At 42.5% G+C, this 288,358-nt stretch overlaps 1 protein-coding gene across 3 annotated transcripts; it reads right to left on the minus strand.

Annotated features, from left to right (window-relative positions):
- Nucleotides 1-26,874: 26,874 nt before the first annotated feature.
- On the minus strand, nt 26,875-207,175 carry LOC306975481 (leucine-rich repeat and fibronectin type-III domain-containing protein 2). Of its 3 annotated transcripts, XM_079573029.1 has the most exons (6): nt 206,368-207,175; nt 168,369-168,454; nt 72,350-72,449; nt 61,504-61,587; nt 31,258-32,654; nt 26,875-28,339 (listed from the first exon to the last, which is right to left on the minus strand). In XM_079573029.1, the coding sequence occupies exons 5-6, from the start codon at nt 32,631-32,633 to the stop codon at nt 27,361-27,363; spliced, it is 2,355 nt and encodes a 784-aa protein (XP_079429155.1). In that variant the 5' UTR covers nt 32,634-32,654; nt 61,504-61,587; nt 72,350-72,449; nt 168,369-168,454; nt 206,368-207,175; the 3' UTR covers nt 26,875-27,360. The 3 variants fall into 3 exon arrangements, with proteins under 3 accessions (XP_079429155.1, XP_079429157.1, XP_079429156.1); XM_079573031.1 differs by lacking the exon at nt 168,369-168,454; XM_079573030.1 differs by lacking the exon at nt 61,504-61,587.
- Between the last annotated feature and the right edge of the window lie 81,183 nt (nt 207,176-288,358).

Raw genomic sequence — 288,358 nt, forward strand, 5'->3', positions numbered from 1 at the left:
TGTTAATTAATGTGATGGCGTGTGGTACCATATTGTTTGAAGGGGGGTCTTAAAGCTCCTTCCAGGCAGCAGCAGCAGCTCGTACTGACAGTCGTAGTCGAACTATGGTCGTAGTTGGCATAGAATGCCATGCAGGACAAAGGTAAATGCCCCTTCAATAACCACAAAGTTCGTTTTTGGCTTACCGTCTGTGCATCATCATCCATTTACATTTCGATTCAAATGATTAAAGCAGTACTAAGTAACTCATGCCCCTAGAGGCCATAAGCGCCACTGCAGATGTCATAGCATGCTACTTTTTTTTGCTCATTAATTATCCGTGAGAGTAAATACTACGCTGACAGAAAAGATGAAGGGAAAGAGGGATATTGTACATCCAATTATACAGTGATAATTGTAGATAATTTTCTCACTCAAACTTCGCTGTTTAAGTGGCGCTAGCTTGTAGTTAGCTTTGCCCGTTAGCCAGCTAGCGTCTTCTTCGTGATTCCATTAGTGTGTATTGGGGCCATTGACCCGGTGCAGGCAAAGTTTCAATTGTGGTTTTCTGGCCAGAGACACCAGGGGGAGGTGAAAGACCCCCCCAATCATCCCATGGACACTTTTATTACCCCCAGAGGGACTAGTAGGGACTAGTAGTAGGCTACTGCTTTAAGTCTTAACCATTAGTCTTGCCATTAGTCAATATCAAGTGATGGATGAATGGACTGAGGATGGATGAGGATTATAGGTAAAAGTAAGTGGAGTGTGGAGTGAATGTAAGATTATCTCATGTAAATCGCCTTGTGAACATGTCTGTGAAAGGCGCTATATAAATAAAGCTCTTCTTCTGTTATATATATTTTTTGCACAAGAGTGTTCTATATGAGATTTTCCGTTTGCAATGACAACAAAAAAATGCTATGCCATCCTAATTTAAAGTGCACACCAACATAAATGAATATTCTAAGTCAGTGATTCTCATCTGGAAGGTCGGGGTCACAATATCATCTTCAGTGGGTCGTGGGCCTTTGCCAGAAATGTCTGTCTATAAATAGTTTTGATAGTTTGCCCTATACCATATTTGTTTGTTTTGGTTGGCACAGTGCATGTTAATGAACACACATGTATGTAAACACGCCGGATTGTAGTCATCGGGTAATTTGTTTTCCTTTGTCCCACAATTACGCTCACAAACACGCCCTCATTCACCGTAGCCTATTGCGCATATTGTATTTTTTTTTAGGGGGACCCAGAGTATTTTGTTGTAATTGGTTGAAAATAATATTATCATTTGAGATGTGGCATGCCCTGGATTGAAGATGGGTCTCAAAGCTACACTTGAACCACTGCTCTAAGTGACAGGAAAAAGGCAAGAACTAAAACGCAAGTCAGAGTTTATTTACTTGTTTCATTATGAAACTTTTTGGAACTTAGCCAAGTCTGATTGTTAGTTATCTTGCAAACAGAGAAAACAACAAAATCATGCCTGTCAAACTTTGTTGGTGGGAAAAGGCATCCTGATTGAACTTTAAGAATATAATGATCAACTACTGTGCAGCTGCTGTATTGCTTTTTTTTTTTTGTGCTCATCTGGACAATAGAACTAAAGACACAACCAGCAAAACAACTTCAACGCTAATGGGATGTACAAAGGAATCCCAGTTAGTCAGTATCCAGAGGAAATATTTTGTGCGTGGTCAAATTAATTGAAATCTGCAAAGAAATCTCTTCAATCCCGAGCTATTATCAGCCCATTTTTTACACTCTTCTAACTCCACCATTTCATCTTCAAAAACCACTTGGCTCAGCTAAACTTTTCTGTGTCACATCGACCCCACAATGTGTGCACTGACAGACCCTCACTGTAGATGTAGCAGAACGTACGGTCAAAGCCAGAAGAGCTGCTAGCAAGAGAGCCACTCCGGGTTGCTCCCCTGAAGACACAATTAGGACAGAGAAGCGAAAAGTTGCCATTGGTTTAGTGGGAACAGGATTTTGACCATCTGTTTGCTCTCTTGGATATACTCTTGATCCAATATATCAGACCGGAGGAAGTAATGGCGCCTAAAGGATGGGGGAGAAGACAATAGGACAGCGACCGTGACAAGGTTGCCCCGCATCCTCCTGACTCTGCAGGATTCGGTGTTGTGAGAATGCCGTGTTAAGCAAGAAACACAAGGCGTTTTTCCTGGACAGTTGGTGCATTGCTGGTGATTTAGCATTACGGAGCGGATTAGGGTTTGTCCTTGTGAGCGACGGGTCATCTATAAATTAGTTGGATGGGATTTGCTGTTGACTCAATGGGTCCCGCTACCATTTAAAGCCTGGATTGTATTAGGTTTTCTCCAATACGTCCGTCCGGGGATCCATTCCAAAAGCATTTAAAGAGGAGCAGGGCCAGTCATGACTCACAACACTTTTCGAACTTCTTCCAGCTAAGGGTTCTTATGTTTACCAAGTGCAGTTTCCAACACACACGGACACTCCAAAAACACATGTTCACAAGACACAAGTCCATAATGTTATACTATACAGCTGAGGATTGTACTACAGTTTTCAACAACAATAGTTTCAATACAATTTGCAGCTGCTTATTGTAGCAAGGTCCTCATAGCGAGCAGGACCATTCAGCTTTATTAAGGCCTGCATTATTGCTTTGCTTTTTTTTTTTTTTTAAACCAATGGCTCTTTTCAACACGACCCCTAAAGAACATGGTTTTCCGGGAACATAAGCATTAAAGATCAGTGCTCACTTTGGCCTTTGTTGCCATGCAGTTGCTTTGGGTGTTTAAATTAGGGTATGCTCATTAAGTATTAATAAGCATTAGTAATCATTTTACAGTTAGGGTAAGGGTTAAGGTCAGGGTTAGGTTAAGGGTTGGCTATGAATAAGCGTATTATTAATGGCCTATTAGTATGTTAACAGATAAAAGTATATTATTAATGCTTATTAATACCTTATTAATACTAAATGAGCACACCTTAACATAAAGCATTACCTTGCTTTGCCGAGACGTCATCTGCATAACCTCTATAGAGCACATATTAAGTTACATACAATGCTTGCAGATCCCTTAACGTTGCTTGCTTTTAAGTCAAACACTTTAAGATGAGTTTATTTTTTCATGGGTTTATAATATATATATTTTTTTAAATTATACATGGTGAAAAAAATAAAAATAAAAAACTCTCCAAGCATGCTGTCTGTGTTCCCAAACATACATAATGTATTTCTAGGAAAATTGTGACATTTTACACATGTCTTTACGGGTTATCCATACATTTCAACAAATGCCTTCAGCAACATCATCATTACACAGTAACATGTCCTTGTGACATGTTGTGGGAAGTAAAGTGCAGCTAATGGTGTTTACAAAGCACCGGTGTCACTATAATACACAGAAAGGTGACATACTTTCATATAATCATTTTGTTGTTTTGTGTCACATCTGAAGGCAGCTTAAGTGCATATGATGTGCACATGGAATAGACGATGGCCATGTTTGCTCACAAACAGCAGCAAAGGCATGGGATAAAATAGTGAAGTTAGATATTATATAGCGGATAACAAAAGAGAACCAACTGAATCACATGTACCACTGTGACTAGAACTAACCTGTGTATTTTGTATGTCTTTGCAGTTTGTCTTGGAAACTGTTACATGTTCACGAACCAGAACATTTTGATCAACTCATTCATGTCATATAATTAGAATATCATGAAAAGTGCATTTACTTCTGTCATTCAACTTAAACTGTGAAACTAACATATGATGGAGACTCATTACATGCAAAGTGAGATATGTAGCCTTTATTTGTTATCATTTTGATTATAATGGCTCACAGCTTACCCCAAATAATAAATTCTCCGAAAATTAGAATATTTTTAAGATGCACTGTAAGACTGTAACAAATCGACATATGTCACTTTGTATGTAATGAGTCTATACCACTAGTTTCACATTATACATTATACTGTATATTAAACATGCTTTATTTTTCACATCTTACTTGTGCAAATATGGTTAGAAAATAACTTGTGCCATTTAAAGAAGGCGTGCTAAAAGACTACAAGAAAACAACTTGTTCAGTCCAGGAAATAATGATGTCTGCTGTCCCTGGTGCTGAAATCCCCAGTGCGCTAAATTATGCTAATTTAGTTACTTTGCAGAAACCAGTTGAATTAAACTGCTTTAAGTATATATAAATCCGAGAGTATCTCACTAAGCATTATAAGCATTATGAGCATGAATCTGACACCATTAACAAATGAAATAATAGCTCATTAATTACCAGAAAATAAGTTTGTCTTCATAGATCCAACACCTTGCGCTTTCATTTCTTGCCGACACACAGAATGTCCTGACTACATCCATTCGGGCCTATATGGATGCTAATAAAACGGACTTTAATATCAGTCAGCGCAATAAACAAATTCTAACTTGTGTCCACACAGTATATATTTCAATTTCATACTTCGAGCCGTGATATGAATATTCTAAAATAGAGCTCCGCTTTGGCAGACAATATAACTTCCATTTTTGAAAAGGATATGAAACATAATTACCGCTGCGGATTCCTCAGACACATCTGCGTATAGCGTTCCTTTGTGGGAATCGTGTCTGTCTGTGCAAAATAACGCGCGACAAAATGAAAAATATTCGTTAGACGACTTATAGATGCGGTCAAAATCGACCTCCTGAGGTGTCCACAGCCACACATGTTAGCACCAGCAGTTTGAGTGACAGCACGGAGCCTCATTTACACGCTGGATCATTTTGCTGTGCGCGGCTAATACAGGAGCTGACACATTAGTGATAGCTGTCTACGAGCACTATCAACTCTTATGTGTGACAAAATGGAGATTGACTCATGTTCTTAACGCTTTGTCACCAGCTTCATCTCGGCTCGTCGTATATATCGCTTGCACTAAGCCCGAGCCTCTCAGTAATGGGATTATAGCGCATGTTACACTATAGGGGACTCGTAGGCTGCGGGGAATCTCATCTGTAGCCTGTGCGCATCAGCGTGCATCAGCAGCAGCAGCAGCAGCCCAGGGAGCAGACAGTATATCCTTCAGAGCTATGCCTGGATACTGCATGTGCGAACGTTTCATCAGCGGGTGCAGCGATAGCAACCAACACAGAATACATGCTGCATAATTGGTATGGTAGAGATAAGGTAAGAGGCAACACATTATTCGCATCAGTAGTTCAATTCAGTTTGCTTTATTGTAATTTGCATGGCGTGCACTGCACATACAGAAAACCTGAACCATGTTACTCAGAAATCCTCAGTGCCAAAGCTCCCAATTGTTAACAAAGCATTGCAAAAGGAACAGGCCACCGTTTTTCCATACTGAGATATGTTCTTCCCTGAGCTTAGACGAGTTGATTACCTGTCTGGTCTTTGTGCGTGCGTCAGTCAGGCAAAAATGACCATAGATGGTGTTAGCATTTAGTCTCAAAAACCAGAACCCCCAAAAGAAATACAAATGTAACACTTATTACAAAAAACAAGATTAATCAAAGTCCTCATTCAGACCCGGATGTTGACAAGCTTTCAATTTACAGAAAGTCTCTCTTTGATTGAGCTATAACAACCTATCACCACCCCTTGCCAGTGGTTTGACATGTTCAATACCTTCAATACGAGGCAAAGAGTCATTGGCATTATGCTGTTGATTGAAATGTCTAGCCATTGCATAATCCTGATTGTGCAATGGCTAGACATTGCACAATATATATTTGTGTTCTGCCAGGCGAACTGCGGGATAACAGTATTTGTATACACACTTTCAACATCCATCGTCACAAGAAACTGATCCTTAATGTTCGTCAGTTCCAACTTTATTCAGTACATCCGTGGTGTCCTCGATGAAGGATGGAAGTGCTCTTACCAAAGGTTTAATGAAGTAGTCAATAAACTTGCTGGCTGGCTCAGCTAGAGTCCCATTTCCATTACTGCACGGATGTTTCATTTTATGGAACTCTACTTGTACGTGTAACTACTCACATAACCATATTTAAATAGGGAAAACGTGGAAGAGCTTGGTTGCTTCTAACTTCCCACCTGCTGGGCACAGTAGAGGAGAGGCTATCTCAGTATGGAAAAACAGTGGCCTGTTCCTTTGAATAGAGGTTAGCAGAAGTAGGGAAGGGCAGAGTTCAGTTTGAGGCTGTGTGAGGCTGTCCTCCAGTCATTTAGATTTGTTGAAGTGTTAATGTGGAAAACCAAAACATCCTTCTTCTGCAGGTTGTATGGAGCTAAAGCGAGCCCAAGCTACTTTTAGCCAAGGCAATCAGGTTCAGCAGTCCATGGCCTGCATTTCAAATGAATTAGACCAGGACTAAAACTTGCCCAGTATGATGTCAACCTACAGACATCCCTGACACACTATTTAATTCAGAAGTGATTTAGCAACAGTGAATCAACCTCATGAATGCCCTTGGACAGTGGAGTCGCAGTATTTCCATCAAAGAGAACAAGGAGACAAGTCGAATTTGTAATTATTCAAAGCGTGATTAAGAAGGCACTTTTGAATAGCATGTAACTTTAATGCATATCAAGTTAAGTCAAATTCAAGTCTTGCAACGGCGTGGCCCAGACATGGTCATGCAAATCGTCGTCCCTTGTTGAGGCATATCTTTTGTAATGCTCGAATAAGCCAGCAGCTTGCTCACATCGTGAAAACCACCTCTGTATTTATATTTAAACACTTCTGCTGTCTGTTGGCTGTCGGCGCTCGCCTTTGTTTTCCGGTCACGCCGCACTGAACCTTGTCTCTTTTGCAGGTAAGAAAGTGCCACTGCCGTCTCCATTCTGAGGCTTTAGTATTCCGGCGCCGTCCTTCCCTGCATCTCCCCTGTCTTCTGGTTCGGCGATGAAGCAAGTTTTAATGCCGGGGGACGGCGGAAGTCATGACAGAATCTCCCCAATGAGTCTTTATGGAGTCTTCCTGAAAAACAAAGTCAATATAAGACGCAGGTCGCCGGGCCACGGATATTGATTATGTGTCTGGGACTATGAGGCGGAGGGGTGATGTAGACGGGGCGGGGAGAAGGAATAGTCAGACAGGAACGGAACGTGAGAGAAGAGGATGGCACGGAGGAGGGGCATCAGTGCGTCTGGGATTATATCAATGGGATTTAGGGAGAGCTAGTGGGCACTCATGACTGTGGGAAAATCTCCAGCACGGGCAAAGAAGACAGAGTGGCACAAAAAAAAAAGGCAATGCGCCGTTGACCGTTTCAACTACAAAAAGATCAGATTGTGCAGCAACAGTCTGCAGATGTGGCTGATTGGATGTTCATCAAACACCAGCACAAATACAAAATGCAGAACAGTTTATGAGTTGAGGACCTTTGTTCACGATGGGAAACTTTCGCACGACTGAGAGCTTATGCGACCATTGATATGCATGAAATATGACGGATTCTTGGACCAATCAATGGTCCTTCTCAGTGAGCGAACTGTCAAATTAAGGATATGCACGTTATTTTTCTGAAAGCAGACTTGACCATGAAAGTGACAGCTCATAAGAATAAAACCCAACATTTTCCCCCGATTACGGATAATAATGTATTTGTTTTCCTCCTATCCATCAATGCACTTTTGGATTGCAAAAAGATAAGGGTTGGATACCCATTGTTTTCGATACCGGCACGTTAAAGGTGTATTTTACCCAACGACTGTATGAGTGGTCAGCATGGCGCCTTTACCTTCGATCACAGTGGTCTCTACAATGTTCCAGGATCACTTGTTTTGTAGGTTTTCTGGTGAGAGGGTCGATCAGCAGTGAAAACCTTCCAAGCAATTGATCCTGGACCGTCCTAGAGACCACCGTGATAGAAAGTAAAGGCTCCATGCTGACCACTCATACAGCCGCTGGGTCACTATAAGGTCAATATGCACAAATATCTTTCTTTTCCACATGAAAAGTTGCATAATGCACCTTTAAGGATACTTGGGTTTCGATACTGATACCTGAACGATACTCTTTCCGATACCTAGACTAAAATATTTGTTGTCTAGAACCAGAAAAAAGAACAATGGTGTGTGGAAGATCTGCAATGTTGCAATATCGGGCTCATCTCCAATGTCAAGAAATATGTGGGAAAATGGGGAATCATTTGGGGAAACTTGTAAAATTAAGGTAAAAAAAAAATGTGTAGAGTATTGGGCAATAATGGGGGGAAAATTGGGGATTAATGGGGGGGAAATGGGGGGAAATCGAGAAAATATTAGTGATTAAAAAATAGCAAGAATGAGGGAAGAAATAGGAAAACGAGAACAAATTTGGGCAAAAATAAGAAAACAATTGTGTAAAAAATTGGGAGGAATGGGGAAAGCATTTTTTAATGTTAAAATTGGGCCAACATAAGGGAAAACAATGGGGGGGAAATCATTTATTTGAGCTGAAACAACCAAGTCAGTCCCATTAATGGCAGCAGACGGATCCTCCATGTTAAGAGGTACATGGGGATACAGTCCGGCCAATCATGAGCCAATCATAGCGCGGGAGGCGGGAGTTAATGGTGCATCATCTTCCATGCTAGGATTTCCCATCAAGCACCAGTGCTCCTCCGGGCCTTAACGATAAAAGTGAAGATGGCGGCCACGACACAAGGATCTTTTACCAGTGCCCTTTCTTCTGTTTTAAATGAGTTGGACTTGTCCTCAAAGGGACTATACGGAGTTTAAAATATTAAAATTATGTATTTTCCTCCCCCTACATGTTCCAGCCATGTCCTAATGCAATGAGCCCATACCTGTTCACCACAACTGCCTCTAAAATCCTGCACTGTCACTCAAAAAGGTGTTACTTCAGGTCCGAATTGCCGTCATGCACGAGCTTAATATAGAAGGTGCAGTTGCATGTATGACCTGAGGTGGCAGTAGAGAGCATAAAATGGCTAACTTGCATCTAGCCCCTTTACAACACAGCAAAAAGCTGCTCTGAGGGCTCGACATGAGTGGACTACAAACAATCATGGCCTCCAGTCTCGATTTGGAAATTACGTCCTATTGTCACAATTCCAGGCTGCCTTTATATGTAAGTAAAGTTAGTCTGTTTTTTACGCCAGGCTATCACGTGCTTTCGATACTTTCACTTTTCCGATACCGGTCGTACCTAACGGGTAACGGGTCGTTGTTTTTTTTAATATACCGTACTGGTATCGTTTAATGGTTGTCAGCAAACACTACTTTTTTCAAATTAGCTGTAATTTTATTAGGGACGCACCGATACCACTTTTTCTAAAACCGATACGAGTACGAGTACTTGGATTTAACTACTTGCTGATACCGAATACCGATACGAGTACAAGGCATTTTCTTCAACATTCTTACTTTTTTCACAGCAGATTGGTTTGTAATTAGTACATTTGCTCATTTACATTTCCTTAAGTAAAGTAGGCGACACATTTAAGAGCAGTTATATTAGAATTGTGCTGATGCCATTTATTTATTTTTATTTTCATTCAATATAATTTATAATTTTTATTGCACTGTCCATCATAGACAGAAAAGCCCATGTCCAAAAGCTCCCCAATGCCTGTGCTTTATTCATTTATGTATTTTTATTTAACAATAGTATTGAGATGGTTACTGGTTAATGGTCTCTTTTCGTCTTTACTTTAGCTCCGTGTGGATTTTCTCGTGTGTTTTGTAGCAACTTAGCGAGTAGCTACAGCGTTTTCATTGTTCTGCTGCAGCTCATTTTCGCTCAATATGGACATGCTGTATGTCTTTAGTTTGGATTTTCTGAGGATAATTTAGTCGCTTGGTTAGTTTTTCAGATGAATAAACCCCTGGGCATAAAACGGCTTCAGAATGGCCACGAGTTAGCAACGTTAGCCTGTGTGTTGTAAACACTGCAAACTCCACGCTGCAGCACTAACAACATTAAGCTCTGGTTAAATCCAGCACAGACGCTGATTTAGAGAGCGCAGTCTGTAATAAAGTCAGCTCTATGTGGATTATTGTATTTCCACTAAAGAATTCTCCAGTTTGTTGCTTCTTCTCTCCTCAGCTGAGAGGTGCGCCTCGTAGGTCAAATGGTATCGGTTTCTGGTATCGGGACCTCATGAATGAGTACGAGTATGAGTACAAGCATGTGATATCGGCCCGATACCCGATACTGGTGTCGGTATCGGTGCATCCCTAAATTTTATTCATGTTCGAAATGCCTTTAACCTGCTGTAAAGCTGCTTGTCAGGTTGAAGGTGGGTTATACCTCAGCTGAGAAGGATAACTGCACATGACTTTACCTACAGTATAAAGATCAGTGGAGTTGTAACTTCGTCTCGGCGATTGACTGCTTGCTTACAGGCTGTTCACTTCAAAGACATGCGTTCAAAGCTCTGATACGAGGCGTAACTCAGAATATGTTTAAAGCATAATCTAGAGTGACTTCTGAGTATTTCTGGGACAAACCCGGAGCTGCCGAAGCTGAAGTTTTCTCAGTTCATTAGCTGTATATTCAAATCACACTGACACCTCAGATCTGATGCGGTATTGTTTGCTGTGTTTGTTTCTTCAAATGTGACATTATGCAAAGTTTATTTAGAATATAAATCACGTAAAGTTTTCATCAGAACATAAAGCTATAATATCATCAACCGACTTTTAGACAACAGCAGGTTTGATTGACAGCTCAAATTGCGGCAATAAAGATTTCTTCCACTGTTTGGTTTAATTCAAATACGCAAAAAAAAAAAAAAACACCGCTCAAGTAAGTTTTGAATGTCACTGCTCCACTTCACATGCTCAAAAACATATTGGGGTGATTGGCAGTTTGTAATATGCCCTATAACCAGCAATAATTGCATTTGCATAAGAAATGTAAAGAGGATTTTGGGGAAATTTTAAGGAAGCAGATTTGTACCTCAACTTATTTTTGACACTTTTTGGTCAACATTTGCTCCAGCTTAATGGGTTTTAAATTAAAATAAATAGAAATGCCAAAGAGGTAATGAAGTGAGAAATAAAAGTGCCAATCCCAATGACATGACCTCAGCAGTTCAGCAGAATTGGTTTGGTAAAGCTAACATTCGACCTAACATTCAGGAACTCTTTGAGGCAATGAAACAATATATTCACATATTTTTTGCTATATTCAGTTAAGGTTCTGTTGTCAAACTGTGGCAGGAATATTGAACTTGCAGTCCATGGCCTGCTATGGTTTGAGTGCACCAAGTTTATTTCTTATTAAAGACAGGTCTGTGTACAATGCTAAAGCACAGTCTGATAATCCAATAGGAATCAGCTCTTTCTTCATCACAACAGATTTACAGAGCCAGGTGCTAAATTGCAAGTAGTATGGGGTGTTAATGAGCATAGATATAATAATTAGAGATAGATGATTACCTATTCAGCCCCATTCATAGTAAAGGTCCTGAGTCGTCTGTGAAAGTTACATGGCTGCTCAATCTCCTCCTACCCGCAAAACTATGTAATTTCTCCATCTGTATGTAATTTCTCCATCTGTGAGATCAATAAAGTATCATCTATCTATCTATCTATCTATCTATCTATCTATCTATCTATCTATCTATCTATCTATCTATCTATCTATCTATCTATCTATCTATCTATCTATCTATCTATCTATCTATCTATCTATCTATCTATCTATCTATCTATCTATCTAAACAGGTCCTAGGTGGTTCAGACAAAGAGCAGTTCAGATGCCCCTTATGAGAGACCAACAGGCCTGGGTTGGAACCATGAGGCCGTCCTTCCGTGGACCCACCACCTGCAGGAGGAGCCATAAGGGGCTGGTGCAATGTGACCCGGCAACGGAAAAGTGGAAGAGGATGGATGGATGGATGGATGGATCTTGTAACTGAGCCAGATACATAAAATTGAAAACGTTTTTTAAGACGCATTGATGTGCAAACTGCATTACACTATCCTGCACTTCAGTTTGTACCGGCTTTGTACCGGCAGTTTTACTTCTTGCAGACGTGATAAATATGACAGTACCAACGAAACAATATAATCTGCATTTTCTCTGCCTCAAATATTGTGGCATATTCATAGGTTCCATTGAATCAGCACAACGGCCTTTTGGTGTTTATTTGGCACGCAAATCTCAAACGCCCCCATGCTTTTAGCTCCAATTTAGTACATAGTTTAGTTTAGTTTATTAATGGAGTGCCCCTTGAGATGTGCCATCTGGTCCATACAAGGAATACAAGACTGTACCATACTATACTACAAACGCTGAGTGACTCAAGCACATAGCGTATCTTAGTCCTCATTTTTGCTGCCTTTGAATGAGTTTCCTTTGCCCAAAGTCGGTGTGATTGCCCCTCTCCAGGAGTCTCCTCACGTTGGGTCTGTATTAAAGCCTCCTCTGGATGACTCTTTGATCCTGCTGCTCTTTCTCTGTACCCCCCCACTCTCTCGCCACACTGCTTCTGGGGTCAAAGTTCAGCCTGCAATGATATCCCGCAAAACCATCAGGGCGGCGCGTGGCTATAGGTGCAGTCCTCACCCTCCAATCCTCTCTCTATGTCTTAGCTACCTCTGATTAAAAAAAAATCCATCATGGTTGCACCCCTGGAGAAGTGGCGCTCAGAAATGGCCTCGCCTGCCTATGAGCTGGGAAATAAAGTGAGGTGAGGTCTCGGGGTGAGCAGAAGCATGGGGCGACGGGTTGCTCCCCTGCTGATCCTCAACATCATTAACCCGTAGCTCTCTGTGGCTACTTGCCAAATTCACAAGTCCCAGCACGACTTAATAAGTGTCAAGACGTCTTGCGGAGAAGGCAGTACTCTGATGGACAGAGAGGGATGAGAAGTCAACCAACACTCCGTTCTGTTGCTGTGTTCAGGTTTGTATGTCATTTTCATTTATGTACACCAAGAAACAGCAATGAAAGAGTAGTAACATGAGTGACTGCTTGCAACAGTTGCTGGCTGACCTTTTATTTACATTTCTTTCATCTCGCACAACTCCCCGCACATCCCGATTCATCATGTGGATTAACTTGTCTTTTGATTGGCCGTTGGAAATGAATGCATAGATTTCAGCTCCCCACATAAGAGCCGTAAAGCCACCTCACAATTGCTATATGACAGAGCGGGAAACAGTGCGTGCAAATAAAAGCGCGCAAACACAGTCATCAGTTTTGCAGACAGCAGACTTATCATGCAGCAGACTTATCATGCATACTTATTACTTCCACTTCTATTATAAAGGAGAGCTCGGTGTGTGACTAATCCCTCAGGTTTCAATTTCAATGTTGCAATGCCGGAGACCCAGTGTGCGCGGGGAAAACTCGGCGCTAAGACGGCAAGTGCAAGATGTTTCTTTTCACGGGAGCATGTGGAATTACATCGTGAGTATGTAGAGGGGGAAAGACATATGGGTTTAACAAAATGTCACATAACATTGTAGTGCAGAGGCAAGTACAGTGAAACATTTCTATTATTTATACTTATTTTGTGGCATTTGTGAATGCTGGCTGCCCCTCTCTAAATCAGAAGATGACTGATTTAATATGTATATTAGCCCTATGTTGCTTTGGAAACAGAGCTAAGTTGAGTGGTCTCCAACAGCAGAGTGTTCTAATAAAACACTTCTCTGCTGCCTAAGGCCATGGATTCATAGAGTAATCACTTCTAGCTGCATGTGACAATGAGCACATTTAATGGGGTTAAGCAGATGCTAGTCCCACACACAGTTATAATCATAGCACACAGCTTTAGCTACACCTCCCGCTAACATGCAAATGAGCACAACCGAACAGGAAAGTTAATGTTTTTTTTTCAAGCAGAGTTTTGGATTTGCTTGGAGAGGGGGAAAAAAGTCGTTTCCAGGCAGGAGATCATCACTTATAATTAGCGATTTTAATTAAACATGAAATAATAAAACAGCGGTTATAATAGCCACAGCAGTAACTGCACACGCTCGTTTGGGGCCATGGCCTGGGTCCAGTTGGTAACATGCCCATAAGTCACCGGAGGCCGGTTTATTTTGCCTGTTGTGGCACATTACGGTTTCGGGACATTAATCAGCCGTAGCCCAAAGGTGTAGGACAAGAGGTCATTTTAGGGTATGTTTTTGCTAACATTAATTAGAATGTGATTCATGTGATTAAATACTGTTGTCGCTCTCTCCTTGGGCCATAATTTGGGTGGATGTGATAAAACAATTGAAAAGTATTTCCCTGATGCTGTCAAACACAAAAGAGCTGTTCATTTTTTGTTTTGTTTGTTTTATTTCACAATTATGCCTGAACAGTTCCTGGCTCTTTTCATTCCTACATGCTTTCCATAGGTGTGCACTTTCTTATCTCAACTCATAGAAAATGTCACCCGTACATTGATGCCCTTGCATCTACAGTATGACCTTTCAGATAACATGTAAAGTCATATAGAAATCATGCAACAAAGCAAGATCTTTACCCTGCAGGTCTATAGATAGACGCTTTAGGTATATCACTGGCTCAGCTAATGTGGCATTTGAAATGGAATTTGAAATGGAACTTCCTGCATATATTTTAAAGTAATGCCGTCTTTCTAATTTCGTATTCTGGGTTTCTCTGAGTAGTCCAAAATTACCAGCGCCTCCAATTGTCCCAGTTCTGTCAAAGTACATGGCACTTTTTACTTGAGAGCGTAATGCCTGTGCAGCTCCACATTTTCGTATGCATTGATGAACACTTGCACAGGGAGAAATTGCTTTGTGGCTGCACATGTCTCCAACTGTAAGGGAAGAATGCAGCATATGACAAAAGCACAACTTGGACATGTTTCTCAGAAAGTGCAGCAGGAGGCTTTATGTTTGAATGGGAACCTATCAAGGTTACACCATTGTGAACCTGTACGTCTATGGCACGATTATAGGGAGTGTTTGTCATGTATATACGTTTTTTTTTAATATATTAAAATCAGTGTGCAAATTTAAAGTTTGGAGTTCTGCAAGGACTTTTGAGCCTGTCTGTAATGAAGGCTGACCTTGTTCCTCTCAGTAGTTAACCACCATGAACTGAACTGCACAACTATTTCTAAAAGTATAATTTTAAACACCTGGAGTAAGGTCACACATTTAACTCTCTGTGTCTGTTCTCCAGGTTTTGGACAGGGACTTCAGTCTGAGTGCCAGCAGCGATCAGCCCAGTTTGGATTCCCAGTATGGGACTGCTGAAGCTCTGCTGTGTGGGTCTCAAGCTCTGAGCTCCAGGCTGCATGTAAATGTGTCTATGTCCCAGTGCAACGGGGAATGTGGTAGTTAGTAATAGGGAATTTTATGGAGCAAAAGGATCTGAGTGCATGTATATTTAGTATTTAAAACGTGCCCACATGAACAGTGGTGTAGTGAGGGTACCAAGGGGCCCCAAACAAGAGTGTCAGTAAGGGGCCCTCTGGCGGCCGTCCTGTATCTCTGAGGGGGGGTTCGGGCCACAGGAGCTGGTCACCTGACAACTCCCACAATGCAGTTCTCTGCATAACTTTCTCTCAGAACAGAAGGTTGAGGTTCTTGAGGTCAATGAACTGGTTTCACTATTAGAAATATAATGTGGTGGAGCCAAGAGTAAAAAGTATGTCCACTGCTCATTATACGTTTTATTAGGGATTAGCGAACCTTGACTAACTAAAGCATGCAGCAAGAGGGGGTATAAGAGAGCATCAATGATGAGATGGTGCAACTGCGGCATCAAAATCATTATGAAGACTGATTAGAGCAAGCTACAAGGTTACAAATAATGGGCCGGTTCATGACTGTTGGGGGCCCCAAGCCTGCCTTGCCAAATGGCAAGCTACGCCACTGCACGTGAAATCCTGGTTTCAAAGGCACCACAGGAGCAGGTTGATCACTGCAGTGTGAGGCTGGGGAGCTCAGGATGTGAGCAGAGGGGAGCCTTATTGACTGTTCCTATGATAGCATCAGTCAAATCGCAAGCAACAGTTGAAAATATCAAACATGATTGAAAATTAGCATTTGAGGCTTTGGATGTTGTGATGGTAATAACACTGACACTTCGTGTGGCGCGTCACCATAATCACTTATGTGAAGGGCTCATTGGAGCATGTCTCTCCAAACTCAGGCTGAGAAAACTCAAAATCAGGCTGGAACTCCTCTTGTACATTTAATTATAGAATTACATAAATTAATGATTTGTATTTATTTCAAAATATTGTTTTTTTCTTCATATTTTTTGAGCTTTTTATTTCAAAAACATAGTTGAGAGGTAAATTTGACCCACATTGTAAGTTTGTTACTTCACTTAACAGTCAAATTCCCTCTTTCCGACAAACTGCAGCTTTTGGTTGACTGACCTCTCATTGCTGACCACACAAAGCAGTGGATGCATGTGAGCTTTGTCTGCACTCATAGCTTTGAATTCAAGTGAGAAGCAGTTCCACGGTGCTGTCTGAATACCTGCTGGTGTTTGAGCCTCTAAGCCCCCGCCTCCTCAGCCGGGATATGTTCACTCGTCAGACATATCCACTGTTTGTCAGGAGAATCCACAGGTATAGGGTATGGCCCACTGGGGGTAGGATCTGGCCAGAGGGAATATGCTTGCAGGGCTCACACGCAGTACCACTGTTAGCTGGACTTTTATGTCAGCTTCTTGTTTGTGAGATGGATCCTAACCTCTGCCATTGCTCCTGGGGAAGGGGGAGTGATGTGATTTTGCTGTAGGCTCACACAGGGGTGCAAGACCTAACAGGGAGAAGAAAAATGTGCTGGTTTTATAAAACACTGGTAGCTTTAACAGGCCAAGGCTACCTGAAGAGAAAGACCAGGATAAAACAGTCCTGATTTAAATATGGATTTTCTCAATGTCTCATTCTGGCGCTTCACAGCCATTAGACACATTTGTTAAGTTCATGGCTTTTCTTACTTTTCCCACAAAACAGACAGCGGGGCGTACTGCATCACTTGCTTTCATATAGAACCGAAAGAGGTAAAACCGAAAAAATGATTTTCTTTAGATACCAGGTTTTGATGCCTGTCCAGGGGCAGCATTACAGAAAGTTACTTGGTTGTTTCAACTGGAAATAAATGATACAAACTTAAAGCAGAACTAAGTAACTCATTCTCCTAGAGGCCATTAGTGCCACTGCAGGTGTCGTAGCATGTTGCATTTTACTCATTAATTGTCTGTGAGAGTAAATACTACACTGACAGAACAGACAAAGGGAGAGCGGGATATTGTTCATTGTGCCACAACCCAATTACACAATGGAGATAATTTTGTCACCCAAATTTGGCTGAAAACACTGCTAAAGTGGCACTAGCCCGCAGTTAGCTTTGCCCGTTTGCCTGTTAGCTTCTTCTTTGTGATTCCATTAGTGAGTATTGGTGACTCCGACCCGGAGCAGGGAAAGTTGCAAGGGTGGTTTTCTGGACAGAGACACTTGGGGAGATGAAAGACCCCAGAATCATCCCATTAACACTTGTATTAGCCCCAGAGGGACTACGAAAAGGCTTTATTAAGGTAAACAAGTTACTTAAATCTTCTTTAAAAGAAATAGTCTTTTATTAAATAAATGGACAATATTGTTATGCTTTATGGTTCTAGAGGACATTTCTTTTTTTTGGTATTTGGTTAAAGTACTGGTATATATTTTAAAAATGTAACGGTACCCAGACCTAGTCCTGATATGATTTTGTTCTCGGCCTAGTGGTACTATGAGGCAGTACTTGGAAGGGAACTTTGATGATTAGACTGAAAAGTTTGACCACACAAGATGCTTGAAAAATGTATGTCTTCCCACCTTTGAGCAGTGTCAGAGCAAATATGTTGTGACATTTTGTCCAGCGAAGGCTCGGACCCCCGTGGTCCGGTACTTGGAACGGGTGATGGAAGTGAGGAGGTTGGTGTCAGCAGAGCGGAGGCGGCCGGTGGGACGGTGTTTCTGCAGGAGGCTGCTGAGGCAGGGAGGGTGTCAGGTTGTTGCAGTAATCGAGTCTGAAATTGATGAATTGGTGAATGTGTATTTCAGCTGTTGACTGGGTAAGGGCTAATGTGTGTTTGGAGTCCATACCAAGGTTGTGTAGAGAGCAGAAGCATTGTCTCTGCTCTATGATGCACATTTAAAAAAATCATTAAGATGGTGGTGTATCAAGCTTTAGGTCTTAACAGTAAATTTGCATGCGTGAGTTCTCCCCATAGTGTTCATACACAGCACTGTCTGGTTAATATAGTCAGAAAGACGTCACCTGGACAGAAAATAGACACCAGTGCAAAACTATCTTGCTACCTTTTACGCCATTTTCTTTCATCTGCTTATTCCTTGGTGGTTCCCATCAAACATTCCTCCATCTCTTTTCCAAAAAAAGAACCTGATAATTGGCTTGTCTTGAGTATTCCAAGACAATCACAGCAGAATCAGCTCCCCTCGCAACCTATTACAGACGTCCACCAGGACTTTTTACTCCACCAAACCTGGGAATTCATTTGTGAAGGATTTTTTTCCACAATTATGTGCGCAATCATCCCCCGAATCACTCTGCAAAATGAAATAATATAGACAACGGTGTCACGCCAGTTGGAGTGATTAACTATGATGTTACTAATTGTCTGTTTACGATATGTTGATTGTATAGAGATGTGCCGTAGTTAAAGTGAGTGGGGTAATGACGCATAGAACAACAGCCATATGGTGCCTCAGTATGTTTTAATGTTGCAGTATAGCGGCAAACTGTGCTGTATTCTCAGATATGTTCATTATGTGCATGTAGCCAGAGAAAGACTCAGGCCATTGGGTTTTATCTGGGTGTATACTTTTATGTCTGGGAACTGTGAAAAGCGGCTTGACGTTATGGGCCAGTATATAACTTTATACACTCTTTAAGCATTCTCCACACTGGGCTGTTTTTATTAGGGCAAGTTTTATGATGTAGTTATAAAATATGTCGGAAAAAAAAAACAACCACACACACTTCCAAACCCCAGTAAGATTACTTTGCTGTTGTAAATTGCCTCGTAAGTGAAAGATAGACAACTGTTTGGAAAATAGGGGGGGAATATATCTTAATTTGGTCCTCAAAATGACTAATGCTAGGAAATGTAACTTAGTAAAGTAGTGGTCAGAAATCTAAGAAATACAGTATGAGAGAGGGTGAAATGTATTTATGTTACTGAACACTTTCTGGATTCAAAGGTCAAAGAGAGTTTCAGTCAGAAAGGTTCAATAGAGAAACACACTTTATATGAGATACATTTACTATACCAGTGTGGAACTAGTATTATGTTTGAGAAGATGTGGGAGTGAACGGAATGTATGATCAAGTTTTTAGTAATAGCATGTTTCAATGTTGCATATTTGGAGTTGTGTTTGGACATATTTGCACATCTTTGAATCCTCCCCAATGACTATTCATAATGCTGTGACTGCAGCGTGCACAATGTGCCACCTGTTCACGGCAAGCTCCACCACAGCCCTACGTAACCTGGACTTTTGTTTTCTTACCTTGCAATCCCTGACATTGCAGAGCACCGATAGGCAAAAACACATCTGTCAAAGCTATAATTCTACAAAGTGACATGGAGAAGCCTGCTGTGAGTTTAAAGGGATATTTCATGATTTTTGACATAGGGCCTCATTTCCTAGTTATCCAGAGTATTGTTTATTTCTGGAGATTTTTTTTTATTATTATTATTCATGCAGTCCTTATATTCGAAGAGTTTAGTGGTGCTAGTCTACTGCATGTCTATGGTAACTAGTAGCCTGCATTAAAAACCTCTTCAAAATCATCAGGTAGTCCTCCAAACGTTGCCATATCTGATTTGTAGAAAGCTCCTTTGTTAATTCCACGTGTAGTAATGCTGGCTGCAGGTAAACAAACTACTGTTGATCCGGTAACCTCAGGATCTACGGATCACTCCGCCGCTGCATACAACCAGGAAGCTGATGCTGCTCAAATATAAGTTATTTTTAATGCAAAATGGTTATATTTCAAAAATCATTCAGTCAACACAGACATTTATATGGGTAGTCTGGTGTTATAAGTGATTTGCCTCACTGTTCTTGGGTCAGACTGTTTTTAATGCAGGCTACTAGTTACCATAGACATGCGATAGCCTAGCACCACTTAACTCTTCAAATATGAGGTCTGCATGAACTAAAAAATAGATACATATATATATATATATCCAGAAATCAACAACACTTTGGATAACTAGGAAATGAGGCCCTATTTCAAAAATCCTGAAATATCCCATTAAGCTTAAAGGGACTATACGGAGTATAATAGAATAGAAAATGTTAAAATTATGTATTATCCTCCCCCTACATTTTCCAGCAATGTCCTGATGTGTAGAATGAGCCCAGACCTGTTCACCACAACTGCCTCTAAAATCCAACATAACATTCAAAAAGGTGTTAATTCGGGTCCGAAGTGCCGTCCTGCACAAGCTTAATATAGAAGCTACAGTTACACTTATGACCTGAGGTGGCAGTAGTGAGTATAAAATGGCAAACTTGCATCTAGCCCCTTTAAGATATACGTTATTGATCGTCCTATTGGGAAATTCGTCCTCCCCATTTGACCCATCCCGCAAGGAGCTACAGGCAGCCATATGTATATGGCTTAGGGACAGAGTGCTTGTTTAACCAGCAATCATTTGTAAGTTGTAGGCCTATGTTGTTTAAGTTCAAGTTAGCATTTTATAAACAACAAAGTGTAAGATAGGTGATCAAGATGTATTGATATTTTCGAGTATTTGATCTTTTTTTGTGTCTCAATGGGTGGTTAGCTTGGCAACGTTACTTTTCATCACGGTGGCCTCTACAAAGCTCCAGGACCAATGGAATGTATGCGTAGCCATGGAGACAACAACAATTGATCCTGTAAAGTAAAGGTGCAATGTTAACTGCTGTCACTACGTGGTCAAATATGCACTAATGAAAAGGTTTTATTTCCCCCACATAAAAAGTTCCATAACCTTTAAATGATCAAAAGTTCCATGACCTTTAAAAACAAAACAAAACAAAAAACAGCAAAAAGCATCACACCCCCACTTTAAGTTGAGTTGCTTAAATGGGTCTGGCTAATTAATCAAACTATGGCAAACCCGTCTTCCGGCACCATTGCGTTGGCTTCGTTCTGAAACTGTCCACCGCAAACAGCCCTGGAAGTACAATGGATCCCTGTGAGATTCGCTTCAAATTGTAAAAATGACATCAGACACACAATGTTGTCACCCCTCAACCTCGAGTGCACACAAACACGCCAATCCACGTCAATACCCCTGCTCAATTTCTGACTTGGAAAATCACATTTCCCGCCAGTGGGAAATCACATCACACGCAGGAATAAATCGGAATTGTCACTGCTCTCCTTCCAATTTCCACACTGGTTAGAGCAAACAAAATAAGTCCTGGCCCGAGCGCTTACCTGGAAGATAGTAGAAATTTCCCTTTTAGTTAATGCGATTTTGGAATGGGATAGAGCGTATTTCCTGCACCATTTGAGACTGACGACCGCCCCCATAAAATATTCATCATGTTTGAGGAAGAAAGTAGCTTGTTTACGGGGGCCATTTTTATGCATGAGATTTTAGGATATGTTGCCGACTTGCCGTACGCCTCGGACATTTGGATGGTGGATTTAACACGTGGGTATGGCAGGGCGGGGGTGGATAAAGCAGCACCATGGATTGGGGGAGGCAATGGGAGAGAGATGGCTCAAGGTTACGCACACTTCCTGGCTGCTATTTACTGTGTGACATTTACACAGTGTTTTACAAAGCGGTTAGCAGAGGCGAGCTGCTGGGAGGCGCCGCGGCGGGCTGCGGGTGACACACTGGGAGCATCCTGCGCTACAATGGAGGGAAACAGACACCAGGGTTATTTAGTGTTTAATGATCTTTTGAATCAGGAACACTCCTCGTTTCATATAATGTGAAGATAGACTGAGAACCAATCAGTGAACCAATCAGAGACTTGAATCTTCTCTACTGCCTACTCTCTGTCCTGTGTTGTCCAGTTAGAATTGTTGTGCTTTTTTTTTTTTTTTTTACTAATATCCTTTCTTCAAATTGCAATAAAACATGCAATCTAATAATAGGTCTCGCTTTTTTGAGACACTGTATTGAAACTGTATTATCTGTAAGACTATCAGGATCCCTAATGAAGAAATGTCTTGAATGACGGTTAAAGTAATCATGTGGGATGTGATTGGATTTCCACGACGTCCACACCATCGGCTTATTGCTTTCTGACACATTATTACTCTCTGCAGCAGGTATTGGCTAATAGCTTGTTTCAGTGGAGGAGCAGAGTGACAGAGACACGGATTAAGACTGACCGAAAAGCAAAAAAATCAACTTTGGAGATATACCCACCGAAACTTTATCCACAACTTTGTTGATCTGGAGTCTTAGTGGCAGAAGCTGTGGGGCACATTTACTGTAATTTACTTATTGCCCATGCTTTGAACCTTGTTGCTTATACACTGATGTGGCTAATGGATTTTTACGGTCATACTGAACATTGTCGATAACACTGCACCGACAAAAACACTTGATTATATAAAGTTGCAGGCATGGAGACAATGGAGAGCTCACGCGATTCCTTTCGGATGGTGGCAAACCCTATTACTGTCTTCCTCTACTTCTGTCTGTGGTGTTTATTGCACACCGTGGCTTCAGGTGCAAATTAAATGCATTTAATTCTCTCACTTCTGAAATATTATTAAGCCAAGGTGCTGGTTAAATGCATCAGGAGCCAGCCCCGTGTGATACACCACTGACCCAGCTCAGAGCAGCTTCCAACACCGAGAAACCGGGGCCGTGTGCACTGACATCCCGAGGCCACACTCAAGAAGAAGAAGAAAAAGAAGAAGAAGAAGAAGAAGAAGAAGAAGAAGAAGAAGAAGACGAAGAAGACGAAGAAGAAGAAGAAGAAGAAGAAGAAGAAGAAGAAGAAGAAGAAGAAGAAGAAGAAGTAGCCTTGGTAGATGCAGAGAACACACACACATTATAATAACGGCCTTTACATTTAATATAACAATTATCAAAACTTTAACCAGTAATCAAATTTGAGGGAATATCTGTGCGTGTGGTGATGCTTCGGCAGTTGTGCATGAAAAGGTTGGCCTTCAAAGAGCTTTGTAATAGACACCCGCTTTTATTGGGAATACGAGACTCTCCACATGCAAACTGTTTCTGCCCCGACCTCCGCTACCTTCGCACAAAGGAGCTCAAACACACCGCCACGGGCCGCGTTTAAGCATAAAACATGATGAATAGACACTCCGTGGGGCTTCAAATGCATGAAAGCAAACTTCAAAAAGTGCTAAAAAAAAGGGCTGGAGCTCGGCGCTAACCAACTTTGTTTCACTTCTTTTTTTTCTTTTTTTTTGGGAAAGAAGCACACGTAGTGAAGGTCAGAGATGAGAGAAGAGTAAAGCAATTACGGAGAATGATCCCGGTGGGGAGTACAGAGGAATACAATCATTCTTTTGTTTTATGTACACATCAAATGGCTATATCTAACAAAGGCAAAGTAAAGTGTACTTCCTTTAACGGAAAGAAATGGAAGTGATTTTGAGTGTATTTTTTCAGTTTCATTGTATAAAATGAAAAAAATAAAATCCAAAGGTCTTCTATTTGTACTGGGCTTGGGAAGGGCACAAATAATCCACTGCCCTATTGTAGAAGAAATACATTGTCATTGGCGGCATGCAAATTGACTCGCTTTCTTCACCCATTGCGTACCATATTCCAACTTAGTTTGAGTTGAAACCTTTTCCCCAAACTCTGCTAAAAGCCTCCCACTTAGAGTCCGACACCCACCGCTCCTGCCCCAGAGGGGTTGGAGCAGGTGCGCAGGGCCATCTCATCGTGCAGCCTCAGTGTCCCTGGTGGAGATTATATTTACTCTGTGCTGCCGTAAGCACCTTCACTGACAGATTATATGAATTAAGGTCTTATTATGGGCGCGGGCCAGGAGCTGCTTGTACCAGTGATTTGTAATAAGGGCATTGCTGAGGTGAGTCAGCAGTGAGTGACCTGATTACAGTGGGCGGAGTCGGCGGACCTCGGGGAGAGACAGCCTCGGCACATCCTTCGCAAACGGAGGCAGCCAAAAGGGAAAACCGGTAAGGACTACAAGGTTTAAGTGATCACAACTTAGAGTTAGGGCTAGCAGTTGTGTATACCCAAATCTCAAAGCATATTGACTCCAGAATTTATAGCCGATATGCCAGTGTGATACCTCATTTGAAAGCCAAGACCTTCTAGTTTCTAAGACTATGTGTAAGCTCTGCGTGGGTGACACTTATATCACATTTGCCGTTCCTAACCCTAATGATAACCCTAACCCTTGACCCTAGCCTATGAGGGATGGCAAGTAACAGGTTAAACCCAACAAACATGTGCTGAAATGTGTGGAATTTGTATATGAGTACCTGGGTGTTCACCTCAACAATAACCTGGACTGGACCCACAACACCAGCACCCTGTACAAGAAGGGCTCCGTCCCGGACTCTGTGGAGGAGGTGAGGGACAGGAGGGTGTTAGCCAAGCTCACCTCCATCATGGGCAACAACGCCCACCCACTGCACGGGACAGTAGAGGAGCTGAGCAGCTCTTTCAGTGGAAGACTGAGACACCCACAGTGCAAGAAGGAGCGCTACTGCAAGGCCTTCATCCCCACTGCAGTCAGACTGTACAACAAGACTGTAAAGTAACTCATGTGCAATAACCCATTTGCAAAACTATGTGCAATATTCTCTGTATCAGCGGCATTCATAGACAACCTGCACTCGGACTGTAAACTTTGCACTGCCAATGCTGACCTTGATATTCTACTTTTTATAATCTGTTCTAATTTATTTTATTTTTTATTTTATTATTTATATTTCTGCCCCTTCAGTTTGCACATTTCCTGTCTATTTTGCACACCCTGAGTGATCTTATTGAGTGCCAAATGTAGCGAGTGCATTTCTCCATGTGATATCAATAAAGGATCATCTTACCTTATTAGTCTAGCAGTTCATATTTAGGTATTCTCTCGAGAGTTAATACTTTTGAAGTTGCAACATGTGTATATTGTGAACTGATTCTTTATTTTAAGATAAAAATCACTTTCCCCAAAATTCTCCCAACATTTTGCAGCTGCACAAACTTTTGAGTGAATTCTGAGTGCATCTGAGAAGCAATAAGCAACATTATCATCCCACCCACATAAAAGAATGGGGGGAAAAAAGACACACAAAGTTCAGTTTGGTTCATAGTACTTAATCAGTATTTTATATTTTTGTAGCAAAAATGTCACACAGAAACGGTATTTTTTTTTTTCCGCATTTTTGTTTGGAGAACCGCCAGTGAGAATCGATACGTCAAGTTAAGAATACATTAAAAATTTGTTCCGGGGACAGCTTTCTGAAAGAGGGTTTTCATTGACATGTAACTCCTGTAATAGTGTATAAGGGCCTTAGATTCAAAATAAACCGGTACATTCATGATGGGCATACTTCAATGATTCAGCTCTTTGGGGATGGCAACATCAGTCAGTAGACTTGATTATTTACTATGTACATTTTTTTCTTCATAGTGTTTATTTATGTATGTGTCTCTTTGATACTCTCCTCCGCACATCCCAGATGTAAAGCCCCTTTCAGAAAGCTGCCTAACATGTTGACCAAGTTGGTACACCACAGGAAAGCACCGTCTCACTGTTTTTCTTCACATGAAAATAATTGAATTACTACACATCTTTTTTTTTTATATCCCTCTTTACATTCTCACCAGTTATTGTACAAAAATGTCTCTATACATAATGATACACCCTGTGAAGGAAAAAAAAACAAATAAAAAAAAAAAACATTCAAATGAAATAAACACAAGCCCCATCATTTTAAAAAAATGCTGCAGAAATGAGTTAGGAGATGAGAAAGGCATCAATATGTGTCTGGGATCTCGCATTAACTGGACTCCACAGCAAACTCTTTTAAAAGTGTCAAACTGCAATGTACAGCCAATGTATGAACAACGCTCCATGTAGGCTCAGTGTTATCAATGCAATGAAACAACTGAAGTCCCTATTTGATATGTTCAGATATAGGGACCTCACCATCATTTGAATGCGCCTTCGTGACCTTAATAGGCTGACCGTTGTTTTTGGCTAGTGGCAGTTTAGTCTCACCTATTACTCCCAAACCCAAGCATGTATGGGTGCGAAGAAGCCTATTGTAATCAAGCATAAGGAACTGTTCGAGTCTGAGCCTCTCTGTGCTTTACCATGATGTGCTGTTTTTTTGGTACATTTTAAAAGTCGTATATCATGCTTTGTTCTGGCCTTACACCCTTTTGTCATTTTCGTCTTGTGCAATTAGAATCTAGAGGAACTTCCAGGAAATCTCTGTGTGACGTGTGCTTGATTGTGGGCTGGTGTTTGAAAGTGTGTGAAAGAGGGAGGCAAACTAAACTATGCAAGATTACTAAAAAAAATGCGGAAGTAAAACAACTCGGCTAAAGGTTCCAAAAAGTTGACTTGGCATGATATAGGCTCTTTAAGACTTTTCATCGTAGTATATAGACATTACTTCCTGAAATTGTACCCTAAGGCAAAAGTGACCGTTGCTAAAGACCCCAATGTCACCACTTGGGAAGGGAAACTGACCCAATGTTTTTTGGACAAAGCTCCTAATAATGTGCTTTTCTCGACTTTCTGTGCTCTTAATTAAAATACCGTACGTTTAGCAATCCGAGGTAGAAATAGAAGCTTGGCTGTGTTTGTGTGTGTGTGTGTGTGTGTGTAGCGTTGCCAATTGTGCTGTCAATTTGTCTCTAAAAAAACATGGTGAAGGTATGTGATGGTGGTAGCTGTGCGTCAGTCTCCCGATGAACCCAAATAATAAATAGTAAAAATAATAGAAAAAAAAATAAGGTGAAAATAATGATAAAAAAAAATAATTCAGATTTCTATTTTCTCTTTTTAGGTCCTTCTCTCTGTAGTTACACCGGTCTATTTTAGGTCTGAAACACTGAGGTGCAGCTCCAGTTCGCCAGAGTCTGAGGAAATCCTCTTCATTCAGTTCCGTCAATATCGATGTGGTAAAATCCACTTTAAATTCAATGTCTCTTACTGCCCCTTTCCCCTGGAGTACTCTCATATGCCGTCGATGGATCATGAATAATTCCACAAGAGCCAGATCGACACAATAAGTTTCATGTTATTTTGAAATACCAACATTTTCCCTGGCTATTTGACTGTCTGAACTGCCAGATAGCGATCATAGCCAGATATCTTCAGATTTAAGTGTCTTTTCTCGCACAGTACTCCTGTGGATAGAGTCATGCAATCCCCCAGGCAAATCCCCCAGGCGGGATATTCCATTCTTTGTGCTCTGCTCTCCCTTAGGTTCCAATATAGATTTACAGGTCATTCATTGACCATAGTTTTCCTCAAACTGTGCTTTCCATCACCCACTCTGAGCTCTCGAAAGCGGGCTTCTCATCTTCACTACTGTCATACTGCAGCAGCATGCCATTGACCGACAGGCTGCGCTTAGTCCAGATATTACTGATCCTGCGTGGATAGTTGCCGCGACTTTGTGCCCCCCCGACGTGCCCCATGTCAAACGAATGGCTCCGTTTGGGCTTCGCTTCTTGAGGCAGCCCGAGGAGACGACCCAACATGGTGGTAGACTCAGCCCTTCCTAGCAGGGGCTCTTTATCAGACGGAGCTTTCGCCACTGTCATAGTCGTGGAAGCAGTGGAAGGGCCAGATGCTCCTTGGGTGTCCCTTGGAACCCCTCGCAGCTCCAGGGATGTAAAAGCCCCTAAAAGGTGGTCCAGGTTTGGGCGCGCTTTAGCTCCATGCCTTCTGAACTTGCTACTTGGCAGGGTGCTGCACTCACTCCCCTGCACACTGTAATGGTCAGCTGGGCCTCTTGCGGCATGGCTGTCCAAAGAGTTTGATGAGGAAGAAGATGAAGATAGGCTACTTTGAAGAGATCCACACTTGAACTCGACCATCTCCTCCCTCATCACCACCACGGTAGACTTCACCTGCGGTGGAGCACCGTTAAACCGGTTCAAGCCCCCGTTGGTCTGTGAGTACGTGTTGCTCATAGCAGGAAGCTTGCTGGTTTGGATGCCGCTGGTCACTTTGTAGCGCACCATGAGGATAATGATGAAAACCAGAAGGGTTGCGACGATAATGCCACCAATGACCAGGATCATTGTTCCACCCATGAAGCCGCTGTGCAGAGACTGGCACTGAGGGTAGTCATCGCGGGTGGCAAACTGGACACACCCCAAGATGTTGGTGGCGGTGAGGGTTGTGGCAGTGTCTTCCCAGATGGACAGAACACACAGGTCATACTGCATCCCTGGGACAAGGTTGGTAACGGAGAATGCCCGGTTACTCATCGGAATCATCCTAAAACACAGATAAGAAAAAAGGTGATACAAAATTAGAGTGACTTAAGACATGACAAATGAATGACTGACTGCTATTGACGGAACGGGGCTTTGTTATCATCAGATCTACGCTCTACAGCCAGTCCTGTGACAGCTGGTTGGAGTTGGATCAAAGATTGAGGGGTTAAAAGTTTTTTTGTTAAATGGCATTGGATTAGAACATATCAATTGTATTCCAGCTGAGGTTTATTTAAAAAAAAAAGAAAAGTAACCTTGTCTGTGCTCGGGAATCTATGATTGCAGCCTTACGTATTTGGGTCAGGGTTTAATAAGAAAAAAATGAAACTAAATCATATCACTGAGCACTAAAGTGAAGCCAGGCTGAAATCAATAGATGAGCATATGGGTGTAGTGTCAAGGTACGAATGCATTGATATTCTAAAACATTTGATTTGATCTGAATGATTGTAAATAAATAAGTTTTCCTTCTATTAATGCAGTACTAAGTAACTTATGCCTCTAGAGGCCACTGCAGGTGTCATAGCATGTTGCGTTTTTTTACTCATTAACTGTCCGTGAGAGTAAATACTACGCTGACAGACAAACAGCATCCAATTACACAATGGAGATCATTTTTTTCATTCAAACTTGGCTGTAAATACTGTGGTGCTAGCCCGCAGATAGCTTTGCCCGTTAGCCCGTTAGCTTCTGCTTCGTGATTCCATTAGTGTGTACTGGTGACTCATACCCGGTGCAGGCAAAGCTGCAATTGTGGTTTTCTGGCCAGAGACACCAGGGGGAGATGAAAAACCCCCAATCATCCCATTAACACTTGTATTACCCCCAGAGGCACTACAAAAAGGATTTATTAAGGTAAACAAGTTACTTAGTACTGCTTAAAGTCTGGTCTGTAACATGATCTGGCAAATTAACAATAACATGCAGTCACAAAGACAATGAAAGACGTGTGAGCGCATCAGAATAGGTCCACTTCGTAAATTTAAAAAACATGCAGTCACGTGTTTTGTCTAGGCTACCCTTTTATCTTTTATAAAACACGTTATGATACAGGTACATTACCTATCGAAGCAGATTAAGGTTAAGGAGTACTTTATTTGATTAACCAAGTTTTAATCATATAATCAGCAAAAGATTCAGCATTCCGTTAACAATCTGATATTTAATCATGACAGTGCAGAACCTGCTTTTGACAAGGTGATGGCAAGTTTAATCAGACCACCGTCATACTGTTCCCGTGGTGTAAGACTTGAAAAAGGGGCTGGAATTTTCTCAATTGCATTTGGGCAATCTATAAATAGATCCTCTCTCTTTTGTTGGCCGGCTTTTCTTTCCGGCACAAGCATCCATAGCTTTGATCCCTCTGCAGCATCCCCTCACTGAGCCCAGACACCATTGGGGCTGCAGTTCATTATTCATCCTTAATTGCCTTTTTCCATAAGCAGTGAGAAGCCGCTCCGCCTGACATGTTTCGGCCGACTCACACCATCTCTGCCCTCCCTCCCACGTGACTTGATTGATTTTTAATTATGCCACTGCCTGAGTATGGACAGTATCCTGGGACGCTATCTAGGCCAACAAAAAGAAAACAGTGGGTGTGCATGTGTTAGGAGCAAAGTCATATCAATATTCATGTTGTAAAAGCACTTCTCTCGGTGCACAATACCCACTGTTTCAGTCTGTACTGGGTCTCTCTCATATGCCAACAACAACCTATGTGGTATTGCAGTACAGGCGCTGGGGTGGATCTCACGACAAGAAGGTCCCGGGTTAATACGGACCATGTTGGGGTTTGTCTGGGTGTTTTTAATAAATAACCTATGCATCCTCCAGCTACAGTAGGTTGTCCTGACCAAACCTATCTAAAGATCTGGAGGTGGGTCCCTGGACACTGCTAAATTTCCATGCAGGGAATATGTCTGTTATTTGTTGTGTCGTCTAAAAAATATTTGCAAGATGCGCTGCACCTACATGGGGCTGACGTCATCTGCCACATAACAAGGAACCATACAGCTAGCCACAAAATTAACAAAAATCAAGCAGTTGTATATCTGGAAATTATAGTTTTTACACGGCAGTTTGCCCTTTTACAAGATCTGTTAAGGGACTATCAATATTTTTGTTTTCACTGATGTGGCAAGCGTGCACTCAATCATTCAGCAAGTGAGATTCCGATAAACCTTATCATTGAATTGCCAGTGATGTCATGCAGCACTAACAGTATCCAACAAAAGTAATATTGGTCTTCATCACAGTGTACAGCACTAATCTGATTTTCCCAGATAATAACCAGCATATTGCCTTCCCATACTCCACTTTTTTTTATTCAATTAAATGGCTGTTGATGAAATGCACACTGCTGCAGGGAAATGGTAGTGGTAGCTTTTAATTTGTTTTGGACTGTGATGCTGCTAAAGGAATCATCACAATGCTGTCTATATGAAACAGAAAGAGGCCTGTACTAAAGCGATATACAAACACTTTCATTTATTAAAGGGGAAAATGCATCCATACTATTGTGTTGCCTTGTGCCAATTATGAATTTCTTTTTTAACGCTTCTCAAGTCTGTTTTTTTTTTTTTTTCCGAAATCCTTATTTTGAGCTGTCTCGTTTGACATACTGAAACAGATTTTTCCACATCCATCCTTGTGGAGGATTCATTAAATTAAAATAAAGGTTCTTGCTGGTTTTAGAATGAATTATTGACTCCGATTTCCTTTACAATATATGCTATCTAAATCAATATCCCCATTTCACTGGGGATTAGGAAAAATAACAGAATAGCTTTTAAGTAATTGCTCCTAGTTGTGACGAAAGCCAATTTAAAGGTGAAAGCTGATGTGTTAAGAGTTAATATTTAGCATGCAGTGCTCTTCCTTTGTTTCTCATTATCACTATAGCGCCAATACAACATGTACCTGTAAATGAGAACTTCGTCTTCTGAACAGTTGTACTGAAGTTGATACATCTTCACCTTTGGAGTAGTTTTACTAACAGTCCACCGGATCAAAGCAGACACCGCAGTAACATCAGCCACAGTTACCGCCTTCTCCGGTAGCGGTTTGGGCTCTCCTTTGCTGACCTTGGTAGAGCTGGTGATATCAGAGAGCCCGGACTTAGCCTGTGTGGTGCGATTGGTCCCGTTACTGCGATGGGGGATCTGAATGATTGACAGCTCAATGGAGGCTGTAGACTCCCCAGCGGCGTTGGCGGCTATGCATGTAAAAGTCCCATAATCCTTTGCGGTGGTGATTGTTATGTCCAGGGTCCCGTTTTCGTAGACCGTGGCTCTGGAGGAGTTACTGATCAAGCGGTCATCTGGGGCAACCCAGTGCACGGTGGGCATGGGGTCGCCGACAGCTTTGCACCGAAGGCTGGCGGTCTGGCCCTCGAGCACGAGCAAGCGGTGGGTGTGTTGGGTGATGAGAGGAGCTTCGCAAACAAACTCCTCTTCGCGAACCGACCAAAAGTATCTCCCCTTGAGACTGGCAGGAGACGCACAGGTTTCCATATCGTCCTCCCGGTCCAGTCTCCTGAGCCAAAGCACCTCACAGTTACAATGCAAAGGGTTCCCTCCAAAGCTAAGGGAAAGGGGAGGTGCGTAGGGAGTGCTTGCAACTATCCCACTTTGAGATCTGGCGAATATAGGGTCAGGCGGGAGTTTTTGTAGCCGATTAGAAGTGAGATCCAAACGGGCAAGTTTCTCCAAATCTGTAAAAGTACCCTCTGCGATAAACGAAATGAGATTATGGTCCAAACTCATTTGATGAAGGTTGACCATCTGGCGAATGGCATCCCAAGGCACGCTGCGCAAATTATTGTATGACAAATCCAAATCTTCCAAAGTTAGTAACAGATCATCGAAGGCTGCTTTGTTGATAAGCTTTAGCTGATTGTTGTTGAGAATGAGGTGTTGCAGGTTGATGAGTCCTCTGAGATCGTCCGGGCCCAGTTCCGTGAGCCGATTGCTGTCCATATGTAGCGACCTCAGTGTCTCCAGGTCGATGAAAGAGAAAGGCTGGATGGCACTGATTGTGTTGCGAGACAGGGTCAAATCCACCAGACCCGTCATGTTGGCAAAGTCCTGAGTGCTGATCTTGAGGATGAAGTTCCCACCGAGGCGGAGCTCTACAGTGTGCCGGTCGATGTCCGGGGGGACGAAGAGCAGGCCTTTGGACGGGCACAGCGTCCCCAGAGACTCTGAAAGGTTCTGGCAGACGCAGTATTTAGGACAGGCGTGGACCATGGTGAGTGCGCTTCCCAGGAGCAGGAGGCTGAAGACCACTTTGTCCATGGTAGTTCACAGAGAGGGGACCTGCGGAGACAAGGAAGGGCACCGTAAATCATCTGTATGTTTTCTGACCAGTCACTTGAAACAAACATCACATGAAACTTGAACCAACCTACAATCATTTAACATACTACGTATTCATCTATTCATTTTGCATTATGCATAGGCTTGTGTAAGTGGTCAGCACTGTACATTCTGAACGTCAATCTTCATCATGTTTATCACTGTCAGTTTGCGTCTACTGGCATGATGCACATTAATATTCCCTTATTATAAACCTGATTAACATAGATTTGCAATGGTAAGAAGGTGTGAGAAATCACTTGAGGCTTGCGTGAAGGCCTGGATTAAACAGTGCTAAGGAGCTATTTTTGATGACGCACATACTCGTAAGCTGTCATCACAAAAATACAGCGTGGCAAGCAAGCTCTATTGTAGGGCACACCGGGAGCAGCAGGAACACAGCGCGCAGAGTAGTTTATCAGTATGCCGGACCACCTCTCTATTCGAATGTAAACAAGGCCAGCATCAAAGAGCCCTGTTTCTGTTGACTCTCCAACTCTGCCTTTCCTTTTCACTACATTGTTTATGGCTCCACTTTTTCTGCAATTTACTTCCCAAGTGTGTCATCCGGGGTCCGGGCAGTGGAAAAGGCAAGTGGAAAAAAATAAAAAAAATACTGGCCAAACGCAGGTGTTGGCCTTGGCAGACGTAGCGAGAGCAACATGCCCTTCTTCCTCACACCATATGGACCGCTGCAGCGCAGTACAAGCTGTAATTACATTGCACTGATCCAGTCCTCTAACCATCACACTCTGACTCGAACCTGGCTAAAATAATCACAATTAACCAAGGTTTCGATTTTTTCAAAGGTGTCAGTATACGAACATATTGCGAATTATAATGCCCTACACTTTTATAGCACCTTTCAAGACACCCCAAAGTACTTCCCTTTGCACTATTCATTCATTGAACCCTTTAGTTGATGCTAAGCTGCCGTGTACATTGGTGAGAGCCGGGATTGAGTTGCCAAATGTCCGATAAAATGATGATGATGACCACCACCGACAAAGAGACTGTTATTTACAGTGCAGATCAACGTGAATCTCCGACACTGCCTTTCTAATGCCATGTTATTTTTTTTCCCGTGTCCCAATTTTCAGCTCGCTTCTCTAGAGTGTCACTGGTGTTGGGGCTGTGGAAAAAAATATTGGCCAGGCGGCAGGTGATGACCTTGGCGCGCGCAGGGAAGCAGTATGCCTCTTTGAATTTCCCAACAGCCCTCTCAAACGGCTGCCGCAACAACCAAGAGATGAGCCCACACTTGGCTTCATCCAACGAGATTTTAATTACCCCAGACATTTGTATCATTAATTCCTTATACTCTGAAAAGCAAAAAAAAAAAAAAAAAAATCAATTGTAATCTATTTTACTGCAGTGTTGCTTATTAAAGTCCAGGATTGTGATAAACGGTATGCGGCGCATGAGGCACAATGTGAGTGTTAACCACACAGGGGTAATCGATTTGTGATTATTTTTCATGTAATAGTGGCTAATCACAGCCAACAAATTACCTAATGGAAAAGATGTTCATGCACTGAAGATAATGTATGACATGTTTATGACCTGACCAATAGACCATACCATAGGGATAAACAATAAAAAGAAAGAAAAGCTCATACAATATCACACATATGTACATAATGCTAACAAGAAACTAATTAAATGAACTTTCTTGTTAAGCACACCATGTTGAGAACCTTTAATGATCAGCAAGACTGTGAAGTGAGCGCTGCACCGGGTCAGGAGTGTACTTGCTTCCCAGGTGCTCTTCAAGGCCTTAACATTAGCAATAAATATCTAGCCCTTAAAAACGGTACCGGAGGCAAGTAGGTGACAAAAGCAAGGCAATCCTTAATTGCAAAATGGGACCCCAACACATCTTCTTCAGGGCATATAAGTTTAAAGGTGTGCCTAAATACAATCAAAATGTCACACAAACCAACCCACCAATGGAAAACAAATATACAAAGATAAAAACATAAAACCAGGGAGAGTCTCTATGCAATGATTGCAACATTATTTATTTATTTTATTTTTATCTATTAATTTAATTGTCACAAGTAACAATGAAAACAACGCCCCACAACAAAACTTCCAATCCGACACAATCTGAATGAAAAACAGCCTCAATTCTGATACAGAGTAATGATCATAACATATACCTTTGAATAAAATACAATAAATTCACAAACTTGCAAAGCAAAATACCGCTGGTGGGCAAACTATTCAGTATTCTGTATTAAAAGACCTGTTAGAGAAACAGAGAGCAGTGCCTTGGTTTTGTAACCTGCTTGTCTATGATACAATTTTTCAAACAGCAATGTTTGAAAAATAGTTTAATGTGATGTCAAAGGTCATACGTTACTTGAAACCTAAGGCAGCTTTATTTGTGACAAACTAAAGTGCAGTGTTGTTTAATGCTGTGTAATTGGGTATCATTGTCCGCGGTTGGTGCCAAAACAAGCAGTGAGCACTTGCATGATGTGCTTCAAACACTATCAGGCACTCAAAACACTTTTAGCATCACCACAATTTACACCCTGCGGTTTGAAAAAAGGACACACGGGCCACCAATCAATTTGCAGCTCTCATAGCAACAGGATCTCCTGCATACGTAACACCAGTGACAAAGAGCGTCATCTCTGCTGAAACATCATTGGCTCCTAAACTTAATTGCAACCTTATGCTGCTTAACTGATGGCCTGTAAATCTGAACGGGAACCTGCATTGTTTTACATCTGGACATTTCCTGGGGTCACAGCTTGTTCCCGTGCAGCCAAAATCAATCAATTTCAAGGGAAGGAAGGTGTGCTCCAGTGAAACAAATAATTGCCGAGTTGATGCATACAGAGATGACCCTGTCAACGCTGTGGAGCTAATCCCCGCTCTGCTGCATGGAGAGAGCTGTCAGCGCGGACATACTCTCTCTCCCGTGGATTCATTAGAAGAGACGTTCAGGAAAAAAAAAAAAAAAAACAGCAGCCAGCCAATTCTATGCAAACCAAAATACGCTGGTTTTCTTTCTTATTTTTTGCTTTTGATCATCCCAGCCACAAGAATCTTGGTCTGAAGAAATGCTTGAAATACATCAATTTGCAGGATGGAAGCTGTGGCAACATGTCATTGGAAGGTTCAGGACCATTTTTGCAGCATCCTTTTAAGTGTGTGTCATTTCCAGAGATTGTTGGTGTAACAGGAGGTGGCAATGTTGGGGAGAGATGAGGGTTTCACATAGAGAAGTCAGCAGGACATTTGGTACAAACTTCAACTATGCATTACTTTACTTACTTCCATATTTCAGAAACAATAAGCTATCATTTTGGGAAATTCCATCCACAACAATGTTGAAGATTTAAAAGGAAGAGATACAATACATTAAGACAATTAATGGATGAATGAGAGTATAATGGGATTAGTAACATTTTGGATTACAGCTTTACGCCTTTTCCACTGACGCAACTTTATGGAACATTGAAAAACAAATGCTGATTGTCTGTTGAATGATTTACCCTTGTGTATACACTTCATATTCAAGGCAGTAACAGAGATCTTTGATCAATATGGCTGTGTCTATTTCCTGACAATCATCTATTTCTGGAACTGATTTCCTGTCAGTGGGATGAGAGAAGACGTCTGATTGGCTGGCGATGCTCGTTGAATCAGCTATCCAATATGTTTTATGTACAGCCATACTCTTTAAGTGTGAATCTGTAGAGCAGTGCAGTAAATGAGATATTATACATATAAATTCTTTCACTCCACCAGACGGTATCATTAGGAGTTGTCATTAGTAGTTGTAGTACCTCCTAGGGCTGGGTACCGTTCGTTTTTTTTTTTCTCGATACCACTACTTTAACGATACCTGCTTTTCGGTACCGGTGCCTTAACTTATGTTATTTTAATTGAGTTAAAATAATGTGTATAAAATGTATCATTCAGGAGAAAGTCCAAACACGGCACAACAGAAAACAGGCCGTAGCAGCGTCACCTGTAACTTCATTTTTTGAGCAGAATTCCCACTAAAGCAGTGATAAAAGTGATGCCCAGCCCTATCACCTCCATGTGTGAACTATGAGCACAATTCTATTGAACCATGCAGGTGTTAATATAGGCGCCGATTTATGATCTGCCCAGGATTGATCTTACAAACTAGTGGTTATGTGCCCGGGGCTCTACTTATGGAGCTAAACAAGCAAAGCAATGATTTGCCGTTGCAGGTACATTAATGTTATGAACCGCCCTGCTCTCATGCGTTTGCTGAAACCAGAGTAGCAGTTTACAGGTTAGGCTATACTTATTGAATCATTTTGTAATTAGGGCAAATTCGCCTGGGTGCCCAAAGATTTTAGTGGGTGCTCCACCCACGGGATCAGACCTAATGGGTGTTCATACTTCCTGCATGAGTTTGTGGATGGTGACTAATGGGGCTCTGGCAACGTCTGCCAGAAAATGCCTTCATGGCATACACACTCTAGTTCTTTAGGTATCCACTTGAAGATCTTTCGGTTAAGTCCTGCAGTCCCTCTTTGTGATCTGCCACTCCCCACGCCCCCCTTCTGGGCTACATGCCAAAAAGCTTGCACCTGTTTGCCAAACCATCTAACACAAGTAAGTGAGGTGGGATTCTTTGGAAAAAGAAACAGCCTGCTGGAGTCAACTAAGAGACAAAGCTTTTTTTCCACAGGGATTTAAACAAGTATAGAAGTGGCAATATTGTAGTGGCACAAGTAGTAGCCTAGTAGTATGAGTCATGGAAACACTTTCAGCATTGCAGAAACATATTTGTGCAGGCTCTCAGTTGTCCTGGAATTATTCATCATTGTGAAATAGGGATAGAGATATAGAGATATAGATAGATAGATAGATAGATAGATAGATAGATAGATAGATAGATAGATAGATAGATAGATAGATAGATAGATAGATAGATAGATAGATAGATGAAGTAATAGTGAAGTAAAAGTGATATCTTAAATAGTACTTTACTATGGTATTACTGAACTCGCACCTCCAAATATGGATAAGATTCAAAATAAATGAATTATAATTGGTTTACTAACACATTCAATCTTCCCTATCTAGGTTTTGTGCGACTGCTCCTCCTTGACAAACAGTTTGTTTGTTGTTAGTTAACCTTCATATGAACATGACTGCACAGCTGCTGGGCCATCTGTTTTAAATGCATTCGAGTTAGTCCTTTGGGACAATTGGATGGTGTTCAATATTATAACCCAGCGATTTGAGTGTAGACACCGTTGAGGTGAAAGTAACTTGTTTTTTCCTTTCCCTGAAAACCTTTCTAAAAATGACTTCAGCAATTACGCAAGGAGGCTGACGATACTGTCTCTGTATTGTCTTTTTTTATGACACAGTGTAATACATCAGAGAGAGTGCTACAGTGCGATGCTTGTATTTTTATTCGGGTTTGTCATCAGCATTTAGCACTGTACAGACTGGAAGTGTGCATTGGAAAAGGCAGGACTAGCGTCACATATCTTGCCTCTTTCATCTTCTCACTTCTTTCTTTGTGTCATACATCGGTGAAGGGTGCCACAGTAGACAGGGAAGTGTGCAGCGAGCAAGTCTCTGAAGTCTTTTGTGAGTACTGAAGCTCAAAGTTGCTCATCTTACTGCTGGAGTTGTCAAAAGTGTACACCGTGCAAACAATAGAGGATCTCGCGTCTTCAGGCAATATCCAAGACAACGCTTTTATAAAGACAAGCCAATGTAGCTTTTTAAAGCGCCTTCAAGTGTTTTAAGACATCTGTTTCATGTTTGAACCGAGTGTATTGGAGAACTTAAGTTGATAGTTGTGGAAAATAAGAATTACTTTCACAATTGCCGGAGCAAAATTAGTTGGGTGACAAGTTCCAAAAAGCTGTAGAGAGGCGGCTTGTGAAATGAAAGCAGTGCAAAGTGTGTGAAACCTGACATTTTTCGGGATGATAGCCAAACTTTATCTCTGTGTTCAATCAAATATTACTCCCACTCACACTGCAGCAAACAGCCTGTGTCAGCCGGATAAGAGCTGGCTGTGAATAGGCTTACCGCTCTAGAACAGTGCGAGCGGCTATAGAGAATTATACCTCCAACAGATGTCAGCTCTGTTACTGATATGTTTCATGACAAGTGCGATATCGGAAAAATGGCAAATCGTTTTTTTTGGAAAGAGTGGATTGTGCAAATTTTCTCCGGCACTTGAGATCAACCATGTATTAAGTGCAAAAGTTTATATTTCCAGAGGGCATAGTCTCTTCACAACCAAGCGTTTAGCTCATATTCTCCTGCTTAGTCCACATAGACACAATCACATGTTCAGAAGAGCACTTACACGTGACCTCGTGTACTGTGTAGTTCCCATGCCTTGATGTTTTGTATTCATGTGCTTTGCCTTAACTTAAACCTGAATGTAATTTTGCATATCTTCTTTTGTAAGGCGCATTGAGTTGTCTTGTGTACAAAATGCGCGGTATAAATAAAGTTGCCTTGCCACTTTCACAGAATCAAACCATTTGTCAGAGTATGGATACTGTATATTACAACATGGCTGTAGTTTAGATAAAATTAAGATAAAATGAGCTTTTATTGATCTCACAATGGAGAAATTCATTTTAGAGCAGGGGCGTCAAACTCATTTTGGGTGGCGGGCCGAAATTCGGGGTCGCTTGCCGCATATAATAGAGAAAATTTTACCAATAAATGAATAATAATAAGCTGTGATTTGGTCAAAGCCCCAACTTAACTGTAGCTTCATAAATAACAACAGCTTGCACTTGTATTGCACTTTACAAGCCGGTGTTACAAGTTCCTCAAAGTACTAAATAGTACTGGTGTACTTTGATATATACATAGACTGTCCATTTACCATGTGGCTATATAACGTGTTGTTCATATCCTGAGCTCTTTTTTTGTCAGTGCCCTCGACTCTGGAATTGATGCTCTACAGGGCAGGGGCCGGATTAAATCATCGGATCATGGTTTAAGGAAGGTGACAAGACGTGCCTGAATAGTCATGTTAAAAAAATATGTTTTGGCCATCTTGGTGTCACTTTTTATTTTACGACTACTAAATATCACTCAATAGTTTATCCTCACATGTTTGAATTAACTGAATGAGTTAGCGGCTTCTTTCACAGGCCGTGGCAAAAGCAAAGGTCAAATACATTCAGGCCCATCCTGTGGACCTAATCGCATGCGTTCCTGAAGCGTCTGCACACAGTGTCGCACATGCACTGATTAATCCCGTCCTCCTCACAACACTATTTTTCTACTTGATGTGCCCCTATAATGAATGCCAGCACGAGGGGGAGGTCCGCGCCACCCAAACAGGAGGAAATTAATTGATGCCACTTCAGGTCAGTGCTCAAAAAATGTTTATTTTCTAACAACTCGCAAGCCAATTATTTTTTATAAGATTAGACACCTATTTATCTATTCAGTTGGTGCAAGCGTCATGCGGTGTGCTCCAAATGTACTATTCTGAAGGTTGTGTGCAAAACGACTTTTTGAAATGATATTTTGATAACTAGATGTGTGCTTGCTTCATGTATTTGCACAGTGAAAATGGAAGAGTGTGAAAGAGTGTTTCTCCCCCTTTTCTAAATATGTAATTTGAAAGACGATTCAGGCTTGTGCCAGATTTTCATCACAGTTGTTCTTTGATATTTGTACCATGTTCAGTTTAGATTTCAGTGGCTCAATTTCAACTAAAATGCCAGGTAATCACACAAGGGATGTAAGGCTGTAATGTTTTGTTTCTCAAATCGTTTCTGTGACTTTACGTACAGATCAAATCGGGACAGGTGAGTTACCAAGTCATTTCTGGGACTTGACTCAAACATCAGACTAAAGACTTGGGACTTGACTCGTGGATGTTAGAGGATAACATAGTGATTTAATGTCATCCTCTAACTGTGGACTTGCAGCCCAAGAGTTCTGACTTGGACTGGATCCATTTAGCTCTACAGTCCTTGGCACTCCAAACCTTGACACCATTGTTTTAAGTTCACAGGTAGTTAAATGCTCCTGAATTCAGAAGTTCGACTTGGACTCGAACATCTCAAACTTTATTTTGACTTGGATTCGGACTCGCAATTCCAAATCCTGAAATTGTGGGTCTGAATAAAGATTTGGACCTGGTCTTCAGTGACTTAAACTTGGACTTAGACAATGAGGACTTTTAAACATTCTTTGTCATCACATCCGAGGCCTTGGTATACTGTATGTATCACATATCGTTATCACAATATCATTTATGTTACACTCAGCTCCATCAGAGCAGCATTAACACTGACTGTAGATCACAGGGACAGGTGCTTAAAAAGTAAAATGAAATGAAGCATGTAAAGTAGATCCTATTTGCGAGGAAATTAGTATGCGTTTAAAAAAATTAATCTTAAGGCTGCGATTTTGAAGTAATTTCTTTGTCCATTGTCAATTATATTGTCAAATATATTGTTATCGTGATATAGATTTTAGGCCATAACACCTTGCACTAATATATATAAATAATACTGTAATTTCATGAAAGGGAAAACAATGTTCCCTTACTCTGTAACAGATCTGTGATTTAAAGAGACAGAGTGCCATGCCTGAATGCATCAGCTGTTTGCCTACATTACACCATACAATCCCGTGAAGTAAACAAAAACAGCAATTGCTCCTAGCCTTAGCATGAGAATAACAATGCATATTTGAGGATAATTTACTAACAGCAGGTGACAACTGACCTTATTATGTCTCGACATCATGATTTAGTAACAGGGCATAATTAATTCTTAGCAGCACTTGTGCCAGTGGCGAGATAGGTGTTTATGAATCAAATGAATAGATAAACAAACATGAAAGATCAGTCTGACGCATGGTTACACATATAACCTTGTTTATCTCAAACTTTTCCGGGCTAATCTAAACTTCAGAATATTTCTGTCCAAAGTTGTAATATCCAAATGACCGGTATCTACATTGATGCAACAAAATGGCCGACAGACGTTACCAAACAGATGGGAGTTGGAGAAACTGTGTTTTTGTGTGAGCCAGTTTGATGGAACAAACTACTGTGAAATGTCTGACACTGAGCAATGTGCAACAGCTGCCGATTTCCAGCAGTGTCTGGTGCATTCAGATTTAACTGAGGTGAACTCAACAACTGTCTACAGCAGAAACAAGTGAGCATACATGCATGAGTTAAAAGTACAGCTCTAGAAAAGTCCTTTCAATGCCCGCTAGAGACAACGCAATGATCATTTTAGGCAATTAAAGCAAATGTTCCGTCTCTATTTTAAGTATAAAGCGGGGTCTTTGTTAAGCCACGGGCAACCCGGGCCTTTTTCCACCGCACAGCTCTGTTTAAACTCAAAACGCTTGCTTTACATCTACTGAGATTGAACACATTATTTAGGCATATCTACAGGCCATAACAGCGATTGCAAAATGGCAAAATCTGTTATTTTGATCCTTGCTATGTTTTGCATATTATGTTTTTTGGCGTCTCTTGAAAGATACATCACCCTTTGGATGACAATAGAGATGAGTCATTTTCAACCATCTCCCACATACGAGCATCTTATAGGAGGCCCCCTATAGTGCTCGCTTCTATTTCCAGAAGCTCCCATTTCTTTGTAAAGTTCAGAACGTCTTGCCATGTACAACTTCATCTCGGGAACACTGATTACTTTTTTTTATTTCTTATTATTATTACTCCAACAAGCAATCACTCGCGGTCATTTGTGGAAAAAGAACAGTATGATCACAGTGTTAATGTGCACCTTATAAAGTCGCCCTGAGATGCATATAAAAAGTGCACGCTCAGTTTTATTTGCATGTTTCCCTAATAATGCTCCGCGGGAGTAAGCCAAAATTCAGTTCACCAAAAGTGAGCTATGGGCTTAGTTTCTGTCAACAGTGCAAAGCAAATGGCCTGCAGAACCACATTAATAGCTCACCAGTACAGTAACCTATTTATCCGCAAAACAAGCAATTATTCCAAAAGTTCCTCGAAGAGAGATTTTCCAGCGCGATAAAAACTACAGCCTATGGCAAGGATTATCAATTCTCTATCTGGAGAGGCGCAGGGATGTAGCCAGGCATCGCCCCGAGCATGTTTCAAAGATACAAGAAGTGCCTTTAGCCAGTGCACTATCAAGACCATCTATTATTCTCTGAAGGCATCATTCTGAAGTAGAAACACATTACTGAGAAGGGTGTCATGAATATTTATGTTTATAGAGACCATTAGTTAACTATGGCATTTCCCCTTTTTAACTGATAGCTGTTTTCTTGGCCCATAACTTTGTCCCCAAATCACCATCTGCTTCTGTTGTTGGGCGCTTATGCAATTACAGTTTTGCAAAGCCCCACAAATTTTTATGACAGGCCGATTTTGACGAGGCCACTGCGCCGAGTAGATAATGTCTATTGTAAAACACTGTATTAGCTAAGCCCGTTCGAAGACGGCGAATACCTTGTCCAGTGGTCTCCCCCAAACTATCGGGAAAAATTAAAAAAAAAACATCACTGCAGGAATAGCAGCAGCCCGCACAGTTTCTTATCAGACAGCGCCAGATGCCAGCCCACAACACCATCCCACATACAGCCTGAAGGTGCAGAGCAACGCAGAGCCACTGCGCTGGGGAGCGGGAGCCAGCACCAGATGCACTGTAGCAATAGGATGGAGAGGGAAAAAAACAACAACAAAAAAAAGACGTATAGACAGGGAATATTCATATGAAGAAGTGGAGCAGGAGTGCAGAGGAGTGAGACCTGAGGGAAGCCAGAGGAGAGGATCGATGAGGCTGAAGAGTAAAGTCCTCTCTTTCAGCCCGAGAGGGTTCTGACCAAAACACCCAGAGCACCAAAGCAGCTTAGATGGTTACTGGCAGTGATCGAGTGCAGAGAAATGGAGAAGGAAACGTTTTGTCCAGAGCATGGCGACAACATTGTGGGGGGAAAGAAAAGAACACCTCGAGTGGAATTCTCTCCGGTTATTAAATTAAGCAGATGTAGGAGAGAGATTCAAAAGGACGGTATCTCAGCTTCAGAAGCAGATGCTTACAGGCAGTGATCTGGTACCAGGAAAAAAGATGGGGGGGGAAAAAGTGCTTTGAAATGCTTCCCCTGGTACCTTAGTGGCAACCGTAAAGATGATGCAAATGACTTGTGAGTAACAAGCTCCATCCATCATTCGTGTTACTGCTCAGCCCAGAGTTGGAGCCACTCATGCACACAGCAAAAGCCCACAGGCTGCATTCACAGCGGAGGAACGTTTCTGACTGATACATGCAAGGACTGAAAACCTTTTTAGCACCAGCTACAATGTCTGTCCCAGCCTTGTGATTAGATTATGACAGGCTTTGCAAAGTGCACTGGTGACAGCCCTCCAAATTAAATTTTGTTTTAGTCGCCTCAGAAACGCTGTGATGGCATCCGGATAAACACATAGTGGCAGATACACACAGTCACATATGACGGCTGCAGCTGCTGCCTTAACTTCTTTTTCAGCTGGAACGTTATTACTGCCACAGTCTCCAACAAATAAACAGAGTCAGGGAGGGATATCACTAAAAGGCCCATGTGATAGGGAGGGCACGCCAGCCATCAGGAAGCGCCAGCGTCTCTGGTGAAAGAGTTGCACCAGTGTATCTGTGTGTATCATTTCTCTACTCTGTTATAATGAGGGCCTTCTTACCTCTGAACCTAAAGAACTGGTGGCAGATTGGGGTCCGTGAGTTTATACCGCTAATCAGTTTGGCTTATTTCAGGCCTGAATAAGGTAAAATGTGCTTTCAATGTCGATAATAATGTCTCTTTTAAAACAGACATGTTCCTATCCTCACTCTAAGGTGCAAATTGTGTCACAATAAGTCAAAAGTAAATGGTGTATCGATAGAAATAGTTGTGTGGGTGTCAGTCAAGTGTGAATCCACTGTCAAAACTGCACAGAATCACACAGTAATACAGCTAATTAACTCAACCTTACAGACACATCATCTAAAACGAGTAAACTTTTCTTTTTCCGCATAAAGAGCCAAAGAGAATATTTGCAAGTGGAATTAGCGTTGCCATCTGTAACTCAAACTTTTAAGTACTCCCTTAAACCACCCACGTCTGCTGCCCTAAAACGGATAATGTAAACAATAGAAAAGTGTTAGCAAATAGCCCAGGTCTGTGCCAATGAAAGCAGGTGATTTGCCTGCGTTTGCACAGGGACCCCCGCAGGAGGTGAACGTGTTTGTGGAGGTGGTCGTCAGAATGGAGGGCTGTGGAATCGTCTCGCATTGCTAATATACCTATCAGGCAAAACAATACGACCATCTGCTTAGACCGCAATCCTCCTTTAAAGCATTTTCTTCCCAAAATGTCCCCATACTCAGCTCATACTGTAGCTCACGTGGATCACTTTTGGATGGACAGCATTCAACGTGAGCAGCCAGTCTCAGTTTTGTTAATCATAGACCAGATAATCTTTGTGTTGTGGATGGAGGCCCCACAAAGGTAGAAACAGCCCAATATACTTTGATGCCACTTTGGTGTATGTTGTGCTAATCTAAATGACACAAAATGTTATACATCTGACGTGGCGCCTCCCAAAGTGCCCCCGTGCTTCCAATTTGTCTGAGCTAAGATTCAAATCAGATGAAAGTAATCTGCTTCTGATTGAGTCAGCCAATATTCAGGACACAATAATAGGATTAACTTTTGTTTCCGACAGAACGCGCGATTTTGCTTTTCAACGCTTGATAAGGACCCGTTTTTAATTGGTGTGAGGAATGTTTTCAATAAAGCAAGTCAAAAAAGCAGTGAGTGATTTGGAGATGGCGGCAGCTTCCCTTTTGATGTCCTATACGCCGCCTTGCCGTTCAGAGGTGGTCTTGATATCCACCTTATTTGTTTATTACCATCTCATTAGAAAAATACACATCTAAAGCACATAGGACAAAGCCACCTGGTCGTCTTCCTGTTTACCGTGCCCGGGCAATCAAAGCAGGTTTAGCTCTGATCTCCATAGGCTTCCCTCGCCCACTGTTGTTTTCTAGCCTGTGCGTTTTATAGATTCCACAGAAATTCCGAGCCTCACTTGTCCAACTACGATGTGTGGGAGCTGAGTCGCTTTGACCATGGATCAGGCAGGAGCCGAACACTAATGTACAACCCTCTAACATGTCAGGAACTACAGTACAAAGCCACACTGTAGGTGGAGATGCGTGGGGTTGCATAAGTTGAGGGGAAATACCTGCAATCTTATGCAAGAAGTGACATCTGCAAGTATTTATTGTGCCATTGTAAACCCTGAAAAAAATTGCATGAGGATGGGCAACTGCTGGGAAATCTGGATGGAAGGTTATTGCAATGAAAGCAAACATTATGCTAGCAAGTTTAAGCTTTAGGTGGGCTACATCTTGAATGGATGGACAAAAAGAACACCTCATTTCTTTGTACAGTAGCCGACAAGGCCAAAGTACAAATGGTGAAGCTACAATAGCATACAGACGTCTTTCACTAAGAAGGTATCGTGTCGATTCCTTGTTGAGAGACATAGACTCAATGTTTGCTGATGATGTTGTGAAAATCAAAACGAGGAAGCTTTCCAAAACACTGCTAGCCCAATCGCTCGCCGCAATGTGAAGCAATGTTGCATAAGTTCAGCTCCACACGTCGTTGGCAGACACAAGAAACCGGAACGTCACTGCTGTTTTCCCTCAAAAGCAGATGCCTGTTCACTTACAGCTCAGAAGGATAGCATGCGTGTGTGTGCCATGAGGTCAGTATTACACCGCGCGCCCCGGCTGTGAGCTTGTTCAGCCTCACTTTGAGAAGCAGTGGAGCAGGGCGCGGAGAGCTGACAGGAACCTGATAGGCTCTGTGGTCACCGTGCCGGCTGTATACCGACCGCATACATCCCACGCCGGAGCACATTGATTGAAACGTTATGGCGAAGGCGGGGAGTGTGAGAGAGGAGTGCCTGTTCTGTCAAACTCAGCCCAGTGGGACAGCCGGCTCCTGCAATCTATTTATCGACTCCCGTTGGCTACTCGCGGCTTCCTTTGACAAGCTCAGGTGCTCCGAAGGGCGTCTCAGCAGCAGTGAACTTCAAATGCCCTGCAGCTCGGCGCTATAAGACTACACTCAACTTCAACCAGAGGCTAGTAATACAACCCTCCTGCACTATGAATACAATCAATAACAATCCTATTAGAGTTGGGTGCATCAAGGGTTCTTTTTCTTTCATTTGATCATATATTGAGAATTAAGGTCTAAATTGCCTTAAATTGTGCTGTCCCACACATTATGGAAGCAGCTGCATTCTAGTAGCATCTCACATTATGCATTTTAACCAATCACAGCGATGTAATCTTTTTTTGACGCTCATTTGGCTCTGCTTTTCTCGTTTCCCTCTTCGGCTCAGACTGCCTCTGTAGTAAATAAATCACTGTCAGACAAGACTGACAAACAGATAAACTTGAGCCTGATTAGTCAGTGAAAAATGATTGCCTTGATTGCCTTCTCCAAACACAGCGACAACAAAAAAACATGAGCACATGGCACCAAGTTAAAGCAAAATATGTGTTTTTTTCTAATGTCTCAGTGTGACGATGGCAATTTTTCAATCAAAAACATGTCCATCCTTTAAGGTAACACTATGTCATGATACACTGCTCGAAAATGGTCTGGCTTTGGAGACCCTTCAAAATATGCGTGTGTTCATGTTCCTATTAGCCTCCATCTTAGGTGTAGGGTTAGAGTTGTTTTGTCTGCTTATGCGTATCCAAATCTCAAGAGAGCTTATTCCATTCATGAATGGCTCGAAACACAGTAGCTGTACGTTGGCTCAAACTAGTTTTACATATTGTTGAGTGGCAATGTGTATTTCTACTAAAGGATGTTTAGGAAGGAATTGCTAAACTACTTCTTAAAGGGATATTTCAGGACTTTTGGCATAGGGCCCATTTCCTAGTTATGCAGAGTGTTGCTGATGTCTGGAGATTTGTATTTATTTCTTTAATTCATGCAGTCCTGTTATTTGAAGAGTTTAGTGGTGCTAGGCTAGTGCTAAGCTAGCGCATGTCTTTGGTAACTAGTAGCCTGCATTAAAAACAGTCTGACCCAAGCACAGTGCACCTGAGGCAAATCACTTATAACACCAGACTACCCATATAAATGTCTGTGTTGACTGAATCATTTTTTGAATATAACCAATTTGCATTATTTTTGGAGGAGGTGCGCGTGGATCGGGAAGTTTGGGCATCTCTGCTGAGACTGCTGCCCCCCGCGACCCGGCCCGGATAAAGCGGAAGAAAATGGATGGATGCATTATTTTTGAGCAGTATTAGCTTCCTGGTTGTAAGCTAGGCAGCGGTGGAGTGATCTGCTAGGTTACCGGATCTATAGTAGTTTGTTTACCTGCAACGCTTTCTACAAATCAGATATAGCAACATTTGGAGGACTACCCGACGATTTTGAAGAGGTTTTTAATGCAGGCTACTAGTTACCATAGACATGCGCTAGCCTAGCACTAGCACTAGCCTAGCACCACTAAATATAATGATTACATGAATAAAAAAAAAAAAGAATATATCTCCAGAAATCAACAACACTCTAACACTATAACTAGGAAATGGGGCCCTATGTAAAAAAAAATCTGAAATATCCCTTTAAAAAGTTAGTTAGTTAGTTTCTACACTAGTTCTGAAAGCACATTTTCGAGGCACTCGCACGGCTTTGTTTTGCACCAATTGTTACCGTCGCCCATTAGTTTTATCACACTGTTACGGGCCGTACTCTTAATCAGGATTTTACTGGCCGAACTTTCATTGCTGAAGATATGCAAAAGCAGATCTCAACTCTGTTTCCTGCCTCCATAGCCGCTCCTGTGATCTTAACCAGCCGCACAAACTTTCAAAATAAAAAAATAAATATTCAACATTTTCTTTTACAATGCTCTACAAAGATTTACTTTTGCTCAGAAGTGCTCTCTTCACACTGGCCTTTTCACTTCAAAAGAGGTTTGATGAACGGCGCTGCACAGGGACCAACATGAATTACGGCATCAGACTCCTTATGGTTGGGGAGCGAATCTGGGCGAACTTTATTTCCATAACTTCCCAAATGATCTCTCAGCTTGTCTTCTCATATTTGCCAACAAATTAACACTGTAGAAAAATATAAATACTTTTGTTTTTTTTTCCTGTTCAGTTTCTGATCATCACTTGCTCTCAGAATGAAAGTGAGAGATAGAGACCTTGAGGAGGTAATGAGCCTTGGTAACAAAATATTTCTGTGAAAAGAACACTGACATGATGTAACTGTATGAAATCAGGCCCGTTTCACTCAAAGATTCCTATCGTTGTGCTGTCTACAAAGACTTAACAGATTTCACCTTGATGTAGCACCGAAAGTGAAGAAACTCTCACAGGCAAGAAAAAAAACAAGTTACAAAAATGAATGCACGTCAGCCTCTGAATCCAAGTTCAGACAAAATCCAGTTTTGTTCGGGGCTGCCGGGGACTGGAGTCTATTATTTGTTTTCTAACTATAAGAAATAGAAAGGTCATTGTTAATGGCAGGAATATTATTGTCAGCATTTACTCTCAGATTTGAGCAATTAAGACGATCACAAATTCGCCAGGAACATGCACAGTATGAGTGTCTACACTTTATGGTAGTTATGGTAACAACTAGGGATGCACCGATCCATCGTTTTTGCTACCGATACCGATACTTGGGTATGAGTATCTGCCCATATCCAATATTTACCAATACCGAGAGACTTTCTTTAAAGTGGTATTCTCTGAGTGGAAAAAATGTATTGACTCTTCTCTGTTGTAAGATCAATATATTCATATTTATTGTTATGTTACAGATCAATTAGCATTTAAATTTATTGATAAACTCTTGGGTAAACACTGAATATCCTTGGGTATATGACAGGCCTTAAGCTACATTAATATAAACAACTCACATGAAGTGATCTGATCATTACAAATATGTTAGATCAGTTATTTGTTAAACTAAAATACTTGGCCTTAGCAGTGGCCGATCATTCATTTTATTTGGCTACCTTTAGGTATTTCTATCATAGTTTCTGACCCAGCCTTGATTAGTTTTTGTTAGCATTAACATGCTCCCGCTAGCTTTCACATGCTATTGCTAACTGCAGAATTTTACGTAGCGATCAAAAATACATTTGCAAAGGTTAAAACTACCTCAAGAGATTAAATTCTCCAGGTTCTTAGCTTTACAATGATATACAGCATGCCCATTCACTTAGATTTAGGTGGTAAAAATTGTGTTTTTAAGGTTGAGAGACAAAACTAGTATTGGTTTAATATCGGATATTTGTAGCCGATACCGATATCATATTTTTTTCCAGTATTGGCTCCGATATCTGATACCAGTATCGGATCAGTGCATCCCAAGTAACAACAGACTCGGGGCAATCAATTGCAATTCCAAATTTTCTGGAGGTCAATGGGATGCATAGGTTGTTGCAAAAAACAAGCTGAAGAATATCTTTTTAGTTGCACATTCTTTGACGAATGAGATTCACCGTGATCACTTTTTTCAAAGGACGAACACTCAGCGACACAAATACAGACCAGCCAGTCACTCAAAATTCCATTCAAAAATATTCAAACACATTTCAATAGACTCCACTGGCTTCTTCTCCTGAGACATAACAAAATAAAGATTGGTAAAGATCTTTGGATAGACACAATAACAGGCAAATCACCTGGGATCAAACCCAGGACCTAAGTGTGCAAAGCAGGAGCGTTAATCACTCTGCCCTGCGCTTGGATTGAAGCATTGTTGAAAAGCATGACTGACAGGCCTTTACCTCCACAAGAGAGTGCCTTTACTTAGCAGCTCCTCTCCACTGCGGAGGCAAGTAAAAAAACACATCAGACAAAAGCACATGGCAGTCGGCGCAGCGTTTTAACAGCATTAGTTCAGCTCCAGTGGTTTTGTCACACCAAACTGGGCGAGGATAAAAAACTTGCACAGATTTAGTGCAGATCAATGCTCCCATTGCAGAGATATTGTGCATTGTGGAGCGCTCCAAAGCGTCAGAGGTGGCCTACTTTACAGGGATTTACATAAGCACGTTTGGTTGAGGAACTTCACTGAGGTACACATTCTTTTGGACTACTTCTGCACTGGTGACAGATAAAAAGAAACGTAACTCATTCTTCCTTTACAATCATGTTTCCCTTTTCTTTGGCTCCGGGTCACAACTGCAAACTTATGTTAATAATATGCAACTATGCCTTCTTTGCTAAGTTGTTTACCCACTTTGACCTTATGTGAAGTTTGCATGGCCTCCTCCATGTTCAGGAGGGTTTCCTTCGAGCCACTTTATAAAAATGGAAAAGGGCTGCTTTTGATAGGTTGTCCTGGCACTCAGGAAACTGCTGAAGTGTGCAATCTTGTCCAGCAACACCTTATCGTATTTGAATAAACTAAAGTAATACAATCTTTTGAAAGTGACTTCTAAGAGTACACAGAAATGAAGTTTGATACATGAAGAAATATAAAGCTTTCTCTCTCTTTCACTCTATTTTTCCTGCATAAAATGACAGTACCAGCCCATCTTTATAATGATTGAAACGTCTATGCCGAAGACATTCCCCTCATATGACTGTCCCGCTCAGTAATTCCCGCTGGGCTCAAAGACAAATAAATCAGGGAGCGGGAGATTTATTATTCAGAAGAGCATAATGCATCATGGTGTCTTGCTCATACAGTGGACGTCAAGTAAAATCATAAAAAATGTCGTCAAAGCGCGCGTGGGCATATTTGCTAAACAGCGGCTCTGTGTTCAAAGCACCTCCGCACTCGTAAACGTGTGGGCATGACTGCGATGCACTGACGCCACAGCTCTCTGTGTTATGAACCCAGCATTAACTAATAAGGTTAATAGACAGATGAGAGTGTAATTACTCATGAATAATTCCAACAATTGCACACGATGGCTTTTCGAGTCTGATCACAGTGTTTCTTTCATGTACATGGGTTCCATGCTGGAATGAATAATTGGATGAAGATATTTCACAAATTGCTCTGTATGTGTCAGATGATTTGCAGTTTAGATGTGCAAAATACATTTTTGCAAGCACTGAAGCAGAGGTGTTAGACATTAGTTAGGCAGTTTTCCCGTTGTGATTTGTGTGTTAGTAAATTAGCAACTTTTAAAGCAGAGCTAAGTAACTTTTGCCTCGAGCCACTGCAGGTGTTGTTTTACTCATTAATTGTCCGTGAGAGTACTACACTGACAGACACTGAAAGACAAAGAAGGAGAGGAATATTGTACATTGTGCCACAACCGAATTACACAATGGAGATTTTTTTTTTTCCCACTCAAATTTGGCTGTAAATACTGTTTAAGTGGCGCTACCCCTCAGTTAGCTTTACCGTTAGCGTGTTAGCTTCTTTTGATCGTAATTAACCAAATGACAACGTTTTGCAAAATGTTCATCAACAAAACGAAAGCTGTGGACAGAACACAGTAAAGACTTTCCACCATGTCATCGACAACTGAGAGCAGCGAGGGAGATGTTTTCTATTAGAGTGGGCTGCCGGGTTGGAGGCAGGGAAAGTTGCAAGCAGGGTTTTCTGGCCAGAGACACCAGTTTAAGTAACACTTGTATTACCCCAAGAGGGACTATGAAAAGGATGTATTAAAAAAAAAAAAAGTTACTTAGTTCTGCTTTAAGATTTTTACATAGGAACAACCCAAAACAAGATGAAGTGCTTCTTCACCTGCAGTGGCCAATCAAATCACTCATTGGAGTTGGAAGAAATGCTTCTATTGCACAATTTTGAGGTGTATATTGTGAAAACTTTTGGTGGCAGAGTGGTTAGTGTATTTGAGAACCTAAAGTTTTTGGTCTAAATCCTGGAAAATGTGTTGTTGTTGTTGTTTTTCACCATACAAAGCTAATGCCTGAGGACGTTTTGTTATAACAGCATGTTTTCATTGTTCTCTCACAGTGATGCCACTATATACCCCAATCGTGCACACTTGACTAGTAATCACATCATCTCATCCTCCCACTCCCACTGCATTTAGAGCAGAACAGAGCCACTGCCATCCCATTAACTTCACACAGAGCTTTGTAGTAATTCATTAAAGAGTGTATTTATCTTTGTGTACCTCAGCTCCATCAATTATAACCAGCGACTGTTGTAGGTCAAGCCATTCTACAGAATCAGCTGCAGATACCAAGAATATATAACTGGGCGAGTGTGGGCGCAATTCTCCGAGAAGAGAAGGTTAGAAAAAGGATCAACAAATGATTGGATGCTGGCAAGAACAGGCGAGAGAAATCAAAGTGTAATTGGAAAGAGACCCCTATGACTCTGCCATAGACAATAATATGTATGGAGAATTCTATGTTGTGTTGTAGATGTTTACAGTTTTTTTTTTTTTTTTTTTTTTGCTGGGAGAAAACACTGAGTAAGGTGCAAACAGTTCTTATGATAAACTAAAATTGACAATAATGGCACAACTGGGAGCCATAAAAACTCTTGGCCATTAAAATGTAGTGGCGAGATATTTCTACTATAGCCGTGAAAGCATGGAGTGATTTGCAAAAGCTCTGGAGCAGTAATGACTAATAGAAAAAACAACAACAACAAGCGATGCCACAAATAATATCTAAAGTGGTGCATTTGTGCAGATGAGGGAACACAAGCCAGGCAGAAAATGTCTCTTTTGGCAAGACGGCGTCCATTTTAATCACCGCATACTGATTCAACAGCAGCACTCAGCCTCTCTCGGCTGTAAAAGCAAAAGTCAACACAGTGGGAACGGTGCAGTTTGTCCAGGAAGTAATGGGAATACTTTGGTTAATCAGAGCGACACATGCCAGAAAGAGAAAATAGCTATTAGGCAAGTATTGAGCACATTTTCTCCATTTTGGCTTTACCCAAATCTAAAAGCTTCTGGAACAAAGTGTCAAAACAGTGATGAATAAAAAAAAAAAAGGCAAAAAACATAGCAACAAAAACGTGCAGGAAAGCAACAATAGTACAATAAAGATACGCCAAAAACGCAACTACAAAGAGACAAAAATGTGATGGGAAAAAAATGGAAACAAAAAAACAATACGAAAAAGACAACAAAAACTGCAAAAAACAAACAGAAAGAGACGAAACACACTACAAAAACGCAACAATAATGTGACAATGACATGGCGACTCTAACTGGTCAATCTTTTGAAGCTGTACGTTAAAGTAGCACATACAACTTTTTATGTGAAAAAAAAAAGTTAACATTTGAGCATATTTGACCTTGTGACCCAGCGGCTTTATGAGTGGTTACCATGGGGCCTTTACTTTCCATCACAGTGCTCTCTAGGAGGCTCTAGGATCAATTGTTTAGAAAGCTTTCACGGCTGATGGACCCTCTCAACAGAAAACCTACAAAACAATTGATCCTGGAGCGTTGTAGAGACCACCGGGGTGAAAAGTAAAGGCGCCATGGTAGCCACTCATACAGCCGCTATGTCACCACAAGGTCAAATACGCACAAATATCAACTTTTTTTTTCCGCATAAAAAGTTGCATAATGCACCTTTAAAGAACTGCATTAAAGGTGAAGTGGAAGAGAAGAAGAAGAATCCTTTTAGTGATATAAAGAGGGATAGAGAATGCATCATACTATTGATCAAGGTGACAAATGATATCCGTATGAACACCAACGCAGGTAAGGTCTCAGTTTTAGTTCTGCTGGACCTGAGCGCTGCCTTTGACACAGTGGACCACGGGATCTTACTTCACAGGTTAGAAAACTGGGTGGGAATCTCTGGTAATGCTCTAAACTGGTTTAAGTCCTATCTCGAGGACAGGACGTACTTTGTTGAAATTGGCAACTGTGTCTCAGACAAAATTGCCATGACCTGTGGAGTCCCCCAGGGGTCAATCTTGGGACCTCTCTTATTCAACATGTACATGCTTCCATTGGGTCAGCTAATAAACAGCAACAACGTGTCGTACCACAACTATGCAGATGACACTCAAATCTACGTGTCACTGACGGCTGGTGAACATGGGCCTGTAGATACACTCTGTCACTGCATCCAACAGATCAGTTTGTGGATGCAAAACAACTTTCTCCAACTAAACTCAGACAAAACTGAGATCATTGTTTTTGGCCCACAGGCACAAAGACAAAGTGTTGTCAGTCACCTTGAGTCTCTCTCTCTAAAACCAAAAAATCAGGTTAGAAATCTAGGAGTAATCATGGACTCAGACCTGAACTTAAACAGCCACATCAAAGCAATAACATCAGCAGCTTTTTACCATCTGAAAAACATTGCTAAGATCAGAGGAATAGTGTCAAAACCAGACTTAGAGAGACTTATCCATGCATTTGTCTCCAGCAGATTAGACTACTGTAACGGCCTACTCACTGGCCTCTCTAAACGAGCTATCAGACAGCTACAGTACATCCAGAACGCTGCTGCTCGAGTCCTGACAAGAACCAGGAAATACGACCATATTAGTCCAGTGCTCCAGTCTCTGCACTGGCTTCCTGTCACTCAGAGAATAGACTTTAAAACAGCTCTGCTTGTGTACAAGTCATTTCATGGTTTAGCTCCAAAGTACATCTCTGACATGTTAGAGCCGTATGAACCATCTCGGGCCCTGAGAACCTCAGGGAGGGGCCTCCTGGTGGTTCCCAGAGTCAATAATAAACACGGTGAGGCTGCGTTTCAGTTTCATGCAGCTAAAATCTGGAACAGTCTTCACGAGGATGTGAGACAGGCCTCAACTCTGACAATGTTCAAATCCAGGCTGAAAACAGCTCTGTTTGCCCGTGTATATAACTGAAAGTATTTTATCTGCACTCTCGTCTTTTACTGTAATTGATTAATTTTATATTGATGTCCAGAGGAGAAGGAGCGACAAAAACAGAGGTTAGGTAACTTACTTTTGAACGAGCAAGAAAAATAGTGCTCAAGACAGAGCGAAATAGTGCTCAAGACAGAGCGAAATAGTGCTCAAGACAGAGCGAAATAGTGCTCAAGACAGAGCGAGTCAAAACAAGACTTAAAAATGGTGCTCAAGACAGAGCGAGTCACAACAAGAATTAAAAATAGAGCTCAAGACAGAGCGAAATAGTGCTCAAGACAGAGCGAGTCCAAACACGACTTAAAAATAGTGCTCAAGACAGAGCGAAATAGTGCTCAAGACAGAGCGAGTCAAAACAAGACTTAAAAATAGTGCTCAAGACAGAGCGAAATAGTGCTCAAGACAGAGCAAGTCAAAACAAGACTTAAAAATAGTGCTCAAGACAGAGCGAAATAGTGCTCAAGACAGAGCGAGTCAAAACAAGACTTAAAAATAGTGCTCAAGACAGAGCGAATCAAAACAAGACTTAAAAATGCATATAACTGAAAGTATTTTATCTACACTCTTGCCTCTTACTGTAATTGATTAATTCTATGTTGATGTTTTATTGATTGTATTTGTTTTCTTATATTTATGCAACTGTGAAGCACTTTGAATTGCCTTGTGTATGAATTGTGCTCTACAAATAAACTTGCCTTGCCTTGCCTTGCCTACTTCTAATAGAGCCATATAGTAGTTAATTACCTTTGACTTCCGTACTGCTGCATGCGACAAAAGACCAAAAAACAGAGCCCTCATTAATCGGTTGAGTCATTACGTGATTTAAGGTTTCCTATTTTGATAGGAGTGATTGACTAAATGAAGAAGTAAAAATATCGGTCCAAAGTTAACACGGATTCTGTGTTAGCTCATTAAAAGTAGTGCCATCAATCAAACAGTACGTTAATGATTTGTCCAAAAGCTAATGAGGCTAATTTGAATTTCAGCAGGATCACTTTTCACTCCAAAAATCATTTGTTGTCTGATGCATTAATCATCCGAATCTTTTCAAGCGCAAGGAAGAAAAGTCAGATGATATACTTTGAGTTTCGACTTGTGTTACGTAAATAGCGGTGCCAAAATCTACAGGCAAACTGTAAAGCCTTTTCTATCGAGAAAATCAGCATGATGGAAATTGTATGCATACAGTGGCGCTTACAGTACTCTTTAAACCTTGCTTGTATAAGTGTTGCCAACCCAGTGTGCCTGAAGTCTTTGGTTTGCAGAGAAAACAAAGCACTATTAGTCACACTACAAGCTCTGCTTTCTCTTTTGATTGTACTTCTGACAGAGTCGCGAAATGGCAGCGCTAAATCAAACTGGCCCATTCATCTTTATAATACATTTTTTAACTAATCTCCATTTTAATGATTACTTGCACAAGAGCTGACTTCCGACACATGTAAATAATTGTTAAGGTTTAAAAAAAACTTTAAAAAAAATAACTTGGAGCATCCCTCAGAGATTTCTTTTGTGCTTATTACCATGGATGTGTGTAGCGACTTGTCTTACTTTTGTGACAGTGGAGTAAGTAGCACAGTTTATATTGTTCTTAGTGGGGGCTGCTCCTGTAGTGGCTCCAGCTGACTCCTCTCTCCGTCTTTGATCGCTTTTCTTTTATCTTCCTTGAGCCTTCTGCCTGCATCCCAATTGCTGCACTGCATGATATATGACATTCCATTCCGGCAGTGTATGAAAAATAAATTAGATTTCCTTACACCATTTCCTGATCAGTCCCCACCACCAGTGCTCCCCCCCCAAAACCCCCCCAAGACTCTTCCATCACACCTGCTACCATCCTCCTAGTGTCACTGGTTAGCAATTCACCGGAAAGTTTCATGATTCCACCACACCTTGTTTAATATTGCCATGCATGTGTTTATTCTATCTTCACTAGACTGTCCAGTAACTATGAAACTCCACCAACTATGATTCAATATCATATTAAGGTTTAAGCTTTATCGTCAATTTATAATGGTTCCTGTTTCTGCACGTCCTCATAGCAACTACACTGGATTTCATCGCAGTTGTTGGCGAGAAAAGAATCGCAGCAGCTCCCCAGTGGTTACATTGTTGAGGGCGAGAAAGAGAAAATGATGCCTTATGAAGTTATATGTCAATGATTCATTAAAATATGTAAAAAAAAAAAGCAGCACCGGTAAACAATGTCTATTACAGTCGAACATACTGAAGTGTCACGATGCGGTAATTGTGCAGTTAACATCTCCACTAAGTACAAGTGTACCTCATTAAGATATCAGACATGCACAGTCACAGGATGAAGGGCTGAACTAATTGAAACAATGTATGATGGATTCCCGGGACATTCCTGAGAGGAGAGGGAGTTTCTGTGGAACCAAAAGCATGGTGGATTTGCTAAGTGTGGGTCAAGAATGATTTATCAAGCCTTCACTCACTGCGGGCTAAAAATACAGCGAAGTTAATCCTATAGTTCCTGTCTCTAAGCTCCGATTTTAACGGTACTGGACACAGATGGCACCGTGAGGACAGCAGACAACAGCAGAACATCACAATCATCTGACTAATATGCAATAAACTGCACTTCAGTTTCAAGTTGGAAAACAATTTGACCTCTGTTCAAACACAGTGCTTAGTGAAATTGACTATAGAAACATGGTCATATCTCTGAGTGTGGATTGACTTTGCTCAATCCACACTGGTCTAATTCATTTGGTTTTCAACAACTCTTATCTGTAAGTGTGTTTTTGTGCCCAATACATTGACATGTCTCACCTGCACTTGTTCGCGCTCCTCCAGTCTGGTGAGGTGATTTATACAGATTTTGGAGTTGAGTAGAAGTGACAATCCTCCCATGAATTGGGGTTATGCCAAGGTCAAGACACACAGAACAACAAATACCACCGAGGGATCAGGGAAGATAACGGGATTCAAGAATCATGCTCACTGCAGGAGCCCGGGAAGACAGCGCCAAAACAATCTGTTTTCATTTACTGACCAGACTTGCACCAAAGTGATGAGAATCGAAATACTGGAATCAAAAGGTTTCATAATCCTACTCCATATGATTAAAATGACAGTAATTAGTTCAGAGGTTCAGCCATTTTAAGCCAGAGTGAAATTCCCCCACTAAAACGCCTTTATTGTTCTACTTGCGTTGCTAAATGTGAGGCCACAGATGTGAAATTGGTTTGTATCTGTGACCATGTAGCTGATCGCTGTTCTCTATGCCACAAATAACTATCTTTGCCGTTTATTCCACGACCACATTGATCGCAGTAAAGCGATTGCACATTTGGACAGGCACACTGAATGATTCTGGCTTTGACCCTCAACGTCAATCTGCTGTTGAAGCTGCTCTCTATGATCCTGTGTAAGGGAGTGTGACTGCGACACTGCGTCAGACGCGTTGACACAGAGACTGAAATTCAGCGACAGCTCAGCCTTCACTTTGATGCTCGAGATATTACGAAAGTTTTGTGAGCGCGGGCAGCTTCACGCTCACCAGCTGCCACCCACTCGCCTCATGTACCACCTTCTATCCGTGCGTTACTATGTGCAGAAGGTGAGAAGTGCAGTACGTGAATACAGCTATAATGACGTTAATGAAGCTGTATTACAGAACATTTTCTACAGTGGCAACAGACGTCGGCTGAGATGGGGACTGTGTCGTCACACTGCTCCAAATGTTCAGTGAATGCTATGTTAAAGGAACAGGCCACCGTTTTTCCATACTGAGATATGTTCTTACCTGAGCTTATTACTACGCCTGACAATATAGTACCGCTTTATATCCACTTAGAAAATTGTTTAATATTGTGTAACTATACTTGGATCGTATTGGATCGTACAGTATTTAAATAGGGAAAACGTGTAAGAGCTTGGTCGCTTCTAACTTCACCCCCATTTGGTTCAATAGGAATATGCTGGGAGAGGCTAAATTTAAAAATAAACATCTTTGGTTTTGGCGTGACTGAGCGCACGCACAAAGACCAGACAGGTACGCATCAACTCGATTAAGCTCAGGTAAGAGCCAGGGTTGCCAGGTCCGCGGTTAAACCGCGGAAATGGACGGCTTTTAAAGCCATTCCGCGGGTGAAAAAAACTGTCCGCGTTTTTTTGCCTTGCTGTAATCACTGTTTCGAAGGCAAATCCAAGGCTCTGTAAGCTGCTTTTTTTCAATAAGGGAGGGAAGTAGGGGCGGTTTCTCATCATCGTAGGAGCACATGGGCTCTGTTAACTAGTAAACAATATTGAAAATTCTAGCCGCGCCGTATGTCCGCAGGTTTTCCGCGGTTTTCAGATATTTTTGGGCGGGTTTGGCTGCCCTGACCTGGCAACCCTGGTAAGAGCATATCTCAGTATACAAAAACGGTGGCAACAAATAAAGGTCAGTGTAACTGTTATATCAAGGTCATTTATATAGCACATTTTTAAAACAGAGTACTGCCCCAAAGTGCTTTCCATATTCAGTGCAAGAATACAGTAACACAAAAAAACTAAGTACTGCCCCCATGTACAAAAAAAAGTATGTATTTTCCTCCCACTACATGTACATGTAGAATGAGCCCAGAACTATTCACCACAACTGCCTCTGAAATACTGCACTGTCACTTAAAAAGTTGTTTATTCTGGTCCATATAGAAGCTGCAGTTACATGTAAGACCTGGGGTGGCAGTAGTGAGCATAAACCGACCAACTTGCATCTAGCCCCTTTAAAAGCCAATGTAAAGACACACGTTTTCAACAATGACTTGAAATTGTCAACAGAGGCGGCCATTCTGATTTTTCCAAAGGCATGTAAATATAACTACGAGAAGTGGTCAAGCAGATGCTCTTTGCGCAACATCCTTTTTATATATAGTTTTATTATTATATATAGTATTATTATGTGGACACGGTTTGATTGGTAAAATAAAAATGCCATACTGTATTTGATATGTTGCTGTTGATTTTAAGCTCTGTGAGGCAAATGCCATTGTTTCTATGCCCAGCCAGTGTTCTGTGCTCTGGAAGTTTCCGTTTACACCTATCTCACGTCCCGGTCCCCAGGAAGAGCACTGACCTGCTCTCACCCTGCCCATTGAAGAAAACACACACACTGCTGGAAAACACACTGCTATTTTTTCTCTGCAGTTGTGCAAACGTTTACCAGCAAATTTTAATTTCTGGATTATTAAAATATCTCCATGACTAACATGTTTCTTTGGATGCAGTCCCAAGATATAAGATGCTGCTCTTCTACAACTGTGAGTAAAACTACGGCAAAATATTTACATTTGAGTAATGTAATGTGCATTGAAGCTCCAGAAACTAACACAACATAAATACACTAATGTTACATGTCTCATAAACAACGCAATGGTTACAAAACTATCCTCGTGTTGCTGTTTTGTCAGAAAAATGGTAGTATGCGCTTTATTTGCCATATGTTTCTTAATGTTTCACATTCATGGAGACTGGTTGTACGATGATAGTTTTTTTTTTTGTTGGCTTGTTTTGTGAGACATTTAAGCCTTGACGCTGTATTTTGGTGACGACCACATTGACGATTGCTTAAGGGAAGGTCTGAATCCATTCTGTGGGCTTTGGACCAGTAATAAATGAATAGTTTCCATTTGTATGAAGTCATTTTAGGTCAATAAACTCTCTTTCAGTGTTTAAAATGTTAAATAATGTTCTACAGTATGTGTGTAACAGTGATCACAAAATGCCAGGCAAAAAGCATATGTCTACTTTAAACCATGAATAACTCCTTCAGGGTTAGCCACCTGAACACCATCTAAAGGAGCTCAAACTCCCCAGTGTCACACGTACTGTAATAAGGCATGCTTTTGAAACAAGAACAGAGCTGTTTGTTTTGACCATGAAGTCCTTGTTGATCTGCGTAACCTTTACAGGAGACCTTCCATTAAATAAAAAGAATAAGCCATCGTCTTACCTATATCTTGCAGTGCTGTGCCATATGGTCCCTCAAAAACACCTCAAGGCCAAACATTCACTCCCAGCGAGGAGATGAACAACCCTGAACAAAGCAAGAGAGGACATTGTAAAGGCCATCATCGTTCACAAAGGAAGTGAAGAAAAACATCAAACTTATCACATCCGCTTAGAATGAAATGAAAGGACTATTGCTATTACAATTTGATATTACATTTTATTCACACTTAATGCACCCACGTGTGTGAGGTTATTAAAGACACATGACGTGCATTATATAACCAAAGAAGGAACGCTTTATCATAACACTAGTTTGCAACACTCATCATTCCTTTATGAGCACCCAAATATAGATGTTCGCTGTTCCCGAATAGTATACATAATATAGCATATAATAGCACATAACTTCAAATCATAACAACGCCGCCCAAGAAGTGACTTCCTGTTTCGATCCAGCGTGCCAAAATAAAAGCACACAGCTCATCTCACTGATTAGTTCAGCAGGTTCTTGCAACATTACAGGAATATAATAAATAAATTATTCATTAGTGCAGATGTTCATTAGTTCAACTTTCGTTCTGCAAGTACCTGCTGAACTAATCAATGAGACGAGCTGTGTGCTTTTATTATGGCGCGCTGGATCGAAACAGGAAGTCACTTCTTAGGCGGCGTTGTTGTGATTTGAAGTGTCTTGAAGTGTCACTTGTTGAGGAATGTTTGTAGTAAATGATTTGGAAATGATGGACTGAGTTCTTGCCAGTGGTTTGCAAATGCTTTACACTTTACACTTTGATTGAATAAAGTGTTACCAAAAGTGAATAAACATCCAGTCCAGAGTTTAAGTGTATAGGGGAGAGGTGGGGGGATGAGATTATGTTATGTAAAATTATTGAAATTGAGCACAGCAGGCAGTTCAGGGACGAGTGTGAGTGTCCCTAGAAGCTGTTTTCTCTCTCCAACACCAAATATCTGTTTTTTTTTTGTAGCACTTGTATTCATTAATGACTGTGAATGTGATTATGTTGTTTGCGGCCGGCCCACGCTCCCAACGCTCAGGGTCATTCAAGTGTGGAAAAGTATCTTAGCTTTGAAAAAGTAATAATACACAGAATGCCAGACTACATACACCTTTCTTTTCTTTTTTTAATGCTAATTTTTATCTAGAAGTAAGCAAACATTAATATTAGAATTTGTATTTATAATAATCTCTCCTTTATTTTCTGGCTTGCTCTACTATTTCTATTGATCTATTTATTTTAATGCAATCCCCAATGAGAGAAAAGAACACACTCTTTTTTTTTTTTTTTTTACGAGAGCACTGTTTTTGTGGGCTTAACTACCAAAGCGATTCAGGCTTGATAAATTAGCAGTGTGCGGGGCCAAACGCTGGCGGAATTATGCATGCATCTCTCACAGCTTTGAGGCTGGAGCTAATCCCTACACCAACATACATGTGACATAACACTTCTCGATAAAACTTACTGCAGTGGTTCCCAAACTTTTCGGGCCATGACTCACAAAACTTGGATCCTCCGCCCAAAGGTAATTGCTTCTATATATGACACCGGGGCCGGACGAGATTAAACTGAATTTGAAAAGAACCTTGAAAACTTCTTGCGAGCAGCGCCTGCAGACTTACAGATATCAGCCGTGACCACTAAGATGACAAATATTCGGATGTTAGTAATTGATATATTAAGTGAAATCCACTTCTAAAGGCCCAAAATAGGATATGCTTTTAGTTGCAAGTCTCTCATATTCCAAATTCATGACAACGATATGCCCGAGAAGGCATCTTGTATTTAATCAACACACAAATCACTGCACGCTGTAGAAGCAGTGACAAAGCCAGAAGGAAAGAGCCGAGTGGAAATAAGAAAAATGGCTGTAAAAAGCTGTCACATTTTTGATGCAACCCAGTGATTCTGAGATTTATTTGCCTTTCCTTACCTCTGGATACCCCTGTAAACAAAGATATCTTATTTATGTTGTTTTACCACACTGGCTCTGCGCAGAAAGCCACCTCCTTCTTTATATTCCACACACTGCTTTCATTGCCTGTGTTTGTATGCCTCTTCCTGTGCATTTGCCTTCCCACGCTAGAACAACATGATCCGGCCTTTCTAGTCAGCTGGCTTTCTCTCTCAATCTCTCTCTCTTACCACTCTTCTGTACCTCTCCTCTTCTCTCCGGGGAATCGCGATACACCTCATTCTCTCACTTCGAATTCAAGGGCTCAACTCTTGTCTCCACCCTCAAACCGTCCCTGCCCTCTTTGTCAGCCAGATGAGTGCAAAGGCGCATACACCCCTCCCCGGTGGCGCTTTGATTTCTGGGGCAGATAGCGCTCATCAGCAGTTCATAGTCGACTGGGGGTAGCCTACAAAAGGAAAAACCAATCTAAGACGTCCTTATTTGGCGAGACCCCCAGGCGGGATTTTGAACTGTCAATCGGAAAGGCTAACAATGGCCCGCACACACAGGACGCCTCACCTGAGAGCGAACAGCATTCCGTTCGCCTCTGCCTGACAGGAATGTTTATTAAAATGCCAGCGCTGATTGGGGAAGCTGCATGGTGTGGGGTGATTCGATTTACCTGGGGTTTTCTCTTTCATTAAGTAGTTATTAGCTTTTAATTCCTGGCTGCCGGAGAATCCCAATTACTGATTAGCTACCCACTCATTAAAATGTCTCCATGACGTTTGAAGTGCCAAACATCGCGGATTAAAAATAAACTGCCTATATTTTGCACAGCTAATTCAGTATTTAACAATTGGATGTGTCAGTCGACGGGAAATGCCTATGCAGCCTTTTGAGCGCAGTCTCATTCAACACCCTTCTCTATGGGGTTTAGGCGGGGTCCGGACATCACGTGTGGCATGAAAACACATATGTCTTTGGAAGATAAAGTATGGAGAAAATGATGGAGACTTGCAGTATCCACTTAAATGGTTTTCACCTCCCCAACCTCTGCTAAGAGGATGAAGCACTAACCACTCTTTCGCAGAGTGCCTATCATTTAGAGACAAGTCTAAGACAATTAGCCATTTAGCACAAAATCAATAAGAGTTGTAAAGCCTAAGCACCAAATGCACAGTGATTGTTTGAAAAAAAAAGAAAAAAAGCAATTAGATTACTTCATTGTTAAGTATGTTTTATGTGGGTTTCTTCTTGTTTGCCCCACGAGCTGGATGAATTGTTTCTAGTGCATAGAGTTATGTCCTTGGAAACTTCATGTATGTCAAAAAGGCTTTGGCCACAACCATTGTGACTACAAATGACAAGTGAAAATCTGTGAGAGCTCCATATTGTCCGGACTACAAGTCGCACTTTTTTAATAGTTTGGCTGGGGGTGCAACTTATACTCAGGTGCGACTTATATATCAACATTTTTATTTTCACACTGACAGCCGCACGAGGGCACTCTAGGCTTGTGTACCAGTATCTGCTACTCCTGTATGGTTGTATAATGACATTTACTTACTTACTGTACCACTCTTACTGCAATGAAGAAAACAAAAAAAGCTACTTCTAGGCTGAAAGCTAGATGGGCACAGCGACAGGAACGAGTTCACAAATGGGTGCTTGAACAACGAGCTGTTACGCCTCCAGGCCCAGGTAGTTGCCGGAGCGACTTATACATGGTTTTTTCTTCTTCATTAGGCATTTTTTTGGCTGGTGCGACTTATACTCCGGAGTGACTTATAGTCCGGAAAATGCGGTAATATATGTCATTATTTGTCATTACAGCACAACCATTTTAAAACAAATTATTATTATCTGTCAATGGAGAATTGTGACATCAGCTCAAGATAATTATTGTTACACCCTCTGGGGTACTTCTGTAATGGAGCCATTACTAACAATGTGGGTTTATCATATTTTCAATTTGCACTGCTTGGTTTATACAAAGAGCTATTGAGCATCATATTAACTGATTCATAGTGGAACCGCAGTTTTTAATCTACTACTTTATTTATGATCGATGCAAGGCGAGACGTTTAAAAGCCTCCATAAACAAACCATCAACTTTCCCAGTAGTCCTTTCACATGTTTCTAATCCAACATCAAAGCTCCAAACACGTCCAATTGACTTAAACTGTTGTAAGTGATTAATCCAACATTTGTTCTGTTTTGTGGTCAGTCTGTTTCGCCGCCTGAAGGCAGTTGGCAAGTGCTTTGTTTCTTGGCAAATAGCACCAACTTCCCCGCAATGTTTTGTTTGACTCACTCTGGAATTCAATTGCAATTCGACAGCGAGTTTTTACACCAAAGAGCCTCCAAACACATGGTCCCGGCCACATTACGCATGATTTACTCATTATCTACTGGCCTACGCTCAGCTTCAGACAGACAAACAAGAACACTGATCACACGTTTTTGTCCGGGCAGCTGGTGCAGAGGGATGGAAAAAAAAAAAGAAAAACGTAAAAAAAGATAAAATGGCATTCCAGAAACAAGACAAAGCCCCCCCCCCCCCTGGGATTTGATGTGGAAATATTTAACCAAAGGGTGTTTGTTTCTAGCCCCAGTATGTGGCACTTAACATGTTGCCATTATGCCGTTTATGTGGATTTGGCACAAATAACAAAACAAGCGCTGGTTGACAAGCATCCAGGAGCACAAAGACATACGCTTTTACCGACGCCATTTTGAGGTGTTTTGATTTGTTAATTGCAATGGTAACTATGCAAATTGTTCATAGCTTTTTTCATTGATAGGCTTGGTTAACAATCTTGCATGTACGTGTCAGATCATCACGTTTTAAAAGATGTAGTAAAACCCATGTCTGGTCATATAGAGAGGAAGCATGGATGATTTAAGTTGACCTTCACACTTAATAAAATGCAAAACAGACAAAAAATAAAAATGTTCAGGTTTCACCATTCAAAATACATAAAGATGCATAAAAGAGGTAGTTTGACACCAGACAACACGGCTGCTTTGTCCTTGAGCAATTTGTGCTTGCAGAGTATTAATGTGTCATAATGATAATGCAATATGCTAATACAGTGATTAGGCTTGTTTTTTTTTCCTTACATAGTAGTTGCCAACATTATCTTCACCACAGTTTCTGATTGCATGTATGGAATAATCTGCTCGAGCCAATGTCTCCCGGGCCTTGTTTTACTTCTCCTGCAGTTGCATGTTGTATAATGATGTCGTACATCTATACAAGGCTATTCATGGCTGTAAATAAATTCTTGATGAGCATATTTTTATACACCATGTCTCTCGGTGGATCTGGCGTCTTTCTCTGTTCTGTTCCCAGCGCAGAAGTGGGTTAAGAAGTTGTTTGGCCTGTTTTAAAGTACAAACTGTGTCACCCACGGAGCACTGCATGAACAACCATCACATTTACTCATGGTCCGATGGAACAGGCAGAGCAGCCATCTGGAGTCTCGATTCACCGAGTGGGAGAGGTGTGAGCCCAATACTATTGCGTGCGGCTTCATACAGACCCTACCAGTGTAAGGTGTGCGGAGATGAAGTGCAAGCTGTTTCAAGACCAGAGTTTTCGTTCCAATTAATTTCTTTATGAAGCAACCACCGGACCACTAACATTGGGATGCTGGTCTCAACCCCATATTTAAAAAAAATATATGTTAAAAAAGCAATAATACAATACAAAGGTTTTTTGGTCAAAGCCAGAACCAAATGTGAAACAAAATCATGGAAAGAATTCATTTTAGTTGAATAAGTTGAAATATACTCTAAACCTGTGCAACAGCTGCTCATATGGTGGAACACACTTTCCAGCGCCAATAATTGTCTGAATGTCTCTCCCACTCTGTACGCCTTTCACCGAATGTTATTCTGTCAAATAAAGGCAACTTCTGCAGACTTCTGTAGTCCAGGGGTTTTCAATTGTATAGCAGGGGTTTCCACAAGTCATTCAACTCGAAAACCTTTGCCAGGACACTCAATAAATAGCATGGCTATCGGCAGACAAAATATCACAAGTTATATTTAGTCAGGGGACCACCAATTCATTTTCTCGGTGTGGTTTACGATTGTCCATAGCCGTTTATTGGGCGCTACCAATGCAAATTTGACGTGTTAATTGTTGCCCTAACTGTATTGGCTGATCATTAGTGCACTCACTGAAGCTGTCTTGGATTGGATTTATGTTTAGACATGGTCTGGTTTTCATTTTGGAACAATTCAAACCTACTCTTACCAACCTTTTTTGACGTTGGTCGAAAAAGCCATGTTACTTACTGTGTTGATAGTATTTTAATGCTTTAGTGTAAAAGTAAATGTACTGTCAAATTGAAAATCTTCCAAGGCATAGGGGGGCTTATGGTGTCCTTTGGGGGACCTGGACAAATGCCACCAAACGATTCAGTCATCTGGCACGACAACCCAGGGTGCTGGAAAGTAGGCCACAGTCTGCCACTTTGAAGTTCGATAAATAAATAGATTTTACTGTGCCTATTACCAGTAAGCCACCCTCTGTTGGGCTCAATTGATTTCAAGTTGTACCTATAGGCTTTTAATCTAAAGATACGGAGATGCGGAGAGGTTTACCGTTAGCGCAGTAAAGTTAAGTGAGGTTAATACCGATCCCTTGGGCAACAGAAGCACCGCCACAACCTTAGCACGAGCGGCGGCGCTAACACAATTACTCTGTCAAGAACGCTGCTGGCTAACGTTCTGTCTTCAGTGTGCAAACAAAAACATATTAAACGGCACGATGGTGGCTTCCCCGAGGCTAATGCTAAAGTAACAAACGCTGTTATGTATATTTACACTTGGTATATCTCTCAGGTGTGTTGCTGATGCTCTGTAATAAGATGCCTCCTGTTGGGAAACTCATACAATTCACTAAACTATCTTAGCGTGTCCACCTCATCCGATTGGCTTTATTCTATTCTGTAAAAAGCTACAATTACGATGCGTATATTCAAATAAAGAAACAAAACAAAAAACAAAACATCCAATTTCCCTTCTGTCTGATGGAGTGAAGCAGGCATGCCGCCACTATGCCGCCGCTATCTTGCAGAGTGCAGTTGACAGAGACATCAGAATGCTGCCAGACGTTCCATACCGCACATGGCAAGCTCCTGACAAGAGCACACAGTGGCGAAGATGAAAGCCACTACAGTTCAGCGGAGACCTGGGTACAAGGCGAGCGGGGATGGATGTACAGTAACGAGAGCCCTGGGGCCAGCCTTAATGAGGAGGATTAGTGAACCATGTTGGGAGCTCAGGCGGAGGCGGGCCAGGATGGCACCTCACTGGGGATGATGGGATAAATGAGGGAGCGCCCGGTGTGGCAGGTAGAGGACAGTTTCACCTCGGCCCATGGGAAATGACGAAAGTCTCACACGGTTGGGTAATTTTGGCCGGCAAGTGCATTCAGTGTGGCGGTTTATATTATCTTATTTTATGGCAATACAATTAATTTGGTTGCAGATCTTTAAAGGGCTGTTCTGAATCTGTCTGATCACAAATAATGGGACAATTAAAGTACACAATTACCGGGATTCATTACACAATTCCGGACAAGTATCTTTTGGATTTAATGATAGGTAATATTTTGAACTGCACAGCTGGATTGATCACATTTAAAGCAGTATTAAGTAACTCATGCCACTAGAGGCCATAAGCGCCACTGCAGGTGTCGTAGCATGCTGCGTTTTTTTACTCATTAATTGTCTGTGAGAGTAAATACTACACTGACAGAAAAGACAAAGGGAGATAGGGATATTGTACATACAATTACACAATGGAGATATTTTTTTTTGACTCAAACTTGGCTGTAAATACTGTTTAAGTGGTGCAAGTCCACAGTTAGCTTTGCCTGTTAGCCTGTAAGCTTCTTCTTCGTGTTTCCATTAGTGTGTATTGGTGCTCCGACCCGGGGGCAGCAAAGTTGCAATTGTGGTTTTCTGGCCAGAGACACCAGGCGGAGATGAGAGACCCCCCGATCATCCCATTAACATTTGTATTATACCCCCAGAGGGACTACGAAAATTATCCATAATCCCTTAGATATTGCAGTTTAGTTGTACTTGTTATACTTTGTCGTTATAAAACACGCAATCCCAGTAGAAAATGGGAAAATATATACAATCAGAAAAAACAAAACAGCAGGTGTTTGGACTGATCAAAAGTCCAGCTCAACTTCTTGCACTAGGGCCCCAGAATATTTATTTGATACACACATGCAGTATGCACTTTCAAATCTATTCATTGATGGCATTTGTATTTGCACTTATTTCTAAACGTAAACTTCAAATCAATACCGACAGCTCTTTTCTTGTCAATCTTCTAAATTGTGGTTTCAGCCAAACCTCTGGGGACACGCTGATAGAGCAGCAGATCCACTCATACTGCATGTTGAAGAGAGGTTGGGGAGGGCACGTAGGGCGTAAAGGTCATGTGTGTTATAATGAATAGAGCTTCGCTGGAACAAGGGGGCGGATTGAAACATCCCCCGTCTGCTTTGTACAATGCAGACTGTACCGACCAATTATGTGTCGACCATCCCTTTCCAAGCACAAGAGAGAGAAACTGGCAACACAGTCGGTTACTGCCGTCAAACATGGCAGGCCACCATCCGAAAGACCGTGGACTTTAGTCTCTGCAGTTGTTGTCGTCATATCTATTCCTAAAACTGACTTTTCTGTAGTACTGCACAGTATTTATTTAATTATTTGGGAGAGACCAATTTCCATCCGTACAGTCCCCATGTTACGAAACAAAACACAGAATAACAAGAAAATGTCCTGTAGTTGCCCAATTATATTCCCTTTTTATTGCTGCCAAATAATCCTTATCTCATATTTGGTGACACAATATCCACAGTGAAAAAATAGTTTGGTTCTCATAGTCACGTCTACAGGATTTAATAGTTTCTTCCTTTTTAGATGTGTTGTAGTCTTATAGTTATACAACTTTTCTTCTGATGCCGTGCCTAAAAATCGCTCACTGAAATCGTAACCAACTCCAAGACTTTTTATTGTATTTACTTGTAGTTTCCATGTTTCAAGCGACACCTCGCCATCCCTTCTCCTTGTTTTCTCCCCTTCAAAAAAGCTAAATTGAAAGAAGTGTGGATTAGCTCTGTGTCACGGCAGCTTTGTCCCTGGGATAATGGGCGACAATGAGCTCCACAGTGACAGCAGTAAATGATGCCAATTCTGCAAAACGGGAATTGACAGAGTTGGGAGAAAGATAGCTTAAGACCCTAATCCAACTTTGTAAATCAGAACGCCTGTGGTTTTTCGCTGGTTGTTTGTCTTGCTCAAAGTGATTTATATGCACTATTCAGGTACAGGCGCTACAAACGCTGACAACAGATATGTCACAGAGAAAACGATTAGGGAGAATCAAGAAGAGCGCTTTGTTTTCGGGGATGGAAACTTTAATGGCTCTCCGATGGTTAACTTTCACATGAGCTCGGCAAACGGTTCACTACGGTGTTCCCTTTTGGCTGAACTCTGGGAAGCCCCTATGATTTCAATTGCAGGGGCTTTGCGAGAAACAAAAGTTGTGATCGCGTTCCAGAGAGTTAAATAACCATCATGGGAAATATGCATGTATGGTATAGCCCTGGCTGTGAGCTGGCTCATACACGCAGTGGGTAATCCGTTGTGCAGTGTAACAGTACCTAGCTTACTTTAAGTACCTTAGTCACACACAACCAATATGCAAAGTGGGGAAACAATGCGTACTGCACTGAATACCCACTGGAACTCAAAACTTCACCGTTATTGTTCCACACATCAGGCCTGGTTTGTCAGAGTTACTCAGAAATAGACTGGTCCCTAACTTTTGTTGTTGTTGTATTTTTTTTTGCCTTACCACAGTGGCCAATGCTTCCAAAACTAATTGTACTGACTAGGGGTCGATTATATTTGGGACTCTTTCGATATCGGCTGATCTAACGCCGGTAAAGGCTGATATCTCCGGAACCGAAAGTGATAGAGATGTTGTTTTTTTGCATTGGAAAGGTGTCCGTCGGAGCTTCAATATGAGCGCACCCACAACGCCTTAAGGGGACTGAGAAACATCGCAATGAAAATCGGTCTAAAAAAAAAAGGTCTGTCAAACACAAGTTTCACCGACTAAACCTCAGTCAATATCGACATGCTGCACCTCATTTTGAAGAACAGAACCTGGAGAGTCCGATAGTTCTCTTAGTTTTAACCTACACAATTGTATTTGTGATCGCCGCACAAAATGTCAAAGCTAACGGCAGGATGCTAATGCTAGCGTCAAATAATCAAGGCTGGGACAGAAAGTATGACTGGATCATTTAAAGAAACAAAGTACAATCGGCCACTCTGCAGCCAAATGTTTGTATTTTGTTTGATTGTACAATTGATCTGTATTTGTAATGATCACTTTATGTGAGATGTTTATATTAATGCAACCTAAAAGCCTGTCATGTAGCCAAGGATATTTAGTGTTGAAAAGTCTAGTGATCCTTGTTTAATGTTTTTACATTAGTTTATAATTGATAAATGATCTGCAACATCTGTCTTGAAGTCACACTGGAGAAAAGAGTAAACCAGGTCAGGAATGTTTTTAATAAATCAGCCTGATGCCACAAATCACAGTTCAGCACATTTGACAGTTTAGAAGCTTCACATACAGGATTCTAAACAAGAAATTTAGAATGATCGGCCAAAATGTCAGCCGTGCATGTCGGCATCGGCCTTAGAAAAACCTATATCAGTCGACCTCTAGCAGTGACACATAGTCAGTGCTATAAAACATGGTGTGCAATTTACAACAACAGACCTCAGACCAACGTATTCTCTATCTCTAACAAAACACTCCAAATACAGTTAATTATCTCCAACAATTCATGCGTGCAGTTCTGTTGTACTTACAGTTGCAGAATCTTCTGGTGTCCAAAACTGCTTCATGTCAAGAATGAGCCGCCCTATTCCTCATATTTATGCGAGAGTGGATGGATCAGATGGGCCGAATCTGGAAGAGATCAAACCAAAAAATCCTCAGTATTCCCAATACGGTTCTGTGGAAATATTAATGCCAGTTTATACGCTATTTAGTTTGAGCAAAATCCACTGCCTTAGGACTCCATCGTTAATAGCACTCCTCATTAAAATTTGGCAATGGAGCATATGCACTTGGACAACTTGTGCTCCACAGCTGTCTCTCTTGGCCTAATGGTACGAGCTAAAAGCACACCGAGGTCCACAAGCACAACAACTCTATGTGACATTCATTTTTGAGAAAGAAAGCCAAAAAAAAAAAAAAAACACACAAAAAGAAGACAAAACCCACTCTGTGTCTCCGGGCAGTAGCAATCACTACAAAATAAACAGCAATTTCAAAGTTGCCCGATGCAATTAGGTTTGTCTTTGCAGAACAATACGTCTTTCTTCTCCCCCCCAAAAAACAAGGATCTTTTTTGTTTTTTTTGTTTTTAGGCCCTGCATCTGCCAGACCGCCGCCTCTGCCAATTCAGACAGGCCGAACCACCAACACTAAATGACACAAAATCCCGCCGGCTCAAAAGGAGAAGCCGGCGACTTATGGCAACAGACAAGAGCGACCGTGGAAAACCAAAATTGAATGGTGACAGTGGGATGCCAGATAATAAGCATTGTGTCACCAAAACTCAGCGTAGCCTAAGAGCGCTTTGTTTGGATCCCGCAAAACAATGTCTCCCTTCCTTCTTCGCCATTTTCAAAACACAATTACCGCTACTTCCTTTGTCAAGCGCGACGCAAAAAAAAAAAAAAATGGTGTAAAATATTCAGAAGAGCCTGTTCAAGTTAAAAGCCAAATGTGTCACTAATGCGTCTGTGCGTGACCGGACAAGCTAAGGCCAATTTATCAGGCACGCGGGGAAATAAAAATTTTAAAAAATCACCCCGGCGCACACCAGCAAGATTTGATCTCAAGATGGATTCACGAGAATTTTAGAGACTGATGGCCTAGTGTGATATTTACACATACAACACTTACGCAGAGATTTGGGTCTAAAAAAAAAAGAGGAGAACATTTCTACACAGTTACCATCCTGAAGCTGTGACCGTTAATGCCAATTTTAGACTTTATTCATTTTGATTTGAGATAATTCCGTTTATGTTTTAGAAAGGTTTAGGTGATTTTCTTGTTTCGACATGGTTTACGGTTTCAGAGCCAGGTTTTTACGTCTCGTCCCTTTTTTCGTCCTGATTTGAACTCGATCTGGACTTGGTGGCACTTGGAATGCCAAATAATTTATGAGGCAGAACTTGGCATGAAACTTTTGAGAACCACAGCTATAAAGGACGGCCACATGTCCGTAAAGATTCAGCAACTACATGGCACTTTATTAAATATTAAGTACTCTATGGTCTTAGTGAACTGATGAAATCCTAGTGCTCTATCCAGGCTGTGTGCATCGAGGCTAGTTTCTGTATCTTACTGGCTTGGGGTCGATAGGGGTTTTGGTGCGTCAGAAGTGTCACTGGTAAAAACAGACAAGCTCTCATTTCAAGTGGGTCCACTCGAAAACAGGACTGAGGTCAGGGGAGGAAGTTTTAACTTGTGACATGAAATGGACTGTGCTCAAAATAGCATGCGGTCCAACTTCAAAGCAACACTGCATGCAGTTTCAGTTTAAGCGGTTTGCGGACATGCTATCTATCTATCTATCTATCTATCTATCTATCTATCTATCTATCTATCTATCTATCTATCTATCTATCTATCTATCTATCTATCTATCTATCTATCTATCTATCTATCTATCTATCCATTTATCCATCCATCCATCCATCTTACTATCTATCTATCTAGTTAGTTGCTAAAATTTCAGCTCTAAGGCACAGACAATTGATATTATATAAGAAGTTTCAGGTCTATTTTTCCTCTCAACCCTCTGTCATACTCAAGTATTCCCAAAATCCAATTGAAAAGCTCATCTCCAGTAGACGGCGCTTCTCTGACTTGGAGATTTTTCTCACGTTGCCAGAACCAAGCTGTTGCCAGGTCCACCTCTGCTTTGAATGTGCCATCATAATATGCCTAACGAGATTCCACTGGCTGCTTACAGTCTCTGCAAACATCCACCTACGTGCCGCAGCCCCGAGGCCCACGACTCAGCTGTGGAGTGGGCACAACAAGGTTTTCAGCTGTATCCAAAACCACGGACATGCACGGGGTTCAAACGGAATCTCGGTCTGATACAATTTAGTGGCAGATCATTGCGGTGGTGGGCACACACTCACATTTTGTCATCAACATCTGCCAGCGGAGATAACAGCTGATGCAACTCGTAAACAGACTGACGGTATGTTGTTTGTTTAATGTTGCACGCTTCACGGGATCACTATGGCACATGATAGTAAGATAAGATAATCCTTTATTGATCTCACAATGGAGAAATTCACTAGTGACCAAAATGTCGATATTTCAATTTATATCCAAATATCCATAATTTCTGATTCATCTTAACATTTTGTCACAAGTTCAACACAAGTTCGACACAGTTTCATGGATGTACCGGCCGTTGTACCAGGCTTCTCCCTGGTTTGATCCGACGCCAGAACATCAACCCCTCTTCACTTTCTTCCTCTGCGTTTTAGAAGTGGTTTTAAGATTTTATCGATCACTTTTGAAGCTGGTTAAGGCCTAGCTCCCAGCTAGATCACTGAACTTTTAACTCCTTACGAGCCGCCCCACAGCCTTAGATCCTCAGGCATTCCCTGTGAGCTGTTCCCAAGTCCGAAAGGTGATCGAGCCTTTTGGGTCTGGGCGCCTCGGCTTCGGAACGACCTGCGTGAGGAGATTAGGCTGGCACCATCAGTGTCAGCATCTTACAATACACTTTTATAGACTGGCTTTTATAGACCTGGTTATTTTTTGCTATTGTTTGCTATATATATTTATTGTTTGTTTGCTTGCTTGCTTGCTTGCTTGTTTGTTTGTTTATTTATTTATCAGGACAGTGTACAATTACATCATGCTCGAGAGCAAAGATGACCGTACCAGACTGTAGCTTCTCAAGCTAATTTCCATCTGTAGTCCTTGGGGTAAAGTGTCATAAATATACAGTGCAGTCAGGGGTCATTCATCAGCATCACATCCATAACCGATCACTCAGTCTCTTAATAATAATAATAATAATAATGCATCATTGCATTTCACCCTCATCATCATCATCCTCATCATCATCACCATCACATGTAAAAAACACAACAATTTTCTTACCCTTACATGTTGTGTCCTAATCATAAAAGTCCATAATCATAATATACATTTTACTTACAGTTTAATAACATCATTTGTTTGTTATTTATTCATGTAATTGTTATCTCTGTTTTGCCTTTTTAAAAGTGCTTTATAAATAAAGAGTATTATTAAAATCATGGTGCAATGGTATTATAAAATAATGAATGTGCATAAATTATTAGTTGAAAGCAAATAATCAAAACGCGTCTTCACACGATCCAATTTGATTTGTGTTATTTGCTCAGACGCTGAAGGCAAGAGCGGATTACTAAACAACATTGAATTGAGCATTTGTGATAAAAGGTTTAACAATTTTAAGTACAATTAAAGCCGCGCGCGGCGATAAAGGCCCTCGCCCCTGGCGCACTCCCCGCTCGCTCTCGTCCCTTGCGACCACTCTTCATCACACTAGGTCCTTGTGAGCCCCATGATTGAACTTGCTCATTTTGACGTGAAAATCCCTATTAAGTTGCATTATTCTGCTTTATATGCGAAAGTCCCTTTAAGTTGCATTATTCTGCTTTATATGCGAAAATCCCTATTAAGTTGCATTAAAGTGCATTTTATGCGAAAGTCCCTTTAAGTTGCATTACAGAACATTATATGCGAAAGTCCCTTTAAGTTGCATTACAGTTATTATATGCGAAAGTCCCTTTAAGTTGCATTACAGTTTATTATATGCGAAAGTCCCTTTAAGTTGCATTACAGTGCATTATATGTGAAAGTCCCTTTAAGTTGCATTACAGTACATTATATGCGAAAGTCCCTTTAAGTAGCATTATAGTGCTATTGTGAAAATCCCTATGTAGTGGCATAATTGTGTTGTAATTGCAAAAATCCCTATTTTGTGGCAGAAACTGTAAGAACTGTTGAAATTGCAGAAACTCTTAACACTGTATAAACTGCTAAAATCACAGACAGACTTCACTGTATCATAATCCTATTAAAATGCCGGCAAGAAAAGAGAAAGCAATAGAAAAGTGTCACAGCCATATTTGAACTAGCAACCTCCTACACCAGAGACAAGCACACTATCACTGAGCTGCAGCTCCATGGTACTTGGACTGTGATGTGGGCTAGTTTTGTCAAAGTTATCGAGCAGAAGTTAGTTCCCAGCATCCCACTGGAGGAGAGAGGTAGCTTCAAGTCATGCCCCCCCCATACATTTCCTCGATTGTTTTCGAAATTTTCCCTAGTGTTGCCTCAATTGTTTTCCTACGATCCCCCCATTTCTAGCTCTTTAGTGACGCATATGAAAGCGTTTTTCATGAGAATGGGACCGTAGGTGCGGTTAAAAAAAAAAAAAAAGAGCAAAGGTCAAAATTGACCCAGCAATCACATGGTTGGAAACCCAATGCACAAGCAATAACGCTACACAGGCACAGCAAATCTTATAAAACGTGCTGTACTCATGTGACAATGTGTGCAGTGGCCCATGTAAAAGGTGAAAGCAATAGAAAAGTGTCAAGGCTGTGTTTGGACTAGCAACCTCCTTCACTTGAAACATGGGCCTGATGACAGCTTGGCTTATTTAAATTCCCAGGCTGCAATTTTGTACCAGCAACACACTGGAGGAGAGGTTTTTTCCCGTTTTTAATGAGTGTGGGACCATAGGCAATGATGCATGTTCTTATCGGAAGGTGTTGAGTCCAAAAGAAAAAGGAAATAAAAAAAAGTTTAGGTTGGGATTTGATCCAGCAACCTCCTGTACACTAGCTCAGCACTCTACCAATGAAGCTACTCAGGTTGAGTGAACTGCTACGAAACGTCCCGCAATCACGTGTTTTAGGCTGTGACAATGTGTGCAGCGGGCAATGGAAAAGGTGAAGGCAATATGAAAGTGTCAAGGTTGTGTTTGGACTAGTTACCTCCTTCACTTGAGACGAACATGCTATCACTGAGCTGTAATTCCAAGCAAACATGGGCCTGATGACTGCTTGGGTTTTCTAAATTCACAGGCTGAAATTTGATCCCAGCAACACACTGGAGGGGTAATTTCCCTGTTTTTAATGAGTGTGGAACCATCGGCGACGATGCATATTCTAACCAGAAAGTGCTGAGTCCAAAGAAAAAAAAAATGAAAAAGAGTCAAGGTCAGAATTTGATCCAGCAACCTCCTGTACACTAACCCAGCTCTCTACCAACGGAGCTACTTAGGCTGAGAAAAATATAGCGGAGGTCAAATAAATGTAATGAGAGACTGTGTACTTGTGTGTTTGCAGGAAACGGATTAACAGCTTAGAAAATAATATATTGTATCATTTTGTAATTGGGGTAAATTCCTGGCTGCCCAAAGAATCGTTGAGAGGGGGTTTCAGCCCTGCAGCACCCTCGATATTGAAGCTATTATTTGGTAAGACCCATATAGTATGAGGAACACACAGAGAGACGGACAGGAAACAGTCGAATTGAACTTCCTGTGATTGTACAGTTGAGAAAAACGTGACTTTGGAGGCAAAAACGTCCAAATTAAAGCTGATGTCTGTGACAGAGGGGTAGTATAAGTATATACGAGTCCAAAAGTGTAGCTTTTGTGAAGAAAGGGGGAAATGTGGAATACTGGCGAATTTCAGGAGAAACTCTGACAGAGGCCAGCACGCTGCCAGGCTAAGACCTCTGGCTATTTTCACGGAGGATGGGCGGGCCACTTACAAGCCACTTAAAAGCCAATTAAAGTCATTTTTGGCGATGGCGGCTGCGTGTGCACAGCATTAGGTCCAGGTGTGGAATGTGCACGCGCGCCGGATTGGGTCCGTTCCAATCCGGCCAAGTCTGTGAAAGATATGAGGCTTTGAAATTTGCTAAAAATGGCCTCTCAGTTGCGGCCTTGTCATGACCACGCCCAATAATTTAAAAAAAATTGAAATGATGATTTAGAAAGCCACATGGGTTTGGGACATGTTGGCCAAAATTGGAGGCTTTCCATTGAAAACTCGGGGATCAGGGGCCAGAAGTTCAAGAGGTACGATTTTGAAGGTTTGAGGTTCGGGCCAAGATGGCCGACTTCCTGTAGCATTTAGGGCGGGGTCATAATATCATTTTTGACATGTCCTGACGTGGTCTATGTCCCTGGCCAATGTCACGTTTGTACGATGATTTTTTTTGCGACCGCTCCTCCATTGGGTCAATGTAAACCGCCTGTTTGAGGGGGCGCCACAGAGTCAACTTTTATTATTTTCTCTCGCGAACCCCACCCAAAATTAGAGCTTGCGGAGCACTACGTTTTGACCCCTGTTACTTGCGAATCGGTTCACGTTTGCTACGTGAATTCTTGCGTTTTCGTCCCCCGTTATCGATTTTAATTAGTCCCTCGCGGGACACTGCGTGTCCGTTGCTCGGGCCTAATTATACAGAAAATTAAGCGAGATAGAGGCATGTTGTAATAGACTTTTTTGATCAGTGCGACGTGCCGAATCAGGATATCACCTTTGTTTTCACTTTCGTGCAAGTGTAATTTTGAAGGTATAGGTAGGGGGCGCTATTTTTGGGAAAATTGTACAATTATCAAGGGTAATCAGTACGATCCATAGAGGGGCTTATGTGATCCAAATATGAGTGTGATCTGAATTTGCGTGCCCCTGTGAGTTGTCACCAAAGAGGCGGGGAAAAAGCATGTTTTTTAGCAGAGCGGTAGAGACAAACCGTAACAGATATCCGAACAAAAGAGCTCGATTATTGTAGCTCTACGCCTCTAGATTGCGCTCACCAAGTTGGATGTCATTTGGTCCAAAACCCTTCGAGTGACTTGACAAAATATCAGGTGAAGAATTTCAGGTTACAATTTTCAATCCAATATGGCCGACTTCCTGTTTGTCGGAGGGCGGAGTTATAATGATGTTTTAAGTGTGTCCTGATGTGCTCTATCACTGTACTCAAAGACAAATGTTTAGGCCAAAAAATGCATGCTTCCAAATGAATGGGGGGCATGCATGTGGGGGCGCCATTGAGGCATTGTTCAAAGTGTTGTCTTGCGAATATCAAAATAGTTAATTTTACACCAACCTTGAACCGTTGGTCAAATAAAATTGACTTTTCGTTAATGTTCAGGGGGTCAAAATTGAGATCAAAGACGTAATAATAATAATAATAATAATAATAATTAAAGCCGCGCGCGGCGATAAAGGCCCTCGCCCCTGGCGCACTCCCCGCTCGCTCTCGTCTCTTGCGACCACCCCGCTCGCTCTCGTCCCTTGCGACCACTCTTCATCACACTAGATCCTTGCGAGCCCCATGAGTGAACTTGCTCATTTTGACGTGAAAATCCCTATTAAGTTGCATTATTCTGCTTTATATGCGAAAGTCCCTTTAAGTTGCATTACAGTACATTATATGCGAAAGTCCCTTTAAGTTGCATTACAGTACATTATATGCGAAAGTGCCTTGAAGTTGCATTACAGAACATTATATGCGAAAGTCCCTTTAAGTTGCATTACAGTTTATTATATGCGAAAGTCCCTTTAAGTTGCATTACAGTGCATTTTATGCGAAAGTCCCTTTAACTTGCATTACAGTTTATTATATGCGAAAGTCCCTTTAAGTTGCATTACAGTGCATTTTATGCGAAAGTACCTTTAAGTTGCATTACAGTTTATTATATGCGAAAGTCCCTTTAAGTTGCATCACAGTTTATTATATGCGAAAGTCCCTTTAAGTTGCATTACAGTACATCATATGCGAAAGTCCCTTTAATTGCATTATAGTGCTATTGTGAAAATCCCTATGTAGTGGCATAATTGTGTTGTAATTGCAAAAATCCCTATTTTGTTGCAGAAACTGTAAGAACTGTTGAAAGTGCAGAAACTCTTAACACTGTATAAACTGTTAATATCACTGCCAGACTTCACTGTATCATAATCCTATTAAAATGCCGGCAAGAAAAGAGAAAGCATTAGAAAAGTTTCACAGCCATATTTTGAACCAGCAACCTCCTACACCAGAGACAAGCACACTATCACTGAGCTGTAGCTCCATGGTACTTGGACTGTGATGTGCGCTAGTTTTGTCTAAGTTATCGAGCAGAAGTTAGTTCCCAGCATCCCACTGGAGGAGAGAGGTAGCTTCAAGTCATGCCCCCCCCCATACATTTCCTCGATTGTTTTCGACATTTTCCCTTGTGTTTCCTCAATTGTTTTCCTACGATCCCCCCATTTCTAGCTCTTTAGTGACGCATATGAAAGCGTTTTTCATGACAATGGGACCGTAGGTGCGGTAAAAAAAAAAAAAAAAAGAGCAAAGGTCAAAATTGACCCAGCAATCTCATGGTTGGAAACCCAATGCACAAGCAATAACGCTACACGGGCACAGCAAATCTTATAAAACGTGCTGTACTCATGTGACAATGTGTGCAGTGGCCCATGTAAAAGGTGAAAGCAATAGAAAAGTGTCAAGGCTGTGTTTGGACTAGCAACCTCCTTCACTTGAAACATGGGCCTGATGACAGCTTGGCTTATTTAAATTCCCAGGCTGCAATTTTGTACCAGCAACACACTGGAGGAGAGGTTTTTTCCCCGTTTTTAATGAGTGTAGGACCATAGGCAATGATGCATGTTCTTACCGGAAGGTGTTGAGTCCAAAAGAAAAAGGAAATAAAAAAAAGTTTAGGTTGGGATTTGATCCAGCAACCTCCTGCACACTAGCTCAGCACTCTACCAATGAAGCTACTCAGGTTGAGTGAACTGCTACGAAACGTCCCGCAACCATGTGTTTTAGGCTGTGACAATGTGTGCAGCGGGCAATGGAAAAGGTGAAGGCAATATGAAAGTGTCAAGGTTGTGTTTGGGCTAGTTACCTCCTTCACTTGAGACGACCATGCTATCACTGAGCTGTAATTCCAAGCAAACATGGGCCTGATGACTGCTTGGGTTTTCTAAATTCACAGGCTGAAATTTGATCCCAGCAACACACTGGAGGGGTAATTTCCCTGTTTTTAATGAGTGTGGAACCATCGGCAACGATGCATGTTCTAACCAGAAAGTGCTGAGTCCAAAGAAAAAAAAATGAAAAAGAGTCAAGGTCAGGATTTGATCCAGCAACCTTCTGTACACCAACCCAGCTCTCTACCAACGGAGCTACTTTGGCTGAGAAAAAAACAGCGGATGTGAAATAAATGTCATGAGAGACTCCGCACTTGTGTGTTTGCAGGAAACGGATTAACAGTTTAGAAAATAATATATTGTATCATTTTGTAATTGGGGTACATTCCTGGCTGCCCAAAGAATCGTTGAGAGGGGGTTGCAGCCCTGCAGCACCCTCGATATTGAAGCAATTATTTGGTAAGACCCATATAGTATGAGGAACACACAGAGAGACGGACAGGAAACTGTCGAATTGAACTTCCTGTGATTGTACAGTTGAGAAAAACGTGAATTTGGAGGCAAAAACGTCCAAATTAAAGCTGATGTCTGTGACAGAGGGGTAGTATAAGTATATACGAGTCCAAAAGTGGAGCGTTTGTGAAGAAAGGGGGAAATTTGGAAAACTGGCGAATTTCAGGAGACAGAGGCCTCTGACAGAGACCAGTATGCTGCCAGGCTAAGACCTCTGGCGATTTTCACGGAGGATGGGCGGGCCACTTACAAGCCACTTAAAAGCCAATTTAAAGGCTTTTTTGGCGATAGGGGCTGCGTGTGCACAGCATTAGGTCCAGGTGGGGAATGTGCACGCGCGCCGGATTGGGTCCTTTCCAATCCGGCCGAGTCTGTGAAAGATATGAGGCTTTGAAATTTGCTGAAAATGGCCTCCCAGTTGCGGCCTTGTCATGACCACGCGCAATAATGGAACAAAATTTGAATTGATGATTTTGAAAGCCACATGGGTTGGGGACATGTTGGCCAAAATTGGAGGCTTTCCATAGAAAACTCGAGGATCAGGGACCAGAAGTTCAAGAGGTACGATTTTGAAGGTTTGAGGTTCGGGCCAAGATGGCCGACTTCCTGTAGCATTTAGGGCGGGGTCATAATATCATTTTTGACATGTCCTGACGTGGTCTATGTCCTTGGCCAATGTCACTTTTGTACGATGATTTTTTTTGCGACCGGGCTCTCATTGACTCAATGTAAACTGCGTGCTTGAGGGGGCGCTACTGAGCCATCTTTTATTATTTTCTCTCGCGAACCCCACCCAAAATTAGACCTTGCGGAGCACTACGTTTTGACCCCTGTTACTTGCATATCGGTTCACGTTTGCTACGTGAATTCTTGCGTTTTCGTCCCCCGTTAACGGTTTTAATTAGTCCCTCGCGGGACACTGCGTGTCCGTTGCTCGGGCCTAATTATACAGAAAATTAAGCGAGATAGAGGCATGTTGTAATAGACTTTTTTGATCAGTGCGACGTGCCGAATCAGGATATCACCTTTGTTTTTACTTTTGTGCAAGTGTAATTTTGAAGGTATAGGTAGGGGGCGCTATTTTTGTGAAAATTGTACAATTATCAAGGGTAATCAGTACGATCCACAGAGGGGCTTATGTGATCCAAAGATGAGTGTGATCTGAATTTGCATGCCCTTGTGAGTTGTCGTCAAAGAGGCGCGGAAAAAGCATGTTTTTTAGCAGAGCGGTAGAGACACACCGTAACAGATATCTGAACAAAAGAGCTTGATTATTGTAGCTCTACGCCTCTAGATTGCACTCACCAAGTTAAATGTCATTTGGTCCAAAATCCTGGGAGTGACTTGAAAAAATGTCAGGCGAAGAAATGCTGGGTAAAATTTTCAATCCAATATGGCCGACTTCCGGTTTGTCAGAGGAAGTAGCTATAATGACGTTTTACGTTTGTCTTGATGTGCTCTATCACTGTACCGAATAACATAGGTTTAGGCCAAAAACTCATGCCTCCATTTGAATAGGGGTCAGACTTGAGGGGGCGCCACTGAGGCATTATGGACAGTGTGATTTTGCAGACTTCAAAATATTAAATTTTTCACCAACTTTGATCATTTAGTCAAATAAAATTGAGTTTTCGTTAATATTCAGGGGGTCAAAATTGGGGTCAAAGGCGCACCAAAATAATAATAATAATAATAATAATAATAATAATGGAAATGATTTTTCGGCTATTATTTCTCTCCCACAAAGACATTACTCAGAGAGCCGTGGCTTTGATATGTTGTTCCCCATCACTGACAAGGTCTGTATGATTTTTTCCACACCTCCATGCCATCCTGTTTTTTTTATACTAATTTTTAAAGTCAAAACTTTGAGGGGGCGCCAGTGGGTCATTTTTGGCGATGGCGGCTGCGTGTGCACAGCATTAGGTCCAGGTGGGGAATGTGCACGCGCGCCGGATTGGGTCCTTTCCAATCCGGCCGAGTCTGTGAAAGATATGAGGCTTTGAAATTTGCTGAAAATGGCCTCCCAGTTGCGGCCTTGTCATGACCACGCGCAATAATGGAACAAAATTTGAATTGATGATTTTGAAAGCCACATGGGTTGGGGACATGTTGGCCAAAATTGGAGGCTTTCCATAGAAAACTCGAGGATCAGGGACCAGAAGTTCAAGAGGTACGATTTTGAAGGTTTGAGGTTCGGGCCAAGATGGCCGACTTCCTGTAGCATTTAGGGCGGGGTCATAATATCATTTTTGACATGTCCTGACGTGGTCTATGTCCTTGGCCAATGTCACTTTTGTACGATGATTTTTTTTGCGACCGGGCTCTCATTGACTCAATGTAAACTGCGTGCTTGAGGGGGCGCTACTGAGCCATCTTTTATTATTTTCTCTCGCGAACCCCACCCAAAATTAGACCTTGCGGAGCACTACGTTTTGACCCCTGTTACTTGCATATCGGTTCACGTTTGCTACGTGAATTCTTGCGTTTTCGTCCCCCGTTAACGGTTTTAATTAGTCCCTCGCGGGACACTGCGTGTCCGTTGCTCGGGCCTAATAATAATGGAAACGATTTTTCGGCCATTATTATTCTCCCACAAAGACATTACTCAGAGTGACGTGGCTTTGATATGTTGTTCCCCATCACAGACAAGGTCTGTATGATTTTTTCCACACCTCCATACCATCCCGTTTTTTTTATACGAATTTTTAAAGACAAAACCTTTGAGGGGGCGCCAGTGGGTCATTTTTGGCGATAGCGGCTGCGTGTGCACAGCATTAGGTCCAGGTGTGGAATGTGCACGCGCGCCGGATTGGGTCCGTTCCAATCCGGCCAAGTCTGTGAAAGATATGAGGCTTTGAAATTTGCTAAAAATGGCCTCTCAGTTGCGGCCTTGTCATGACCACGCCCAATAATTTAAAAAAAATTGAAATGATGATTTAGAAAGCCACATGGGTTTGGGACATGTTGGCCAAAATTGGAGGCTTTCCATTGAAAACTCGGGGATCAGGGGCCAGAAGTTCAAGAGGTACGATTTTGAAGGTTTGAGGTTCGGGCCAAGATGGCCGACTTCCTGTAGCATTTAGGGCGGGGTCATAATATCATTTTTGACATGTCCTGACGTGGTCTATGTCCCTGGCCAATGTCACGTTTGTACGATGATTTTTTTTGCGACCGCTCCTCCATTGGGTCAATGTAAACCGCCTGTTTGAGGGGGCGCCACAGAGTCAACTTTTATTATTTTCTCTCGCGAACCCCACCCAAAATTAGAGCTTGCGGAGCACTACGTTTTGACCCCTGTTACTTGCGAATCGGTTCACGTTTGCTACGTGAATTCTTGCGTTTTCGTCCCCCGTTATCGATTTTAATTAGTCCCTCGCGGGACACTGCGTGTCCGTTGCTCGGGCCTAATTATACAGAAAATTAAGCGAGATAGAGGCATGTTGTAATAGACTTTTTTGATCAGTGCGACGTGCCGAATCAGGATATCACCTTTGTTTTCACTTTCGTGCAAGTGTAATTTTGAAGGTATAGGTAGGGGGCGCTATTTTTGGGAAAATTGTACAATTATCAAGGGTAATCAGTACGATCCATAGAGGGGCTTATGTGATCCAAATATGAGTGTGATCTGAATTTGCGTGCCCCTGTGAGTTGTCACCAAAGAGGCGGGGAAAAAGCATGTTTTTTAGCAGAGCGGTAGAGACAAACCGTAACAGATATCCGAACAAAAGAGCTCGATTATTGTAGCTCTACGCCTCTAGATTGCGCTCACCAAGTTGGATGTCATTTGGTCCAAAACCCTTCGAGTGACTTGACAAAATATCAGGTGAAGAATTTCAGGTTACAATTTTCAATCCAATATGGCCGACTTCCTGTTTGTCGGAGGGCGGAGTTATAATGATGTTTTAAGTTTGTCCTGATGTGCTCTATCACTGTACTCAAAGACAAATGTTTAGGCCAAAAAATGCATGCTTCCAAATGAATGGGGGGCATGCATGTGGGGGCGCCATTGAGGCATTGTTCAAAGTGTTGTCTTGCGAATATCAAAATAGTTAATTTTACACCAACCTTGAACCGTTGGTCAAATAAAATTGACTTTTCGTTAATGTTCAGGGGGTCAAAATTGAGATCAAAGACGTAATAATAATAATAATAATAATAATAATAATAATGGAAACGATTTTTCGGCCATTATTATTCTCCCACAAAGACATTACTCAGAGTGACGTGGCTTTGATATGTTGTTCCCCATCACAGACAAGGTCTGTATGATTTTTTCCACACCTCCATACCATCCCGTTTTTTTTATACGAATTTTTAAAGACAAAACCTTTGAGGGGGCGCCAGTGGGTCATTTTTGGCGATAGCGGCTGCGTGTGCACAGCATTAGGTCCAGGTGTGGAATGTGCACGCGCGCCGGATTGGGTCCGTTCCAATCCGGCCAAGTCTGTGAAAGATATGAGGCTTTGAAATTTGCTAAAAATGGCCTCTCAGTTGCGGCCTTGTCATGACCACGCCCAATAATTTAAAAAAAATTGAAATGATGATTTAGAAAGCCACATGGGTTTGGGACATGTTGGCCAAAATTGGAGGCTTTCCATTGAAAACTCGGGGATCAGGGGCCAGAAGTTCAAGAGGTACGATTTTGAAGGTTTGAGGTTCGGGCCAAGATGGCCGACTTCCTGTAGCATTTAGGGCGGGGTCATAATATCATTTTTGACATGTCCTGACGTGGTCTATGTCCCTGGCCAATGTCACGTTTGTACGATGATTTTTTTTGCGACCGCTCCTCCATTGGGTCAATGTAAACCGCCTGTTTGAGGGGGCGCCACAGAGTCAACTTTTATTATTTTCTCTCGCGAACCCCACCCAAAATTAGAGCTTGCGGAGCACTACGTTTTGACCCCTGTTACTTGCGAATCGGTTCACGTTTGCTACGTGAATTCTTGCGTTTTCGTCCCCCGTTATCGATTTTAATTAGTCCCTCGCGGGACACTGCGTGTCCGTTGCTCGGGCCTAATTATACAGAAAATTAAGCGAGATAGAGGCATGTTGTAATAGACTTTTTTGATCAGTGCGACGTGCCGAATCAGGATATCACCTTTGTTTTCACTTTCGTGCAAGTGTAATTTTGAAGGTATAGGTAGGGGGCGCTATTTTTGGGAAAATTGTACAATTATCAAGGGTAATCAGTACGATCCATAGAGGGGCTTATGTGATCCAAATATGAGTGTGATCTGAATTTGCGTGCCCCTGTGAGTTGTCACCAAAGAGGCGGGGAAAAAGCATGTTTTTTAGCAGAGCGGTAGAGACAAACCGTAACAGATATCCGAACAAAAGAGCTCAATTATTGTAGCTCTACGCCTCTAGATTGCGCTCACCAAGTTGGATGTCATTTGGTCCAAAACCCTTCGAGTGACTTGACAAAATATCAGGTGAAGAATTTCAGGTTACAATTTTCAATCCAATATGGCCGACTTCCTGTTTGTCGGAGGGCGGAGTTATAATGATGTTTTAAGTTTGTCCTGATGTGCTCTATCACTGTACTCAAAGACAAATGTTTAGGCCAAAAAATGCATGCTTCCAAATGAATGGGGGGCATGCATGTGGGGGCGCCATTGAGGCATTGTTCAAAGTGTTGTCTTGCGAATATCAAAATAGTTAATTTTACACCAACCTTGAACCGTTGGTCAAATAAAATTGACTTTTCGTTAATGTTCAGGGGGTCAAAATTGAGATCAAAGACGTAATAATAATAATAATAATAATTAAAGCCGCGCGCGGCGATAAAGGCCCTCGCCCCTGGCGCACTCCCCCCTTGCGACCACCCCGCTCGCTCTCGTCCCTTGCGACTACCTCCGCTCGCTCTCGTCCCTTGCGACCACCCCGCTCGCTCTCGTCCCTTGCGACCACCCCGCTCGCTCTCGTCCCTTGCGACTACCTCCGCTCGCTCTCGTCCCTTGCGACCACCCCGCTCGCTCCCGTCTCTTGCGACCCCCCCCGCTCCCTCTCGTCCCTTGCTACCACCTCCGCTCTCTTCCCTTGCGACCACTCTTCATCACACTAGGTCCTTGCGAGCCCCATGATTGAACTCGCTCATTTTGACGCGAAAGTCCCTATTAAGTTGCATTATAGTACATTATATGCGAAAGTCCCTTTAAGTTGCATTACAGTGCTTTATATGCGAAAGTTCCTTTAAGTTGCATCACAGTGTATTATATGCGAAAGTCCCTTTAAGTTGCATTACAGTCCATTATATGCGAAAGTTCCTTTAAGTTGCATTACAGTTCTTTATATGTGAAAGTCCCTTTAAGTTGCATCACAGTGTATTATATGCGAAAGTCCCTTTAAGTTGCATTACAGTGCTTTATATGCGAAAGTTCCTTTAAGTTGCATTACAGTGCTTTATATGCGAAAGTTCCTTTAAGTTGCATCACAGTGTATTATATGCGAAAGTCCCTTTAAGTTGCATTACAGTGCATTTTATGCGAAAGTCCCTTTAAGTTGCATTACAGTACATTTTATGCGAAAGTCCCTTTAAGTTGCATTACAGTGCATTATATGCGAAAGTCCCTTTAAGTTGCATTACAGTACATTATATGTGAAAGTCCCTTTAAGTTGCATTACAGTGCTTTATATGCGAAAGTTCCTTTAAGTTGCATCACAGTGTATTATATGCGAAAGTCCCTTTAAGTTGCATTACAGTCCATTATATGCGAAAGTTCCTTTAAGTTGCATTACAGTTCTTTATATGTGAAAGTCCCTTTAAGTTGCATCACAGTGTATTATATGCGAAAGTCCCTTTAAGTTGCATTACAGTACTTTATATGCGAAAGTCCCTTTAAGTTGCATTACAGTCCATTATATGCGAAAGTCCCTTTAAGTTGCATTACAGTGCTTTATATGCGAAAGTTCCTTTAAGTTGCATCACAGTGTATTATATGCGAAAGTCCCTTTAAGTTGCATTACAGTACATTATATGTGAAAGTCCCTTTAAGTTGCATTACAGTGCTTTATATGCGAAAGTTCCTTTAAGTTTCATCACAGTGTATTATATGCGAAAGTCCCTTTAAGTTGCATTACAGTCCATTATATGCGAAAGTTCCTTTAAGTTGCATTACAGTTCTTTATATGTGAAAGTCCCTTTAAGTTGCATCACAGTGTATTATATGCGAAAGTCCCTTTAAGTTGCATTACAGTACTTTATATGCGAAAGTCCCTTTAAGTTGCATTACAGTCCATTATATGCGAAAGTCCCTTTAAGTTGCATTACAGTGCTTTATATGCGAAAGTCCCTATTAAGTTGCATTACAGTGCTTTATATGCGAACGTCCCTTTATGTTGCATTACAGTGCATTTTATGTGAAAGTCCCTTTAAGTTGCATTACAGTTCTTTATATGTGAAAGTCCCTTTAAGTTGCATTACAGTTTTTTATATGTGAAAGTCCCTTTAAGTTGCATTACAGTCCATTATATGCGAAAGTCCCTTTAAGTTGCATTACAGTGCTTTATATGTGAAAGTCCCTTTAAGTTGCATTACAGTGCTTTATATGCGAACGTCCCTTTATGTTGCATTACAGTGCATTTTATGTGAAAGTCCCTTTAAGTTGCATTACAGTTCTTTATATGTGAAAGTCCCTTTAAGTTGCATTACAGTTTTTTATATGTGAAAGTCCCTTTAAGTTGCATTACAGTTTTTTATATGTGAAAGTCCCTTTAAGTTGCATTACAGTCCATTATATGCGAAAGTCCCTTTAAGTTGCATTACAGTGCATTTTATGTGAAAGTCCCTTTATGTTGCATTACAGTGCATTATATGTGAAAGTCCCTTTAAGTTGCATTACAGTGCATTATATGCGAAAGTCCCTTTAATTGCATTATAGTGCTATTGTGAAAATCCCTATGTAGTGGCATAATTGTGTTGTAATTGCAAAAATCCCTATTTTGTTGCAGAAACTGTAAGAACTGTTGAAATTGCAGAAACTCTTAACACTGTATAAACTGTTAAAATCACAGACAGACTTCACTGTATCATAATGCTATTAAAATGCCGGCAAGAAAAGAGAAAGCATTAGAAAAGTGTCACAGCCATATTTGAACCAGCAACCTCCTACACCAAAGACAAGCACACTATCACTGAGCTGTAGCTCCATAGTAGTCTTATCCTGATGTGCGCTACTTTTGTCTAAGTTATTGAGCAGAAGTTAGTCAAGTCATGCCCCCCCCCATACATTTCCTCGATTGTTTTTGACATTTTCCCTCAATTGTTTTCCTACGATCCCCCCATTTCTAGCTCTTTAGTGACGCATATGAAAGCGTTTTTCATGAGAGTGGGACCGTAGGTGCGGTTAAAAAAAAAAAAAAAAGAGCAAAGGTCAAAATTGACCCAGCAATCTCATGGTTGGAAACCCAATGCACAAGCAATAACACTACACGGGCACAGCAAATCTTATGAAACATCCTGTACTCATGTGACAATGTGTGCAGTGGCCCACGTAAAAGGTGAAAGCAATAGAAAAGTGTCAAGGCTGTGTTTGGACTAGCAACCTCCTTCACTTGAAACATGGGCCTGATGACAGCTTGGCTTATTTAAATTCCCAGAATGCAATTTTGTACCAGCAACACACTGGAGGAGAGGTTTTTTCTCCGTTTTTAATGAGTGTGGGACCATAGGCAATGATTTATGTTCTTACCGGAAGGCGCTGAGTCCAAAAGAAAAAGGAAATAAAAAACAGTTTAGGTTGGGAATTGATCCAGCATCCTCCTGCACACTAGCTCAGCACTCTACCAATGGAGCTACTCAGGTTGAGTGAATGAATCAGCAGATGTAAAAATTAATGTCATGAGAGATCCCGTACTTGAGTGCTTGCAAGAAACGGATTTACAGTTTAGAATTCTTCAGGTCATGTCCCCCCTGGAGGGGTCATTTCATTTCCCTGTTTTTAATGAGTGTGGAACCATCGGCGACGATGCATGTTTTTCCCAGATAGTGCTGAGTCCAAAAGTAAAAAAAAATGAAAGAGAGTCAAAGTCGGGATTTGATCCAGCAACCTCCTGTACACTAACCCAGCTCTCTACCAACGGAGCTACTTCTGCTGAGAATAACACAGCGGATGTGAAATAAATGTCATGAGAGACTCCACACTTGTGGGTTTGCAGGAAACGGATTAACAGTTTAGAAAATAATATATTGTATCATTTTGTAATTGGGGTACATTCCTGGCTGCCCAAAGAATCGTTGAGAGGGGGTTTCAGCCCTGCAGCACCCTCGATATTGAAGCAATTATTTGGTAAGACCTATATAGTATGAGGAACACACAGAGAGACGGACAGGAAACAGTCGAATTGAACTTCCTGTGATTGTACAGTTGAGAGAAACGTGAATTTGGAGGCAAAAACGTCCAAATTAAAGCTGATGTCTGTGACAGAGGGGTAGTATAAGTATATACGAGTCCAAAAGTGTGGTTTTTGTGAAGAAAGGGGGAAATTTGGAAAACTGGCGAATTTCAGGAGAAACTCTGACAGAGGCCAGCACGCTGCTAGGTTAAGACCTCTGGCGATTTTCACGGAGGATGGGCGGGCCACTTACAAGCCACTTAAAAGCCAATTAAAAGCCAATTAAAGGCATTTTTGGCGATAGCGGCTGCGTGTGCACACCATTAGGTCCAGGTGGGGAATGTGCACGCGCGCCGGATTGGGTCCGTTCCAATCCGGCCGAGTCTGTGAAAGATATGAGGCTTTGAAATTTGCTGAAAATGGCCTCTCAGTTGCGGCCTGGTCATGACCACGCCCAATAATGGAACAAAATTTGAAATGATGATTTTGAAAGCCACAGGGGTTTGGGACATGTTGGCCAAAATTGGAGGCTTTCCATTGAAAACTCGGGGATCAGGGGCCAGAAGTTCAAGAGGTACGATTTTGAAGGTTTGAGGTTCGGGCCAAGATGGCCGACTTCCTGTAGCATTTAGGGCGGGGTCGTAATATCATTTTTGACATGTCCTGACGTGGTCTATGTCCCTGGCCAATGTCACTTTTGTACGATAATTTTTTTTGCGACCGCTCCTCCATTGGGTCAATGTAAACCGCCTACTTGAGGGGGCGCCACTGAGCCATCTTTAATTATTTTCTCTCGCGAACCCCACCCAAAATTAGAGCTTGCGGAGCACTACGTTTTGACCCCTGTTACTTGCGAATCGGTTCACGTTTGCTACGTGAATTCTTGCGTTTTCGTCCCCCGTTAACGGTTTTAATTAGTCCCTCGCGGGACACTGCGTGTCCGTTGCTCGGGCCTAATTATACAGAAAATAAAGCGAGATAGAGGCATGTTGTAATAGACTTTTTTGATCAGTGTGACGTGCCGAATCAGGATATCACCTTTGTTTTCACTTTCGTGCAAGTGTAATTTTGAAGGTATAGGTAGGGGGCGCTATTTTTGTGAAAATTGTACAATTATCGAGGGTAATCAGTACGATCCACAGAGGGGCTTATGTGGTCCAAATAAGAGTGTGATTGGAATTTGCATGCCCTTGTGAGTTGTCATCAAAGAGGCGCGGAAAAAGCATGTTTTTTAGCAGAGCGGTAGAGACAAACCGTAACAGATATCTGAACAAAAGAGCTCGATTATTGTAGCTCTACGCCTCTAGATTGCACTCACCAAGTTGGATGTCATTTGGTCCAAAACCCTGGGAGTGACTTGACAAAATGTCAGGCGAAGAAATGCTGGGTAAAATTTTCAATCCAATATGGCCGACTTCCGGTTTGTCAGAGGAAGTAGCTATAATGACGTTTTAGGTTTGTCTTGATGTGCTCTATCACTGTACCGAATGACATAGGTTTAGGCCAAAACCTCATGCCTCCATTTGAATAGGGGTCAGACTTGAGGGGGCGCCACTGAGGCATTTTGCACAGTGTGATTTTGCAGACTTCAAAATATTGAATTTTTCACCAACTTTGATCATTTGGTCAAATAAAATTGAGTTTTCGTTAATATTCAGCGGGTCAAAATTGAGGTCAAAGGCGCACCAAAATAATAATAATAATAATAATAATAATGGAAACGACTTTTCGGCTATTATTTCTCTCCCACAAAGACATTACTCAGCGAGACGTGGTTTTGATATGTTGTTCCCCATCACAGACAAGGTCTGTATGATTTTTTCCACACCTCCATACCATCCCGGTTTTTTTATATGAATTTTTAAAGTCAAAACTTTGAGGGGGCGCCAGTGGGTCATTTTTGGCGATAGCGGCTGCGTGTGCACACCATTAGGTCCAGGTGGGGAATGTGCACGCGCGCCGGATTGGGTCCGTTCCAATCCGGCCGAGTCTGTGAAAGATATGAGGCTTTGAAATTTGCTGAAAATGGCCTCTCAGTTGCGGCCTGGTCATGACCACGCCCAATAATGGAACAAAATTTGAAATGATGATTTTGAAAGCCACAGGGGTTTGGGACATGTTGGCCAAAATTGGAGGCTTTCCATTGAAAACTCGGGGATCAGGGGCCAGAAGTTCAAGAGGTACGATTTTGAAGGTTTGAGGTTCGGGCCAAGATGGCCGACTTCCTGTAGCATTTAGGGCGGGGTCGTAATATCATTTTTGACATGTCCTGACGTGGTCTATGTCCCTGGCCAATGTCACTTTTGTACGATAATTTTTTTTGCGACCGCTCCTCCATTGGGTCAATGTAAACCGCCTACTTGAGGGGGCGCCACTGAGCCATCTTTAATTATTTTCTCTCGCGAACCCCACCCAAAATTAGAGCTTGCGGAGCACTACGTTTTGACCCCTGTTACTTGCGAATCGGTTCACGTTTGCTACGTGAATTCTTGCGTTTTCGTCCCCCGTTAACGGTTTTAATTAGTCCCTCGCGGGACACTGCGTGTCCGTTGCTCGGGCCTAATTATACAGAAAATAAAGCGAGATAGAGGCATGTTGTAATAGACTTTTTTGATCAGTGTGACGTGCCGAATCAGGATATCACCTTTGTTTTCACTTTCGTGCAAGTGTAATTTTGAAGGTATAGGTAGGGGGCGCTATTTTTGTGAAAATTGTACAATTATCGAGGGTAATCAGTACGATCCACAGAGGGGCTTATGTGGTCCAAATAAGAGTGTGATTGGAATTTGCATGCCCTTGTGAGTTGTCATCAAAGAGGCGCGGAAAAAGCATGTTTTTTAGCAGAGCGGTAGAGACAAACCGTAACAGATATCTGAACAAAAGAGCTCGATTATTGTAGCTCTACGCCTCTAGATTGCACTCACCAAGTTGGATGTCATTTGGTCCAAAACCCTGGGAGTGACTTGACAAAATGTCAGGCGAAGAAATGCTGGGTAAAATTTTCAATCCAATATGGCCGACTTCCGGTTTGTCAGAGGAAGTAGCTATAATGACGTTTTAGGTTTGTCTTGATGTGCTCTATCACTGTACCGAATGACATAGGTTTAGGCCAAAACCTCATGCCTCCATTTGAATAGGGGTCAGACTTGAGGGGGCGCCACTGAGGCATTTTGCACAGTGTGATTTTGCAGACTTCAAAATATTGAATTTTTCACCAACTTTGATCATTTGGTCAAATAAAATTGAGTTTTCGTTAATATTCAGCGGGTCAAAATTGAGGTCAAAGGCGCACCAAAATAATAATAATAATAATAATAATAATGGAAACGACTTTTCGGCTATTATTTCTCTCCCACAAAGACATTACTCAGCGAGACGTGGTTTTGATATGTTGTTCCCCATCACAGACAAGGTCTGTATGATTTTTTCCACACCTCCATACCATCCCGGTTTTTTTATATGAATTTTTAAAGTCAAAACTTTGAGGGGGCGCCAGTGGGTCATTTTTGGCGATAGCGGCTGCGTGTGCACACCATTAGGTCCAGGTGGGGAATGTGCACGCGCGCCGGATTGGGTCCGTTCCAATCCGGCCGAGTCTGTGAAAGATATGAGGCTTTGAAATTTGCTGAAAATGGCCTCTCAGTTGCGGCCTGGTCATGACCACGCCCAATAATGGAACAAAATTTGAAATGATGATTTTGAAAGCCACAGGGGTTTGGGACATGTTGGCCAAAATTGGAGGCTTTCCATTGAAAACTCGGGGATCAGGGGCCAGAAGTTCAAGAGGTACGATTTTGAAGGTTTGAGGTTCGGGCCAAGATGGCCGACTTCCTGTAGCATTTAGGGCGGGGTCGTAATATCATTTTTGACATGTCCTGACGTGGTCTATGTCCCTGGCCAATGTCACTTTTGTACGATAATTTTTTTTGCGACCGCTCCTCCATTGGGTCAATGTAAACCGCCTACTTGAGGGGGCGCCACTGAGCCATCTTTAATTATTTTCTCTCGCGAACCCCACCCAAAATTAGAGCTTGCGGAGCACTACGTTTTGACCCCTGTTACTTGCGAATCGGTTCACGTTTGCTACGTGAATTCTTGCGTTTTCGTCCCCCGTTAACGGTTTTAATTAGTCCCTCGCGGGACACTGCGTGTCCGTTGCTCGGGCCTAATTATACAGAAAATAAAGCGAGATAGAGGCATGTTGTAATAGACTTTTTTGATCAGTGTGACGTGCCGAATCAGGATATCACCTTTGTTTTCACTTTCGTGCAAGTGTAATTTTGAAGGTATAGGTAGGGGGCGCTATTTTTGTGAAAATTGTACAATTATCGAGGGTAATCAGTACGATCCACAGAGGGGCTTATGTGGTCCAAATAAGAGTGTGATTGGAATTTGCATGCCCTTGTGAGTTGTCATCAAAGAGGCGCGGAAAAAGCATGTTTTTTAGCAGAGCGGTAGAGACAAACCGTAACAGATATCTGAACAAAAGAGCTCGATTATTGTAGCTCTACGCCTCTAGATTGCACTCACCAAGTTGGATGTCATTTGGTCCAAAACCCTGGGAGTGACTTGACAAAATGTCAGGCGAAGAAATGCTGGGTAAAATTTTCAATCCAATATGGCCGACTTCCGGTTTGTCAGAGGAAGTAGCTATAATGACGTTTTAGGTTTGTCTTGATGTGCTCTATCACTGTACCGAATGACATAGGTTTAGGCCAAAACCTCATGCCTCCATTTGAATAGGGGTCAGACTTGAGGGGGCGCCACTGAGGCATTTTGCACAGTGTGATTTTGCAGACTTCAAAATATTGAATTTTTCACCAACTTTGATCATTTGGTCAAATAAAATTGAGTTTTCGTTAATATTCAGCGGGTCAAAATTGAGGTCAAAGGCGCACCAAAATAATAATAATAATAATAATAATAATGGAAACGACTTTTCGGCTATTATTTCTCTCCCACAAAGACATTACTCAGCGAGACGTGGTTTTGATATGTTGTTCCCCATCACAGACAAGGTCTGTATGATTTTTTCCACACCTCCATACCATCCCGGTTTTTTTATATGAATTTTTAAAGTCAAAACTTTGAGGGGGCGCCAGTGGGTCATTTTTGGCGATAGCGGCTGCGTGTGCACACCATTAGGTCCAGGTGGGGAATGTGCACGCGCGCCGGATTGGGTCCGTTCCAATCCGGCCGAGTCTGTGAAAGATATGAGGCTTTGAAATTTGCTGAAAATGGCCTCTCAGTTGCGGCCTGGTCATGACCACGCCCAATAATGGAACAAAATTTGAAATGATGATTTTGAAAGCCACAGGGGTTTGGGACATGTTGGCCAAAATTGGAGGCTTTCCATTGAAAACTCGGGGATCAGGGGCCAGAAGTTCAAGAGGTACGATTTTGAAGGTTTGAGGTTCGGGCCAAGATGGCCGACTTCCTGTAGCATTTAGGGCGGGGTCGTAATATCATTTTTGACATGTCCTGACGTGGTCTATGTCCCTGGCCAATGTCACTTTTGTACGATAATTTTTTTTGCGACCGCTCCTCCATTGGGTCAATGTAAACCGCCTACTTGAGGGGGCGCCACTGAGCCATCTTTAATTATTTTCTCTCGCGAACCCCACCCAAAATTAGAGCTTGCGGAGCACTACGTTTTGACCCCTGTTACTTGCGAATCGGTTCACGTTTGCTACGTGAATTCTTGCGTTTTCGTCCCCCGTTAACGGTTTTAATTAGTCCCTCGCGGGACACTGCGTGTCCGTTGCTCGGGCCTAATTATACAGAAAATAAAGCGAGATAGAGGCATGTTGTAATAGACTTTTTTGATCAGTGTGACGTGCCGAATCAGGATATCACCTTTGTTTTCACTTTCGTGCAAGTGTAATTTTGAAGGTATAGGTAGGGGGCGCTATTTTTGTGAAAATTGTACAATTATCGAGGGTAATCAGTACGATCCACAGAGGGGCTTATGTGGTCCAAATAAGAGTGTGATTGGAATTTGCATGCCCTTGTGAGTTGTCATCAAAGAGGCGCGGAAAAAGCATGTTTTTTAGCAGAGCGGTAGAGACAAACCGTAACAGATATCTGAACAAAAGAGCTCGATTATTGTAGCTCTACGCCTCTAGATTGCACTCACCAAGTTGGATGTCATTTGGTCCAAAACCCTGGGAGTGACTTGACAAAATGTCAGGCGAAGAAATGCTGGGTAAAATTTTCAATCCAATATGGCCGACTTCCGGTTTGTCAGAGGAAGTAGCTATAATGACGTTTTAGGTTTGTCTTGATGTGCTCTATCACTGTACCGAATGACATAGGTTTAGGCCAAAACCTCATGCCTCCATTTGAATAGGGGTCAGACTTGAGGGGGCGCCACTGAGGCATTTTGCACAGTGTGATTTTGCAGACTTCAAAATATTGAATTTTTCACCAACTTTGATCATTTGGTCAAATAAAATTGAGTTTTCGTTAATATTCAGCGGGTCAAAATTGAGGTCAAAGGCGCACCAAAATAATAATAATAATAATAATAATAATGGAAACGACTTTTCGGCTATTATTTCTCTCCCACAAAGACATTACTCAGCGAGACGTGGTTTTGATATGTTGTTCCCCATCACAGACAAGGTCTGTATGATTTTTTCCACACCTCCATACCATCCCGGTTTTTTTATATGAATTTTTAAAGTCAAAACTTTGAGGGGGCGCCAGTGGGTCATTTTTGGCGATAGCGGCTGCGTGTGCACACCATTAGGTCCAGGTGGGGAATGTGCACGCGCGCCGGATTGGGTCCGTTCCAATCCGGCCGAGTCTGTGAAAGATATGAGGCTTTGAAATTTGCTGAAAATGGCCTCTCAGTTGCGGCCTGGTCATGACCACGCCCAATAATGGAACAAAATTTGAAATGATGATTTTGAAAGCCACAGGGGTTTGGGACATGTTGGCCAAAATTGGAGGCTTTCCATTGAAAACTCGGGGATCAGGGGCCAGAAGTTCAAGAGGTACGATTTTGAAGGTTTGAGGTTCGGGCCAAGATGGCCGACTTCCTGTAGCATTTAGGGCGGGGTCGTAATATCATTTTTGACATGTCCTGACGTGGTCTATGTCCCTGGCCAATGTCACTTTTGTACGATAATTTTTTTTGCGACCGCTCCTCCATTGGGTCAATGTAAACCGCCTACTTGAGGGGGCGCCACTGAGCCATCTTTAATTATTTTCTCTCGCGAACCCCACCCAAAATTAGAGCTTGCGGAGCACTACGTTTTGACCCCTGTTACTTGCGAATCGGTTCACGTTTGCTACGTGAATTCTTGCGTTTTCGTCCCCCGTTAACGGTTTTAATTAGTCCCTCGCGGGACACTGCGTGTCCGTTGCTCGGGCCTAATTATACAGAAAATAAAGCGAGATAGAGGCATGTTGTAATAGACTTTTTTGATCAGTGTGACGTGCCGAATCAGGATATCACCTTTGTTTTCACTTTCGTGCAAGTGTAATTTTGAAGGTATAGGTAGGGGGCGCTATTTTTGTGAAAATTGTACAATTATCGAGGGTAATCAGTACGATCCACAGAGGGGCTTATGTGGTCCAAATAAGAGTGTGATTGGAATTTGCATGCCCTTGTGAGTTGTCATCAAAGAGGCGCGGAAAAAGCATGTTTTTTAGCAGAGCGGTAGAGACAAACCGTAACAGATATCTGAACAAAAGAGCTCGATTATTGTAGCTCTACGCCTCTAGATTGCACTCACCAAGTTGGATGTCATTTGGTCCAAAACCCTGGGAGTGACTTGACAAAATGTCAGGCGAAGAAATGCTGGGTAAAATTTTCAATCCAATATGGCCGACTTCCGGTTTGTCAGAGGAAGTAGCTATAATGACGTTTTAGGTTTGTCTTGATGTGCTCTATCACTGTACCGAATGACATAGGTTTAGGCCAAAACCTCATGCCTCCATTTGAATAGGGGTCAGACTTGAGGGGGCGCCACTGAGGCATTTTGCACAGTGTGATTTTGCAGACTTCAAAATATTGAATTTTTCACCAACTTTGATCATTTGGTCAAATAAAATTGAGTTTTCGTTAATATTCAGCGGGTCAAAATTGAGGTCAAAGGCGCACCAAAATAATAATAATAATAATAATAATAATGGAAACGACTTTTCGGCTATTATTTCTCTCCCACAAAGACATTACTCAGCGAGACGTGGTTTTGATATGTTGTTCCCCATCACAGACAAGGTCTGTATGATTTTTTCCACACCTCCATACCATCCCGGTTTTTTTATATGAATTTTTAAAGTCAAAACTTTGAGGGGGCGCCAGTGGGTCATTTTTGGCGATAGCGGCTGCGTGTGCACACCATTAGGTCCAGGTGGGGAATGTGCACGCGCGCCGGATTGGGTCCGTTCCAATCCGGCCGAGTCTGTGAAAGATATGAGGCTTTGAAATTTGCTGAAAATGGCCTCTCAGTTGCGGCCTGGTCATGACCACGCCCAATAATGGAACAAAATTTGAAATGATGATTTTGAAAGCCACAGGGGTTTGGGACATGTTGGCCAAAATTGGAGGCTTTCCATTGAAAACTCGGGGATCAGGGGCCAGAAGTTCAAGAGGTACGATTTTGAAGGTTTGAGGTTCGGGCCAAGATGGCCGACTTCCTGTAGCATTTAGGGCGGGGTCGTAATATCATTTTTGACATGTCCTGACGTGGTCTATGTCCCTGGCCAATGTCACTTTTGTACGATAATTTTTTTTGCGACCGCTCCTCCATTGGGTCAATGTAAACCGCCTACTTGAGGGGGCGCCACTGAGCCATCTTTAATTATTTTCTCTCGCGAACCCCACCCAAAATTAGAGCTTGCGGAGCACTACGTTTTGACCCCTGTTACTTGCGAATCGGTTCACGTTTGCTACGTGAATTCTTGCGTTTTCGTCCCCCGTTAACGGTTTTAATTAGTCCCTCGCGGGACACTGCGTGTCCGTTGCTCGGGCCTAATTATACAGAAAATAAAGCGAGATAGAGGCATGTTGTAATAGACTTTTTTGATCAGTGTGACGTGCCGAATCAGGATATCACCTTTGTTTTCACTTTCGTGCAAGTGTAATTTTGAAGGTATAGGTAGGGGGCGCTATTTTTGTGAAAATTGTACAATTATCGAGGGTAATCAGTACGATCCACAGAGGGGCTTATGTGGTCCAAATAAGAGTGTGATTGGAATTTGCATGCCCTTGTGAGTTGTCATCAAAGAGGCGCGGAAAAAGCATGTTTTTTAGCAGAGCGGTAGAGACAAACCGTAACAGATATCTGAACAAAAGAGCTCGATTATTGTAGCTCTACGCCTCTAGATTGCACTCACCAAGTTGGATGTCATTTGGTCCAAAACCCTGGGAGTGACTTGACAAAATGTCAGGCGAAGAAATGCTGGGTAAAATTTTCAATCCAATATGGCCGACTTCCGGTTTGTCAGAGGAAGTAGCTATAATGACGTTTTAGGTTTGTCTTGATGTGCTCTATCACTGTACCGAATGACATAGGTTTAGGCCAAAACCTCATGCCTCCATTTGAATAGGGGTCAGACTTGAGGGGGCGCCACTGAGGCATTTTGCACAGTGTGATTTTGCAGACTTCAAAATATTGAATTTTTCACCAACTTTGATCATTTGGTCAAATAAAATTGAGTTTTCGTTAATATTCAGCGGGTCAAAATTGAGGTCAAAGGCGCACCAAAATAATAATAATAATAATAATAATAATGGAAACGACTTTTCGGCTATTATTTCTCTCCCACAAAGACATTACTCAGCGAGACGTGGTTTTGATATGTTGTTCCCCATCACAGACAAGGTCTGTATGATTTTTTCCACACCTCCATACCATCCCGGTTTTTTTATATGAATTTTTAAAGTCAAAACTTTGAGGGGGCGCCAGTGGGTCATTTTTGGCGATAGCGGCTGCGTGTGCACACCATTAGGTCCAGGTGGGGAATGTGCACGCGCGCCGGATTGGGTCCGTTCCAATCCGGCCGAGTCTGTGAAAGATATGAGGCTTTGAAATTTGCTGAAAATGGCCTCTCAGTTGCGGCCTGGTCATGACCACGCCCAATAATGGAACAAAATTTGAAATGATGATTTTGAAAGCCACAGGGGTTTGGGACATGTTGGCCAAAATTGGAGGCTTTCCATTGAAAACTCGGGGATCAGGGGCCAGAAGTTCAAGAGGTACGATTTTGAAGGTTTGAGGTTCGGGCCAAGATGGCCGACTTCCTGTAGCATTTAGGGCGGGGTCGTAATATCATTTTTGACATGTCCTGACGTGGTCTATGTCCCTGGCCAATGTCACTTTTGTACGATAATTTTTTTTGCGACCGCTCCTCCATTGGGTCAATGTAAACCGCCTACTTGAGGGGGCGCCACTGAGCCATCTTTAATTATTTTCTCTCGCGAACCCCACCCAAAATTAGAGCTTGCGGAGCACTACGTTTTGACCCCTGTTACTTGCGAATCGGTTCACGTTTGCTACGTGAATTCTTGCGTTTTCGTCCCCCGTTAACGGTTTTAATTAGTCCCTCGCGGGACACTGCGTGTCCGTTGCTCGGGCCTAATAATAATAATAATGGAAACGATTTTTCGGCCATTATTATTCTCCCACAAAGACATTACTCAGAGTGACGTGGCTTTGATATGTTGTTCCCCATCACAGACAAGGTCTGTATGATTTTTTCCACACCTCCATACCATCCCGTTTTTTTTATACGAATTTTTAAAGACAAAACCTTTGAGGGGGCGCCAGTGGGTCATTTTTGGCGATAGCGGCTGCGTGTGCACAGCATTAGGTCCAGGTGTGGAATGTGCACGCGCGCCGGATTGGGTCCGTTCCAATCCGGCCAAGTCTGTGAAAGATATGAGGCTTTGAAATTTGCTAAAAATGGCCTCTCAGTTGCGGCCTTGTCATGACCACGCCCAATAATTTAAAAAAAATTGAAATGATGATTTAGAAAGCCACATGGGTTTGGGACATGTTGGCCAAAATTGGAGGCTTTCCATTGAAAACTCGGGGATCAGGGGCCAGAAGTTCAAGAGGTACGATTTTGAAGGTTTGAGGTTCGGGCCAAGATGGCCGACTTCCTGTAGCATTTAGGGCGGGGTCATAATATCATTTTTGACATGTCCTGACGTGGTCTATGTCCCTGGCCAATGTCACGTTTGTACGATGATTTTTTTTGCGACCGCTCCTCCATTGGGTCAATGTAAACCGCCTGTTTGAGGGGGCGCCACAGAGTCAACTTTTATTATTTTCTCTCGCGAACCCCACCCAAAATTAGAGCTTGCGGAGCACTACGTTTTGACCCCTGTTACTTGCGAATCGGTTCACGTTTGCTACGTGAATTCTTGCGTTTTCGTCCCCCGTTATCGATTTTAATTAGTCCCTCGCGGGACACTGCGTGTCCGTTGCTCGGGCCTAATTATACAGAAAATTAAGCGAGATAGAGGCATGTTGTAATAGACTTTTTTGATCAGTGCGACGTGCCGAATCAGGATATCACCTTTGTTTTCACTTTCGTGCAAGTGTAATTTTGAAGGTATAGGTAGGGGGCGCTATTTTTGGGAAAATTGTACAATTATCAAGGGTAATCAGTACGATCCATAGAGGGGCTTATGTGATCCAAATATGAGTGTGATCTGAATTTGCGTGCCCCTGTGAGTTGTCACCAAAGAGGCGGGGAAAAAGCATGTTTTTTAGCAGAGCGGTAGAGACAAACCGTAACAGATATCCGAACAAAAGAGCTCGATTATTGTAGCTCTACGCCTCTAGATTGCGCTCACCAAGTTGGATGTCATTTGGTCCAAAACCCTTCGAGTGACTTGACAAAATATCAGGTGAAGAATTTCAGGTTACAATTTTCAATCCAATATGGCCGACTTCCTGTTTGTCGGAGGGCGGAGTTATAATGATGTTTTAAGTTTGTCCTGATGTGCTCTATCACTGTACTCAAAGACAAATGTTTAGGCCAAAAAATGCATGCTTCCAAATGAATGGGGGGCATGCATGTGGGGGCGCCATTGAGGCATTGTTCAAAGTGTTGTCTTGCGAATATCAAAATAGTTAATTTTACACCAACCTTGAACCGTTGGTCAAATAAAATTGACTTTTCGTTAATGTTCAGGGGGTCAAAATTGAGATCAAAGACGTAATAATAATAATAATAATAATAATAATAATAATGGAAACGATTTTTCGGCCATTATTATTCTCCCACAAAGACATTACTCAGAGTGACGTGGCTTTGATATGTTGTTCCCCATCACAGACAAGGTCTGTATGATTTTTTCCACACCTCCATACCATCCCGTTTTTTTTATACGAATTTTTAAAGACAAAACCTTTGAGGGGGCGCCAGTGGGTCATTTTTGGCGATAGCGGCTGCGTGTGCACAGCATTAGGTCCAGGTGTGGAATGTGCACGCGCGCCGGATTGGGTCCGTTCCAATCCGGCCAAGTCTGTGAAAGATATGAGGCTTTGAAATTTGCTAAAAATGGCCTCTCAGTTGCGGCCTTGTCATGACCACGCCCAATAATTTAAAAAAAATTGAAATGATGATTTAGAAAGCCACATGGGTTTGGGACATGTTGGCCAAAATTGGAGGCTTTCCATTGAAAACTCGGGGATCAGGGGCCAGAAGTTCAAGAGGTACGATTTTGAAGGTTTGAGGTTCGGGCCAAGATGGCCGACTTCCTGTAGCATTTAGGGCGGGGTCATAATATCATTTTTGACATGTCCTGACGTGGTCTATGTCCCTGGCCAATGTCACGTTTGTACGATGATTTTTTTTGCGACCGCTCCTCCATTGGGTCAATGTAAACCGCCTGTTTGAGGGGGCGCCACAGAGTCAACTTTTATTATTTTCTCTCGCGAACCCCACCCAAAATTAGAGCTTGCGGAGCACTACGTTTTGACCCCTGTTACTTGCGAATCGGTTCACGTTTGCTACGTGAATTCTTGCGTTTTCGTCCCCCGTTATCGATTTTAATTAGTCCCTCGCGGGACACTGCGTGTCCGTTGCTCGGGCCTAATTATACAGAAAATTAAGCGAGATAGAGGCATGTTGTAATAGACTTTTTTGATCAGTGCGACGTGCCGAATCAGGATATCACCTTTGTTTTCACTTTCGTGCAAGTGTAATTTTGAAGGTATAGGTAGGGGGCGCTATTTTTGGGAAAATTGTACAATTATCAAGGGTAATCAGTACGATCCATAGAGGGGCTTATGTGATCCAAATATGAGTGTGATCTGAATTTGCGTGCCCCTGTGAGTTGTCACCAAAGAGGCGGGGAAAAAGCATGTTTTTTAGCAGAGCGGTAGAGACAAACCGTAACAGATATCCGAACAAAAGAGCTCGATTATTGTAGCTCTACGCCTCTAGATTGCGCTCACCAAGTTGGATGTCATTTGGTCCAAAACCCTTCGAGTGACTTGACAAAATATCAGGTGAAGAATTTCAGGTTACAATTTTCAATCCAATATGGCCGACTTCCTGTTTGTCGGAGGGCGGAGTTATAATGATGTTTTAAGTTTGTCCTGATGTGCTCTATCACTGTACTCAAAGACAAATGTTTAGGCCAAAAAATGCATGCTTCCAAATGAATGGGGGGCATGCATGTGGGGGCGCCATTGAGGCATTGTTCAAAGTGTTGTCTTGCGAATATCAAAATAGTTAATTTTACACCAACCTTGAACCGTTGGTCAAATAAAATTGACTTTTCGTTAATGTTCAGGGGGTCAAAATTGAGATCAAAGACGTAATAATAATAATAATAATAATTAAAGCCGCGCGCGGCGATAAAGGCCCTCGCCCTTGGCGCACTCCCCGCTCGCTCTCGTCCCTTGCGACCACTCTTCATCACACTAGGTCCTTGCGAGCCCCATGATTGAATTCGCTCATTTTGACGCGAAAATCCCTATTAAGTTGCATTACAGTTTATTATATGCGAAAGTCCCTTGAAGTTGCATTACAGTGCATTATATGCGAAAGTCCCTTTAAGTTGCATTACAGTGCATTTTATGCGAAAGTCCTTTTAAGTTGCATAAAAAAATCTCTGACAGACTTCACTGTATCATAATCCTATTAAAATGCCGGCAAGAAAAGAGAAAGCATTAGAAAAGTGTCAAAGCCATATATGAACCAGCAACCTCCTACACCAAAGACAAGCACACTATCACTGAGCTGTAGCTCCATAGTACTTTGATCCTGATGTGCGCTACTTTTGTCTAAGTTATCGAGCAGAAGTTAGTTCCCAGCACACCACTGGAGGAGAGAGGTAGCTTCATTTCCTCGATTGTTTTCGACATTTTCCCTAGTGTTGCCTCAATTGTTTTCCTACGATCCCCCCCATTTCTAGCTCTTTAGTGACGCATATGAAAGCGTTTTTCATGAAAGTGGGACCGTAGGTGCGGTTAAAAAAAAAAAAAAAAGAGGAAAGGTCAAAATTGACCCAGCTCATGGTTGGAAACCCAATGCACAAGCAATAACGCTACACAGGCACAGCAAATCTTATGAAACGTGCTGTACTCATGTGACAATGTGCGCAGTGGCCCATGTAAAAGGTGAAAGCAATAGAAAAGTGTCAAGGCTGTGTTTGGACTAGCAACCTCCTTCACTTGAAACATGGGCCTGATGACTGCTTGGCTTATTTTAATTCCCAGGCTGCAATTTTGTACCAGCAACACACTGGAGGAGAGGTTTTTTCTGTGGGGGACCATAGGCAATGATTCTTGTTCTTCCCAGAAAGTGCTGAGTCCAAAAGAAAAAAAAAATTAAAAAGAGTCAAGGTTGGGATTTGATCCAGCGACCTCCTGTACACTAACCCAGCTCTCTACCAATGGAGCTACTTTAGCTGAGAAAAAACCGCGGATGTGAAATAAATGTCATGAGAGACTCCGCACTTGGGTGTTTGCAGGAAACGGATTAACAGTTTAGAAAATAATATATTGTATCATTTTTTTGGCTGCCCAAAGAATCGTTGAGAGGGGGTTTCAGCCCTGCAGCACCCTCGATATTGAAGCAATTATTTGGTAAGACCCATATAGTATGAGGAACACACAGAGAGACGGACAGGAAACAGTCGAATTGAACTTCCTGTGATTGTACAGTTGAGAAAAACGTGAATTTGGAGGCAAAAACGTCCAAATTAAAGCTGATGTCTGTGACAGAGGGGTAGTATAAGTATATACAAGTCCAAAAGTGTAGTTTTTGTGAAAAAAGGGGGAAATTTGGAAAACAGGCGAATTTCAGGAGAAACCTCTGACAGAAGCCAGCCTGCTGCCAGGCTAAGACCTCTGGCGATTTTCACGGAGGATGGGCGGGCCACTTACAAGCCACTTAAAAGACATTTAAAGGATGACCTTTGTTTTCACTTTCGTGAAACTAATTTTTTCCCGTCCATGCAATGTGCACAGGGGGCGCCGTTGGGCACTTTCTTTCGCGGACTTGAAAATAGTAAATTTTACACCAGCTTTGATCATTTGGTCAAATAAAATTGACTTTTCGTTAATGTTCAGGGGGTCAAAATTGGGGTCAAAGGCGCACCAAAATAATAATAATGGAAACGAATTTTCGGCCATTATTTTTCTCCCACATAGACATTACTCAGAGAGCCGTGGCTTTGATATGTTGTTGCCCATCACAGACAAGGTCTGTATGATTTTTTCCACACCTCCATTCCATCCCGTTTTTTTTATACACATTTTTAAAATCAAAACTTTGAGGGGGCGCCAGTGAGTCATTTTTGGCGATAGCGGCTGCGTGTGCACACCATTAGGTCCAGGTGGGGAATGTGCACGCGCGCCGAATTGGGTCCGTTCCAATCCGGCCAAGTCTGTGAAAGATATGAGGCTTTGAAATTAGCTGAAAATGGCCTCTCAGTTGCGGCCTTGCCATGACCACGCCCAATAGTGTAAAAAAAATGTAGTTGATAATTTTGAAAGCCACATGGGTTTGGGACATGTTGGCCAAAATTGGAGGCTTTCCATTGAAAACTCGGGGATCAGGAGCCAGAAGTTCAAGAGGTACTATTTTGAGGTTTTGAGGTTCGGGCCAAGATGGCCGACTTCCTGTAGCATTTAGGGTGGGGTCATAATATCATTTTTGACATGTCCTGACGTGGTCTATGTCCCTGGCCAATGTCACTTTTGTACGATGATTTTTTTTTCGACCTCTCCTCCATTGGGTCAATGTAAACTGCCTGTTTGAGGGGGCGCCACAGAGCCATCTTTTATTATTCTCTCTCGCGAACCCCACCCAAAATTAGAGCTTGCGGAGCACTACGTTTTGACCCCTGTTACTTGCGAATCGGTTGACGTTTGCTACGTGAAATCTTGCGTTTTCGTCCCCCGTTAACGGTTTTAATTAGTCCCTCGCGGGACACTGCGTGTCCGTTGCTCGGGCCTAATTATACAAAAAATTAAGCGAGATAGAGGCATGTTGTGATTGACTTTTTTGATCAGTGTGACGTGCCGAATCAGAATATGACCTTTGTTTTCACTTTCGTGAAACTAATTTTTTCCCGTCCATGCAATGTGCACAGGGGGCGCCGTTGGGCACTTTCTTTCGCGGACTTGAAAATAGTAAATTTTACACCAGCTTTGATCATTTGGTCAAATAAAATTGACTTTTCGTTAATGTTCAGGGGGTCAAAATTGGGGTCAAAGGCGCACCAAAATAATAATAATGGAAACGAATTTTCGGCCATTATTTTTCTCCCACATAGACATTACTCAGAGAGCCGTGGCTTTGATATGTTGTTGCCCATCACAGACAAGGTCTGTATGATTTTTTCCACACCTCCATTCCATCCCGTTTTTTTTATACAAATTTTTAAAATCAAAACTTTGAGGGGGCGCCAGTGAGTCATTTTTGGCGATAGCGGCTGCGTGTGCACACCATTAGGTCCAGGTGGGGAATGTGCACGCGCGCCGGATTGGGTCCGTTCCAATCCGGCCAAGTCTGTGAAAGATATGAGGCTTTGAAATTAGCTGAAAATGGCCTCTCAGTTGCGGCCTTGCCATGACCACGCCCAATAGTGTAAAAAAAATGTAGTTGATAATTTTGAAAGCCACATGGGTTTGGGACATGTTGGCCAAAATTGGAGGCTTTCCATTGAAAACTCGGGGATCAGGAGCCAGAAGTTCAAGAGGTACTATTTTGAGGTTTTGAGGTTCGGGCCAAGATGGCCGACTTCCTGTAGCATTTAGGGTGGGGTCATAATATCATTTTTGACATGTCCTGACGTGGTCTATGTCCCTGGCCAATGTCACTTTTGTACGATGATTTTTTTTTCGACCTCTCCTCCATTGGGTCAATGTAAACTGCCTGTTTGAGGGGGCGCCACAGAGCCATCTTTTATTATTCTCTCTCGCGAACCCCACCCAAAATTAGAGCTTGCGGAGCACTACGTTTTGACCCCTGTTACTTGCGAATCGGTTGACGTTTGCTACGTGAAATCTTGCGTTTTCGTCCCCCGTTAACGGTTTTAATTAGTCCCTCGCGGGACACTGCGTGTCCGTTGCTCGGGCCTAATTATACAAAAAATTAAGCGAGATAGAGGCATGTTGTGATTGACTTTTTTGATCAGTGTGACGTGCCGAATCAGAATATGACCTTTGTTTTCACTTTCGTGAAACTAATTTTTTCCCGTCCATGCAATGTGCACAGGGGGCGCCGTTGGGCACTTTCTTTCGCGGACTTGAAAATAGTAAATTTTACACCAGCTTTGATCATTTGGTCAAATAAAATTGACTTTTCGTTAATGTTCAGGGGGTCAAAATTGGGGTCAAAGGCGCACCAAAATAATAATAATGGAAACGAATTTTCGGCCATTATTTTTCTCCCACATAGACATTACTCAGAGAGCCGTGGCTTTGATATGTTGTTGCCCATCACAGACAAGGTCTGTATGATTTTTTCCACACCTCCATTCCATCCCGTTTTTTTAATACAAATTTTTAAAATCAAAACTTTGAGGGGGCGCCAGTGAGTCATTTTTGGCGATAGCGGCTGCGTGTGCACACCATTAGGTCCAGGTGGGGAATGTGCACGCGCGCCGGATTGGGTCCGTTCCAATCCGGCCAAGTCTGTGAAAGATATGAGGCTTTGAAATTAGCTGAAAATGGCCTCTCAGTTGCGGCCTTGCCATGACCACGCCCAATAGTGTAAAAAAAATGTAGTTGATAATTTTGAAAGCCACATGGGTTTGGGACATGTTGGCCAAAATTGGAGGCTTTCCATTGAAAACTCGGGGATCAGGAGCCAGAAGTTCAAGAGGTACTATTTTGAGGTTTTGAGGTTCGGGCCAAGATGGCCGACTTCCTGTAGCATTTAGGGTGGGGTCATAATATCATTTTTGACATGTCCTGACGTGGTCTATGTCCCTGGCCAATGTCACTTTTGTACGATGATTTTTTTTTCGACCTCTCCTCCATTGGGTCAATGTAAACTGCCTGTTTGAGGGGGCGCCACAGAGCCATCTTTTATTATTCTCTCTCGCGAACCCCACCCAAAATTAGAGCTTGCGGAGCACTACGTTTTGACCCCTGTTACTTGCGAATCGGTTGACGTTTGCTACGTGAAATCTTGCGTTTTCGTCCCCCGTTAACGGTTTTAATTAGTCCCTCGCGGGACACTGCGTGTCCGTTGCTCGGGCCTAATTATACAAAAAATTAAGCGAGATAGAGGCATGTTGTGATTGACTTTTTTGATCAGTGTGACGTGCCGAATCAGAATATGACCTTTGTTTTCACTTTCGTGAAACTAATTTTTTCCCGTCCATGCAATGTGCACAGGGGGCGCCGTTGGGCACTTTCTTTCGCGGACTTGAAAATAGTAAATTTTACACCAGCTTTGATCATTTGGTCAAATAAAATTGACTTTTCGTTAATGTTCAGGGGGTCAAAATTGGGGTCAAAGGCGCACCAAAATAATAATAATGGAAACGAATTTTCGGCCATTATTTTTCTCCCACATAGACATTACTCAGAGAGCCGTGGCTTTGATATGTTGTTGCCCATCACAGACAAGGTCTGTATGATTTTTTCCACACCTCCATTCCATCCCGTTTTTTTTATACAAATTTTTAAAATCAAAACTTTGAGGGGGCGCCAGTGAGTCATTTTTGGCGATAGCGGCTGCGTGTGCACACCATTAGGTCCAGGTGGGGAATGTGCACGCGCGCCGGATTGGGTCCGTTCCAATCCGGCCAAGTCTGTGAAAGATATGAGGCTTTGAAATTAGCTGAAAATGGCCTCTCAGTTGCGGCCTTGCCATGACCACGCCCAATAGTGTAAAAAAAATGTAGTTGATAATTTTGAAAGCCACATGGGTTTGGGACATGTTGGCCAAAATTGGAGGCTTTCCATTGAAAACTCGGGGATCAGGAGCCAGAAGTTCAAGAGGTACTATTTTGAGGTTTTGAGGTTCGGGCCAAGATGGCCGACTTCCTGTAGCATTTAGGGTGGGGTCATAATATCATTTTTGACATGTCCTGACGTGGTCTATGTCCCTGGCCAATGTCACTTTTGTACGATGATTTTTTTTTCGACCTCTCCTCCATTGGGTCAATGTAAACTGCCTGTTTGAGGGGGCGCCACAGAGCCATCTTTTATTATTCTCTCTCGCGAACCCCACCCAAAATTAGAGCTTGCGGAGCACTACGTTTTGACCCCTGTTACTTGCGAATCGGTTGACGTTTGCTACGTGAAATCTTGCGTTTTCGTCCCCCGTTAACGGTTTTAATTAGTCCCTCGCGGGACACTGCGTGTCCGTTGCTCGGGCCTAATAATAATAATAATGGAAACGATTTTTCGGCCATTATTATTCTCCCACAAAGACATTACTCAGAGTGACGTGGCTTTGATATGTTGTTCCCCATCACAGACAAGGTCTGTATGATTTTTTCCACACCTCCATACCATCCCGTTTTTTTTATACGAATTTTTAAAGACAAAACCTTTGAGGGGGCGCCAGTGGGTCATTTTTGGCGATAGCGGCTGCGTGTGCACAGCATTAGGTCCAGGTGTGGAATGTGCACGCGCGCCGGATTGGGTCCGTTCCAATCCGGCCAAGTCTGTGAAAGATATGAGGCTTTGAAATTTGCTAAAAATGGCCTCTCAGTTGCGGCCTTGTCATGACCACGCCCAATAATTTAAAAAAAATTGAAATGATGATTTAGAAAGCCACATGGGTTTGGGACATGTTGGCCAAAATTGGAGGCTTTCCATTGAAAACTCGGGGATCAGGGGCCAGAAGTTCAAGAGGTACGATTTTGAAGGTTTGAGGTTCGGGCCAAGATGGCCGACTTCCTGTAGCATTTAGGGCGGGGTCATAATATCATTTTTGACATGTCCTGACGTGGTCTATGTCCCTGGCCAATGTCACGTTTGTACGATGATTTTTTTTGCGACCGCTCCTCCATTGGGTCAATGTAAACCGCCTGTTTGAGGGGGCGCCACAGAGTCAACTTTTATTATTTTCTCTCGCGAACCCCACCCAAAATTAGAGCTTGCGGAGCACTACGTTTTGACCCCTGTTACTTGCGAATCGGTTCACGTTTGCTACGTGAATTCTTGCGTTTTCGTCCCCCGTTATCGATTTTAATTAGTCCCTCGCGGGACACTGCGTGTCCGTTGCTCGGGCCTAATTATACAGAAAATTAAGCGAGATAGAGGCATGTTGTAATAGACTTTTTTGATCAGTGCGACGTGCCGAATCAGGATATCACCTTTGTTTTCACTTTCGTGCAAGTGTAATTTTGAAGGTATAGGTAGGGGGCGCTATTTTTGGGAAAATTGTACAATTATCAAGGGTAATCAGTACGATCCATAGAGGGGCTTATGTGATCCAAATATGAGTGTGATCTGAATTTGCGTGCCCCTGTGAGTTGTCACCAAAGAGGCGGGGAAAAAGCATGTTTTTTAGCAGAGCGGTAGAGACAAACCGTAACAGATATCCGAACAAAAGAGCTCGATTATTGTAGCTCTACGCCTCTAGATTGCGCTCACCAAGTTGGATGTCATTTGGTCCAAAACCCTTCGAGTGACTTGACAAAATATCAGGTGAAGAATTTCAGGTTACAATTTTCAATCCAATATGGCCGACTTCCTGTTTGTCGGAGGGCGGAGTTATAATGATGTTTTAAGTTTGTCCTGATGTGCTCTATCACTGTACTCAAAGACAAATGTTTAGGCCAAAAAATGCATGCTTCCAAATGAATGGGGGGCATGCATGTGGGGGCGCCATTGAGGCATTGTTCAAAGTGTTGTCTTGCGAATATCAAAATAGTTAATTTTACACCAACCTTGAACCGTTGGTCAAATAAAATTGACTTTTCGTTAATGTTCAGGGGGTCAAAATTGAGATCAAAGACGTAATAATAATAATAATAATAATAATAATAATAATGGAAACGATTTTTCGGCCATTATTATTCTCCCACAAAGACATTACTCAGAGTGACGTGGCTTTGATATGTTGTTCCCCATCACAGACAAGGTCTGTATGATTTTTTCCACACCTCCATACCATCCCGTTTTTTTTATACGAATTTTTAAAGACAAAACCTTTGAGGGGGCGCCAGTGGGTCATTTTTGGCGATAGCGGCTGCGTGTGCACAGCATTAGGTCCAGGTGTGGAATGTGCACGCGCGCCGGATTGGGTCCGTTCCAATCCGGCCAAGTCTGTGAAAGATATGAGGCTTTGAAATTTGCTAAAAATGGCCTCTCAGTTGCGGCCTTGTCATGACCACGCCCAATAATTTAAAAAAAATTGAAATGATGATTTAGAAAGCCACATGGGTTTGGGACATGTTGGCCAAAATTGGAGGCTTTCCATTGAAAACTCGGGGATCAGGGGCCAGAAGTTCAAGAGGTACGATTTTGAAGGTTTGAGGTTCGGGCCAAGATGGCCGACTTCCTGTAGCATTTAGGGCGGGGTCATAATATCATTTTTGACATGTCCTGACGTGGTCTATGTCCCTGGCCAATGTCACGTTTGTACGATGATTTTTTTTGCGACCGCTCCTCCATTGGGTCAATGTAAACCGCCTGTTTGAGGGGGCGCCACAGAGTCAACTTTTATTATTTTCTCTCGCGAACCCCACCCAAAATTAGAGCTTGCGGAGCACTACGTTTTGACCCCTGTTACTTGCGAATCGGTTCACGTTTGCTACGTGAATTCTTGCGTTTTCGTCCCCCGTTATCGATTTTAATTAGTCCCTCGCGGGACACTGCGTGTCCGTTGCTCGGGCCTAATTATACAGAAAATTAAGCGAGATAGAGGCATGTTGTAATAGACTTTTTTGATCAGTGCGACGTGCCGAATCAGGATATCACCTTTGTTTTCACTTTCGTGCAAGTGTAATTTTGAAGGTATAGGTAGGGGGCGCTATTTTTGGGAAAATTGTACAATTATCAAGGGTAATCAGTACGATCCATAGAGGGGCTTATGTGATCCAAATATGAGTGTGATCTGAATTTGCGTGCCCCTGTGAGTTGTCACCAAAGAGGCGGGGAAAAAGCATGTTTTTTAGCAGAGCGGTAGAGACAAACCGTAACAGATATCCGAACAAAAGAGCTCGATTATTGTAGCTCTACGCCTCTAGATTGCGCTCACCAAGTTGGATGTCATTTGGTCCAAAACCCTTCGAGTGACTTGACAAAATATCAGGTGAAGAATTTCAGGTTACAATTTTCAATCCAATATGGCCGACTTCCTGTTTGTCGGAGGGCGGAGTTATAATGATGTTTTAAGTTTGTCCTGATGTGCTCTATCACTGTACTCAAAGACAAATGTTTAGGCCAAAAAATGCATGCTTCCAAATGAATGGGGGGCATGCATGTGGGGGCGCCATTGAGGCATTGTTCAAAGTGTTGTCTTGCGAATATCAAAATAGTTAATTTTACACCAACCTTGAACCGTTGGTCAAATAAAATTGACTTTTCGTTAATGTTCAGGGGGTCAAAATTGAGATCAAAGACGTAATAATAATAATAATAATAATAATAATAATAATGGAAACGATTTTTCGGCCATTATTATTCTCCCACAAAGACATTACTCAGAGTGACGTGGCTTTGATATGTTGTTCCCCATCACAGACAAGGTCTGTATGATTTTTTCCACACCTCCATACCATCCCGTTTTTTTTATACGAATTTTTAAAGACAAAACCTTTGAGGGGGCGCCAGTGGGTCATTTTTGGCGATAGCGGCTGCGTGTGCACAGCATTAGGTCCAGGTGTGGAATGTGCACGCGCGCCGGATTGGGTCCGTTCCAATCCGGCCAAGTCTGTGAAAGATATGAGGCTTTGAAATTTGCTAAAAATGGCCTCTCAGTTGCGGCCTTGTCATGACCACGCCCAATAATTTAAAAAAAATTGAAATGATGATTTAGAAAGCCACATGGGTTTGGGACATGTTGGCCAAAATTGGAGGCTTTCCATTGAAAACTCGGGGATCAGGGGCCAGAAGTTCAAGAGGTACGATTTTGAAGGTTTGAGGTTCGGGCCAAGATGGCCGACTTCCTGTAGCATTTAGGGCGGGGTCATAATATCATTTTTGACATGTCCTGACGTGGTCTATGTCCCTGGCCAATGTCACGTTTGTACGATGATTTTTTTTGCGACCGCTCCTCCATTGGGTCAATGTAAACCGCCTGTTTGAGGGGGCGCCACAGAGTCAACTTTTATTATTTTCTCTCGCGAACCCCACCCAAAATTAGAGCTTGCGGAGCACTACGTTTTGACCCCTGTTACTTGCGAATCGGTTCACGTTTGCTACGTGAATTCTTGCGTTTTCGTCCCCCGTTATCGATTTTAATTAGTCCCTCGCGGGACACTGCGTGTCCGTTGCTCGGGCCTAATTATACAGAAAATTAAGCGAGATAGAGGCATGTTGTAATAGACTTTTTTGATCAGTGCGACGTGCCGAATCAGGATATCACCTTTGTTTTCACTTTCGTGCAAGTGTAATTTTGAAGGTATAGGTAGGGGGCGCTATTTTTGGGAAAATTGTACAATTATCAAGGGTAATCAGTACGATCCATAGAGGGGCTTATGTGATCCAAATATGAGTGTGATCTGAATTTGCGTGCCCCTGTGAGTTGTCACCAAAGAGGCGGGGAAAAAGCATGTTTTTTAGCAGAGCGGTAGAGACAAACCGTAACAGATATCCGAACAAAAGAGCTCGATTATTGTAGCTCTACGCCTCTAGATTGCGCTCACCAAGTTGGATGTCATTTGGTCCAAAACCCTTCGAGTGACTTGACAAAATATCAGGTGAAGAATTTCAGGTTACAATTTTCAATCCAATATGGCCGACTTCCTGTTTGTCGGAGGGCGGAGTTATAATGATGTTTTAAGTTTGTCCTGATGTGCTCTATCACTGTACTCAAAGACAAATGTTTAGGCCAAAAAATGCATGCTTCCAAATGAATGGGGGGCATGCATGTGGGGGCGCCATTGAGGCATTGTTCAAAGTGTTGTCTTGCGAATATCAAAATAGTTAATTTTACACCAACCTTGAACCGTTGGTCAAATAAAATTGACTTTTCGTTAATGTTCAGGGGGTCAAAATTGAGATCAAAGACGTAATAATAATAATAATAATAATAATAATAATAATGGAAACGATTTTTCGGCCATTATTATTCTCCCACAAAGACATTACTCAGAGTGACGTGGCTTTGATATGTTGTTCCCCATCACAGACAAGGTCTGTATGATTTTTTCCACACCTCCATACCATCCCGTTTTTTTTATACGAATTTTTAAAGACAAAACCTTTGAGGGGGCGCCAGTGGGTCATTTTTGGCGATAGCGGCTGCGTGTGCACAGCATTAGGTCCAGGTGTGGAATGTGCACGCGCGCCGGATTGGGTCCGTTCCAATCCGGCCAAGTCTGTGAAAGATATGAGGCTTTGAAATTTGCTAAAAATGGCCTCTCAGTTGCGGCCTTGTCATGACCACGCCCAATAATTTAAAAAAAATTGAAATGATGATTTAGAAAGCCACATGGGTTTGGGACATGTTGGCCAAAATTGGAGGCTTTCCATTGAAAACTCGGGGATCAGGGGCCAGAAGTTCAAGAGGTACGATTTTGAAGGTTTGAGGTTCGGGCCAAGATGGCCGACTTCCTGTAGCATTTAGGGCGGGGTCATAATATCATTTTTGACATGTCCTGACGTGGTCTATGTCCCTGGCCAATGTCACGTTTGTACGATGATTTTTTTTGCGACCGCTCCTCCATTGGGTCAATGTAAACCGCCTGTTTGAGGGGGCGCCACAGAGTCAACTTTTATTATTTTCTCTCGCGAACCCCACCCAAAATTAGAGCTTGCGGAGCACTACGTTTTGACCCCTGTTACTTGCGAATCGGTTCACGTTTGCTACGTGAATTCTTGCGTTTTCGTCCCCCGTTATCGATTTTAATTAGTCCCTCGCGGGACACTGCGTGTCCGTTGCTCGGGCCTAATTATACAGAAAATTAAGCGAGATAGAGGCATGTTGTAATAGACTTTTTTGATCAGTGCGACGTGCCGAATCAGGATATCACCTTTGTTTTCACTTTCGTGCAAGTGTAATTTTGAAGGTATAGGTAGGGGGCGCTATTTTTGGGAAAATTGTACAATTATCAAGGGTAATCAGTACGATCCATAGAGGGGCTTATGTGATCCAAATATGAGTGTGATCTGAATTTGCGTGCCCCTGTGAGTTGTCACCAAAGAGGCGGGGAAAAAGCATGTTTTTTAGCAGAGCGGTAGAGACAAACCGTAACAGATATCCGAACAAAAGAGCTCGATTATTGTAGCTCTACGCCTCTAGATTGCGCTCACCAAGTTGGATGTCATTTGGTCCAAAACCCTTCGAGTGACTTGACAAAATATCAGGTGAAGAATTTCAGGTTACAATTTTCAATCCAATATGGCCGACTTCCTGTTTGTCGGAGGGCGGAGTTATAATGATGTTTTAAGTTTGTCCTGATGTGCTCTATCACTGTACTCAAAGACAAATGTTTAGGCCAAAAAATGCATGCTTCCAAATGAATGGGGGGCATGCATGTGGGGGCGCCATTGAGGCATTGTTCAAAGTGTTGTCTTGCGAATATCAAAATAGTTAATTTTACACCAACCTTGAACCGTTGGTCAAATAAAATTGACTTTTCGTTAATGTTCAGGGGGTCAAAATTGAGATCAAAGACGTAATAATAATAATAATAATAATAATTAAAGCCGCGCGCGGCGATAAAGGCCCTCGCCCCTGGCGCACTCCCCGCTCGCTCTCGTCTCTTGCGACCACCCCGCTCGCTCTCGTCCCTTGCGACCACTCTTCATCACACTAGGTCCTTGCGAGCTCCATGATTGAACTCGCTCATTTTGAAGTGAAAATCCCTATTAAGTTGCATTATTCTGCTTTATATGCGAAAGTCCCTTTAAGTTGCATTATTCTGCTTTATATGCGAAAATCCCTATTAAGTTGCATTAAAGTGCATTTTATGCGAAAGTCCCTTTAAGTTGCATTAAAGTGCATTTTATGCGAAAGTGCCTTGAAGTTGCATTACAGAACATTATATGCGAAAGTCCCTTTAAGTTGCATTACAGTTTATTATATGCGAAAGTCCCTTTAAGTTGCATCACAGTTTATTATATGCGAAAGTACCTTTAAGTGGCATTACAGTTTATTATATGCGAAAGTCCCTTTAAGTTGCATCACAGTTTATTATATGCGAAAGTCCCTTTAAGTTGCATTACAGTTTATTATATGCGAAAGTCCCTTTAAGTTGCATTACAGTGCATTTTATGCGAAAGTACCTTTAAGTTGCATTACAGTACATTATATGCGAAAGTCCCTTTAATTGCATTATAGTGCTATTGTGAAAATCCCTATGTAGTGGCATAATTGTGTTGTAATTGCAAAAATCCCTATTTTGTTGCAGAAACTGTAAGAACTGTTGAAATTGCAGAAACTCTTAACACTGTATAAACTGTTAAAATCACAGACAGACTTCACTGTATCATAATCCTATTAAAATGCCGACAAGAAAAGAGAAAGCATTAGAAAAGTGTCACAGCTATATTTGAACCAACAACCTCCTACACCAGAGACAAGCAAACTATCACTGAGCTGTAGCTCCATGGTACTTGGACTGTGATGTGCGCTAGTTTTGTCTAAGTTATCGAGCAGAAGTTAGTTCCCAGCATCCCACTGGAGGAGAGAGGTAGCTTCAAGTCATGCCCCCCCCCATACATTTCCTCGATTGTTTTCGACATTTTCCCTTGTGTTGCCTCAATTGTTTTCCTACGATCCCCCCATTTCTAGCTCTTTAGTGACGCATATGAAAGCGTTTTTCATGAGAATGGGACCGTAGGTGCGGTTAAAAAAAAAAAAAAAAGAGCAAAGGTCAAAATTGACCCAGCAATCTCATGGTTGGAAACCCAATGCACAAGCAATAACGCTACACGGGCACAGCAAATCTTATAAAACGTGCTGTACTCATGTGACAATGTGTGCAGTGGCCCATGTAAAAGGTGAAAGCAATAGAAAAGTGTCAAGGCTGTGTTTGGACTAGCAACCTTCACTTGAAACATGGGCCTGCGCTGATGACAGCTTGGCTTATTTAAATTCCCAGGCTGCAATTTTGTACCAGCAACACACTGGAGGAGAGGTTTTTTCCCCGTTTTTAATGAGTGTAGGACCATAGGCAATGATGAATGTTCTTACCGGAAGGTGTTGAGTCCAAAAGAAAAAGGAAATAAAAAAAAGTTTAGGTTGGGATTTGATCCAGCAACCTCCTGCACACTAGCTCAGCACTCTACCAATGAAGCTACTCAGGTTGAGTGAACTGCTACGAAACGTCCCGAAATCATGTGTTTTAGGCTGTGACAATGTGTGCAGCGGGCAATGGAAAAGGTGAAGGCAATATGAAAGTGTCAAGGTTCTGTTTGGACTAGTTACCTCCTTCACTTGAGACGAACATGCTATCACTGAGCTGTAATTCCAAGCAAACATGGGCCTGATGACTGCTTGGGTTTTCTAAATTCACAGGCTGAAATTTGATCCCAGCAACACACTGGAGGGGTAATTTCCCTATTTTTAATGAGTGTGGAACCATCGGCGACGATGCATGTTCTAACCAGAAAGTGCTGAGTCCAAAGAAAAAAAAAATGAAAAAGAGTCAAGGTCAGAATTTGATCCAGCAACCTCCTGTACACTAACCCAGCTCTCTACCAATGGAGCTACTTAGGCTGAAAAAAATATAGCGGAGGTGAAATAAATGTCATGAGAGACTCCGCACTTGTGTGTTTGCAGGAAACGGATTAACAGCTTAGAAAATAATATATTGTATCATTTTGTAATTGGGGTAAATTCCTGGCTGCCCAAAGAATCGTTGAGAGGGGGTTTCAGCCCTGCAGCACCCTCGATATTGAAGCTATTATTTGGTAAGACCCATATAGTATGAGGAACACACAGAGAGACGGACAGGAAACAGTCGAATTGAACTTCCTGTGATTGTACAGTTGAGAGAAACGTGAATTTGGAGGCAAAAACGTCGAAATTAAAGCTGATGTCTGTGACAGAGGGGTAGTATAAGTATATACGAGTCCAAAAGTGTAGTTTTTGTGAAGAAAGGGGGAAATTTGGAAAACTGGCGAATTTCAGGAGAAACTCTGACAGAGGCCAGCACGCTGCTAGGTTAAGACCTCTGGCGATTTTCACGGGGGATGGGCGGGCCACTTACAAGCCACTTAAAAGCCAATTAAAGGCATTTTTGGCGATAGCGGCTGCGTGTGCACACCATTAGGTCCAGGTGTGGAATGTGCACGCGCGCCGGATTGGGTCTTTTCCAATCCGGCCGAGTCTGTGAAAGATATGAGGCTTTGAAATTTGCTGAAAATGGCCTCTCAGTTGCGGCCTTGTCATGACCACGCCCAATAATGGAACAAAATTTGAATTGATGATTTAGAAAGCCACATGGGTTGGGGACATGTTGGCCAAAATTGGAGGCTTTCCATAGAAAACTCGAGGATCAGGGACCAGAAGTTCAAGAGGTACGATTTTGAAGGTTTGAGGTTCGGGCCAAGATGGCCGACTTCCTGTAGCATTTAGGGCGGGGTCATAATATCATTTTTGACATGTCTTGACGTGGTCTATGTCCCTGGCCAATGTCACTTTTGTACGATGATTTTTTTTGCCACCGGGCTCTCATTGACTCAATGTAAACTGCGTGCTTGAGGGGGCGCCACTGAGCCATATTTTATTATTTTCTCTCGCGAACCCCACCCAAAATTAGAGCTTGCGGAGCACTACGTTTTAACCCCTGTTACTTGCGAATCGGTTCACGTTTGCTACGTGAATTCTTGCGTTTTCGTCCCCCGTTAACGGTTTTAATTAGTCCCTCGCGGGACACTGCGCGTCCGTTGCTCGGGCCTAATTATACAGAAAATTAAGCGAGATAGAAGCATGTTGTAATAGACTTTTTTGATCAGTGCGACGTGCCGAATCAGGATATCACCTTTGTTTTCACTTTCGTGCAAGTGTAATTTTGAAGGTATAGGTAGGGGGCGCTATTTTTGTGAAAATTGTACAATTATCAAGGGTAATCAGTACGATCCACAGAGGGGCTTATGTGATCCAAAGATGAGTGTGATCTGAATTTGCATGCCCTTGTGAGTTGTCGTCAAAGAGGCGCGGAAAAAGCATGTTTTTTAGCAGAGCGGTAGAGACACACCGTAACAGATATCTGAACAAAAGAGCTTGATTATTGTAGCTCTACGCCTCTAGATTGCACTCACCAAGTTCAATGTCATTTGGTCCAAAATCCTGGGAGTGACTTGAAAAAATGTCAGGCGAAGAAATGCTGGGTAAAATTTTCAATCCAATATGGCCGACTTCCGGTTTGTCAGAGGAAGTAGCTATAATGACGTTTTACGTTTGTCTTGATGTGCTCTATCACTGTACCGAATAACATAGGTTTAGGCCAAAAACTCATGCCTCCATTTGAATAGGGGTCAGACTTGAGGGGGCGCCACTGAGTTATTATGCACAGTGTGATTTTGCAGACTTCAAAATATTGAATTTTTCACCAACTTTGATCATTTAGTCAAATAAAATTGAGTTTTCGTTAATATTCAGGGGGTCAAAATTGGGGTCAAAGGCGCACCAAAATAATAATAATAATAATAATAATAATGGAAATGATTTTTCGGCTATTATTTCTCTCCCACAAAGACATTACTCAGAGAGCCGTGGTTTTGATATGTTGTTCCCCATCACTGACAAGGTCTGTATGATTTTTTCCACACCTCCATGCCATCCCGTTTTTTTTATACGAATTTTTAAAGTCAAAACTTTGAGGGGGCGCCAGTGGGTCATTTTTGGCGATAGCGGCTGCGTGTGCACAGCATTATGTCCAGGTGGGGAATGTGCACGCGCGCCGGATTGGGTCCGTTCCAATCCGGCCAAGTCTGTGAAAGATATGAGGCTTTGAAATTTGCTGAAAATGGCCTCTCAGTTGCGGCCTTGTCATGACCACGCCCAATAATGGAACAAAATTTGAATTGATGATTTAGAAAGCCACATGGGTTGGGGACATGTTGGCCAAAATTGGAGGCTTTCCATAGAAAACTCGAGGATCAGGGACCAGAAGTTCAAGAGGTACGATTTTGAAGGTTTGAGGTTCGGGCCAAGATGGCCGACTTCCTGTAGCATTTAGGGCGGGGTCATAATATCATTTTTGACATGTCTTGACGTGGTCTATGTCCCTGGCCAATGTCACTTTTGTACGATGATTTTTTTTGCCACCGGGCTCTCATTGACTCAATGTAAACTGCGTGCTTGAGGGGGCGCCACTGAGCCATATTTTATTATTTTCTCTCGCGAACCCCACCCAAAATTAGAGCTTGCGGAGCACTACGTTTTAACCCCTGTTACTTGCGAATCGGTTCACGTTTGCTACGTGAATTCTTGCGTTTTCGTCCCCCGTTAACGGTTTTAATTAGTCCCTCGCGGGACACTGCGTGTCCGTTGCTCGGGCCTAATTATACAGAAAATTAAGCGAGATAGAAGCATGTTGTAATAGACTTTTTTGATCAGTGCGACGTGCCGAATCAGGATATCACCTTTGTTTTCACTTTCGTGCAAGTGTAATTTTGAAGGTATAGGTAGGGGGCGCTATTTTTGTGAAAATTGTACAATTATCAAGGGTAATCAGTACGATCCACAGAGGGGCTTATGTGATCCAAAGATGAGTGTGATCTGAATTTGCATGCCCTTGTGAGTTGTCGTCAAAGAGGCGCGGAAAAAGCATGTTTTTTAGCAGAGCGGTAGAGACACACCGTAACAGATATCTGAACAAAAGAGCTTGATTATTGTAGCTCTACGCCTCTAGATTGCACTCACCAAGTTCAATGTCATTTGGTCCAAAATCCTGGGAGTGACTTGAAAAAATGTCAGGCGAAGAAATGCTGGGTAAAATTTTCAATCCAATATGGCCGACTTCCGGTTTGTCAGAGGAAGTAGCTATAATGACGTTTTACGTTTGTCTTGATGTGCTCTATCACTGTACCGAATAACATAGGTTTAGGCCAAAAACTCATGCCTCCATTTGAATAGGGGTCAGACTTGAGGGGGCGCCACTGAGTTATTATGCACAGTGTGATTTTGCAGACTTCAAAATATTGAATTTTTCACCAACTTTGATCATTTAGTCAAATAAAATTGAGTTTTCGTTAATATTCAGGGGGTCAAAATTGGGGTCAAAGGCGCACCAAAATAATAATAATAATAATAATAATAATGGAAATGATTTTTCGGCTATTATTTCTCTCCCACAAAGACATTACTCAGAGAGCCGTGGTTTTGATATGTTGTTCCCCATCACTGACAAGGTCTGTATGATTTTTTCCACACCTCCATGCCATCCCGTTTTTTTTATACGAATTTTTAAAGTCAAAACTTTGAGGGGGCGCCAGTGGGTCATTTTTGGCGATAGCGGCTGCGTGTGCACAGCATTATGTCCAGGTGGGGAATGTGCACGCGCGCCGGATTGGGTCCGTTCCAATCCGGCCAAGTCTGTGAAAGATATGAGGCTTTGAAATTTGCTGAAAATGGCCTCTCAGTTGCGGCCTTGTCATGACCACGCCCAATAATGGAACAAAATTTGAATTGATGATTTAGAAAGCCACATGGGTTGGGGACATGTTGGCCAAAATTGGAGGCTTTCCATAGAAAACTCGAGGATCAGGGACCAGAAGTTCAAGAGGTACGATTTTGAAGGTTTGAGGTTCGGGCCAAGATGGCCGACTTCCTGTAGCATTTAGGGCGGGGTCATAATATCATTTTTGACATGTCTTGACGTGGTCTATGTCCCTGGCCAATGTCACTTTTGTACGATGATTTTTTTTGCCACCGGGCTCTCATTGACTCAATGTAAACTGCGTGCTTGAGGGGGCGCCACTGAGCCATATTTTATTATTTTCTCTCGCGAACCCCACCCAAAATTAGAGCTTGCGGAGCACTACGTTTTAACCCCTGTTACTTGCGAATCGGTTCACGTTTGCTACGTGAATTCTTGCGTTTTCGTCCCCCGTTAACGGTTTTAATTAGTCCCTCGCGGGACACTGCGTGTCCGTTGCTCGGGCCTAATAATAATGGAAATGATTTTTCGGCTATTATTTCTCTCCTACAAAGACCATACTCAGAGAGCCGTGGCTTTGATATGTTGTTCCCCATCACTGACAAGGTCTGTATGATTTTTTCCACACCTCCATACCATCCCGTTTTTTTTATACGAATTTTTAAAGTCAAAACCTTTGAGGGGGCGCCAGTGGGTCATTTTTGGTGATAGCGGCTGCGTGTGCACACCACTAGGTCCAGGTGTGGAATGTGCACGCGCGCCGGATTGGGTCCGTTCCAATCCGGCCAAGTCTGTGAAAGATATGAGGCTTTGAAATGTGCTGAAAATGGCCTCTCAGTTGCGGCCTTGTCATGACCACGCCCAATAATGGAACACAATTTGAATTGATGATTTTGAAAGCCACAGGGGTTGGGGACATGTTGGCCAAAATTGGAGGCTTTCCATAGAAAACTCGAGGATCAGGGACCAGAAGTTCAAGAGGTACGATTTTGAAGGTTTGAGGTTCGGGCCAAGATGGCCGACTTCCTGTAGCATTTAGGGCGGGGTCATAATATCATTTTTGACATGTCCTGACGTGGTCTATGTCCCTGGCCAATGTCACTTTTGTACGATGATTTTTTTTGCGACCGGGCTCTCATTGACTCAATGTAAACTGCGTGCTTGAGGGGGCGCCACTGAGCCATCTTTTATTATTTTCTCTCGCGAACCCCACCCAAAATTAGACCTTGCGGAGCACTACGTTTTGACCCCTGTTGCTTGCATATCGGTTCACGTTTGCTACGTGAATTCTTGCGTTTTCGTCCCCCGTTAACGGTTTTAATTAGTCCCTCGCGGGACACTGCGTGTCCGTTGCTCGGGCCTAATTATACAGAAAATTAAGCGAGATAGAGGCATGTTGTAATAGACTTTTTTGATCAGTGCAACGTGCCGAATCAGGATATCCCCTTTGTTTTCACTTTCGTGCAAGTGTAATTTTGAAGGTATAGGTAGGGGGCGCTATTTTTGTGAAAATTGTACAATTATCAAGGGTAATCAGTACGAGCCATAGAGGGGCTTATGTGATCCAAATATGAGTGCGATTGGAATTTGCATGCCCTTGTGAGTTGTCATCAAAGAGGCGCGGAAAAAGCATGTTTTTTAGCAGAGCGGTAGAGACAAACCGTAGCAGATATCCGAACAAAAGAGCTTGATTATTGTAGCTCTACGCCTCTAGATTACACTCACCAAGTTAAATGTCATTTGGTCCAAAACCCTGGGAGTGACTTGAAAAAATGTCAGGCGAAGAAATGCTGGGTAAAATTTTCAATCCAATATGGCCGACTTCTGGTTTGTCAGAGGAAGTAGCTATAATGACGTTTTAGGTTTGTCTTGAAGTGCTCTATCACTGTACCGAATAACATAGGTTTAGGCCAAAAACTCATGCCTCCATTTGAATAGGGGTCAGACTTGAGGGGGCGCCACTGAGGCATTATGCACAGTGTGATTTTGCAGGCTTCAAAATATTGAATTTTTCACCAACTTTGATCATTTAGTCAAATAAAATTGAGTTTTCGTTAATATTCAGGGGGTCAAAATTGGGGTCAAAGGCGCACCAAAATAATAATAATAATAATAATAATAATGGAAATGATTTTTCGGCTATTATTTCTCTCCTACAAAGACCATACTCAGAGAGCCGTGGCTTTGATATGTTGTTCCCCATCACTGACAAGGTCTGTATGATTTTTTCCACACCTCCATACCATCCCGTTTTTTTTATACGAATTTTTAAAGTCAAAACCTTTGAGGGGGCGCCAGTGGGTCATTTTTGGTGATAGCAGCTGCGTGTGCACACCACTAGGTCCAGGTGTGGAATGTGCACGCGCGCCGGATTGGGTCCGTTCCAATCCGGCCAAGTCTGTGAAAGATATGAGGCTTTGAAATGTGCTGAAAATGGCCTCTCAGTTGCGGCCTTGTCATGACCACGCCCAATAATGGAACACAATTTGAATTGATGATTTTGAAAGCCACAGGGGTTGGGGACATGTTGGCCAAAATTGGAGGCTTTCCATAGAAAACTCGAGGATCAGGGACCAGAAGTTCAAGAGGTACGATTTTGAAGGTTTGAGGTTCGGGCCAAGATGGCCGACTTCCTGTAGCATTTAGGGCGGGGTCATAATATCATTTTTGACATGTCCTGACGTGGTCTATGTCCCTGGCCAATGTCACTTTTGTACGATGATTTTTTTTGCGACCGGGCTCTCATTGACTCAATGTAAACTGCGTGCTTGAGGGGGCGCCACTGAGCCATCTTTTATTATTTTCTCTCGCGAACCCCACCCAAAATTAGACCTTGCGGAGCACTACGTTTTGACCCCTGTTGCTTGCATATCGGTTCACGTTTGCTACGTGAATTCTTGCGTTTTCGTCCCCCGTTAACGGTTTTAATTAGTCCCTCGCGGGACACTGCGTGTCCGTTGCTCGGGCCTAATTATACAGAAAATTAAGCGAGATAGAGGCATGTTGTAATAGACTTTTTTGATCAGTGCAACGTGCCGAATCAGGATATCCCCTTTGTTTTCACTTTCGTGCAAGTGTAATTTTGAAGGTATAGGTAGGGGGCGCTATTTTTGTGAAAATTGTACAATTATCAAGGGTAATCAGTACGAGCCATAGAGGGGCTTATGTGATCCAAATATGAGTGCGATTGGAATTTGCATGCCCTTGTGAGTTGTCATCAAAGAGGCGCGGAAAAAGCATGTTTTTTAGCAGAGCGGTAGAGACAAACCGTAGCAGATATCCGAACAAAAGAGCTTGATTATTGTAGCTCTACGCCTCTAGATTACACTCACCAAGTTAAATGTCATTTGGTCCAAAACCCTGGGAGTGACTTGAAAAAATGTCAGGCGAAGAAATGCTGGGTAAAATTTTCAATCCAATATGGCCGACTTCTGGTTTGTCAGAGGAAGTAGCTATAATGACGTTTTAGGTTTGTCTTGAAGTGCTCTATCACTGTACCGAATAACATAGGTTTAGGCCAAAAACTCATGCCTCCATTTGAATAGGGGTCAGACTTGAGGGGGCGCCACTGAGGCATTATGCACAGTGTGATTTTGCAGGCTTCAAAATATTGAATTTTTCACCAACTTTGATCATTTAGTCAAATAAAATTGAGTTTTCGTTAATATTCAGGGGGTCAAAATTGGGGTCAAAGGCGCACCAAAATAATAATAATAATAATAATAATAATGGAAATGATTTTTCGGCTATTATTTCTCTCCTACAAAGACCATACTCAGAGAGCCGTGGCTTTGATATGTTGTTCCCCATCACTGACAAGGTCTGTATGATTTTTTCCACACCTCCATACCATCCCGTTTTTTTTATACGAATTTTTAAAGTCAAAACCTTTGAGGGGGCGCCAGTGGGTCATTTTTGGTGATAGCGGCTGCGTGTGCACACCACTAGGTCCAGGTGTGGAATGTGCACGCGCGCCGGATTGGGTCCGTTCCAATCCGGCCAAGTCTGTGAAAGATATGAGGCTTTGAAATGTGCTGAAAATGGCCTCTCAGTTGCGGCCTTGTCATGACCACGCCCAATAATGGAACACAATTTGAATTGATGATTTTGAAAGCCACAGGGGTTGGGGACATGTTGGCCAAAATTGGAGGCTTTCCATAGAAAACTCGAGGATCAGGGACCAGAAGTTCAAGAGGTACGATTTTGAAGGTTTGAGGTTCGGGCCAAGATGGCCGACTTCCTGTAGCATTTAGGGCGGGGTCATAATATCATTTTTGACATGTCCTGACGTGGTCTATGTCCCTGGCCAATGTCACTTTTGTACGATGATTTTTTTTGCGACCGGGCTCTCATTGACTCAATGTAAACTGCGTGCTTGAGGGGGCGCCACTGAGCCATCTTTTATTATTTTCTCTCGCGAACCCCACCCAAAATTAGACCTTGCGGAGCACTACGTTTTGACCCCTGTTGCTTGCATATCGGTTCACGTTTGCTACGTGAATTCTTGCGTTTTCGTCCCCCGTTAACGGTTTTAATTAGTCCCTCGCGGGACACTGCGTGTCCGTTGCTCGGGCCTAATTATACAGAAAATTAAGCGAGATAGAGGCATGTTGTAATAGACTTTTTTGATCAGTGCAACGTGCCGAATCAGGATATCCCCTTTGTTTTCACTTTCGTGCAAGTGTAATTTTGAAGGTATAGGTAGGGGGCGCTATTTTTGTGAAAATTGTACAATTATCAAGGGTAATCAGTACGAGCCATAGAGGGGCTTATGTGATCCAAATATGAGTGCGATTGGAATTTGCATGCCCTTGTGAGTTGTCATCAAAGAGGCGCGGAAAAAGCATGTTTTTTAGCAGAGCGGTAGAGACAAACCGTAGCAGATATCCGAACAAAAGAGCTTGATTATTGTAGCTCTACGCCTCTAGATTACACTCACCAAGTTAAATGTCATTTGGTCCAAAACCCTGGGAGTGACTTGAAAAAATGTCAGGCGAAGAAATGCTGGGTAAAATTTTCAATCCAATATGGCCGACTTCTGGTTTGTCAGAGGAAGTAGCTATAATGACGTTTTAGGTTTGTCTTGAAGTGCTCTATCACTGTACCGAATAACATAGGTTTAGGCCAAAAACTCATGCCTCCATTTGAATAGGGGTCAGACTTGAGGGGGCGCCACTGAGGCATTATGCACAGTGTGATTTTGCAGGCTTCAAAATATTGAATTTTTCACCAACTTTGATCATTTAGTCAAATAAAATTGAGTTTTCGTTAATATTCAGGGGGTCAAAATTGGGGTCAAAGGCGCACCAAAATAATAATAATAATAATAATAATAATGGAAATGATTTTTCGGCTATTATTTCTCTCCTACAAAGACCATACTCAGAGAGCCGTGGCTTTGATATGTTGTTCCCCATCACTGACAAGGTCTGTATGATTTTTTCCACACCTCCATACCATCCCGTTTTTTTTATACGAATTTTTAAAGTCAAAACCTTTGAGGGGGCGCCAGTGGGTCATTTTTGGTGATAGCGGCTGCGTGTGCACACCACTAGGTCCAGGTGTGGAATGTGCACGCGCGCCGGATTGGGTCCGTTCCAATCCGGCCAAGTCTGTGAAAGATATGAGGCTTTGAAATGTGCTGAAAATGGCCTCTCAGTTGCGGCCTTGTCATGACCACGCCCAATAATGGAACACAATTTGAATTGATGATTTTGAAAGCCACAGGGGTTGGGGACATGTTGGCCAAAATTGGAGGCTTTCCATAGAAAACTCGAGGATCAGGGACCAGAAGTTCAAGAGGTACGATTTTGAAGGTTTGAGGTTCGGGCCAAGATGGCCGACTTCCTGTAGCATTTAGGGCGGGGTCATAATATCATTTTTGACATGTCCTGACGTGGTCTATGTCCCTGGCCAATGTCACTTTTGTACGATGATTTTTTTTGCGACCGGGCTCTCATTGACTCAATGTAAACTGCGTGCTTGAGGGGGCGCCACTGAGCCATCTTTTATTATTTTCTCTCGCGAACCCCACCCAAAATTAGACCTTGCGGAGCACTACGTTTTGACCCCTGTTGCTTGCATATCGGTTCACGTTTGCTACGTGAATTCTTGCGTTTTCGTCCCCCGTTAACGGTTTTAATTAGTCCCTCGCGGGACACTGCGTGTCCGTTGCTCGGGCCTAATAATAATAATGGAAATGATTTTTCGGCTATTATTTCTCTCCCACAAAGACATTACTCAGAGAGCCGTGGCTTTGATATGTTGTTCCCCATCACTGACAAGGTCTGTATGATTTTTTCCACACCTCCATGCCATCCCGTTTTTTTTATACAAATTTTTAAAGTCAAAACTTTGAGGGGGCGCCAGTGGGTCATTTTTGGCGATAGCGGCTGCGTGTGCACACCATTAGGTCCAGGTGGGGAATGTGCACGCGCGCCGGATTGGGTCCTTTCCAATCCGGCCAAGTCTGTGAAAGATATGAGGCTTTGAAATTTGCTGAAAATGGCCTCTCAGTTGCGGCCTTGTCATGACCACGCCCAATAATGGAACAAAATTTGAATTGATGATTTTGAAAGCCACATGGGTTGGGGACATGTTGGCCAAAATTGGAGGCTTTCCATAGAAAACTCGAGGATCAGGGACCAGAAGTTCAAGAGGTACGATTTTGAAGGTTTGAGGTTCGGGCCAAGATGGCCGACTTCCTGTAGCATTTAGGGCGGGGTCATAATATCATTTTTGACATGTCCTGACGTGGTCTATGTCCCTGGCCAATGTCACTTTTGTACGATGATTTTTTTTGCGACCGGGCTCTCATTGACTCAATGTAAACTGCGTGCTTGAGGGGGCGCCACTGAGCCATCTTTTATTATTCTCTCTCGCGAACCCCACCCAAAATTAGAGGTTGCGGAGCACTACGTTTTGACCCCTGTTACTTGCGAATCGGTTCACGTTTGCTACGTGAATTCTTGCGTTTTCGTCCCCCGTTAACGGTTTTAATTAGTCCCTCGCGGGACACTGCGTGTCCGTTGCTCGGGCCTAATTATACAGAAAATTAAGCGAGATAGAGGCATGTTGTAATAGACTTTTTTGATCAGTGCGACGTGCCGAATCAGGATATCACCTTTGTTTTCACTTTCGTGCAAGTGTAATTTTGAAGGTATAGGTAGGGGGCGCTATTTTTGTGAAAATTGTGCAATTATCAAGGGTAATCAGTACGATCCACAGAGGGACTTATGTGATCCAAAGATGAGTGTGATCTGAATTTGCATGCCCTTGTGAGTTGTCGTCAAAGAGGCGCGGAAAAAGCATGTTTTTTAGCAGAGCGGTAGAGACAAACCGTAACAGATATCTGAACAAAAGAGCTTGATTATTGCAGCTCTACGTCTCTAGATTGCAGTCACCAAGTTAAATGTCATTTGGTCCAAAATCCTGGGAGTGACTTGAAAAAATGTCAGGCGAAGAAATGCTGGGTAAAATGTTCAATCCAATATGGCCGACTTCCGGTTTGTCAGAGGAAGTAGCTATAATGACGTTTTACGTTTGTCTTGATGTGCTCTATCACTGTACCGAATAACATAGGTTTAGGCCAAAAACTCATGCCTCCATTTGAATAGGGGTCAGACTTGAGGGGGCGCCACTGAGGCATTATGCACAGTGTGATTTTGCAGACTTCAAAATATTGAATTTTTCACCAACTTTGATCATTTAGTCAAATAAAATTGAGTTTTCGTTAATATTCAGGGGGTCAAAATTGGGGTCAAAGGCGCACCAAAATAATAATAATAATAATAATAATAATGGAAATGATTTTTCGGCTATTATTTCTCTCCCACAAAGACATTACTCAGAGAGCCGTGGCTTTGATATGTTGTTCCCCATCACTGACAAGGTCTGTATGATTTTTTCCACACCTCCATGCCATCCCGTTTTTTTTATACAAATTTTTAAAGTCAAAACTTTGAGGGGGCGCCAGTGGGTCATTTTTGGCGATAGCGGCTGCGTGTGCACACCATTAGGTCCAGGTGGGGAATGTGCACGCGCGCCGGATTGGGTCCTTTCCAATCCGGCCAAGTCTGTGAAAGATATGAGGCTTTGAAATTTGCTGAAAATGGCCTCTCAGTTGCGGCCTTGTCATGACCACGCCCAATAATGGAACAAAATTTGAATTGATGATTTTGAAAGCCACATGGGTTGGGGACATGTTGGCCAAAATTGGAGGCTTTCCATAGAAAACTCGAGGATCAGGGACCAGAAGTTCAAGAGGTACGATTTTGAAGGTTTGAGGTTCGGGCCAAGATGGCCGACTTCCTGTAGCATTTAGGGCGGGGTCATAATATCATTTTTGACATGTCCTGACGTGGTCTATGTCCCTGGCCAATGTCACTTTTGTACGATGATTTTTTTTGCGACCGGGCTCTCATTGACTCAATGTAAACTGCGTGCTTGAGGGGGCGCCACTGAGCCATCTTTTATTATTCTCTCTCGCGAACCCCACCCAAAATTAGAGGTTGCGGAGCACTACGTTTTGACCCCTGTTACTTGCGAATCGGTTCACGTTTGCTACGTGAATTCTTGCGTTTTCGTCCCCCGTTAACGGTTTTAATTAGTCCCTCGCGGGACACTGCGTGTCCGTTGCTCGGGCCTAATAATGGAAATGATTTTTCGGCTATTATTTCTCTCCTACAAAGACCATACTCAGAGAGCCGTGGCTTTGATATGTTGTTCCCCATCACTGACAAGGTCTGTATGATTTTTTCCACACCTCCATACCATCCCGTTTTTTTTATACGAATTTTTAAAGTCAAAACCTTTGAGGGGGCGCCAGTGGGTCATTTTTGGTGATAGCGGCTGCGTGTGCACACCACTAGGTCCAGGTGTGGAATGTGCACGCGCGCCGGATTGGGTCCGTTCCAATCCGGCCAAGTCTGTGAAAGATATGAGGCTTTGAAATGTGCTGAAAATGGCCTCTCAGTTGCGGCCTTGTCATGACCACGCCCAATAATGGAACACAATTTGAATTGATGATTTTGAAAGCCACAGGGGTTGGGGACATGTTGGCCAAAATTGGAGGCTTTCCATAGAAAACTCGAGGATCAGGGACCAGAAGTTCAAGAGGTACGATTTTGAAGGTTTGAGGTTCGGGCCAAGATGGCCGACTTCCTGTAGCATTTAGGGCGGGGTCATAATATCATTTTTGACATGTCCTGACGTGGTCTATGTCCCTGGCCAATGTCACTTTTGTACGATGATTTTTTTTGCGACCGGGCTCTCATTGACTCAATGTAAACTGCGTGCTTGAGGGGGCGCCACTGAGCCATCTTTTATTATTTTCTCTCGCGAACCCCACCCAAAATTAGACCTTGCGGAGCACTACGTTTTGACCCCTGTTGCTTGCATATCGGTTCACGTTTGCTACGTGAATTCTTGCGTTTTCGTCCCCCGTTAACGGTTTTAATTAGTCCCTCGCGGGACACTGCGTGTCCGTTGCTCGGGCCTAATTATACAGAAAATTAAGCGAGATAGAGGCATGTTGTAATAGACTTTTTTGATCAGTGCAACGTGCCGAATCAGGATATCCCCTTTGTTTTCACTTTCGTGCAAGTGTAATTTTGAAGGTATAGGTAGGGGGCGCTATTTTTGTGAAAATTGTACAATTATCAAGGGTAATCAGTACGAGCCATAGAGGGGCTTATGTGATCCAAATATGAGTGCGATTGGAATTTGCATGCCCTTGTGAGTTGTCATCAAAGAGGCGCGGAAAAAGCATGTTTTTTAGCAGAGCGGTAGAGACAAACCGTAGCAGATATCCGAACAAAAGAGCTTGATTATTGTAGCTCTACGCCTCTAGATTACACTCACCAAGTTAAATGTCATTTGGTCCAAAACCCTGGGAGTGACTTGAAAAAATGTCAGGCGAAGAAATGCTGGGTAAAATTTTCAATCCAATATGGCCGACTTCTGGTTTGTCAGAGGAAGTAGCTATAATGACGTTTTAGGTTTGTCTTGAAGTGCTCTATCACTGTACCGAATAACATAGGTTTAGGCCAAAAACTCATGCCTCCATTTGAATAGGGGTCAGACTTGAGGGGGCGCCACTGAGGCATTATGCACAGTGTGATTTTGCAGGCTTCAAAATATTGAATTTTTCACCAACTTTGATCATTTAGTCAAATAAAATTGAGTTTTCGTTAATATTCAGGGGGTCAAAATTGGGGTCAAAGGCGCACCAAAATAATAATAATAATAATAATAATAATGGAAATGATTTTTCGGCTATTATTTCTCTCCTACAAAGACCATACTCAGAGAGCCGTGGCTTTGATATGTTGTTCCCCATCACTGACAAGGTCTGTATGATTTTTTCCACACCTCCATACCATCCCGTTTTTTTTATACGAATTTTTAAAGTCAAAACCTTTGAGGGGGCGCCAGTGGGTCATTTTTGGTGATAGCGGCTGCGTGTGCACACCACTAGGTCCAGGTGTGGAATGTGCACGCGCGCCGGATTGGGTCCGTTCCAATCCGGCCAAGTCTGTGAAAGATATGAGGCTTTGAAATGTGCTGAAAATGGCCTCTCAGTTGCGGCCTTGTCATGACCACGCCCAATAATGGAACACAATTTGAATTGATGATTTTGAAAGCCACAGGGGTTGGGGACATGTTGGCCAAAATTGGAGGCTTTCCATAGAAAACTCGAGGATCAGGGACCAGAAGTTCAAGAGGTACGATTTTGAAGGTTTGAGGTTCGGGCCAAGATGGCCGACTTCCTGTAGCATTTAGGGCGGGGTCATAATATCATTTTTGACATGTCCTGACGTGGTCTATGTCCCTGGCCAATGTCACTTTTGTACGATGATTTTTTTTGCGACCGGGCTCTCATTGACTCAATGTAAACTGCGTGCTTGAGGGGGCGCCACTGAGCCATCTTTTATTATTTTCTCTCGCGAACCCCACCCAAAATTAGACCTTGCGGAGCACTACGTTTTGACCCCTGTTGCTTGCATATCGGTTCACGTTTGCTACGTGAATTCTTGCGTTTTCGTCCCCCGTTAACGGTTTTAATTAGTCCCTCGCGGGACACTGCGTGTCCGTTGCTCGGGCCTAATTATACAGAAAATTAAGCGAGATAGAGGCATGTTGTAATAGACTTTTTTGATCAGTGCAACGTGCCGAATCAGGATATCCCCTTTGTTTTCACTTTCGTGCAAGTGTAATTTTGAAGGTATAGGTAGGGGGCGCTATTTTTGTGAAAATTGTACAATTATCAAGGGTAATCAGTACGAGCCATAGAGGGGCTTATGTGATCCAAATATGAGTGCGATTGGAATTTGCATGCCCTTGTGAGTTGTCATCAAAGAGGCGCGGAAAAAGCATGTTTTTTAGCAGAGCGGTAGAGACAAACCGTAGCAGATATCCGAACAAAAGAGCTTGATTATTGTAGCTCTACGCCTCTAGATTACACTCACCAAGTTAAATGTCATTTGGTCCAAAACCCTGGGAGTGACTTGAAAAAATGTCAGGCGAAGAAATGCTGGGTAAAATTTTCAATCCAATATGGCCGACTTCTGGTTTGTCAGAGGAAGTAGCTATAATGACGTTTTAGGTTTGTCTTGAAGTGCTCTATCACTGTACCGAATAACATAGGTTTAGGCCAAAAACTCATGCCTCCATTTGAATAGGGGTCAGACTTGAGGGGGCGCCACTGAGGCATTATGCACAGTGTGATTTTGCAGGCTTCAAAATATTGAATTTTTCACCAACTTTGATCATTTAGTCAAATAAAATTGAGTTTTCGTTAATATTCAGGGGGTCAAAATTGGGGTCAAAGGCGCACCAAAATAATAATAATAATAATAATAATAATGGAAATGATTTTTCGGCTATTATTTCTCTCCTACAAAGACCATACTCAGAGAGCCGTGGCTTTGATATGTTGTTCCCCATCACTGACAAGGTCTGTATGATTTTTTCCACACCTCCATACCATCCCGTTTTTTTTATACGAATTTTTAAAGTCAAAACCTTTGAGGGGGCGCCAGTGGGTCATTTTTGGTGATAGCGGCTGCGTGTGCACACCACTAGGTCCAGGTGTGGAATGTGCACGCGCGCCGGATTGGGTCCGTTCCAATCCGGCCAAGTCTGTGAAAGATATGAGGCTTTGAAATGTGCTGAAAATGGCCTCTCAGTTGCGGCCTTGTCATGACCACGCCCAATAATGGAACACAATTTGAATTGATGATTTTGAAAGCCACAGGGGTTGGGGACATGTTGGCCAAAATTGGAGGCTTTCCATAGAAAACTCGAGGATCAGGGACCAGAAGTTCAAGAGGTACGATTTTGAAGGTTTGAGGTTCGGGCCAAGATGGCCGACTTCCTGTAGCATTTAGGGCGGGGTCATAATATCATTTTTGACATGTCCTGACGTGGTCTATGTCCCTGGCCAATGTCACTTTTGTACGATGATTTTTTTTGCGACCGGGCTCTCATTGACTCAATGTAAACTGCGTGCTTGAGGGGGCGCCACTGAGCCATCTTTTATTATTTTCTCTCGCGAACCCCACCCAAAATTAGACCTTGCGGAGCACTACGTTTTGACCCCTGTTGCTTGCATATCGGTTCACGTTTGCTACGTGAATTCTTGCGTTTTCGTCCCCCGTTAACGGTTTTAATTAGTCCCTCGCGGGACACTGCGTGTCCGTTGCTCGGGCCTAATTATACAGAAAATTAAGCGAGATAGAGGCATGTTGTAATAGACTTTTTTGATCAGTGCAACGTGCCGAATCAGGATATCCCCTTTGTTTTCACTTTCGTGCAAGTGTAATTTTGAAGGTATAGGTAGGGGGCGCTATTTTTGTGAAAATTGTACAATTATCAAGGGTAATCAGTACGAGCCATAGAGGGGCTTATGTGATCCAAATATGAGTGCGATTGGAATTTGCATGCCCTTGTGAGTTGTCATCAAAGAGGCGCGGAAAAAGCATGTTTTTTAGCAGAGCGGTAGAGACAAACCGTAGCAGATATCCGAACAAAAGAGCTTGATTATTGTAGCTCTACGCCTCTAGATTACACTCACCAAGTTAAATGTCATTTGGTCCAAAACCCTGGGAGTGACTTGAAAAAATGTCAGGCGAAGAAATGCTGGGTAAAATTTTCAATCCAATATGGCCGACTTCTGGTTTGTCAGAGGAAGTAGCTATAATGACGTTTTAGGTTTGTCTTGAAGTGCTCTATCACTGTACCGAATAACATAGGTTTAGGCCAAAAACTCATGCCTCCATTTGAATAGGGGTCAGACTTGAGGGGGCGCCACTGAGGCATTATGCACAGTGTGATTTTGCAGGCTTCAAAATATTGAATTTTTCACCAACTTTGATCATTTAGTCAAATAAAATTGAGTTTTCGTTAATATTCAGGGGGTCAAAATTGGGGTCAAAGGCGCACCAAAATAATAATAATAATAATAATAATAATGGAAATGATTTTTCGGCTATTATTTCTCTCCTACAAAGACCATACTCAGAGAGCCGTGGCTTTGATATGTTGTTCCCCATCACTGACAAGGTCTGTATGATTTTTTCCACACCTCCATACCATCCCGTTTTTTTTATACGAATTTTTAAAGTCAAAACCTTTGAGGGGGCGCCAGTGGGTCATTTTTGGTGATAGCGGCTGCGTGTGCACACCACTAGGTCCAGGTGTGGAATGTGCACGCGCGCCGGATTGGGTCCGTTCCAATCCGGCCAAGTCTGTGAAAGATATGAGGCTTTGAAATGTGCTGAAAATGGCCTCTCAGTTGCGGCCTTGTCATGACCACGCCCAATAATGGAACACAATTTGAATTGATGATTTTGAAAGCCACAGGGGTTGGGGACATGTTGGCCAAAATTGGAGGCTTTCCATAGAAAACTCGAGGATCAGGGACCAGAAGTTCAAGAGGTACGATTTTGAAGGTTTGAGGTTCGGGCCAAGATGGCCGACTTCCTGTAGCATTTAGGGCGGGGTCATAATATCATTTTTGACATGTCCTGACGTGGTCTATGTCCCTGGCCAATGTCACTTTTGTACGATGATTTTTTTTGCGACCGGGCTCTCATTGACTCAATGTAAACTGCGTGCTTGAGGGGGCGCCACTGAGCCATCTTTTATTATTTTCTCTCGCGAACCCCACCCAAAATTAGACCTTGCGGAGCACTACGTTTTGACCCCTGTTGCTTGCATATCGGTTCACGTTTGCTACGTGAATTCTTGCGTTTTCGTCCCCCGTTAACGGTTTTAATTAGTCCCTCGCGGGACACTGCGTGTCCGTTGCTCGGGCCTAATTATACAGAAAATTAAGCGAGATAGAGGCATGTTGTAATAGACTTTTTTGATCAGTGCAACGTGCCGAATCAGGATATCCCCTTTGTTTTCACTTTCGTGCAAGTGTAATTTTGAAGGTATAGGTAGGGGGCGCTATTTTTGTGAAAATTGTACAATTATCAAGGGTAATCAGTACGAGCCATAGAGGGGCTTATGTGATCCAAATATGAGTGCGATTGGAATTTGCATGCCCTTGTGAGTTGTCATCAAAGAGGCGCGGAAAAAGCATGTTTTTTAGCAGAGCGGTAGAGACAAACCGTAGCAGATATCCGAACAAAAGAGCTTGATTATTGTAGCTCTACGCCTCTAGATTACACTCACCAAGTTAAATGTCATTTGGTCCAAAACCCTGGGAGTGACTTGAAAAAATGTCAGGCGAAGAAATGCTGGGTAAAATTTTCAATCCAATATGGCCGACTTCTGGTTTGTCAGAGGAAGTAGCTATAATGACGTTTTAGGTTTGTCTTGAAGTGCTCTATCACTGTACCGAATAACATAGGTTTAGGCCAAAAACTCATGCCTCCATTTGAATAGGGGTCAGACTTGAGGGGGCGCCACTGAGGCATTATGCACAGTGTGATTTTGCAGGCTTCAAAATATTGAATTTTTCACCAACTTTGATCATTTAGTCAAATAAAATTGAGTTTTCGTTAATATTCAGGGGGTCAAAATTGGGGTCAAAGGCGCACCAAAATAATAATAATAATAATAATAATAATGGAAATGATTTTTCGGCTATTATTTCTCTCCTACAAAGACCATACTCAGAGAGCCGTGGCTTTGATATGTTGTTCCCCATCACTGACAAGGTCTGTATGATTTTTTCCACACCTCCATACCATCCCGTTTTTTTTATACGAATTTTTAAAGTCAAAACCTTTGAGGGGGCGCCAGTGGGTCATTTTTGGTGATAGCGGCTGCGTGTGCACACCACTAGGTCCAGGTGTGGAATGTGCACGCGCGCCGGATTGGGTCCGTTCCAATCCGGCCAAGTCTGTGAAAGATATGAGGCTTTGAAATGTGCTGAAAATGGCCTCTCAGTTGCGGCCTTGTCATGACCACGCCCAATAATGGAACACAATTTGAATTGATGATTTTGAAAGCCACAGGGGTTGGGGACATGTTGGCCAAAATTGGAGGCTTTCCATAGAAAACTCGAGGATCAGGGACCAGAAGTTCAAGAGGTACGATTTTGAAGGTTTGAGGTTCGGGCCAAGATGGCCGACTTCCTGTAGCATTTAGGGCGGGGTCATAATATCATTTTTGACATGTCCTGACGTGGTCTATGTCCCTGGCCAATGTCACTTTTGTACGATGATTTTTTTTGCGACCGGGCTCTCATTGACTCAATGTAAACTGCGTGCTTGAGGGGGCGCCACTGAGCCATCTTTTATTATTTTCTCTCGCGAACCCCACCCAAAATTAGACCTTGCGGAGCACTACGTTTTGACCCCTGTTGCTTGCATATCGGTTCACGTTTGCTACGTGAATTCTTGCGTTTTCGTCCCCCGTTAACGGTTTTAATTAGTCCCTCGCGGGACACTGCGTGTCCGTTGCTCGGGCCTAATAATAATAATGGAAACGATTTTTCGGCCATTATTATTCTCCCACAAAGACATTACTCAGAGTGACGTGGCTTTGATATGTTGTTCCCCATCACAGACAAGGTCTGTATGATTTTTTCCACACCTCCATACCATCCCGTTTTTTTTATACGAATTTTTAAAGACAAAACCTTTGAGGGGGCGCCAGTGGGTCATTTTTGGCGATAGCGGCTGCGTGTGCACAGCATTAGGTCCAGGTGTGGAATGTGCACGCGCGCCGGATTGGGTCCGTTCCAATCCGGCCAAGTCTGTGAAAGATATGAGGCTTTGAAATTTGCTAAAAATGGCCTCTCAGTTGCGGCCTTGTCATGACCACGCCCAATAATTTAAAAAAAATTGAAATGATGATTTAGAAAGCCACATGGGTTTGGGACATGTTGGCCAAAATTGGAGGCTTTCCATTGAAAACTCGGGGATCAGGGGCCAGAAGTTCAAGAGGTACGATTTTGAAGGTTTGAGGTTCGGGCCAAGATGGCCGACTTCCTGTAGCATTTAGGGCGGGGTCATAATATCATTTTTGACATGTCCTGACGTGGTCTATGTCCCTGGCCAATGTCACGTTTGTACGATGATTTTTTTTGCGACCGCTCCTCCATTGGGTCAATGTAAACCGCCTGTTTGAGGGGGCGCCACAGAGTCAACTTTTATTATTTTCTCTCGCGAACCCCACCCAAAATTAGAGCTTGCGGAGCACTACGTTTTGACCCCTGTTACTTGCGAATCGGTTCACGTTTGCTACGTGAATTCTTGCGTTTTCGTCCCCCGTTATCGATTTTAATTAGTCCCTCGCGGGACACTGCGTGTCCGTTGCTCGGGCCTAATTATACAGAAAATTAAGCGAGATAGAGGCATGTTGTAATAGACTTTTTTGATCAGTGCGACGTGCCGAATCAGGATATCACCTTTGTTTTCACTTTCGTGCAAGTGTTATTTTGAAGGTATAGGTAGGGGGCGCTATTTTTGGGAAAATTGTACAATTATCAAGGGTAATCAGTACGATCCATAGAGGGGCTTATGTGATCCAAATATGAGTGTGATCTGAATTTGCGTGCCCCTGTGAGTTGTCACCAAAGAGGCGGGGAAAAAGCATGTTTTTTAGCAGAGCGGTAGAGACAAACCGTAACAGATATCCGAACAAAAGAGCTCGATTATTGTAGCTCTACGCCTCTAGATTGCGCTCACCAAGTTGGATGTCATTTGGTCCAAAACCCTTCGAGTGACTTGACAAAATATCAGGTGAAGAATTTCAGGTTACAATTTTCAATCCAATATGGCCGACTTCCTGTTTGTCGGAGGGCGGAGTTATAATGATGTTTTAAGTTTGTCCTGATGTGCTCTATCACTGTACTCAAAGACAAATGTTTAGGCCAAAAAATGCATGCTTCCAAATGAATGGGGGGCATGCATGTGGGGGCGCCATTGAGGCATTGTTCAAAGTGTTGTCTTGCGAATATCAAAATAGTTAATTTTACACCAACCTTGAACCGTTGGTCAAATAAAATTGACTTTTCGTTAATGTTCAGGGGGTCAAAATTGAGATCAAAGACGTAATAATAATAATAATAATAATAATAATAATAATGGAAACGATTTTTCGGCCATTATTATTCTCCCACAAAGACATTACTCAGAGTGACGTGGCTTTGATATGTTGTTCCCCATCACAGACAAGGTCTGTATGATTTTTTCCACACCTCCATACCATCCCGTTTTTTTTATACGAATTTTTAAAGACAAAACCTTTGAGGGGGCGCCAGTGGGTCATTTTTGGCGATAGCGGCTGCGTGTGCACAGCATTAGGTCCAGGTGTGGAATGTGCACGCGCGCCGGATTGGGTCCGTTCCAATCCGGCCAAGTCTGTGAAAGATATGAGGCTTTGAAATTTGCTAAAAATGGCCTCTCAGTTGCGGCCTTGTCATGACCACGCCCAATAATTTAAAAAAAATTGAAATGATGATTTAGAAAGCCACATGGGTTTGGGACATGTTGGCCAAAATTGGAGGCTTTCCATTGAAAACTCGGGGATCAGGGGCCAGAAGTTCAAGAGGTACGATTTTGAAGGTTTGAGGTTCGGGCCAAGATGGCCGACTTCCTGTAGCATTTAGGGCGGGGTCATAATATCATTTTTGACATGTCCTGACGTGGTCTATGTCCCTGGCCAATGTCACGTTTGTACGATGATTTTTTTTGCGACCGCTCCTCCATTGGGTCAATGTAAACCGCCTGTTTGAGGGGGCGCCACAGAGTCAACTTTTATTATTTTCTCTCGCGAACCCCACCCAAAATTAGAGCTTGCGGAGCACTACGTTTTGACCCCTGTTACTTGCGAATCGGTTCACGTTTGCTACGTGAATTCTTGCGTTTTCGTCCCCCGTTATCGATTTTAATTAGTCCCTCGCGGGACACTGCGTGTCCGTTGCTCGGGCCTAATAATGGAAACGATTTTTCGGCCATTATTATTCTCCCACAAAGACATTACTCAGAGTGACGTGGCTTTGATATGTTGTTCCCCATCACAGACAAGGTCTGTATGATTTTTTCCACACCTCCATACCATCCCGTTTTTTTTATACGAATTTTTAAAGACAAAACCTTTGAGGGGGCGCCAGTGGGTCATTTTTGGCGATAGCGGCTGCGTGTGCACAGCATTAGGTCCAGGTGTGGAATGTGCACGCGCGCCGGATTGGGTCCGTTCCAATCCGGCCAAGTCTGTGAAAGATATGAGGCTTTGAAATTTGCTAAAAATGGCCTCTCAGTTGCGGCCTTGTCATGACCACGCCCAATAATTTAAAAAAAATTGAAATGATGATTTAGAAAGCCACATGGGTTTGGGACATGTTGGCCAAAATTGGAGGCTTTCCATTGAAAACTCGGGGATCAGGGGCCAGAAGTTCAAGAGGTACGATTTTGAAGGTTTGAGGTTCGGGCCAAGATGGCCGACTTCCTGTAGCATTTAGGGCGGGGTCATAATATCATTTTTGACATGTCCTGACGTGGTCTATGTCCCTGGCCAATGTCACGTTTGTACGATGATTTTTTTTGCGACCGCTCCTCCATTGGGTCAATGTAAACCGCCTGTTTGAGGGGGCGCCACAGAGTCAACTTTTATTATTTTCTCTCGCGAACCCCACCCAAAATTAGAGCTTGCGGAGCACTACGTTTTGACCCCTGTTACTTGCGAATCGGTTCACGTTTGCTACGTGAATTCTTGCGTTTTCGTCCCCCGTTATCGATTTTAATTAGTCCCTCGCGGGACACTGCGTGTCCGTTGCTCGGGCCTAATTATACAGAAAATTAAGCGAGATAGAGGCATGTTGTAATAGACTTTTTTGATCAGTGCGACGTGCCGAATCAGGATATCACCTTTGTTTTCACTTTCGTGCAAGTGTAATTTTGAAGGTATAGGTAGGGGGCGCTATTTTTGGGAAAATTGTACAATTATCAAGGGTAATCAGTACGATCCATAGAGGGGCTTATGTGATCCAAATATGAGTGTGATCTGAATTTGCGTGCCCCTGTGAGTTGTCACCAAAGAGGCGGGGAAAAAGCATGTTTTTTAGCAGAGCGGTAGAGACAAACCGTAACAGATATCCGAACAAAAGAGCTCGATTATTGTAGCTCTACGCCTCTAGATTGCGCTCACCAAGTTGGATGTCATTTGGTCCAAAACCCTTCGAGTGACTTGACAAAATATCAGGTGAAGAATTTCAGGTTACAATTTTCAATCCAATATGGCCGACTTCCTGTTTGTCGGAGGGCGGAGTTATAATGATGTTTTAAGTTTGTCCTGATGTGCTCTATCACTGTACTCAAAGACAAATGTTTAGGCCAAAAAATGCATGCTTCCAAATGAATGGGGGGCATGCATGTGGGGGCGCCATTGAGGCATTGTTCAAAGTGTTGTCTTGCGAATATCAAAATAGTTAATTTTACACCAACCTTGAACCGTTGGTCAAATAAAATTGACTTTTCGTTAATGTTCAGGGGGTCAAAATTGAGATCAAAGACGTAATAATAATAATAATAATAATAATAATAATAATGGAAACGATTTTTCGGCCATTATTATTCTCCCACAAAGACATTACTCAGAGTGACGTGGCTTTGATATGTTGTTCCCCATCACAGACAAGGTCTGTATGATTTTTTCCACACCTCCATACCATCCCGTTTTTTTTATACGAATTTTTAAAGACAAAACCTTTGAGGGGGCGCCAGTGGGTCATTTTTGGCGATAGCGGCTGCGTGTGCACAGCATTAGGTCCAGGTGTGGAATGTGCACGCGCGCCGGATTGGGTCCGTTCCAATCCGGCCAAGTCTGTGAAAGATATGAGGCTTTGAAATTTGCTAAAAATGGCCTCTCAGTTGCGGCCTTGTCATGACCACGCCCAATAATTTAAAAAAAATTGAAATGATGATTTAGAAAGCCACATGGGTTTGGGACATGTTGGCCAAAATTGGAGGCTTTCCATTGAAAACTCGGGGATCAGGGGCCAGAAGTTCAAGAGGTACGATTTTGAAGGTTTGAGGTTCGGGCCAAGATGGCCGACTTCCTGTAGCATTTAGGGCGGGGTCATAATATCATTTTTGACATGTCCTGACGTGGTCTATGTCCCTGGCCAATGTAACGTTTGTACGATGATTTTTTTTGTGACCGCTCCTCCATTGGGTCAATGTAAACCGCCTGTTTGAGGGGGCGCCACAGAGTCAACTTTTATTATTTTCTCTCGCGAACCCCACCCAAAATTAGAGCTTGCGGAGCACTACGTTTTGACCCCTGTTACTTGCGAATCGGTTCACGTTTGCTACGTGAATTCTTGCGTTTTCGTCCCCCGTTATCGATTTTAATTAGTCCCTCGCGGGACACTGCGTGTCCGTTGCTCGGGCCTAATTATACAGAAAATTAAGCGAGATAGAGGCATGTTGTAATAGACTTTTTTGATCAGTGCGACGTGCCGAATCAGGATATCACCTTTGTTTTCACTTTCGTGCAAGTGTAATTTTGAAGGTATAGGTAGGGGGCGCTATTTTTGGGAAAATTGTACAATTATCAAGGGTAATCAGTACGATCCATAGAGGGGCTTATGTGATCCAAATATGAGTGTGATCTGAATTTGCGTGCCCCTGTGAGTTGTCACCAAAGAGGCGGGGAAAAAGCATGTTTTTTAGCAGAGCGGTAGAGACAAACCGTAACAGATATCCGAACAAAAGAGCTCGATTATTGTAGCTCTACGCCTCTAGATTGCGCTCACCAAGTTGGATGTCATTTGGTCCAAAACCCTTCGAGTGACTTGACAAAATATCAGGTGAAGAATTTCAGGTTACAATTTTCAATCCAATATGGCCGACTTCCTGTTTGTCGGAGGGCGGAGTTATAATGATGTTTTAAGTTTGTCCTGATGTGCTCTATCACTGTACTCAAAGACAAATGTTTAGGCCAAAAAATGCATGCTTCCAAATGAATGGGGGGCATGCATGTGGGGGCGCCATTGAGGCATTGTTCAAAGTGTTGTCTTGCGAATATCAAAATAGTTAATTTTACACCAACCTTGAACCGTTGGTCAAATAAAATTGACTTTTCGTTAATGTTCAGGGGGTCAAAATTGAGATCAAAGACGTAATAATAATAATAATAATAATAATAATAATAATGGAAACGATTTTTCGGCCATTATTATTCTCCCACAAAGACATTACTCAGAGTGACGTGGCTTTGATATGTTGTTCCCCATCACAGACAAGGTCTGTATGATTTTTTCCACACCTCCATACCATCCCGTTTTTTTTATACGAATTTTTAAAGACAAAACCTTTGAGGGGGCGCCAGTGGGTCATTTTTGGCGATAGCGGCTGCGTGTGCACAGCATTAGGTCCAGGTGTGGAATGTGCACGCGCGCCGGATTGGGTCCGTTCCAATCCGGCCAAGTCTGTGAAAGATATGAGGCTTTGAAATTTGCTAAAAATGGCCTCTCAGTTGCGGCCTTGTCATGACCACGCCCAATAATTTAAAAAAAATTGAAATGATGATTTAGAAAGCCACATGGGTTTGGGACATGTTGGCCAAAATTGGAGGCTTTCCATTGAAAACTCGGGGATCAGGGGCCAGAAGTTCAAGAGGTACGATTTTGAAGGTTTGAGGTTCGGGCCAAGATGGCCGACTTCCTGTAGCATTTAGGGCGGGGTCATAATATCATTTTTGACATGTCCTGACGTGGTCTATGTCCCTGGCCAATGTCACGTTTGTACGATGATTTTTTTTGCGACCGCTCCTCCATTGGGTCAATGTAAACCGCCTGTTTGAGGGGGCGCCACAGAGTCAACTTTTATTATTTTCTCTCGCGAACCCCACCCAAAATTAGAGCTTGCGGAGCACTACGTTTTGACCCCTGTTACTTGCGAATCGGTTCACGTTTGCTACGTGAATTCTTGCGTTTTCGTCCCCCGTTATCGATTTTAATTAGTCCCTCGCGGGACACTGCGTGTCCGTTGCTCGGGCCTAATTATACAGAAAATTAAGCGAGATAGAGGCATGTTGTAATAGACTTTTTTGATCAGTGCGACGTGCCGAATCAGGATATCACCTTTGTTTTCACTTTCGTGCAAGTGTAATTTTGAAGGTATAGGTAGGGGGCGCTATTTTTGGGAAAATTGTACAATTATCAAGGGTAATCAGTACGATCCATAGAGGGGCTTATGTGATCCAAATATGAGTGTGATCTGAATTTGCGTGCCCCTGTGAGTTGTCACCAAAGAGGCGGGGAAAAAGCATGTTTTTTAGCAGAGCGGTAGAGACAAACCGTAACAGATATCCGAACAAAAGAGCTCGATTATTGTAGCTCTACGCCTCTAGATTGCGCTCACCAAGTTGGATGTCATTTGGTCCAAAACCCTTCGAGTGACTTGACAAAATATCAGGTGAAGAATTTCAGGTTACAATTTTCAATCCAATATGGCCGACTTCCTGTTTGTCGGAGGGCGGAGTTATAATGATGTTTTAAGTTTGTCCTGATGTGCTCTATCACTGTACTCAAAGACAAATGTTTAGGCCAAAAAATGCATGCTTCCAAATGAATGGGGGGCATGCATGTGGGGGCGCCATTGAGGCATTGTTCAAAGTGTTGTCTTGCGAATATCAAAATAGTTAATTTTACACCAACCTTGAACCGTTGGTCAAATAAAATTGACTTTTCGTTAATGTTCAGGGGGTCAAAATTGAGATCAAAGACGTAATAATAATAATAATAATAATAATAATAATGGAAACGATTTTTCGGCCATTATTATTCTCCCACAAAGACATTACTCAGAGTGACGTGGCTTTGATATGTTGTTCCCCATCACAGACAAGGTCTGTATGATTTTTTCCACACCTCCATACCATCCCGTTTTTTTTATACGAATTTTTAAAGACAAAACCTTTGAGGGGGCGCCAGTGGGTCATTTTTGGCGATAGCGGCTGCGTGTGCACAGCATTAGGTCCAGGTGTGGAATGTGCACGCGCGCCGGATTGGGTCCGTTCCAATCCGGCCAAGTCTGTGAAAGATATGAGGCTTTGAAATTTGCTAAAAATGGCCTCTCAGTTGCGGCCTTGTCATGACCACGCCCAATAATTTAAAAAAAATTGAAATGATGATTTAGAAAGCCACATGGGTTTGGGACATGTTGGCCAAAATTGGAGGCTTTCCATTGAAAACTCGGGGATCAGGGGCCAGAAGTTCAAGAGGTACGATTTTGAAGGTTTGAGGTTCGGGCCAAGATGGCCGACTTCCTGTAGCATTTAGGGCGGGGTCATAATATCATTTTTGACATGTCCTGACGTGGTCTATGTCCCTGGCCAATGTCACGTTTGTACGATGATTTTTTTTGCGACCGCTCCTCCATTGGGTCAATGTAAACCGCCTGTTTGAGGGGGCGCCACAGAGTCAACTTTTATTATTTTCTCTCGCGAACCCCACCCAAAATTAGAGCTTGCGGAGCACTACGTTTTGACCCCTGTTACTTGCGAATCGGTTCACGTTTGCTACGTGAATTCTTGCGTTTTCGTCCCCCGTTATCGATTTTAATTAGTCCCTCGCGGGACACTGCGTGTCCGTTGCTCGGGCCTAAAAAAGAGTGTTCGAAATGTCCTTCGAGGTAAGTCACGCTGGACTATCTTGCTTAAAAAGAGATTTGGTCCAATTTTCAGAAAAACCTTAACCCGAGACTTATCGAAAACTTATCCCCCTGCCATTTTACTTTTAGTCTTCACCTAACAGCTAACTTCAATTCCTTCGTAGCACGTCGGCTAACATTGCGGCTCATCTCTAATACGACCACAAGCATCCTGCCTCCTTAACATTCCTATGAAGTATTACATCCCTCCCTGTGCTGAATCTTTAGTACTCTGCGGAGCGCGGCAAACACGGTGCTGGAACGAGAGCTGCATTAAGTGTAATTAATGCCTATCCTGTCCCATTGTCACCGTTGCCATAAGCCACTTGCAGGAATCGCCAACTGAAAGGGAGAAATATTTAAAAGTGAAGCCTCATACATGCGCCGGAGTGTGCGCTGGAGCACGTCGTCAGACTTAATGCTCAGTGAAGGTCGGGGAAGGTGTTATACAACTGTTTTTGTAGGCTGCGCGCTTCTGCCTTTGCCTGCTATGTTCTTTGAAGCTTAATATCCCTGCAGTAGCCCTTTTAACTTCACCTTATCACTGCGAGAAAGTTCACAATAAGTCCTGAGTCTCTCATTAGTCATCAGAACACTTCCACCAGGCAAAATGTGGCTCAAGGGACAAAATCTATAGCTCCTTGTAGAGTTATCATTGACTTTGCAGTGTATTTCTTAAGAGGATAGTCTCTCCCTACTTCACCGCCAAGAATGGGGACCTTTCATAGAGCTGCGATCATAAATTCAAGTATAAATAGGTAAATAACATGTGTAATAAAACTAGAGCCGAGTGCACATCAGTCTGACTTTGACAGGAGTGAGAAAATCCATAGGTCATTGTGGATACCATTGACTTTGCTTTGTCTTCCGTAACACAGCCTATTGTTCCTCTTATTACCACCCGCTTTGAAGACTTTCAAGAGCTGCAACTATGTCCACACCAATCACGTCCAGCCTGTCTGCGGAAACGCCTCTGTCATAAAACCGTGACAGGTTGCTGAGTCCACCACGACATTATCTATCTGAGGGGATTTGCGCATGACACCTGCTCTACACGAGGGGGGTCTGAAAGATGGGGAGGGGGTCGGGCAGGATTCAACACACGTCGCCTTTGACTAGCTGTTGGCAATGTTTTGATCCGAGCACGGGGCGACGAGACGGGGTCGGTCCCTTGAATGCTAATGTAACCAGTCTTCAAAGAACTCATTGCTTCTAAAGTCACCTTACACCACTGGGAGAGCTGAAAAGACACCACAATACATAGGCAGACATCAAAGTAATGATATTATGCCCCAAAAAGTGCTGTATAGTGTGTCCTTAGGATGAATGAGATGTCCCAATGTGCCCTGTGCCCTCAAACGTTTGAACTTAACAACCCTGACTATAAGCCTGCCAGCCCCCACTGGTGTGACATGGAAGTCTTGTCTGGCTAAGTCTGTTTAAACCCATAATATGTACCAGGAGCTCAGTATAATATCAAAAACTGCAGCAGCAAGGGTGCAGGACAGGGTGCTGAGATTTTGAAGTTGTGACTTTGATTATTTTCATTGTTTTTAGCCAAATTTAATAATATTATTTTACAAAAAAATGTTTTTTGCGGCTTTTTGCACTGAGAAGAGTCAATGAACCTTGGCGTTATTAAAGCAATTGTGTTTGTAAAGGGCTGAACATACTGCAGAAACGTAATCATTATCATAGCTACCATAGCTTATAATGCGGCCAACCAGTCCTTGGTCCCTGGACAATAGCGGTGAGATCAAGTGTGTACTCTATAAAGGAAATGTGTGTGGGCAGTCAATATACAGAGCAAAGATTAGAGCAACAACTTATGCAGTGTGAATAGGTCCATACACTGAATACATCATCGGCCGCACATTCACAACATTATACAAAGAAATTGTGAATAAATGTAAGATTTTTTTGTTATATTACGACACACACATTGCAAAGGAAAGGACAGCACATGCAGGGTGAAAGGGTGCAGAGTGTGGACGATGCCGAGCACACAACAGTGCCTCATGTGCACGCTTGGCAGACTTACCCACTGACTGTCTCGCAGGAAACACAGGGTCATTTAATCAACAGATTATTATTCTGAAAGCAAGAAAATAAATCTGAAAAAAGTGATTCTGAAAAGAAAGCAAACTAATTTTATGTACAAATTAACTTTAGCTCCAAGGACAAAATTGACTAGGCCTGTAAGAAAACACTTTTCATACACACTGTTGTGAATGAAACGCATCCCAATTAAACCAGTGCTTTGAGTAAGATCCCGGAGTAACACAGACCATAATATACCACCTTGTACGGCTTTAAATAGTTCATTTGTTCGATATTTACTTTTTGGTGGAGGGGCATGTATTAATGATGCACAAGTCTTTGCATAACAGCAGTAGACGGGAGACTGAGCGCTACAGAGGGCCCTTCTGTGCGACAAGGAGATAGATCTGAGAGATGAGTGTGTGTGTATTTATAGTCTCATTTGCATGTGAGATATATGATGAGGCCTCATACAGTAATTGTCTGAGTAAGTTGAGCCCTCTGGTATTGTACAGGAGAAAGAATGTTTTAGCTGCTGATAATTAATGCATGGGTACCAGCACTTAATTCTGAAATAAGGTGGTGGCTTCAACGCTTGGATCAATTATATGAAGAGCTTTCAGTGTTTTTGCTACGCAGTAGAGGTGGGTGGGCGATATATTGTCTGCAAGATAAAACTGTGTGACATTGAAACTGTATGGCAATGACAGAATGACAATATCAAGTATATTGGAAAGAGAAAAGGCTGCAGAAATGAATAGGTACTTTAATCTTTCATATATTTCTTGCATGGTATTTTACAAAGCCATTTCTCTTTTTGAGCACACATTAACTAAGTCCCTTCCTTGTAGCGCCTCTTGTGACGCCTACAACATCAGCACATTCGTTCACTTGCTCAAGGATGCAATAACAGCATAGATACAGACGGCGTCTCTGGAATCGCCCATATATGGTCATGTTTGAAACGGTTAAGGGGGAAAACAACGAAGAGAAATCTTAACTTTCTCCAATTATTCAAAAACTATTTCAACAAATGCTGAATTGTTGATAAAGTTTTCTACCCAATAAAGATACAAAGACATGGAGAGGAGCAAAGTGGTTCAGCAGCCCATAATCACATAAATAACGGAGAATGATACTTTATGTTAGCATCATACTACATTCTAACGCTAGCTAGTGCTAGCTACGACTCCTGTTTATTCGCTTCTACTGAATAATCTGCTGGGAAAAAATATGGGCCCGATTTAGACTTGACTATATTTATGTGTGATAAATAAGTTCATATTCCACCAGAAAATGGCTAAACAGAGTGGAAAGTTGTGTTTCCCAAAAGATTCTGTCAAATGTATTGAATGTATGAATCTAATCGCATTCACCGTTTAGCAAGATTACACATACAAATAATCCCTTTAAAAAATCGAATGAATTATGAAACTGCATTACGCTAAATGGCAAAAACAATTCAAATCAACAGCGCGTATCTACTTGAGCCCACAATAAAAAAAATATTACCACCACTTTAAAATCATATTGTTAACTGCTGTGTGGTCTTTTTCAAAAAAAAAACGTTACAAAACTTGAAATCTTTTGTTTGAGGCATAAATCCTACCTGAAACCCTTGAGTATATAAAAGCACCTGAGCCGAGCAGACTGTATCCACATCTGTAATTATAGAGAAACTGCTAAAGCTGTTCTGGCACTGAGCTATAATGGCCATCATTGTAAAAACCAAGCAATTATGTTGTCTTTGTAGCGCTCTAAGTGTGACACAAGAATTTTTTTTCATTTTTATTTTCCCCAACAAACCCTTCACTGAAACTGCCGGCTGCTGCATGTTATTGTCTGCAATGTTTGCTCAAATCACCTCAAGCTTTGAGAATGAAAAGTTGAATCCATAATATTATAGGGAACTTAATTCCACTTTGAGGAAAATAATAATAACTTTATGCTTAAGTGAACAGTATGATCAAACATGGTGCCTGCCTTTTTCATGCTTTAAATATTTCACTAGGTCCTCCAAAACCAACATATATATCATCACTTAGCATAATTATTCACCAATATAGTGCCACAGTAGTGGGATCTGTGATGTAGGGGGATCTCTTCTGATTGGCTGAGTGAGGACTACATGCTTCTTTACCTCACTGATGTGCAGCAGGGAGGCCATATGTAAAGAGTGCGAAAAAATATTCACTTGCCCTATGAAGGGTTAATATTACTTACTAATGTGGTTAAAAAAAATACATTTTATCAGGTTCAAGGATATAGTAATATTACAAGGACATAAATCATTAAAATGAAAATGCCAATTCACGTTTTCAACTGTGTCCTGCCAATTTGTTTCGCCTTTGTTTTGTGAGAAATAGCTGGCTCCAATTCATATTTACACTTCTTCAAGAAATCCTAATGAAACCGTCTTGTTTCTTTTAATACAACTTCCCTCCACTCTGCTCTCATTGCCGGATGTTGTAAAAGCAACTGCGGATGGAAATAGAAGAACAAAAAGCAATACTAAAGACCCCAGAGAGGCGGTCTGAGGCGGAGAGAAAACAGGCCTGGGATATATTTAGCAGCAACCGCATGGAGTCGGTCTCCGTGATGAGAGGAGTGCATGGAAAAGTTGCTCTACATTTGCATGATGTGGGACTTTGTTGTCTGCCTCTAAAATATATGTCATCAGTTAATTAGCCGCAGAAAACGCGGCTGCCAATCAGCGGCGGATGCTTTGATCAATTAAACATGGTCGGCTTTGTCAGCGCTGGCGAAGTCTGACATGTTTAGATCTTTCAAAAGACTGAGAAGACAAAAATAGTGGTAAAGAGGAGTGCTGTATCAGGCGTTTCTCTAAAAGTGAACAAGGGGGTGCGCTACAAGGATGTCGGTCGATATTCATGCAAGGATTTAACAAAGATGCATTTTCTTTTTCTTTTTTTCATACGTTCTAAATTCACAGTAGCAAAAGTTTTCAAAAGGTAGTCATTTATATTGGGGTGTTTTTTCCCTCTCATCCGCAAAGATTCTTCACTTTTCAGAAACTGGGTTCAAGCGCTTCTCCTGAGGGTGACTTTTTGTCCAAAACAGTGGCTTAAAGGGGCTAGATGCAAGTTAGCCATTTTATACTCACTACTGCCACCTCAGGTCATACGTGTAGCTGCAGCTTCTATATTAAGCTGCAGCTACACTGCATGAGCTTAATATTGAAGTAAGCTCGTGCATGACGGCACTTTGGACCCAAATGAACACCTTTTTGAGTGACAGTGCAGGATTTTAGAGGCAGTTGTGGTGAACAGGTCTGACTCATTCTACATCTTAAGACATTGTTGGAACATGTTAGGGGAGGAAAATACATAATTTTGACAGTTTTAAATTCTGTATAGTCCCTTTAATGAAACTGGGCTGCTTAAATAAGCAGAGAGTGAAGTTTATTTAACCCATTGGTTTCAAAGACGGGCTTAGCAGCTAATAAATGTACCATAGCATTCAGTGAGCTCGAGGCAATATATGCTTCACACCAGCCACTGTGGTCGACACATCTGCTTTAGAAAAGGCCTTTTAAGACATAATCAATAGCCTTAATACAATTCTATTAACTAGCCTAGTCAGTAATGGGAAAAGGGCGCCCGGATTTTCAAAAAGCAGCTGAGACAATGGCATTGTGTTGTACAAAAGAGTGGAAGGTTTTGTCCTTCTCGCTGCTGTTGAAATTGAACCCTTTTGAGAGATTTTTCACCAAGGCCATAAAAACAGATCATTGACAATCTAATCCAGCAAAGCTATTAAAATTTGAAATGGCTGAATAAAATATTCCCTCAATTGTTATTTATAATGGCGGCTGTAAACACTACTGAAGCTACAGATGTCATACTAAACAGCCGTCCCATATGGTTAACATGTATAAGGGAAATGTGTGCAAATATGGCAGTCAGAGTGGTAAAGGCACTTTCAATTTTAGTTATTGTGAAATATGAATGTGTAGTTCCAGTTCATGTTTTGTGACAGTGGTTGGAGGAAAAAACAAAAAAGCGCAAGACGGTGAGGTGCCATAAATCCAGGGTTCCAGAAATGGCATTTAGAAGTGAAAGGTATGTCCCTGCCAACCCTACAAAGCTATTAAAAAGTAGTCGGTGCACAAACCTGTATAGGATGCGAGGGCAAACTCACAACTTGGCACCAGGTGGTACAAGTACACTGTGTACACTGCGTACCCTTGCCATCCCACAGGAGCCAGCGTGAAGACAAACATTCAGAAAAGGCACAACTGACAGAGGGGGGCCAACACTTTGCCGTGCTACATCTAAACATCACAGGACTTGATTAGCGTAACTACGAAACATTTCACTATGGAAGAGAGAACAGAATGCTCTATCTGATGTATTGTGTGTGAAGCGGGGAAGAGCGACAACCACAAAACGGAGAGTACAGAAAGTCTGAGGTCAAACAATACATAGAAAATGCTACTCACTGAATGACAGCTGGGGTACAGACAATTACATGCCTGCAGGCGTACTGCCACACATATATCTTATACCTATAGTTGTTCATATACAGACAATTTGGAACAATGTATGAAAACACACTCTCAAAAGTGACAACTTACAAAAACCGACAATATGCTTTTAAAATACTGACATAATTATGTCACAGCTGTATTCAGGTTCTGCACAGAGGTTAAGAGTTATATATTATAAGAGCTTATACGAATGAAAGCTCCAAAATGTTGACGATTGCTGGATTGGATAAAATCTGCAGCTTCTCTGGGCGGCATGTTGAGTGTACTTGTGAACTAGTAGCTAAATGTTTTTTTTCTTGTCTCTTCAAGCTTACCAAGTAACTTGTTTACCTTAATAGATCCTTTTCGTAGTCCCTCTGTGGTTAATACAAGTGTAAATGGGATGATTGAAAGGTCTTTCATCTCCCCCTGGTGTCTCTGGCCAGAAAACCACAATTGCAACTTGACTGCCACCGGACCGGAGCAACTAATACACACTTATAGGATCATGAACAAGAAGCTAACGGGCAAAGCTAACTCAGAGCTAGCGCCACTTTGAACAGTATTTACAGTCAAGTTTGAGTGAAAAAAAATCATTTCCATTGTGTAATTGGATGTACAATATCCCTCTCTCCCTTCGCCTTTTCTGTCAGCGTAGTATTTACTCCCACGGACAATTAATGAGTTAAAAAAATCGCAACTTGCTACGACACCTGCAGTGGCGCTTATGGCCTCTAAGGGCAAGAGTTACTTAGTTCTGCTTTAACATTTTTGATATTCTGCTGTGTTTTATATACATATACAGCATAGTAGTAGGCTCACATTAGACCTCATAATATAGGACATTGCAAGTTATTGGGCTTGAAAGTGCAATTAGATTTTTTACAGGGCAAAACAAAAAATAAGAATTCCTCAGCAAATGGCACATTCTTTCGATCAATATAGTATTCATAAAATTCTCCCACGCTACTGTCAGTGGGGAGTGCACTGGACTTTGAGAAAGGTCGTGTGGCCCAAATGACAGATTGTAGAAGTGCTGAAAGTTGAAGGTTGCAGAACACAGTCGACTTGCTTTCTCTCTCTCTCAGGTCTGTAGAGAAATACCACCTTTCCAACTCAGATCAATACTTTTTAATCAAGGCAGGCAGCTGAACTTTTTGTGATGCTTTTAGTCCCACAAATACCCTCACGGTCCTGATTGATGATAGTTTTGAGTTCAAGTTTGAAGACATTCTTTTAAAGTATTTTTGTAAAGATGTTTGGCCAAGCTCTTAGATTTTGCTAATTACATTTGAGAATGAACGTCTGCTGTTTTGTGTGGATGACTCTTGTGTTCTACAATGAAAGGATGCACTGTTCCAGAGTTGTTTCTCTCATCCAAACCTTTGCATGATAATGTGAACAAACTGTGTTGCCTAGATGTCAAAAATTTGCATGTTTGTCTACTGAAAATGTTGTATATTGTTATTCCATTAGTGGATCAATGCACCCACTATCAAAATCACCCATTATAACAGCTTCTTCCAAATGTATCTAAACAACAACAGCACGAATTTATGCGTATAGCTGGCTTACCACTGAGCTGAATCTAATTAGCGAGTTCCTGCCAGTTCTAGTGCTTCCCTGTTGGGGGAAGGAGACTGTTGTCTTGAGTTTGAAATGCATCAGCAATAAACATTTTGGCAAGCGGCGGCTCAGATGGCAAAACTGATGAGATGATAGAATGAATATTTGATGACAATGTCTGTTTATGACACTGACGGCAGTCATGGCGGACTAATTATTTAAATTGAGTCTTATCACTCAACATAGTCGCTTCTATTGTTTGACGTTTCTCTGTCAAAATGCCAAAATGTATTTTATATTCCAACATTTAAAGCAGAACTATGTAACTCATGCCCCTAGAGGCCATAAGCGCCACTGCAGGTGTCGCAGCATGTGGCGTTTTTTTACTCATTAATTGTCCGTGAGAGTAAACACTACGCTGACAGAAAAGACAAAGACAGAGAGGGATATTGTACATCCAGTTATACAATGGAGATTTTTTTTTTTTTTTCACTCAGACTTGGCTGCCCGCAGTTAGCTTTGCCCGTTAGCCTGTTAGCTTCTTCTTCGTGATTTCATTAGTGTGTATTGGCGGCTCCGACTCGGACGCAGGAAAGTTGCAATTGTGTTTTTTTGACCAGAGACACCAGGGGGAGATGAAAGACCCCCCAATCATCCCATTAACACTTGTATTACCCCCAGAGTGACTACGAAAAGTATTTATTAAGGCAAGTTACTTAGCTTTTCATTAAGCTTTGTCAATCTCCGTTCCTATTAGGCAATAACTGCAGAAGAATCTAATACCAACACCAACTGAAGCATCCTGCATATCACTGGCACATGTACCACCGTTTTAAATCCACGGCTCTATCTACATTCATTTTTGGCTCAGTACTTTATCGGTATTTGTTTCCCCTGACCATAGAGATTAATTAAACACTATCCATATACGTCTAATTGGTGCTAACTGCATATCTTCTCAGCACGCGCGAGGTACATTGCATCTGATCATGCATGAAAGAATTACTAATTTTACCCTCTAAATAATTCATAGATAGTTAAATATATTTATGAGGCTGACCATTGGGCATAGTCACATTTAATAAGAAGAGTATACTCCAGCACTTTTCATTCCTCCAAACGATCATTTTGTACAAATGACCAATCAAAGCAGCCTCATAGAATCATTGATGTACATTAAGCATGGTTCAGAGCTGAAGGAATGCTAGTTATACATATTTACATTTGCATAGCGCGTATAGTGAAGCATGTACAAACTGTATCACAATAAACTATGCTTCGAAAGGTATTTCATCACATGTAATAGAACCTACTATGTCATTATTCTTTTGCTTAATCCTATAGAGTGAGTCCGGTTAAACTCCACTCAAGACGCCAGCACTATCCATCCTCCTATGTAACTATGAATATGGGTATGAGAAAGTACTAGTTTTTAGCATACAAGTAGGAACCCAGTGTATTATCATTTATCAAACATGATTTTCCACATAATACATGCCGATCCTGACCACCTCAACCTTTAAGTGCATGAATATTTAACGCTCTAGCTTGTCTTACAGTTTTTTCATTTCACCTTTAAGGTCAGATTCAGACTTGGGAACTCACTCACTCGGGCAGAAAATCATGAACTTGGTTGTGAGAAATAAGGCTTGTTTGATTGTTTTGAGCATATGCAGCTCGACAAGGCGGTTCAAGGTTCAAGCTAAAGTTACGTACTTGTCATTCCAAAAAAAAAAAAAACATGAGCGAATGTGATTTGTTCACCAGTTGTGCCAAGTTTTGGATGCTGCCATGTACACGAAGCACTGTTCTGATCTCAGGGTCTGTTCGAATCCCAGCTCCGACAATTTGCTGTATGTCATTCTCTGCTCCTCTCCCTCCTTCACCTTGCGCTATCCAATCCAATAATGCCTAAGGGCCAAAAATCCTTGAGGCAGTCATTTGTGTGCAGACCCAGGTAATTATAAAAATGCTGGGCTCCACTTCAGTGCTCATGATGTAGAGAAGGGTTAGGTGCAGCTGATCTTTCCAGTGCAAGTTCGAGGCAATATCATTAGAGATATCTGAGCTTTTAGAATGCCTCTTTTTATTGTTGTAGATTTTGCCTGTGGCCACCCGTGTCCAGATCTTCAGCTAGCCTTTGACACAACTACCTTGTGGAAAGAAAAAGCCTGAATCAACCACATATTTCATTATTTGGGGCTATTTCACAAACTTGAAAAATATCACATAGATTTGAAAGGTTAGGAATTATTTTTATTATCACCAGTGCTTTTTTCTTCTTCTTCTCTCTCTCCCAACTATATTTATGGCCATTGCGTCACTAAATCTCCCAAGAGACGCGTCATAGTTAGCAGCTGAAGTGATCAATATTATTCTAACCCAAGGCCCTATCCAACCATCCAGGCAGTGGCTAACATAATCAACATAATGACGCAACAAGACCTGTCTCCATGGCGACACAAGGCAGGTGCGCCCGCAGAAATCACAGAAATGCCTTCAGCTATCTGAGCCTGTTCCTACAAATGCACACATTTTGTTTGCCGTCGAAATCCCCGACATACAATTGAAGAGGGAATAGGGAAGACAGGCACAATACTAACACACAGGGAGGTATGATTTGGCATTTGTAAAATCTCTGTGGTTTCTGTATCATTAACATTTTATAAGATGACCACTGGGTGTGTAGCCAAGCCCACAAAAAGCTAATTAGTATCTGAAGTAATATCTCTAAAGGTCTGTACATTCATTAAAGTGACTAAACCAAGTTTAAAAATGTTAAAATTATGTATTTTCCTCCCCCTACATGTTCCAGCAATGTCCTAATGTGTAGAATGAGCTCAGACCTGTTCACCACAACTGCCTCTAAAATCCTGCACTGTCTAAACAAGTTCTTACTTCGGGTCTGAAGTGCCGTCATGGACAAACTTAATATAGAAGGTGCAGTTACACGTATGACCTGAGGTGGCAGTAGTGAGTATAAAATGGCCAACTTGCATCTAGCATCTTTAATGAGTTCTCACTGGGCTTTGACCTCACCTAACTGTTGTCGATGGGTTGACAACAGCTGAAAACATCTGGATTGTTCATAATTTGCACTGTTTGGTTAGCTAATGCTAATAGGGAAAATACAATGAGCAGGCTAACGGGCTCTGAAAACTCTCCCGGACTAGCCTACTCGCTAACTGTCATACCGCATACATTTGGATCGCACGGCGCTTCTCTTTTTATAGGTGCACCCATGACATTAACATATACCCTGAATGAGTTATGCAATAGGAATGAGGTATTATATAACGAAGGCAACGGTTGCCGTGGCAATTGTGATAGCCATTTTGTGATCAGAGGATAGAAAATAATGCAACACGAGGGACAGTTATTTTATTAACAAAAGTAACACGGAGAAGTCAATGTGTAGCAGGCTTTTATTTACGTTAAGCAATTTCACAGCAAATTATTTATAATTTGCTTTTTATTCAATTTTTTTTTTCCCCCAGAAAAGCCAGGGCAATTAATCCTAAAACACAAAAAGACACGTTTGCTTGTCTATTAATCAAATATTTTACACCAATTTGTATGGCTGATTTTTATAAGCATTTTTTTTTTTAAAGATGGCACACATATACACTGTAAATTTGTATACTACATTTATATTCATGAGTTGAGTAGAATTCACAATCCCAATATGGCCACCAGAGCTGCATGTTTAGGTCCATGGTGATGTCCCCTCCAGAGTTCCATTTTCTGTCTGTGGGAGCCTATGAAGCCATTAAACAATTGCTGAGAAAAATCCAGCTCTCTAACCTCACGTTCTTGAAACGCAGTGACAGTTTTGGGACGAGTTCATAAACAGATGCTGTAGGAGGGTTGTGCTATTCAGGGATCTTCAGCACCCCGACAATTTTTGATCAAAGCCAACGGAGGGATACAAAAAAAAAAAAAAATGATGGCACGTAACATTCAGTGGTACAGTTTCATCAGCGACTTTTCAATAATCTGCATGGCCGTGAAATGAGGCAGATTTTTGTGTGACTGTCTAGTTCGGTTTGGTTCTGTTGACTCAATTTAAAATAGAAAACGTATCTCGTCTTGAAAGTCTTAGTAAGTGAGACACACGGTTTGAAAATAGTAGCAACATAAACAAAGCATTATTGCATCTATGGGGAAATAAAGCATCAAAACTGGTTCCCTTTTCCAATAAACCCTCGATTTTGATCATAGTACAGTATATGCACCTTAAACACCACTAAAACGCAGCGAAGTCAACAATGTAACTTTTGTTTTAACAATTAAAGGCATCATCATTAAACCACTGTAATATTGTTGTTAAAGAGTCCATTCCAAATAATGAAACTCTAATTATGAAAGAACTAAGCCACCAACAACAATAATCTCCAGAGAAATACAAACACGAGCCTTCATTACGCTGTCGGATTTAATTCTTGAATCTAAAAAGCGCAGTGGCCGCCGTTTGAAAGAAAAAAAGACATTGTGTCATAATTTGCAGGCCTGTTTTCATTATATATTTTTTGCTGTTGTGACATGTTTCCCACGACGAAATGAAAACAAAGGAGGCAGGATAAGTTCATTACTCATGCATAACTATTGTGTGAATGCCTTCTGTTAACAGTAAACGGTAAAACACTGATATGTTTCTTCTAATTCTCATCACTGCGAACTAGCTACATCTGATATGACAAACCGTGTGTTTATGGTTCCATGGATTGAGCGTTTATCCCACTAAGTTTAAGTGACACTCAATTTGGTGCACAATGCGGCAAATCTGAATATTTACGGTCACATAAGCAACACCTATACAGATGTCATTTTGCCTTCGGTGCTTTGTGCGTGAGAAGCTGTTGTTTACAATACGTATACAGGGTGTTTGTTCAGTCTCTTGATCTTTGCAAGTGTTGTCTGTCAACCAAGCTAAGCATCCTTGAAAGTGGAAGTGAGTTCAAACACAGTCTAATCAAATAGCCCTGCCTCATTACACTGTAATATACAGGGTCCACAGGGAGCTGGATCCCACTTACCCTAAATGTTTTGGAGTGACATATTGAGATCGCATCAATATTCCATTGACTATTATTAAAATTCATATGAAGCTGATGAGTTGCATGTGTGTGGGAGGGTGTGCTCACAGGATCTTTATTTGGCATCAATTAATCAGTGTTTAATGTGCTCTAAGAAATGAACACCCAAGAGAATTCTCTGTGCAACCTGTCTTTCTTCTTTGAACCTACTATCACATTAAGGCGAGGGTTTCTGTGGAGTCGGATTATAGGACGTTTTGTCAACCATGTCAACCATCCGGAGAAGTATTTACTCAACGTGGAAGATGTATTTTCTATCTTCGGCCCACCGTTTCTTTCAACCAATGTCTATAACGCCATTCATACACTCTCTTCCCTCATGCAACTTCACTTAACTCTCCCTCTGCAAGCCCTATACCAGCCACCTCAGCAGCTGCAGCTCCTCCTCTTCACCATCACAAGTGTCTATCCTCTGAGGTAGGTATTATCTCTAACAATCATTCATTGTCCCCTCCTGGAACCGCCACCTTAACGTGGTGGAGGGGTTTGAGCACCTGAATGATCTTGGAGCTCTGTTGTCGGGGGCTTCGTACCCCTGGTAGGTTCAAATGCCCCTTATGAGAGACAAACAGGCCCGTTTAATCGTGAGGCCGTCCTCCCGTGGACCCACCACCTGCAGGAGGAGCCATAAGGGGCTGGTGCAATGTGATTTGGGCAACTCCAACGGCTGCCCCCACGACCCGGCAACGGACAAGTGGAAGAAAATGGATGGATGGATCATTCATTGTCTCTCTAATGTCACCACACATTATGCTCTTCCCTTTGTCTTCTAATGCTAACTTGTTGAACTCAAAACAATACAATACATTTCCATGTTCCGAGACATAAAAGCAAACGTGCTTCAAGATAATGCTAGGTATTTTGCTGTTATGTCGCTCACACATTTTTTCACTATAAACCAAGCTGTCGTTCCCGTATAAAGCACAAACCAGGCTGATGGAGCTGAAGTGTCGAGCAACAGCCCCTGTCATTGAAACAATACATGGGGTAGATAGAGTTGACCCTGGCTGTCCTTCAGAGTGCCAAGGGATTCTCAGCCTATAAAACATATAATAAAACTGCTAGAATATTCCTGGGGGGAGTGTCATTGGCCTCACCTCATCTGCTGCAATGTCACTGGTTATGTAAGTCATACTCACAAGGATGAAATATATCTTCAAGAAGAAAGTAATAAGAGAGCACAATTCTACCAAGGTTGCCACGCAATGGTTTCGTGCCAGCCTTGGATTAAAACTACAGATCTGCTCGTTCTCTGATATATTTTTTAGATCAAAAACTTCCATTGAATGTTAATCAACCGGCCTAATCTTGAAGAAATGATTTAGAATTTGACTGTAAATGAAAACCAAACACACGGCGGCTTCCTATATGCTCAGAACGCGCTGTGCGTCAGGCATCAAGTGCTCCGAGGGGCGCCACGGCCACTGTGAACAAATGGCCTTGCACAGTATTTACGCCGCTGTTTTATTAATGCAGCTGACAAAAACAGCCCGCATTCAATTAGAATGATGAGAAAGAAGAGCTATGTGTGAGCCAATGCGACCGATGATACAAAGCACGCAGGAATCCCAGTACCGCACGGCGAGACTTCGCACTCATACAAACGTAGTAAATTCACTAGCAAACTTAAGTTGAAAACATTAGTGGCATGTAGTGTTCTCTGGTGCCTGTGCTCACCGCAGTAAGTGAAAAAGGAAAGAGGAGAAGGCGCAGAGAGGGAAGACACGTCTGAGCTGAAGTGCACTGCGGCTGCAGGGGCGGAGCAGAGAAACTCAGCCTCTGGGGGGCACCAACTATTAAACTGTTACTTTTAAACGCAATACTTTTAATTAAACAGATATTTCTGGTGTAGGTTTGAGAGAGTGTTTAATTTGAATGAGCTAGCCCTCCTCCCCAGCACGCTTTTCTTTTGTTTTTGGTGGGAGCTGGTGGGGGGGGCATTCATAATGTCTGCTCAGGGCACCAAAATGACTTGCAGCGGCCCTGTCCAAACATAAATTCAGAATACATTATTTGCACCCATTACTTGACAGAATATTCTTGCAAAACTGAGCCAGTTGCTGGTGCTCCAGCCAACAAAAAACTCCAAGTCTAACCTTCATGGCAGAGTTGGAAAAACAACAAAAAATGAAGGTAGTCCTTCACCAAAAACATGACGGATGCACCCCCCAAAAAGGTCACAAGAGAGGAGTAAACAAAGTGTGTTTGGACTTACAAATTCTTGGAAGATGGACAGACGGGGCAGGTGGTCAAGAAAATATCACACAAAAACTGGAAGAATGAATACATTTATCCTTTGAAATATTGCTTGTATTGTCATTATGCCTCATTGTCTGCCTATACCAGCAATCGAGGCTTTGCATATGTGTTGCAAAAAAACAACAACTGGATGCTCTTCTTTCTATTTCTAATGAGAACACTGGCTCTGAATAAAACTTGGGGGCAGGAGTATCCCACATGGGGTTAGAATAGGGATATGTGGACTGGGAATAAAACTGAATGTGATGTGAGGACAGAAGGAGCCCATAAACAAGCAGAGGTCAATTAGGGCCGGCACACAAACGGAGACTGGGGAGAACTTAAGGTCAACGGAGGCACAGAATCCCAAATAAGTTAGTGTGTCCGCTACCGAACTGTACGGTATAGGCGTAAACAAAGCTTAAAGGGGCTAGACGCAAGTTAGCCATTTTACACTCACTATTGCCACCTCAGGTCATACGTGTAACTGCACCTTCTATATTGAGCTCGTGCAAACACCATTTTGAGTGACAGTGCAGGATTTTAGAGGCAGTTGTGGTGAACAGGTCTGGGCTCATTCTACACCTCAGGACATTGTTGAAACATGTAGCGGGAGGAAAATACACAATTTTGACATTTTTAAACTCCGTATAGTCTAGGTTATCAGTAATGTATTTGGATCAAATGAGGTCTGTAATTTCAAACAAATTAAACAAGAATGTTATAGATTTAAAACAAATAACTGTATATTAAATCAATAAAATGTGATATTATCAGTAGAAATAGGAGTCGAATGTTCACTTAATGTTCAGGAAAGTCGAAGAAAAGTACAGTCAGTTAATGAACGTTACCAATAAGCAATACATCTCTGACTTTTCCAGGTTTGAAGTCTCAGCATGTTTAATATGCTGTAGGGCAGAGGTCGCAAACTCCGCCCAGGATCTGGGCCTTAACACCGACCTGTCGGAACCTAAACTTTGAATCCGAGCTTTGGACCCAAACATGAGACCCTCATCGAGCGGCTGCATGGCCCCCGGTTCACATCCATCAACCACTCAGCACAGGCTTCACTGAAGGTGAGCAGTAACCTAGAGCCCAGATGAACTGTGAGGAAAAGCCGACCCGAAAAACTCGAAAGACCTTATCTCCTCCTGACCAGCAACGCAGAGTTGTCCCCATTTCTAAACCTGAATATTTCCCACCCAATACATACTACTGAATTAACTCCTTTTGACCTTTACAGAGGACATTTAGAGCTTTTTAATACCAACTTTTTTTCATCAAGGAAAATGGTGGCCATCAATAAAATCATGACAAAACCTTTTATGGAGCAAATTTTGGATTGAAATGTTGTTTGTATATATTATATAAGTGTCATAACAACACATTAATAAGCCGAATGCCCATCTCGGGTTGCCCGTTGCATTATGGGTAATGGAATTTCTTTTGGCTACCAAACAATATTGATAGTTAGCATAAAGCAATGAAGAAAGCTCTGATTTGGACTGTTTTAAACGCTGGAAAGTTGATGATGTAAAGCGTTTTTGCTGTCGCCATGGAGCTTGTTACAATATTAGCATAAGTCTATTTTTACAACCTTGGCTGCGTACGGAGATACACATAAACTGAAAGAACTGAACGGCTGTTCATATGTAGAGATGCTTCAAAAGTGACGACCAGTCCTTGTTCGCATAGTAACTATGTGAGAAAAACATTTCTGACCCTTGAAGGCGACTGTTGGACAAAGTCCAGGGTCTGAAACTGTGGCCTTATGTCGCCGACATTCATCACATTTAACATAGAAAAATGTAGAATCTTTTTTTTCCTTTTTTTGTCAATACAGTAAACATTTTTTTTTATATATATTATTATTCGGACCAGAGAGATCCACATACACATATGCCATCTAAATTTACTTAATTTGTATTTTTTTTTACGAGTGATCTGATGGTGAACAACATGGCTAATCGATCACTAATTTGACAGACGGAAATGTACCCACTATATTTAACATCAACAAGATGAAAGAGACAAATTTTAATTATTTAAAAAGTGGCGGTGTCTGTGTCGGGCTGATCCCAGGTCCTGTCCGCTATGGTCCGCTCCTGCCTACGGAGCCGTCGTCCTGACTTTTCCCTCGATTTCAAGCTATTGACAACATAAATGTTTGCAAGAAATGTCACTTGAGACTTTTTGGGCCAGATCTTGTGACTGGCGCAGTCCGTGCGCAACTCTAAACGCAACGTGGTGCACGCGCGATCTTGCATGTGGCGCAGGTTTTGCGCTAAAGGCTGCGCTGCAAGGGAGAGGGCGTTATTTAAGAAAAAGAGGCCGACTGAGGCGTGGTTCATTACAAGCAGCACTACTCTTCTATGGCAACCTTCACATTATGTTCCTCTTTACATCCCACTGCATTGTCTTCTTCCGAAATTGCCTTGAAAAGTCTGTTCGAGCGTAGGATACTTACTTAGCTTACTTTCTACAGTAGATCAACACCACAACACACCAAAACAACAGTTTTCCATAAATAAACCACACATGCCTTCAAGTGCCACAACACCACGTCTGATCTGAGTTTTAAGGAGACATTTCCATCATGTGTCAGTGTTTACCTCCTGATGATGCTCCTTGTGTAGCTACAGCTCAGGGCGCATAGCAACTTTTTTTTTTTTTCCAATTCAGCCGCTCCAAGAATCCTGCAGCTGTAGCGCAAATGTTCCAATACGCTACAGTTTTCTTACAGCTGCTGCATAACTCTGCAACTCCTCCACAGCCGATATGACAGTTTCTGATCAGTTAAATCCTTTACATTTCGTAACTTTGCGCATTCGAACGGTGTCCAACGCGAGGCTGCTGCCTCTCTTTCCCGCCCGCTCACCTTGGATCTGCAGCGAGTGGCTGCAGCAGCGGAGGGACACTTTTATTTCTTTAATCTTTACTAAACATTGCTCGTTGCATCACGCATGTTACGCGTGTACAAGAGAACGCAGGTCTGGGGAAAGCATGGGGAGGGGGCGGCACCACAACATCGCACTGCGAGTCTGTTCCCCCCTCCTGTCCTGCCCACTTTTTGCGCCAGGTATGACACTGAAGATTGCAACGAGCGCCACCCGTCTGCGTACTCGTCTTCTCTACAGCCTGCGCTATGAACCACAAGATCTGGCCCATAGTCTTTAAATTCCATAGCCTTATAATTCACGGTTAAGGCTCAATATACTTCAGTGTTCACACTCCGCTGCCTGAACTCACTCACACATTTCAATGGCAGAGTGGTTTGTTTGGGCCGAAATTAGGACCCTGATTGACCCACTCATGCACAGTCGAGATGGGCATTCGGCTTATACACAGTATGACTTATTTTAACTGTGTTTTACCATAGTTTTGATGGAGGAAATAAGTACAAAGATAGAAGAAAATACTTGCTTTTTGAAGCGTCATTCCAACAAAGCAAAACATAATGTTGGATGTTAAACTCGTTCTTTTGTTGCAACTAATGATTTTTTTTCTTGATTTTCATTGTGTTTTTAATGCTTTTATTGTGTTTTTAATGCTTTGTATTCTATTTTTACTATGTTTGGTGTTACTGTGAGGCACATTGAGTTGTCATGTACATGAAATGTGCCATACAAATAAACTTAACTTGCCTTGCCTTGCCTTGCCTTGTTGACCTTTTGGATTTTTCTTTGGCACCAAGGTTCAGTTTCACACGTATGGCCTTCTGATGTCCACTGTTGTGGACAAATGATACCTTAAAAATACAACTTTGTTTTCAGATATTTTTTTTCTGTCTTCTAATTACCTTACAAGGATTGAGGGAATTTGAGGAGTCAGTCTGACTACCACTCCTGGTAGTCAGGAGGATATCCAATTAATTATACATGCAGGCAATTAGCAATGTTTCTGAAACAAATACTGCTGTTTCTGAACATTTTATGAAAATAAAAAACAAGAAAAAGAACATTCAAAGCAGAGGAAGGATATATATATTTCTACTAATAATCTTAGAACGAGCAGTGAGCATGCCTGCACCAGGACTGCAGGCTCAGTGTGTGTGAGCAAAGAGGAGAAGCACAGGACTGCATTGTGTGAATTATAACATCATAAGCTTTACGTACTGTTTATGAGCCAAAATGTAATTGTATTGAATTAAAAAAATGATGGTAACAACAACAACAACAACAACAACAACAACCACAGGATCCAATAATTGGATTCTTTTTCAAGCACAGCTATAAGCTAAAAAAAGACTGTAATTATTATATTATTATATGAACCTGATCCCATATGTTTCGGACTTGCTTTAAGGTCATAGGGTGATACAAGGTTCAATCCAAAGTTAGCTGTTTGTCCCTTTCCCACTTTTTGCTGCAACAAAATACCAGCCAAAAAACCTCTAAAATGAAACCCTAGCCAGACTTGTAAGTGCAATATCTTGACTTTTCATCTTTGATATCAAACTCAAACCGGCTGGTGTAGTGCTATCATCACAGTGCCATATGTCTGATGCCTTGCCACATACATAGGCCAAGGAATCACACAGGGAACCTGATCCTGTCAAGGCGCCGCAGCAGGGATTGACACTTTAAAAGCCTTTTGATACTTATGTTGACATTTGTATAAATGGTGACAAGTCATCAGCAAAGCTTGGGAAAAGATAAATAAATAAATAAAATAACACAGAGTTTGGAGCTACAGCAATAACCAGAATTCTGTGATCGCCTGTATATACGATTCTGGCTTTTTTTTAATACAGTATATGGAGGATTAAATTCAAAAAGACTTATATGTGGAAATTTTGAAGTCCATAAATAACCAAGTGAACCACCGACAAACTGAACAACTAACCAAAAAGCCACTTTACCAAGATCACAAAGAAAAATGTAAAAAGTAAGTTGCCCTTAATGGAGTTAATTATGTTTTTGACCAGGGTCAGGAGCAGGACCAGGCTTCAACAAAACCATCCATGCCAGCCAACCATTACTGTCTTCACCATTACCCAGATGCCCTGTTGGTCTGTTACACGATCCCTTTGGCATCGTTGATTACTCACTGTTAATGAATTATTTAATCCCACTTTCTGTTGTGGCGTGGTCCTTATTAGGGAGTCCTGAGCTTGTTGCTGATAAGCTAAAACATAGTTATGCCTATGTTGCGATTGTTGCATTTTTCATGAATTCTTCTTCTTACAGAACTTCACTCTAAAGAACACTCTAGCCAAGACATACCCGCATAAAATGCCTCGAACATAACAAGATTTTCATCCCAGCTCAAAGAAGTTTGTACCGACCTTGAATTTGTAGTAAACAACAAGTCTTCCTCTCGACGATGAAGCTTGTGCTGCTGAACGAGTCCCTCATGCGTTCACTGCTTCTCCTGCAAAACAGAGGAGACAGAGGGGGAGATGTAATATCTATTATCCTATTTTTAAAAGGTCTCTTGTAAGATGTGTCTGCCTAAAGCATTGTTTGCCCCATCAGTAAATAGTATGAAAGCACACGCTTACATTTTGGGTAGCCTTGAGTATTGTTATACAGTACTTGAGAAACAGATTAAACATCTCATGGAAATCAAACCTCCGGCTTCATGAGGTAAAAATCCTGATCCTTTTGCCAGAGTTTGTGGTAAGTGATCATAAAACACACATTTTAGCTTTATCAGTGTTATGCTTTCACTTAAAATGAGCATAATCAATCTGTTAAAACTCATTTCATATAAATGCCAAAAATAACATAAAAACATCATACTTCTTTGGCTCGCTCGACCATTAACACATTTTCAGACACTTACACGCTGTTCTTCAGCCAGGATTGTTAGAAAGTGGTTCACCTGTGGGCTCAACACACAGGGATGGGACGCCCCCCCCCTCGCAGGAGTCCTTAGTAAGTGAGTTTGTATCTATGACTAAAAACATGCTACCATCATCTCCAATGCTAGGTCTTAGTTGAACTTTCTTAAAAGTTGATTTGATAGTTCTTTCTGTCGTCTTGAAAAGTTATCCAGACCTTGACTTCTTGTTGCCTGCACAATACCATCCTACAGGTCACTAAATGAGTTGACCACAACTCTGAGCTCTGGGTCACCATGATAATTGGGGCCACTTCTTTGTGCCTCTCTGACTTTGCAAAAATCACTTGGCGTTTTCAAGGCAGGTGCCCGCAGCGTACATCAGTCAGCCAGCAGCCGCCTCTCTCTGAGCTAAGTGCTGTGCCAATTATTGCATGACACCCCCATCCATATCTGTTCTCATGGAAATTCATAATTTATGACACATCCCTCTTCGCAGCCTCTGGGGACCTGAATGCTATTATCCTGCTAAAGTGAGATCTGATTGGCCAGCTGCTATCTCACAGGCTTCTTTGAAGTTTCATTTCTTCAAGAGCCCTTCTATACTTGCCTCAACGCATTATGGTCCAGCAGATCACAACAGTGATCCAATCATGCTGAGCACTTACAATTGGTAAAATGGAAATAAAGTAATAAGCCCCTTTTCCATAGGACCCGCCAGTTCAGTTCACTTGAGACCGGTTCATTTGGGGAGGGGCAGCCTCCCCAAGTTTGTGTTTCTAGTGGGTCGTTATGGGAGTGGTCAAGGACATTGATATGCATGTGACAGGCAACAACCACAACCTGATATCACTGTGCTTTAGTCCTGCATCAAAACACCTTTGTATAGTATATGTAACATGTGGCCATTAGGTGCACTCATCTAAAAAAAGGAAATGCAATGTAATGTAATGTAGGCTCTCAGTTGTACAGGAGTTTTCCATCTTCAATGAAGGTTCTTGAGTCACCTTTTGTACTCTGTAGTTGAAGGGTCGAACGTTTCGCATTTAAGTTCCAACTCAGCCTGCAGCTCAGATAAACCTTTAGTGCACTGACGAAGCCTTTTGGATGAGAGGCGAAACATTCGACTACAGAGTACAGAAGATGACTCAAGAACCTTCATTGAAGATGTAATGTAATGTGGACGTGTTATTGGGGGTATTGTGCAAAACTGCAAGGTAAAGATGAAGCTAATAATGAAACATGCCGTGCAGTCTTATGCTGTGCCTTGTCATCTAATAACTGCAAGTGCATCAACTACTGCTCATCGCAGTGAAGCTAAATCGTCGACTGGACTGGGTTGGTGGAGTTGAGGAAGTTTCGCTTCTATCCTCAACGAACCCCGTCCAGTTGACGATTTAGCTTCACTACAATGAATACTTCCTGGATGAATGAGAGCCTTCACAAACATATCAACTACTGCTGCATTCCCCACACGGTTTGTTTATCTGTTTCTTGGAAAAGACAAGATTCAAAAGTTACAATTATCCGTTGAATCGTACAAACGAATGCCGCCGGATTTAACTGAAGACTGATTAAACCTTTGTGCCTCTCCTTGCCTGACCTCTTCTAATTTAATTGCATTTGTAAACATCTTTACAACCACCTCCACAGCCAAAGCTGTTCAATCTGCAGAGTCGTATTACTCAATGAAAGATGTCTGTCACAGTGACGTGACTTTGATCTCAACTACAAAACCCTGGGCCTTTGTTCTGGAGAATTCACCATGACTGTGATAGTGACAGAATTAAACGTGACTCCCGAAACAAAGCGCTTTGAGGGAAGGGATTTGAACCTTCCTCTTAAGGCCTGCATCAGCTAATGAAATGGCAAGTCCACAATCACAACAACTGAAGCCCGTTTTGATACTCTGCAGATATTTATGAGAGGAGACAGACAGCCTGTGTCTGCTTTTTATGCATTGGGGACTCAGAACCCTCGCGCCCACTACTTCAGGGCGCCCACTGTGACAAATAAACATTTCAGCTGGAGTCAAAGACGTCTCACTCTTTCATGTGTTTCAGTCCACTGCCTGTCACCCCCATTTAGCCAGTGTCCATTCTACAGCTAAGACTAAAAATAAAGAGACAAATGAAACAGACAATACTAGCAGTGCAGGCCAATAATATATATAAAACAAATCCCAACACAAGTATTAAATAAAACGATAAAAGGTCTGAAACATCTGACAATACTCTCCAGGCAATAACGTATTACTCACTCATGAGTGTATATCTAGAACTTCAAGTTGTTGTTTTTTTCTGTATTATGTTGTTTATATATATATATCTTCATTAGAGGGAAGAATTATTCAAAATACCATCTTTGTTCCTGTTATGAATATTTCATGTAACATATTGTTTTGTGCTCTTGATGTCAGCAACAAAGTCTAACACACTGGATGCAAGCTGTGATGCGCTGACGCAACCAGGCTGAGGTGTTAGGGACTCGCACAATGAGGAACAGACAATGAGGATTTGAGAATTGTCCACATTAATATGAATCAGCGGCAATTTGCAACAGAGACCCAGCTATTCTGCAATGCATAGATTCTAATTACGAGTCAGCATTGGCATTAAACAATGTACAGCATGGTTAGCAGGCGCATGTAATCCTATTATATGTACTATACATTTGGACAATCGGTCCCCAACCTTTCCACTTCACTGAGAGAACAAGAAGGCATACATTCACATCAAAGCTCAGCCCATGCTGCTATACCTTTGCACACACGCCTTACCCGTCACAACTGCAAACAGTTCATTTCCTGTCATGCATAAGATTTAACATTGCAGGGTTCTTACGTGGGAATTGACTTGTTCACTAACTGGAAACCACACATCCAGTATTCATCAGTGGCTGATCAGTGGGGTCGTCCAGTAACCCGGAGTTTGTTGATTTGATTCTTACAATGAGTTACTAAGCAACACATTTCAGATACACAAAAAAAAGATATGCAGAAGTGCCAATTTGCCAATACAACCAAGTATGAGCGAAATTTGCACTTTCTAAAAATAACTGAATGTGCTTTAGTTCACACAACCCAACGGGGCCATTTGTAAGGTTTACTTCAAGCATTCATGTTCTTTTCAACCTGCACCTGTCAGGCGTACCTGATGAAAAGCACACGTTTGGATCTGCCATGCCGAAGATCTGTGCAAGTCAATGGAGACACATTACAGAAAATAAAGCATCTACAGTTTGGATTTTTTGTTCACACAGTCTTGGCTGGTTGGCAGGCCATGGAGAATTGAATCTACCGTTTTGATTTATGAGCCAATATGTGAGGACTCCAGTGCAGTTGCTATATTTGCACATCTTGATACGCAAGAAGCATGTCTGGTAGAGCGAGCAGTGTTTAGCATTTGCTGTCATATTTGTTTGTCTTTTTGTGCGATCAAAGAAAACCACCAACTGCCTGCTGAGGTGTAGCACCAATTTAATGACAGATATGGCAGAAAGATATGTGTGGTGTGGTGCTGATTACTGCCTGAATTAGCTGTCAAGATAAAAGAGAACTTTAACATTGTGCCAGCAATGTCCATCAAGTAAACATGAGTTCAGACCATTAGTACAGAGGAGCCAAAGGAAGGCTTTTATAGTTGTCTTACTTGTCTAGTTTGCTAAAATGTATGCACTTTCAATGCAATTGGTGATAGAACTATTTTTAGAAGTATTTTTGGATTTGTAGACTTTAAAATGCTAGTAAGGACCTCTGCATTTGACCCATCCTTCAAACAGTGCCTCAGGGTAGCGTGTCCAGAGCAGTGGGTGGCTGCAATGCAGCGCCTGGGGACCAATCTTGAGGCGGTTCCTGGTCAAGAGAACTGAGCTGAATGTTTCCGTATTGCCCGGAGGAAATCCAGCAACACACGGGTAGAATATACAAACTCTGCACAGAAAGGTCCCCCCATAGAATTCAAACATCAAGATAAACAAATAATATGTTTATTATTATTATTATTATTATTATTAATAATAATAATAATAATAATAATAATAATAATAATAATAATAATAATATATTATTATTATTTTACTTATTATACTTATTATTATCGATTGATTGATTGATTGATTGATTGATTGATTGATTGATTGATTGATTGATTGATTGATTGATTGATTGATTGATTGATTGATTGATTGTAAATATATTGATAATTAAGTCTTAATTAAGTTTGAACTATAAATGCTTAGCTGTTCCTGACAAATTTGCAAACCAAATTCATGTTTCAAGCCAATTCTACTAAGACCTTGTAGGCTTGTAGGACTTTCCTTGCCCTCATTACTAGGACACAGAGACAACCATATGTTGCCATTTATTTATAGGCACATTGGACCTCAAATATATGACTCACTTGATCACAGGCCGCCATCATTGATCAAGTCACTTCTTCACAAACCACAGCAGAGCACACACAGTGTAAGGATAGGTGTGTGAGTGACTTTCTCTGCACGTGAGGGTTAGGACACGTGTCCCTCATCTCCTCATTAAGCTACAGTAATTCGAGGCTTTGCACGGCCATCGTTAAATCTTGCAGATTAAGAACACTATGTGGCACAACGAGGTAATGAGGGGTGAATCTCCTTTGTGATGCCAGGGAAATACTCTCCAGGAGCCAAGATCTTAATAAGACCAGCCATAGCACAGCTAATGAGTGAATGGCGCCAAAACCCAAGGGCCACCTGTTCAGGCCAAAAGGTGGCCAGTTTGAACAGGAAATCTGCTGGCTGGTAACTACTCAGGCAAAGATAAACTACAAGTTAAACAATGTTTATGCACTGGATGTTGTCAATTTGCATTCATAGCAACACGATTCTTCAAGCTACAGGGCCTTTTTTATTTTGTAGAAGTACTCATATACAAGTATTGTTGTTGAACAGGCACCAAGAGCCCCCACACCTGCAGCACAGTGGAGGCGTCCCACGAGGCGCAACAGGAAACAAGACAGGGACAAACAAGGAGAAAATGGTGAAAGACTCTTGTGGAGCAGAGGGAGCTGTGCAGGAGGAAGAGGAGGTGGAGAGGCTGACCAGTGCAGGACACCATGCTCTGAAACAGGGACAAACCCAGGAGGCGGTGCACCATTTCAGAGGATCAGTGGAGACTGAAGGAAGCCAGCCAGGTTTCCTCCGGGTGTTACGGTTTCCTCGACCTTGACATGCTGGTTGACCCACATTGGCGACTCAGTCACAGCGGCTCAGGACTAACCCAACACCTGAATTCAATTGTGTTGTACAATTGTTCAATGAAAAATAAAGTTCTTACCTAAACTTACTTATTTCATAATAGGTGTAAGATTGGAGGAGCAATAACAGCCACAACTATCACAGTTCATCTTGACAAACTTTTACACATGTGAGTGAGTTGGTGGTGGCCAGAGAGGCAAATTTGGCAGCCTGCCCAGGGCCAGTGTGGCTACAATAGTAGTCTGTGGTAGAAAGGGAAATATTTTGACAAGAGAATCACATGCACCACATTCATACACAGCCAAGGTGGGTGAAGTGCCTTGCCCAAGGACACAGCAACTGTCATGGGCAGATGCATATGAGCTCCTTCCATTATACTGTACTACGTCTCAGTTACTTCAGGAAAAAAATACAAAAGCTGCTGAAAAAACAGCACAAAAACAAGGTTTAATGTGTTTTATTACATTTGTGAGCAATTTTCATCTTGTCAGTCCAATAATGTAAGAACCAGCCAATAACATAAAAATTATGACATTATGGGCCGGTAAATCGTTATTACGTTATTGGCACAACAGAGTTATTACGGTATTGGCCGTTATTACATAGCGGCTAATTACATGTTGAAAATGGTCAAATATATTATGTTATTGGCTATTATTACGTTATCAGTTCCTACAAGGTAAAATGTCGACACACGGTTCCAGAGATAAAAAGCATCATTTCAGAAACATTTGTGCTAGTGAGCCATACAAAAGTCTATGGGAACCAGTGTTCCGACTTATTGGCTTTGAAAACTTGTTGGTTTTCAATTTGAGGCATAATGTTTTTAGTGTGTGTTTCAAGGTGAAGAGCCGCACTATCTTCTCTGGTATTTTCACTTGACTTTTTCCTGCGGCTGCCCAAAACTGAGCCGGTCTTGGTCGGAGAAGCAATTTGTTAAGGGGCTGCAGAGTGCTCTCGTCTAATGTTTCATTAAATTATCCCTATTCATACCGCGCCTGCAGTCAGTAGTAAAGCCTCTTATGGCGAGGCGGGGATTTTGAAGTAGCGGCCGCAGGTCAGTGGAAATGTGATATTTCTTTTTTCCCGGGACTGAAGACTTGAGATTGGATGAAGCTATAGAGAGGGACTTGGGCTGCAGAGGTCAGGCCTGTGTTTGTCTCATGTGACACAGTGTCCTTGTAACAGCACACACAGACAATTAGGAGGCCCTTTGTTTTCGCTGCAGAGGTGGGATGTTATTGGACCGTACTCAAGGCTGTCAACAAGAACATGGTACTGGTATATCTGCTTGATATACCAGTGCCAAGAAAATATGACGATGCACAGACGCAAACTCATGGTTGTTTCTTAGTCAAGCCACAATTATTCATTCTTTACGCATTGACATGTCGACACTTCTTCATGTTTCATCCTGGCAACATTTTGCGGAATCAATATTTTTTTCTCATGCCCTGAAGCGATAACTGCATTTTTTAAAAGCTACTTCAAACATTTCTTGACCCCGCTCGCACTAATGCTAATGTAATACATTTAAAGAAGCTACAAAGCATAAATTCTGTGTAACTAAATGATTCGCTTTAACCAGGAACGTGTTGTTACTTCACAGGTCAGAAGGTGAACTGTGCTTTATAGGCCGGGGCAGGGAGTGCCAGGAGATCATAATTCAAGAATAAAATGCAAAAAAAGATTAGCACTACTGCCGCACTACCTCTGAGCTGCCGCCACTACTTTTACCAATACACACTAATGCTTCCATCTCAGCAGCGAAATGTCCCACGGTCCCTCCACTGCTAACATGCACCTGTCAAAACCATTCTGCACATATACTCTGATGTGATGTGGATAATGCGTTGTCTCATATCAGATAAGTGCATTTCCATCACACTGTAAATTATTCCAAGTATTGTGCCCACGCAATCTGCGCTGCATCCCACTTCACACGGGCCTTTTCTAAGACCATTATAATCTCCACTATCACTTGAACGGAAAGGACACTGTGAACGCTGTTTGTTAGCGCACAGGGCTTGCACACTTCACACACGCTAATCTGCAGATCACTACCTCCTCCTAAGCTGCTCCAGGAAGTTTTACTAGTGTAGGGAGGAGGGTGAAGCAGTTAGCCCAGAGGAGAGGAGACCCGATCAAGGATTAATAGTATGGTACTACAGGAGCAACAAAAAACAACAACAAAAATGAATACTATTACTTTTGGCTATATAAAGCAGCGGTTCTTTACCAAAAGGATACAAAATTGAAGTCTGTCAAAAAATGCTTGTTCAGCTTATTTGTATGCTTATTCAAAAATGTGCGGGAAAACACAGCATTTCACATTACATATGATGTATATAAGAAATTAGTTAAATTCTAATTCTGTGATGGGTTCGAGGCTATACCAGTTGCGAACTGTTGCAGCTAAGTGCCAGCAAAACTAACTACTGCTGTAGTTTTGCTGGCACTTCTTTGTTCCCACCTGTTAAAAGGTATGTCTCCTATCTCTCATGTGCTTGGTGTAGTACTTCTGCAAAGATGTCTGCACCAGCTACAGATCAAGGGGAAGGTTCATGTGCCTGCCCTGAGAATAACAGGCTGAACCCACTGCAGAAGAGTCAACAAGAAGCACTGATCTAAAACAAACAACTTAAAGCAGTACTGAGTAACTTGTTTAGCTTAATAAATCCTTTTCTTGGTCCCTCTGGGGGTAATACAAGTGTTAATGAGGGTCTTTCATCTCCCCCTGGTGTCTCTGGCCAGAAAACCACACTTGCAACTTCGCTGCCACCGGGTCGTAGCCATCAATACATACTAATGGAATTACAAGGTAGAAGCTAATAGGCTAACGCGCAAAGCTAACTGCGGGCTAGCGCCACTTAAACAGTATTTACAGCCATTTTTTTGTGAAAAAAAAATATCTCCATTGTGTAATTGGATGTACAATATCTCTCTCTCTCCCTTTGTCTTTTATGTCAGCATAGTATTTACTCTCACAGACAATTAATGAGTAAAACACTGTAACATGCTACGACACCTGCAGTGGCGCTCATGGCCTCTAGGGGCATGAATTACTTAGTACTGCTTTAACAATTACAATTAATGATGGGGAAAAAAAGAGCAAAAAAAAAAAAAAGAGTTGAAGCAGGTGTACCTAAAACCCTGGCCATTGACAGTATACTTTAGTTTCATATTTATATCACATTTGTTTTGGCACACAAAAACATGTTTACTAGTTTAGTTGTACATTTTAACACTAACTTTTAAGTGCAGATTGTGTCCATTTTGTCTGAATTGAACCATAAGCAAGCAGTGAGCCTTGGGGCGGGTTAATAGAGTCAACAACGTGACGGCATTCCCCATCCGCGCGTACTGATATTTTCACTTAACTTGCAATGAATGTATTTCTCTTGGTCAGCCTCTTGTGGTTCGTCCGTGTTGCCCTTTGCCCACTTCCTTTGAAGAGCTGGACTTGCCCTTCAAATGGCACTCCTTCTGCACACTGCGCTCTCCTATCTCCTGACCTTTCGCTGCATGTGGTAGGGAACCATTGCTTATGTGCGGCGCGCTGCTGCAGAGATGACTGACAGTATGGGGTCTTGTATGGAGGATTTATGCACATTTACCATGTTGGAATGAGAATATATTACTCAGAATACTGCCTCTAAGACCTACAGATTCTAAGGCCGCGGGCTAAAGCATGTCTTTGATAAAATTCAGATGATATAATCCCTGGGAAAATGTTACAGCTTGGGAGAGAAGTGTTCACACGTGCCCCCCCCAACACCTTTATAGCTTTATAAATGCTTACCATAAATTCACTTTTACCACAATTAGACAACAAATGTGCCATAGATTCAACCTCAACGTGCTACTTCCTCTCAGCTCGCTCTTACTGAAGTGTGATTATTTGGCGAAACCGCAAATACACCTCCCACACAAACAGCATCTGCTCCTACATTTACCACTGCCACGCTGTGAAAATCAACTCAACAACCTCCTATTCTTCCTGTACCATTTTTGTGCTCATAATCTTTACGAGTTTAGGTTGTGCATCGGTTACAAATCAATGTTCAGAATAAAGTGCATTCAGTTTTTGATTTGCGTTAATTTGCAAACACTGGGACATGCAGTTGTTCATACTTAACATATCCCAAAATGCTCCTTCACATCCATATAACAGTATATTCGCATAGTAGATGTAAACAAATTCAAAACAAATTCAACATTACAGCATTAGATTGACAGTAAGTAAAACAAAGGCTGGATATCATAGATTATCGACCATAATATAGTCATATGGTCTATAATCTACAGAACTTGATCCAGCCCCAAATCTGTCTTGATGCAAACTCTCGGTGATGGTGTGGCTGTGATTGTAATTTAAGGTTGGCTTTATGCTAAATCCTTATGGTGATGTAGCTCTAGAGGCCACACACAATGACACACAAGAACCACTGGAGCGTCGAGTGCAAATCTGATTACAGCTGACCTTCGCTGGAACACTTCCTTTATAATTGTGCAACGAATACTCAATGTTGGATCTTTCCAAATCCCTGCCATGTGATAACCTTGACATGTGGATTCTCCTTTGCACTTTATGGATATATGGTACAAGAAGGAATCCCGCTACTTAATCTTTACTTTGTTACAAATATGGATATCCATAAATATATTTTGTCGAGCCGTGTTTATATTTTGACTTGCAAAAAATACAGTTATACATGTGTTTCCAATGACATAGTTCCAGCGGCCATTTTGAATACCGAAGTAGCATTATGCAGTACTACAACATGTAACAATATCTCTACTCAGGAGGAAAATGAAAGACAACTGATTGACAGTGGCATTTTATGCACTCGTAATCATGGTTGGAACTGTGAGGCTGAACTTGGGATGGGAAGTGGTCAGATATGTCTTCTCCTCTTTCTTTTTATTGTTGTATTGTTTGATGCTTTTCACTGATTTTTCATCTTTCTGTTCTTTTATAAACCCTTTCAAAAGCCTAACCAGGGACGGAGGCTGCAAATTAGCCGATGGCTAGACGCCTTATGTACAGAACATCGGCCAACGAGTTGGCAATGTTTCCTTGTACTGTCCCTGTCAATTAAACAAATAAATAAATAAAATGGTTCAAGTAGATAGGAGTAAAAACAAGGCCCCAGAGAGCGCATGTTTATGTGATATAACCAGCAAATGTGGCACAGACGTAGCAGCTCTGTCTGTCGAGCTACAGCAGGATTTACTAAAGATCTGCTTCACTCCTCAGATTAAATTAACACATCAAAGAGGAAACAGAAAACCTTTCTCTGTGATTTTTACAGTTTGTCATGTCAACAGAGTCTTAGTCTGAGTCAGTATTTAAGGAGATGCTAGCATGCTACCGGTTAGCAAATGTCAACCATTTACAGATCTGTAACTTAGTACGAAAAGCCAAATTAAGATATCCACATTTGTTTGAGTATAGTTGAAACTCAGTTTTGTAAAAGATAAAATAAGATTAGATGAGATAATCCTTTATTAATCTCACAATGGAGAAATTGCACTTGTCACTTAGGCTGTGCAGAATAAACAGGAAATGTGCAAACAATGAAATAGTAAATAGAGGTATCTCATATAAAATGACTACTAAAACGAAAAATATAAAACGTTTTAAAAATGTCTTCGATAATGTTTTGGATATATCTAATTCTATCTAACCCAAGAAATATGTCTCGTACAAATTTAACTAGATGTATTACTATTCGTAGTGATATTCAAAATGATGTCACAGATATACATAAGAAGTTAATGGGAAGTGTCTTTTATACTAGTATGTTATAATGGATTTTATAGTTTACCTAGAGACTCGTGAAAACTGAATTAGAGATATTTGTATTACATATCCTGAAATGTAATCAGATGTTAAAATGACTTGCCATAGTATTCATGCAAAACCTGTTTAACAATCTAGTCGCTTAAACTTATGGAAAGTACTTTTTAAATGAGCATGTTCTCTTGTGATTTGGATGTGCCGGTGTCGAGCCAACTAAATGGAAATCCATGGCAGAATGCATTATGCTCACCGGTTTTACACCAAAATGATGCGTTCCTCTTACACTGGTGGAGCCGAGGCCTGTTGGAGCGTATCATGGTAATTTGGGTTTATGGCCTCCCCAGAGCCTTGACACTGCGCTAAATGAGGAGCAGCTCCAGTCCGGGACAATCTCCCAGAGTCTTGGCTTTGATTCTGACAGAGGGGGAAAGTAATGCTGCAGTAATCTCTGCTCTTACTCCTGTCATTTCCAAGAATTTTAGGAAGAATCATTTGCAGACTACTCTTTCACAACCTTCAGAGAAAAATAACTGCACAAAAATAAAATATTTCAGGATTAAAGTTTCCTTTTATTCTATCTTTTTTTATACTGTTCACATGTGCATTTCCCTTTGAAGCAGTACATTGAGGATTTCAAGTACCCCTGGATTTTAACAGCGTCTTCTTTGTACTTGATGCTTCCAATAAACAAAGATTCCTCGACAGGGTCCACACTCCCCATGTCATTTCAATTCAGAACCAATCCAACCATGCCGACTAGTGCTAACTTTAACCTTGTGTTTCCTCCCAGATTGCAGTTGGTTCTGGGGGCTCAGTGCAGTGTGTGAATTTAGCCTGTCAATGAAGATGGATCGGGCTTCAGTGTATCAGTGGGACTACATGCCCCGCGGATACACCCCAGCTCGCTGCCTTTAAATTGCTCCTGAAAACATCCATCCATTATCACAATCTGCACAGCCTGATTGTGGCACCATGAAGTTTACAGCTTTACTGCACAAAGGAAAGAGGGAAGGGAGACGGTTGTTCTGAACATATTATCAACAAATATCCGACCACGTTAGGAAGGGAAACAATCCAATCGTTTTGTTTGGTAATTGCATTCAACATCTACGCACAAACAAACCTAACCATGAAGTATTTCATTTGTCCAATAGGTGTTGTTGGGCAGGCTTTAATGAAAGCAGTGAACTAAAACCCACAATGCTGAGGACAGAAAAGTGTTACGTGACCTTAATTAACCACTAGTTGTGCCTTCTCCATGATCATTTACCTGAATACAGTATCATTAACTAAAACATTCACCGCAGTATGCCATTAGCCCGTACCATATGTGATTTTTTTGTTATCACATTTTATTAAATGCCAAACCATGAATACATTGCACCCTCAGCCATCCACACAGAGCAGTGGACGTTGCATTGTGGTCGTGTAAAGGGAATGGAAAGCCTACTGCTTCTGTGGCTATTAAAATATAATGACTCTCCCTATTTGTGTTAGTGAGCTGAAGTGAGTTTGAATGTATGAAACACTCCTTTCACAACAATGCTTTGGATATTATGTGCATTTTTGTCCACGGAATGGCAACGCTTACAACATACATACAGATGGATAATCAACAAGCTTGTTTATGTTCCTTCTGCTTTAAAACAGTACCAAGTAACTTGTTTACCTCAATAGATCCTTTTTGTAGTTCCTCTGGGGATAATACAAGTGTTAATGGGGTGACTGGGGGGTCTTTCATCTCCCTCTGGTGTCTCTGGCCAGAAAACCACAATTGATGCTTTCCTGCCTACGAGTCGGTGTCACCAATACACACTAATAGAATCACGAAGAAGACGTGACTAACGCGCAAAGCTAACTGCGGACTAGCGCCACTTAAACAGTATTTACAGCCAAGTTTGAGCGAAAAAAATGAACTCCATTGTGTAATTGGATGTACTCTCATAGACAATTAATGAGTAAAAAAACGTAGCATGCTACAACACCTGCACCTATGGCCTCTAGGGACATGAGTTACTTAGTTCTGCTTTAATATCTTTATCACACACAAAGATATCATGCAGCAATACGAGGGGAAACAGCAGTCATTCTGCCCACAATCTTCTGCAATGTGCACCTACTGCTCACGGGAAGAAAGTGAAGGTAAATTAGTGTTTAAACTCCATGACCTTTGTACCATCTCAGCTCATTAAGAAGAAGAAAACAATGCCATGCATTTGACAGAAGAAAAGAAAAGGGCATGGGGTCAGGTTGGTATAAAAGGCAGTAGTTTTTAAGTGTTTTCTTTTCCTATAAGGTAAGGATGTTGTTGTTGATTTTCTCTGCAGGTTTTTACATGAGGACCAACTCAACAACAACACAGAAAATGCATAATTAAATTTCATCTCGATCAATTTCCTTAAACCTTTTTCTTTACGCGTTGTTGTTGTTTAAAAACTATGGGCCTGGAACTTTGTCCTTGACTATTTGCCCCAGTATGACAATGGAGTGTACATTGATGTGTGTTTTCTGTACTTATTTTCAAAAATAATAAAAACATTTTGAAATAAATAAAAACTATGGGCCTGGGCATTATCGCAATATGGTACAGTACTGTATTTAATTAAAGTACACTATACATTTAGATTTACCGTTAAAATGAGTCCAAAATTGTTGCAACATCCTGTTCTTGTGCACTTGTGCACAGTCACACTATATCTCTATTTTTTTGCCATTGTGTTCCTTATCCCGCATTGCATCAGCGGTCTGTGCATCCTTGGCTTGACCTCTGCGCTAAAGTAAAGCAGGCGGAAGAGATAGCCAAGACTCCTCTCACTTCATTGCACCACTGCATGCAATCACAAGTGAATTAAACATCCAGTGAGCTCCTCATCGACAGCCTAGCCCTCTCCCCGCCGCGGTTAGTCCACCGGTGTGCGCGTGTGAGCATATTTTTCCCTTAAGGCTAAGTATATTCATTCATAATTCCTTTAACCTCAATTAGACATCTGCTGACTATAAGAGCACGTATAAATGAGTCTAAATGAGCATATTGTGCACAATAGTTGAATCAAACGCAGCTTCTCGCCCTGAGGTCTTTCTATTCACAGTGGAACAATGATAATAAAAAGGAGGTTGGTGCTGGTACTTGCGACAGTCTGCAGAGAGAATGTAGCCTCGAAGTGCTCATTCAAAGTACTAGAGTCGAAGTCTAGACAGATACAGACTAATTTCACCCCAATTGTACATACATATCGCATACTAAAGACGGTCTTATCTGTCATTGAGGGGGAATAAAGAAAGCTGAAATGGTTAGAGTGTGTGTGTCTCAGCGCTGAGCCCAGAGGTGATACAGCAGTTAAGGCTCGAAACGGGCTGCAACCCAATCTCTTTGTCTTTGCCATTCATCCTACTTAACCTCCACGCTAAACGCACAAAGTGCCTTTAACAGATTTAACCCCAGGCTCCTCGGCTCTGGTCTGTTGTCTAAATGGACAACAGCAGAACATTGGGAAGAAGAATTGAGACCATGGCCCGTTTAGTATTGTTGCGTTTGTCCTTGCTCTGGTTACCCCATGTTACTCAGTGTCGGCTTTCTATTAAGTTAAGAATGTGTCAAGATACAAAGTTATTTCCGATGCTCCTCAGATTTCACACTGGCAGCTTGTAAACAAATAGTGATGTTATGCCATTAAATAAGTAAAGCAAACTATACAGATAAAAGTTAAGCATCGTCATGATTCTCTGCAAGGTGTGCCTATACCATAAATTCACTCTGAAGGTTTGACTGGCAGACGAGGAATAGTTAAGGACTTAGAGCTGTCAAGTGATCAAATGCAGTCTCCCCCGGGTTTTGGGATAGGTTAAATATTACAGCTGCTTTTCGAGTGGTAAATTGTGGCAAGGTCACCGAAATAAGCGACAACACGTCAAGTTTGCTCAACCCAGTTTCTACTACCTCGCTCTTTTCCATCAGACGATTTGAAGTCGCATCTTTGTTGACAATCTTCCAGGCGTAAACAAGCCACGCAAGCAAGGCGAGCTTTTCCTACAAAGGATAAAATCAAGCATGCTAGTAGCTGTGGCACACTCCCGGGACACCTTTAGTTAATAGCTGCCCATTATGGCACTGCGCGGTGACATCAAGAGGTAATGAAAGCGCTCATAAAAACGCGGCGTAGACTTCTCGGTCCTCGGCTTTCTCTCACTCTCTCTCTCTCTGTGAACTGGTTTCATTTTGTTGTCTCTCGGGGGAGTTTTCCACAGTACGGCGAACCTTCAAGTGGAATCACAAAAACACGAGCAAAGAGGACCGGATTGGCACATGTCAGCTGCCGTCAGGCGCGGCAGATGGGGTTTCAGAAAGGTGCACTTCGAACAGTTTTTTTGGCTACACTGCTGCGATGAAGGGTCAGGGTTTGGTTTCCCACCCAGAGTTTTTTTACAAACACAACTAATCAAACTAGTCAAAGCATTACTTGAATGGTGGATTCTTAGAGTGAATCACGATGGAAGGCGAAAAAAGACTAGCAGTAGTTTTAGCAACGATGCACGATGCAGGAGAGACTGCTATTAATAACAAATGTCAAACTATTTTCACCTTTGACTGCACTATGGTAGCCTCTTCCTTTCTGTTTCAAGCACCAAATGATTATTCTGGATTATTATATAATTGTAAACTCGCCTTTCATTGTGGAATCAAGCTCTTCATGTCTAAAGCTCCAGTCAACTCACAAGGGCAGAAATAAATCTGACAGAGAGGAGATGTCAGAGAAGCCAGCTAGTGCTCATTAAAAAATAAAGTCACTTTGAAAGAATGGCAGGTTATGAGCCTGCACCTCATTAATGTGTAATGACAGTGATAACTTCGCAGAGCCAAAACAGTGTGGCTTTCTTAACATGTATTCCCAAGTCACACAGCTGTATATTATTAATAGCAGAAGACACTGGTGGAGGAATTCCGAGCAGGACAAGCTGCAGAACAGACAGCTGACATCAGGCGCTGGTGGTCAGACACACTGCTACAGACTCAGAGTACGACTGTTCTCCAGGGAGAGAGGCAAGTGCACACTTGATGGAAGGCTTACGCAGTATATTAATCTTACATTTGAATAGTACAGTATAGGTGCTGTCAATAGGATACACAATAAGATTGTGACATGTAAAAAGTGCTATACAAATGCAGTCTCAAAGGGATGATAGTTGTAATCTTGCTGCTGTGTTTTGTTTGTTATCACAGTTATTTTAGTAAACATGTTTAAAATTGTAATATATTCTATATCTGACACAATGCACCGTACCAAAGTGACGGTGCAAGTTTTAGGCTATATTTTTTCATATTTAAGCTAGGTGGGGCCAGTTATGTGTGTATATGCATGGGCACCTAAACACTGAGTGCATACGAGCGATCGCTGTTATTGTTTACTTTTCGCCGGATGTTTTGGTGAATGGTAGGCAACAGCTGATGCATACAGGCCTCTAACTCGGTTTTATAAAATGATAGATCTGTTACAGCGCAAGAGAAGCAATGCCCTGTTTATGGACATTGTTTTTGCTGATTATAGGATTTTAATAAAATGTTTATCAAATATGAAAATGTAAAATGCCTACCACGGCCAACGGAGGTGACATCGCAATCGCTCGTATGTGTGTAGACACTCCACACCTGTATTGTAATATCCTCCAATAACACATGTCCTGCAGAGTGCAGACCACCAGGCTGCGGTGAGTGAAGATCCAGCACACCAGACAAATGCATAAGATCCAATCTTAGTCATAATCAAAGTCATAATCTGCCTCTAAAGCTTTGTTTCCAATAAAGTCCAAGGGTAACTCCTCACATCACATGCACTGCTGTGAGTGTTTTCGCTGCCGTGTATGGAAAGCGTAACTGAAACTATCCCTTAATGAGCGCATGGCCTGCACTGCGCTGCTATTTTTTTATTTTTTATTTAGCGCTCTACAGTTTTGTTTTGTGTTTGGTATTGTGAGCTTTTATTAAATTTGGTATTGTGCGCTTTTATTACATTTTATTAAATTGTGAGCTTTTATTATAAAGCAGCTTTGAGAAATTTGAAAGCATTGCCTGTTTTATTCTGAGACTAAATGCTGCCAAAACCAACTTTTTTATATACTGTACTTGCACCGTGATGCACCGAACCATGGGTCCTGCACCGTGAACCGAACCGAACCGTGAGAGAGCTGAACCGTTACACCCCTCGTAATAATGTCACCGAGCAAAACACTGTCAACAATAAAGTGATTTTAAAATGTAAGCTTTCCTGTTTTTAGTTGTCCACACCCTAAAGAGGAACAGTTTGTAATATATATTATGAGTCCAAAATTTGTAATACACGTCTTTATCAATGTGAATATTTTGCGACACTAATTGATTCATACACTGGGAATGACACACTAAACAAGTCATTTGGTCTGAAAACGAAACAACAATTTGCACAAATCAAGATTGTCATGTTGTCGTGTAATTCAGATGTGTGACAAGGAAATAGTGCCATGGAAATAGAATTAACAACAGTGATATTTTTGAGTCTCTCCTCAAGAGGCTATTCAAAGCGATCGCGTCTCATCATGCGTGGCTTCATTTGTCATGCCTTAAGGTTGCGAGATAATGAATTCAGACTCCAGTTTTCTGTTCGGGAAATCTGGCACACTCTCCAAACAACATGTCACACACTTCTGCAGTTCCTTGAAATCTTGTCTGAAGATATTCCCAGCTGTCACCGCTCTCCTCCAAGTGCCACAGTGAGAAATGTCTAAAATCTTTGGTGCTTGTAAAAGTCTACGCTTAATCAATCTGAACTCGCACTGATTGCGGCAAGATATTCGTCTTTTTTTTTTTTTTTTTGTGTTTTTGTCCTTGATTGAGGGTCCACGGTGTCCTCTGAATCGTCAGTGTTAATCAGCCATCCAGAGGGAACACTGTCAGTCAGATGTAATGAGTACTTTTGTTTCTACTACTTTATCACTTTCTCAGAGTAGAAAGATTCAAATGGATCGGAGATAAAGTGTTCAATTCCAAGTTTCTACACACTACTGAGCAAAACAATAGAGTGGAACATGAGTGAAAGCAGTACACACACACACGCACGCACGCACGCACGCACGCACACAATCTTGTACTTCTATCTTAGTGAGGATAACCTTAATCCAAACCCTAAACCTAGCCTAAGCCCAATTCTAACCCTAACCCTAAAACCACAAACCATCAAACAGTCCTTCAAACAAGTGAGGACCACCCAAAAGGTCCTCACTTTACAAAATGTCCTCACTCTGTTGGTTAAAAACGCAAACGGGTCCTCACAAAGTATTAAGTACAAGAACACACTCACACGCACACCCACAACCACACACACACACAATCTTGTACTTCTATCTTAGTGAGGACACTCATAGACATAATGTATTACCCAGACCATAACCATAAGGTTAGGACCCCTAACCCTAATCTTAAACCTAACCCTGATCCAAACCCAATTCTAACACCCTTGTAGATCTTAGCTTTCAAATGAGGCATTACACTGTTGCTCTCCAGTCGAGAAGCTTTTAGATTTGGGTAGAGCTGAACTGGAGAAAAAGCCCTCACTTCAGGCGGGGGGCTTAGAGGGGTAAGAGGCTAGTTGCGTCACTATCTTTTATTTACATATCAGAAGGTAAAAAGGAGTCTCGTAGTATTGATTTTAGACACCGTTTGCCTCCTAGCATGACTGCCTGATTGAGAAATTGCTAAATTGTTGTTTCATACTACGCTTCAACTGGGTGTGTCCTCAGCCAATCAGAAGGCTCGTTATAACCAAAGAAAAGTCTTCTGTCTAGGTTTTTTTTTTCTTTTCTTCAGTTTGATTCATTTTTTTTAATACATATATTAAGAGGTTGATGACAATATGGGTTATTAGACTGGACAAATGAATACATAAATGAGCTAGTCTTTATAACTTGAATATCCCAAAGATTCAGTTCCAATTAAAGAGTCACTGCTATACTTATAACTCACACGGGGTAAGAAAGGATGCTCTTATTAAAACATATATGAGATATAATGTATCTTCCAAGAACTAAAAATCAGTGCAGTTTTGTGTAAGGACTTCTTCTCCTCGTGTACCCTTTGGCCAAACAATAGGATCAATGCCACCTGCAAAAGCCCACTCCAAGCTTGGTGAGAGACATTTAGAATTTTTGATGTGTAAAAGCTGGGATCTGTGCAGACAACCAGCAGAGAGAGGGGAAGCAATCGAAGTCAGGCAAGCGCCCAAGTCGGTCAAGCCTTGTTACAGGAGGGAGAAAAATCAATGTCCTTCCTTTCTAAGTGGGCATGCTGCAGTCAGGCAAGTCTCGGCCCAGGCAGACTGACATTTAAGCAGTCAAGTTAGCACCACACTGTTTACCTCAACTCTTAATCAGGGCTGTGCAGAACACGGGCTGCAAGCTGTTAGGACACCACAAGAACTAAATGTCTCTTCCATAAAAAGTAAAGCCACACCTTGCTGGCAGTTTTAAAGCTTTTCTGTACCATGGTTAATGAGCCCACCAAAGCATATGGTCGGCACAGCTGCACTGATCGCAAATTCCAATCTTTAGATTAATTGGGATCTTAAAAAAAAGACATTATTGCATAATAAGCTGCCTATCTTTACTTGTAATTAACGCTAGCAAGCATAATGTTGGCTTTGTCTGACAGCAGTTAGAACAGCAGTGGAGGAAAAAATTACATGGACATTAAATAACTCGAAATAAAGTTTGTGTCAGTGAGTACAAGGGCCCAAATGAATGGCTGCATTTAGTGCTTTTTATCGATGGGAATTTACTGAATCACTGAAGCATTCACGCAGTCACATGAGAAGCTCACTCACGCACCTGTGCACATGAATACAGCAGAAGCAAGCCACATGCAAAGACACAACAAAGGTGGGTGTAGGGGTCTATTTTTAATTGCCAAACACATACCATTATGGTGCAACAATTTCTTTGTTCTTTGTGAGATGAATCTGTCCTGGATTGTAATTTTCAGCGATTGTGTATTATAGAACCCTTACTGCAAGTATTATCTTTGCTTTTCTGTTTAATATGCTCAGTGGCCAGTGTCTGATGACAGTTGCTAGTGGTTTGAATATGCTGCAGAGAGCCCTGTCTGAAGAGGCGCCCACAGCCTGGACACACTCCTCTCTCTCCTCGCGCCAAGGGGAATATTTCGTCTTGTGTTTTTCAGTCGTTGAGTGGATTTATGTCACTGTCCACCTCAGGTATCATCAAGCCACTCTTGATCTCTCTCTCACTCACACCGGAGTCTCGCTGGTGTCTCGATGGGCTCCAAAGTCCTCTGTGTTTTTCTCTTGAAATAGCTGCCAAAAGACTTATCGTCACTTGCTCCATCCAGCGTGTGCTGCCAGCTCAGAGGCACTGAGCGGCTCTGTCAGCAGCGTCATAGCTTTTGTTTCATTCATTTTGGTCAGTGTGTTGTTGTTGTTGTTTTTTATCTTGCCTTTTTATTATCAGGTTTTTCTAGTATTAATAATGAATTAATGGGGAGGAGGGAAATGTAAAGCTGTAAAGTGGAATCATGTCTTGACTGGATAGTTAAGTGTGAAACGGGCTATAGACTGGTGAGAGACATTTAGCAATTAGAATATCATTATTCATTATTACGCTGAAACAGGTGCATGTAACCACATGTTGCCACTGTGCAGTGCAGGTAACTTTTTCGTTTTCCACTTTCATTTGTAAAGACTGATACTCAAAAGTGCAGAGGGACTCGAGCGTACGCCAAGAGTCCAGGACAAAATAATCCAATGATAATCTGACAAAAACATGAGAATGATATCAATAAATGTGTTTTGCTTTTGTTTTTTGTGTAACTAATAAATAAAAAGTCATATATTACTATGGGTCTGATCTTGAGTTTCTAAACGCAGACTGTAGACTGGACTTTTGCACTGCTCTGCTCTATGAAATCTTCAGCTTGAAAGTAAATGGGCTGGACCCATGGCGATGCTGTGTACAGCAGTGGTCCATCCCCAAACTTTTTACCACACTTGAATATTTTCTGCTGACTGTGTGTGGCGGTGAGTGGAGGGCACACGTGCTGATGTTTTTATCTCGTTTCTGCAGCGTTGTTGTGCCAGGTGGAAGATAGAGCCCAATATCTTAAACCAAATATTTCATTGTTTTGAAATATGTCAGAGTAGGGGGTACACGTATGATTATCCGAGACCCACGACTTCAAAGCGTTTGAGAACTTGTGTTATGGGATTTTGGATAATTGCGGGGTAAAATATATTTATTTATTTGTTTATTTTATCTCTATAGTACATGTTAATGAACACGCACATCCATGCAACACGCCCTGCTGGATAAACGCTATGGGTTGATTTCTATCTGTTGTCCTAAACTCACACTCTCAACACACTGTAACTCAACCATGACCCATTGTAGCTTCAGTGGTTGAAGTAGCCGGAGGAAACCTGCACAGGCTCAGGGAGAACAGGCCAACTCCACAAATAAAGAACCCATGTGGCCCGGGGAACGCAACTACAAAGAAGGGCAGTATAATTCACTCCAGTCTATTACATCATTTGATCATTGTCCCTTTCTTAGTTTAGATGTTTCTTTTTCAATGACACATCCTTCAACATTCATCTGCAATGTTTCTGTTGAAACATTTTTGCACAGGGCTGTGCGATGACAATATTAGCACATAAATATGCTAGTTCTGCATTCACAGAAACACGGTGTAGCAATGCTCTTATCGTTGTCTCTATGGCTGAGTGTGTTGCTAGACTTCATTTTACTCTGTTTGCCACTATGACTCAAGGCTAAGTGAAGATAACAACCCCATTCAGTTTTGTAAAGTGTCTAAAGAGAAATGTTGGCATCCGTGTCCGATCTCAGCATTTGTATTTAAAAACCCTTTGCAATCTGCTCACCTGAAAGTGCGTCTGTGAACTCCACCACAGTGGTGCCCGCGTTTCCAAAGTGCTGTGAGCTTTTAAGGGCCAACACATGATGGATGGCTTTTTCCCCGCTCTCTCTATCACACGCCATCTCAAAACCCGTATCTGTGGTGGCGCAGCGATGGGCGTCCAGGCCGAATGATTGAGTTCACTCCTAGAAATAGACATAAAGGCCACATTCGGACGTGCTGAAATTCTGTGACATTCCCCATGCTTTGCTTTCTGGTTCTTTGGGCATGGTTTGCCGCTTGGCTTTTGTGATTGCGCACGCTGTATGTATGGAACTGATAGCATTAGTCATGGAGTGAAGGAAATATGTAAGCTGAGTATTTGACGTGATCCGATTTAGAAACAGGATTTGCTATTCAAACAAGTGTTGTTGCTCTTCTCAAACCACCCTAGTGCTGAAAAATATTACAACTGGGCATACTGTAGTATTTAACCTTTTTTTTTCAGTCATTCGCTTACTTACTGCACAATTGGCCCCTCCTACCACTAACTCACACACTACATTCACCCAAATTATGAGTCTGAATCCCAAACCACATCTTAAATTTCCTCACAATGAAATGAGCTAAGTGTCTCAAGTAGTTACTGTGCAAAGCATTAATATGATATAATGGGGCATGATGAACAACCAGACTCGTCTCTACTCAGATCTGTGGCATCAGCAGACTCGGTGAGGCAGGCAGGATTTTTATTCTCGCAATTAATATGCAATAAAAGGTCAGATGATTTATAGTGCAAAATAGGCACTCCATGGAAGTTTGCTTTTGGCAACTGCCCAGTCAGGCTGCTGCCTCTCAGTGAAATTATTATAGACTAATTGATGCAATAAAAGCATACGTAGGAGGGTAGTGTCTCAAAGTGAATCAAGTCTAAAGGTGTGAGCGCACACACGCAACAAAACATGCTAACGTTGTATCCTTTTTTAATAATCATAAAACATAATGTGGGAAGAATCTGTTTTTACTTCCCATATTTATGTGTCACTGTCATCTATATAGGTGCCACTTATTTTTTTTAGCATTTTAGCGCTTGGTGCAATGAGAATGAATATGTTTTATACCTTCAACTGAGAATATTGCCAAAGAAGGACCTTTGTGGTCATGGTGGACCACTCCTCCTCTGTAGCTTCACTATCCTATGGAGTCCCACAAGGATCCATCCTCGGCCCAGCCCTATTCAGTCTGTATACAGTATGCTTCCGCTAGGATCCATTATTGCGAAGCACAACTTATCCTTCCACCTGTATGTATCTACAGCTTTACCTGCCCATGTTCAGAACACTGGTTCTGCTAATGACTCTCTCCATAACTTCCAGGGCACCTAGTACTGCTCTATTTTGATTGTGTATTTTATATGTTGTGTCATTTTATACTGAATGTTTTTTCTGTGTGTTTTTATGTAAAGCACTTTGGTCTGCCAAATGCTGTTGTAAATGAGATTTTTTTTTACTGTGTTTCATGATCTATTACTGATCGCACAATAATGTAAAAATCATACATTCTCATCATATCTAAGACACTGCACCCACCTGAGTGTTTGGTGGGGTTTTAGTGAGCGAGTATACAAGGACGGAGGCAGTTGGTGTGGATTGGCAGCCGTGATTTGGTCAAGCAGCCAACTAGACCGTGAATTAATGACCGGCGTAAGTCCCATCATAAAGATCTAGTCAAGTTTGTGAAGCGCTATATAAATGAAACCCGCTGTTACTTCTTGTGTAACACTGTACCAGATCGTATGGTGTTTATTCTTGTACGACTTACATCTCTCATTACATTACACCACGATGATAATACAAGCAAACCCTTGCAAACCCTTGTACTTGTGTGGTAACCTGCATCAAACAACAATAATCAAATCATTCCTTTTATGCAAATAGGCCATCGCTATCTGCAGCTTTCGGGGGGGCGCTTTTGCCGAACTGCCACACAACTGCCAAGGCCTAAGCGTAATCCGTCTCCTCCCCTCTTCCCATCACCAGACCTGAGTTCTATTAAAGCAGGTAATTGAGCTCATTCTGCCTGTGTGAAAACTCATTTAACTTCTAATCAGAATCTGACTCCTCGTTTTGAGCTGCTGCCGGGCCTGCCTTTGTCTCTCAGTAACACTCGGTGGCAGAGTAAAACCGCTTATACCATTGAGATTTTCCGCATAAAACTCTCAAATCACGAGGCCGAGTAATAAATCTTGTAATGCGCATTTTGTTCCTGGGGGCGTGTGAAGAAAGCCACCCCAAAAGTCCGACTCCACCTAGCCTTTTGATTAACCTTTAGATTGCGTGTTTTCCGTGCCCACAAGTTGATACAAAATAAACATAATGCAACAATAAAAAACGAAAAGGTCATTGCGCCGTTTCGAAATGCCAGCGGTATTAGCCGTGGTTAAGGGCAGCCAGTGGAGTAAGGAAAGCAAACATAATAGAAGCTTATCTGGAGCCAAACTACCAGGGATTGTGGCCTGGGCACAAAGATACTGTGTTTATGCAGCCTGTTGTGGCCAAAGCTGGCAGAGAGATTTGTTTATGAGCGAATAAAACACGCTCTTTGTTGTCCTTTGAAAGCACAGATGAAGCAGTGGTCACAAGTCAGTGCCATATTCTGAGGCTTTATAGTTGTTAAACATGTCACAGGCGCCAGTGGAACACTTTAAGCTGCTCTGCTTTATAACAAGGATTTTTTTGAGGATGCGCGAGCAATCAGTGCACACTTCCATCAAGAGAATGGCACTGTTTTCCAATAAATACACATGATAATTGAAAAGTGAATGTTCTATGATCCAATTCAGTATTAAAACCGTAAAGGCCTTGTTCTCAATTTTTCCAAAGTAGTGCAATAGCATTCTTTTTGTTATCAGCATAACCATGACCGTAAGTAAAGCTGTTCCTTGCTCTCTGAAAGTTTTGCTCCCTGCTTATGAACGGATCCGCGTGAAGAACTGCAAAGTTAGAAATGCGTTTGGAAAGTCAGGAGTTTGGACACGTTGCTGAATCACTCCCTCTAGATCAGAGGTGGGCAAACTGTTCTCCCCCCCACTCCCTTTTCATAATTTATATAATTTTTTGTACTGACATTTTCGAAACTGAATTGTGTCGCAGTTCATCAGAGGCACCATATTGTTCAATTCTATTCATTCATTTTTATTCAAAAGTGACATTAAAATCTATAAGAAAACCTCCAAGCTAAACAATCAGTTCTGTTGTTTTGTCTTTCTTACAAAATTTACAACTACCATCGAGTGAGTTCCAGATATAATTGTATCCCTTTTGCAAAGGAAGAAAGTTGATCAGGCCCCGCTCTATGGACTTGGATGTTGCCACTTCTTCCTTATTTCTTAAAATTCTGTGTTTGTTCTGGCAGCAACAGTTCTTATCTTATTGTGTTGATATATTATTACAGTAAGCCTGTATACTGTGAGTCTTTTATTCTAGGAATTATCAGTGAATATTTGTGATGGTGGCCTTACGTTATCAAATTGTTTGTCTTTGGAAGTAGAAAGAACATCAGTGGGTGTGTCCATATTATAAATACACTTGGCAAAATGTTTGCCCACAACAACATATCATTTTCTTCAGTATGAGATGCAAAACATACCTGCGCTACAAAAAATGAGAGTCATTTGCTTCTGTGAAAGTGAAATTGGAAATTGAGCTGTTGGTAAGAATTTGGCCTCCTGCTTTTGATTGTCTACTGACATTTTCACATTTCATTGCATTGTTTTGTTATTGTCAACCACCACCACCACCCGTATTTTTGTGTAAGCAAGAGATTTCCAGAATGTCAGTTCTCTACAGTAGAATTACAGCCTGCTGCTGAGAGATCATGACTTGCTGAAAAAGCCGGTGGAAGTGAGAGGTGAAAATTCTTCAATGCTAAGACAACACAGTACAGACGATTGAAACTTTTTTGCCCACAATGTATTTCTCACATTATACTGACGCTAGGCAAGCTGTCTTTTTCAATACACAGTGTGTCATTAAAAACAAGCATTTCCAAGCTTTCTTCTCTCCGTCTTAAAGTCCAAGGGTGAATGTTTCTCTACCCGCTCTCAATACAAGGACACCTAACGGCAGAGATAAGTAAGGCCGTTTCATCTTTCATGCAAGTTATCGGACTTTCAGTAAAAAAAAGAAAAAAAAACTGCTTTTAAGTAAATGATTTGTAGACATTCCACTGCAGGTATGATGAGAGGTACTTTGCAGTTGCCTCAGTGAAGTTCATGAAGAGTGCAATGTTCAAGGGCCTTGTATAATATGAGATGTCCACACTTGGAAGTATACAGGCACTGGACGAAGCTGCAGCACACAAGCCCAGGTAAGAAATAAAACAGATTGAACGGCCCTTGGCGGAGCTCTAAACTTGCTCCGCACTAATGTCACCATGGAGACCCGGTGTATGAATCAACTTTGGCCATATTTAGCGCCAAGACTTTGGTTAGGGGAAGAAAAAAACAAAAAATGCTATCACGTTTTTTCTACATTTTGCGATTTTCAAAGAAGTTTATTTTCAAAGTCAGTTGGAATATAAGAAGAAGCCATGTTGAAATTAGCATACAGCATAAACAGAAGTCTGCATATGTGTAATGACTTTATGCTCCATACGCAATTAAGACAAATATTTCTGACAGATCGGTGCTACTACTTTCAACCAAACTAATGCTTTCATTTTGCACCTTTTCTGCTCCCGACGTCACAAGTGCAAGGTTCTGTTCCTGTAGATCCGCTGGTTGGAGCCCATTCATCCGCATAAAGGATGCTAATTGGTCCAAGTAAAAGAGAGATCTCCCCCGCCAGGCTTCTGTGCTGAAATCCACCTGAATGTTTCCTGGAGCTGGTGGACCATTAGCAAAGGACACTTAGCAGCCTCCCACTGCCCGACCACCACTGAGCACGCCTCCACGAGCCAAAGCGCCCCAAAATGAATTGATCACACTTTAATGTTACTGACCTGATTTCTCACAAGCTCAGAGCAAAAGCAGCTATTAATGATCCCCACCGAACGCTGCTTCGTGGAGTTAACAAGATTCAGGGTGCTACAAGGCTTTTTCTTCTTTTTTTTACTTTTATATTTTTCACCAGAAATATCGTCAAAACCAAGCATGTTTTGTCTAGAATCCTTTTTTCCCCCCCATATATTTAGCCTTTCAAAATGTGTATGATAAAAAGATCGAAGTTTAGATTTGAACTAACTCTACTCTAACAATGGCTGCTGTGTGTAGGATCAAGACTGCTGCACATTAAACAGATTGCCGTTAATCCAAAACAAATGGTTAAAATCCTTAGCACCATCAGCGCGGGAGAGAGGCCTAAGTGAGTTACTAAACAAACAGCGAGTCTCTGTTTGCCCGTCCTGCTGAAGTCAATTCTTACCTGCTCGAATGTAGTCTTAGTTCTTGTGACTCGAGCTTTTTGTCACTACAATTGATTACAAAAATAACAGAGAATCTCAAGACGTCATTTGTCCTGGGTTATTTTACTTTTGAAGATGTTTGGCCTCTTACCTCATGAGGCTTTGTCGGAAACTATTGATCTTTAAGCAGCAGAACTGAACTTTTACCGATCAAACGGAGAGGGATTTGGAAACGTAAACACCACTACACAAGAACATTTACCAACAACATGGGGAAAGCACTACGGACCATAAAAACATACATACGTACTCACACACACACACGCACGCACACACGCACGCACGCACGCACGCACGCACGCACACACACACACACACACACACACACACACACGCATTTGTTGTGAGCGGCACCCCCACAGAGGAGCATGCTGTACAGATCTTGGAAAGTGGACAAATGCTGCCTTCTGGTGGGGGTTATGGAATCATTCAGAGGTGCCAAGGCTAATGAAACAGAAATGCAACCGCTAAAACATGAACTATGAAGGTAAGTGCAAGATAATTAATGGTGTTCGAGAGGATAGATGAAGAATACGCAGCAGTCTGGATGTCTTATACAGGAGAAGTTTGTTTACCATAGGGACGGGGACCCGGAGACATAAACTCAAGACATTACGCTAGTCTTACCATTCAAGTGTGTCTATGCTTCCACAGAAAAGGGATAAATACCCTCTCAGAGCGTAATACTGGTCCGCAAGCAAACCATTCAGTGGCGGAGAGTACTATCTCTGTCATAGCCTTGATTGTGATGCTCAGGCGCCCATTCTCAGCCACTGAATGTTTTGCTTGCGTATCAGTCTGACGCTCGAGATGGTATTTATCCCTCGAGTTCATGTCTCCGGGTCCCGTACCAGTGGTAAATAAACTTCTCCTGTATAAGACATCCACACTGATGCATTTTCTTCATCTATCCTCTCGAACACCATTGTTCATTCTCTAACAGCAAGCAACATGCAAATGTTATGCTAACACCACCTTAAGTTGCGCTAACAGCGGCTAAATGCTAATATCAGCAAAATCACTTTTTAGAACATCGGTATGATGTTGTGAAATATTAAAGCCGTATGACCTGCCTGATTTAGTGAGGGCTGTTCACTCTCCCATTTGCCTATCAGCAGCCAGCACTCTGTCCACGTCACGTTAGTACAATTCAGCGCGCTTTTGCCACAGTCAGAGTTAGACCGGTTTGGCCCTGGCCACCGCTATGGAAAACCAGGAATTGGGCTGACACTCGCCTGCCTGTGGAAAGGCAGCTATGCTAAAGCCACCAATCATCTTTGTTGACAGTGTGGTCAACATTTCAACCAAGAAGAAGTGACTGTTTGAAGAGATGTGATGACGGCCTTATTTTTTTATAAAGAAAGAGAAGCCTTCATTATAATGAGGGTCTTAGATGAAAATTGCTCTCTGTTTAGAGTAGCCTTCTCAGCGGCAAGTTAAGACCACAACATCAAAGGCGTTTGTCATGACTGAGATACTATCACTAAACAATGACAAACAGTGCAACCAATAACAAGCTAAACCCTGCCCGAACATCCTACTAGTTCATTATAAAATCCTGCAAAAAGGTTGTTAGTTGCTGGTGAAGCCTCTTGGGGTGAGCATGCTGAATACACTGGATTCTGAAACAGGCCAGCACAGATGTCACCTTGAGAGCTTTTGTCTACAAAATACTGATTTGAACAAAAACACCAACACGACAGGATGCATGGAGAAATGTAGCACCGATGGCCTGCCACACACAGCGTTATAATTTCCAACTATTTTTGGAGCATCATAATGCATGCCTGCCAGCAGCTCATTAAAACTAATTAGTGCACAATTACACGACTTTATGTAATCATGTGAAAAATACCAACCGAACGGTGCATCGCATTGTTACAGCTGAGAGGAGGTGTTCAAGAATAGCGTAGACATTATTAACCCAGGAAAAGTTAATATATTTTTATGTGATGACACGGATTACTATCAACAGCAATTAGCGAGCTTCCATGAGCCAAAGAGAAATTTGGGATTAGATTGTAATACATAAACCACAGCCAATGAGAAAGTTGTAAACAAAAGTTTTTACTGAATTACAAACAGGAACAGTTCACAGATATAACAGTGAAGCAGACAAACAAATGCTTAGGCCCTCCTTCACAGCTAGAAAACCTCAAGGAACAAGGAATCGCAAATGCCCCGTCACCACCAAACAACACAACAGTAATTGTCAACAGTTTTGGGTTTGTGCAGGTTGTGCCGCCGGTGAGAAGCCGTCTGACGGGAGCGGCGTTTCCAATAAAGGCGTGAAATAGCTGTTTGCATTCGTGAGTGGCGTCGAGGGGACGCACGCGGAGCTACAGTTACATGAAGGCAGAGCTGTGTGACAAGGAAGGCGCCCCGTGATCGCCGAGGACGACCCTCGCCAGAGCGCTCGGATTAAAAGATGCGCCATCAATTTATCAACCGCGCCGCTTGTGGGGAGAGAGCTTCAACTTTAAAGCAGAACTGGGACAAAGTCTTCTTAATGGCTGCAATCTATAACAGTGCACTCAACTTCGGGGGGGAAAAAATAAAATCTGGAGAGCAAATTAGAAAAGCAGCTTTAAGTTTCTGCCCAAGAGAGTTTGCACTTTTTGGATGTTGCAGCAATTTACTTTCGAAGGCCCTGCCTCACGAGACTTCACTTCAGGAATGTGCGCAGTAACGGATGCCAAACAGGGCTAAAGGAGCAATCCAAATATTTGCCAACAAAAACGAAAGTTCCAGGAGTCTGCTTGCTCTCCCCGTGTCCTTCCAGTGCCATCAACCCAAAACATGAGATGAGCAGTTGTAGTAGTAGTAGTAGTAGTAGTAGTAGTAGTAGTAGTAGTAGTAGTAGTAGTAGTAGTAGAAGTAGTAGAAGTAGCAGTGGTAGCAGACACAATGGATGCTGAGGAGAGGCAGAGTGCGAGGACGAGGCGCACGGGGGTCGATGACACCGAGGACAATATGGACGAGCCTGGACACGACGCATCCCACCAGGTCGGGATGAGCGGCGGCGGCGAGGGAGCAGCGCGTTCAATGGCACTGGGACAGGCACGGCGGGGTCTCGCAGCAGCGGCGGCAGATTGCGTGCCCTGAGGCGGACCCCTGGACCTCCGTTGGAGCCGCCCAGACCCCCTTCTTCGAGAACCGGACTGACAGCACCTTAGAGCAAAGCACGCACATCCTCTCTATTTTTAGTATTTTAAGCCCCTGTTCTTTCAGTATTTTAAATGTTATTTTTAACTGACTTTTACATAGGCCTTTTAATAAATTGTTATTTAATTACTTTTTATCATTGTTTCATCTCCTTGATTGCACTTTAAGCTCCCACTGCGTTTTAGCCTGTGACACATGCACAGCACACTACAACCTCCAGCGATATACTCTTAAACCTTTATTAACCACTTATTTTAATTATGTTTTCCAGTAAGTCAACAATTACAATGTTGCTTTTCGTAGGTTACAAAGTGCTTGTCAAAAGGCTTCATTAATAGACATTACATCCTACAGGATCAGTCATTCCAGAGACAGTTCAACGGCTAAAGGAAATTCCATGCTACTACAAAGCTGTAGCACGAGGCACTGGTTTGTGACTTGTAGCCCCGTCTAAAATCCATTCACTGAAACAATTTCAACTCTACGCCCTATATGAGATTGGATTTCACATTAAATCCTTCCTCACAGCAGCTTTGTCTTATCAGGACATTTCGTATCTACCTGTTTCCTGTTGACAACCCGATGGCAGCCATGTTTTCCAGCTGAATAGAGACACTAGAGCATAGTGGCAGGTGACCTTTACGGGTAAATTTCAGCGACGCTTACTGTCTTACCGTCAAATTCTAGACACCATAAGCATTGAGGGGCAGCCTTTATCCCTCCCTCAATGCTACGTCTTTTGTGCCTCGATTTTCCCAGAGACCATGGTTCAATGCTGCCTCTGTGTCTACATCTTTATTTCGCTGCGGACCTTAGCGAGATAAGCTTTCCCACCAACTTCCTTCTAAATGAGAGCGTTCCCGGTGCCAGCGTCCCCTGCAGAGGCTGAATCTTATCACTCCTCTGAAGGCAAAAAGGAGCTCTCCATTTTGAAATCTCTGAAGCTAAACAGTTTTTTTTGTGGCTAACCTTGAGGCCCGCTGCACATCGCTGCTCAGACAGATAGAGCCTTGCTGAGCTGCCATCGCGCGCGCTTAGCGAGACAGATCCAGTCGAAATCCAAGTAAGGAAGTCTTGAAATGTCAGCTAATGGAAAAAATTTGACGTGATTAATAGGAAACAGCGGTACCTTCCCCATGTGTGACAGGGAAACAAATGAACAATTTACAACGCACTTGGAGCTGAAAGAAAAGCGCGACAGACAACTGCCGGCGAGGGTTATGTTTTTGACCACCAGGAAAAACTGCAGTTTATTGTGATCCAGAGGGGCATAAAACCATTTTATGTATTGAATAAAAGTGTGTGTCTTTAATGGCTACACATAAAATATCGACCTGACGTATTGGGTACACAGGCGGCGCCACACTGTCAGCATTTGGTGATTCAAAAAGTCCACCGCTTGGACCGAGAGTTTTATTACAATATTAAAATGATTTATTTACTCCCGACTGTTGCAGCGCAGCACGTATTATGATCCGCCGTTGTTAGATGATATTCTTGAAATCAGCTCTCATCCTTGGCTACAATAACGCAACCAAAGTAGATATTTTCTAGCTCAGAACACGCAAAACTGTAAATCTAAAGCCATGCATGATGAAGTCAAACCGAGTGCTAAAGAATTCTAATTGACAGAGAGAGTATCTAGCTACTGGCGTCCTTTGCTAACAAATATACACCTTTAAATGAACTGTCAACACCTGGTGAAAACTAAGGTTCGCATCGACAACAGCTCGGGACAAACCACTTTTCATCGCTGAGCGTTTAGCGCAAAAGCTGGGAGGCGAGAACAATGGCGGCTGTTAGCTGTAAATGACGGTAACAGGAAGGGTACATTGCACCCCGTTTCAGTGGCGGAGGAGCACTGTGAGTCAGAGGGGTGAGAGGTTCACACTGCCTCTGTGTGGAAAGGCTTTGACATGTCCCAGAATGAGGAAAAACCAAAGACAAAGGCCACCTGTTCAGTGTGTCATGATCTTAGAAGGCTACATTTGTCCATGCACCAATTAAATGCTAAGACACAGTGTGTGGCGTGATGGAGTATGGGAGCTATTTTAACATGATACATAATATATCTCCGGTATGTAAAAGTAGCAGTGTTCATAAATTTCTTATTCTTACAAAAATGTGTTGTTATTTTTTTTTCTTTTTTTCTGCAAACCAGGACATTCGGGAGATTTGATTTCCAGTATCTATTTGGAATCCATTATTTATCCACACGCTGCCTTCCCTAAGCCGTCGCTGTAGTCACAGCTGCTCTGTGCCAACAGCACCACTTCTCCAACCAGCACCAAAACACATGCTCACTCATGACGCTGGACAAACACAAAGCTGAAGAAATGCCTGGCTCAAGGACACAAAGCAAACTATGTGCCTTCACCGAGGTCTCCTAATATGCACTTCACAAAAAGGATAAAGCAGTCTTTCACAAAATGTACTTTCTTATGAATGCAATTTGTCCAATACTACATCACATAACCCAAAGTCTCAAAGCCCTGTGAGCAGTGGGGGCCTATAGTCAGAGGCTTTTACAAGTAAAGTTGGAAATAGTGCAGCGTGAGTGGGCTGCACTGCTGACTATGATGAATGAAGGTGCCATTAAATGACAGCAGCCACTGTATCCCCAAAACACAAAAGCACAGGGCTCAGGGGGAGGCAGGAAAGGCCAACACATACACTTTCAGAACAAAACACAGAAATAAGGCAAATAAGGCACCAGCATCCGAGTGTATTAAAACTGTGGGGTGAAATAAACAACGCCAGTCCTTCCTTCCTCGATACTTAAACCAAAGTGGAAAATAATGTACAGTATTACTCACATTAAAGTCTCTCTATTCAATGCAGCATGGAGAAAAATGAAATGAACAGACAAAAAAATATCTAAATTTGGCAACAACAGAAAACTCAAGACATACTGTAACTTGAGGTGAAAGACTGCTCTCTCTTCCAAGTGTAGTGTTCTTAAGCTTGATGTTTCCTGCTATGACCACTAGTATTAATGTTGCCACACGTTCAACAACTTCTACAACAAATGCAAAACAAACAACAAAAGTTTAAAAAAAAAATAGCACTGAAAGACTTTCCATTAATCTTTTAACCCTCAAATGAACCGAGCACAATTTATCTTGTTCGGCAGTAACCAGATCTAAAAGCTTCTTGAAAAAGAGAGTCAAAATAGCGCCGAAAACGAGGAAGAAAATGCAACAAAACAGTGACAAAAAAGCAACAGAAAATGTGATGAAAATGTGACAAAAAGCAGCAAGAACATGACAAAAAAGTGGCAATAATAAGTGATGAAAACACACACAAAAAAGAGACGAAAACTCTACAACAATGCGTCAAAAATGTGATGAAAACGCAGCAACAACGCTACGCTTAGTTTTGCAGGTCTTGGCTTTCAAATGAGGTGTTACACAGGCCAAGCTTTTCCGTGGAGAAGCTTTTAAATTTGGGTAAAGCCGAACTGGAGGAAAATGTGCTTGGTTAAAGTGGGGGGTAAGAGGTTGAAGACAGGCAGTGTGAGGCACCAAGGCTGTTTCTGACTCAAAGAGTAACATGTTTACAAAACCTGAGTGCCCTCCCAGACAGACTGCAGCCCATGTCTGATCCATAATTATAGCTGCAAATATATCTCCCTGACTTAAAGCGTGCTCGAGTTACACATCCGCAGCCCTGTCCCTGCAGCCATATTGGTCAGTCAGCAGTGACATCTTAATGTTAGGGCGACTTGTGTTACAGAGAGGCAAGGAGCTGACGCCGCCTTGGGTCTCACAGCTGCACAATGGCCTCCCTCTTCAGAAAGCGGCTTTGATGTATACAGTCAGTCTCTTGGCGAGGAGACCTGGGGGCCAGGACCAGGTGAATGCATGCCGAGACCCCGTACAATACAATTTGTGTTTTTCACACTCACTGTTATGGTGGCAAAAAAATGTCTGCAGTAGCAGTGCTGGGAAGACATAGAAATCAACAAGTGGCAACAACCTCTGTTTTCACATTCTCTCGTAGATTTAAAATTGTTTTTAGTTTGCTAAACACTGTATATCTATGTTCCTCAGAATTTCAGAGTAATCACCTACCCTTGAATATGAAGGACACACTATTTTTAAATATAGACCGTTCTCAAAACTCAGAACACTAGTGAGCGCCATGGCAAGTGCTTTCTGTTTACTCAAGTTGAATAAAAGTCTGGGCTTTGTTTTTGTGTATTCTAATCCAAAGAATTGACTCAGAAATGTACAAAGTGAGCTGAAGCGCTGAGGTGTTGTAGCAATATAAAAAATCACAAGGAAGTGTTCGCTAATGCCAGACATAGGTCGCTGCAGGATCGATTGTTTGGAAGGTTTTCACTCTCACCAGAAAACCTACAAAACAATGGATCCTGGAGCCTTGTTGAGACCACTGTGATGGAAAGTAAAGGCGCCACGCTGACCAGTCATACAGCCACTGGGCGACTACAAGGTCAAATACACAAAATTATAATCGGATTTTTTTGGAGGGGGGCACAATATGTTGCTTAGTGCACCTTTGATTGGAAACTCGTCGGCACAGAATCAGCTAGCCCGAGAGCGATCATTCAAAGATGGCTGCGCCCGACGTGGCATGTAACAAATATAAAGCTTCAGTGAACCGTGTTATTCAGCAGATGTGGCAAAGGTCCCTCAAATGTCATTAACACATTTACACTTGCCGTCGCCCACGTTTGTATCCTTTGCCTTCATGTTTTTTTTTTTTAGAAACCCAAACACGCTCTAAAGTTCTCTTGGGGGCCACCTCTAATTATGTAACAAACCCAGTGGTACAGGGGAGCGTGCTCAGTGCAAATCTCCGGGCTCCACCCCAGCAGCTGATTCGGCACTCTCTGCATGAGGTGTCAGGTTCAGTCAGTGCATATGCTGCTCCTCACAGCTGCTGAAACGCAAGAATGCCAGCGGCCCCGCGCACTGACAACGCGAGCAGTGATTAAAGTCATTAGGGAGCTGCCTCTCTCAAATAAACATCAATTTGAGACGAAAATGCCCCCACAGTAGTGGCCCATTCGCCACAAAAGTATTCATCGTTATACAGCGGATGAAACACCATTTTTCGGATTGGGCACGGTGCCATCCTGATTCACTGCTTCCGATGTGCATTGCCCCCACACTCTTCTTGTCTAGAGCGGCTGTTCTCAAAACATTAGCCCTGTTGTTGAGAGTCTTGACTGTGTTTTGACCCACGTTGAATGAAAGCATTAGTGCCCGGTGGAATTTTGAACCACCGGTGCCCTTGCTGTACATGTAGAACTGCGGTAACTAGGAAAGCCTGAGAATCACCACCGCACAAAGAACACACTTTAATGCAAAACCGCAACTTCTCCACTACATTTGGAAGCGATTGTGTTATATGAAAATGTCTCCCACTCTCCCCTCTTCCATTATTCCCATTCTCCTGGAGCTGTGTGTTCACGCCGAGCTTCTCCCTAAGGTAAAAGTGGCCTACTTCTAAGTGCATCTTCAGCATCCATCTGGCGCTGCTGTAAATTGTGTGTGTTTGCTTGTGATCGCAGGTTATCTCGTCTGTCAGCGCGGCCCTATCAATTCTTCAAGGCCGTCTCGACAGAAGGCATTAACCCTGCAGCATCATACAGGCATCTAACATTGACACCCCCCCATTCTCTGCAATTGTAGCCTTTTGCGCAGCAGAGTCAAAGGCGAGGGAAAAAGTATCTGTAGTGATAAATAAACATGCAGAGGTTAGCTTAACACGTCGTCTGAAAGTGTGCTTGAGTTGCGTTTGGAATCACCCCGGTGCTATTCGGCGCTGGAGAAAGCTGTAGCCTGAGCCACACCCCAAAAAAAATGTCGAACAAAAAAAAAGTAAAGCCACAATAAAAGCAGGGGTAGAGGGCTTGAGAAACACAGCCACAACACATTTCGTTTTCAGTAAATAATAATAACAATAAATGCACTCAAGACCCCCCCACAGAAACTGCCCCTCTTCCTTATTTGTTTTACTGTCTCTAACTGAAACTGTCCTTTTTTATTTATTTTTTTCCCCCCTTTATTACAAACAGTGGGTTTAGTTTAAAAAGACAACTTGCATTTCTATTTTAGTCCCATTCAGACACTCAGACATCATGATTGCTGCGTTGGAACCAATTCATTCACGAGGCCTCTGTGGAAACAAACGCCATCCACACCAACACGCAGAGGGTACTGGGTGACTCATTTTGCGTCAGAACACTCTAACTGCCAGTGAAACATTGACGGAACAAGAGTGCAAAGTGGAGCACCTGTGATGATCTAATGCGCATTGGTAACTTGGACGACACATTTTTTTTTTGTTTTGTTGTTCGCGGTGCAGCGCCAGCGACGGTGGCTTTGGCTGGGTGCGCTGTCCGTGGTGCTGAACTCTCATTACGCAGGGAAGCAGCGCTGCCGCCCGCCTGTGCCCTGCTCGCTCCGCTCAGTGCGCGCGCGGGAAGGGGCTGATTAAAGTGGGTGGTGGCGGCGGTGCAGCGCTGCCCACGGTCCCTCATGGCGGAGATCGATGGCTGAAGCACTCACACATACACGTACATGGATACATACGAAGGCGCGCAGTACGCACACAGCCACGTGAATTTTGGACTGCACAGAAAGTGAATTCAGGCTTAAATAACAGACCAACCGCTTGCACTGTTTCCCTCTGTCCTAAAAAAAAAAAAAACTAATTTGTAAAGAAGTCCCGTATTCTTGCTGTTTGCTCGACCACAAAATATTAGTATGCGCGGGGCACAACTATGCGACCTTTGGTTTGTTTGATTAAACTGCGCAATACAAGATGCAAATAGTCCACAATGTTGAACACTGGACATCGAACAACAATGCTCCAACAGAAACGGAACAGAAGTGAACACAGGGAATGGTGAACTACATTGGACTAAAGAAAAAAAAAAGCCGATATCAGAAGCTCGCTCATTCTCCCTCTTACCTTAATCGAAAGGTGTGTGTATGTGTGTATCCATGAGTAGCTCTCCTCTGCTCCGTGCGCTTTCCCGTACTGTTTTCACAATCTACAGCCGCTCCCTTCCCTTTCCTCTGCTAATAATTCCAGGAGACAAGCTGCAAAACAGGCTGCCGTCCCCGGCGCACATTTCCTCTCATTCGCACTTCTTCACCGTCTTCTTTCCCTTGAATTCATGGCCAAACTGATTCAATTCTGCACTACACAGCGCGGATCACATGTGCAGTGTCTTTATCCAACGCAAACTAGAACCGTCTGTGTGTATATCCAGAAAAGTGTTGCAGCATGGCACGTCTCTCCTCCCGTGCACTTGGAAACGCCGTGTGTCCTTGTGTTTGGATGCGGCTTTTCTCGGCAGCAGATTAATAAGATCCGGGAAAGTTGTTAGTGAAATGTTCCACTCAATTCGGTGCTGTGACGCAAAACCGCTGCGCTGGACGAAGAAAAGTCGAGCCCCAGCCGGACGTAAGAGAGTCAGAAGAGGCACAAGTCAAGCGGACGTGTAGAGCGAGTCCTTGACTGACGCCAGAGAAGGTGGGTATGGGGGTGCGTTTGGCACGGTCCGCCGCTCGGGCTTCAGCAGTGTGTTTTCAAGAGAAGATTAGGAGCCACCGCGGATTAACGCGTGCTTAGCGGTGTTTAGCACTACCAGGTACACAGGAGCAAGTGGCCAATCAGGAGAGAGCGTCTTGGTCTTGTCCAACGTTCGCAACCAGAGAAAGAGTTTTATTTTATTAAAGCGACTAGGTGACCGGAGCTATTACTTCCAAACCCCCCTTCATTTCTGCGATGTAAATGGCAGCGTTTAATGAAGAGTGAGTCTGTGCATGAGAGTGAGATGGCTCTCATCAACAACACAGATAACAGCTCTCTCACACCGAGGACTTTCTGTCCTTGTCGTTCACTCGAAATTCATCACTTCACTCACAAAACTGGAGATATAATATTGTTACGCGCTGCACTTATATTATCCAATAAATAATGTTTTTTTGTTTTTTTCCCAGGTAGGTTCAGATAAAATATCCTACATTTTATAATTTATGCAACTGTATCGGCTACCCTTGCCAGCATTTTATGTGCTCATAACATGCTGGAATCTCGGCTCTGTGCTGCCCCCTGTGTCACTAATCTGTAGTACTGCTCCGTTCAAATCTACTTTTTACCATATACACTCGACTTGCACTCACTATTTTTAGAAACGGAGAAATTGAGAGTTTGCTGCCCAGAATCAGACATAGAGGGTACCCAAATTGATTGTTTTTTAAGTATTTCAGGAAAACTTTTTGTTGTAAAGTAGTAAAATAACACATCTTAGGCCTATATATTAAAGAAGTAAAAGTTCAAAAGTACATTTTTTTCCCTCCATGATCAAACAGATGCAGTAGTGGTTGTTTGGGAACATGTATTATTATAGTTATTGTGTTCCACTCCTAACTATTGACTAAGTTCTTTTTGCAAGTTTGTATGAAATGTTAAAAATATTATTGGCTACTCTAACATTATAGCATATTGCTGAAACAATCCCTCACTTGGTGATACAAACACTGAAACCGTCCCACAAGAGTGTTTGAACCTATATTTGGGGCGCCATGGTAGTGCAGCGGTTAGTGTCTCCGCTTCACAGCTAGAAGGTCCTGAGATCGATTCCCACCAGGGCGGACCTTCCTGTGTGGAGTTTGCATGTTCTTCCCGTGTCTGTATCTCTACCACTAAAAACATCCAGCCAGGTGATTCTGGCACGTCGACCACTGCTCCTAACAGGTTGCCTCAGTGGCATCGAAGGATGGGTTAAATGCAACATTGTTGAGACATCTGGGATCCAGAAGAGCTCAGTCCTGTTGTGGCTGTCACGCAGGAAGCTTTTCCAGTTGAGTGGTAGTTTGGTTTTCTCTGTGACTCCACGTCAGTGTCCTTTACCTCTGTTTGACCTTGTTTCAGCCTTCAGGCTTGAAGTTCAGTGGAGATAGTCTGTTCACTCATACTTTGAGTATGTCTGGATCTTTGGAAGTACTTCTTGGACAACATATTTCTCAAAGTTCTCCATGCTGGGTGCTGAGTGCATGGATGTTGTCCTTCAACCTAATGGCTTATCTGTGATCAGACAGCTCTGGAAATGCTAATTTTGAGTCCCATAGTACCTGCCATCTTGAAAACTGGTGGCCATATTGGACTTCTATCGACACAATTAAGGTGTTACTGTCAGAATACATTCATTTTGATGGATCAGTACATTTCTACTTCTTTTTCTATATTTTTTAAACTTATATTTTATATTTTATTGGCAATACCTCCTTGAAAACTGGCGCCCATTGTTTCAGCAGGATAACGTGCTTTTCTTAAGTAGTACTTCATGGACATTGTGCCAAATGTGATGCTTGTAGTGAAATATTTGATGAAACACTTTATTTTACACCGCCTTTCTAATAATTAAGTTATACTTCGTTCTCTGCATTTGACCCATCCTCAATGCTGTTGGAGCAGCCTGTACGAGAAGTGAGCAGCACAGATGTGGCACCAGGTTAATGGTCAGAATCACCTGGCAGGAGGATTAACCTATTGTATATGTTTTTATTGGTGGAGGAAACCTACACATAGGAGAACATGCAAAACTCCACACAGAAAGGCCCCGTCCAGGTGGGAATTGAACCTGGGACCTTCTAGCTGTGAAGCACCAGCGCTAACTGCTGCACTACCGCTACCAATAGAAAACTCTCCACATGTGGCTAAAGCATGATAACAGACGCAGTTTCCACAAATGTAGAATTCCTGTCACTCTACAACTGCTGCAGTTAATACGACAACAACTTTCGACTGTCCTACTCTACAACATATCCTGAAAACTCTTAATTGCTGAGAAAATTGAAGAAACAGATCTATTCTGCAGTCTTTTTTTTTTTTTTTTTTTTAAAGTTTGGTCACAAGTAAAGTTTAGACCTGGAATTTAGGCTATTATCATTAAAACTGGTTAAAACGTGGCTAACTTTGAATAAACAAGTCCATCTGTTTCCAGTATTTCAATTCACAAAATCTCCTAACAACCTGCTGGAAGTGCAAAGTGTCTGCTCCATTCAGAATCACCAATAATGATTATTCAAACAATGTCACATGCACTTTGTTGTTCCATATTGTTCTTACTTACCTAACAGTAAGAACAATAACATCTAAGTGTTATTCTGGATGTGTGCGCCCCGTAATGTGTGTAGTCTTTAGAGCCCACAGCAGAGCGTCACATTGGGTTTATCGATCACACGTGTGAAGCTTGTGGTCAATGGCTGTCAAACCAATAGAGTCCTAACCTGCTGACACAGTGACCTGCAGACAATACCGCACTAAAGGATGTGATTAGCAGCACACATAAAACAAGGACGGAGTTAAAGTGCGCTTGATTGGATGGAAACCGGAGCTAACTGTGTTATAGAGTCACATGGTCTTTAATGAGAAGTGTAAAATCAGTGTTGAGTGATTGATTTGTTGCTTGGAGCCTTATAATAATCACAGAAGCATGACGGATGGTGCAAGCCATTGTTCTGTGAATGGTACATGTGTAAACTCATTCTCATTTGGAGGAATAACATGTTGTTTAATCATGCGATTAATGAACACTGTATTGTAGTAACCTCATCCGCAAGCTCAAAATCTAACTTTCACATGTGCCACTGGCGGGGGACATTTTTGGAACAAAATGGTGTTTTATGGGCATAGGGCCAATAACTGAAGAGCTTTTTTTGTTTTATTAGTTCTCGTGATAACAGCTCTGAGAGGCAACAACACCGGATTTCATGTTTAGAATAAGAATAGTCAAGCAACATGCATTGCTGAGTACATGTTATAGGCCTCAATTTATAGCTGCAGCTTTACTCCTATTTACAAAAAAAGATCTAGTGGACTAAAACTGAAAGAAATAATTCTCGTCAAACATACTACTCAAGTAAAGTACAGATCCTCCACTCTATTCAAGGACTGCAGTTTAGTCAATTTACTTTGTTTCTGACCATCATCCTGCTTTGGCCTTTGGGGTTTACGGTTGGACCAGGGTCAGCAGTTTCATCAGCAGGAAAAAGAAAAAGGGTTCACTTTCTGCAGTCCTCCTCAATGAAGTTTCACAATTTTACATTTCTTCATATGTGGGGATGGGAGGCCAGACCTAAAAGCAAGTGAGATGCTAACAATATCTCCAATATTAAAGTAGCTACTGTGTTGTCAATGTGAGCCACATACATGTCCCATCCCTGGAGGGATGCAGCAACTCAGGCGAGAGCCAAAGACGTGTCTCCCCTGACTGGTTTTTCCCTCTTAACTGACCACTAACTTCGCTTGTGCTGTTCAAATAGAGAACTCCTCAGCCTCTATGAGATTATGCCTGGGATGTTTGTCCACATAAGCACATTTCCAGTCTCAGCCCTGATTCACACAGGATGGAATCTTTTCAGCATCTCGAGGACAGATTTCATTTACTGGTTGCAGTCGACAGTTCCCTCCTCAGCTCTGAACGCTGACGGGGCATTGTGCAGAGCGTGTTGACAGTGGCAGTGCATTCTCTGTGCAGGAAATATGGAATTGGACTGAATTAATGTAAAGACTGATTTGCAGCTTGGCTGAGATAAGCCTCATTATTTGAATACAGGGAGCCAATAAATGCACAACATTGCATACACATGTGTGTCAGCGATAAGGAAATATATGAGAGTCATTTCAGTATGTGATCTGCGTCTGAAAATACAGTTCTACACAGTAAAGAGACCATTCATCATTCTGAATGCACAGGACTCACACAAAGAGCCAAAAGCACACATAGGTGGCCACTGAATAATAATGAATTGTTCATGTGCAAAACAAACTCAAACATAGCACCACTATCAAAAATACATCGTCACTTGATGGACGAGTGAAGCCGTGTGACAGTTTAACGTTTTTCTTGCAAAAGACTCGCTAAAGATTCAGAGTCCTAAAGCTGCTTCATTCTGTTTGAACACAGCTTTGACACTGATACAAAACTCGTACAGTGAAGCACTTTTCGAGACAATTGACACTTTGGTCACATGACCAGCTGTAGTAAAACCCCACAGGTTGTTAAGATATTTTCATTTTTAAAGTGCATTCAGGTAGTGTTTGTAAGTGCAGTGTGGTCTCAATGCTAAACATGGTTGACTGCGACCGGTGCACGATTGCTGATTTGGTTTATAATTGAGGCACATTCCAATAGCTCATGGTGTAACTGTAGGATAATACAACAGTATATTGTTTAAAAGGTTAAGGCTCAGCTCCTTGTTGACAAAAGTGAACACGTCTCATCTGGACGCTGAGTTTCTAAACTGTCTCCTGTCCTTTTTGCTTTGAATGTATAAATAAATACACTGGCAGGTATTCTGGCATTTACCCACCTTTGCTTTGACGACATTCCTTAACCCATCTGTAATGATGAGAATCGATCCAACAGTCTAGATTGAGCTTGGCCCACACAAAAGACCGCAGGCCTCTATCACTTTCTGTTCCAAAGTTATGTCCGGAAATTAGCGATGTTGTAGATGGTGGGGATATGGGGTTCAAAAATGAAAGATAAAAACTGCCTGGGTCACTTATGCCTAGCCCTGTGCCTAGCCCAACTGAGTCTATGTACTCTATGGAATCTTTTTTCTGGAACATGAGTGAATTCTTTACATTTGCACTGCAGTTACAGTGAGTAGTGATCAACATGAATCGTACAGTACACACTTTTGAAATTACAGAGCACATTTCCCCTGACTATCAGAATATCAAAATTCACTTTTGCTGTACTCACACAATGGTTTTCAGCAGGTGATTAAGGATCCAAAAGTGGGTTGAAACATAATTAGTAGGTCACAGGCCTTTGCTAATATTGACTATGACTGTTGATCAATTCTTTAGTTTTGATTGTCCGCCTCATCATTAGTGTGGTCAAAATGAATGGTCAAAATGTTTTCATAATGACAAAGATTTTCTTTAGGTTGCCTGGTCATGAAAGTTTGAAAGTGTGTCTGAAGTAGAACCAGGTGAGAACCACTGGTGTGAATTAATGTCTTTTTGAAACTGAGATACTGGGCTCAACAGGTCTGCGTATCCCATCTTGCTCTGAGGTTCAGGTCAGCAGATCAGAGCAAACAAAGAGAAATCCTTCCTACATGGGGAGTTAGGATGAGGTTTGCCTGAACTGCTTCACATGACTCAGGTTTGTTTGATTGTTCACGAAACAAGAGCATACCCATTCATGCTGACAGTGTGAAAAACTTCAGTGTGATTTCAGAAAGTTCAGTTTTCTTTCAATTACTCCTTTTTTATTGGTCAAAGAGTTTAGGCCAGCGGTTTCCCCATCAACCCAGAATTTTCAATGCACAATTCGAGTGTGTTACTTCTCACGTCTCTGTTGGTATCACTTTTATTCGAGGTCTGGAGTGTTTTGGTAAAGTGTGGATTGCTCATTACACAGACATTGTGCGGGGCATAATAGCGAGAGAGAAGCACATTTGGCAAAGCCTCTGTTGAGTGTGGCCATGAAAAACATAATGTGCACACACAGGAGAGCGGTCTGCGGGTTGTGGTGAATTAGCAGGCCAGCGTGGGAGGAAGGATTGTCCTCAGAAGGGCCAAACTTTATTAAAGATTATGCTCTAAAAAAAATCTTTGCAGTAGGAAGGTTCATATGGTGATACATTTGCCTGCTGATTTGTACTGTACAGTATCTTTAGCACAGTTTGATGAAGCTTGCCTCTTTCTATCACCATACATGACAATTCCAAACAATACACAACACAGTGTGCAGATTTTTCGACTGGGAACACCATTAACCTAAGCAGACATCAAATAAAGGCTGAGGCTGCACTTGAAGAGGCAAAGTGTTCCATTTGCATGCAAATACTAACCTTTCACAGACAAGAGCAAACATAAAACCTCTTCTCTCCAAATATTTTTGCAGTGCATGTAGCATTCGGCAGAAACATGGCAGACTGGCGTCACCTGTTCAGGCATGGGTTCCCCTAAGGTTTCATTGTCAGAGTCTCACATTATCAGCTGAAGTTCTTTTGCTTACTGCATTGTGAAGTACTGTGTATGTGGAGATATCCACACATATAGTAGTAACCTGTGTCCAGCTGCAGATGAGAAGAGACATGTTTACATTGTATATAATAGAGAGAGATGCTGTTGTCTGACCCAGTCAGAAAACATAATTGATGCCATGTCTGAGAACTGACTATGACATTTCATCAGAGGTGCCCCAGCTGCTGCTGTTTATCTTGTCACAGAACATTACATAAATCCTGAATCTTCAGTCTGTGACCTACTGGACATGTGACACTGAGACGCTGTCAGGGCACATGTGTCAAACCTAGTTTTGATCATTCTGGATCTTGAATTCTCTGCTCTTCTGTTTTTCCACCATGCACCAGTTTTATACTTTTGTCCATGTCTGTTATGCCCATTAGTGCTCCAGTGCTCACAGATATCTCCTCAGTACCACTTTAAATCAAACAGCTGTGCTAAAGCTATTTTCGTCTGAGGAGCGGACTGTAGCTGATGGAAAATATAAAGTGGTATATAGAATATGGGCCCTGTCAGAGATGCCACACTTGATGTTGTCACAACGACACATGTTGGAATCTCTGGGGCTCCATTTCACTGGCAAACTGCAGTCCCCTGAGGCAGGGCCTCAAAGACAATGCAGAAAACACACAATACTTTTTTATTTTGTTGCTTTTATTGGCCAACAACAGCAGCGTTCAACAATGAGTAGCCAGATGCAATTAATATATTAATAGATGCAATAAATAAAATACAATAAAGCACATACATGCATGCTGCGTTAGGGTGGTCAGGATTAAGGCTAGGTTAGAGTTGTCATTTAGGAACAAAAATATCAAGCAATTTCTATGCTGTTCAAAGTTAAGATATTTTTATCAATCAACAGAAACATCTAGTTACAATTTCCAAATTTGTTCTTCTATCTCACGTGTAAGCAGATCAACATCAACATTCCGAGGGCGCACTATCACAGTGGATTCGCTTCATGGTGGATCTGCAGTTTCCCCCTACTCCTCCCCTGCACATTCACTTCCTGTTGCCCTGATTAGTAATGCAGTAAAGCTGTGAACGCCGAACTGCTCAGTCTCGGGGCTGTTGGCCGTGGATTGGCGCATGTAAAGCTTGTTTCTGGTGCGTTTAATGCCTGTTAGCTCATCTGTGTCGCTAGTACCATTTACTTCTGGCTAAGGTGTTTAAAGGAGTGGTCGGGGACTGGTCTCTCCTGTTAGGCGCCAGAAGGTTTGGCCATAGTTGGTTGTGCGCAAAGGTAAATATTGTTTAGATTTGTTTATTCTTCGTTTCACTAGTGCGGTGAGCTAACATGTACATTGCTGCCTTAAAGCAGTACTAAGTAACTTGTTTACCTTAATAAATCCTTTTTGTAGTCCCTCTGGGGGTAATACAAGTGTTAATGGGGTCTTTCATATCCCCCTGGTGTCTCTGCCCAGAAAACCACAATTGCAACTTTCCCTGCTCTGACCCGGAGGCCCCATTATACACACTAATAGAATCACGAAGAAGCAAACAGGCTAGCGGGCTAAACAGTATTTACAGCCAAGTTTGATTGTTTGATTCATTGTGTTATTGGATGTACAATATCGCTCTCTCCCTTTGTCTTTTCTGTCAGCGTAGTATTTACTCTCACAGACAATTAATGAGTAAATAAACGTACATGCTACGACACCTGCAGTGGCACTTATGGCCTCTAGGGGCATGAGTTACTTAGTACTGCTTTAACAGTTTCCCCCAGAGAAATTCATCATGGTACGGTCCCTTTGACACTTACATGCATTTTGCACATACAGCATTAGCACTTGTATATATCCCTATAGTTTGGGGATGTGGATTTGGTTGACATCCTTTTTTTGTTGCTATTAACTTTTGTTTTCTTTTGTTTACTAATCTTGTGGTTACTTTGTTTTGTTGAGTATTATTGTTTGAACTATTTCACATTTACCTAGGCTGAAGTTATTTGTGTTTTGGGTGTGTAAAGTATTTTTAAAAGAATAACCTATTTTTATGAATTGTTAAGTAAAAATGTGTTTTACTATTTCTGACATAAGCTCTCAATCGTACAGGAGTTGTCCATCTTCAATGAAGGTATTGAAGTCGTTTTCTGTACTCAGTGGTTGCTTCAACCACTGAGTACAGAACACAATAGAACACGTGAGTTAATATAATAAAGTGCAGTCTCCATGAGTGTCTTTGAAGCATGTGGCTCTCTGTAGCTTCTGTTGAGTAAAAGTAGCTGGACGGGTAAAAGTGGAGGCCCCTGGGTTAGAGGAAGGAAGCTACACATACAGACAGATCCCAGTGTTTGTTCTAGAGCAGAATAGAGGCTAGAAATGTGGGAATTTCTACAGAGGAAATAAAATGAGAAATAAAAGACACGGGCGTCAAGCATAGCAGCCTACTTTGTAGCTCCGATCTGGAATCCTCGTGGACAAATACTGTAGCTTACAAAAAAGTGAGCTCAGAATGTAACCGACAAAGTGCGAAATTGTTGTTGGCTTTATGTTTCCCTGTGCTAGTTCTGTTTGAAAGGGCTCCTTTTGACTGAAGGAAAAGCACACGATGCGATCCGCTACAGAGCACACAGTCATGGAGTCAGATGAAAAATGTAGGAATATACAATGAAAAAGCCTAATAATCTTTTAAAATATTACTGTGGCCAAATACTCCTACCTCCCTCTCAATTACTTTTAGGGTGGTAGTTTTGATTAAGGGTGTTCAAATCGCGACTGACTTCTGCCATCTGGTAGTACATACCCTGTATCAAGAAAGCAGATATTTCCAGTTTACATGAGCTGTATTGATAAAGGGGCATGTAGACTATGGGGGTGCGTGCGCCCACATATGACGCCCTAATTGCTTGTTGTTTGACTGCAGTGGGCCGCTGTGGCAAGTGGTTTTCTCACATCATGCCCTGTTGCCGGTGCAGAGGATAGGATATCCAATTACACATTCTGCATGTCGCCAGGAGCCAACATCCAAAAATAGCATGACCATTTTCTCGTTTCATTGTACCATCATTGATACGAGTGGGTAATGTAGTCAGGCGCTTAGAGTAGATTACATAATGGAGCCCTCGGTCCCCACGCCCTGATGCTGTATACGGAGTGTTTGTATGGGAATGGGAGAACTTCATTGGGTCAGACAGTGCGGTTAAAAAAGGCATTGTTCATCTGAGTTTTCGTCCAGATTAAGTAATTGTTTTAAGTTTTAGTCTAGTTTTTGGATCAATTACACTAAAATGTAAAATCTTGCATTTCTGAGTAGTAAATTGTGCAAGAGACAAAAAAAAAAACCTCAAAAATCCGAGTCACGCTGTCAGTCAAAATCAATTTAAAGTTCCTTATTGTGCAAATGGGCCCTAACGTCTAGGGATTGTGTCCATTCTAACAGTGCATTTTGACCGACAGTATTCAATCACTCTCATATGACTGGCACGTTACATTTGTGAAACAGTTGTCAATCAATCAATCAATCAATTTTATTTATATAGCGCTTTTCATACATGTCATGTAACACAAAGTGCTTTACAGATTTAAAAAAACATTCTCTCACACCCACCTCCTTCCAGTTGTGAGACACTGTGATCCCCTGTCAGTGTTGATATGGAGAAGATGACACCACTCCAAGCGTTTGGAATCTGTCGGCACTTTCGCTGAAGCTGTCAAAACACTTTTTTTTTACAATCTGGACCAAACTGTGAAAAACTCACTCAAACTGTTGGCAGAGAAATAGAGAAGAAAAGCGTGTCATGTCGGCATTAATTTATGAAGGCTACAAAAACGGCAACCACTTTGTGAATTCACAAAGCCATGTTTCATAAACAGATGTAACAATGTTGGTATTGGCCATTACAATATGTAGGAGCTTTAGTTTTTTTTTTCCACAGTTAGCTTAAGTTAAACCTTGTTGAAAAAAAGTTAACACTTAATAACAGTCATCTTGTCATAAAGTCAAATCGATGTCACAAAAAAAAGTTAGCACAGTTCCATATGCAAACTGAAGATTGCACCTGCATTATGACTTCTCTCATCCTCATGAACAGCCAACTTATTCTGCCTCCCACTGGAAACTTAGTCATCAAAGAGTACGTGTCATTAAAATTAAGGGCATTTGTTTTCTAACTGCACACAAAATCCAGAATGTGTTTCAATAATATGATACTTTTCACTGATTTTACGGTTACATCGTAGCTATCTGTTCAGATGGAGCTGGGTGAAGAGAGAGCAGAGTCTTTGTCAAGTAAGAGGAAATGAAGGCAGGTTGTTTATTCCAGGTCTGGTTCATTCACATATTCTTCTGATTGATTACATTGCAAAAAGTAATCATGACATTTTTAAGTAATTGCGACTTATACTCAGGTGCAACTTATACATCAAAATCTGTAATTTCACGTTTGTTATTTTCACTCTGACAGCCGCCAGAGGTGTTGAGGAGGCTTGTACCAGTATCTGCTACAACTCCTGTACCACTGAAAATGTAGAAAGAAAGTTGGGCAAACGCATACGCTTACTGCAATGCAGAAAACATGAAAAGCTAATCGCGGGCTAAAAGCTTCATGGCCACAGTTAAAGGAACGAGTTCACAAATGGGTGTTTGAACAATGTGATGCTGGGAGAGGCTTGTCAATGGTGCAGTTACACCCTCATGCCCAAGTAGTTGCCATAGCTGGTGCGACTCATACTCCGGAGCGACTTATAGTCCAGAAAATACGGTAAAGGAGGAAATGAATGTGTGGCCCTGTCAGTGCTGCTTGCAATAAACCACGCCCTCTCTGAGGTGAAGGCATATAGAGCAACAGATCCGCCACTTGGAAAATACCATTGCTAGATCGCTAGATGTCACAAGATCTGGCCCTTGTAGGTTTATCTTAATTTAAGTGTACTTAAATTGCCCCATGGACAGATTTCTTGAAATTGGACTCCAAAATCAAGGACAAATGTACTTATTTCAAATTTCAAGAAAAGATCAAAGTAGGCTTTATTATCCGTTTCACCACATGTGAAGTTCTAGAATTGAGATTCCGCTATGCGTGCAAACAGTATAGAGAAAATAAATGTAGTGCTTGCAGGTGGAAGCAGAGGACAGGAGGGAAGGCAAGCGAGAGTTCATTGACCAATCACACATCATTCCGAATACGTATGTGATGATGCTTCTGTCCATGGCCTGCCTGCTCAGACATCAAGTGCATCGGCTTCCTATGGATTCACTTGGCCAATAGATTAGACAGTTTCTCCAGTTTCATAGTCAAGGCAGCCACATTCAGATGTTTCTGCCAGGACCTAATCATAGATCCAATAGCTTCCTCATTCAGATCTGGAATTCCACACCAGCCTCATACTCACTGGACAAGGCGGACGATGCAGGTAGCAGAGGAAGATTGTTTATTTACTGAATATCAGAGCAAGGAGTGCATTTTAATGACCTTGGGAACAAGTACCAAAGCAGAAGCGGAATAAAAGAACAATCTCGTAAAAAAATGTTACATTATTATAGACTCTGTTTTTACGACTGTCTCATAATATCTCACTGTGGATCCAGTTTTGTTTCTTTACAACTCCCTCGACAATAGTATTACGTTCTTTCTATCCTCATTATTTCTAAAATTACTGACTCATTTGCTATCGATTGAGCTCGAGACAGAACAGAGAATGTTTGTGTGTTTCCCAAAAATACAATCATATGCTTTGATTTTTAACTAAATGAACATGGGAGAAGCTAGCATCTATTACAAGGAAATGTTACAAAGGTTTCTCACATACACACAATACATGACTTACTGTGTAACATGATCCTTAGAATCTGCAGCAAAAGTTTGATCTCAGAACTGTATGTGCCTCTATTGTTTCAGTTTAGCAGGCACTATTGAAAATGAATAACAAGTGTGTTGATATGTGCCCCTCTTAAAGCTGCTGATACACACTTTATGCCCTACGCTCCTATGTTTGGTGCTTTCCATAGTCGCCATGTCTCTTGAAACAATCAAGCCTCATCCCGACTCCGGTGTACGGGGCATCGCTATGGTAACAGTGATGCCCCCTTTTGCCCTCTTTATGTGCAATCTGTGCAAGGTTTCAATCAATCAATCAAAACTTTATTTATAAAGCGCTTTTCATACAAGGTTGTAACACAAAGTGCTTTACAGATTAAAAGCAGTTCCCGCCCACCCAACCACCCACTCTTCCAAACAGATAACACTGCTCTCCCCACCCCCCTCCCCATAGCCACACACACACCCGCAGGCACACACACACACACACACACACACACACACACACACACACACACACACACACACACACACACACACACACACACACACACACACACACACACACACACACACACACACACACACACACACACACACACACACACACACGCACACACACACACGATGAGGTAATGGACGTAGTGCTGAGTCTGGGTACAGATGAACCAGGTAAGGAAATGCCATCAGAGGAGCCGTCTGCACCGGGAGCGGTACATCAGCCACAGCCACAGGGCACCACCACCGGACATCCAGCGGAGGTGCAGCAGAAGCACCACACCTCCATCCGGGCACCCAGAGGACAGTGACCACACAGCCACAGCCGACCACCGCTCCCGGGGCAGACGGCAGTTTACTGAGCTACAACTTCTATTTAAAAAAAAATGCACTTAAAGTATAGTCTGGTGATTTTATCAGTTATCATTATTGCAGGAGGCAATTTGACTCATTGATTCATAAACTTCTACAGGAATCCACTGTACATTTTTTGGACTTCCGTTTTACTTTGTTATAAAATATGTATCACAGGGTTTACACAGGCAGAATCAAGTCCAATTAAATGCTTTTTAATGCAATTTTAGTGTTCAAATAATATATTTTAACATGTTAGATTTGGTCAATTTTAGCCAAAACTGCAACTAAATATGTTTCAGACCATCATTTTGGCATATACCTGTGACTTACACAGTAAAAATAGTTGAGCAATGTCATATGTTTCAAGACACATATATATTATTTTTATTGCCAATTTGAATCCAATTGAATGCTTTTTAATGACAGATTCAGATTTCCCGTGCCTCTGTTTCCAGTGCGGCTGGTGGAGCGGTGGAATACTGATCCAACCTCATGCATCGTGGCCAAAAACAATTTCAAAAGTGCCTCTGTTTATTGTTCAGCAGTATTGCTAAAAGAACAATGTGTATTTTAATAGTCCTTACAAAATATCTGCACATTAAATGTTTTATCATTGTTCTCTCCTGTGTGGGCTGTTCATCTCAGTCCCCCCCCCCCCTTTATTTAAAGCAGATAAAGCTCTTTTGTTGCATTTTGCAGGGCAGACTGAGTAATTATGTTGCCAAGCACCATTAACCCGCCTAACACAGCTTTCCACTCTCCTTCACCACCACGTAAAGCGCTAAAGTTAGACCAGATCTAAAAACACAGAGCAATTATTGTCTGTCTGACAGATGAGTTTTGGGAACAGATCCAGAATAGAAAACAAATCATTATTTGTTTTTAATGTAGAGTTTACTCTCTCATATGTAACTGAAACTGAAAGTGGTTTGGCAATGAGAAAGCTGGTGTGCAAAATAACGTAAAGGAACAGAACACAATATGAGTACACATTTTTTCATGACAAAAATCCATCGAATCTTCAACTAATAACGTGCAAGAGACGAATGCTGCAGTTGTATTTGATTATTTGGATAGCAAAATTAACTGAAAAGTAAGATTAAGATTAATAAATAGATTAACAAGGTACCCAAATGCAGTTTCCATGAGGTAGCCATAAGAGCAATGAGAGCTGGACAAGAATATCGGTAAGACATTGAATTAGATGGTCCCCAGAAAGGAATCTTCATGTCCTTCTACTTGAATGTAGACATGCATTTTGGACCCTGTAAATGTTTAAATGATTGTCTTTTGGTGATTCAGCTCAAAGCACTGAAAAGCATCTTGAGTTAACATGAGCCCAAACCAAAATGTGTCGATGCGCCAGTTCTTTTGGGCCGAATAAACACAGTTCATTATAGCAGCGATAGAGTTTTAATAGAAAATCATAATACAAGAGCAGAGGCCATAGGAGTTAGTTGGGGCTAATTTCAATTTGTGCTTGTGCTCTGGTCGCCAAGCTGCTATCTCCACTTGCACATTTAAAAGAGGAGTAATTGAATCATTTGTGTAGCCAAAGGAGAAAACGAAGGCCACAACTTTTAAAAATCTGCATAAAGCAAGTGTGTGTCTTATGAACCGCACTGAAACACAGAGTCTCAATGAGCAGCGCTAAACAGTTAGACAGAAGTTAATTGAGCTCTTGTATGGATCCTGCACGCTGCAGGACAGAATTAAACAGACCATCAGCAAAGACAGTGCTGCTCGCTGTCATTGTGAATCCTGTGCAGCAGACTTAGCTTCATGCCACCTGTTCATCTGAAGTCAGGGATGAAATACCAAAGATCAGCAGACAAAGTCAAAGTCAATATGGGTCACTCCTCACTTCTGGAGAAGTCTTGATGAGCACAGATAAATGTCAGCCATCATCTCATTCAGACAATATCACCACAACGGATTATCAAATGAGCTACTCTTTTTCTGTCTCCTATTATCTTTCTTGCTTTATGTGATGGAATCAATGCCATTCAAGGGCAGGTTTGCCAGATTTGATTGGAAAAAAAGATTGTCTCATCACAAGCCCTTGCTTCTGATTTGCCCGTATAATATGCACAACCTCCCCGACATTTAATATTGGGTTTCTTTTGATGCAGAGGGTGCTTTGGTTCTCACAGTTTGGAGCTGAATGGATTTTAGGAGCAGATCATTTTTACACCAACGAGGCACTGGGACAGGGACACTTTTGCTACGATACAATACTTATCATCATACAGTGGGCGTGATTGACAGAAATGATCAACCAATGACAGAAACGCTGTGTATAACGCAGGAACAAGCGACAGGAAGCCTTTCCAAAAACGTACTGTGTTGTGCTGTTGACCGTCCTGTCTCCAAGCCTGAAGTACCCACTCCTATACATTATATTATTTTGTGAATGGTCACACAATGAAAGATCTCCACATGTCCCCATGCAAACCTATACATGCTTTTCAGTCATGTGACTGTGACATGTGACTTTTGTTGTTATAGCGGTCCTTTTGAATACCGAAGAGGAATTATGCAGTACTACAACATGCAACAACATCTCTACTCAGGATATAAAAGAAAGAAAACGGATTGACAGAGGCATTTATATGTACTCATTATCATTGCTTAGGAAGAAAACAGTAAAAACACGGCCCCAGAGAGCGCTCATTTATGTGAAGAAACCAGTTTAAGATGTTAGCATGCTACCGGTTAGCATTCAGCTTCAACAGCTCAGCTCTGACCTCTCCAAGAGAAAGCCACAAACATCTAGCCTTGGATACAACATGTGACAGAGGTCAGAGCTGAGCTGTTACTGTAGTATTCCCTCAGTGTTCATAGATGTGAGCCACACATGTGTTTATGATGTTGAAGCCATTGACAGTTGACTGAATCAACTGTCAATGGTTGACATTTGCTAACCGATAGCATGCTAACGTCTTAAGCAGCTTACACACTGACTCAGACTGAGACTCTGTTGACATGACAAACTCTAAAAATCACAGAGAAAGGTTTTCTGTTTCTTTTTTGATTGGTGCTAATTTAGTCTGAAGCAGATCTTCATCACTCTTATCTTCATGAGCAATTATTACGAGTGCATAAAAATGCCACTGCCAATCAGTTGTCTTTCATTTTCATCCTGAGTAGAGATATTGCTACATGTTGTAGTGGCCCCCGGAACTATGCGTGATGTCATTGGAAATGCGGTGTATTCGCCCATGTGTCACATTACAACAGACGGTGAGAAAAACATTTGTGCATCATCAAGGCTTGGAAACGCTATGAACACTGCATAGCCGCAGCCGCCCAAGCTACTGTCCGCAAATGTAAATGCTCGGAAAGGAAAAGGTGTGAAATGTTGGTGAGGACTGTCCCTGCCGGTGAAAGGTTGGTGGGGACATGTCCACGACAGTCCTCGAGGAAGTTACGCCCATGACGGTGAGTGTGAGATGTTGATCGCTGAGTGAGACTATGGGGGCTCTGTCTCAGGTGTGTATCTATCTCTTCAGGGCCCCACTCGGAGCAGAGGAATCAGCGCCGATAGATAAAACAGACACAGAGGCAGAGAGGGATGGTGGGGTCGACAGTTTCAGATAAACAGTGTTCTGCTTCTGCCCCTAAACCCGGTCAATAAGATACAGTATGAACTCCATTTGGTGTAAACCGTTGGAGAATCTCTTGCATTGAGGAAAGGAAAATAAAGGAAAAATTCATGTGAAATACTACAGTAAAACAGACCTTTACTGTAAAAGAATAGGCAAAATTTGCTCTTCAATATAGCTGCTGACTTCTCCGTTTAGACAGTCATAAATTATGTATTGCGATGAGGTGAAGAAGTATTTTAAAATCCGAACGCCTGAAACTGTAAGAATCTGCAGCCTACTTTCTCCTCCTCCTGACATTTCCAATAAAAATAATCACATCTTGGCATTTGGGGATGTGAATTTGAATGCCTCTTGTTGAGTGCGCCCTGAAGAGAGCGGTTCGATCCTTTTTTTGGCGCTGACAGACGCAGACGCTACATGAGGACACTTCTGGGAGCACAGAGGAGAAAGTTTGGAACTTGATTCAATGTTGCTCTGTGTTGAATCTGTTTTTTTTCTTCCTTTTTTGCCCATTAATTACATATAAAAATAAACTGACCATCTTTTTGTGACAGTATATAACAGATTTTACAGGGGCGGAAATCGTTGTTCTGTTGGATTTTAGTGTAAGTCATGATTCACTCATACATGGTAGATATGGATAGGCATTTCCATCATCACTGTGGATAGCTGTCTTGTTTACATCTTTCTCAGTGTTTATGCAGCCCTGATCCTTTTCATATTGCCCATTTAACCATTTTTAGTCAAGGCCAAAACCACATTTCATTAAAATGATGCTGACTGGTGCTGTGGGCTGGAGGAGTACTTCACAGTGATACGTGTCTCCTTGTGCTACTGTTACAAAAACAGCACTGATCTTAAATGCACGGCTTGTTTTTGCTGCCTTAAGCGGTGCATCGTGTAGCAGCTCGAGCTACTTTCCCCTGATTAGCTCCGAGGAGGAGAGCGCTTTTGCGGCTCGTCTCTCCACCTGGACTGAACCCAGTGCCTCAGGTTTCTCAGAGTGTGACATGCATTAACAAACATCCGGACGCAGCTCCTCTCTCCCTCTTAGTCCTCACTGCTGTCCCAGGACGTCACGCTTCCAGCCATGCAGTCTACTGAGGATTCAATGTGACTCATGCAGTGGATTCCAGTAGTGCACAAACTTTTTGCATCAAGGACATATTTGTACTACGGATTTCACAACAGAAACAGCAACAAAACAACAAATATCCAGTATATAAATAAAATAAAAAACTCTTACTTACACTTGGCAGGCGGTCTCTTTTTTCCTCCACCAGGGGCTCTACAGATGGTATTTCTCTAGTTTCTCATGTTCCTTTTTCCTGGTGTTGAAATAACTTGGTATTGCTATGTCGACCACAACGGCTTTCCTCTGCTCTTTGTCCACCACCACAATGTCCGGTTGGTTCTCCATTACCATTCTGTCCGTCTGTATCTGGAAGTCCCACAGGATCTTGGCTCGGTCATACCACCTTTGGAGGTGTTTCCCACTTTGACCTTGGGGTTTCCAGCCCATACTCTGCACAGATGTTCCAGTACACTATGCCAGCCACTTGGTTATGGCGCTCCATGTAAGCTTTCCCTGCCAGCATCTTACACCCTGCAGTTATGTGCTGGATTGTCTCATTGGCCTCTTTGCACAGTCTACACCTAGGGTCTTGTCTGGTGTGGTAGATCTGGGCCTCTATTGCTCTGGTGCTCAAGGCCTGCTCCTGTGCAGCCATGATGAGTGCCTCTGTGCTGTCCTTTAGTCCAGCTCTTTCTAGCCATTGGTAGGATTTCTTGATATCCACCACTCCAGTTATGTTTCGGTGGTACATCCCAAGACTGGACCTCCAGCACCTCATCTTCTGTTCCCCATTGTCTGAGACATTCACTGATCACGTTATCTGTTGGAGCCTTGTCCTTGATGGACTTATGGATCTTGGATGTTTCATCCTGGAAAGTGGCTCTCACACTCACTAGTCCTCGGCCTCCTTCCTTAAGGCTAGCGTACAGTCTCAGAGTGCTGGATTTGGAGTGGAACCCTCCGTGCATGGTTTGGCGCTTTCATGACTTAGGATCTGTGGTCTGTATCTCTTCCTTTGGCCAGCTTATTATTCTTGCAGGATATCTGATTACTGGCAAGGCATAGCTGTTTTTTGCCTGTATTGACTTGTTCTTGCCATTGAGCTGGCTTCTTAGGACCTGCCTTACTCGTTGGAGGTATTTGACCATAGCCACTTTCCTTGTCACTTCTTCGAGGATGCCATTTGCTTGTGGGATTCCGAGGTACTTGTGTAGCTGTTCTCAATGTCTGCTATTGTTCCCTTCCTGTACATCTTTGCTGGCTTAATGTCTCGAGCTGCTGGCTTACATCTAAGGTCGCTGGCTTGACGCTTCCTGAACAACGACAACAACTCGCAACATCACCAACTTTCTCGCTGTGCCCGGCTACAGCAGCAGCGTGTAACGTCAGAGGGAGAGGTCATGCCAGGTGCATAACCCCGGTATTTATAGTGCACACACACAATCTGATTGGCTCAATGTAAAGGCAATATAGGCTACCTTCTACTGTAGCTAGTCGCTACACCTCCCATTCTCCAGATTTCACACCTAGATTCACCTCAAGTTAACTTTTCTTTTAGCGCAAGGAATTTAAAACCACAAGAGTGACAAGATGAAAAAGTTCATGCCAGTGACTGCAGCTGCTGATTTCACATCCCTTAGAACAGTGTGAAGCGCTCCGTTGAGTGCTGAATGTATCTTATCTGTAGACCTATTGCAGTACATTAAAATGCAAGGGAAATAGCGGCTACCATCATTAGCATGCTGGGACGTTATCGTACTGTAAGTCACTCCGGGGGATTAGCTCTTCAATATGCAAATGACCCATTCACTTATCCACAGGAGAGATTGTTGGCGGATAGGCACAATATCAAGGCCATCTATCCATGGATTTCAACTTATGTTAAATTGGGACCACAGCTAGAGCAATAAAAAATTCAAAACATCACTTTTCTATCTTTTGAATGGTCAAAAGTCCTTAAAATGATGTTCATAAAAAGGTCATTTGACTGAAATCTGTCACTATACACTACCAGATATCAGTGCTGCTGTGAAGCTAATAATGACGCTGTACCAGTACCATTGTGTAGAAAGCTAACTGAATGAATGTTTCTGAAAAAGCAGAGGCCACCTGGATGTAATCATTCTTTTATAAATGTATCATGTACTTCATGTAAATCATGTAACTAAAGAACCAAACAGTTACCAGTGCACATCATCCATAAACATAATTTTGTTCTTGAAAGGTCAAATTTGTCAAAATGGGCAATCAAAAAGCTGACATAACTTTCAATGTAAGACAGTATAGGACATGTAGTACAGGCATTCTTTGGAATGGGGTTCTTTGCAGATTCTGAACATATGTAATGGTCTGTAAGGTTAAAAGGTGTAAAAGAACCCACAGACAACAAAAAACAAGGCACTCTGTCCGTTATGAAAAAATTAAAAAGCATTCATTGTAACATGGCAATAAAGACATGACATGGTAAAATAGCTCCACCAGGAACATAACTTTAAATGTTTATTTTACTGTGTGAGCAAAACTCAAAATATGATGTGATGTGTAAATCACATATATAAATATATATGTATAAATCATGAATTGTCCTTTTATGCTTTATTCAACAGAATAGATTGTGTTGGAGGTTGCCAGGCAAACAGTCAGAGCCCATACCTGAACCCACGACAATCCGGACAAAACGGTGCATGTGCAGCAGCATTGACCACTTTCCGAGCAGCTGCATCAAAGTTTGCATGATTGACTGGAATCCAAACTTGTCTGGAGAGAGCCAGAGCTAGGACTGCCCTGAACAAACGACTTCAATAAAACTGTCCCAGGTGAACAAAGCTTCCATAAACGTTGACTGTATGCCATTCAAATCTGAAACAATAGATCCATCCAGTATTTGACCCAAAAGGAAGGTGATAGTTTCAAATTTTGCAAAGAGTGTCACCTGAACATCTTAAGACATTTTTTCCCCCACATTTCATGAATATATGAACAATAATTGCCTCAAACTGAAGCCCCCACCCCTCCCCTGCCTCACTGAATCCACTGAGGAGGGTCCTCTCCTCGGCTGGATGTGGTGCGGACACCTGCTTCACTAATCACTTAATTGATTTCATTATCACTGTAATTGGATGTATCTGATGGCTCTCTGAAGGAATACAGATCAACACAAGGGCCTAATGAGGGCTGCATGTCTCTCTTCTGGTCCCTAGACATTTGCTATTCCAACATCTGTTTAAGTTCAAGGGAGGATCACCACTGTGCACTTGTATCAATAGACGATCAGATAATGAGACTTGATAGACCGCTCTCTGACAGACAGCTGTAAATGACCATTACCATGCCAGCTTGACATAATCAGGATGAAGCACCATACTGGCATTGTGTACTTCAATCAAATTTTGGAACAATAGAGATGAACAGGACACATTCAGAGGAGCTCACAGGTCACAAATTAGAAGATTGATTCAGTTGTAGACTCTTTGCAGACTTGGAGGGAAAAAAATCAAAAAAATCTTGGAACTTTCAATTTAATTCCATACAGAGCTTGAAGCAAACATCCCAAAGGCATAATTTAGATTGTCACACAAAGAAAGCAATAAAATATTCAAATCGACCCAAAGCTGCATTAAGGAGGTTGTGAGTGTGGAATGCAGTCACTGCCAGTAGCGTTCTTGTGCAAGATCAAAGTGTTCCAGCGTCAGAGTAAAATAACATAGAAATTATTGAGAGCGCAATGATTAGCCTTTGAGTCAGCAGATGTGAATCCTCTGCCCACAGCACATTTCTGAACTGATAACATCCATGGAAATGACATGAACATGTGGCTGAATTTGCATCATTATTATCTGTTCTGTGGTGGAGAAATGACTGTGGTTTTAATGTGGCCATTTTCACATGCAACGCGATGTAAGATTGCTGTGTGAAACTATAACATCATTCAGAGGTTTGATCTGTTGTAATGTCGTGTTTGTTGTATTTTGGGCATTTACAACCAAGATGAGGAGAAACAAAATGTATGGTTAAAATGTAAATTTGATTTTGATAACAAAGACCCACACAAAGCAGATATAGTCTGATGTACATAAAGACGATACACAATATGAAATAAAGTTGTGTTATTTTCAGTCTGTAGTTCATGTCAAGAGCAACCACGCTGGTTGAATTTCATACAAACCAATGACATAAAACAGCAACTCCTTCAGCAGCATTTTTACTTGACAAATTACAGTCCGTGCCTCTGGAATCCTAAACGCAGTCTTATCCAGTTACTCGCGAATAGCCCCTTTCACAGCTAGAAAAATGCATTTGCTTTGTGGCCAGAAAAAGTTCTTCCCAACTCTCCTTCTCTGCATCCAACTCCCGAGGGCACCAAATTCTCCTCTTGCTCACTTACAGACACTTTCTCAGTGTGAATGGCACTCATCTCACAGCTCCATTACTCTGTGTTACACATACTGCTTCTGTACAGCTCCCATTGAAGTGACTGAGGATTGAATGCTTATCTCAGACAACAGAAGGACAGACCTGGAAATAAACAGCCTTTTCGGCTGTCTCACCTGCTTTCGATTGTTTTAAATTCTTTACAGCAGCCTCCTCAGTTACAAATCGCACTCCCTTGATACATTCTTCGCCAACCTTTTCCGGTTGAAATTGTCAGGATATGAAACAATTATTTTTTTATGTGTCAAGTGGAACGTCAAAACTACACTGTTGCTTGTATCTTACCAATTACATTTTGAAAGAAATCTGTCAGGTTGGTTTTGAGACGTATTTCTTGTGAAAACAGTTTGCGTGCCAAGAATAGATGCACTTCCACAATACTATAGCTGTCTTGAGTATTAAGAATTTATAGATCTTCAAGGACACGTTGTGCTTGTGCCACCGCCCGGTATAACACAAGTGGCACTTTTATTGTACAAATTGCACTTTTACTGCACTACTTCAACAAATAATTCACAGACAAACACACACACACGCACACATGCACACACACACAGTCTGGTTTCCATGGTTCATGGGGACTAAGTTTTTAATCATCACTTCTGGGGACCACCCTTTCTAGAGGTTCTACAAGTCTGAAAAAAATCAGGTAAAGTATGCATTGGTCAGTAAGCCTAAACACACCTTCAAACCTTTGAAAATGCAATGTAGTGTTTTCCCCATGCTATATGGGGACCTCCGTAAAAACGGGTCAATGTGTTTACAGGGGACACTATTTGCATAAATTTACATACTTCACACAAATGTGTATTTTACTTGTGGGGACCTCTTTTTTTTTTTACTTTTTTTTTTTTAAAATTTCTTTTTATGCCACCTTAAACAGGGAAGACAGACAGTGTGCATATATTTGTACCTTTGGTTGTAGCAGCATATTGTCCAATATACATTGAAAAACAAAAAACGGTACACACAAGCAGCAACACTCAAGTCTGCCTCACCCATACACACCTTCATGCACACATCCAAATGTCAGCAATTAATCAACAATAACAAAAAGAGAAACCCTCCCACCCCAGTGAGTGATCTGCAATCTGCAAAACATATTGCATCTGGGAGTTTAACTTCTACTGTAGCGGTATCTAGAAAGATGCAGATTGACTCATTTCTAATCACTCGTGTTGTGCAAGTGATGAGGATGATTCTTAAAAGGATGGCCATTGTGACAAATTTCACTATTATAAATACTACCCATGTCAACACATTACCTTTTGAATCGGTTTAAAACCTTCATGGCTATTTAAAAAATGTGCTAACAGGGTAACAGCTGTGCCTGAATGATTAGATCTGTGGAACTAACTCCAGTATCCGCTAAATATATGGAGACTGATTCCCAAGTGTAAAAAAATATATATCATGTCTGGTCTTGTTAGCCTATGAAGACTGCGCAACTACTCAGTCAACTCATCCACACAAAAATCAAACCAATTTGACTTGTACATCATACCTTTTATTAAACAAGGTAAATTAGCGGAGAACTCTTTCATTTCTTCACATATTACAATTTTGCAACACACAGTATATCACGAAAGGGAGTACACCCCTCAAAGTTTTGCAGATTTTTGAGTATATCTTTTCATAGGAAAGCATTACAGAAATTTCACTTTGACACAATGATTAGTGACCTTTTAACAACATATTTAACCACTTTAATTTCTTGTTCAAACATGAATGGCTGTATTTTGTTTTTTTCTGAGTGAACATGTACTCACAAAAGTGAGTACACCCCAGATTAAAATCTGGTAGAGAAGGGGCTGTGTTGGCTCGAATCGTCTCGAAATGAAACTAAATCATCATCATCTAACTAAATCATCATCATCGTCATCAGTGTGCGTTTCAACCTTTCTTTGCATTGAACTTTTACATTTTGAGTCTGCATCTGGCTTAAATAGATTGGTGTGAGATTTGAATGCAATCCTATGGAGAATATCATGATCTGCTTCAGTAGTCACAGTGCATGATGACATGCATGTTTCTTTTAGGTGTATTTCAGATTGCCAATGTTGACAGCATTCATGCATCCCCAAACCAGTCCCACTACCATGCTTGGCTATTGAGGATACACCTTTTTTGTAAAACTCACTTGTTTACCACCACACATGCTTGACACTATCTAAAGCAAATTTGTTTATCTTGGTTCCAGTGATCCATATCATTGGTCTGTTCATCTCTCTTGAGACCATGTTGTGTGATCTGAAGAGACCAAGATAAACAAATATACTTTAGATGGTGTCAAGCATGTGTGGTGGTAAACAAGTGAGTTTTACAAAAAAAAGTGTATCCTATCAAAAGCCAAGCATGGTAGTGGGACTGCTATGGTTTGGGGATGCATGAATGCTGTCAACATTGGTAATCTGAAATACACCTAAAAGAAACATGCATGTCAACATGCACTGTGACTACTGAAGCAGATCCTGTTATTCTCCATAGGATTGCATTCAAATCTCACACCAATCTATTTAAGCCAGATGCAGACTCAAAATGTAAAAGTTCAATGCAAAGAAAGGTTGAAACGCACACTGATGACCTCCCTTTTCATTTTAATCTGGGGTGTACTCACTTTTGTGAGTACATGTTCAAACACTCTTGGCTGTATTTTGTTTTTTTCTGAGTGAACAAGAAATTTAAGCGGTTACATATGTCGTTAAAAGGTAACTAATCATTGTGTCCACGTGAAATTTCTGCAATGCTTTCCTATGAAAAGATATACTCACAAATCTGCTAAAACTGTGAGGGGTGTATTCACTTTCGTGATATACTGTACACATCTACAACTTCTAAACTTTTAACTTAACAACTTCTAAACTTTTAACTTTTAAAGAAATACCTGCCAAACTGAACAATTGGCATCATAAAACTACATATCAAAGAAAAAAACAAAACTTCTCTACAACCCTTTTCTTTGTAATTGCCATATTATTTACCCAGTGTTTTGACTATTCCTTTTTTCCTCCCTTCCTCCATCCTTTCCTTCTTCCTTCTTTCATCCCTCCTCCATTCCTTTCTCTATCCCCCTTCCCTTCTTTCCACCTTCCCCTCCATCTATCTTTCCTCCCTCCTTTCTGTCCTCCCTCCCTCTTTCCTTCTTCCTCTACTTAACTTTCTTTCCTCCATCCTTCTTTCTTGCCTCCATCCTTCCCTCTTCTTTCTTCCGAGGACAACAAGAGGGTTAAATCTAGACATTTAGATTAGACTACTTAGACATTTTCCTTTTTAAGGCTGTAATCCGGTTGTACACATAAAATTTCAAGTTCCGCCAGTCTCTGTTCCTGAGAGCTTCAGGTTCAGCCCTTAAACATTTTTCACAATCACTCTTTGACGGTACAGTACAAGATCGGATGAACTGATTCATTTGCCTCTCTACTGCCCTAATCTCTGTCGGCTGCCAGCGTGCTCTTTTCTGTGGAGCTTTACCTGTAAGTGAGGAGACAAAAACAAAAGTTTCATTAACAGTGTAAGGGAGACGCTACAGTTCCAAGTCCTGTGCCAGTACATACAGTACAAGTGAAATTAAGAGGCTGATCAGAACTGAGATAAGCATCGGTCCTCAATGATTTGATCAGTTTACAGCTGACAAATTTACAGCCGAGCCACAACTTGTGATTAGATGGCATTATAGGCCATAAGAAAGGCCCTTAAAAGTGTTTTAGTTTTTGAGGTTCCTTCCGGACGTGGAACAAACAAGAATGTTTTCTGTACATCTTCAATAATGTCGCTGCAGTATTTATGTCTTTAGATGACATTATTTTGAGTGCTGTTGGAGCAATTAACTACAGTGTTTGCACAGTAAAGCGCTGATCCACCAGACCTCATTCACAAAACAAACATTTTAACAGTTTGCGTGTCGTCTTGCAGACAGACGACACAAAGCAATAATTCAGACTTTTTATGAATCTGCATCATGTCGTCAATTCGGGATACTTTTGATCACTTTATTACGACTAAATCTTGTGAATATCTGAGTTTATTTTGATGTGGCTAATGACACTTTGTTTTGGTGTACAGGCAGTAACATTACACTGCGAACCCTAACAGTGAAATAAAATCACTTTTTATAGCTTAAACTAAAATGTAAACAATGTATTGAGTTACCCAGAGCATTGTTATTCTTGTCCTTCACGTAAAGTGTCAAGACGTGGGGTACCTGACGCTTGCATTGTGACCGCTGAGCTTTTCCCTCTATTTTAATGATCTCCTCATGATTGACAATACTCCGCCAGCAGATGATATTGTGAATGTAGCTCTCAATGCGTATTGAAGACCTTTCTGTCTTCTTTCTGATATCTTCGAACCATTTTGTCAGAAATTTGATATTATTTCCTTTGGTATACCCCTCACTGATATAGCTGAAAACTTCTCATGCTAGGAGCGAAAACTTGACAGGCTTGACAGTATCCAAGGGGGGCGGGACTTAGCAAAGGGTCAATTTGTACTGAAATACAAATTACAGTCCACCAGTGCTTGGGCGCCACCAGACTGAGGGTTGCAATGATGGCTCTCATTAATCTCCTGTCCTCAAATCTGGTGGTATTACAATAAAAAAAGAGTAAAAAACAAACAAAAAAACATCACCTTTAGAGGAATGTCCCACAGTACTGACTCCAGATGATGATCCATGCTCTGCTGATGGCAGTTGTTGCTTGTCTGTTGAGTTTTCATTCCTCACAGCATCTGCAACAGTTTCCTCTGTTGACGGTTCTATGACATACACACAATGTACCTGATAAGACATACTTCAAATGCACTACAAACATTCTGGTCATAGAAAACAAAAGTAGGTCATTTATTTAAGTTTCAAAAAACTGTTTTCTTCATTAACTATATCTAAATATTCTTTAATAATTGATCAAGTTGGGGTGATATCTACTTCACGTCACATTGTTGCATCCAGTATTAACTTGACAAAAGTTTGTTTCACAAAAGAGGAAAAACAACAATTACCTTTGGAGGAATGTTCCACAGTACTGACTCCAGAAGATGATCCGTGCTCTGCTGATGGCAGTTTTTGCTGCTTGTCTGTTGAGTTTTCATTCCTCAAAGTATCTGCAACAGTTTCGATGACATTCACACAAAGACATACTTCAAAAAGTAATACAAACATTCTGGTCATAGAAAACAAAAGTAGGTCATTTATTTAAGTTTCAAAAAACTGTTTTCTTCATTAACTATATCTAAATATTCTTTAATAATTGATCAAGTTGGGGTGATATCTACTTCAAGTCACATTGTTGCATCCAGTATTAACTTGACAAAAGTTTGTTTCACAAAAGAGGAAAAACAACAATTACCTTTGGAGGAATGTTCCACAGTACTGACTCCAGAAGATGATCCGTGCTCTGCTGATGGCAGTTTTTGCTGCTTGTCTGTTGAGTTTTCATTCCTCAAAGTATCTGCAACAGTTTCGATGACATTCACACAAAGACATACTTCAAAAAGTAATACAAACATTCTGGTCATAGAAAACAAAAGTAGGTCATTTATTGTTGCAAGAATGCAACAATAACCTCAACCTGGTGGAGCAAGAGGAGTCACGCCAGCTCAGCTGCCTTCATCAATAAAACCCGGTCATAAAACCCGGTTTATAATGTTTAAGTTGCCTTTAGATGACATTATTTCGAGTGTTGTTAGAGCAATTAACTACAGTGTTTGCACAGTACAGCGCTGAACCACCAGACCTCATTCACAAAAACATTTTAACAGTTGTTTGCGTGTCGTCTTGCAGACAGACCTCACAAAGAAACAATTCAGACTTTTTATGAATCTGCATCATGATATTGTCATTTCGGGATACTTTTGATCACTTTAGTACGATTAAATCTCATGAAAATCTGAGTTTATTTTGGTGTGCCTAATGTTTTGGTGTTCAGGCCGCGCACAACGCAAACTCTAGCAGTGAAATTAAATCCCTTATTACACCTTTAAAAACAATCATCTTACTCTTTTTTTTTACATGAAATTACTGAAACATACCATCAACAGGAAATGAACGATTTCCATCCTCTCCGCATGAATCTTCCTCATCACTCCCCATAACGTTTTCTGCAGGAGACATGACACGCTTATAATTTGGTCAGACAAAATGAAAACACGATACATCAAGTACAGTGAAAATCAAATATACCATTTGGGTTAATTGTGATTTCGTCCAAGTTCTTTCCATGGAACTCAGCCAGTCTTCCTTTCTCTAGTGCCAGCAGAACTTTACTGATCTTTGCCAGTTGCAGGGTCTTGTCAGGGAGTCGATAAAACTCTCGGTGGATCCTGATATCGTGACCAAGAAAGTTTGCTAGTTGGTCCATCTCGGTGTCAGTCATGTTGAGCACTGTTGATAGAGTTGCAGCGTGTTTTCGCAGTTTGGTTGATGACAATGCCTTTGGACACTTTGCGCCAGATGACTTTGCAAAGCCACGTATACAGTCTGAGCCACGGAAATGTGACATAGCTGAAGGTCTTGCAAACAAGTAAGGATTATCACCAAGAACCCCGCAGGCATCTCTTTGCTGAACGAGGAGTTCCAAAGCATGGAGCATTTTTGGAGTCAGGAGAATTGGAACTGGTCTGCCTCGCTTTCCTCTGGTGACAATTCTGGAGAAATGTCTGCAGAGCTTTTTTTCTACCTCTGAGAGTGCCCAGTCCAAGTCCTCATGGGGATCTGATGTGTCCCTTGACAAAAAAGCCGACAAAGGCATGCTTGACACCTCTCCTTCTCTGCGTCTGTTAAACATGATGGTGTCTGTTAAACAAACTTTTGCAAGGTCAATCCAAGCCTTTGTCGAGGGACTTTCAGACAATGTGATGCAACATTCATCTAGTTTTTGACTGAGAAACTGGTGCATTCTTTGCACATCCTCGGTAAAGGGCATCACAGTGGGTGCATTCCACTTGGCCTCAACGATGTTCCTTAGTGCTGTTGCAGAAACCAATGCATTCCACTTCTCGTTGTGCACTTCTTGGAACTCAGATGCACGCTTCACAAGCTCTTGGTTGCCGGTAATGAGTCCTTGAGCTTTCAAGAGCTTGCTGACTTTTACCAAAGCATGTCCAAGTTTTGTTGCCAGTGAGGGAATGACAAATGCGTTGGTACTGCTCTCATAGCCACAAGTACTTTTGACAGCTTTGACCATCTCCACATAATTCGCAGGATTAATGAAATCCTCAATCTTTCTTAACCTGGTATTTTTCCTGGCATTGTCCAGCAGTCGTCCCAATTCACGCATTCTTTCACGGATGCACTGTTGACTTTTTAATGTTATTCCACCTTTATTGAGCAAGTGCTCTCCATATTCAATAATGACATGGTCATTCTTAATTATTTCTGTGACAGGACCCGGATTCATGGCACTGACAACTTTCCAAAGCTGCTTGCTGATATGTGAAGGCACAGGCGCAGTGTATGCACATAGAGCCTGAACACGGTTCTTGCCAGGTTTTGGGTTGACTGATCCAGACTTGAATCTACAAACTCGCATATGTCTCCATAGAACATTTCGTGTGAAAAGTCCCTGGCAGTGTGCACAGTGCATAAAGTCACTTCCCTGCGCTTCTTTTGGTGGCCGTTTACATGGGACAAGTTGTCCCTTTCCTGACTCCATCATAGTAGCATTATGGGCATAGTTGCCTTTGTTCCGAATATATTCTAGCTGATCTTTTCTCTCTTTGGACTGTTTTGGAAAGCTAAAAGCTCTCGCCACATCCACCATATTTTTGTGTGCATGTTCCAAATGTCTTGCCATTTTGGCATATGGCTTTTTGCAATACAAACAATAGTGTCTCTTATCGTAGCATCTCTTGCCACTTTTATTTTGGTGAGCACCAACTACTAGAAGATCATTGGTTCGCTGACTTGAGCAGGGTTCTTCCTCTACACCAAGTTCCAGGCAGGGTTCTTCCTCTACAGAGGATTCAGATGCAACGGAGTGGGTGTCCAATCCAGGTGTTGTGGTGTCACATTCAAAAGGCATATCTGAGCCAAGGTTTAGACGAGGATGAAGAAGTCTTTTTTCTCTTGGAGTGAGGTCAATAGAATCACTGTCAGTGTCCGGGTCAGAATCAGGAACATACTCGTCTTCATCTCCACTGACTGATGATGTGGTATCATACAGTTCTGTGTCTTCAAGAAATATGTCATTCTGAAATAAATAAAAAGAAGTCACTTGGACATATTTTCTCTAAAATAAACACTCCATTAAATCATGTACTTTATGAAAGATTGTGGAACATTTCCACAATGTTAATCCAGGCAGTTAGTTGTGGACTTACCATAATGCTTTTTGTCCGTCTTAGTCTTGGTACAATTTCTTCATTCTCATTATGGAAGTCCTCCAGACTCTGTAAAAATAAGCAACAACTTAAATCATTATACAGTATGACATTAAACTGAAAAGTACAAAAAAAAGTAGTGTATGAAGCTAAATGAGACTCAAACATTCTTTAGAGAATCATAGTAAAATGTAGTGACAGAAGTTTTTAAGCCATTACTTAAGGAAATTTCTATCTTCAATACAACAAGCTTCACGGGGACTTTAATACACACCATGTTATCATCCTTCACGGGGACTAAGCATCTCTGGATGTTATTTAACACTAATAGTATCATAAATACATTGTGGGGACATCGTAAATGTGTTGGATTACAGTGATATTTAGGCCAAAAGAAAATGCCCAGACAGGTTCAGATCCATCTTAAAAGTGCTTTTATATTTTGCCTCATTGAGGCATTAGATTTAACTGTTAGTAGATCTGATCGACAATAAATTAACTGCACAATGACCCCATATGCTTTACTTAGTTACTTAAACCTAAGAGAGGCTGTAAAATAAACATCAAGTGATGAAGGTGAATGTACCTGTTGAGGACTGTCCTGTGGACACGAAGCTGCTTCCATCTGTTTCTCAGAAACGGCAAGAGGATGGGACGTCTTTGTAGGATGAATATCCAGGGCACACATTGTCGTCTGCAATGATGTATAAAGAAAACAATGGATAAATTAAGACCTTAATGTGCCCACCATATAAAACTGAAGTAGATAAAAATACATGTTCAAGGATCTTTAAACTTTAGTACATGCCAAAACACCAGACTTCAGAGGAAAGAAAACACCAAATTGTAATATTTCAGACTAATGAGTAAACCTGTGTTTGCTTTAACACATCTTCAATACAACAAGCTTCATGGGGACTTTAATACACACCATGTTATCATCCTTCACGGGGACTAAGCATCTATGAATGTTATTTAACACTAATAGTATCATAAGTACATTGTGGGGACATCGTAAATGTGTTGGATTACAGTGATATTTAGGCCAAAAGAAAATGCCCAGACAGGTTCAGATCCATCTTAAAAGAGCTTTTATCTTTTGCCTCATTGAGGCATTAGATTTAACTGTTAGTAGATCTGATCGACAATAAATTAACTGCACAATGACCCCATATGCTTTACTTAGTTACTTAAACCTAAGAGAGGCTGTAAAATAAACATCAAGTGATGAAGGTGAATGTACCTGTTGAGGACTGTCCTGTGGACACAAAGCTGCTTCCATCGGTTTCTCAGAAACGGCAAGAGGATGGGACGTCTTTGTAGGATGAATATCCAGGGCACACAATATCATCTGCAATGATGTATAAAGAACACAATGGAAAAATTAAGACCTTAATGTGCCCACCATATAAAACTCAAGTAGATAAAAATACATGTTCAAGGATCTTTAAACTTTAGTACATGCCAAAAGACCAGACTTCAGAGGAAAGAGAACACCAAATTGTAATATTTCAGACTAATGAGTAAACCTGTGTTTGCTTTAACACATCTTCAATACAACAAGCTTCACGGGGACTTTAATACACACCATGTTATCATCCTTCACGGGGACTAAGCATCTCTGGATGTTATTTAACACTAATAGTATCATAAATACATTGTGGGGACATCGTAAATGTGTTGGATTACAGTGATATTTAGGCCAAAAGAAAATGCCCAGACAGGTTCAGATCCATCTTAAAAGTGCTTTTATATTTTGCCTCATTGAGGCATTAGATTTAACTGTTAGTAGATCTGATCGACAATAAATTAACTGCACAATGACCCCATATGCTTTACTTAGTTACTTAAACCTAAGAGAGGCTGTAAAATAAACATCAAGTGATGAAGGTGAATGTACCTGTTGAGGACTGTCCTGTGGACACGAAGCTGCTTCCATCTGTTTCTCAGACACGGCAAGAGGATGGGACGTCTTTGTAGGATGAATATCCAGGGCACACATTGTCGTCTGCAATGATGTATAAAGAAAACAATGGATAAATTAAGACCTTAATGTGCCCACCATATAAAACTGAAGTAGATAAAAATACATGTTCAAGGATCTTTAAACTTTAGTACATGCCAAAACACCAGACTTCAGAGGAAAGAAAACACCAAATTGTAATATTTCAGACTAATGAGTAAACCTGTGTTTGCTTTAACACATCTTCAATACAACAAGCTTCATGGGGACTTTAATACACACCATGTTATCATCCTTCACGGGGACTAAGCATCTATGAATGTTATTTAACACTAATAGTATCATAAGTACATTGTGGGGACATCGTAAATGTGTTGGATTACAGTGATATTTAGGCCAAAAGAAAATGCCCAGACAGGTTCAGATCCATCTTAAAAGAGCTTTTATCTTTTGCCTCATTGAGGCATTAGATTTAACTGTTAGTAGATCTGATCGACAATAAATTAACTGCACAATGACCCCATATGCTTTACTTAGTTACTTAAACCTAAGAGAGGCTGTAAAATAAACATCAAGTGATGAAGGTGAATGTACCTGTTGAGGACTGTCCTGTGGACACAAAGCTGCTTCCATCGGTTTCTCAGAAACGGCAAGAGGATGGGACGTCTTTGTAGGATGAATATCCAGGGCACACAATATCATCTGCAATGATGTATAAAGAACACAATGGAAAAATTAAGACCTTAATGTGCCCACCATATAAAACTCAAGTAGATAAAAATACATGTTCAAGGATCTTTAAACTTTAGTACATGCCAAAAGACCAGACTTCAGAGGAAAGAGAACACCAAATTGTAATATTTCAGACTAATGAGTAAACCTGTGTTTGCTTTAACACATCTTCAATACAACAAGCTTCACGGGGACTTTAATACACACCATGTTATCATCCTTCACGGGGACTAAGCATCTCTGGATGTTATTTAACACTAATAGTATCATAAATACATTGTGGGGACATCGTAAATGTGTTGGATTACAGTGATATTTAGGCCAAAAGAAAATGCCCAGACAGGTTCAGATCCATCTTAAAAGTGCTTTTATATTTTGCCTCATTGAGGCATTAGATTTAACTGTTAGTAGATCTGATCGACAATAAATTAACTGCACAATGACCCCATATGCTTTACTTAGTTACTTAAACCTAAGAGAGGCTGTAAAATAAACATCAAGTGATGAAGGTGAATGTACCTGTTGAGGACTGTCCTGTGGACACGAAGCTGCTTCCATCTGTTTCTCAGACACGGCAAGAGGATGGGACGTCTTTGTAGGATGAATATCCAGGGCACACATTGTCGTCTGCAATGATGTATAAAGAAAACAATGGATAAATTAAGACCTTAATGTGCCCACCATATAAAACTGAAGTAGATAAAAATACATGTTCAAGGATCTTTAAACTTTAGTACATGCCAAAACACCAGACTTCAGAGGAAAGAAAACACCAAATTGTAATATTTCAGACTAATGAGTAAACCTGTGTTTGCTTTAACACATCTTCAATACAACAAGCTTCATGGGGACTTTAATACACACCATGTTATCATCCTTCACGGGGACTAAGCATCTATGAATGTTATTTAACACTAATAGTATCATAAGTACATTGTGGGGACATCGTAAATGTGTTGGATTACAGTGATATTTAGGCCAAAAGAAAATGCCCAGACAGGTTCAGATCCATCTTAAAAGAGCTTTTATCTTTTGCCTCATTGAGGCATTAGATTTAACTGTTAGTAGATCTGATCGACAATAAATTAACTGCACAATGACCCCATATGCTTTACTTAGTTACTTAAACCTAAGAGAGGCTGTAAAATAAACATCAAGTGATGAAGGTGAATGTACCTGTTGAGGACTGTCCTGTGGACACAAAGCTGCTTCCATCGGTTTCTCAGAAACGGCAAGAGGATGGGACGTCTTTGTAGGATGAATATCCAGGGCACACAATATCATCTGCAATGATGTATAAAGAACACAATGGAAAAATTAAGACCTTAATGTGCCCACCATATAAAACTCAAGTAGATAAAAATACATGTTCAAGGATCTTTAAACTTTAGTACATGCCAAAAGACCAGACTTCAGAGGAAAGAGAACACCAAATTGTAATATTTCAGACTAATGAGTAAACCTGTGTTTGCTTTAACACATCTTCAATACAACAAGCTTCACGGGGACTTTAATACACACCATGTTATCATCCTTCACGGGGACTAAGCATCTATGAATGTTATTTAACACTAATAGTATCATAAGTACATTGTGGGGACATCGTAAATGTGTTGGATTACAGTGATATTTAGGCCAAAAGAAAATGCCCAGACAGGTTCAGATCCATCTTAAAAGAGCTTTTATCTTTTGCCTCATTGAGGCATTAGATTTAACTGTTAGTAGATCTGATCGACAATAAATTACCCTCACAATGACCCCATTTGCTTTATTTAGTGCGACTGTGGTCTGGAGGTAGAGTAGTCGTCCACCAATCGGAAGATCAGTGGTTTCGATTCTTGGCTTCTCCAAGTCAATGTGTCCTTGGGCAAGACACTTAACCCAAAATTACTCCCAAAGGCTGTGCCATTGGTGTGTGCATGTGAATGTATAACTCTAAAATGTACGTCGCTTTGGACTAAAGTGTCTGCTAAATGACATTAACATTGTAGCATTAGATTTAACTGTTAGTAGATCTGATCGACAATAAATTAACTGCACGATGACCCCATTTGCTTTATTTAGTTACTTGAAACTAACTTTAGAGGCTGTTGCAGTAATCAACAAGTGATAAAGGTGAATGTACCTGTTGAGGACTGTCCTGTGGACACAAAGCTGCTTCCATCGGTTTCTCAGAAACGGCAAGAGGATGGGACGTCTTTGTAGGATGAATATCCAGGGCACACAATATCATCTGCAATGATGTATAAAGAACACAATGGAAAAATTAAGACCTTAATGTGCCCACCATATAAAACTCAAGTAGATAAAAATACATGTTCAAGGATCTTTAAACTTTAGTACATGCCAAAAGACCAGACTTCAGAGGAAAGAGAACACCAAATTGTAATATTTCAGACTAATGAGTAAACCTGTGTTTGCTTTAACACATCTTCAATACAACAAGCTTCACGGGGACTTTAATACACACCATGTTATCATCCTTCACGGGGACTAAGCATCTCTGGATGTTATTTAACACTAATAGTATCTAACACTAGTAGTATCATAAGTACATTGTGGGGACATCGTAAAAGTGTTGGATTACAGTGATATTTAGGCCAAAAGAAAATGCCCAGACAGGTTCAGATCCATCTTAAAAGAGCTTTTATATTTTGCCTCATTGAGGCATTAGATTTAGCTGTTAGTAGATCTAATCGACAAAAAATTAACTGCACAATGACCCCATTTGCTTTATTTAGTGCGACTGTGATCTGGAGGTAGAGCAGTCGTCCACCAATCGGAAGATCAGTGGTTTGATTCTTGGCTTCTCCATGTCGATGTGTCCTTGGGCAAGACACTTAACCCAAAATTACTCCCAAAGGCTGTGCCATTGGTGTGTGCATGTGAATGTATAACTCTAAAATGTACGTCGCTTTGGACTAAAGTGTCTGCTAAATGACATTAACATTGTAGCATTAGATTTAACTGTTAGTAGATCTGATCAACAATAAATTAACTGCACAATGACCCCATTTGCTTTAATTAGTTACTTAAAACTAACCTAAGAGAGGCTGTTGCAGAAAACAACAAGTGTTGAAGATGAATGTACCTGTTGAGGACTGTCCTGTGGACACGAAGCTGCTTCCATCTGTTTCTCAGACACGGCAAGAGGATGGGACGTCTTTGTAGGATGAATATCCAGGGCACACATTGTCGTCTGCAATGATGTATAAAGAAAACAATGGAGAAATTAAGACCTTATTGTGCCCACCATATAAAACTCAAGTAGATAAAAATACATGTTCAAGGATCTTTAAACTTTAGTACATGCCAAAAGACCAGACTTCAGAGGAAAGAAAACACCAAATTGTAATATTTCAGACTAATGAGTAAACCAAATCCATCTTAAAAGTGCTTTTATCTTTTGCCTCATTGAGGCATTAGATTTAACTGTTAGTAGATCTAATCAACAAAAAATTAACTGCACAATGACCCCATTTGCTTTACTTAGTTACTTAAACGTAAGAGAGGCTGTAAAATAAACATCGAGTGATGAAGCTGAATGTACCTGTTGAGGATCATGCTGTGGACACACCTGCATTCGCCACGGGCAGTCATTGCCTCCGTAGTCGTAAGTTATTTCTTCACCTTCTTTTATGTCTTTTAGAGCAAAAAGACACAAGTATGGGCTTCCCTCCACCTCAATTTTTTTCATCCGGCAATTTGGATGTCTGTGTTCATCGTTCACTAGGCGGCCAAACGAACCGTCTTCTCTGGAGGCATCAATACTAAGAATGGACAAAGAGATAAGAGTAAAATAAAAACAATTTTACTTAAAAATAATGTTATTACATTATTAAATGGCAGACATCGATTGTGCAGTCAATTTTAACAATTTATACAAATTATATAAAGGCATGTACCAGAGATAAAGGTGCACTTTTACATCTTACCACCATGTTTTCTCTCTCCACTTGAAGAGAAAGAAAAATGCAGCACAGGAGGGGTGGTACACTTTCCTCCTCCTCTGCGCTTCAGCATCATCTATGAAATCACCCCTGTATTCAACCACAAAATCTCCTTTGCAGAATGAACCTAGTGCGAACAATCCACGTCCTGCAAGAAAAAAAATAAGGAAATTTTGATCAAAACAAAGAAGCAAATCATGTACTACAATGGATCATCACTGATGCTGGTTGCTAAGGAAGATGCTTTGCCTAGCAAATGTTGCTATGAAAATGGGTACAAAAAAATCTATGATCATACAGTATCTGTATACTACAGACTCCAAGCTTCCATATGGTATATAACAAGCTATGATAACCAACTGCAGAATAGCTGTAGAGGCCTTGGCAGTTTAGGCCTCTACATAGAACTGAAATGTATAGAGCATTCTGGGGTCATGTACAAAATGATGTAAAAATGTACAAAATGATGTAAAAAGTAAAGTCATGTACAAAATGATGTAAAAAGTATAGTAGGAATGAGTTGTATTACTGTCACCACTCAAATTCTTATTCAGGAAATCTTGAAGGTTATAAAAGTGGCACTTTGGAAAAGCGGTCTGGATTCAGAGATCATAAAACAATGCAATCGCAGAGGAACTGTATTACTGATGCTGGTTGCTAAGGAAGATGCTTTGCCTAGCAACTGTTGCTATGCAAATGTGTACACCAAATCTATGATCATATCTGTATACTACAGACTCCAAGCTTTCATATGGTATATCATGAGCTATGATAACCAACTGCAGCATGGCTCTAGAGGCCTTGGCAGTGTACTACAACATAGAAATAAAATGCATAGAGCATTCTGGGGTCATGTACAATATGATGTAAAACACAAAAAAAAAACATAATGGGAATGAGTTATATTACTGTTACCACTCAATTTCTTATTCAGGACATCTTGAAGGTTAAAAAAAGTCATGTGGCATTTTGTTGTGGGTGGGGTGCATGGTAGACCCTCCTGGCTCCCCGCCTATAAGTTGGCTTACCTTTCACTGCATTGATGAATTTCACCTCCAGTTTCCATGTCTTGTCGGTCTTTAAACCAACATGGTGGCAGGCATCTTTAACAGGACAGAGCCTGGGCGGCATTTCAAACTGAAGAGAAATTAATAAAAGACAGTTTGTTAAAATGTATACGGTGCTATTCCAACTAGGGTTGTGCCGATGGACAATATCATCATTGTCATTAATGACCCACCACCTGGCTCTGCTGCCCCGTGCGCTCAGCCACCCCCCAGCCAAGGTGGACTTCAACTTGAAGAAGCCTACAGTCTACGCCGGAGAAACTGACTCTAAAAACTTCAGCTGCTCTCAGAAGATTATTGTAGCCCCCAAAAGCATAAAGTCACAGCACGATGATGTTAGCGTTCATACTGCTGCATCACCTCACATATTATTTGCTATTGACTGTGCGTTGCGCCTGTAGCATGCCGAGCTGTTGGAGCTAACGCTAGCTGCAACAGCTCGGCATGCTACACGTGCGACGGTAGCATCACGGCTATTTTCTCTAGTTAAATGACATAAGTTACATACTATATTGACTAAACAGAGCATTTGACACGGTGCAACGTCGACTTCTCACTTGGCTTCTAACATTATCCGTTTACATGTGCATTAACATTAACTGAATAAATCTATCCTGGTTGCCGAAAAATTCGCCTTCAATAGTCTTCAACAACAAAACAAACGATAGTTTGAATAAATGAACAAATATAAACTGCTACATTTCAATAAAAATGATTAATACATACCGAAAAACACCGCTGACCACAAACTCAAGGCAGCTCCGGGTAATCATCCGACATCGTCATACGAGCGATCGCTGTTATTGTTTACTTCCGCAATTTTCACCGGATGTTTGGTAGGCAGCTGATGCATACAGGCCTCTAACTCGGTTTTATAAAACGATAGGTCTGTTACAGCGCAAGAGAAGCAATGCACTGTTTATGGACATTGTTTTTGCTGATTATAGGATTTTAATAAAATGTTTATCAAATATGAAATTGTAAAATGCCTACCACGGCCAACGGATGTGACGACATCGCGATCGCTCGTATTGACCGCAGGCTGAACCGATTTCAGAATAAAAGTCCACCAGCGGAAGTGCCCATTTCAGGCAATTTAAAGGGGAGAAGTTCAAAGTTCTTTATTCAAAGTTCTTTATTTGCCATTTGTGCCTTGACTAGACTCTTGTGCAGGCCCTCTGAGTCAATAAATAGAAAGAAATAAATAGAAAAAAAAGAAAGGGACAAATGTCATTCAAAAAAGTGATCCAAAGTGGAAAAATCAAGGAATCAAAAAAATAAAAATAAAAATTAAAAATATATAAGAGATCAAATGTTCTGTTTTGCCATCAGTCTGACTGTAGAGGGGAAGAAGCTATAAAAAAAAAACTACTGTCCGCTCTACTGTGTCTCAGGTGTGCAGTGCTTGTGTCTGAGCAAAGAGTAAGCTGGATGGAGTGGGTCTTTAATGATTCTCTCTGCTCTCTTCTGGCTGCGCTGCACATACATTGAGTTCATGGAGGGAAGTGTTGTGCCTATAATCCTCTCTGCAGTCTTGATGACTCTTTGCAGAGACTTCCTTTCAGTCTGCGTGGTGTTGCCATACCAGACAGTGATGCCTGTGGTGATGCTACTAGTCCTCTGTAGGCCTGGGTGAGAGGGCGGTGATTCAGCCCAGCCTTCCTGAGTATCCTAACAAAGTACAGCATTTGCTGGGCTTTTTTTTACTATGGATGTGGCGTTGAAACTCCAGCTCAGGTTTGATGTTAACCCTTTAAGCGCCACAATTTATTTTTCAAAAAAGCTGAATGTTGGCATGATAAATTCAAATGACTGTGGCTTGACACTGGTAACAGATAGAGCTTGACTATCAATTAGACAAATATTGGGGATGACCCCAAGATTATTTTGGGAGTAAATATGTATACCTAATTTGCATATTATGACGTCATATGGCGGTGGCCATTTTGAATTTTTAATAATTTTTGGAAAATATTGATAATTTTCAATAGATTATTGAATTTATTTAGCAATATTTGACATTCCATTTCTATCACATAGTGCACATACACTATGGTCAAGGAAATACGTAGTTTTAGGCAGAATATATGTAGTATATATTGTAATATTGCAATAATATAGGCCTAATGCAATAATATTGAAATATATAATGCAACAATTACTACTCTTGCCTGGAGGGCCGAACATGTTTGTATCTGTAACCTGTACCTTTATAGCTTGTGAAACTTTCACAGAAAGGGTCAGCACACACATATTCAATTCATATTTATGCCTATTTTTACATCTGTATAGCCTACTATGGCCTTTGGAGCAGGCGCTGTATAGGCAGTAAAATGGTTGATCATGGCAGAGTCTAGCTCAGTGACTTCTACAGTTTACTTCTTACATTTCACAAAACTAATGTGCAAACTGTCAACATAATGGGTATGAAATCACAAGTATCATGTCCATAGTATTGTGTCCAACGTAATTAGGCTACGTTATAGCCTGACACCTGAAGCCGATCAGGAACACAATCCCCGCCCCCTCGCGTGGCGAGCGCAGCGCCCTTCCACCCTCTCCCCCGTTTGAGGGAAATATATCGACACCTCTTTCGTCTCTATTTGCTGTTTTACTGATTTGTATAACGCTTACAAAGACAGTAAAAACGCTGTGACCAGTCTGATTGTCAACAACGAGTTGCTTTGTGGAATAGCAGCACTTCCCCGCGTCGGGGTCTAAAGATTCTCTCTGTCGTGCTGCTATTCCACGGTAGCGACCTTCTCGCCGAACGTTAACCCTTACTTAATAAGATAACCCATACAGCGTTATCAATAACTGCGAAGGCAATAGACAGAAGAAGAAACTGATGAAGAAGCTTAATTTCTTAACTCAGGAATGAGTCCTTCTAGCTCAGAGAAATTGCTTTTGCAAATAACTTGGAAATGTCAGATCATGAAAGAATTTTTAGGCTAAGTCTTGTGACAAGGTGTAACAAAACTTGTACCTCCCTAAATGATGGATTTGGTGGTGTTACTAGGCTTACTCCTGTGTTAGATTACCTTCATACCTGGCTTCACACGAGGGAATTTGTTTTCAACTCCACCGCGAACGTGCATTTGCGTTTCTATCGGCATTGCAGTCCGTCGAACCAGCGGACAGATTAGCTTTCGCTTGTAAACATGGGGCGCACTGGCTAGTCCCCTAGGCTACTTCTTTCGGACACATGGTGCGAAGTGGCTAGATTTGATGAGAAGGAAGTGACTAATTTGTGAACGGTAGAGAGAAACCTGGAGTGGAGTCAAATGAAACGGAGTGAAAATTACAGTGCAGATGAATTAGGTCTATTTCAGGCAGTCCAACAAAATTCCAGACATTTCTGAAATTCCCCCCGGACATTTTTTTAGGTCTCAAAAGTAGGACATGTCCGGGGAAAACCGGACGTCTGGTCACCCTAGTCTTCTCTTCACCGTGCGTTCTATTACCAGAACCTCTCCATACGGAGATATGGCCACGTTCGCCGCTGCCATCCACCCAGTAGAAGTCAGAAAGAGGGACAGAATGAGTGCGTGTGGGCTGCTTGGTGAACAGTGTTGGTCTGATCCCAGGATTATTGCGTTTGCGTCCGGATAGGTGGCTACCCGCATAACCGGGGGCTGAATGGAGGGAGCCCAAGCTAACATTAGGCTACCAGACCCACTTCTCTCACCCCTAATTCCTCCACCAATACCTGTATGGACACTACGACTGCATTCGCCACTACCACCAACTCACTTGAGATCGGATAAAGTCACCAAATGAGTTTCAATGTGTGTGTGTGCTTAGAGAACATCCTTGCTTTGCATGTCGGCATCACTGCCTTCGGAAGTTTCGCCACGGTAAACAAAGAGTGCTCGTCCGATCATTATCCTCCTCGTGAGATAAAAACTGTCCTTCAGAGTCAGAATAGGCAAATAGCATGCTCAGAACTTCATCACGATTCAACTTCTCACTAGCCATGATGAAATAGCTCGCTGATAGTTCACTGATAACAACACAAGCCCAACTTGTACGCCTCGAGTCAAAGACGCAAAGTGGCTACTTCCGCATTTTGTGGTCGTGTCACAGGTCGCATCTTTTACGGCTTCACCAAAGACACTATGAACTACAAAATGACGCAATCGTAGTCTTGTTTGAAAGGGTAGCATGTCTGCCAACAACTGGTAGGGAGGATGAACACTATTAAGACCGCTGGTTTGATCTACATGCGCTTTTGTTCATGATGACGTACCGTCGCAGAGCTATGAGAGCAGAGAGCTAGCAAGATTTGAAAGTAGCACCTCATCTAAATTCCACCCCCCTCCTCCCCCTCACATCAGTGATCTGTCTAAGTCCACGCCCCCACAAACATGGATGTGCAGCCCACAGTGAGAAGCTGCAGGGAAGAGAGCAGCGAGCAAGCGAAGCTTCCCCTAATCCCCTAACAACAACATCTTCTCTCATGGCTGAAATCACAACGATCACTGCACTGTACTGAATTATAGCCTCCAACCACATATATATGTACATATGTATGTATATACATATTTAATACATGTTTGTGTTAACTAGTGTATATTAGTGTTAATAACACTATGAATGCTTTTAACATTCTGTATGGGGACCAGGAAGGGGGCGGAACTTACCATATATGGAAGAATGTGTGTGAATCAACTGACTGCAATACTTCATGGGGACCGATAGGGGGCGATAGTGAGAAATCTGTGTGTGTGTTTACCGACGGAAAAACATGACTTATGGGCCGAAGCTTAAAACTTCACAGGCACCTTCAGAATGGCTCCAGCATTCATTTAAGAGGCATTGTCTCGCGGGGACCTGCTTTTTTGTCCCCATGAGGTTAGAGGTCCCCATGGCGTGACTGTGTAAACAGATCAATGTCCCCATAAAGATAGGAATACCAACACATATGCATGCACGCACGCACACCTATACACACACCTATACACACACTTACACACACACCTATACACACACCTATACACACCTATACACACACCTATACACACACCTATACACACCTATACACACACCTACACACACACACACACACACACACACACACACACACAAACACACAAATTGTTATAATGCTTACAAACATCATCTTCTTAATGTATGTAGGGAAATGCATTGAGCAACTAATAAATAATGGAGGACTACTGTGAGAAGAATTTCAGTCTCTCCCAAGGGTCGCTGAGCAAGTCTAGAAACACGACTAGGATGCACCTGACAGTGACACAGGCACTGTACAGATCTATGGAAGTGCATGCTAAACTAAACAAGTAAACAATCGTCAAGTTTTCAAAAGTTGATGGGAATGAATGAATTAGCTTAGACAGGGCCAGATTATCAGAGCTTGTGTTTAACGTTAGTTGACAGCTGAACAGTAATTAAAACATATTCGGGACTATTGGATGACCCTTTCTGTCAGTGGAGCGCTCTTGGCACACAGTGGGCTGCCTGTTATGGGTAGGTCAGTGTTGTCTCTGGATGAGCCGCCCTCTTTGGGGCCAGCGCAGCCCGTGTGTTGTAGCTGTGCAGTTGATGATAGTGTGGGATTTCTCCTGATGAAACAGAGGCGTTTGTGGACACCATTCAGGACGCTGTGTCCTTGGGAATAGTATTTTGCCAGAGTTAAACTGGCAAGTGCAGGCCCTCACTAAAACAAATGGCTGACATCTCAGTGACTCGTGTCGACCGTGAGACGAGCTTAGCCGAGGAGGGGATTGAAGGCTTTTGTAGACTCAAGGACATATATTATGTTTTATATTTTTTTAAATGAGAGACTTTAAAGCAAACTGCAGTGAAATTCAACTGATTCCGTGTGTTTGTGATCTTTCATGTGGGAGAAGACTCATCCAGAGAAATGTTCTGCTGCAGGGCTCTCATCGCTGCTGTACTCGCTCCAATAGCATTCCCTCCAAAAACTCAAAGATTCTCTTACTGTAAAACAGCCTAAAAATAAGAAGTTTTTTTTTATTTCATTTTGCCGCAGTTAATGAATCTACCTTGTTTGAACTTGGTTAAGTATTTCTCATTTAGAAGACATGTGCAATCATTAACAAAGCTCTCAGTGGTCCGAACGAATCAGCCCCCTCCTTCTCGACCTTTGTTCCATTGGATTATCAATGCACCTTTTCTCTGCAAAACTATGGTCGATCTAGAATTCAGGATTTGCTTTGGTATCAACTGTGTGCGTTCTCTGCTGTTGTTAAGGGCAGTACCGCCAAAGGAAATGTAACTCAAACAAAAAAAGGGTGTCAAAGTTAATAGATTCTCCATGGGCACATTTCTTCAGACTGTGTTTTACTGTGCTGTTTATTTTAATAGGCCTAATTCCCTGGGGAGACATTACAGGACCAGCCCGCGGCAGAAACAGGTTTGACCTCATTCATGACAGGAGAAAGTATAGGAGAGACACTGTTAGAATCATGTCAGATCCTGTTTATGCAACTATTCAACGTGAAAACTGCTGAACTTTCAATTGTTTGGTTGCTATTTATCTGCCTTCTGTCTTAGATTTAGGTCTGATGTGTCCATTATCCTGAGATCTAAATTTCAATGTGCATTTGTGCAATGACAAACGATTTCTGTTACAGATTCTGATACTGGGCTCTTTCCAGGTTCTGCCCACATCATCCCTCAGTCCACATTTCCAAACCTTCACCCTTAAGATAATTCCAAAAACACACAACATGCCAAAAGATGTTTACGTTTTCCATATATGTGCCAAACAAAATGTGTTCAAGCTGTTGTCAGAGTGTGGGATTCAAATGATGGGATTTCTTCAAAAGTCAATATTTTGATGATGAACGCCCAGTTGACTCGGAGCTGAATCCACAGATTAATAAAGGAAATACATGTCACCCTGATGAAAAACAAACGCTTTGACAGAAGGTCAATACAAGATTCACTGTTGTTTGCGACTGCGCTGTGTCCATGTGTCACACTGAGGCGACAACATGGCTCCAGGCTGAAGCACCATGAAGAAATCATATTCACAGCATAGACTGAAGGCACATTAACAACCTGTTGTTGTTTTTTTTCTTTCTCCGAACATATGCTGGTTTCATGCATGTTCGAAGCTTTATCCTGTGGGTTAATGAAGATAAATATGAATCAAGGTTTTCCTCTTCGGTGTTTGCTTCAATAGTGACTTCATAACCATAACCTAGAATTTGACCACATCTGAAAGACTGTGCGTGGCAGATTGAACTGTTTCTCTTTCATCTCCTGAATCCGAACAATCTGTCACATGTCTCACACCTTCTTCAGCCACATTGGATTTGGAAAGCGTTTATTTCCAAGAATGTTGGAGAAGTATGACGATGAACCAAAATGGCAGTTTGGGATGAAAAGGTGTTACAGTATGTTTTGACAGATTTCTGGTTAAGTGTAAAATGCTGTTGTCCACTGCAGGTGTGAAAAATATCAGAGCGGAAAAGCATGAAACATTGATTGAATATTGCTGATGTGGTGGAAGGGAAGAGGTTCACAAGTCTCTTGATGTCAGCTTATTTTAGGTGTATTTCTTGCAATCACGCACCATTTACAGGTTGAAAAGGATTGAGACCAGCGTTCGGCTCTAAAGGTAACTATCATTTCTAATCAGCGCCGTATTGTGTTAAGTCAATTCCCATGATCCTCTGCTCCATTGTTGATGTTTCCTACACAGACATGACAACATTTATTTAAAAGTAAGCTAAACAAGCAAACTTATAGAGCAAATAGATCATTTCAGAGGTACTCTCTTTTGGACTAGATAGGTTATTATTTTAATGCATGTTATTTTGAGAAGAGCAGGAACTCAAAGGGGCTTCTTTAATGAGATCAAGCAGAGACGAGCAACATTCTTTGGGCACATAATGAGCAAAGAGACCTTGGATAAACTGAGGGAGAGAAGTCAAGGTTGAGAAGAAGTTTTAAACAAACTATCTTCAACTCTATCAACTCAGTCCAGTGGACAATATTTGAACATCTTTACCATGATAGAAACTTCCTGGACGACTGAGAGCCAAACCAAGCATCAGTAGATGGTTGTATCTGCCATCAAATCACAGATCAAGAACTCTTTCATGATCATCAATGCCTCTGGTGTGGCATCCAAAGCAAGTGAGAGATTAAAACATATTCACGTTTATAATAAAAGATATAAAATATAAAACATGCAAAAGACCAACACCAAGGTGTTCAAATCGTCGAAGAACCTGATAATGAGATCTACAGTATGGGCTCCTTTGCCAGTGCCTAAAGTCATAATTATCTTCACACTGGGACTGTCTCCTTTCCTTTAGGCATCATGAAGGCCACCCACGTCCACCTGACGATATCCAGATCTTCATTAAAATGAGGAGCAGGCTGCCTCCCCCTCCCCAGCCGCCTCCACCTTGCATCATCAGAGGCAACAGGTCTGTGTGAATACATGCAGTAAATTGGATTCAATGGCCGCAAGGAGTGACAATTGGAAAGAGGCGTCTGAACCGGGAAGGAGGGGTGACGATTTTTGGGGGGAGCAGGGGGAAGAAAACCGTGTCTGGTGTTGTAACGTGGCACTTTGGGCTCCTTTAAGTCCCAATTTCCACCGTCCAAATCATCTGTATGGTTCAGACATAGTCAATTTGGGGGATGGCTGATTACAGGGAAAGTGCGGTCAGTGCTGTCCAGTTTGGAGAGTGAAGCGTTTCCAAGAACAATTTGTTTGTGAAGAAAACAATTATTTCAACAGAAATGCATTCAACGGCTTTGTATTTGTCTCCCTTGTCACTATCTACTCAGTTTTTTTTTGGCTACACTTTGCTTCTGCCTGCTCACACACCATGAACGAGCAACAGACGGGAAGCCTGCCAGGTCCAGTATTACTGGGCAAGAGAGAGTCCAAAGAGACTTAATTCCCAGTGTGCACGTCTTAAAGCTTTCACAGTGGCAGGTCTTAGTTAGTGCTCATGTTCCAGTCGCATAATTCACTTCACGCTTCTGTGGAGCTGAAAGCAGAGGTCCATCACAAGACTCTCCATTTTGTTCACCGTTTTGGTATGATGTCAAATATATATATATGCAATCATGCATATTTGTCTTGCCACATAAGTAATGGCAATAAGATTTATCATTCATTGGTAAAAGTGTCATAGAAACTCCCTCAGAAAGTATTGTACTACTACTTCTGTCATAAACACTGTGCCTGAATGAACTCTACAAAATGTATGCCTGTTCTATTCCACTGTGTACCACAGTGAGGGGCAAGTTCACGGCATTGCTCATTCTTCCTTGAAATAATATGACACAGAGTTAAAGCCTCTCATCACCACACTGTTCGCTCGTCCATGTGGTCAGTAAACATGGTCAGTGCAGCGTGACCTCTGCTGTGTTTTCTCTCTGTGATGAAGCTTGACAAGAGTTGGATATCAAGACAACAGCAATAACACTTAGGGCCAACTTGACCTGTTTGTGCGGGAGTTAGGGGAAACCAGAGCACCTGGAGGAAGCCTATACACAGACATGGAGAGAACATGCACACACTTGGTATATACAGCGGGAACCATATGTTTACATACACTTTATGAAAAGACACATATGCATATTTTTTCCCACTGTCGGACATGAAACCAGAATTAACCTTTATTTTTTTAGGTCAATTAGAGTGTCAAAAATTATTTCTATTTGCTGGATTCCAGAAGAATGACAGATCGAATTTTCTACGCAATGTTGTATTACTTTTTATAAAACCAAAAGTTTACATACATTTCATTAATATTTGGTAGCATTGCCTTTAGACTGTATAACTTGGGTCAAACGTTTTGGAGTGCCTTCCACAAGCTTCTCACAATAGTTGACAGGAATTTTGGTCCATTTGTCCAAACAGAACTGGTGAAACTGAGACACATTTGTCAGCCACCTTGCACGGACATACCTTTTCAGCTCTGCCCATACATTTTCAACTGGATTGAGATCAGGCCTTAGTGATGGCCACTTCATAACATTGACTTTGTTATCCTTAAGCCATTTTGTAAACAGTATTGGCTTTTGCTTTGGGTTATTGTCCATTTGGAATCTGCGTCCAAGCTGTAACTTGCCGGCTGATGTCTTGGGATGTTGCTCCAATATTTCCACATAGTGATCTTTTCTCATGATGTCATCTATTTTGTGAAGTGCACCAGTCCCTCCCGCAGCAAAACAACCCCACAGCATGATGCTGCCACCCCCGTATTTCACAGTTGGGATGGTGACAAATGACAAACTCTTACCAGGTTTAGCCAAAATTTTCACCAGGTCTTTTGCATTTGTCCTTGGGTTGATATTCACATTTCAGACACAGCCCGTTCATCTCTTAGACACAGAACCTTCTTTCTGATCTGTTTGATGACTGGTCATTTCCATCATTGTTTTAACCAATGAACCTGGCACCTTCAAGTGTCTTGAAATTGAAAAACCAAGGATGAACCAGACTTGTGCTTGCAAGGACATGACGTCGTCATCTGGGCTTTCCCAAATTGTTTAAAGGTATAAGTAATCTTCGTGTATCTATCTCTCATTCTTGTGGCATTGGACAAATAGAAATAATCTTAAAAATTGTAATTGACTTGGAAAAAAAGTTATTTCTGGTTTCATGTCAGACAGTGAGAAATAAATGCAAATGTGTCTTTTTATGAAGTATGTAAACATATGGTTCCCGCTGTACAAACCCATGACCTTCTTCCTGTAGTAGTAATTATACATACATTTTATTTAAAAGCGCCTTTCAGAACACCCAAGGACACTGTACAATGGACACATTAAAAACATTAAAAACAAGAGCAACAAAATAAAACAGAATGCAGACGATTGAGAAGGTGAGCGCGTAGCTAGGTGGTGTAGGACTGTCTGAACAGGTGAGTTTTGAGTTTGGATTTGAAGAGTGGCAGAGAGTCTATGGTACGGAGGTCAGAGGGGAGAGAGTTCCAGAGCTGGGGAGCAGAGTGGCCATTTCACCGTAAAAGAATATCTCCTTTTTCATCCAAGAGTTCCTTTCTAATGGATCTGAATATCCTCTTTAGTCGTTCTTCTCATGTTTCGTTGTGTACAGAGGATGCACTGACAGGGGCACATGCAATAAACAGAGCAGTAACACATGTGGTGGGCAGACTATTATACTTAACTAGGAGGAGCCAGGGGACAGCACTCGCCGCTTGCAAAGGAAAGGTCAGGCTGACACAGTGGATGCTGCTGATATGAGCCGCTGTCTCCTGGGCTCGCTGTGAACATGTGTTATTTATTTAGCAGGACTTAATTAAAGACGCCAGAACAGTGTTGGCTGCGATTTCTCATAGGAGCGTGTGCATTAATTCATCATCTATTAGTTAATCCGCAGGTACAGCGTGCTCTTGTTTGCCAGGTTATAGCGAATTCAGGCCATCTGTTTTGGTCCATACTGCACAGAAATGACAGGGAGACAGTGAAAAGGAAAAAAAAACTGAGCTGCTGAATTGGTGATTGAGTGACTTTCTTGAAGTTACAGCGATAATAAGTATTTGACATGTTGATAGAGCCTCAATGACAATGACTTGAGTGACAGTCATACATTAAAAGAAGTGAAGTGAAAAGATTTAAATTTGACTCAACTTTTAACACAACTTCTCCACATAAAAGGGACGTGTATAAGGCCTTCCTGGAGGTTACAGTGGGAGATATCGCTCACTGGGCTGAAACCTCAAGAGCACAATGAAGTGATGGATTTCTCTTCCCCATTGAAACAGCAGAAAGCCGAGATGTACCCACAGACTTGTCTCCAAACGCCGCGGGAGGCCGCACCATGACTCCTTTGTCTCCTCCCTCCTCAGTGTACTTTCCTTTCACTGTGCACCACTCAGGCATCCATAATAGTCACTACGGGCATGTGTTAGCAAGCTGGAGCATGCTGCGCTAGCCTTCTGGATAAAAGAACAACTCCCGATAATGGCAATATGGTTAGAATTAAGATCTGTCATGAGCCAGAGAAACAATCCTGTCAAGTCTTCGGCTTTTTCCTACAAGTTTCCAGTTTTACGTGCAATGCATGTTGATATTTCCCATTAAAAGCTGAAAGTATACAGTAAACAACAAAACTTTGTGAATATTACTGATTTACACAATTTAGTATGTGTAAATGTGAGTGCTAACATCAGCAGACGGTGTTGGCTCCAGTGTGAGAGTAATTAAGCGCCTCTACTACAAACTTGGCTTCCTTTGATATGGAACAGGTCATTAAAATCCCTTCCCGCCATCTACGGTTTAGAGTGCACATATGTACAAATACTTAATTGCCTCATATACTCTTCACTTCTCCATATTGGTAACAGATATAAAGAGGCAAATGCCAAAAAGGAAAACAACAAAGAAAAGCACAAACGACATGAGCAGAGTTGTTTGCGTTTGGTGGCTTTAAATTGGTGAAGCATTAGCCCGCGATGAAGCCGAACTGGATGCTTTTCTCTCTGTGCTGCAATAATAATTAATTCCTTTGGGCGTCTTTACAAAACATTTGCGGTAATGCTTGTGCTTCAAATTACAGTTTAGTGAGAGACATTCAAGCCGCAGTCGCAACATTTGACCCCATAACACTGACCGGCCAGCCAAACCTACTTTGTGTTAAAGAAAAAATGAGAGCGTCTGGGGATCTGTTCACAGCCGATCATTACCTCATGTGGTTTATATCGCTCCAGTCACAGATGCACATTTGCAACTTTACTTTCACTCACATGATTAAAATGGCTGAGAAGTTTGCCTGTTGACTTGGCAGGAGATGGTAATTTTCAGAGCAATATTTCTTGTTATGTTTTCACACACAGTCAGCCGCCATGTTGGACGAACCATGCGTTTTACTGATTGGTTAATCCAGCTGTCAATCACGCCATTCAGAACTCGACTACCAGACTACACTTCTTTGTAAAGAATTGGAAATAAGTGTGGTCTGGCAGGCCATGCTAACAAATATAAAAAATAACACATGGTTGTAACTAACTGCAAAGCTGAGTGAGAATGTTATGATGTGCCTCGGATTAGAACAAATCACAGGACTATAGAACTCGGAAAGGAAAAGACATACTTGCATGGTGCATTAAGTCACTGGTATGGGTGCAGTGGCCAAGTCTACAGCCTGAAGTCCAGTGAAGCAACATGTGGAACAGGTTATGCACTCCTGACATGAAACAAAGCAACAGGCTGAGCATCATCGGCTGTGTTTGTGTTTTTTGGTTGATCAGTCAGCAGCCGCGATTCAGTCATGTAGAAACCATGAGGTCTCTGTGCGTTCTGCCCCCGGTGGCACTAGTAAATCTGCTCTGGTGATAGAGGCTGGATGGGAAGCGCTAATTGCTTTATTGATCCTGTTTTTTTTTGTTTTTTTTCCCCAACCTGTTTCTGATAAACATATCAGGCAGATTGTGGGGAAGTAAATAGATGCTTGATCGTTCGTCAATATTGTTTATAAAAGCTTGGAAATGATGTGATGATCCTAATGGGTTCTATAAACAGGAGGCGACAAACGACAGCGAAAGTCATCGCCTCCGAGGTGAAAAGCACCACATGGGACGCGACAAACGCTCTGTTCCAGCACATGTCACAGGTTTGTTGAGCTGTGAATTTGGAGGGTATTTTCTGTAAGGTTTTCATTAGGGGTGTAAAGGTTCAGCTATGTCACGGTTCATGGTGCAGGACCCACGGTTTGGTGCATCACGGTGCAATATAAAGTGTGATATAAATATAGCTAATAATAGCTAAATGTTCACCATTAGGCAGTATTCATCATTTCAGAAATTAAATGCACCCCTGGGCTTACAACACAAAACAAAATAAAAAAACACAGAAAAATAAGCAGTGTAGGCCATGTGCTCTTTATGTATTTGTCTGCGCTGCTGACATCGCGCCTGGTCATCAGCTGGAGCAATCTTTGCAAAGGCTCGCAGATTTCATGTGTTTTTGCACTGTGGCACGGTGCATTGTTTTAAACTGGGAATACAATATTGAATGTTGTTCATTAAAAGGTCATGTTACCATGTCCTCAGTTTCGATCAATGCTTTTGATCCATGGTGTTGATTGGAGAAAGTTCTGTCTCACCCTCTCAGATCATTGGTTTGTCAATGAAACCATCCCCAACTGGTTGAACATAATCGCATTGCAAAGCCCACATGTGCGTCTACGTGAACAAGCAGGAAATTCCACATGCACGAATGTCTCCTGTCGCTTGGCTGGAGGAGGAAATGAATTAAAATGGAGCAATGTTGCCTCACGAGTGTCAAGCCCACAAGGATTTGTTTTAAAATTTTCATGAATAATTGTAGTTAGTAATTTGGTCAGTCGGTTGGAGGTCCCATTGCACAGTTCAGAAATCTTGCTTCAGTCAGTCTATCCCAGGGCAGCTGTGGCAGCATGTGCAGCTTACCACCACAGAGTCTGGAGTTACTGAATAATGACCACAGTGTATCACTTCGAGAAGCTTGTGCTCCTTCAATGGTCATATGACATAGGCCTGCATTTTGTATAACATATGGCCTACTGTATGTGATGCAATATGCAGGCTTAACTTTTTTCATTATAAAGGTGAATCATAGAATATATCTCAGATGGTGAAAGGCAGGCACTGGCTTGTGTAGAGAGAAACCATTTTTAAACCGCTAAACCCCAAAGCAGATAATGCTGAAGGTGTTAAACTGCACAGTGAACAAATTGAATTGCACCTTGGATGCCATATCACTGTTTGAATGCAGCACATATTTTCACTTAAAACATATTCTCAGGTCATAAATTCCCCCTTGGAGTAACATGACTCTGTCATGCTGCACCTCTCCATGAGATGAGTGAGATGGTAATGGAGGCAGGAGCAGAATAGAAACAATGTTGAGGTAATGTTTGTCTCACCTGCTCCACTCTCCTTGTGTTTGACCAACAGAGCAGAGAGACAAGGCACATTTAATTAGAAAAGCTTATTTGTCGGCTGTTGTTTAGTTATGCATCAGTGGCTGTGTTAAAGGCAAGGTGGGACAATTTCAGCATTCTTTGAGGGCAATTCCACACAGTATCAGTTAAGCCCTAAAAAAGAATAATGCACAAGTTACAAGCATAACATCTAAGATATTAGATAATGCTATGATTAACATTATAGCAGATATCGTGGCGTTAAAGCCTATGGCTGATAATGATATGTTTTGAAGTTAGTTTTTTTTGGTATGGCTTTAGATTACGGTGTGCTCATTAAGTAGTAATAAGCATTAGTGATCATTTTAGGGTAAGGGTTAAGGTCAGGGTTAGGTTAAGGGTTGGCTATGAATAAGCACATTTTTAATGACCTATTAGTATGTTAACAGATAAAAGCATAATAAGCAGTGTGTTAAATCTTTAAAATGTCTTTAAAAATGCATAACTTCGTACAGGAATGGGCTTGAGATTCACATACTCAGGAATGTGTGCTCCACAGGTCACAGGCCCTGATTGAATCATCGCCTTTTGAAGACCCCTGCCTTAACATAAAGTTTTTTTTTCCCCAGGTTGGAACCAATATACTGTATGTCTATGTATTATTCTAATTTGACAGTGTCATTGAGGGGAAAAAAATCTAATAAAAAGTCAATCATGCTTTAGTACCACATTTAAGGTGTTTTTTTTTGAGTCAGTTATAGTCTGATAGGATGTGGATCTAGGCCTGGTGATGTTTGGAAGGTAAAACATTTTAGTAGGTGGTGCTTGGTGAGAAAAGTTTGAGCTCTCATCATCATTTACCTAAAGCCATCCTGAGTACTTGAATGCAAAATCCCTGTCTCTGTAAATGCTCTCAATGCAATATCAGCATAAACGCCATCTGGAGTGAGCGAGCACAACGCAGTCCATGGCAGCAAAAAGTAAATGAGAAAAAGCAGCTAATTAATGTGGTGAAGAGCGTCTCAGGTGACAGCATTAATGTAATGTTATTATGCTAATAAACCTCACAGGGTCCTGCCTCTCGCGGCGTTTGTACGTTTGTGCTTGTAATGATTCAGTGCAATAGATTGGAATGCAAAGTAATATTGGCATTTTCCTTTCTTTGCTCCGAGCCTCTCCACAGCTGCATTCATTTGTATAGATTTTTTCAGAGCAGCTTGTTTCAAACTGAAAATGGCTTTAATGTTGTGTTGCACTCATAAGTTTCATTACATCTGGTAATGGTAAAGGGGAGGCGGCAGTAGCGGGTCTCCCGGGCGGATTTGTGGCAGAAAGTAATACAGGATCAACCTGAACAAGCCCTTGTAATAGGTATATAGCATAGACATAAATTCCATTTCAAACCACATAAGTGTGGAGACGAAATGGCCTTTATGAAGAACTGAAGGCTTGTGCTGCTAATTAGCATCACCCAGGAGAAGTCTGCCTTAAAGCTTTCCCAGCAGCAGAGCCTCGTGGCATAAAGGGTTTGGAATTCAAACTTGCATAGCTATTCAAGCAAAAGTTTAGCTCCATAAATTTGATTTTCATGTTTTATTGAATGGAAACAGACCAATGTTCTCTTCTGCGTAACCATCAAGGTGAGTGACATGTTGAAAGGCAGTCAAATATGTGAATAAATGTAGATACTTGTCCTGTGACCAAGGTTACTACTGCTGTTGTGTAGTGGGATGTATGAATAATGTATATTATGTTATATATCAATGCTTTACACAGCATGTATACACTCCTTTTAAAATGTTTTTACTGCCAACATCTTTTTCCCTATACCTATCATGACCCCATCCCCACCCCTCCTAAGCATGAACCGAAAAGAAGCACCATCCAACAGTGTTCATCTAAATCTGAGGACATACATTCAGATTGTTTAATCGTTTCATAATCGGCTAAACCCAATCGCATGAACTCAGACATGTTGGAAATAGATTACTAGTTTTGGACACACAGGAGAAACATGGGCTATAACACTGTGAACATACATGGATCAGTGGCCAATAACAGAGCTGCAAACAGAATTTCATTTGGCCTCGCTCCCATTTCATTTCTCTGTCATAACAGCAGCATAAACAACAAAATGTTCAGGCTGTTGCAACGTTATAATATCTTCACTGCTGTCCTGGAGCTGATGTCAGTCCAGCCCTCCATCCATTTTTTCTCATCAAATCCACAGGAAATGCATGACACTTCTTAAACTCCCTTAGCCTAAACCGGCGTGTCAGAACCTTTCCCCACCAACAAACAAAAGTCAAAAATTGCTGCGAAAGGGGGTGGCTTTGTGGGAGACGTGGGGGGGTGGTGTCTGCTCTGTTGACAGCCTCAGACCAAGCCCCCAGCTCTGACAGAACTGACAGACTGCCGTTACCAGAGTCACGCCAGTATGTGATTTTTTTTCCATAGGAGAGTTGTTAGCTTCTCGAGACTCGTGATTGGTTGACGTACCAACACACCTACGAAAAAGAATTTCGCTTTTCGCATTTCCTGGTTGCTACGTGAAAGAGGCAAAGGCTTGTGTGGGCGGGAGGCCGGAGCAGAACCATGACGTTCTCTGGATCTGTGGCGCTTCGTGGCTCAGTGACCGGCCACCTGCAACAATTTAAATGTAGTAATTACTTTGAACCTGAGGGAGGCATTAACCATGTGGTTTTAGACACAAAAGTGGGATTTTGAACAAGTTTGCACAAAATGTCAAAATGCTGTCTCAGAAATGTATGTTGTATATTGTTTATCAGCAAATAGAGAGGATTTGGTGTTTAGTTGCTCTTTAACTTCCTTTTGAGAGAACTATAAACAAGCATCAATGAACCACGCTGAGACCGGTGGGCGCCGGCTCCGCCAGGGAGCGATCACTTGAAACTGTTGGCCAATCCGGACATAGACAGTTATTGTATTTTCTGGTCTGGAGCCAGTTTTTCACCAAAGAGACAAATGAAGCAGGGAGGCCAGGACAGGGTTCTCACGATTCTCACTCGGTTATCTGTGGACCCGTCCATACTAATTCTCTTAAGACTGAGCAAATCTAGCTTGATGTATCCTCAGTGTTGTTTAGTGTTGTTTATTACACAAATACTGGGAACCTGAAGCACACGGACTTCCGATCTGAGATTGATTTAGCTGACTAAATAGACAGCATGAAGCCATCTTGGTGTATGCAGAGCTCCAGATGATAATATGCTATAGGCTCATTTATTCTATCCCTGCATATGCCGCCCAATCCCCAGTAAAGAGAAAACTCATCTTAATTAACATGAATTAACAGAGTTTCACTCCACAGAACAATTACATCCATAATCCTCTCGACTGAACAGGCATTGTGGAGGAGAAGGAGCTGGAATTGAGTTGAAACGTTGCACAAAAAATTAATTCAGTGGCATTTTGGTCTCATACTTCTTGTCTCTATTATGATAAAGTGAATCATAAACGTGGTTTAATGTCATTACTTTGAAACTGACTGCTGAGAGAGTAGATAGGAAGTGGCGGGGTGTGGCAATGATCCAGAGGACCTTGGCAGATATGCTTATGTGGGTGGTAAGGCTGGCACATGAAAGAGTAACATAAAACTATTCTTGTACAATGAATAAATACATTAATAAATGAATCAGGTGAGGGACAAGTTCTCGCAGCCACAGCATTTACATCAAATAGGCCAGTTTCAGCCAGTGTGCAAGCATTAGGTGCAAGTTGCTACAATAGAGACGTCTAAAATTGGCAGAGTGACAAAATAAAATATGCTAATGGTATATTTAGCGCAATAAACAAGAGTTTCAACAAGCCATAGCCTCCTTTGAGCGAGGTATAAACAAATAATCTATACAAAATAATAAATGTGTACTTTTCAACCAACCTTACCCTCATCTATTCAACCTGCGGACCTGCGATTTCATCTCAAGTGGGTGTTTTTTTATTTGACTTTTACCGTTTTCGCTTTCAATGACGAGCTTCCACAAAGCAAATCCATTGTATAAAACAGTTTGTGTGCTTGCATCTGTCACATGAACGCAGAGACATAGAGACAACATCCAGCTGCACATTGGTTTGCAGTCAGTCAGTCATAAACAACAGTCCAGCCCATCACAGATCGAATGGATGAGGAGCTGAGCAGATGATTGACCTCAGTGTTGATCGGCTGCAGAGGAGCTGGGTCACTCTCACTCTCTTTAGAATTGCCAATAAACAGCTCCATGTTAGAAGGACTAAATACATTTTACTTTTCTCTTGGAGCTTTGTTTCCTGGCCTCCCTCTTATTTATCCATCTGTAGAACCTACTTCAGGGCTTTCTGCTTTATCTGAAGGATTACAGGCTGTGAGAAACCTCCTCAGTCCTCTTAACGTTAAATTATTTGTTTTGTTTTGCTCAAGTCTCACTGATTTGTGAGACTTGAGAAAAGCTCAATAGTACATTTTCAGAATAATGAGACATTGGACTAATGGGCCCCTCCAGGAACCGCCACCTTAACGTGGTGGAGGGGTTTGAGCGCCCGAATGATCCTGGGAGCTCTGTTGTCGGGGGCTTCGTGCCCCTGGTAGGGTCTCCCATGGCAAACAGGTCCTAGGTGACGGGTCAGACAAAGAGCGGTTCAGAAGCCCCTTATGAGAGACCAACAGGCCCGGTTAGAACCATGAGGCCATCCTTCTGTGGACCCACCACCTGCAGGAGGAGCCATAGGGGCTGGTGCAATGTGATTTGGGCAGCTCCAACAGCTGCCCCCACGACCCAGCAACGGACAAGTGGAAGAAAATGGATGGATGGATGGATGGATGGATGGATGGATGGATGGATGGATGGATGGATGGATGGATGGATGGATGGACTAATGGGTTGTCTGACCAATGGCATGGCACCAAGACAGTGACATTTCCTTGTTCTTAGCGACAATCTTCACATTCATGTTACACTACTATGCACAGCTCTCACAGCCAGGCTAGCTCCTGGTTGGTGGGTGACATCACAGGGGAGAGGTCAGGTGGGACAAACAAGGGGAATGCTGCTTTATTTATAGTCTGCAAGGCAGCCATGCACCATTCACACTGCCACACTCTGTTAACTATTGCCTTTTGCATCAACAGATTGAGAGAAACAAAAACAGATTCTCTGCATTTACATGTTATACCAATTACTTAATAAGGCTTACTGAATAAAATACATGTATCTTTTGAAGAGGTATTTCCTCTGGGACGAGGAAGGCATTTTGTTCTCATATCGACAGAAATATTTCAAGAGGCACACTAACCGGCACACTTGTTCAGCAGCACCTGCAGAGGGATCTCTGAAAAAGAAACAGGAAGGGCAGTTATCTTGGCCAGTGTTTGCCCCGTGAACGCACTAATGGCTGTTATGTCTGATGTTCCATATCAAACACCAGGGGAACACAAAGGGAAGAGATTGGGCACCTCTCCAACAGTTATGAGCTGCTCCTCACGCGGCAGGAAGTGTGCACAGCGCCTAAAACGCAAAAGATAAGATGCTCTGGGAAACTCATGTCAAGCACTGAACACGCTTCACATATGCTGCAAGTCACTGTAAAGGTATGCTTTAGACCAGGCTGTACGTTCAGATATGCAACATCAATTTACTGTGGCTTTATTTGAGCTTTAGCGACACAGGGAGTAAGTCCAGCTAATACAGTTTAGTGGCACTGGCCCCGTCTGATAAACATTTAGCTAGTCAATGGGATTTTAAAGCTGGCTTTTATTGATTAGGAATATTCTTAACCTGCCTGGATCAGGTCCGATAAAAGCAAGTCACTATGAGAGATGAGAGCCAAGTTCCTTATGAAGATCTGCACCATGTATGGAATAAAAAATGGTTCCTCGTAAAGTGCTTTGTTACCATGTCAGTGAAAGGATCTAAATACCCCCAACTTCCCATCTAACACCATCTAATTATCGTTGAGAATCTGCAGCGGCCTTCATTTTTAACTCAGACAGGCCTATACCTGGATTAATTTTGGAGCCGTATTCACTTGTTTCTAAGAGCCTTCTCACAGTTCCATGTTCTTTTCAGAGCAGATAAATGGCACAGTAATGCTCCTATTAGTCGCAGTGCATGTAGCTGTACAGCGTAATCGATCTTGCTTTACACGAGCAATTCGTGTGCGATGTAGGTAATAATAATCAGGAAGTAGATTGTGGTTTTCACCCATCGACCTTCCTTTGTGCGCCTGCTGTTAATCAGAATGTCATGAAGAGTGGCATTACAATAGGGGCATCTGTCTATTATACAATGAAATAAATAGCTGGTAGTCCATTGATTGACTTAAATGCTCATTATGTCCTGCAAGTTTTATAAAAAAAACTATTGCCAAACATTTTAGATTGGGCGATGTCCCCTTAATTGGTCGTTGACGATGTTTACAGTGAACCATCGTGATGGACGATGATATCGTCCATTTTTCCTTATAAGCATATTTTTTTTAAGACATTTACATAGCCTATATATATGCTGCATAAATGTATGCTAGGAAAATGTGACATTGCAGGATAAATGGATCTAAACTAAACATGATCTGAACAGAGTCATGGAACACGACTTTTGCAAAAGAAATGTGTTAAAACTCGTGCGTAAAGTCTGAGAGGAGAACGACTTATTCAGAGCGTGAACTCCAAGGCTGTTCTCACACTAATATAAATGTAAATCGGAGCTTATTATTTGCATTTGCTCAGTTTTAACGTAATGTTTAAGAAACCGTGGGTGAACGGGACAATATTTAGAAGTTTGCGTAGTAGCTACATTTTTGAAGCCGCTTCACGCACCGCCCGGTCCGTGAGCTCGTAACCTCGTAACTCCTGCACCGCACCTTTCTCTCTCCTCTCTCTTTCCTCTCTCGGTCCTTCGTGAGAATAATCCGCGGGCTCAGCTAGCTCCGATGTGAGAGCCATATCGTAATTTTAAAACGGTTTAAGATTCCTTACGCAGTAAAGTAAAGCAAAACCACACGCTGTTAAACTCTGAGCTGCAGAGAGAGAGAGAGAGAGCCCCGCGCGTCAGAAATAGCAGCGCGGCGTCTTTACGTTAATAATTACAGCTAACACATCGTGGCTTCTGACAGGCTACTGACACTAGCGCGCATATTAGTTACATCCGTGATTTAATTTACAGTACAATCCCTGCAAAATGTGGGGGTTTACAAGGCCCACAGAAGACCAGTGCGTGTTTCTGACAGGAGTGTTTCTGAGCCATTTTGCAAATGGGGTTGTCATTGTTGTAGCTGTAGCTGAATGAAGAAAACAGAAGTGTAAAATGTATTTTATTTATAGAATGTACAGTTGAATTGCTTTTATTGGTATTGTTGAGGTGTAACTACTACTCAAAAAGTGCCTAAAAGGAACAGGCCACCGTTTTTACATACTGAGATATGTTTTACCTGAGTGTGGCATTACATGCCTGGAGGCGGGCTTTCCACTTGAGGGCCCGAGTCCTCATTGGTTGCTAGCGCTAGTCGGCGAACCATAAAAGTGCCCCCTTTTTGTCGTTCCCCCTTTGACCTCACGCATGTGCCCGCCCACCGGCACTCCACTTCCGTGTTTACAGACGCCGCACGGCAGCACGGACAGTCGCACGTACACACGCGGACCCGCGCATCTCGCTATAAAGCCGATGGCAGCCAGTGTAGCTCTCTAGTCGAGTCTCTCCCCTCATAGGAGCTGCATTTCAGCTCAAAGTGACGCTGCTGTTTTGCTCTACCTCACAATTGCTGTACTGCTGCAACTGTCAACGCTGCTCTCGCTATACTTCCAAGTACTGCTTCGCCTGTTCTTGCCGCTGTCCAAACCTGGCCGTGCCTGTTCTGTAATACTCCGTCAGTTTCCTCTCCGCGACTCCATCGCGGGTGGACCACGTTTCCTGTTCCTGTTATGAACCGCGTTTTGAGCGCTGTTCCGCCTGTGCATTGACAATCGATGCCTACATCAGAAGAACTTAAACGTGCGCCTAAAGCAAGGAGCGCTGCCACGTTGCCGTGAACTTTGTTTCTCGGACAAGCGACTTGGGACTGTGGACTTTTGCTTTAAAACGCAATTTTAACATAACTTTGTTCCCCTAGGAGCGGACGGCCAAGCCCGTGGTGGTGGTGGTGGATCCCCTGGTGGTGGCCCCTTTTGGTTTGTGTTGCACTATTTATTGGTTTGTTTTGCTGTGTTTTGATCTTAGTTTTAGGTTGGCCCACTCACGGTTGTCCTCACTCCATCCCCAGCTAAGCCCCCACTCCCAGGTACTTATATCAATTGTGTCTTTTAAAGGACTTGGTACCATTTTAAGAGAAAAGAAAGTGCATTTAATAAAACTAAATTTTAACTTTGTTAATACAAATAAACATTGTCAAATTAAACTGAACCGTCTCCTGCCTCTCAGTAAAAGCGAACCTGTGTGCTGTAACGGTAACTAACTTCTCCAGGCGAAATTCCTGGAGTGGCGTTGTTGGCCCTTGTATCGTAGACACTAAGAGCTGTACCCAACAGTTCGCAAAATCTACACACCCCCCTCCCGCCACATTTGGCGCCTGTCGGCAGGATTTACTGTGTTGAGGCGGAGACTTGTTCTGTTCATTGTTTGTTCCAAGCAGCAGTATTTGTTTTTGTGTGTTATTTGAGGGGCAAAACAGCAGCCATCACTCTGAGCATCCCACTGTAAAAAGTGTCCGTAGCCATGGAGGAGGAGCTACGGCAGCTAAAAGACATGATCGCTCAGCTCCAAACCGACAATGAGAGGTTGCGCTCGGAGCGCACGCCTGTCGCAGCCGGCCCCAGTGCTGGGACCTCTGCAGATTCCGCCCCTCCTTCCCAACTTGCCGCACCAGTTACTGAAAGGTTAGTTTTTATACCAAGGGACCGTAAATGTCCCATGTTTAGGGGAAGAACAGGGATCAGTGTGGGCGAGTGGGTCGAGGAGGCGCGGGCCTGCATGAGGGCACGACATCTGTCACCTGCCGATCAGGCATTCTTTTTGATCGACCACTTGGAGGGAGAGGCACGAGAAGAGATTAAATATCGTCCTAGTGTTGAGCGTGGTGACCCTAACCAGATTATTTCTATACTCCAAGAGCTTTATGGGTGCACTGAGTCCTACGTTGCTTTACAGGAGGCCTTCTTCTCCAGGAGGCAGCAAGAGGGGGAGACCTTGTTGGAGTTCTCCCTCGCTTTGCTTGGTCTCATGGAGAGGGTAAAACAACAGGCCCCGGGCGATATCCCAAATGCTGAAGCATTACTGCGCGACCAGTTCACAGAACATGTGCTGGATGGTTCTTTGCGTCGTGATTTGAAAAAATATGCGCGCCAACACCCGCGGGCAACTTTGCTTGATGCAAGGGGGGAGGCCATGAGGTGGGAGCTGGAAGGTTTGCCGGCTAGTATGTGGGGCCGGAGCAACTCGGTGCCTTCTACACTCGGAATACAATACGCTATGCGTACTGGGCCTCGGACGGAGACTACTCCCAGCCAAACAGAGGTAAGTGAGATGAAGGAGATGCTGAAAAAGCAGCAGGAACAGCTGGATCTTCTGACACGGAGTATTACCCTGTTACAAACTTCTGCACCTCAGCGCAGTCATTCGCCCCGGCGTGGCCCCCTTATTTGTCAACGGTGCCAGCAGCCAGGTCATTACGCCAGGGAGTGTGATGGAACTCGCATTCTCCCCGGCTCTCATCCCTCAGCGCCGGTACAGTCCCGCTTTCATCAGCCTTCGGGAAACTAGCGCCCCCCCGTGCTGCAGGGCCAAAGCTCGGGTGGGGCACTATCGGGCTCGACTAATGCTTTTAAGGAGCTGTCGGACGCCTCCAAGTTGATTGCGTCTTGCCCACACCTTGATGTGGGCATGGCGGGTGTAATTGTGCAGTGCTTGGTGGACACCGGGTCAATGGTTTCCACCATAACTGAGAGCTTCTTTCATAAGCACTTCGAACCATGGGGAGAAGAGCGCCTGAAAGCCTGTCATTGGCTACAGCTAAGGGCAGCCAATGGCCTTGCCATCCCGTACATTGGCTACCTGGAGCTCACAATTGAGCTGTGTGGTAAGATTATGCCCCACTGTGGAGTATTGGTCGTTAAGGACCCTCACCGTGGTGGTACCTCCCAGGTTCCCGGGGTTTTGGGGATGAATGTTCTCCGTCGGTGTTATCAAGAGTTGTTGGGACAGCATGGGGCGGCTCTGTTTGATACCGCCCCTGTCACCGCATCCCCTACACCTTTAGTGGAAGCCTTCCAGAAATGCCATGCGGCTGATGCGAGACCTCTCCGGGAGGAGCCGGGCAAGGTCAGGGTCAGAGGAAAGGGGGCAGTTCGCATCCCTGCAGGGTCAGTTAAGGTCGTGCCCGCTACCTGTTCCGAGCAGTACTCGGGTACCACTGCTCTGTTTGAACCATTGAAGTCTGGTCTGCCCGCTGGATTGCTGGCATCCCCAGCACTGGTTCCAGTGATTAGGGGAACTGCCTTCATTCCAGTTGTAAACGTTGGAGACAATGACATTCTCCTTTACTCACGGACTTTAGTGGGCACTTTAGATAACGTGAACGTGGTTAGTCTCCCGGCCGGGGTGACTGAAATTCCGCCAGTTACGGCTACCATCTCTTCTCAGACTTCCGCGACTCCGGTACTAGACCCACTTGATGCGTTGGACCTGTCAGTTCTGTCTAGTGTGGAGCAAGAACAGGTACGGTCTTTGTTGCAAAAGCATGTTTCTGTCTTTGCCACCCATGATCAGGATTTGGGGTGTACAAATCTGATTTCCCATGACATTCCCCTGCTTGACGATGTTCCCATACGGCAGCGATACCGTCGCATTCCACCCTCTGAATACGAGCTGGTGAAAGAACACATCAACCAGTTGCTCGAGGCCCAGATTATTAGGGAGAGCTGTAGCCCATATGCGTCCCCAATCGTATTAGTCCGCAAGAAAGACGGCAGTCTGCGTCTTTGTGTTGACTACCGCCAACTTAATGCTAAAACACGGAAGGATGCATTCCCCCTCCCGCGGATCGAGGAGTCCCTTGACTCACTGAGTGGTGCCCGTTGGTTCTCGACGATGGACTTGGCCAGCGGGTATAATCAGGTTCCCGTCACAGAGGCAGATCGCCCTAAAACGGCATTCTGCACTCCATTTGGGCTCTTCGAATGGAACCGCATGCCATTTGGGTTGTGCAATGCACCTGGCACCTTTCAAAGATTAATGCAGCGAATCTTTGGTGACCAACAGGGCCAATCCTTGCTCCTCTACCTAGACGACATTGTAGTGTTCTCGGCTAGTGTGGAGCAGCACTTGGAGAGGCTAGACAAGGTGCTAGGTCGGTTGCACACTGAAGGGCTCAAGGTCAAGCTTCCCAAATGCAGCTTCTTTCAACGGCAGGTCAGCTACTTAGGCCACGTCATTTCTAACGAGGGCGTGTCGCCAGACCCTGGGAAAATAAATTCTGTTGCCAATTGGCCAATCCCTGCCAATGTGTCAGAGCTCCGCTCATTCCTGGGATTCGCCAGCTATTATCGGCGTTTTGTTGATGGGTTCGCCAAAATGGCCGCTCCACTGCATCGCCAGGTGGCCGAACATTCCGGGAAGCACAAGAAGAAAAACTCCCCCGCTTGTGCTGTCTTTTGGGACGATGAGTGCCAAGGGAGCTTTGACGCACTAAAGGCAAAACTTACCAGTGCCCCTGTGCTCGCGTATGCCGATTTCTCACTGCCCTTCATACTGGAGATAGACGCAAGTCACGTTGGCCTTGGGGCGGTACTTTCCCAAGAACAGGGAGGCAAGGTGAGACCTATTGCCTACGCTAGTCGTGGTTTGAGGCCCCCTGAGCGCAATATGTCTAACTACAGTTCCATGAAACTAGAGCTGTTGGCGCTCAAGTGGGCCTTGACTGAGAAGTTCAGGGAGTACCTGCTTGGCCAGAAGTGTGTTGTCTTTACTGACAACAATCCCTTAAGCCATCTGGGCAACGCAAAACTTGGAGCGGTTGAGCAGCGCTGGGCGTCGCAGTTGGCCTGCTTCGATTTCGAGTTGAAGTACCGGTCAGGAAAGTCTAATAAAAACGCAGATGCTTTGTCCCGGCAACCACGGCCCACCCCCCAGGAGGGGATTGTCTCGGCCCCAGGCACTTCCTTGCCCTTGACATTGCAGCAAGCTTTTCAAGGAACAAGGTTAGAGGCGACACAGTCTGTAATGGCCGTCTTTCCCACTCTGGCCCCTGTTGACCTGCAGGCGTTACAGAGGGCTGATCCGGTTATGCAGGAGATCTGGCCTTTCTGGCAACAGAACCAGAGGCCCACTCGTGAAGAGCGGCAAAACTTGTCTCGCCCAGCTCTGACCCTGCTCGGAGAGTGGGACCGCCTTGTTGAATTGGGTAAGGTGCTGTATCGGCAGGTGTTTCGCCCTGACGGTGGCGGAGCTTTCCATCAAGTTCTCTTGCCCAGAGCCTTAGTGGAAGATGTGCTCACTCAGGTCCATCAGGAGCATGGCCACCAAGGAGTGGAAAGGACTTTAGCCCTGTTGCGCGCCCGCTGCTACTGGCCCGGTATGACCCGTGAAGTCACGCAGTGGTGTCGGTCCTGCGAGCGGTGTCAGTTTAGTAAGGATAACAACCCCACTGCACCTGCCTTTATGGGGCACCTACTGGCTTCCAAGCCAAACGAGATTCTCGCGGTTGATTTTACCTTGCTCGAACCTACTTCGGCAGGCCTGGAGAACGTCCTAGTGATTACGGACGTCTTCAGCAAATACACCTTAGCGGTTCCAACCCGCAATCAGCTTGCCTCTACGGTAGCACAAGTCCTGGTTTCAGAGTGGTTTGCAAAATTTGGGGTCCCAGCCCGCCTCCACTCTGACCAGGGCCGTAACTTCGAGAGCTCGCTAATCCAGCAGCTATGTAACTTGTACGGGATTGTCAAGTCGCGCACCACCCCATACCATCCAGCTGGCAATGGGCAGTGCGAACGTTTCAACAGAACGCTACATAACTTGCTTCGTGCACTGCCTACAACTCGGAAGAGGGACTGGTGTTCTTGCCTGCCACAGGTGCTTTATGCTTATAATACCACTCCTCACCAGTCAACGGGTGAGTCCCCTTTTTTTCTGATGTTTGGGCAGGAACCACGCCTCCCAGTTGACTTTTTGCTGGGTCAAGTGCAAGACCCTGTGGGAGGAAGTGTTCATGAATGGGTGCAAGAGCACCAGGCCCGGTTGCAGATTGCCTTTGACGGAGCGAGAGAGAAGTTGCGACTCGCTGCAGCTCGGAGAAAGGCTAATCATGACAAAAACGTGCATGAGGAACCTCTTAAGGAGGGTCAGCTCGTGCTGTTGCGAAATTGCGGCACTAAGGGTCGTCATAAGACCCAAGATCTGTGGCATCCAGCTATCCATGTGGTTATTCAACCTCCACCGGAGGTCGGTGTCGTGTACGCTGTTGCCCCCGTAGACCAACAGACCAAGGTTAAAAGGGTGCATCGTTCGTTGCTGAAGGCCCTGGTTTGCGATGAGGCATATCCCCCAGCCCCGGTCTTAAGCCCTCCGATTGCGCCCGCAGTGTCTGTCTTGGAGGACGAGCCTCCTGCTGAGGGTGATCTGTTCCTAACGCTCCAGCAGCAGGTAAACCCGCGGCTACCGGCTGGTCAAGTGGCTGTCCCAGCCTCAGCAGGACTTCCCCCACCCATCCCGAGTCCATCGGAACCTCCAAGGGTTATCGTTGCCACCTCTGCTGGTCCGGCATCACCATTGCCTGCACCGGCTGCTGTCCCTGGCCCCAGTGAAGAGTCTTTGCGTAGATCTTCTCGGCCAACAGCTGGTAAACATCACAATCCTCATAATCTTCCTAGGCCAGTTGTCCGGCAGCTGCCGCCTTGAGACCCCCGAGTTCTTCCTCTGTGTGCAGTAGAGTTGGTTGCTGGAGTCATCGACGGGCCGCCGATGCAAAATGGAGGGGGTGAATGTGGCATTACATGCCTGGAGGCGGGCTTTCCACTTGAGGGCCCGAGTCCTCATTGGTTGCTAGCGCTAGTCGGCGAACCATAAAAGTGCCCCCTTTTTGTCGTTCCCCCTTTGACCTCACGCATGTGCCCGCCCACCGGCACTCCACTTCCGTGTTTACAGACGCCGCACGGCAGCACGGACAGTCGCACGTACACACGCGGACCCGCGCATCTCGCTATAAAGCCGATGGCAGCCAGTGTAGCTCTCTAGTCGAGTCTCTCCCCTCATAGGAGCTGCATTTCAGCTCAAAGTGACGCTGCTGTTTTGCTCTACCTCACAATTGCTGTACTGCTGCAACTGTCAACGCTGCTCTCGCTATACTTCCAAGTACTGCTTCGCCTGTTCTTGCCGCTGTCCAAACCTGGCCGTGCCTGTTCTGTAATACTCCGTCAGTTTCCTCTCCGCGACTCCATCGCGGGTGGACCACGTTTCCTGTTCCTGTTATGAACCGCGTTTTGAGCGCTGTTCCGCCTGTGCATTGACAATCGATGCCTACATCAGAAGAACTTAAACGTGCGCCTAAAGCAAGGAGCGCTGCCACGTTGCCGTGAACTTTGTTTCTCGGACAAGCGACTTGGGACTGTGGACTTTTGCTTTAAAACGCAATTTTAACATAACTTTGTTCCCCTAGGAGCGGACGGCCAAGCCCGTGGTGGTGGTGGTGGATCCCCTGGTGGTGGCCCCTTTTGGTTTGTGTTGCACTATTTATTGGTTTGTTTTGCTGTGTTTTGATCTTAGTTTTAGGTTGGCCCACTCACGGTTGTCCTCACTCCATCCCCAGCTAAGCCCCCACTCCCAGGTACTTATATCAATTGTGTCTTTTAAAGGACTTGGTACCATTTTAAGAGAAAAGAAAGTGCATTTAATAAAACTAAATTTTAACTTTGTTAATACAAATAAACATTGTCAAATTAAACTGAACCGTCTCCTGCCTCTCAGTAAAAGCGAACCTGTGTGCTGTAACGGTAACTAACTTCTCCAGGCGAAATTCCTGGAGTGGCGTTGTTGGCCCTTGTATCGTAGACACTAAGAGCTGTACCCAACAGTTCGCAAAATCTACACACCCCCCTCCCGCCACATTTGGCGCCTGTCGGCAGGATTTACTGTGTTGAGGCGGAGACTTGTTCTGTTCATTGTTTGTTCCAAGCAGCAGTATTTGTTTTTGTGTGTTATTTGAGGGGCAAAACAGCAGCCATCACTCTGAGCATCCCACTGTAAAAAGTGTCCGTAGCCATGGAGGAGGAGCTACGGCAGCTAAAAGACATGATCGCTCAGCTCCAAACCGACAATGAGAGGTTGCGCTCGGAGCGCACGCCTGTCGCAGCCGGCCCCAGTGCTGGGACCTCTGCAGATTCCGCCCCTCCTTCCCAACTTGCCGCACCAGTTACTGAAAGGTTAGTTTTTATACCAAGGGACCGTAAATGTCCCATGTTTAGGGGAAGAACAGGGATCAGTGTGGGCGAGTGGGTCGAGGAGGCGCGGGCCTGCATGAGGGCACGACATCTGTCACCTGCCGATCAGGCATTCTTTTTGATCGACCACTTGGAGGGAGAGGCACGAGAAGAGATTAAATATCGTCCTAGTGTTGAGCGTGGTGACCCTAACCAGATTATTTCTATACTCCAAGAGCTTTATGGGTGCACTGAGTCCTACGTTGCTTTACAGGAGGCCTTCTTCTCCAGGAGGCAGCAAGAGGGGGAGACCTTGTTGGAGTTCTCCCTCGCTTTGCTTGGTCTCATGGAGAGGGTAAAACAACAGGCCCCGGGCGATATCCCAAATGCTGAAGCATTACTGCGCGACCAGTTCACAGAACATGTGCTGGATGGTTCTTTGCGTCGTGATTTGAAAAAATATGCGCGCCAACACCCGCGGGCAACTTTGCTTGATGCAAGGGGGGAGGCCATGAGGTGGGAGCTGGAAGGTTTGCCGGCTAGTATGTGGGGCCGGAGCAACTCGGTGCCTTCTACACTCGGAATACAATACGCTATGCGTACTGGGCCTCGGACGGAGACTACTCCCAGCCAAACAGAGGTAAGTGAGATGAAGGAGATGCTGAAAAAGCAGCAGGAACAGCTGGATCTTCTGACACGGAGTATTACCCTGTTACAAACTTCTGCACCTCAGCGCAGTCATTCGCCCCGGCGTGGCCCCCTTATTTGTCAACGGTGCCAGCAGCCAGGTCATTACGCCAGGGAGTGTGATGGAACTCGCATTCTCCCCGGCTCTCATCCCTCAGCGCCGGTACAGTCCCGCTTTCATCAGCCTTCGGGAAACTAGCACCCCCCCGTGCTGCAGGGCCAAAGCTCGGGTGGGGCACTATCGGGCTCGACTAATGCTTTTAAGGAGCTGTCGGACGCCTCCAAGTTGATTGCGTCTTGCCCACACCTTGATGTGGGCATGGCGGGTGTAATTGTGCAGTGCTTGGTGGACACCGGGTCAATGGTTTCCACCATAACTGAGAGCTTCTTTCATAAGCACTTCGAACCATGGGGAGAAGAGCGCCTGAAAGCCTGTCATTGGCTACAGCTAAGGGCAGCCAATGGCCTTGCCATCCCGTACATTGGCTACCTGGAGCTCACAATTGAGCTGTGTGGTAAGATTATGCCCCACTGTGGAGTATTGGTCGTTAAGGACCCTCACCGTGGTGGTACCTCCCAGGTTCCCGGGGTTTTGGGGATGAATGTTCTCCGTCGGTGTTATCAAGAGTTGTTGGGACAGCATGGGGCGGCTCTGTTTGATACCGCCCCTGTCACCGCATCCCCTACACCTTTAGTGGAAGCCTTCCAGAAATGCCATGCGGCTGATGCGAGACCTCTCCGGGAGGAGCCGGGCAAGGTCAGGGTCAGAGGAAAGGGGGCAGTTCGCATCCCTGCAGGGTCAGTTAAGGTCGTGCCCGCTACCTGTTCCGAGCAGTACTCGGGTACCACTGCTCTGTTTGAACCATTGAAGTCTGGTCTGCCCGCTGGATTGCTGGCATCCCCAGCACTGGTTCCAGTGATTAGGGGAACTGCCTTCATTCCAGTTGTAAACGTTGGAGACAATGACATTCTCCTTTACTCACGGACTTTAGTGGGCACTTTAGATAACGTGAACGTGGTTAGTCTCCCGGCCGGGGTGACTGAAATTCCGCCAGTTACGGCTACCATCTCTTCTCAGACTTCCGCGACTCCGGTACTAGACCCACTTGATGCGTTGGACCTGTCAGTTCTGTCTAGTGTGGAGCAAGAACAGGTACGGTCTTTGTTGCAAAAGCATGTTTCTGTCTTTGCCACCCATGATCAGGATTTGGGGTGTACAAATCTGATTTCCCATGACATTCCCCTGCTTGACGATGTTCCCATACGGCAGCGATACCGTCGCATTCCACCCTCTGAATACGAGCTGGTGAAAGAACACATCAACCAGTTGCTCGAGGCCCAGATTATTAGGGAGAGCTGTAGCCCATATGCGTCCCCAATCGTATTAGTCCGCAAGAAAGACGGCAGTCTGCGTCTTTGTGTTGACTACCGCCAACTTAATGCTAAAACACGGAAGGATGCATTCCCCCTCCCGCGGATCGAGGAGTCCCTTGACTCACTGAGTGGTGCCCGTTGGTTCTCGACGATGGACTTGGCCAGCGGGTATAATCAGGTTCCCGTCACAGAGGCAGATCGCCCTAAAACGGCATTCTGCACTCCATTTGGGCTCTTCGAATGGAACCGCATGCCATTTGGGTTGTGCAATGCACCTGGCACCTTTCAAAGATTAATGCAGCGAATCTTTGGTGACCAACAGGGCCAATCCTTGCTCCTCTACCTAGACGACATTGTAGTGTTCTCGGCTAGTGTGGAGCAGCACTTGGAGAGGCTAGACAAGGTGCTAGGTCGGTTGCACACTGAAGGGCTCAAGGTCAAGCTTCCCAAATGCAGCTTCTTTCAACGGCAGGTCAGCTACTTAGGCCACGTCATTTCTAACGAGGGCGTGTCGCCAGACCCTGGGAAAATAAATTCTGTTGCCAATTGGCCAATCCCTGCCAATGTGTCAGAGCTCCGCTCATTCCTGGGATTCGCCAGCTATTATCGGCGTTTTGTTGATGGGTTCGCCAAAATGGCCGCTCCACTGCATCGCCAGGTGGCCGAACATTCCGGGAAGCACAAGAAGAAAAACTCCCCCGCTTGTGCTGTCTTTTGGGACGATGAGTGCCAAGGGAGCTTTGACGCACTAAAGGCAAAACTTACCAGTGCCCCTGTGCTCGCGTATGCCGATTTCTCACTGCCCTTCATACTGGAGATAGACGCAAGTCACGTTGGCCTTGGGGCGGTACTTTCCCAAGAACAGGGAGGCAAGGTGAGACCTATTGCCTACGCTAGTCGTGGTTTGAGGCCCCCTGAGCGCAATATGTCTAACTACAGTTCCATGAAACTAGAGCTGTTGGCGCTCAAGTGGGCCTTGACTGAGAAGTTCAGGGAGTACCTGCTTGGCCAGAAGTGTGTTGTCTTTACTGACAACAATCCCTTAAGCCATCTGGGCAACGCAAAACTTGGAGCGGTTGAGCAGCGCTGGGCGTCGCAGTTGGCCTGCTTCGATTTCGAGTTGAAGTACCGGTCAGGAAAGTCTAATAAAAACGCAGATGCTTTGTCCCGGCAACCACGGCCCACCCCCCAGGAGGGGATTGTCTCGGCCCCAGGCACTTCCTTGCCCTTGACATTGCAGCAAGCTTTTCAAGGAACAAGGTTAGAGGCGACACAGTCTGTAATGGCCGTCTTTCCCACTCTGGCCCCTGTTGACCTGCAGGCGTTACAGAGGGCTGATCCGGTTATGCAGGAGATCTGGCCTTTCTGGCAACAGAACCAGAGGCCCACTCGTGAAGAGCGGCAAAACTTGTCTCGCCCAGCTCTGACCCTGCTCGGAGAGTGGGACCGCCTTGTTGAATTGGGTAAGGTGCTGTATCGGCAGGTGTTTCGCCCTGACGGTGGCGGAGCTTTCCATCAAGTTCTCTTGCCCAGAGCCTTAGTGGAAGATGTGCTCACTCAGGTCCATCAGGAGCATGGCCACCAAGGAGTGGAAAGGACTTTAGCCCTGTTGCGCGCCCGCTGCTACTGGCCCGGTATGACCCGTGAAGTCACGCAGTGGTGTCGGTCCTGCGAGCGGTGTCAGTTTAGTAAGGATAACAACCCCACTGCACCTGCCTTTATGGGGCACCTACTGGCTTCCAAGCCAAACGAGATTCTCGCGGTTGATTTTACCTTGCTCGAACCTACTTCGGCAGGCCTGGAGAACGTCCTAGTGATTACGGACGTCTTCAGCAAATACACCTTAGCGGTTCCAACCCGCAATCAGCTTGCCTCTACGGTAGCACAAGTCCTGGTTTCAGAGTGGTTTGCAAAATTTGGGGTCCCAGCCCGCCTCCACTCTGACCAGGGCCGTAACTTCGAGAGCTCGCTAATCCAGCAGCTATGTAACTTGTACGGGATTGTCAAGTCGCGCACCACCCCATACCATCCAGCTGGCAATGGGCAGTGCGAACGTTTCAACAGAACGCTACATAACTTGCTTCGTGCACTGCCTACAACTCGGAAGAGGGACTGGTGTTCTTGCCTGCCACAGGTGCTTTATGCTTATAATACCACTCCTCACCAGTCAACGGGTGAGTCCCCTTTTTTTCTGATGTTTGGGCAGGAACCACGCCTCCCAGTTGACTTTTTGCTGGGTCAAGTGCAAGACCCTGTGGGAGGAAGTGTTCATGAATGGGTGCAAGAGCACCAGGCCCGGTTGCAGATTGCCTTTGACGGAGCGAGAGAGAAGTTGCGACTCGCTGCAGCTCGGAGAAAGGCTAATCATGACAAAAACGTGCATGAGGAACCTCTTAAGGAGGGTCAGCTCGTGCTGTTGCGAAATTGCGGCACTAAGGGTCGTCATAAGACCCAAGATCTGTGGCATCCAGCTATCCATGTGGTTATTCAACCTCCACCGGAGGTCGGTGTCGTGTACGCTGTTGCCCCCGTAGACCAACAGACCAAGGTTAAAAGGGTGCATCGTTCGTTGCTGAAGGCCCTGGTTTGCGATGAGGCATATCCCCCAGCCCCGGTCTTAAGCCCTCCGATTGCGCCCGCAGTGTCTGTCTTGGAGGACGAGCCTCCTGCTGAGGGTGATCTGTTCCTAACGCTCCAGCAGCAGGTAAACCCGCGGCTACCGGCTGGTCAAGTGGCTGTCCCAGCCTCAGCAGGACTTCCCCCACCCATCCCGAGTCCATCGGAACCTCCAAGGGTTATCGTTGCCACCTCTGCTGGTCCGGCATCACCATTGCCTGCACCGGCTGCTGTCCCTGGCCCCAGTGAAGAGTCTTTGCGTAGATCTTCTCGGCCAACAGCTGGTAAACATCACAATCCTCATAATCTTCCTAGGCCAGTTGTCCGGCAGCTGCCGCCTTGAGACCCCCGAGTTCTTCCTCTGTGTGCAGTAGAGTTGGTTGCTGGAGTCATCGACGGGCCGCCGATGCAAAATGGAGGGGGTGAATGTGGCATTACATGCCTGGAGGCGGGCTTTCCACTTGAGGGCCCGAGTCCTCATTGGTTGCTAGCGCTAGTCGGCGAACCATAAAAGTGCCCCCTTTTTGTCGTTCCCCCTTTGACCTCACGCATGTGCCCGCCCACCGGCACTCCACTTCCGTGTTTACAGACGCCGCACGGCAGCACGGACAGTCGCACGTACACACGCGGACCCGCGCATCTCGCTATAAAGCCGATGGCAGCCAGTGTAGCTCTCTAGTCGAGTCTCTCCCCTCATAGGAGCTGCATTTCAGCTCAAAGTGACGCTGCTGTTTTGCTCTACCTCACAATTGCTGTACTGCTGCAACTGTCAACGCTGCTCTCGCTATACTTCCAAGTACTGCTTCGCCTGTTCTTGCCGCTGTCCAAACCTGGCCGTGCCTGTTCTGTAATACTCCGTCAGTTTCCTCTCCGCGACTCCATCGCGGGTGGACCACGTTTCCTGTTCCTGTTATGAACCGCGTTTTGAGCGCTGTTCCGCCTGTGCATTGACAATCGATGCCTACATCAGAAGAACTTAAACGTGCGCCTAAAGCAAGGAGCGCTGCCACGTTGCCGTGAACTTTGTTTCTCGGACAAGCGACTTGGGACTGTGGACTTTTGCTTTAAAACGCAATTTTAACATAACTTTGTTCCCCTAGGAGCGGACGGCCAAGCCCGTGGTGGTGGTGGTGGATCCCCTGGTGGTGGCCCCTTTTGGTTTGTGTTGCACTATTTATTGGTTTGTTTTGCTGTGTTTTGATCTTAGTTTTAGGTTGGCCCACTCACGGTTGTCCTCACTCCATCCCCAGCTAAGCCCCCACTCCCAGGTACTTATATCAATTGTGTCTTTTAAAGGACTTGGTACCATTTTAAGAGAAAAGAAAGTGCATTTAATAAAACTAAATTTTAACTTTGTTAATACAAATAAACATTGTCAAATTAAACTGAACCGTCTCCTGCCTCTCAGTAAAAGCGAACCTGTGTGCTGTAACGGTAACTAACTTCTCCAGGCGAAATTCCTGGAGTGGCGTTGTTGGCCCTTGTATCGTAGACACTAAGAGCTGTACCCAACAGTTCGCAAAATCTACACACACCCCTCCCGCCACATGAGCTTAGACGAGTTGATGCGTGACTTTAAAGTTTCTTTAAAGGCCACACTCATGATTGACTGGGACTCGGGCAGGGAACAAGTACGGGACGGGGTCAGCCCTATTTCCCTGGTACCTATGTTCCCCCCCATTGATTAAGATTAGGCACAGGCCACTATCCTTAAGGTTAATGGCTCGGGCAGGGTCAGGGTTAAGCTGATATTATGTATGACATTTCACTTGTCATTGGTTGAAGTACCAACTCACCTACACAAAAAATAAAATCCGACCCGGGGAACATAGGATCTTGTTTGTTTGTTTGTTTGTTTGTTTGTTTGTTTGTTTGTTTGTTTGTTTGTTTATTAAGATCCCCATTAGCCATTGCCCTTGACAATCCTGGGGTCCAGATTATAAAATCATATTTTCATACAGCATAAAAATATAAATACACAATTGCAACATATTACATTTGTTGCAGTGTGACAACAGAGTCTTTTTAAAAATGTTTATGTCTGCAATGTTGCAAATGTCTTTAGGCAGAGAGTTCCAGGATTTCATTCCTGGGGAACATATGTATGCACCCGTACGGGACTATGAGTGCTTGAAAGGCATCCCTGGGTGTCCCACATAGTACCAAACTGTAAGTCAAGCATGTTTTTTGTTCCTTTGGATTTTGCATTTTGATTGATCTCTGGATGTGCTGCTCTGTTTCCAGACTATGATGCGCTCGCCTCCGCCTGTCATGTGTCGCATGTTTCTGTATACGAGTACCAGTGTTCCCGAAGGTTTTTGCTTTTGTTTGGGGGCGGAGGCACTGCGAACAAATGCCATGTAAAAAGCTGTTTTATCCATACACCTATTATTTCAGGCCCTGGCTGAAACCTCACGGCATGCCACTGATAATTTGTCATTCCCACCACTGCTTACAGAAGGTGCTCCCATTAGAAATCCTGACCAGGCCACTCTCTCATGGCCTTCTCTTTACTTCAAATCAAACTGACTTTATTTATGCATTAGGAACTTCATTTACAGGGGAAATGCCAGTACGGGCCCTATAAAAAACAGTACATCCACAGATATACATCACAATCAACATGTGCTATAATAAATATATCGAAAACAATACAGTGGACCTGTAATGGTCCAAGGTCCACACAGTCATTTATTCAGCAGGCGGATGGAGATAGGGAGGAAAGGGGAGGTCCTGAACCTGCAAAATAATGCTTTTAGGCCTCAATTATGCTAGGTAAGTCCACTTTAAATTAGTTAATCAAATCCTATACAGTATATTACAGCTGTGTGTGCAAAGTGGATCAAAGCATCTTCCTCCACATTTCCCATTAATCTTTCATTTTATTATGTTAGAGATGGTTAGAGCCTCTGTTCCAACTATGGACCTGAACAAGGCCAGTATCATACGAGGTCTGCATCCATTTACTCTCATGGGAATATTTTGACCAGTTGACCCTCTGTATTCTTTCTTGTCGAGAAGAAGCCACAGATGACAATTTTTTTACCAAGCTCACGTGACCTCACCTGACCTTCAATTCCCCCCAGTGACTTTGGCTCAGGTGCTAAAGTGCTAAAACGGAATACCTCAACAGCCTTAACGCTGCACTCGGCCACTTCACTCTGGCCACTCCAATCACCGAGCTTTTAGTCTCGATGAGCAGAGGGATGGATTTCAAGCAAAGCCACGTGTCGAGCACAAAGTGGAGGCTCAGACAAAGCCCCTTTTTAAAATGCTATGAAAGAAACCAGTTACTTTTGCCATGGAGCTGTGGAGTGGTCTAATCGTTATGCAAGTGATGCGGGGGATGAGCTGTGGGACAATGGGTCGACTCGGTGAGGCCCCGAGCACATTTAACCAGACAGGGGGCCTGACAAATAACAGTAGGAGGAAAGGCTGAAAGTTTGATGTATTGAGAATGGCGTAAGAGGCGGCTGACAATAAAAGTATTTACCTTAGCTTTTAAGGGTAAAAGCAGCACTGAGCATTTTATTTGTGCTGCCAAGGGAATGTAAAAATGTCAAGATGGATTACTGTGATTAGGCTTGGCGTCTGGAAAAGGGAATAAAATCCCTGATATTTACAAAGAAATGGATTCACTAAAGCTACAGCTAAGAAAGGTATATTAGAAACTGCACAAATGTTTAATGTTTGTTAATACAGTATTGGGGGGGCTGGCATGGTTTCTTTAGGTTTCAAAAATAAGATATGTATGCTTTCAGTTGGTCCCATTCGAACAACATTGAAAGGTGTACAAGGTCCCACAAGACGCTGGAAGGAATGTATAACTTTGGTGGCTGCTTTCAGATATTTCATCTTTCCGTGTTTTCTCTGAGTGACACAGGGCAAATATCCAAATGTCAACCCTGGCTGTTCTGGTCCAGGCAAAAATACAAACTTTCAAGTTCTCTGTCTGGAGTACATTCTTATATGCTGTCAAATATGCTGTTACCTATAAACTTATATGACTATTTTATCAATTATATCTCATCAAAGCATGGCCGTAGCCACCATGGAGGTCACCGGGGTCCGGGCATGGCTTTTTGTAGACTTTCCCAGCATTTAGTCACTTTTAATTTGACAACTATCTGCCTCATGTTCGCAGTTTAATATCCAGATGAAACCAGGCGGCATTTTTCTTCACACACATTTTCTGGGGGGAGGACCTCAACACCCCCACAAAAAATCCTTGCTGCGCCCTTGATTTAGAGTTTGAAACAATTCCCTTTTGTCTTTTCACGTTAACATGGACAGAACAGCGTCGTATGTACTGTATTTGACCAATTGACAGCACAGATTATCGGTTCTTTTGAGGTATGCGGCTTCTTCCCACAAGACATAATCTGGACCATAGTACTTTAAATCATGTTTTGCTGTGGCACAGTTGTGAAATATTTTCTTTTCGATGGCACTTCTTGCGACATATTGCTTACAGCACTTGAGACTGCATCGACATCACGTTGCACACGCCACCTAAAACCTCACACCTGTGCTTTAAATAGGCCTAACCATCTCTCTCTTTGGCTTCTCTGTAAGAGGAGAGAGAATTTTGAAGTCACTGGAGGAAAAGCCCCTCCGGTACCACTGAAATATTGATAAATATTGAATTGTATACCTTTTCTCAACGGTAAAATGAGCAGAGTTGAGCCATTTTCTCGGCCGAGTAAAAACTATTAGTCTTCAGTTTTCTTTACAAAGTGCTAAAACATTACTTGGGGGTAAAAAAGGTTGAACTTTTTATCCTCTGATTGTGTAAACCGGTGCTCTATTGTTTATATTAAACCCCGATTAGAGCAGCTTTCACATTAATCAAGCAATTTTGTATTTGTATTAGCCAAGGCAGACTACCGTAAATTCCGGACTATTGAGCACCTGAATAGATTATACAGCTGTGTTTTCAAATCATTTTGGAGTGATGATGATTATGTTGCAGTTTCTTTACTGTCCGACCGTCCTGTTGTCATTGACCTGACCCCCCCGCAGCACCACTACACACATGCTTTTTTCACCTGTTACCGATCCTAATGATTTATCAACCGTGTGCGTCTGAGTGAGTTCTAATCGGCGCTATCTGACAGCTGACACTGTGACTAAGTGCCCAGACATTTGCTATCGACTGTTCGCCCTCGGGCAGCCACTGATGGACTGGAAAAGGTAGCAGTGTTTCTCTAGGGGGAGCAGACCCACCCTCTCCACTTCCACTACACAGCCCTCCCGTCTTTGTGCCCACAGCTTGACTGCAGTGAGTCAGAGGAGGGCGCCTACAGAGTGGGCACCTCGTCAGCTGACACAACTCCCACTTGATCTTTTGCTTTGCTAAATTAGCATTTCAGTATAATCAGAGTAATCCCTAAAGGAGCTGCAGTCATTGTTTTTGTGTGGGTGGTGTTTGTGAGCAAGGAAGCCAATTTGGGGAAACAATTTTAGATGTGACAGTGTTAAATGTGACAATTTGAAAGACGGTTTAGTTGTTTAAAAATAGCACACCGACGCTTGAGTGGAAAAGTACAACATTTATCATATGATTCACACATTTTAACTGGATTATGGTTTTGAAGCTTCATTTTTTAAAATGAAAGTGTGGACTCCATAAGTGAACACTGAACATTGGTCTCAAATGTATTGAGAACTAATACGTTTTTGTATTTGTCTCCCCACCACCTGAGCCCATTGTCTGTAAAGGTGAGAGGAGGGTTTCATGCTGACTCTGCATCACATGAGAATCAACAGAGAGCAATACTATGGGAAAAAGTACCTGTGCACTATATAATACATGGATTATGTACCGTATTGCATGATAATTTCGAAGGTTTGAATGCAACAAGATTGTAGTTAAAGGTTTTGAGTGGTGCTATAAACAGAGATTCATTAGTTTAGCGTGTGGCTGCTAGGTGGCAGTGCAGTCTGGGGTCTGAGCTGCTAAATGCAGACTTATGCTGGAGCTGACAGTGCTCTATTAGACCTGTACAAACCACATCAGAGAATTATCCTGCTTCAACAGGCTCTATTGTCTTTTAGATGTGCGTGTCTACCTCTACCTGTGGAGTTTCTCTGGAGACACGCTGCGCACGGTTCATGAAATATTAAATGTTAGCAGGGTAATGTGGTGTAGAGCGGCGTTGCTGTCTGGTAATGAATGCAACCTTACAGCAAATATATGACTGCCTTTATGCTGTATTTACAGACAAGCCATTTGTTGGTAAGAAAGCCACGGTGAGGATTTCATCAGTGCAATACATTCCTCCATCGCATCTGACATCTGGAAGGAACTGAGCCCAGATCGCTTTTCTGCTGCTGATTGTAATGTAATTGAGGGCGGATTGATTTGCCTCACCTTACATCACGCTGTATTGACTCTTCATGATGTTTTGTGGCAGGTTTTTCGAAAAGTCTGAGTGTCAGGTAAGCAGCGTAGTCACACATGCCACTGACCTGGCATCTGCAACGACCCGTACCGGAGTTCAGCATCAGAAAAAATATATAAAAGTTGTTTTCTTTGTTGATCGTAACAGGGTCAGAGCGACATTGTGGGTGAGCGGTTCCAATCAATAAGCCATGTGTTGAGATCATGTAAAATGCTGTGAAAGAAGAAGCAGGTTGTAGGGTTGTTGACAATGAATGGAATGGAATCGAGCCACCAGAGAGCAATTTTGAAATGAGTGTGAGCGCAGTTTAGAGTGCCGCTTTAGTCTTTATTCATTTTGCACAACAACAAGACACATGGCCCGGCTTTTCGAACCCCTGCTGAGACAAAAGTAGACTTAAAATAATATTCCCCGCACTTCACTTTCACGTTTGTTTCAGAACATCTGACTCATTTTTGCGTCTGCAGCTTAATCAGAGCATGCATGAAATGATAATCCTGAATCACCAGCTCACTCATGTCTGTTGACATTCCTCCGAGCGTCTACCTTTAAAGGGTTGTTGTTTGGCGCGAAACCAAATTGCATCATTGTTACGAGACCTTGCAAGTTGTATGCTAATGCAGCAGAAAAATGCTGCCACCCCCGAGAAGCCAATTTGCGTCGCGCATTTTCCTGTCATCGCGTCCAATCTTCTTGACAAGTGGTTCAAACATGACCAGCCAATTCACTGAACCAGGAAATATATGCCTTTCTGTAAACAGGGCTCCTCTGTGTTTATGGGTCAGTTAATGGCGGTTTACAGTCGCTAACCCAGGTCTGAACGTGTGCTCTTGTGTGTCCAGCCTGGAGGACTTTATTGACAAGTGCTCTCATAACTCAGACTTCTCGAGCCTTCATCGCTGCTCCTCATCCATCTCTGTGTTCAGTCCACCAGTGACCTGCAGATAAATGGCGTATAGGGACAAGGACAAAATTAGATCTGTGCGTACCTGTCAGTTTCATGATATATGGCATATGACAGTTACTCGAACTGGAAGCGGACGAGTGCCTTACAACTTAAAGCCTTTAGTACATACTTTTTTTTTTTCCCTCCTATACATAACTGGATTTTTTGGGGGTCTATTTTTGGATTTGTATTTCTACTTTAGAAGAATGTTGATTATCGAAGTAATAATGATTTGAGGCTAACAGGCTGGTTGCTAATGTGTTGCTGCAATACGACTGGCTTGCCAATACTACATGCTATTCCTATTTACAGACGTACGTTTTGGGACCAAGTTCTTTCACCTCAAATTATGATCAACGAAAATGCGCAATCCATCCATATGAAGACCAGTTTTGGATATGGATGGATCTTAATACTTTTGAGAGTAATAAGAAGTGAAATAGAATGAATATAAATCACAGAGCGGTCAGAGAAACAGGACCCGCTCTACTTCGAGACCGCAACACTATGGGCCATTGCTGTCGTATCTCCATATAGCCACTAGTCTCCCATTGGAAAGCATTGTACTTTAGGGATGTTAAAAACAACTTTAAAGCCTGGTTTCTAATTTTTCCTAAACTTTCTACTGCTAGATATTCCTCCTGTGATAACGCTGCGTTAGTTACAATTAAAGAAACCAGGCTGGTTTTCGGAAGAAAGATCTCATATACTAATGAGGGCCGGACTTTGATTGACAGGCCGTTAGCGTTAAAGCAAATGGTGCGGGCGTGGCTACGATCGAACTATGGTGAAGATCCCTCCCTTATGCCCTTTTTAGGAACATGCGCCGTCACAGT

The sequence above is a fragment of the Gobius niger genome, assembly GCF_951799975.1.
Source record: "Gobius niger genome assembly, chromosome: 16".
Taxonomy (NCBI): domain Eukaryota; kingdom Metazoa; phylum Chordata; class Actinopteri; order Gobiiformes; family Gobiidae; genus Gobius; species Gobius niger.

What these genes read in the sequence shown, in the direction of transcription:
- LOC306975481 (XM_079573031.1), bottom strand. Translation starts at nt 32,633, where the DNA reads ATGGACAAAGTGGTCTTCAGCCTCCTGCTCCTGGGAAGCGCACTCACC. An exon ending in GACGAAGTTCTCATTTACAG is followed by an intron (nt 28,340 to 31,257) that starts GTACATGTTGTA and finishes TCTGTGTTTTAG; the next exon opens with GATGATTCCGATGAGTAACC.